Below are 258519 nucleotides of genomic sequence, written 5' to 3'. Positions count from 1 at the left end.
TAAGGTTTTTCATATTAGCCATGATTACCCTCAGAAGTTCAATGTGTGAACGACTGGCCGGACTTTTTTGCAACATTATAAAAGTGGCACACATCGCAGTTTTTCGCTGATCAAGATATACTTACATAAACATTGATAATATTTGGATACGATGTAACATTTAGAAATAATTCTACCATGTTGTTTTAGCATAGAATGCCTCCTCTTATATCAAACTGTTGGATTAATGTACCTCTTTATCTAGATGATCTTTGATATTTATCAGACCAATTTTCACATTCTTTAGTTACTTCAAGGGTTTCCACACTGACGAGACAAAGGAGGACACAACAGCAGCATGAACTCATCCATAATTCAGTATATGTCCATACCAGATCCAATTTTTTTATTCCTGTCTTTTGTACAATCATTTCTTTTTTAACACAAAATATGTATATTTGACTTAATCCTCTCGTCTGATTAGGCTAATCTATTGATAGTTTCATGTGAAGAGTTCGAGTGAAATGTCATATATATCGAATTAAATTATTATTATATAAATATGTTGGAAATCTACTGTCATTTAAAGTAGATCCAAAGTACAATACTGAAAAGTTTTGTCATACATATGAGATTCTACTTGCAATGTTCGTGTTGATCTCTTTGATCTAGATTTTAGCTAATATAAAATAATTCTATGTGCTTTGTGGCTGATATGCAGGAAATGAATTAAAATAAATAAGATACATACAAAGGTATAAAATGTTCATGAGTTTATAGTGTAACGTGGGAAGTTATATGTACGGTAGAGCACTGCACGTTCAAGAGGTATGAAAATGTCTAATAAGTTTTTCAGATTTCTTAAGTTTATAAGAAAAAGACGGAAGAGATTTATTAAGAAATACGTCGATATTTTGTGTAAGGCAACTTCCATAATTACTGTATTTTGCTAATCTATTCTTATAAATTGGTGTGTTTTCAAAGACAATTAATTCAATTATCAAGTCATTTGAAACACCGATTTCCCTATATGTTTTCGGCTTCGGTAATATTTAGAAATTAAAAGTTCTTAACAGATTATCAAATGAATGCTTCAGAAAATGTTATTGTACCTGAACATCAATCACCATTCCCTTCAATAGATTGATAAAAGATTGTACAAAGAAACACAAAGAATTAGCACCGTTCAATACAAATTCATAAATATATAGTATAGCCAAATAAATTGAACTATAATTTATGTGTGCTTTGTTTTATCTTTTCTACATGTTTCATATTACAAATATCAGATTTCCTAAAACGTGCAAGACCTGCTAATTTTGCATTCGAGGTGACATTATATATAATAGCATCAAATATGAAAAAACGTTTAAAAACCATACATTCATTGTTATAATGTATCTCAAATTCACAGCCATGTCATTTTCATTCAGTGACTTATACAAAGACACGTTTCAGAAAAGGGTCACAACTAGTAGAAGCCTGGTCAGTAGCATTTTTGCACTGTGGCGATCCTGTTTTATACGTTTTAGTATAGGCAATCGTATCTAAAAGCAAAATGTAGCAGTTATCATGAAAAGTACAAAATAAATCAATGATTGTTACTAACCTATTATGTCTGGTTTAATATATTACATTAACATCATCATATAAAATAGTAATAATAATAATAAGATCGAACAAATACTGTCACTGATATAAAAAGATTTCCTTAGCTGAGTACACTTTCAGATGACAAGTCTTGTGTTTAGTAATTTTATATATATTTGTGATTCAAACTGCATAAACATATACATCTGAGAGTTTTTTTCCAGATAAATGCAATGATTAAGCCTATGGTGTTATTAAAGGTCGCATCACAGTTCCGTTAAACTGTCAAGTTATTTTCGAGTTTAATTTTTACTGTTTTTGAATATGGAAGAAAATCGCGAAAAAAACATACCACGAAAAATAAAACGAACAGAGAAAAGATAAGCTCGTTTGATGTCTCACATGAAAAATTCTCCCTATTCCGCTCGTTTCTTTCGGTAAAACCAAGAAAACTTTATTCTTCGGGAAAACCCCACTTTCATCAGTACCTATTGTCTGGGGATATACAGACATGTGTTAATAACGATAAGATGCAAGTACTTTTATTTTTGCTGTAAGAATTGTACAGGAGAGGTGAAAAACATCTCGATACCAGTTCAATGTTTAAGATATTGAATTAAATTATGTTAACCATCAGTTTCGTCCCATGGATACCTCATGCGTACAAAGATGTCCGAAATATAGATCAGGAAGTGCAGTGTTGCGCCCTTGTAAAGATGTAACTTCTGATATGTTAAAACAAGATAGAAAAGATTAAATGCCACCGATTTCGTTAAACATATTTATGAAAAAGATGTATTCGGAATTTGAAAAAGAGATATATATTTTTCCCGAGTGATATAAACAATTAATTACCGATCAACTGGAACATTGGCTAAATTGATTGATATGGCATATCAGATAATTAATCTATATCATCCAGCTGCTGCACTGACCGTAAGTATTAAACATAAGGGATATTTCTATTGTACTACTTTTAAATATGTTATCGTATAGCTGGTAACTTTCATAGGTCAACATTTTCGCAAAATTGTTTCATCGCCGACCGAATAACATTTCAACAAATTTAAATTTCGCAATTTGAATCTAAAACGATGTTGATACATACATATCTCATTATTTAACGGATGAAATTTTCGCGGTCGTGTTAATGCAATATCTGTATGACTCTTTATAGTATTGTATCTACGTGAGCTTACCTCCTCCATTTTTATAACAGAGATAAGGAAATCTCCACACGTTTCCTAGCCCGACACACTGTCCAATACAAGACAGGATGAATTCTATTTTGTCGTTCCAAGTTTCACGGACATCACACGGATCCAATTTCACTTCCACCGGACGAGCGTTTGGGGTCAATGGCGACTGGCCGCTGGAATTAGCGGTAAGACCTGTTCTTTCATTATTGGCAGTTTGTTGCTGAGGTTCTTTCTCTTGCTGTGGTAAAGTAATTTTCTCGTTTTCCATACTGAAGATTAAGACTTAATAAAATAAAATAACATTACTCGAATATTAAATAAAAACACTGACTATGACGCGCGGTCATCAGATCCGCCAGGTAAATAAGAAATTATTAAAAATCAAACATGTAGCCACTGTTATCCAAACATCATCACTGCAGTGCGTCTTCTTTATCACAAAACGAATTCTTTCAAAGTGACACAATCCTATTTCAAATTAATATAACATTCCAGAAAATGTCACAATGTGTCAAAATGCTAGTAAAAAGAAATGCCAGAATTTATCCTTGAATTTTCTTGTTTCAAGTCCTAGTTCGATGATATTTACATAAATAAGTGCTTTTCTAGAAACCAATCTTATGCAGAGTGCAAAGAGTCCTATTCCTCCTGACGGCAATTCGACAAATGTATTTGTACAGAGGGATGTAGGTTATTAGATCAGAGAGTAAAGGTTCTAACGGTTTAATTCGTGACGTTATGAAACAGAATTGCATTGATAAACAGTTGTGGTCATATTTTATAAAATTGCTGTCAGGAACAGCCTTCGGTTATTATCGTCAAGCTCTTAATAAAGTCGCGGAAAAATCGGAGAGAATACCAATAAATCGTTCAAAAGAAGCCAAATTAATTCCTAGATTAACACGTCGCTCATTTCGATGTATCGAAATGTCATTTTGAGAAGTGGACTGTAGAGGAAAATCGCTTGCTATTACGGCAAAGGACTATTGACAGCTGTGTATCTAATTTGCAAGGTCTTGGCAGGCCGTCGTGGAACATACGTTTTACTGATTGAATCGTATAGAATTAAATACGTGCAAAATCCGAAACTTGACAAACGCCACTTCTAGGTTGCATAAATTGTCACCAATATTCTGCAAGCCAGCAAAAACTTTTTTAATCAAATTCGAAGATGTCTGTAGCTCACTTAAATATGTGTACGTGTTCCTTATTTGTTTTACTCCATACCAGAAAGTAATAATGGATTCTGATCTATTACATTAAATCTGTCAAGCATATATTTACATGTAGAATTCTGTTTTCAAGATATCGTGGTGCATCTAGTGGAAATTTATGAAAAACGCCTTATTTCGTATGCTTACATGTCTTCTACTGGTTGCATTTTTAAAATTAGGAAATAAAAACAGTATTATTGAGTAATATATAAAAAGCTTTAAAAGTACAAATGTACTTGTTTTAAAATATTTAATTGTATCCACTGCATTCTATGTTTATTATGTGTTCGTTTGCAATACTCAAAAGAATATTTAAATAGGGATATTAATACGGTGGTTTTACTATTAACCCAGTAACACAAGGTCTCTAAGAGCGGAATTAAAATATGTGATTATCAATGACACATTCTACTCAACATAGCAATTATGCAAAGTCACACTAATAATGCACTAAATGTGGCTTATTTCTTAACTATTACGTGTGAGAATTTTGGTTTATTCCTTTTCCTTGTCCTTGAGCTCTAGGTTTTTTTTCTGATTACAAATACATTAAGTAGGAACATAAGATTTTTGTGTTGGGCAACATATTAACCACAACACTCAAATGCAGATATAAACATTTAAAAAAAAATTAAACATGGATGTTGATATTGAATTTGCAAAGCAGTTTAAAGCCCGTGACGCGTATGATAACCTTCTATCCTTCATTATGTCTTTTATCAAACCTATGTTTATAATGTATACCACCAAGCAAGACCTGTTTTAGTCTTCACAACAGACATGCAGCACATTTTGGTCTGTCGTAGTGAACTTACAGATATAGACAAAATATAGTTTCTGGTAGAACAAAGATTTTCCGATACCAACGATATAAAGGAGAAAGAATATAAGAATACTTCTTGGCTTATTAAGATCTAGATCGCATTCGCGAAGCAATGTCATTCGGTTTAATGATCACAATCGCAACGAAGCCGATTATAACAGGATTTGGATATTTTCCTGTTTCCTGGTCCTTACACTGATTGCCATTGAACATGGTCAGATGGAATGCCGTTATCCGAGGAAGCACGTCATAGTGTTACAAAATGATCAAACTAATCAATTAAACAATTAAAAGTAAGAATGGCTTTTAAGATACTTCCTTCAGCAGACTCAAGAATAACATGTTTTAGCGAGCGTATCTAAGTATCCTTCTAGCATCACCCAATACGTGGACATGCTGATATTTTTTATTGTCAATATCTCTCCAATTTTCCTAGAGCTTTTGCCTTTAATTGTCTTTGAAGATTGCCTGTTGGTTTCATTGGTGTATAACTTGTTCTCATTTGAGATCTTGATATTTTGGATTGACCAAGATTTACATGGGGGTGCCGAAGATGAAGCAGATGACGCTTACTCTTCCAGAAAACCTGGTCTTATTCTCCTCCTACTTTTTTCAGGTAATCTGACCCGAAGGGACACTAGGGACCTGGGGGCGGTCCACAAACGGGAAAGTAAGTCAATCATTTTGCTTCAAAATGCTACTCTTTCTTAGTATTTGAACGATTTTAAACCAAATGTTGTCTGAAGTATCATTATGGGTAGGGAATCATTTCTTGAATTCAGAAAACTGATTCGGCCACTAGGGACTTCGGGATGGGCCCCAAATGAGGAATTTAATTGATAATTTGCTTCAAAACGGCACTCTTTCTGAATGCTTAAATGGATTTCATTCAAAGTTTGTCAGGAACATAAGTAGAGGTGGTAAATTAATTCTTAAATTCAGAAAGTTGATATGACTTCCAGGGACGGGGCTCCAGGAGGGGAAATTAGACAATATTTTGCTTCATAACGCTTCTCCTTTTAATACCTGGGAAAATTTTATATTTGATCTGAAATATTATTGTAGGTGAATTATCACTTCTTAAATTCAGAAAATTGATTCCACCCCAAGGGATCTGGGAGGCGGGGTCCTAAATGGGGAAGTTAGGCAATGCTTTGCTATTCTTCCTTAATGCTTGAATGGATTTATGTCAAATGTGATCTGAAACATCATCGTGGGAATTCGTCAAATTTGTCAGACCACCATCTGCAAATTCCTTGGTTTGTCCATCCACTCATCGATTGTCGTGGCCCTCTTGTTTTATTATTTTAATTTATTGAATTCGATTTTGATAATGCCCACATGTTGATGTTGTCTAGATTTGTTCTTATTTTTCAAAGAAAAATCCATCCTTTTAATTGTCGTCTTTCTCTTAAAAGAGTGAATGGTAATTCATCAGAGCTTTATCCTCAGAGTTGCATATTTTAAAATCATCCTCTGTTGCCTTGCATGAAAATATTACGGCAAATTTTACGAAACTGGGACCCCTAAATCTGAACCTAGTGAGTTACCATTGGGCAATCCGATCTTCTATGGCATTATTTAAGACGTCGCTACTGCTATTTTCACGATTTAATCTTATTTCAATTTCAGTATTTGACAAATCAGTTTTAATACTTGATCAATTCTGATTTTATTTTTTCTCTATTACTGAATAAGAAAGTAAAACCAAATCCTCAAATATTGTGATTGTGTGGTCAACATGAATAATGAAATATTGCAGACAAATGCAATGTCACAATGATTTCCACATATTGCTTTCGTGAGTTTATACACGATAGACTAAGAAACCCTTGGTCGATCCAAACTGTTCCTAATTAGTGTTTACCTAGGGTATTGTAATGTGTTTTTGATAATATACAATGTTATACTTAGTACACTTTGAAAGGTAGTGTTGCGCCTACCCAATGAACGAAGAGCCTACCACAGGCAATCTAGCATTGACCTTAAAACGGATTACATTTTCAATGAGGAAACTATTGCATTACTTTTCCTACGGAACATGCAATCATTTAAACAGGTGCTACTTGATAAGAAGTATAGCTGACATAACTGTAAGTTACTATTTGGAAAATCAATTAGTTTTATGGTTGATTGCAATTGTATTCATATTCCCGACCCGTCCATATTGTAAAGCGGAACGAAGTAACAGCCAAGCTTCCGGTCCAAAATGTGCCAGGTCATCAAATCAAGAAATACGTCAAACAAGATTTTGATGACAATATCAATATATTTTTTAAAAAATGTTTAGACTGAACCAACTGCTTCTGATCTTTCGGCGTGAGGTTATAGTTGTATTGTCAGGATTCCTCTTTTCACGGATATAAACGCAGACTAGATTGCTCATAAACGAAACACATTTGAACGAGAAATCGTCGTTGCTTAGGCATTAATTGTCGTTGTGGTGTGTCTTTTATATGTATATGAACGTGTAGTTAAAGATACATTGTTTTTCCATAGACTTATTTGCGAAAAGTGTATTAAACTAATGTCTTGTTGACAAACCTGAGTACAGTTCCAGTTTTGAAATATGCCTTTCGATAAAACCATATACATCCAAATCAAAGTAAAAGACACTATTTGCCCGCCAGCAAGACATTTCAAAGTATTATGTTGTTTGTCTACATGTCCCTGCACCTGTAGCCCGAACGTTATCCAGTCCAACGCACCTGATTCCACTGGTTGGTTACTATAGGTGTAATATGAATATGACAATGTGAATCAATTGCTGATTTATTGGATTCTAATGTACTTTGCTACTTATGGTCGCCTTGGACATTCTGGTGTTCTCTTCTGCTGTACATGTGATCAGCAAGGAAAGCATTGTGCTATTACAGCCTTTAAGTACGTACTTAGGTTTCGCAACTATTGTATTATTTTTCATCCCGGAATACTAAGCGGATTGCGGTTAGCCTTCTCTATCGAATGGGAGTAGCAACGGTAACCATTGTCTGATCTGTTATCATAAAATTTATTATGTTATCACTAATAAGTACGTATATAAATACTGTCGCTCTACAAATGCTGTTAATATGTAGATAGTAAATGTATTCACACTGCCAGTGTAGTTATGAACCTTCATTTCAAATTAATGTTGTAATCCCTCCACGGTTGATCTTGATATTTTCTCATTATCTGATTTCTGCAGGAATATCCAAGATTGCCCTCGCATCACCGGGTGTGCAACGCTTCAGCTTGATATCCCTAAGAGTATTATTCACCTCCGCTTTCCTGTGGTGGTCCCAAGACAACTGAAGTTCCAAGTTCTTTTTCAGGTCATCATCGGAAGGATACGGATATGTCTACAATGAAAATGTAAAATATATCTGTTCCGTTTTTCTTGGATTCTTTACTCATATTAGGGGCCAAGAGTATGAAAATCTAGAAAGGAATTCAGGTTCATCATCAAGTGGCTTAAAACCATTAAAATAGGAGATTAATGATTTTATCAATCTCGTTAATTCAAGTATTTCATTATGGTAGAACATAATGCGAGTGTAATATTCTAGGATAATATGGATGTTCTCAGTAAATTCAAAGACTTCTAGGATACGAAAAGCATATGTACATTAACAATGATCGGTCGTAAATAATAACAATATACTGAAAATCAAATGAGGAGAATCAATTAAGTGCTGACAACTACTTCAAATGCATTTACATTAAGGAAATTTGATACGTGGGTTGGTACTGTCCATGATAAATAAAACTATGTTTTTTCAATATTATCAGATATAAGTCTGTTTACTTAAGCATACCCTCTCTTTCAACCTGACTAGCATGTCATTGTTGACATATTCTTGGAAGAACTTCTTATTAATCATCATGACCTCCACGCCATTGCTGACAAGACTGAAACCTGGCTGATTGTCAAACACCAACTCCTCCACTCCCTGTAAAACAGAGACGTCATAATTATAATATTTTTAACACAAGATGACATCTTTAGGTAGTATGTAAATATACCGACAGTTTTCTATTCTAGACACTTTATGGAGTTTAATTGCAATGCAGTATGGTATATTGTGGAGATACTTACGAAAGACATTCCTTTCTGTAGAATTCTTACTTCAATAAATGTCGGTGGGTCTTCCGCTGGTGCCGGCGGCATACTCTGTGAAAAAATTAATAGCTTCTGACTTGATATGTTAAACATCCGTAATAGCGACCAAATTCCAAATAAGGTAGTATGACACCGCATTTAAATCATCAGTAGTAAGTACATTAAAAAATAACACAGAGAAACTAAATTCAAAAGCGAAATCGATTAATTAAGAAAAACAATTAAAGGTTATCTTTGAAAAGGTTCCATGTGATTCGGAAGGATACGCATCTTCTGCTTCAGTGATGAATGAAAAATCCATAAAAAGGATCGATACTCATTGACGTAGACGAGGAACCTTTAACCAATTAATCTATTGAGAAAGATTGATTGTCGTTGATCCGTTACACTGTAGTCAACATTAAAAACGAAAAGACGTTGCAATGATGACGTTTGTCTGTGCTGAAACGGTAGCACTGATATCCTTGAAAGACTGAGGACTGGACAACATCGTTAAAAAGAGAAAAAAAGGCAGACAAACAAAACATTCTCTTCTATTGCAATAGAATTTAAATGCAATTATTAACAAAGATAAATAAAGAGGAGATTTCCTATATGCAATGAACCAGAGTGTTCGACATTTTATTTAGTTTATATTTCTGTTTGGTATCTACGTGACTATAAGGTTTGAGTTAACAATGATATTCCGTTTACTTACATCTGGTGTGTCCGATCTGATGGTCACCTGCTTCCTCTTCCGCTCTACCTCGGTCTCAAAATCGTCCGCATATGTCGTTGTAGATTGCGGACGGTGACCTGAGAGATTCACATATATAAAATATTGTGTTATTTCTATTTCAATAAAGCTGCATTTGTTTCGCTTTTGGTTTTTGTTTTTTTGTTTATGTTTTTTTGTTTTTTTGTTTTTTTTGTTTTTGTTTGTTTGTTTTTTTTTTTTGTATTTTTCTTTGGTCTTTTTACATATAAAAAGAAATGAAGTAGGTGTATCCTAATTTGAATCTCAAATCCCAAAAATGTGATATTTACCGTCATCAGAAATCAGTTGCTTGGGCTTCAGGTAAGGACCCTACAACAAACATGCGAATAAGTTTCAAATTCTGTAACTATATAGTGTTCAATTGATATTGAATGTTATCAAAATTTGCTAACAGTTATCATTTTTTTTTTATGAAAACTTCCCGTTCATATTTTAGATGTTTACCTTTGCGACCAAATTGTGTAGATTGGCCATGGATTTTTTCCGGAAATTTTTAACCTCCTCTTGTGCATGTTCTCTGTATTTAGACTCGGCCTCAGTCACCACGGATTCTGTGTCGCCACCATGCATAGACATTGCTCCTAAGTTACCTAACGCTCGCGTAACGCTATTCTGGTTGATATGCTGGCAAGAAAAAGACAGAGTAAAGATGATAAAAGTTTTGTTTTCTGTCATCCGTGCATTCTCAAAATAATAATGATGATAATTTGTACTACAACAAAATGATAAACGGAAAATATTTGTTTCCAATCCCAATTATGCCTTTAATCAAAAGTATGATATCGTTTGTAGAGAAAATAAATTAAATGAAATCAACGTAAGAATATACCTCAAAGTGCAGTTTCCTTAATTCTTGATAGGCTGCATTAGTAGCAATGTTTATTTCAGGCAGGGCATAAAAGCGGAAGTAGAGATTTTTCTGCTCAAGTCGTTTAATTTCATCTTCCCGTAAAAGTGTTATCTGATCTTCATGTGATATCACACTGTCATTCTTTGCTGCCGCAACCACTTCAAACATAGATTACACGATTTTGTCTTATATACAAGATATATATGTATTTAAGCCTGCATTAATTTCCTAATTTATTGCAACTTATACACGTTAATTCTTACATTTTTATGTTCTTATTGCTAGGCTTGACTGACTATGTATAAACTTCAACATTATGCATTTTCGCTTCGCTGAGTTTTATTCTGTAATCCACACATACACATTTATCCTCTAATGATCAATGAAATTTTCGAGTATCTCTCCTATACTATTATATAATGCAAAAAATGTACATTGCACATGATTGTCATTATTACTCTGACAACTGACAAGTTGTTAACGATATATCATTAACCGAATGGCCTGTTGCCTATTGGAGATACTGTTATATAAATCCGATGTCCGTTATTAATATGCAATAAAACCAACAATATCCCCTTTTTAAAACAAACACATAAAGCACATTTAGATACAAGTCGGAAAGGTAAATCAATCTATGTTGAAGGACCAGAATGGAAATACAGAAAGCCACAGACATTTTGAAAAGCAGATTAGTTTACCCGCAGTGTGATCCGAAAGTTAACCTGATGAGACGTACAATAACAAATTTCACAACATCACCAAACTAACAACTAATCACAGTCCGGCGGACGGGACTTCTAACAGTAACCTGTGTGAGAATTGTCCAACGTCGCAATAAAAAAGATCCTCCTTTTATCGATAATAAGAGTAGGTGCTTAACGCCGCCCAGGAGCCCGAATAAGCCAAAATTTAACAAAACATTCGGCCTAATGTCATTTTCATTCTATTAGGAAAGGACTACTAAATTTCCCATAACCAACATTAAAAATCATAGACAACCTGGAGATTCGTCAGGACAGAAGACATGGACCCCCTCCACCGCCGGAAGTCCAGACACATCACCACAAGATTGTAGACCAGGGAGTCCTCTCCAAATCACAGAACAGTCAACTCCCAGACGACTCCAACCCATGAAGGGAGCCCCCCCTCCCCCCTCATGTCGCCTGAGAATCGACACACGTCGATTTGACTCTGCTCGGAGACAGGCACAGTCAAGGAGATAAGAAACCTTCATCATCATCATCATCATCATATCAATAAACTCCAACATATCAAGAACTTTAAGACTAACAGGACATAGAAGTTAACGACAAAATTTTATTACTTAATCCTCAACAAAGACGAGTGATTGTCAAATTACAAGACAGTGCATTTTGTTACGAAAGCTACGTACATTTCTCTCTGTACTCCAGAGCTCGTGTAGGTCTTCTGTACTTTCTTGCATTCACGTTTTCCAACTTTTTGAATATACTGCAGCTTCCCTAAACACCGAAATATTATTTTAGAAACCCAGTAAAGATGTCAACATTTTTTCTATAAGTCATTTGATCGCATATATTAAAATATGTCAGGACTTCATAGAGTAAAATATCTTTATAAAGCGTTGTGCAACAAGACTACATCATACATAAACTGTGTAATATATATATGAAAAATGATCTGAAATGTGTAAAAAAAATTAGATAAATAAAAAACAAAAACAAAAAGACACGAGTTAATATTCTTTTTATATACACGCGGTATATAATGTTATCATTATATAAACCTGAGAAAGTAGTAGATTCTTGATAATGTGTTCCAACAAGAAGGAAACCTTATATTAATGAGACAGTAATTAAAAGAAACAGAAACTTACCGACTTGACCACAAACAGCCATTCACTGTCTTTACTGTCTGGTACAAGGATCGTCCCACGCCTAGGAATGTATAGTTTAACGTCATAATATGAATTGAATCGATAAATCTATGTTTTTTAATAACGAGTCTGTATTTTTCTAGTTCTGTTGATTAATTGAACACTCTCCTTGGTTAACTTTAATAAATCTAACCATGATATACCAAAGTTGATGTTTTGTTGTGAGAAGTAACTTCACCTAAAGCCTCTCTTGAAACCTGGATGTAAAGTCTCCAACAATATCTAAGTGTAACATTTCTGTGAAATCTCCCCTAACATTATACTAAATTCTACTTTGAAACGATCTCTTCTGTGTTATAAATATATTAATAGTCAACATCTATACCAGAGCAACCTAGATATAAGAAACATTGGTGAGTTAAGGTGGAATGTTACTATCGGGAGGAGGAAAGTTTACTGTAAAAATACAATCATCACGATAGCTATACAACTCACAGTTGCGAAAGACTTAAATATCTAACAAATCTTAGCGATGATATCTTACTTGAAATAGCTCAGTATTGCTTTCTTCGGGTGTTCAGCAAGTTTTTCGATCGGCCAGTCTTCCAGAAATGGTATAGATCTGAAAAAGGGAAATTGAAGATTATGTATGTGTCAATAGGTTATATAGACATAATTCAACATTTGTAAACACTGCGCGTGTAGTTCGATTTTGTCAATACCTTAGGAAGGGATCATTAGGATCTTGAAGGCCACCAGACATGAAGATGTCAACAAAATCCTACAAATATATAACACACGTTTCACGTTAGTTGTTCGTATCTACATTTTTGTTTCATATATACATTCTATGGCGTACTTAATAAAATTGTTCGTTTATATTATAAGTCTAATTCTTCGGGTGGTGCCGTGGTAACGTATTCTTCTTTCATCCATCCGTCCGGGGTTCGATTCCCGGAATGGACTTGAAAAAGGTATGGGGTCACCTGCCCGACCACGTGGGTTTCCCCTGGCACTCCACAGTCAGATAAATGAAGTTGATTTATTATTCATTATTCCATGAGGTAATTGACTAAGAATTTATTTTCTAGTGATGTAAAAAAAAAGAAAAAAAATCCTGACATTATAGTATAACTGCTTATTCCATGATAAATATACATTGCATAAAACAAATATAAAGTAGCAAATCAAAATAAGTAGAACTGAAAAGATAAATCGGACGAGGCCAATACGTTACATAGCTGATTTTATTTACCGTGTCTCCCATCACAAGAAGTTCTATCTTTTCTCGTGAGATGACAGTAGTTTGTCGTAAGGACTGCGTTATAATCGCTTGTTCCCCAAAGCTGTCACCACGGTTCAGAAAAAGCACTGTCTTTGCTTGCTTGGTCTTAGAATCCAACATCGAGACGACAGCTGTTAACACAAACCAGCACGGAGACTCATTCTCATTATCAGGCTACTATAAATTCAAATCGGAAACCGAGACACTCATTCTCAGCAGATGTCCATACAAACGGACATATATACAATAAAACATTTAAAGATTTGTTAATCGTCTCATACTCGGTCATATATCAATGTTTTAAGCATCTATGGATAGATCTTCAGTATGTAAAACAACAAATCTAGTTGGATCAGTATAAACCTGAAGTTAATTGACATCTTTGTCCACAGCTTCCACAAGCCAATGCTGCCGTTACAACGCCATGCAACCTGGTGAGCAACGCAATATTGTTGCTAGAATGCACTGTTACTGTTTCCGATAGAATCACATTTATATGAATATGGATAAAAAACAAAAAAAAAAAAAAAAAAAAACAAGAAAGAAAATACAATATGAACAGAATCACAATAAAATCTCAAATTCAATAAAACCAGGGGAACATTATGACAAAAGAAAAATTAACAACATTTCAAAAGAAAGAGACTTATGAAAATGTACACAGAGAACAGGACCAGGTGTTCCGGAAGAATAGGCGACCTTTGCTTCATCCTCGACATCCGCAATGTAAATCTTGGTTAATCCAAATAAGAACGTTCCCAAATCAGAGCAAGGTATACAAAACAGAGTCAGCATCCAAACTATTAAGCATCAAACACATTCAGCTTAATATCGCTCAAAGATATATCACTATGACAACCGCAAATCATAATTTTCATCAATCTGCATCTCTCGAAACCCTGTAACGTGAGTTTGTCGCTTAACGATATCTGACACGGAAATCGTGATATTGGGAACTGGCCTTAAATATCGAATCAACTGCGACCAAATAACATTGATCCATAAATTAAATGAAATACGGAGATTTGGTTCATCAAGCAGTTCTTGCCGAGAATAACTGTAACAGCCAATTAACACTTCAACTCATGTAATCACAACATCCGCTCTACAGGAAGAGATCAGTGTGCTTCACACTGAATCGATCGAAAAGGAGAATGAAAGTAGGTATTTTGTTTTGAAACGCAACAGCAAATAAATTTCAGGAAATATTGTTATTCAGGTACATAAACGGCAGATTGAAAGCGTTTCTAATCGAGGTTGGTCCGAATGCACGACTTTTTTTTTAAATGAGTTAGCTAAATGCTCCTGAACATTAATATATACGTGCATTATGCAATCATTGAAAAAAGATAATGAGTCATACATCCTTTCAGAAGATATTTAGTTAAGCGCTGAATCATTTTGAAACTTAACTCTGTGATCATATAACGTTCAAATTCGCGGTACTCTTGACCACATGCATTATGGTATTGGATAAGTAAGTGTGTTTGTATTCAGTTTCAGGCAGGTCGAAAAACGTAGTAATATTCCTCCGAAATGTTCCGCTTAATTTTTTCCATGAATGTTATTGCAAAGCTAATTAGTTCAGACAAAGGGAGAACTATCCTTACAACAAAAAGGCGACAGTTAACTTTCCTTGAAGAATAGATAAACTGACAAAAACATCAAATTTATCCACAAAGTCAGATCCTCACTGCAAATATATAACTTTCAATTACTGCTCAAGCAAATCGTATTTTGATATTTGTGATGGTAATTCATAATTATAACTTCACAATTGCGACATTCTCTACATATCATATGAGTATTGACATATCGTTTCCCAATATTTCAACGAAAAATATGAAGCACAGTATAATTATCATTAAACATTGATAAAGGCCATGACGATGATTATATAACAGTTTTGAGCTTTGTAGAAAACCATATTATTTTGTCGTCGATAATCGATTCAATTTAAGTGATTCGTTGACTTATTGTTGTCATTTATAACCCATTCCAACAAAAAAAAAAAAAAAAAAACAGTCAGTTGGCACATTCGCCCCATAGCACAGCATTTATAATCAATTTATTAGAAATAGGGTCAGCTGATCATCATTATGTTTCATGAACGTCATCTACATTATTGTATGTGAAAAAATGATAGGGTAATATTTGCATTTCCGATTTACATTCCTTATTTGGCCTTACCAACAAAATTGATGTTTACACTTCGGTAAACGTAACGTGTGACGCGTAAGAAGCCGGATCGCTGTACGCTTGCGAGAAAAATTAGTGTGAATCCGCTATTACGTTTGTTGGATTATTTTTAATTTTGAGAATTTATTTTGTATGAAATAGAAAACTCAAAGCAATGTGTGAATGAAAATGTTAATTTTCCAAAACATCTCACAAAAATGTAATAAAAAGATGATGTTATGGTGGAACTAATTTCTGTTTGCTTCCTGTAATAGACAAAATTGGAATAAGCTGTTTACCATCAGTTGTCGTGCTGTCCTGTCAGTGCGTATAACGTGCAATGAACGATGATTTCTTAATTCTAAGTAGCATAAATAAAGCAACAAATGCTTTTGAAATATCAATGAAAGAAATATTTTCTTGTTTACTGGTGTGTACACTGCATTTTCAACATGAAGCTAACGCGCGGCATTTCAATTATCTGTAAAAAAAAAAGAAGTCATTTGGGCAATGGCGTCAATAACGTTGTCGAAAAACAATTCCCTGGAGTATCAGGGACGGTCGATTCGCTTCCTTACTAAAGCGTTATTTATAATCAATTCCTTGGAATATCAAGGTCAGTGGGGTCAAGGACGTCATGGAAAGAATACTTTACAGGTGAACTAGAAGAAATTATGGAATTATTGTTTTACCACAGATAAGATTTAAAGTATTAAATGTTACACAACTATACCAATATGATATGTCTTACTTGTAAATGCTGGCTGTGTAATAAATGATACGAAAACGAGTATACAGTTAAAGGCTGTGGCATAATTACCTGCACCAGTCAGTATGAAGTAAAACCCACGAGCGATGTGACCCTCTCTTATGATAACTCGTTTTGCGTCGTATCTGGTGACAAAGATTCACAATAAATTTTAGAGTGCAATATATGTAAAACAATGTTACAGATATTAAAATAATGTTTTATAAATGTCATCGGTACTATAATGGGTATAAGTGATTATATTTCTAAAGCATTGCTATTAATAGTAATCTGGGACATAAACTCTTCGTCCTTGTGTAAATGGTGTATATATAGGTGTGTGTCAATCATTGATAGGACTTCGATAATGTAATAAGAAGACTATTTAGGATCTTTTGTAACCAAAAAAGATTTTTTTACATTCGTGACATGTGTTAACATGTTAATTTGTACGTAATACTCACGACTCAAGCCAGCCCCTTTGTGCGATGAGTTTTTGCATCCTCACTGGGTACTCAGCTATGGATTTGTAGTTCCTTAGTGCTGTCTGTAACTATACCACAACACAATCACTCGTCATACAGCGTAAAACCTTCAGATCAAAGCTTAGTTTTCATTATATCCAAGATACTTTTAATCAGGAACAAATGTTTTTTATGAATTAAACAATTTGCTAAAAGCTTCAATCATCACTATCTTTTCCACTGATGATATAACTTGCCAACTTCACGTAATTTCAGCAGTTTTCTTGTGCGGAAACCTCGTTCATTTCCCCATTTGTTTTTCCCATTTTAAGTGTATGACAAAACGGTTAAATATCCTATATTTACTAAACATGGTTTATTTTAACAATGTCTATACCATACTCCAATTTGGCAAATACATTTTCGTCCTATTTAAGTCTATGGTAAATGGTAACCTTTGACCTTTATTCTTGACCGATTGCAGTAGACCTTATTGGTGTGATGGCATGGCGTTAACATGAACAAAATCTGTCCATGGGTTCATGGTTCATGAAATATGTTGTTCCCGACGACATTGCGGACGCACGGACGTACTCACAAAGTGATTAATATACCCCATTAATAAGTATGTAAGGATATGATAATACATTTTCCTGGTTATTATCACGAAATAGATCAATATCTTGATTGTGGAATACCACAAGCGACGTTCCGTAAGTATATTAGGTAACCCCTAATCCATGAGGCGATTAAAGGAATTAGAGACATATGTAATAGAGTATCCTTGTTTAGGACAAATTGAAGAATGTCGAAGTTCCTTGTTTACCAACTACACAATTCCTCAAATAACCCAATTATCATTGATAAAATGTAAAATACCAAATATTGAAATTATAAGAATTACTCTCTCCGGGTTTGTGTTGTTTCTGTGTTTTTTGTATATGGTTATATGTTTGTAAATCGTCTATGTGTTGTTTGCTTTAACCAATGAGTCACACGACTCAAGGTAATAAAGAACTTGAGAACTTGAGAACTTGGATATCATTTTGATTTAACAGAGACAAACACCGGATACATTAACTATTTTCCTGTTTAATATTTTCCGTCTTATTTTCGATCATGTGATTTTTCGTTTCTGTGATCTTATTTATGTTTTACTTACATAGTGGATCTCGTCCTCTTTCCTTTCTTTAGGTCGTTTCTCAAGTATTCTTCTTGTTTCGTTCGACACACTGGACTGGTGGGCGAGACAAAATTTAAATGATAATATGATATAAATTGATAATGAGTATCTCTTTATATTCAAAATGTCTATTACGTATCACATCAAGCTGTCTCTCTTATATCATGTATGAAACCAAATATAATTCCAAATACGTTTTGTTCATATTTCACAGTTTTTACTTAATATCTTGCATATTTTATCAATAATTTCCTCAATATTGATAGATCATATACTTAAACTAAAACACATTTTAAAAATAAATCAATAAACAGGTACAAATCAAATCTAATCAAGAAATATACATATTCACACAAAAAGCATAACCAAAGACTGAAGAAAACGATATAAGTTTAAATATTCTAAGCATTGCTATTTTGATTGCATGTTACGTTTACCCACTCCGGATTCTCACTGAGGTTATTTGATTGTAAATATGAATGAGGAATTGGGTGTTTTATTGAAGGTGCTATATCGTCGTTTTATAATCCAAATACTTAAGGCCGTTTTTATTAATTTACTTATTTATGTTTTGAAATTGTAAGTGTAAGTTCCCGATGACTAGTTTGCATATTAGAGAGTCAATGGATCGCCTGTTACTTCCTTAGATACAAGTTTTAATCCCTTTATCTCTCAAGTCAAATGAAATTAATTTTATGATTTTGTATTTTCAACAATGGAACTTAAAAGTAGCAGGAAAGTCTGGTATTTACGTCAATTCAACGTCCATTGTCGATAGCATGTATTTCGGTCTTCAGATCACTATATCACTTCCATGATATATTCATCACAATAGTGAACGTATGTTCACCCGTGTGTAATTCTCACAGTACGTTATGTCCATCTGTAATTACAATGTATGTCCATCTGTGTGTTGAAATGTATAGTATGCTCACAATATGTTTAATTTTCACACGTCTCTATCTAAGCATTGTTCCAGCTCTTCTGACTCCAACACTACACTGTAAGAAGTTACGGCATAGGAATGTATGGAGCTCCGTAAAGGTTTTTGTCTATCGTGATATCACGACCATCATAATAAAAGGTCTTAAGCAATATTTATATACTGAGCTGTCTCATTTATTTTAAGAAAAAAAATCGCCAGAGTAAGCCCAAGACCAAATGTTATCAAACAACTGTCCACGCGACAAACGGTGAATGTTTTTTTCTTGTCTACAGTCTAGTCACTGATTGAAACGAAACCTATCGCCTGTTATAAGTGTATTAACCTGTACGCGGATGGCTCTCGATCCCGTGGCATGTCGTGTTGCGTACAAAACCCCGTCTCATCGATTGTTTACAAATTTCGTGTCAGATATCGCTGATGCTGCAGGCGTGAGACTGATTTACTTTGCGTGCAACAAGCATAATGTGCTGTTTCTAGCCTTCTGTTGTTCATACAAATGTCTGGACATAAATTCGAGTTAAAGATAAGATCTTATAATTGAATTTTACTTTTGAAACCGTCGGAAGTTAAAGTCCGTGAATTATGGAAAACATTTATCATATTTTCCCATTCGTTTAAAATACATCCTGTTCGTAAAACGATGTTGTAACGTAAACGTGATGTGTTTCTGTCTTGACGTCCCTCCCGCGGTAACTAAATCAAAGCAATATCATTGATAGAACTTTTCAACATTTACAAAAACTCTTCCGTTCTAATTAAATCAACTGATGAATCTACCTGTTTTGATGCCTTGAATTCGGTGATGTCAAACAGCAGGTTAGAGGCCCCTGCTGTATTTGTCATGGCATCCAGCGTGTCGAATTTTCCGAGTATTTCACCAACTCTGTAACCAGGAAAGTCAAATAATAGCTACATGCTTGGGGGAAATTAAATGTAGATGAATATTTCTGTGGAATAAAGGATTTTTGTAGGGAAAAAAGAACTATAAAGGATTCTGTTGATCACACGATTTAGAACAATTAGAATAAACTACAGATTCACTAAAATGGAGGTGTCACAAGTAAAAATTACAAGTTTCGTGATGTGAAAAATCACAAAGAATAAAGCTACGCCATCAAGACAAAAACAAAATGTTTAAGTTGCTACCAAAAGAAAATAGTAATATAATAAAAGACTGTGCTTGTCGAATATTCTATTCTCTAGTACAAGTGAAATAGGAATACATTCAGAAATAGGGATAACAAATTTTTAAAATATTCGAAAAAAAAACAACATCTGGACATCGTTTCATTATGTCGGTCAGGGGGTTAAAATTACGGCTCCGACAGGAGGTTTCTTTTGTGACAAAAACATTTTTGACAAATGATTAATTTAGAGTTAGCAGTTCTAAAAGCATATCATTCCCTAAGGATATAGGTGTACAATATAGATATATAAAACATACGATTGTGAGTGAATTCTCCAGGCTCGTAAAAGTACAACAAGAAATCTGGCTAGGCTTCTAAACCTTTGATATGGCCTCCCCTGAAAATTAAACAAGACATTTTGTTTAAATTTACAATATGGAATCATTAAGCTTAGTATAATATATAGTGGTAAACTGTCCCTATCGGTGACGTTGTAACACAAGGTCCGAGTTGTCTGACATTTTAACCAGAGTTTGTAGTGTCCATCCTTAAATTCATGAGTCTAAGGGGAAATCTGATCAACTTTGGCAATGAATGTCGTACTATTAATATATAGAGTGTATCTATAAATAGAACTAAAGACGTGCGGTTATGTTTATGACCCCTATTCTGACAAACTCGACGATTAAGAATGCGAGACCTAGTTCAATAGTGATTTGTCGGCATCCCTTCGCTTTGGTTTCTCGAAATGAAGTATTTCTGGAGTTTAAAAAAAGATGAAATCGTTTCAGTAAATGTGAATTTAATAATTTTTAACTTATTATCTTAGGGGAAATCCCTTGAAGTAACAGCAAATACATCACACTGGTTCTACACTTCATATGTTCAAGTTGATCAATTTACCAAACCGCACACATGTAATCATGTTATCCTTCAACATCAGTGATATTAGTCTGTCTGTCCTACAGTTGTGTATGACATCAGTGATATCAGTCTGTCTGTCCTACAGTTGTGTATGACATCAGTGATATTAGTCTGTCTGTCCTACAGTTGTGTATGACATCAGTGATATCAGTCTGTCTGTCCTACAGTTGTGTATGACATCAGTGATATCAGTCTGTCTGTCCTACAGTTGTGTATGATATCAGTGATATCAGTCTGTCTGTCCTACAGTTGTGTATGACATCAGTGATATCAGTCTGTCTGTCCTACAGTTGTGTATGACATCAGTGATATTAGTCTGTATGTCCTACAGTTGTGTATGACATCCGTGATATTAGTCTGTCTGTCCTACAGTTGTATATGACATCAGTGATATCAGTCTGTCTGTCCTATAGTTGTGTATGACATCAGTGATATCAGTCTATATGTCCTACAGTTGTATATGACATCAGTGAAATTAGTCTGTCTGTCCTACAGTTGTGTCTGACATCAGTGATATCAGTCTGTCTGTCCTACAGTTGTGTATGACATCAGTGATATTAGTCTGTCTGTCCTATAGTTGTGTATGACATCAGTGATATTAGTCTGTCTGTCCTACAGTTGTGTATGACATCAGTGATATTAGTCTGTCCGTCCTACAGTTGTGTATGACATCAGTGATATTAGTCTGTCTGTCCTACAGTTGTGTATGACATCAGTGATATTAGTCTGTCTGTCCTACAGTTGTGTATGACATCAGTGATATTAGTCTGTCTGTCCTACAGTTGTGTATGACATCAGTGATATTAGTCTGTCTGTCCTACAGTTGTGTATGACATCAGTGATATTAGTCTGTCTGTCCTATAGTTGTGTATGACATCAGTGATATTAGTCTGTCTGTCCTACAGTTGTGTATGACATCAGTGATATTAGTCTATCTGTCCTACAGCTGTGTATGACATCAGTGATATTAGTCTACCCTACAGTTGTGTCTGACATCAGTGATATTAGTCTATCTGTCCTACAGTTGTGTATGACATCAGTGATATTAGTCTGTCTGTCCTACAGTTGTGTATGACATCAGTGATATTAGTCTGTCTGTCCTACAGTTGTGTATGACATCAGTGATATAAGTCTACCCTACAGTTGTGTCTGACATCAGTGATATTAGTCTATCTGTCCTACAGTTGTGTATGACATCAGTGATATTAGTCTGTCTGTCCTACAGTTGTGTATGACATCAGTGATATTAGTCTGTCTGTCCTACAGTTGTGTATGACATGAGTGATATTAGTCTGTCTGTCCTACAGTTGTGTATGACATCAGTGATATTAGTCTACCCTACAGTTGTGTCTGACATCAGTGATATTAGTCTATCTGTCCTACAGTTGTGTATGGCATCAGTGATATTAGTCTGTCTGTCCTACAGTTGTGTATGACATCAGTGATATTAGTCTGTCTGTCCTACAGTTGTGTATGACATCAGTGATAGTGATATTAGTCTGTCTGTCCTACAGTTGTGTATGACATCAGTGATATTAGTCTGTCTGTCCTACAGTTGTGTATGACATCAGTGATATTAGTCTACCCTACAGTTGTGTCTGACATCAGTGATATTAGTCTGTCTGTCCTACAGTTGTGTATGACATCAGTGATATTAGTCTACCCTACAGTTGTGTCTGACATCAGTGATATTAGTCTGTCTTGTGTATGGCATCAGTGATATTAGTCTGTCTGTCCTACAGTTGTGTATGACATCAGTGATATTAGTCTGTCTGTCCTACAGTTGTGTATGACATGAGCGACATTAGTGTATTTGCCCCGTACGATATTAGTGTATCCGCGATTTAAACAAGTGGTAAACATGTATTACAACCAAACAGATCTCTAACACCTTAACTGACAGATTAACCGGCAAATTAATACATGATTATGTTCTAGGTCGAAATCCCTTTAATCACTATTGGTTTTCAGTAAATGTCAGGCAATGTCCTGCCCTAGATATCAGGTGAAGTTTAAGAACATTTCAGGAGATTGCGCTCAAGTAAGTAACGTATTGTCTACGTTAACCACACGTGCTTATATAGACAAGTAATTCATTTATGTATCCGCAATTCAAAATATATTGTAATGGAAAGATATTATTCAATACTATGAACAGTGAGTGGCAAAAAAAGGTTCAAAACGTTAAGAATGTTTTATTATAAACCCCCCATATCCTTGCCATTTTACTTGCCAGGAGAGCTGCCAACTTCATTTATACAGAATACACGTATGGTTGCCATTCCCTAATTACGTATTAGACCATACCTGATATGAAATTGCCAAGGCAAAAAGAATGAAAATCATTTTGAAACCTGATTCATGACTTTCCTCTTATGGGTACCATCCTTCCGGCCACGGGGGGTGACAACAAATAAATTTATTTCTCATGGAAAAAAGGTTGCTATTGGGTAATGTTTTAAAGGCGTTGTGTCATGGCACGTGCTTATTGTGACCTACAGACCAGGAGAGTAACCAATTTGAGATTCCATAAAGACGATTTTATCGTTAAAAAAATTAACAAGAAGTGAAATTTCCGTAGTGTTTACACGTGGTTATGTTGTGAAGGCGTTCCGAGTTGGAATTTTCTGAAATTTAAGTATTTTATTACCATGACAGTGTTGTCGGTTTAAAGACAGGTGTTCAGAAATAAGTTTCTTCTATGAAGTTGTAGTGTTATGCTGAAATTAGTTGCATTTTTTGCATTTTTTGAGTTGGTAGCCATGGCAACCAGGGGAAATTCTTATTTACGCAATTTTTGTTTCTCTACTTTTAATGTAATTATTAAGTAGTTTATAAATATATTTTTCATAACCAATCTGATATACTTGTACATCTCAAACATGATTAATACTTTCAGGAAAAATGCAGATTAACTGCTACCTTATTAAGACGTTTCGATTGAATATGGCGTCATTTAATTGTGACGTCACTTCACTATAGATATCGCGTAAATGTACCAGAAATATTGGACGAGAGGAGGGAGCGCGTGAGATTTCCCCTGTCTCATGTACGAGATGATTATTTAAGTTTATAAATGTCTATCTGGGTATGCTTATTACAACAAAGAGAAAAATATTGATCTGTAAAGCACATTTCAATTGTTCAATTCAATAGGAATTTATTTAGGTGAAATTTACATGAATACTTAAAAGTATAAGTAAATACAGCAAATGCTAAACTCACATGAAAATCTGATAAGGAAAAAATGTATAGGTGATAGGAAAAGGTTTTACTTCTGATCAATACCTTCCCTGTATTTAAAGAATGTGTACCCATTAACACACATCTGCACTGGTTAATGGGTGTGTTATCTACAATTCTAGTCACTTTCTCTTTTACTCTTTTGAAAAATATTCTCCAATTTCCGCAATGTGAATACCTCTATTTATTTGACTTTAAGTTTAAGGTGAAATTCACATGTGAAATGTTCGTATATAAATTATGCCGTGATTTACAGACCATGGTATGGAGGATCATATTTTAATAGCATGATTTAAAAATTAAAAGTAAAATATGACGTCATTTATTATTTATATGGTTGCTTATTTCTCATTTCAAAAACGACATATGCGCTAATTGAGATTGGTTATGTAAACCAACTCCTAATTACGTATCACATATATAAATACGCTAGGGAAAAAAAATTAATGTCTATTGATTCGTCATGTAACAGCAAGACTTATTTCTTTTATGTAACACAAATTGAATAGATATAAAATAAATGAATTTGTATGTAAACATACAAGATTTCACATTGTAAAAAGGAAAACAAAAACAAAACAAGTTTTACCTTTCTTTTCCGAATCAGCCTTCGTCGGAAATTATTAATAACCTCGGAGCCAGGCTCAGATCCAGTTAAAGATGGCCGTTTTATCTGTCCAGGAACCGTTACAGGAGAGGAATTGGATTTCTTTCTCATTATGTCAACAACTTGTTTCATCTTTTCTTTGTTTTCCTGGCTTGGTTCTGGTGTTTTCACCGGTGTTGACTGTGATGTCCGATCTTTTGATCGACTTCGGCGACGCGGTCTTGTACTTCTATCTGTTGAAAACCCTAACATCCTCGTCGTCAGACTTGTTTTCTTTTTCAATGCAAGACTCTCATACATCGCTACTTCAGCTTCAGAAATCTTGCGCTTCATTTTCTTATCCGGAAGCTGCACGCCCATTGAATTCAGCGATTGAAGCATTGCTATTTTTTTCATTTCATACTCTGTCACTTGTATATCGCCCGCACCATCGGAATTGGTCGACGAGCGGCGACGAATTGCAGATCTATCGAAAAATGAGCTTCTTCTTCGGTGAATACGGCTTGTACTTAAGGAAGTGAAAACATCGCCTCGGTCATCATCCATTGCACTGTCTAGTGAATACCGATACTTCCGAATAGCCGGGAGAGATTCTACATCTTTTAAATCCTGTCGGAGAAGACTTATCATAGAGTCCCGCCGCGTTCGTGACTTCTTTCTTTGGTGCATATTCTTCATAGACGGAACATCCGACAGTTTGGATTGTTCGCGGACTGCCGGAAGTGGTTGTATAAACCGTCCATGTCCAATGGGCGATTCCGCTAGAATTTGTGCCATGATGAAGGTTTTATATGATGATTAGGGAGCCTTGTATGATCACATTTTCATTTAACATGAAATTTATAACCCCACGTCATTTTTGGTGAAATTTGAATTCCACGACTTTAACATTTACGCAGGATCTATAATCCTTCATTCAAAAGTTCCAATTTAGATTTGACTAAGTTCGTCAAGTTCAAGCTGCATGCAATCGTTTTAGAGATAAGATGAGAAGAATCGTTACTGAGTGTCATTTAAGCACTGCAGTGTCGTGATCTGTCCCGAATCCGTACTTCTGTTCGCTCACCTATAAAATAGAAATAGTTCTGTGGCCTGAGAGCTGCGTAACTGATTCCAGATACCGTCAATTACTTTAAATATAAATTTGGTTATCGATAAGCTCCTCAGGATTACGAAGATCAATGGCTGACCAGGAGGATTAACCCAACTGTTGGTGCTTCGTGCGGTTTTAAAATTTACGTTTTATTTGCATAAACTTAAATAAATTGTAAACGATTTTATATTTAAACATTCAAAACTGATTGATTAAAGAGAGGGAAACGATACTAGATACGTAGGATATATTTGATTTTTTTTCTCCTTTGTTTATTTTACTTGAGCGAAAAACGATAAAGGATTAACGTACACCATATATATTACAAATAGCATTGTAATATATAGTCGCATTATGTATCGTTAAGCCTTGTAAGTCAATTAGAGATCAAGCATGATATCATTTAATAAGGTCACGCACACTGAAACATTTTGTAGTTTGAGTCTTAACATAAGCACGTATGTATATGAGATCGATGTTACAAAAACAGTATATATTATTGACAATGGATTTCTCTGTAATAACTGAAGTAATTAAACCTCTGACTAGTCACATGAGTGAGATTTTCTCTTAAGGTCATATAAAAACAAAAATAAACATGGTTTCAATAGTTTTCTTCAAAAATATATCAATATATTACACACAATCGCATTTTCATACATTGGAAATAATTAGCTGAAATATAAAGATAATTAAATAGAATATATTTCAGAGATACAATATCATTTTGTAATCGCAATGTTTCAAAAAATGAAAACAATTTCGTTAACGTTTTTTTTCCTGTCTTATCTATACAAAAATGATTATATATAAGACATTCATGTTAATTATGGATTATCACGAATATTTATAAATATATGTACCATCAAGCAGATACGATCTCCTTGAAACCTTCGACATGTAAAGTTTGATACCAAGTTTTTGTCGACGAGTCTGTCAGAATAGTGTTCCCGTAAAAAGAAATTTCCGAATTATTAAGAGGTCACACAAGACAAATGTCTTCATGTTGTAGGGATACGTAGACCGTATTTATACGATAGCATATCGCCAACATTTGTTGTTGCTTAGCGTCAAATATTGACATTCTAAATCTCAAGCACTTTGCAAGGGCCTTCCTTAGCAAGTATTAAAACACATTACTCATTGTTTCTGTTCCAGGTGGAGTAGACATTGACATATCAACTTATCACTACACGAAATTGTTAAGTAATTTCAAGCTGAGCGCAACTTGAGAGGTGCTGTTACAACATCATATTTACATAAAAATATCTTTAACTACACTATCTGCCTTAGCAAAATAAAATTCCGACAGAAAATGGCAGAGACATTTTGAACCATGCCTATCAGTCTTACTCTACGGATTCTGCTTCCTTCTTATTGACAATTTATCAGCATTTTAAGGACAAGATAGAATGATTCTGACACTCTATCGATTTTCTTATAACGGTCTGGCGTAACATAAAGTCGACAGACAGCCGTAATAACTCCGACTAGATGGCGTTAAGCCTTGTCCAACCACATTTGATATTAATGTTGGTATTTTTTTTCTAATTACTCTTTAATGTTAAGTTAATGAAACAAGATGAATTATGCATTGTAAAATATGATAAGAGGAACGTTCTTTAATAGTATATATTGTAATATATATGTTCCACTATTTACAAGTTCATGTCGATAAACTATCGTAGTTTTCCTCGTGATTCATTTTCATTATCACGATAAATACACTTGTTTAGAGCGGTTGAGCGATATCATTACTTTTTTCTTTCTGATTTTCCTATTTTGTGATCCGTTGCGTCATTGGTGTTTCCAAGAATGTAACATTTATCTCGATCAAGTTGATTTTTTTTATCGATTTCATTTTAAAAAATAACAAAGAAAATATCAACCTATCAACAGTCTTAATCCAAACTAGGGAGAAATATACTCCTTGAAAAAATCATTGTAGAACAAAATCGAGTGTTCCGGAAGGGAAAGCGTCGTTTGGTTTCTCCATACCAGAAATGTTACGTGATAACAATATTTATATATTTATGTGTATTTATTACATTAGTCATGAATCAGTTTCTATCGTTGCAAACGTACTTATAGTTGTTGGTCACACAACGTTACAGAATGTGCGTTGTGCGCACGATTTCTGCACGAGGTGCGCACGATAGGAAAATTGGACGAAATAAGCTATCGCACGTTTGTGTGTGCACGTTGCGAGGTTCTATCCCAGAAATCGTGGTTGATATAAATGAAGAAATCAATAATTAGAGAAGAATACAACTATGTATATTTCCTAATTAAGCCATTAATATGTAACTCGGACGCTTGTAGATATGTCAGATACACAGTAAATAGTAAGATATACTCGTAATTTGAAGTGTTCTGTTTACGAAAAGTCACTCGTTATCAGCCATAGTGTACGGACACGCATTACACATAATTTATATAGGTAAACATTAAATGGACGCTTCTTTTTGTCACAGCAATGAATTCTTTAAAATCTCATACCGTCAGAAAGGAAACTTTATTTTCATTACTTTTGTAATATTCTCATTTTTCAGTCATTTTGTAAATTAAGTGTGTTTGTTACACGTGCGACCCAGTCGGTACGGATCCGGACCCGTCACGTATGTACCCGTATACAGGTAAACTTTTTGTTGTGTGAGGCACTACCACTCGCCACTTTTTGAGGTGTTAAACTCTAAACGATAAGACTAGTGTTATTTTTTGTAAAACTTTATAATGTTGGGAAACACGGGTCATAGGAGTGATGTCCCCTTCATGGTACTAGGGTTTCTTCCCACAGTAAGATCCCTCGCAAGTTTCCATCTGGGCCAACAAGAGTGAATACTATAAGCTTATAGCTTGTTTCGCAATAGTTGTAAAATGAATGAAGTTTATTTTTAATGACGGATCATAGAAATTTAAAGAAGATCTGTCATGTTTTAAGTAATTTTTGTGCCCAAGCAAAGTGGAATAGTGGAAACGGAAATCGGTAGCGTATTCTTCCGTTTAAAAAACTATTAAGAAAATACATTACATATAAATCTAATAAGTAGACTTACCTCGGGCTCCATATAGACTTCTAGGTATCCTCCTGTCAGGGCTATCTTGTAAGTGCTGCATTTGTCCTTATACTGACTAGACATAACAATACTGGTAATTTATCGAATTGGGACTACATAACGTAGATTTAACCCTGACGACTTGTCAGTTATGACATTATAAATGACATGATCTCCTCGAATAGAGGTGTCACAAGTGTGCATTAGCCACTAGTTATTGATGAATGTGAGGTTTCAAATACTCTCCTTTTTATAAGTGAACTACGATAATAATCTTATCTGTTTAATGTATGTTATTCAAGCACACAACTTCCCCTTTGTACATTATTTCAAAAAATTTCTTATGAAAAAAAAAAACATTTTAAATTTAAAAACCTATTAGCTGATAATTAGTTATTTTTTTCATAGTTTTTTTATCATGAAAGTCAATTTGATTCGTATCCTGGATATTCAGAAGAATGAAAACTATTTACTCTATAGAAAGTGAATGACCTATTAGGTATTTTATGAGCGATATTTTGTAAGGGGTCTTTTCGACATAAAAAATGTATGATTTTAAAAGAGTCTCCGTCTTAATAAATCAGATTAAAGACTCGACAGCTTGATTGATAATACTGTTACCCGGACACCATATACATTGTACCGCCAATGTAATCACTTTAGTTTGTCGTCCCACTATATTTGACTGCTTTGTTATTATGTAAGTTATATTTAATATATCATTTTCCCTTCATGTAACATTACAATAGGGAAACATACCTGTTTTAAATCACCCGTATTTGCACCATTTCTTACCTGATTGGTGAATATGCTGTTTTGCTAATGATAAAGATCATCTTCAATGTTTATATTCATTCAAGCTGACCATGACTTCAGTATGTATTGCGACATAACACATTACGGACATAAGAATTCTTGTATCAAAGAAATTTCTTTTTTGATTTACAGCTGTCTTCAGCTGATTTATCTAGGTAATGATTTTTGTAGACTTGTTCACTGTATAGGTAGTCGTTGGTGATTTGCCGACTACCCTGGAGCTGACACGAGCCAGACAGGTGCTAGATACGCCAGGTATATCATACTTTATATATTATATTTCCAACCTTACAAAACAACCGGCGTACTTAATGAAAAACTACGCGTAGTGTTTAACAAAAAAGAAAACATCGAATTTTTAAAACCGTAAACCCAACTTAAAATTCACAGATCACAGAAATAAAAATAGACTGAAACTTTTAAATCGTGTAAAGGACATGAAGTGAGTGTATTTCATTGACGAACTATGCAGTGCAAGTCTTTGTAATTCAGGTAATGCCATGTTCTCAAGATGAGAACTGAGGACAAGAAGCAAAACCAACAAACATATTAACAAACAGCGAAGAAAGACAGTACTTTCAAGACTATTTCACTTGATCTTAATTTTAGTAAATTGCCAGTAATTGTCACCAATTCATATCTCTTAAAATCCTACTTGTGTCCCTTGCCAGCGGACATGTATCGGGGAAATCGATATATTGGAACAAATGTTAAAAAATACCCAATGACTTTTAATGTTTATCCTGAGTATCAACCAAATTACTTCCGCGATTTAAATTTTTTTGACAAATTCATTTAAAGCGCGTGATTATCTGAGCGAAACTCTCACATCAAACAACGCAATTTGGGTTGCACAGGGACTTGGTACGAATTCCTAATCCACATATATACATATATGTAGAGCGTGGGTTTGGGAATTCGTGCCTAGTCTCTGTGGTTAGAAGTGATGTAGTAATTTTTCACCGAGTCTGACCCCGTAAAATATCTCGTACCCTAGCTAACTGACAACATTATGAAATACCATCAACCATCAAAACAAAAAGGTTGACTCTCATATATCATAAAAGTAAAGGGACTTTTCGTTTTAAGAGGATACAGGTGCAGAAGGACAGCTTCCAAGGCAGTATCAGATATATTCCTGTTCTAGTTTCTGAAGGCTATTGGAAACAGGTGACTTAACATACACTTTTATCAGTGTATGAACACGACTTTCTCCTACTTTTTTTCCCTTTGATGTCTTGTTAAATGAGCTGAAAATGTAACTCCTATTTCATTACAGTTTTATTTCATGCAATTGAAATTGTGATTAGCTTTGATATATATATCCTTTGATAGCTTTGATATATATATATATATAGATATATAATTACCAATCCACGGTCTACATATATATGTGTATGGATTAGGAATTCGTATCAAGTCCATGTGCAACCCAAATTGCGTTGTTTGATGTGAGAGTTTCGCTCAGATATAGTTAAATACATATTTATATATAATCCAGTTTATGTGTTTTCTAAATATTGTACCGGGACTGACCCGCTACACGGAACTAAAAAGGATATGTGATATTTTAAATCTCACTAAATTTTCTTTTCGTATCGTTAAAACTTCCATCTGACATTGTTTTAGTGTGTCCAGCTTTGTTTTGAACATGATTTTTTTTTTTTAATTTTGTAGTTGTTATAATATTTGTCCGAGGGATCACTCTACAGAGTCGATGTCACATATTCAATGTATGTCTCTCCAAAAAATTGATATTGTACTTTCTGTTTCTTGCATTTGAAATTACACAGATGCAGTATGGATTGAACAATTAGTTCAAACACGATAAAAAACTCAAACAAGATAAGATCACAAGGTCGTGTTGTCCGAGAATGCCAAAGAACATTACACCACAGTGACATAGTATTGATAAATACATCAATTTAGCCCGGATCAATCAGGAACAGTCGAGTTATGTAATAAAAGTGTTAACCAAGCACAGTGTAAACATTGCCAATGCAATCATATTTATGAGAAAGCAATTTATGAAATCCACGTTCCTTTGTAACATTAGTGAATAAATCCATTCTGGTAAAATGTTCGGATAGAGTAGTAATACACAAAATATAATGACTAAAAAATAAATATTAAATTCAAAATGATCGTTTGCATACACCTGGAATTTCTCATGGACCCTAACATGTCCTTTTAAAAATATGTAGCTTGTGTACTGTTTAACACTTAAATATAATCCCTTTATTCTTAGGGATAGAAACAAACTTCCAATGTAGAAATTCAAAATGGTCACTGGCAGACATCTTGAATACTAGATCCTGCGCAGTAAGTGGCATGTACAAGAAGATCCCTTCAGTATTTCAGAAAAAAATAGCAATCACAAACTTCAGATGTCAAAATCCCAAATGACAGCTGGTATTATTATTTAACACTGGATAACTGTGGCAGTCACATCTATGGCCCATACTGATAATGTTTCTGTAGTTACAAAAATGTACTAATGACCAGACTGACGGACCAGGAAAGAAAGATCATTTAGTGAAAAAATCATTTTATGGTAATGGCTAATTACTCCAACAGAATACAAGTTGGAGAAAGGTGTTTACCTTTATAACTCAACAACAGACAACAACATTCACAGGAAGGTGATATTTAGATGTTTATTTCTACAGGATGATCTGTACACTGGGAATGTAATATTGTCTTCTATATTTCATTAAGTCACCATATAATTGAATAACATTGATATTTCATCATATGTTTAATACAGCATTACAGTCATACAAATACCACTGATATCTCAACACAGACACACAACATTCACACAAACACCACTGATATCTAAACACAGACACACATTTACACAAATATCTCTGATATCTCAACACAGACACACAACATTTACACAAATATCACTGATATCTAAACACAGACACACATTCACACAAACATCACTGATATCTCAACACAGGCACACAACATTCACACAAACACCACTGATATCTCAACATAGACACACAATATTCACTCAAACATCACTGATATCTCAACACAGACACACAACATTCACACAAATATCACTGATATCTCAACACAGACACACAACATTTACACAAATATCACTGATATCTCAACACAGACACACAACATTCACACAAATATCACTGATATCTCAACACAGACACACAAATACCACTGATATCTCAACACAGACACACAACATTCACACAAACATCACTGATATCTCAACATAGACACACAACATTCACACAAATATCACTGATATCTCAACACAGACATACAACATTCACACAAATATCACTGATATCTTAACACAGACACACAACACAAATATCACTGATATCTCAACACAGACATACAACATTCACACAAACATCACTGATATCTCAACACAGACACACAACATTCACACAAACATCACTGATATCTCACCACAGACACACAACATTCACACAAACACCACTGATATCTAAACACAGACACACAACTTTTACACATATACCACTGATATCTTACCACAGACACACAACATTCACACAAATACCACTGATATCTCAACACAGACACACAACATTCACACAAATATCACTGATATCTCAACACAGACACACAACATTCACACAAATACCACTGATATCTCAACATAGACACACAATCTTAACACAAATATCACTGATATCTCCACACAGACACACAACATTCATCAAATCATTTTCAGCTTTTCAACATGCAAACATATTTGATAATTCAGTCAGAATATTTGAAGTATAAATAATCCATTGTGACCACTCTGGAACAGATTCAAGATTTGCTCATTATAACATTTTGATGTAATCATAAAAAATTTGAACTTCCTATCACAATTCAAACATCAATCTGCTTCTTCATGTTTCTACCAAACCCTGTAAAACAATTCTTAAACATGAAGCAAATGCTGGTGAATCCTTGGTAAAGGGAAGTAACTCTAGTTAATGAGCTCTCTTCAACAGGCATGCTAAGGTAACACAATTTGCCTTTGGTTATACATATAATATATATCATATAGCACCTTAAATGTTATGATTTTCTGATTAATCAAGTAAATCCTTCCTTACCAAAATCTTTCATTCACAGAAACACCTGAAGCAAGTATTCGGAAATACTGTAAAGTCATTAATTTTTGAGAGTTATGTTTTCATTGATTTAATCCATAAATCCATCTATTCATGAAATGATCAACAGTTTAACATTAACATGAATATTTAGTGGACTTCATGAGTTATCTAAACATGAAATCCACTTCAAAAGAATTAGTATTCTTAAACAGATATGAAAAATAAAACGAAAAATATTTGTGATAAAGAATTATAGCTGAATGAAATTTGGCAGCAAAAAATCGAAAACAGCAAAGTGAAAACAGGAGTGTTTGATATATGAACTGAATGCTTATTTATTGAATATGTTTCCCCAGTAACGAACATTTAATCTCTTTCATCTAAAGCAAAATCTGTGAAGTGATTGATTCTGACAAGATTTTCTACACTGTATCTGATAATAAAACACATCATCTTTATATCTGTATATACCTAATGTTTAACTTCTTGTATATATCTCAAAAATATAAAGATAAGAAGATATTATATTTTGAACACACTGGAAAATATATATGAACTCAAAACGCAGGATGTGGTTATATATATCATTGTTACTGCATTTTCTAGATCATTTTCTTTAGTCTTCCGACACAAACATAAACATGATTATCTACATGGTACATTGAAACCTTACCAGTCTGAACATCATCATATTTTCAATACAAGTTTTCATGGTGCTGAAATTTTATAGTTATAGAGAGATAAAGTCCTGCTTTAAAATACCGTACAATAATTCTCTAAACAGTATGATATTTATGACACATTTTTCTGAATAATCCTAGACAAGACATCAATAATTTGAGAGAAAATATAAACTCAAGCTTAAGTTTTAGAATTAAAAAAAAAAACAAAACAGGTACTGTATTTACATAGTACATGTTTTGATAGAACCTAGCTTATCACCATTTTCTGTTCAAGAATTTTCTTTTTAAATCATATCATTTTATTTTCTTTTTTCACAACCAATTAAAAGAATAATATCATTAAATAAATCTGTTTTAGTATAAATTACAATATTATTAAATTTAAACAGAAAACAATGAAAACATAACAACAGGTTACTTTCTGGGATTTTTTTTTTACCTAAATGGGTCAGAATGATGAGGTTTCAATAGGACAAAAAATATGCAAATTAGATATTCAAAAGTTACGTTAGAATCACAACTTCATAAGATATGATTAAATACATATTCAAAACATACAGAATGAAATGGAATGTTAACAAATTGAAACAGAAACAGAGTGCAGGGATACAAACTCCAAATTCCAAAATGTGCATTTGCGGACAAAGCTAAAAGAAACATAAGACATCAAACTTCACAGCCATTAATCCAAGTATGATGCTACTTAATCCAAATAACTGTTAAATTATCCAATCAATTCTTAACAGTCCTTTGATGTGAATATGACCAATCTTGTTCAAGAATTCAAGCCTAGATTTTCTAGAACACAAGATAAAGTAAATATTTCCAGAGTATAAATGACTTGATGTGGCCATTGTGACCGAGGGTAAGTCTACAAAAGATTCTTTCAGAACATACAAAAGATATTTTTGTAATATAGTAAACATCTAGGTTAAAATTTAATTACTTACTTTGTTCAGGATCTTCTAATCATGAATGAGACTTCACTTTAAAAAGAAAGAACTTGAATGGACATTGTTCAGTAGTCAACACCTGTGGAAATCTTCATATTCAAGAGGTGTGATTACACAATGTAGCCATTTATATCTCTTGGAAATTTTTTTTTTTTTATTTTCTATATCAATTGTTTAAGAATTCTGACACCAGCCACAAACCATAATTGCTATCATACTGGAAAAATGTAAGCAAGCATCATATTAACATTGAACTTCTTTATTTAATTAGTGTTTTGTGACTCTGACACGAGTCTCAAGCCTTCTCAGTCCTCTGATATGTATAAACCACACCAAGTTATTCTACAATCACATCTGTTGTATCATCTCATCATCAAAGCATTTTCTTTTCTTAAAAATGCTTTCTTAAGAGCATTTAAGTACAACATACCAATAATTTAACAATAATTTACAACAGCACTGAAAATCAGGACTACATCACTACAATTACAGATGAAATAATACTCATAGGTAATTAACTTGGCTAACTATAATTAAAATTCCTAACCTTGACATAGCATATATATTTCCCACCACTACGTCTAAGTACCGAATTTCGGCGCAATCAAATTTTAGCACAATGTCATTTTTAAGCAAAATAAAAAATTAATGTCTTAGCACAATTACAATTATTGCTACATACCTTAATAAACAAAACACAGAAACTCCAAATCGTGCAATCATATCTGAACAATATTTTCAGTGTGGTAAGTATTAAAATGTGATTACTACTATAATATGTATGTTTATAGTACTGATAATGATTAATTATCTTTATGATAGAGTTTCTACTTTTGATTTGGCATCAACAACTATTTATAATTATACCTACCATGTAAGCTATCTACTCTATATAAATACCTGATAATCTATATACATAAATGTATCCTATATTTCAAACTTATAAATTCAACAAAGTCAATAGGTTTGTGTGGATTTTTGACTCAATATTGCCTGTTTTATGATAAATTTCCATAATTTCTGAAGAAATATTGAGGGTGTTGACCAGTGAAATTAAACTTTAAGACAAAATAATTCATTCTCTGTGACCAGATTTGTTATGAGAAAACAGCGTCAGACTTTTAAACTTTCTATCTGTGTCACCAATTCCTTGTTTATAATGAAGTTTCTCACACACAGCTAAAAGCTTTCAAATGAACATTGTCTGAAATTATTTATACTTTAATTTTTGAAAGAAAGATATAATTTCAAAACTCCAATAATGAAACATTATCACAAGAATAGATATTATTCTATTTTTAGTTACCCCCCAATACCCCATGGACAAATTCACATCTGTTTACTGAAAGTCATCGGGAGGCTGTATTTACACGATAATCAAATTGAACTGACTTGTAACTTTACTAAACAGCAATATATATGGATGGGCTTATATCCAGACATGGGCTTAGCACTGGACAAATATTGGTGATTCATCCTTACACATTTTCCTGTATAATCTCTGTCATACATTATAAGTGTATGTTGTATACCATCTCATTCACAGAAACAAACCTATACAAGCTACTGGTATTATTTTTGCCAGACTTCTATTGTAATGCAGTCATAATATATAATTACATACTCAACAGTTATTGTACTGCTTTAGTAACTAACAAATCATTTTCATCCTAGAATCTTTGTTGTCTCTTTTATTTTAAAAAATGTTTTGGTAAATTGGACATATGTAGGTGATGGAATCATATTTTTATGATATACTAATTGATGTGGGTGTAGAAATTTTGATAGTGCTGAAAACTTGTTTATACCAGCACCTTGACACTAGTATCTAGGCATGGTGTCAACCTTCCAACAGTAAAGCAGAGATGAGAAGATGAATATAGGGATATCTCTTCTTTCAAATCAGACAAATATCGCAAAAATCATTATTCATTAAACAACTATTTACCATACGTATATCTGTAATAAGCCCAGGTTGTCAACAAAAATATCTATCAACAGTTGAGGTAAGCTTATTGCAGGACTAGGTATGATAATTATCATTGAACAGCAATTAATAAGGCTCATTACAAGGCATGGACTCACTGCTAAATAAATACGGTATTTAAAATTTGAACTTGAAATATTTTGCTTACGTAATCATTTGAACTTCTTTGAATTTATGTAAAATCTCTTTGAAGTTTTCTATTTCTTCATTCATCAAAATATTAAAGGTTTACAGACTGATAATGTGTATCCAACATAAGTACATATATGATTTGACACATTCATACATATTACACAATAGCATTCGCTCAGTACACATGTACTAGTAAATATCTAAAATATCATTGTACCATTTATCACATGATTTCAATGAAATATCAATTTGAAACGAAACAAATTTCAGGGGTGCTTTGAACTACCTTAAACCATTTATGTTTAGAAAAATTCAACTCTAACAGGTGCTTTTTTTGGGGTTAACATGTGGTATCTACACATCTTTCATTAAACATCTACAAGAATGTAGTATAATCTTTTAAACTGATCTTTTAACAAGTTAACCTGACATGATATAATTTTATACATAATGTCATTCTGTCAGTCATTAACATTCTTTATATGACGATAGCATCTTCGACAGGAAACTAAAAATTATATTCATATATACTGCATTGAACATATCAATTAGTTTATGAAATTGATAATTTTGACCAAGAATATCTGAAAGACTTTGGTATACCTGTGTCAAATGGTAAGACTTAAATTAACGTAAATGATTTAATGATAAATATTATCTACAGTACATGAATTTTGTTCTCAGTGGCTCACAAGATAACTAAAATCTAAGTATACTTACTACACCTACATCTGGATACAATAGTAAAAAACTCCTCTTTTATATCTATATGTTTTATGAAACTCCAATTTCATATTGAAGTGTTCTAAAACTTCTTTTCCATAGAGGTAAATTATAAAACTACATTTTCATATTTGTTGTAAACTTTTTCATATCTATAAATGTGTTAACAACTCCTATTTTATACCTTTAAGTTATAAAACTGCTGATTTGTATCTATATGTTGTTATACTTCTTTTACATATCTATAAATTACAAAACTCCTCTTTCGTATCAGTAACTTATAAATTCCTCTTTCGTATCAGTAATTTATAAACCTCCTTTTCGCTTCTATACTTATATCCTCTTTCGTATTTATAATCTATAAACTCCTCTTTCGTATCTATAAGTTATGAGAGCCCATATCAGTGCAGAAGTTGAAACCTATCCTTCATTAAAAGCAAACAAGAATTCAAAATGGTTTTTATCTTCCAATAACCAGCAAAGTGTGAAAAAAAATCATCTCACATGAATCATTAAATGTGAAAAAAAAAACAGAAATAATTCAGAATCATCAAAAAATTCAGAATTCAAATTTTCATACATTTAAAGCTCTGAATGATTACATTTCAGATCTGAAAAATAGATTTCATAATTACTTCCTTTACTTTCAGCTCAAATAAAATACTATTCCGAGTAAATATTTCAACACAACCTTTATCACAACAGAACCTGTGTACAAACATTAAAAAGGTATATACCAAACTCTAGGCATGGTAAGTAACTGTTCTTAACTGGATATGTAAAGTCATCACTTTTATTGAACTGTTAGTGTAAAAACAGATAGCATTCCTGTGTTAAGAAAGAGGAATTATTAAAAGTCAAACAAAACAAATAGTATTTTACTGAGAAATAATATAGTAAAACAGCTGTTTTTTCTTTTCTTTTATTGATTGGCAAGGTTTATATACGCAAAAAAAAAAATAAAAAAATAAAAAAATGTTTGAACAATAACAATAAATGAACTTTTACAATAAATGTTGGCAACATAAGATATTATGACATTTGAGACCTAACCTTCACAGGATTGTTGAGACGTTAATTCCATCAATATTTATAAAATATTTGAGACAGCTGTCGCTGAATCTTACAGATATTTATTGAACATTCAACAACAGTAATACGACTGCAAAACAGCTACAAGAAGAAATAATATTTCTAAACAATCTATTCTGGAAAAAGAACACAATTTAATTTTTATAAAAATCCAAGTTAAAAATCAATAACTGCTATGTTTTTTCCTTTTTCAAAATATCAAAATATAGAGTTACCAGATAAATGATGATAATTTTACAATATCTAAGATAGAAGGGAAGTAACTCTTTGTTCTAGTGAAAACTAAAAAATAACAAGTTTTGTCCAATATCCAAATTGGTTTTTAAAATAGTTTGTTGAATAAAATAATCCTGTAAAAATTTTAGCTAAGAGTTCAAATAATTTTAAAACAAAGCACCAATATAATGTTCACATTATTTCAAAATATTTCCTATGCATTATAATGCTGAGCTTATCATTTGAGGCAAAAGTAAATTAGCTAAAGATTGTTAGATTTAAAAGAAAATTAATATATTCAATTTTTAAAAAACAAATTCAAAATTTTATTTATACACTTTGAAATAAAAAAGGTGTTGGCAGCTCATTATAAATCAATCAGAAAACAGATTTTTCTCTTAAAAGAATTTGCTTCATTTTGGCATTCTTAGTCTTGAACCATTGATTAATGTTATATCTCATCTTTCTAACTCAATCTGTGTCTAAAAAAGTTATCTACATCTAGAGTTGGCTAGTACATGTTATTTTGGATGTTTGTTTAACTTTTCCAAAACTAACTACTTTTATAAATTAATATCACTTCTTTTGAGTGAAGAGAAATACACAAGTTTATACAGAACAAGAAATCAACTAATCCAAGGGAGATAACTGGATCTAAATTCTTAAACTTGTATTTCTATTGAGTTAAAAAAAAATGGAAGACTTTTAAGAGTTAATGCAAGACACAAGGGATGATGAGATATAATTATTTAGCAGAAAAATTAAATCAGCTAGAATATGTTGTGTAAATAGCAATTTTGCATAGAATCATCTATACACCACAAGCATGTAATAAATTCTATCTTTAAATAGGTATTTCTGCTAAAGATTACAGTCAAGTAATTTTAATGCAACAATCATTTTTATAATCATCAGGCAATTATCACAAAGGCATTCTAACCATATCCACTATTCAAATAAAAAAAAAGAAACTGTTATCGATAAATGTGAAAAAATCTTTCTTCTATCACACGTATAAACTTATCTCGCATTTTTAATTTAAAATTTTCGTACCATAATATCAATTCTTTCCTTCTTTTTGCTTTATATTCTTGAGAAAATGTTGTCTCCCTTTGAAGTATCTCTTCTAGTTCTTTCCAATCTTTGATATATATAACTGGAGCATTTTCTTCTTTGAGCAAACGAAGTGGCACAGAGTTTGAGGCCGGAGATTCACCACAGTGACCGGAGGTCATCACATCCTCAATGACAGGGACAGATCCATAGGACATAGCCTCGTAGATCCTATAGCACTCAGTGTTGATCCCCACTGGATTCAAAGTAAGGTCACTTTGGGCAAGGGCCCGTAGGTATGTATCTCTTGTGTCCTCTGTCTCATTCGGCAGCCAGCTTTAAAATATAAAAAATGACGTAAAAACACAAGAATTTGTTATTGTTAACTACTATGAATAACAAGGGGCAAACTCGTAATATGTGACTTAAAGTACAGAGTTGACTCAATTACAGGGCATAAATATAGCATTTGGTGCCATTTCTACTGAAGCTGCCTGGTGTGGGAGGGATAATTACGATGCAATTGCTCATTTCTAATCAATAATATAATTACTTTGTAATTCAAATTTATAGCATCACATAAACACGCCTCACTTATTTCAGTTAAGATTTCAATTATAATTTGAAAATTTTCACTCTAAAACTAATGGATCTTGAGCCATTGAGAGTAAAGAAGTCACTTAACTATGAAAATAAAATTTGGGAGTCATTTTTTACATCAGAAATTGTTTATAATGCTATAACTGCACTAATTAAATGTCAAAGCATCACCTTGTAGCACCCAGCTAAAGACATCACATGTACATCATCATCATATGCTATATCTCTGTTGTCTTTTTAGCCTGAATTGATTGACACAGACAAAAAAGGTTCATAAAATACTTTCATAGGACTGTTTTAACATGTGGCAAATTCTGTTTTTTTTAAAAAAAAAAACTAAAAAGGATATCATGGATGATAAGCCCTTTTTTCAACAGTATGAAGTAACAAAGATTGAAATGTTTCTGTCTGAAATGTTATAGTGATCAACTCTCTTGACAGTTAAGTGGACTTACGTGTGTCTGGCCCGTATAAAACAAGAACTTCCAATAGAGCTGGAGGTAAGCGTCTGCAGTAGTGTCTCTCTGGTCGAGTTCTTGTAGATTGTCCCTAAAAAGTTACAGATGTATTTCCTGCTATTCATCACTGGGACATTGTTTCCTTTTACTTTAGGAAATTCCCGATACCTGGAGCAAGAATGTTTACAATGGATTACTTTCTCTGACAAACAAAATCAAAGATTTCCGCGACAGATCAATTTATAACCGGTATCACGTGTAAGCTGACATCATGCCTATCTTCTCTTTCTTTGATCAACACAATATTATTGGTGCGAAAATTCAGAATTTTAATGATATAACAATATTTGATTTCCTGTTCTATGGAGCAAATGTCTGAGGCAAATTTCTGTTTTTCATTGCTTCATAAAGCTCAATTATTGATCTGTAATGACAAAACCTGAATACAAACACAAACATGTACTTTTCATAACATGTTTTCATGATTTATCACGTATTTCTCTGCAAGAAAATTAATTTGATATGTTTTTGCACTTAACAAAATTAGCCTTAACAAAATATGCATCATATGTAATTTGATGGAATAAATTTGTGTAAAATATATCACAACAAATACTTACGTAGCTACTCCTAAAGGCCATTGATATAAATATTTGTTGTCAATTTCTGAACTGTCATAGGTGAGAAAAACCAACTTGACCAGACCGTTGTTTCTTTCCATATATGGTTTCAGCCAATCATTATCACATTGTTCATTACCCAACAACACCACTGCTGCATTCTCAAGTCTGGGGAGGGAACTGAGATGATCCAACCATTGTTTGGCTAATGCTATTTTTGATGGTTCTCGTCCGTTTAGCACCAATACAACATTTTGTGCATGTTTAGGAGCTTTTGATGGGATTACACCAGGACCAGTCCGAAATCTGTAACATAAAGTTAAACTTTATTGAACATTATGTACTAGTATTCTAAATTAACAAAACATGGAAATAAACATCAAACAAAACCAACAAAATTGACATTGCTTTCATTCTGGAGGAAAGTCCATGGTAAAGAATACACCATTATGAGTAGGTTTCAACGGTACCAGACACCTTTCACCTCTTCTATTATCTCTAGAGATCAATCTAAAAATCATCTCTCACCTCCTCTATTATCTCTGGAGATCAAACTAAAGTTCATCTCTCACCTCCTCTATTATCTCTGGAGATCAAACTAAAGTTCATCTCTCACCTCCTCTATTATCTCTAGAGATCAAACTAGACTTCATCTCTCACCTCCTCTATTATCTCTGGAGATCAAACTAGACTAGACTTCATCTCTCACCTCCTCTATTATCTCTGGAGATCAAACTAGACTTCATCTCTCACCTCCTCTATTATCTCTAGAGATCAAACTAAAGTTCATCTCTCACCTCCTCTTTTATCTCTGGAGATCAAACTAGAATTCATCTCTCACCTCCTCTATTATCTCTAGAAACCAAACTAAAGTTCATCTCTCACCTCCTCTATTATCTCTGGAGATCAAACTAAAGTTCATCTCTCACCTCCTCTATTATCTCTAGAGATCAAACTAGAATTCATCTCTCACCTCCTCTATTATCTCTAGAGATCAAACTAGACTTCATCTCTCACCTCCTCTATTATCTCTGGAGATCAAACTAGACTTCATCTCTCACCTCCTCTATTATCTCTGGAGATCAAACTAGACTTCATCTCTCACCTCCTCTATTATCTCTAGAGATCAAACTAAAGTTCATCTCTCACCTCCTCTTTTATCTCTGGAGATCAAACTAGAATTCATCTCTCACCTCCTCTATTATCTCTAGAAACCAAACTAAAGTTCATCTCTCACCTCCTCTATTATCTCTGGAGATCAAACTAAAGTTCATCTCTCACCTCCTCTATTATCTCTAGAGATCAAACTAGAATTCATCTCTCACCTCTTCTATTATCTCTGAAGATCAAACTAGAATTCATCTCTCACCTCCTCTATTATCTCTAGAGATCAAACTAAAGTTCATCTCTCACCTCCTCTATTATCTCTAGAGATCAAACTAAAAATCATCTCTCACCTCTTCTATTATCTCTAGAGATCAAACTAGAATTCATCTCTCACCTCCTCTATTATCTCTGGAGATCAAACTAGAATTCATCTCTCACCTCCTCTATTATCTCTGGAGATCAAACTAAAGTTCATCTCTCACCTCCTCTATTATCTCTGGAGATCAAACTAAAGTTCATCTCTCACCTCCTCTATTATCTCTAGAGATCAAACTAGAATTCATCTCTCACCTCCTCTATTATCTCTGGAGATCAAACTAAAGTTCATCTCTCACCTTCTCTATTATCTCTGGAGATCAAACTAGAATTCATCTCTCACCTCCTCTATTATCTCTGGAGATCAAACTAAAGTTCATCTCTCACCTTCTCTATTATCTCTAGAGATCAAACTAGAATTCATCTCTCACCTCCTCTATTATCTCTGGAGATCAAACTAGAATTCATCTCTCACCTCCTCTATTATCTCTGGAGATCAAACTAGAATTCATCTCTCACCTTCTCTATTATCTCTGAAGATCAAACTAGAATTCATCTCTCACCTCCTCTATTATCTCTGGAGATCAAACTAGACTTCATCTCTCACCTCCTCTATCATCTCTGGAGATCAAACTAGACTTCATCTCTCACCTCCTCTATTATCTCTGGAGATCAAACTAGAATTCATCTCTCACCTCCTCTATTATCTCTAGAGATCAAACTAAAATTCATCTCTCACCTCCTCTATTATCTCTAGAGATCAAACTAAAGTTCATCTCTCACCTTCTCTATTATCTCTGGAGATCAAACTAGAATTCATCTCTCACCTCCTCTATTATCTCTGGAGATCAAACTAAAGTTCATCTCTCACCTCCTCTATTATCTCTGGAGATCAAACTAGAATTCATCTCTCACCTCCTCTATCAAACTATCTCTCTCACCTTCTCTATTATCTCTGAAGATCAAACTAGAATTCATCTCTCACCTCCTCTATTATCTCTGGAGATCAAACTAGACTTCATCTCTCACCTCCTCTATCATCTCTGGAGATCAAACTAGAATTCATCTCTCACCTCCTCTATTATCTCTGGAGATCAAACTAAAGTTCATCTCTCACCTCCTCTATTATCTCTGGAGATCAAACTAAAGTTCATCTCTCACCTCCTCTATTATCTCTGGAGATCAAACTAAAGTTCATCTCTCACCTCCTCTATTATCTCTGGAGATCAAACTAAAGTTCATCTCTCACCTCCTCTATTATCTCTGGAGATCAAACTAAAGTTCATCTCTCACCTCCTCTATTATCTCTAGAGATCAAACTAGACTTCATCTCTCACCTCCTCTATTATCTCTGGAGATCAAACTAGACTTCATCTCTCACCTCCTCTATTATCTCTGGAGATCAAACTAAAGTTCATCTCTCACCTCCTCTATTATCTCTGGAGATCAAACTAAAGTTCATCTCTCACCTCCTCTATTATCTCTGGAGATCAAACTAAAGTTCATCTCTCACCTCCTCTATTATCTCTGGAGATCAAACTAGAATTCATCTCTCACCTCCTCTATTATCTCTAGAGATCAAACTAAAGTTCATCTCTCACCTCCTCTATTATCTCTGGAGATCAAACTAGACTTCATCTCTCACCTCCTCTATTATCTCTGGAGATCAAACTAGACTTCATCTCTCACCTCCTCTATTATCTCTGGAGATCAAACTAGACTTCATCTCTCACCTCCTCTATTATCTCTGGAGATCAAACTAAAGTTCATCTCTCACCTCCTCTATTATCTCTGGAGATCAAACTAAAGTTCATCTCTCACCTCCTCTATTATCTCTGGAGATCAAACTAGACTTCATCTCTCACCTCCTCTATTATCTCTGGAGATCAAACTAGAATTCATCTCTCACCTCCTCTATTATCTCTGGAGATCAAACTAAAGTTCATCTCTCACCTCCTCTATTATCTCTGGAGATTAAACTAAAGTTCATCTCTCACCTCCTCTATTATCTCTCAAACTCTCTCTCACCTCTCTATTATCTCTGAGATCAAACTAGAATTCATCTCTCACCTCCTCTATTATCTCTGGAGATCAAACTAGAATTCATCTCTCACCTCTCTCATTCTATCTCTGGAGATCAAACTAAAGTTCATCTCTCACCTCCTCTATTATCTCTGGAGATCAAACTAGAATTCATCTCTCACCTCCTCTATTATCTCTGGAGATCAAACTAAAGTTCATCTCTCACCTCCTCTATTATCTCTGGAGATCAAACTAGATTATCTCTGGATCTCTCTCTCACCTCCTCTATTATCTCTGGAGATCAAACTAGAATTCATCTCTCACCTCCTCTATTATCTCTGGAGATCAAACTAGAATTCATCTCTCACCTCCTCTATTATCTCTAGAGATCAAACTAAAGTTCATCTCTCACCTCCTCTATTATCTCTGGAGATCAAACTAAAGTTCATCTCTCACCTCCTCTATTATCTCTGGAGATCAAACTAAAGTTCATCTCTCACCTCCTCTATTATCTCTTGAGATCAAACTATAGTTCATCTCTCACCTCCTCTATTATCTCTGGAGATCAAACTAAAGTTCATCTCTCACCTCCTCTATTATCTCTGGAGATCAAACTAAAGTTCATCTCTCACCTCCTCTATTATCTCTGGAGATCAAACTAAAGTTCATCTCTCACCTCCTCTATTATCTCTGGAGATCAAACTAAAGTTCATCTCTCACCTCCTCTATTATCTCTGGAGATCAAACTAAAGTTCATCTCTCACCTCCTCTATTATCTCTGGAGATCAAACTAAAGTTCATCTCTCACCTCCTCTATTATCTCTGGAGATCAAACTAAACTTCATCTCTCACCTCCTCTATTATCTCTGGAGATCAAACTAAACTTCATCTCTCACCTCCTCTATTATCTCTGGAGATCAAACTAGAATTCATCTCTCACCTCCTCTATTATCTCTAGAAACCAAACTAAAGTTCATCTCTCACCTCCTCTATTATCTCTGGAGATCAAACTAGACTTCATCTCTCACCTCCTCTATTATCTCTGGAGATCAAACTAGACTTCATCTCTCACCTCCTCTATTATCTCTGGAGATCAAACTAAAGTTCATCTCTCACCTCCTCTATTATCTCTGGAGATCAAACTAAAGTTCATCTCTCACCTCCTCTATTATCTCTGGAGATCAAACTAGAGTTCATCTCTCACCTCCTCTATTATCTCTGGAGATCAAACAAGACTTCATCTCTCACCTCCTCTATTATCTCTGGAGATCAAACTAAAGTTCATCTCTCACCTCCTCTATTATCTCATCTCTCACCTCCTCTATTATCTCTGGAGATCAAACTACAGTTCATCTCTCACCTCCTCTATTATCTCTGGAGATCAAACTAAAGTTCATCTCTCACCTCCTCTATTATCTCTGGAGATCAAACTAGAATTCATCTCTCACCTCCTCTATTATCTCTAGGAGATCAAACTAAAGTTCATCTCTCTCACCTCCATCTCTCACCTCCTCTATTATCTCTGGAGATCAAACTAATTATCTTCATCTCTCACCTCCTCTATTATCTCTGGAGATCAAACTAGACTTCATCTCTCACCTCCTCTATTATCTCTGGAGATCAAACTGAAGTTCATCTCTCACCTCCTCTATTATCTCTGGAGATCAAACTAAAGTTCATCTCTCACCTCCTCTATTATCTCTGGAGATCAAACTAAAGTTCATCTCTCACCTCCTCTATTATCTCTGGAGATCAAACTAAAGTTCATCTCTCACCTCTCTCACCTTATCTCTGGAGATCAAACTAGAATTCATCTCTCACCTCCTCTATTATCTCTGGAGATCAAACTAGAGTTCATCTCTCATCAAACTAAAGACTTCATCTCTCACCTTTTATCTCTGGAGATCAAACTAGACTTCATCTCTCACCTCCTCTATTATCTCTGGAGATCAAACTAAAGTTCATCTCTCACCTCCTCTATTATATCTAGAGATCAAACTAAAGTTCATCTCTCACCTCCTCTATTATCTCTAGAGATCTCCTCTCTCACCTCCTCTATTATCTCTGGAGATCAAACTAGAATTCATCTCTCACCTCCTCTATTATCTCTAGAGATCAAACTAAAGTTCATCTCTCACCTCCTCTATTATCTCTGGAGATCAAACTAGAATTCATCTCTCACCTCCTCTATTATCTCTGGAGATCAAACTAGACATCTCTCTCCTCCTCTATTATCTCTCGAGATCAAACTACACTTCATCTCTCACCTCCTCTATTATCTCTGGAGATCAAACTAGACTTCATCTCTCACCTCCTCTATTATCTCTGGAGATCAAACTAAAGTTCATCTCTCACCTCCTCTATTATCTCTGGAGATCAAACTAGAATTCATCTCTCACCTCCTCTATTCCTCTATTATCTCTGGAGATCAAACTAGAAAACATCTCTCACCTCCTCAAACATCTCTGGAGATCAAACTAGAGTTCATCTCTCACCTCCTCTATTATCTCTGGAGATCAGATCAAACTAAAGTTCATCTCTCACCTCCTCTATTATCTCTGGAGATCAAACTAGACTTCATCTCTCACCTCCTCTATTATCTCTGGAGATCAAACTAAAGTTCATCTCTCACCTCCTCTATTATCTCTGGAGATCAAACTAGACTTCATCTCTCACCTCCTCTATTATCTCTGGAGATCAAACTAAAGTTCATCTCTCACCTCCTCTATTATCTCTGGAGATCAAACTAAAGTTCATCTCTCACCTCCTCTATTATCTCTAGAGATCAAACTAGAATTCATCTCTCACCTCCTCTATTATCTCTGGAGATCAAACTAAATCTCTCACCTCCTCTATTATCTCTGGAGATCAAACTCTGGAGATCAAACTAAATTCATCTCTCACCTCCTCTATTATCTCTGGAGATCAAACTAAAGTTCATCTCTCACCTCCTCTATTATCTCTGGAGATCAAACTAAATTTCATCTCTCACCTCCTCTATTATCTCTGGAGATCAAACTAAAGTTCATCTCTCACCTCCTCTATTATCTCTGGAGATCAAACTAGAATTCATCTCTCACCTCCTCTATTATCTCTAGAGATCAAACTAGAAATCATCTCTCACCTCCTCTATTATCTCTGGAAATCAAACTAAAATATCTTAAGATAATTAGTGTTTGAACAGTTACATAACAGGTGCACTTCACTTATCAAACCTCTGGGAGTATATTGAAAATTGCTTGTAGAAAAGTGCATCATGTTTGCAGGAAAGGAAGAGCTAAGTATAATGTTTGTGTACCTTGAGTTCAATAACTCTCCGGATTTTTAAGAAAAGTCTCATTTGTTGACAATGATTTTTCATACCTGTGTGACCTATTGTTACATTTTAGTGCATGCGTCCTCCATAAAAGTGACAGACATTACAGAGCCTTGTGTCTGAAGAAAATGAACTTAACGTAAAAAATGCCAACAAACGGAGAAATGAACACCAGTATTACTGACTCAAAAACGACAATGCTGTATCAAAATGTTGCACATGAATATATTCAGAATTCAGAAACAGTCGGCATTAATGTTCAGAGCCAGAAATAGCTGCCTTAAGTCTTAGAATGGACTAAATGTCATACATTTAACAGTTCAAGACATATTCAGAAATAGCTGCATTAAGAGTTAGAATGAACTAAATGTCATACATTTAACGGTCCAAGATGTATCATTCAGAAATAGCTGCATTAAGTCTTAGAATGGACTAAATGTCATACATTTAACGGTCCAAGACGTATCATTCAGAAATAGCTGCATTAAGTCTTAGAATGGACTAAATGTCATACATTTAACGGTCCAAGATGTATCATTCAGAAATAGCTGCATTAAGTCTTAGAATGGACTAAATGTCATACATTTAACAGTCCAAGACATATCATTCAGAAATAGCTGCGTAAATATTCATGGAGTCTAAGACTGAAGGGGAGACTTTCAATAAAGCTGACATCCCTACAGACCATGCCAGTAGCAACTGCAGAGTCTGAATTAGTGCACCATGCATTGTCAACTTAACCACCAGTTTAAGAAAACAATTGGGTCATGATTAAAAAAGTATGAGTTTGTTAAATTGAAAACACTTTGAGTCACATCTTAACGATCCGCTTTGTATCTGTTTTTAAGGTTTTTAGGTAAGGCAAATAATGATTTACAAAACTGAAGTTACGTTTCAACAGACTAAAAAGCTTTAGACAACCTCCATGCCTAGAAATATTCTTGTTGGTAAAATGTGTCACCGACTTCTACTGATGAAGTAAGTATTGTAATAGTTAAAGGATACAAAAATCAAACTACTTATATTGAATTTTTTTTAGGTTATTTCTTTGAAAAGTTTCGATGTTGTCTTTCAAGTTGAAATTCCAACCAACTACCATTTTGTTCGCTTTAAAGCAATTAATATCTGTAAAAATTTACTTTACTGATGAGCAGGTAATGGCCTTCACTTTATAAACTTAATTATACCCTGAAAAACGTAGCCGTAAACTTCACAGGATCAATACTAGAGTGTTATTCATCAGGAACTGTAATTATATATGTTAGAAAAGACAAGCATTGCATCTACATTATCGACCTACAAAGTTCTGTGATAAATAAATGCTGTTGTCGAAAGTGGAAACTTTCTGTAGCAGTTACTGAGGAGCCGTACATATGTCTACTACGAAAAATTCATTCTTGCTGAAACGCTTTTCTGAATCATTTATTAACATTCCTTACTGTCTTTATCTTACAGAGAGTCTGATGGGTTAAACTCAAAACACTGTAGGGGTGTGGGGTTATCACAGGACAATGAAATAGCCTTTGTGACATTTCAACTGAAATAATTATAAGTGGGCTTATTACAAGGCAAGGGGTTACTGCTAGGTAATGGTTACTTTTCTTTCTTTTTTAAATTACAGTATAGTTAATTAATTTTGTGAGATGCGGATTTCATTTTGCACTTCTCTATCTATCTGTATCGATGTAAAGAGGAATGAGATTTTGATTCACAGTAAAGATGTTTTCTGGCTGTAAAATTTCGTGTTACCTTTCCTAACCCTGACTATAACGAAATTAAATTCCATGTGAACATAACCAACTATTCAGTATTCATTTCCATGTCATATATGTCCAACAAGTTACCGCAAAATACGAAATACGAAAAATCTGCGAAGATCATTGAAGTGAATGTAATCCGGACTAACTGATACAAGGTCAAAAGTATAAAAAACTTTTAGATAAACAGAACACCCAGCATCATAGTATAGATAAAGTAGTCCAGTAGTGTGATCACAAAACTTATAGATAAAGTAGTCCAGTAGTGTGATCACAAAACTTATAGATAAAGTAGTCCAGTAGTGTGATCACAAAACTTATAGATAAAGTAGTCCAGTACTGTGATCACAAAACTTATAGATAAAGTAGTCCAGTAGTGTGATCACAAAACTTATAGATAAAGTAGTCCAGTACTGTGATCACAAAACTTATAGATAAAGTAGTCCAGTAGTGTGATCACAAAACTTATAGATAAAGTAGTCCAGTAGTGTGATCACAAAACTTATAGATAAAGTAGTCCAGTACTGTGATCACAAAACTTATAGATAAAGTAGTCCAGTACTGTGATCACAAAACTTATAGATAAAGTAGTCCAGTAGTGTGATCACAAAACTTATAGATAAAGTAGTCCAGTACTGTGATCACAAAACTTATAGATAAAGTAGTCCAGTAGTGTGATCACAAAACTTATAGATAAAGTAGTCCAGTAGTGTGATCACAAAACTTATAGATAAAGTAGTCCAGTAGTGTGATCACAAAACTTATAGATAAAGTAGTCCAGTACTGTGATCACAAAACTTATAGATAAAGTATTCCAGTAGTGTGATCACAAAACTTATAGATAAAGTAGTCCAGTAGTGTGATCACAAAACTTATAGATAAAGTAGTCCAGTACTGTGATCACAAAACTTATAGATAAAGTAGTCCAGTACTGTGATCACAAAACTTTAAAGGCTAATGACGTTATTCTAGTTAAAAGTTCACAGGTGTAACAATCATAAAACGACTTGTTACATACTGTATTTTGCTTATCTTAACAACTTTATTTAAAACAAGAATAGAGCTTAAATGAATCAAAACTTTACGATCTGGTTTTAAATAGGATATCTAATTTTTGAGAATATTGTTCCTGATGTTGATTCTGATTGTCAGAAAATAACCGTAACAACAACCAGTTTAGACCTGTCACTATAAAGACTGGAGAAGTAAAGAAACAGAAATGTTAGTGTGAATTATCCTGACATTCTATTGACTTTTATGTATTGGCTTGGAGTTCATTGACTCCCACAAAAAGGGATGATTGGGTGGCAATTGTAATGCATTAGCCTTTTACTTATCACTGAGGCTCAATTCCCTGTATGGGCCTAAAAATGTATGGGTCATCTGCCTCACCACGTAGGTTTTCTCTGGGTACCACAGTTTTCCCAACAGCAAGCCCAAACACACGTTTACATCTGCACTGACAAGAGAGGTTAGTATACATTGAAATAACATGTTTTGCAATCATTGTAAAATAGATATGTTTATATCTATTTAAAATCAAACCCCAGATTCCTTACATCAATGTAGAGTAAGGGAACATATTTTTTGTACATGAACTTTGTATAGCATCAGTACTTTTGGACCAGACATAATGACTTTAAGGTAATGCATCAACTCATGCACACAAAACAACTTAATACAATTGTCTACTAAACCATGAATATCATTAACCTTCCTCAATGGTTCGTTGCCCAAACAAATGGACATTATCAGTCCCCTATCCTCTGGTATTCCAGGTCATTGCTAACACTCCATACATACTTTTACAGTTTTTTTCTGTCCTATTTTACAGTATCACAATGTATTTCTGGCAGATAGATATTTCTACACAACAATTGTAAATGTATCTGAAAAATTTTGTTTCTTTGACCACTTTAAACATTTGTGTTACTGTACACATTTATAACTTCATTGGCCTTGTGGTTCTCGATATCATTGTTTCTGCAGTTTTTTTATAACAGTATAAGCCTGGAAACTACAATGATTGAGGTCATAATTGAATGTAATGCAGTTTAAAGACACTTGTTTTAAGAGTCATGTATAAAACTTCTTGAGGATTTTATCCCTGAAAGGAGGTAAAAAATTGCTTAATTGCTTGTGTATGCTTTTATCCATCAATCTGTATTAATTAAAAACTTTATATTCTTTCCATGTTATTTATGTAAAGCACAAAATTTCAGCTCACACCTGATAATCATTTCAGCAGTTGTTTCTTTGTTTGTTTCTTTATTTTAATTATCTTTTCTTTTTTAAAACACCATTAATTGAATTTTTTTTAAAGAATAGCTTCAAGGTTCTTTAAAGTGCATTTTGAAACAATTTACTGTTAGATACCAACTAAGTACCAATCATTTAGGACACAATTTGGATACTAGGACATCAATAACAATTGAAGGTGAGACGCTGTAGGTTTTCTGAAATGTACGCTAAGTACAAAGGTTTTCGTTACAATTATTTATCTGAATGTAACCTTTTGAATGTACTTTTACTGCCCATTAACTAGATAACACCAAAATAAGACACCATTAGTTCTAAGACAGATTTGAGTCTATCAAACTGTCTTTATATTAGAGAATTCCACCTGTGTTGGATTTGAACACATAGGGTTCCATCACCGTCCAAAAAAACATGTTCCGTTGAACAGATCCTGTGCTTTATTTTTCAATTAGGTCATGTCACAGTATAGGTCCTGTAGACCAATAAATACCTATCTACAATATATTAGGACTCTCACTGCTTTCTCAGCCTTTTGTTTAACAGTGGTTAACACAGCTAAGAAACCAGCTGTAATCTGTAAATTTACACCAGGTATCCCAACTTGTACATGCTGTATAGCATGTTTCTTCATTTTCCTCGTAAAATTAGCGCTAATATCTTTTTAATTTCTTGAAAGGTGAACTCGGTCTTGGTCAAAGTACATTCACTTATGGTTTTAGGTACATCCTTTAACAATTAGAACCATTAACTGAGACGGAAGGTGTGACTGCAGTTGAAGTCTTATGTGTCATAACACCCTACCTAAAAGTCCAACACGTCTTCATGAAGACATCTTCAAATTTTCAAGTGTTAATTATGTATGTTTCAGAAAGCACAATGTTCCTAAATAACAGTCAAGATGAAACTACTGATGACTAATCAGGGATTCAGCAAAACCTCTCCTTTACCAAACCATGTTGCCCAAAGCATACTTCATTTTTATAAACTAGACATATACATTCAGACGTTCATTATAAAACACATTTGATAGAATCAAACTTGTCCTTTCAACCCCTCGTTTATACAACAACCTGTCAAAGAAGGCCACTGGCTTAGAGTGCAAATACCATTCTAAACAATTCAACCTCTTTTTAAGGCCACTTTTCTCTGTTCCCTAGAGTGACCTTTATAGACAGGTTTGCTAGTACCTGTGTAAATGCCTGAGGAACACAAGGTCTGATACTATTCTAGATTCTATTCTTGAAGGAAACATAATTTGCCTTGATGTACCTTGCCAGAGTAATTAAGTTATATCTTATTTTAAAATTTAGAAAACAGCCAACAGAACTTTGTGAAGAATTTCTCCTACAATAATTAGAGTGAATTGTAAATTCATGACAATATTACAAATGTATAACAATCTCAAGAATAAAACTCAAATGAAATTCAAGTAGGTACTGAAATATCAGTGTTTTTTTCCAAGCCATCCACTGCACTTGAAGACATCAGGTACCACTGAAAAATTCTTTGCACTCCATGATGAAAATGAAAACTATAATTTTTGACTATCTAATGATGAAACATTGAGTAACACATCCTCCAGATATCTGTAATATAATCACCAGGATAAAAGGAAAACCAACATCATTGAAATGGCCTAGGCGCACACAATGTAGGCAAATTATTTTCCATTATGCTCTGATTAAACTCACAAGACTTGTCCAAGGACATGACACAAATCTCATCAAAGTGATTAAACCCTCCAACACTCCCAGACAAAAACTAACCAACGTCCAACCGTTGGTCATTGAAGATTTCAGCGAGAACAAGCCGAGTAAATCTGATTTAGAAACTTTTGATTAAATGAACAAGGACAGTGTTTATTGATGCTGACTTCTTCAATATCCTCAGGAAAATGAGCCGCCGTTTCGGAGTTTCCAGCCAACGTTGACTGGCTCAATATCCGTTAGAAATGAGCAGTCTTATCAAAGGCTAATTCTGCCTTATGCGATGTTGACAGAAATTAAATTTGGCTGCTAATACTTTGATCTGCGAAGATCTGGGCCTTACAGAACACACATTCAGGCTAAAGTGAGAGCACTAACTATTATCGAGAAAATCTGACAAGTTCGTGGTATAAGACCATACTAGATGTGGGTAAATATGAAGCCTTTAATTGACAAATCAATGCTTCTGGTTTACAAGGACAGTGAAGTTAAGTTTGTATTGTTTTTACCATACTAAATGTGGGTAAATATGAGGTCTTTAATTGACAAATCAATGCTTCTGGTTTACAAGGACAGTTAAGTGAAGTTTGTATTGTTTTTACCATACTAAATCTGGGTAAATATGAAGTCTTTAATTGACAAATCGATGCTTCAGGTTTACAAGGACAGTTTAGTGAAGTTTGCATTGTTTTTACCATACTAAATCTGGGTAAATATGAAGTCTTTAATTGACAAATCGATGCTTCAGGTTTACAAGGACAGTTTAGTGAAGTTTGCATTGTTTTTACCATACTAAATGTGGGTAAATATGAAGTCTTTAATTGACAAATCAATACTTCAGGTTTACAAGGACAGTTTAGTGAAGTTTGCATTGTTTTTACCATACTAAATGTGGGTAAATATGAAGTCTTTAATTGACAAATTAATACTTCAGGTTTACGAGGACAGTTTACTGAAGTTTGTATTTTTACCATATGACACATTTCTTTATAAATACTCCATTCTTATAAGCAATCCATACAAATATACTGATGACAGATTAACCAAATATAATAAATATACCACAGAAATGGTTTTATTTCTATTATTCACAACATTCTCTGCATACAGTCATTTAAATTTGACAATGAAGCTTAAAGATATATGTTCACAGACCAGTAATTGATAAAAAAACATTTACAACCAATACTGATTATTGAGGTAGAAAATACTCAGGACACAGCTAATGTCATCAAGAGTGAATTGAGTTCAATATTTGGATGACAAATTTGTCAGAGTTTTTTCCCACAGATATGACAGGGGAATATTTTGGGTGAAAATTGGTGGATTGGGAAGGAAATTTCAAGGAGTAGATTGCAAATCTTACATTTTTTTCAATGGCTGACATATGAAATTGCCTTTATTCAAAATTGGGCCTATTTTCGGCCACCAAAAGCCTTAAAAAAACCCTGTATTAATACTATTTATTTTGAGGAATTTTGTGATGCACAATTATGTTTCAGCTCAATTAAACAGAAAATATTGCGTAAACAAACATGTGTTTTTATGAATATACTTGTCTTCTGTTAATGATGTTGGTGGAGGTGATGATGTTGAATGAATTAATGCAGTAAATATTAGTAAAGGATGATGATGATGATGATGATAATGTTTTTTGGCTAGGGTTTTTATCCTTATTATGTCATTTATGGTAATTTTTGTACATCTCATATATTACTTTACAAAATAGCTACAATATACAATTACTTTTAGCAATATTACTACCAGTCTCAAAATGCTTGCATTAACACGTGACAGTTATCCTGCTGTAAATGTGTTTTTTATTCATGGATATTTAATGTCATGGCGCATCTCACCTAACAATTAAATATACATTTTCTAACATTAATTTCAGGACGAAAATGGAACACCTCTCAACAAATTATAAACTGCATATAAAATGCCGATATATCATATTACATTGCCAATCATAAACCACAAGATCTTCCCTCCTCCATAAAAGCTCTGTTACATCCAACTAAAACCAAAACTCAAAGTGCTGCAGTCTGATAATTAATCTCACTACGTGGAATACATTAACGTCTGTATATCAAACACAGAAAATCTATCGCCTACCAACACAAAAGCATCCGTCCATTTACTGTTGATAGGTGTGACGATGGTTTGATGGAAGTCGGGATCATTTGATTGTGATTCTGATCTTCCTAATACACCATACTCTACATTTGGCTAACATCAGCTATCAATATAGTGCTTTTAGGAAATGTTACCAAAGAGAATGTTGATTTTTAAAACAAAGCTGAATACATCCATACACATCGCGGTGTGTCCTTAGTGTATCAAGTGTGTTATAGCTGTGTGATGAAGCTATAGTAGAATGTTTCCTACACTTTATTAAACAAAGGGGAGTGCTTACTAATGATACTTTGATATTTCACTAACATCTGGACTCTTTTGAACCATAATTCTAACTCTGATTTGAAAACATGAATATGATTAACATCAAAAATTTTACATCGTTTGATTATAAAACTATCAAATCGTAACATTGGAAATGTTTCCAAGAATAAAAAAAGAGAGTTTTTTGAAGAAATATAGAAAAAAATTTAAGCAAAAAGTGTGAGTCCATACTTATTTTCCTCACATCCAAAAATAACAAAAGTTATTTTGAGTATTCTTTTAGCCGTGTTTTGAAAAAAAAAAAAAGGCTTTAAACATTCAATTGCAAGTGTTCGGTCTAAATATAAAAACCACATATTGGGATGTTAATCATGTAGACGTTTCCTGTGCAACAACAATTAAATCATTGAAACTCTTCACCACAAGACTTTAACAGATTTCAAGATAGATGAGACAGATCTGGAAGTGGCCTTATATCCAAATGGAACCCAGAGCAGATTAGACCTACTGAGATATAATGATTGCCCTGAGGTATGGACACTGTAAACATTTGCTAAAATACAGTCATTAGTGAGGTAGAGTTGTTCCCTCACTGGGGTGATCTATACACCCCTGACACAATATTCTCCTGCCCCGACACCCACTTTACATACAGTCAGGTTGCCCTATGGTACCCCTTCCATGAAGATGGAAGATAGAGTGACAGGTTCCAGCCTTAGATAGGCCAAAGATCATATCTATTTCCAGATGTCTATGAAAAAGATTTAATGACATTCACTAAAGCATTGAGGGCATATGTACTTCTGAATTGCTGCTTATATATCCTTACTGATGTCATGTGAATTCAGCACAGACGCAGCATCTTTTTGAATTTGATAGGAGGTGAGTAGCTTGACCCCGCCGAACAGCCAGGAATTTAGATAAATTATCCTTTACAGATTTTGTTGTTTTTCCAAAGAAAACCTGTTTAGGTAGTAAATTTACATGATTATCAAAGATTTCCTAATAAGAAACATTACAGTAGCTACTGTTTAACATACACTGATTATATACATGTATATCACCTGTCATATCTAGCAGACAACAGGGAAAAAAAGTTTATTTACCTCAAATTTTACTACAAGTCATTCTAAAGTTCTGCTACATGGTTCATTTACTGTATTAACAACTATCAATATTTCAATTCTCATGAATTTCATCCTGTAAGTAAGAGACAATTTGGACTGTACAATATGTAAAATCATTTAAAAGCTTTTTTCATTTACCTACATTTCACAAAAAATTTACACTGGTAAAACAACCTAGCCATCCATGATACTAAAATTCCATCATGATATACATGTTTAAAGACTGCTTTTGTTCAATTGATTATCAGTAATTATGAATTTTATTCTTTTCCTCTTTTCTTAGATATTAGACACAAACAAAAGTAACTGATGAACGCTTTCCAAAATAACTTTATTGGACACAAAATTTAAAAAAAGGCAATAATTCCTATTCTAAGGGGATTTTGGCCCTGAATTTGGTACAATGCACATCCTCTTAGTATGACCCATGCATACACCAAATTTCATTATCCTGACTTATAGCTAAATTACAAAGGGCAATAACTCTGTAATGATGGGATTGTGGGCCCTGAATTTGGTTTACTACAGATCTTCTTAGTATGACCCATGTATACACCAAATTTTATTATCCTGACTTATAGCTAAATTACAAAGGGCAATAACTCTGTAATGATGGGATTGTGGGCCCTGAATTTGGTTTACTTCAGATCTTCTTAGTATGACCCATGCATACCCCAAATTTCATTATCCTGACTTATAGCTAAATTACAAAGGGCAATAACTCTGTAATGATGGGATTGTGGGCCCTGATTTGGGATAGCTAAATTACAAAGGGCAATAACTCTGTAATGATGGGATTGTGGGCCCTGATGGGCCCTGAATTTGGTTTACTTCATGTGGGCCCTGATACACCAATTGCATATCCCAAATTTCATTATCCTGACTTATAGCTAAATTACAAAGGGCAATATCTTCTTAGTATGACCCATGCATACCCCAAATTTCATTATCCTGACTTATAGCTAAATTACAAAGGGCAATAACTCTGTAATGATGGGATTGTGGGCCCTGAATTTGGTTTACTACAGATGTTCTTAGTATGACCCATGCATATCCCAAATTTCATTATCCTGACTTATAGCTAAATTACAAAGGGCAATAACTCTGTAATGATGGGATTGTGGGCCCTGAATTTGGTTTACTACAGATCCTCGTAGTATGACCCATGCATACCCCAAATTTCATTATCCTGACTTATAGCTAAATTACAAAGGGCAATAACTCTGTAATGATGGGATTGTGGGCCCTGAATTTGGTTTACTACAGATGTTCTTAGTATGACCCATGCATATCCCAAATTTCATTATCCTGACTTATAGCTAAATTACAAAGGGCAATAACTCTGTAATGATGGGATTGTGGGCCCTGAATTTGGTTTACTACAGATCCTCGTAGTATGACCAATGCATACCCCAAATTTCATTATCCTGACTTATAGCTAAATTACAAAGGGCAATAACTCTGTAATGATGGGATTGTGGGCCCTGAATTTGGTTTACTACAGATCTTCTTAGTATGACCCATGCATACACCAAGTTTCATTATCCTGACTTATAGCTAAATTACAAAGGGCAATAACTCTGTAATGATGGGATTGTGGGCCCTGAATTTGGTTTACTACAGATCTTCTTAATATGACCCATGTATACACCAAGTTTCATTATCCTAGTTGAAATGCAAGTGAAGTTATGCTTGTTGAAGAAAATTGAAACAAATAGCAACATCTCTGTAACTAGAGGTTGCGGGCCCTGAATTTACTTAGCCATGGGCATAGCAATGCTCCAGACACAAAAAAGACAAGTGAGAGGAGGATGAATGTTTAGACAAAGTGCCAACTATATGTTTCCTTGAAAACGTTCAGGGGGCGTCAAAAGATCCAACAATGAATTAATGAATCATTAGTTGATAAATGACATGTATGTATCTCTAAGATAACTGATGTTTCTGAATTACAGAACAAGTGTTTCTCACAATTAAGTAGCCATCAAAACCCCAGTAAAGATACAGACATCTCAATTGTCTTCAATCCTAAGAGATTATTGTATAATTTGTTTTCTTTGATATTAAACAGGTCACGTGTACCAATACATGTCCCAAAGGTGACATCAGAGAAACATCTATTACAAACTCATCAATTTGAAACAAAATAATTATCATCATTTTCTTTTCATGTATACGGGTGCTATAATTCAGAATGATAAGTTTTTGCATACAACCTCCTTAAAAGGATAGCTAGTTCTTTTGAACTAAGCTCTAATTCATGCAGACATGACATTTGTCTAGCAATCTGATGCATGTATTGTTGTAGTTACTCTAAGAAACCAGAGTATTTAATACAACATATGCCTTGCACAATTGTACCAAATTGTATCAATACTGTAATTTGAACAGACAAACTAATATCTGATAACACAATTACTAACTGTGGCATCATATGGTATTAATACAAGCCTTGCACAAAGGCACTTATATAGTAGCTATTGCAGTATTGTAGGCTCCAAGGCTAATCTCTAAATTTTGGAAATATTCTAATAATGTTTTATTTACATTATTTCAAAAATTCAAATTTTTATTTGAAAACATAACAAGAATACAAAAACACAAGTCACCTTGATGACCTTAAGATGTTGATTTTTGACAAAACTATTTTAGATTTGATTTATTTAAATGTACAAGAGTTACATATCAATTTATTACCACAGTTTAACTTTGACATTGTGGCATTTCATATTCCAAGCACGAGCTCTAACAAGTATACATAGCAGTATTGGAAATCAAGGGCATGACTGATTCTAGGTAAGTGTACCTTAATCTTTTCCTACAATAAAATCCTCAAAGAATGCAAGCTTCCCAACAAGATGTTGATAAGAATGATTTTGATTTTCATATTTCCATTTCTTGATAGCAACATCTCCTACCTATAGTGTTTAATAGTAACATATCACAGTTTATTCAGTATTCAAGGACTGAATGTTACCAATTTCATGATTTCTGTTCAGGGTATTGGCAGCTGACATGACTTCACAACATAGGGTTATTTGAAAAGCAGGTTGAAGATTATAGGGAAGTTTTACAGCTGTCATTATGATCTAATTGGAAAGCATTTTGCAATATAAAGTTAGATATGTCTGATGCTGGTTAGCATTCCTGGTGGTTCGGTTGTTGTTTAAACCAGAATTTATTCTTTTTTGAAACTGTGACATTACTTACTAGAGTAACCTTGTTCATATATATATATTCATATTCATATGGTGGGTGTCAAGTAGAATGTGCTTACTCTTCCAGAACTTTTGGTCTGTAATGCTCCCTGTACCTTTGAGTGGGCTCTCTGTGTAAATCTGTCCTTTGTTCATAACTCTCTATTCATTAAATTTGAAAATCTGAATTTAGATTCTGTTGACATGTCAGTATTTTTTTTCATTGTTTCTGAATGGTGATGATATCAAAGAAAGCTGATAACAAGAATGAGATGTTAGACAACACCTAATTACTACACAAATCGTCTTGGGAAGAAGACATGTGATATCCTTTATATCATAGTCAATAAAATTGTGTGTATCTAATCTCCATCAATTAAAGAGCTCCAACACTCTTTCATCAGCCTCAGTGTCAGCTGTCTGCTAATACTGTAAAATATTGGAAGTGAAAGCTTTAATAGATGTTCTTCCTGGTGTTTGATGTGTTAATAAAAAATACAAGAGATAGTAGTCCATTAAACTAGCTGACCACAGAACATCAAGTCCCTGCTACAAATTGTACTCTTAAGGTTCAGGTCAAGACAGTACTATGAAAAAGTAACTGTATATATTTCAATAAAGTAAACAATGCTTGATCCCACTACAGGAACAATGAAGATTTGGAAATAAACCAATAGCCCATTTAATGAGTGTCTCCAAAGCTGCCTCCGTGGATGAGATAAACGTTTGAAGACTCTCACTGATACCCTTATTGAAATTATTTTCTACAACATGCAATATTGTCCAAGTTTATTAGACATTCCTGGCATGCAATTGTCCAATTATGAGGAATTTTAAGATAACAAGATATGGTTTTAATAAAAAGTACATTCTTAATTTGAAGTGTCATAACAACAGAAATGAATTTCAGTTGTACAGTGTATAACAGATAATCTCCAATGCCTTAATTAACATTCCTCACAAAATACTAAAGTTACCGGTACATTGAAAATAAAGGACAATGAGAATGGAGCCATCTTTCAGAGCTGGACATGAAATTAGCTAAACACAATTATACATTCTTCACATTAAAATGTTTCTAAACTAATTAAAAACTATAAAATTCAAATTTAGGTATGATTAAAATATCTTTTTCAAGGTCATTACAGTGTCATAAAAGGGGATCGGGGGAAACTTTATTGATACTACTGCAGGAAAGCACTTCTTTAGAAATAGTGATGATGATATTAAAAAAAAATAAATAAATAAAAAAATCCAAGACAAACACCTGCCAGACATCTTATTTTTCTGATCAGTCTCAAAATTTAAAGGGCTAAACTTGAGGGACTAATGGGAACATTCGGATGAAATTTGAAAAAGATCTATTTCGTTCTTCAAGAAATAACGACGACAATTTTAAATTGTCAAATTCTATGATGTCACCTGTCAGCAATTTTTCTTTTCTGATCAGTTTGTAAAATACAAAAGAACCATGGGGACCATGGGAAACCTGAAGATGAAATTTGAAAAATATCCATTCCATTCTTCAGAAATATTGTTTACAGGAATCGTTTAAAGACTGCTGAGGAACTGATGGGGCTGGATGAACAAAGGACAATACAGATGCTTGGTGATTCAAAAAGTGCATCATGGGATATGAGTGGCCTAAAAACACCTTATCAATTAATAAAACTCTGCAGTTGAACTTCATTAAGTTTGCTTTATTTGAAACTTCAGCTTACACAGCTGTAAAAACAGAGAACTTGTCTGTAAAAAGAGGATTAAGACAAAGCCATATCATTACAGTTGCAGATAAACAATTACCTAAACACTTAAGTGAAGTTGACTTTGTAGACTAAATTAGATATGTTGTGAACACTGAATGATTCTATACTGAAATACAAGTAGCTAGCTAACTTCTACAAAACTAGAAATCAGAGTTCTTTGTTCCAGACACACAGCAAAGTTATTTTAAACCTCACCATTGGGCAGTAACAAATGTTATATCAAATAAAATTTCATGCAAACATTGCCATAACCTTACCTGGTCTGTTGGTGTAATTGCTTGTCTTAAATCAACATGAAAACTACTCAGACTGACAGTAATACTGAAATGGTTGCAGTAATGCTCTGTATAGTGATATAATTCTCAAATCCTTTTGTTTCCTTTAGAGATTGCATTTTGTGAAACTTGATATTAATGTTTTTCCATATACCTGTCACTTGACTTTACACAGGGTTTCAAAAGGTGTAGATTGATGGAAATTATGGGGAAGTTTTCAGTCGTTATACTGATCTCATTGTGAAATATCCCATTTCTTTGTGCGATATGGAGCTGGATGTGTTTGATGTTTGTTAGTTTGCCTGTTGGTTCAGTTGTTGTATACCTTCTTCTCATTTGGCATTGTGACATAACTTACTTGGATTGACCAAGATGTACATGGCTGGTGTCGTCGATGAAGCAGAAGATGCTTACTCCTCTGGAATACCTGGTCTCATTCTCCTTCTTCATTTTCAGGAGTCTCTGTTAAATCTTTCTTTTGTTCATATTTTTCACTAGTTTTATTGAACTTGTGTTTGGATTATGATTATGTTGACATGTTGGTATTTCCTTGTTTTTTTTTTTTTTTTTGTGACATGAAGTGCATAAGACCCTAAAGTACAATATATTGAATACATCAGTGTGTGGCACCTGAACCAAGAAGGGAACAATGTTATTACAGCATGAAATTAAAGATGAAGGTTAATATTCAACAATAAAACAATGACAAGCAACGTTTCTAGTGATGTGTTGCGGAAAGGTGATAAATAGTTTCACTCCTAAAGAAAAATACAAATTGTAATATGAAGCACTTTAGATGAACCAAAGTTCTTCTGGAAATTTCACTAAAAAATATCAATTTAAACTCAACAAATCAAATCATTTTAGGATTCAATTTAATCACAACTTAATTTCTGACATTCAGTAACAGTTCAGGTCATGATGGCAATCATGCCAGCATGAGTATAACAATTTAGCAATGGCACCTTTCACAGCAAATATGAATTCACACAAGGAATGAAAAATAATCATTTGTCATTGCAAAATTTCAAACCATCATAACCCTCATTGTTGAACAAATTCTCATTAAAATTTCAAAGATTTTGAGGAAAAACTCTCTTCAAATACCCTGAAGGCTTGATGTGCATAACCACAAGAGTGCACATTTCTATCATGCTGGTTTTCGATCTTCTGGTGCATGAAATTTTCGATATCAGCCTGAAATTGGGCTCAAATTAGCCAACAGCATGTAGAGTCAAGGTTTCATCAAGATTGCATCAGCAACAAATTCCTGTCTGCTAGCAAGCATTGCCATCATAATAGATTAGTTTTCTGATCCAGCAACAGACAGAACCAAAAATGTTTACACAAATTTGGAAAATTGCCTTCCTAATAAATTACAAAACCTGTTTTACACTAGATTTCAACACTGGTCATTATATCATTCTAATGAAATTTCAGAAACCAAAGAATGTTCTGAAGTTATAAAAGTTCAAAAGCTTTTCTGCAGTGTTTGAAAGTCATGATTTTTCCTTGAACAAATTTGTCACCTGCTCCCTTCTCATAATTGTCACAACTAAAAATATATCCTTTGGTTAATCTGAAAAACAATCTATTAAAATTTCCATAAAGGACTGTACCCTAAGAGGTTACATCACCAGAGACTAGCATAAAGATTATAGTCATATTCTTCAGGTGGAGCCAGATGATGCCCATCCCTTTATATACTGGTCTTATAAATTCATTCCACATCTGATAGGTTTCCAAAGAAGAAAACCAGCTAGATAATATTTTCCACGAGGAAAACTGTCTAGGTAATTCTTTCCCTGGTAGTCTACAATCTTTAGCACACTAAAGTAAGATTTCATTAAATTTCGATTATTGTCAGAGAGCTGCATTAATCATATTTTTTTTTTCTTTTTTAAGTTTTCACTGCTACGTATAAAATGCAGCTTGAATGGCTTTCATAGATCTTGTTGAAAATAAATACTGAAACTTGAATACCGAAACGTTTTTTTTACAGCTTTTAATCTTGGTTTTAATAACTTTTGAAAGATTTGATACTGAGCATCACAAATGTGTATATCATGAAATAAATGATTTTTGAAACTGGAAACTGTCTGTGAGACAAGAGACACGAATATCAAACTTCTCTCAACTCTCAATGTTGTGGAATCATGTTGAATGAACATGCATAAAGAACTAAGTTACAGTGACCTTGAAACATAAACTTATTTAATATAATTCTCCAAACCTTGCTTGTCCTCTTCCATTGTAAAAGTTTGCTTAATCCCTACAGAAAAAAAAATCACTCGAGTGATATGGCATTTAAGTACATGCTGATTTTCCATAAACAGTAAAAGTGACCTTGACCTTTGAACCAACCCTGATCCAGGAAGTCTATAACAAATACTCATTTGACATTGGGTGTAACCGACGTCAGACATTGGTTTAATACCGTTCTTCTCTCCATAAAATGGAGAAGCATCAAAACGTCTAGAAAAGTACTACGTTACCTTGACTTTCCAAACACGGAGTAAGATAATTTTGTTGAATCCATTAGCAACAATATAATATCAATAACAATAATGTAACATGCCGAGAAATAAATCATAAAATTGTATAATATTGCTGTATTAATGTTAGAACTCCAGCTACAAAGATAATACACTCCACTACAGCCTGTGGCTTTTATAATGTTAAGGGGACATAACTCTATTCTCGGAAACTTCATGTGGTAGTATATTTGTATTTTAATGGACTATTTAGAATGCAGTTGCTACTGTATGTAACAACTATATAATCACTGTGAGTAATTCTATGTACCATTTGTGAAGACAATATATACCTTTCTGATGGCAAGCAGATAATATACTTGGTTAGCTGCCGATGCTTTGAAGGAAAATAATGGCATCCTTTCTCTGTTAGCAGATACCCTATCTGTCCTTGGCACAGGAAGAGTAATTAAAATGTCTGTCAATCTATCTTTTTCTTCACCTGCTTGACAGGACCTGTGATTATCGCTTCATTTAGACTTGCAAACTTGAATACTCACAGACAAGCTTTACACAAATGGATGTTACAAAGTTTATCATTGAGTGCCTGAGTAAATGCTACAATCAGTGGAGACGACACATCGAAATGATCAAATCAGAGTTTATCATGTTTGAAATTCACATACAGGTTTCACTGACACTTGTTGCTTGAAGAAAAATTCCTGCATTTTTCTCTTTTTTTTCCCCAAAATATGAGAAAGAAACAAATTTCGGAAGAAGTTATAACTTTGGTGAAAAAGAAAATGTCTGTGAGACATTAATTCCTTTACTGTGTTACTGTGAGTCTATTTTGCATTTATTTAAGCATCCTTTTATATGATGAATTTGTAGAAGTAGAAAAAGGCCTTTGACCCTTGACCATTAGCTGATGACAAAAAAAAAAAAAAAAAGGGACATGCAGATATAAGATTTATTGATACTGGAATATTGAACAGTCGAATTGAGCTAAAATGTTGGGTGTTAAGTAATGATATCTCTGCAGACAAGCCTAGTGAGAAAATTCCTGATTTATAGCACAAGAAACTTCAGACAGAAGTTAGATGTAAAAATATTTCCGATAATACTACCAGTTCAAGGCCAATGTGTTGCAATCAAATAACTTTTAATTGCATCAGCTTGTAGCTGATTGTGGTCATTTTGACTGACAGTCTGATTTCAACCTCAGGACCTTGCATGTCTACTCATTCTCAAGGTCACTGAGGTCATAAAAAGGCAAGAGAAGGCCATTGATCAGACAGCTTATCAAGATGCTTGAGTAATCAATACTTTTCGTTATTGGTATTTCAGCTATGTATGTAACATAAAGATTATATATAAGTAAACAAGAAACTGACTAATGCAATCATTCACAAGAGGTTAAAGGTCAGTGAAGACGTATGTTATATAATGAATTTCAGAACAAAGGATGAACTTGTTTAAGTGTTTTTTCAATGATCAGTTTTAGACATCCTAGAAGGTCAATGACATAAATATATCACTGACCTTTAGAAAATTTGTTACATTTGCCTAATATATTTAAGCGCAGTTAATGAATGTATGAATGGTGAGAGAGTTATGAGAGGTACGTGTATCTATAAAGACTGGCTTCACAATCACAGGAGGATGGTACAGCAAATGACAAATGTCTATTCCTCATTTACCTCGGGATTTATGAACAAAGTCAAGCTATTTTAGAAAAGCAATCAGTCCAAGTCTCTATGATGTGTTACCCAGTTTCCTATAAAAGCAAGAAATTGAAGGTGAAGCATTACTACCACCATGTTATAATGTAATAAAAGATAATTACATACTGTACATGTACTTGCAGTAATAATTGAGAGTTTGATCAATATCAGGATGGCCATGATGTACATTATTGCATCTAAATTTGGAAATTGTTAAATTAGAAAAAAAGCAAAGTTCTTTGGCCATTTAATAGGTAAACAAGATATTGCTGAAGGATACTAATACCCCCGAATGGGTGATTATCCAGGCGCTGTTTTATAGTGTTTGTGATTGATCAGTCCAGTAGAACCTAAGTTATTGAGCAGAACTTTCTGTTTAATAGTGACCTTGACTTTAATTGATATTTTATCTTGAAAAGCAATCTAGTAATAACAGGCACATATCAAGTATTTGCTGTAATGGGAACTGTTTCATAAGTCCCCCAAACTATCCCTTTAGTGGTGAATGATGCTCAGGGAAAGAAGACATGTAGAACAGGCTGGTGTACACCCTAATGTCCCCTAAACTACCCATTCAGTCCTGAATGATGTTCACTAAATACTTCAACATAAGGGAAAGAAGACGTGTAGAACAGGCTGGTGTATACCCTAATGTCCCCTAATGTATACCCTTAAAAATCTCAAACAACAAACTTGACACTGGCAGGGAACCCTGATGTACACCTATAAAAATTAAATTTTTGTACAACTGGAAAATGCACATCATCATTGTGATGCAGATATCATACTACATCTTTACATAAAATTCTCTAAAATCAAAGTTTTGTCAGCCTCCATTTGGTAACGACTCTAGTGACTTTGCTGTCATTTACTCCATCATCTTAGAGAAAGTTCTATAATGTCATTTCTACCCATTCTCATCTCATTGCCATGGTAACAATCTTGCCAAATCATAAAACACCAGTATTATTCCCACAGAGTTGGTTCAAAATCCAACTGATACGACTTAGTTTTAGAGTGACAGAAACCTATACAGCAGAAAACAGAAGAAATACAAAAAATAATGAAGACAAGAAAAAGAATGTGGGTAAATCAATAAGTAATAGTTATAAATAGTTTTGTAAGCCATGTTTTTGCCCTTTCAAAGTTTTTCTGCGATGAAATCCAACTTCTCCAATGCTTTGTAAAAAAACACCCCCAACTAGAAATGATGAAGAAGTCAATGAACATTAATACAAAAAGTTGCTACATTTGTTAGGCATGCTTTGTCAGCAGGAATCACTACATAGTTCACCCTTTTTTCTAAGCCAATCAAATGAAGTTATTACCTTACAGTGCTGTAATGTTAAACTGTTGTGGGGAGTGTTATCAGAAGTCTAGACCAACAATACTCTACTCTAAGGATCTCTGGCACTTAGCAAGAAAAAAAACAAAATTCTTCAAAACAATGCAGGTCAAAAAGAACACATGAAGCTCTCGCAGGACTGCAAAATTAAAATTAGGATACTTCCTCTTCTTTGTGTAGCTGCATTTTGTGATTGAACATATTGCTTGACTAAACCTCTTTTTGGTCTCTAGAGCTCTATTGAGGTTGTAAAGGTTCTGTCCTCACACAAAGACAAACCTAATTCTGTCATTGTCAGTAACTAGGCATGGTGTCATGTTACCTTGTTCTGGTAATGATATTTCGTTGTGATAGCACTATCAAAGTGTCTCTTTGCTGACATGTTGTACCTTTCTAGGACTTTACCTGTTGCAGAATTCGGTAGCCAGAGCTGGACTATTGACTTGATAAAATGGTCCGAAACTTACCTGAATATAATGTTGCCAATTGTTTTTTCTCCATAACTCCAGATACCTTGAAGTCTTCGTTCTAGTACTCCATCAAAAATGTGTTCCCACAAGTAAAGGCCTGTAATGAAAGAAGATTAATGCACAATAAATAGATAATATTTATATTAGGTATGTGTATAAATGGTAACTAATCATGCTCAAGAAATGATATGTTCATTTAAGAAATAAAAAACAGCAATAAAACATTTCTAAAGACCATTACTACTGGTCTAAATATCATTATCATGATCCTACTATAATAAAGTTTCTCATCTGTATGATAAAACCAATTGGTGGGTTTCATTTTGAGTATATGAGATTCCAGCATGTCATGCCCAAACTCTAGTCCTATTAAAGCTCATTATGGAAGATTATTTGAATCTTGATCAATCAGACTCTTAGAAATGCAACCATTTCTGTGACCCTGATTTCTCCTCTCTGAAATGACATGATAAAAAGAGAAAAAAAATGCACTGTCATGTCTGTATGAAATCTACCATCATCAACCACTTGATGTTCTTCTCCCTAGAATTCAGACTGCAACCAAAAAATCCATCACATTTTTGATAAGGTATGTAATAGGATAATGAAGTCAATATGTAGCCTTTGAAAACACAAATATCTTTTTAATCAGAGCTTATACAACACTACTAAACCAAATATTTCAAACAGAGATTTAACTCTGAAACAGCAACCAAAATATAATTTCTTATAAAGAATTTGAGCAGCAATATCAGAAGGAAAGAAACAGCCCAAACAGGTTTTGAGTTCTTATAGAAATTAAGCTGTCAAGAAGTATTTGGATTGCTTTAAGCATTATTGATGTTTCGTTATTTGAATGAACACCAACGGGCAGCAACTGACAACGTATCGACTGGAGCGTGAATCCTCTGGCTCAAAAGCTTAAGATAGTATTGCCAAATCTGTCGGACTGGTCTCAAACTTGTAATATCGCTGGAATGCCGAAATTGGTTTTTAATAATTCTGTCATCTTTTGTTGTACTTTACGATTTGGATTTTGACTCTGGCGTCAACAAAAAGCGGTCGACGCCAAGCTATTGAGTGAACGTCGCAATTTGGTGTTAGCCATCATACTTAATTATTGCCAATATTGAAAATAACACTTTTTCAATCAAACAAATACAATATCAGACACAACTGACCATGTTTTCATAACACAGTTAACTGTGTTGTGCAGTCTATGTGGGTAGTTTATGGTCCCAATTTGCCGAAACAAAAATGTATAAAATGCTTCCGTTTAAAATTACTAATGCTATTATTCATGCAGCATCACAAATTTAAGTTTTGCATTGCTTATCGTGAAGGATTAGGATATCACTGACAGTATGCAGTCAAGTTCTGCATCCATACATCGATGTCTGTACATTAAAATGTACTTTCTATAACTGGCTGATATTTATCACTGTCACTGTATCTTGTGTAGGTGTTGGTAACCATTGGAGAATGAGTTGTTCCTTAAATACAGGAAATTAAAGTGTTACTGATAAACACAATTATAAACCATGCATTCTGATCCTCTTCTTCTTCCTCTTCCTCCTCCTCATTGCCATCATCATCATCATCATCATCATCATCATCATCATCATCATCATCATCATCATCATCATCATCATCATCATTCCTTCTCCTCCTCATCATCATCGTCATCATCCTCGTCATCATCTTGGTCATCGCCATCTTCCTTTTCCTCCTACTCCTCCTCACTGCTATCTCCTCCTTCTCCTCATTGCCATCATCATCATCATCATCATCATCATCATCATCATCAGCATCATCAATATCATCATCATCATCATCATCCTCGTCATTATCTTGGTCATCGTCATCCTGCTCTTCCTCCTCCTCATCATCATCGTCATCATCTTCCTCCTCCTCCCCCTCCTCCTCCTCATCATCATCATGAAAATTGTCTTCTTCATTTACTTCAGTTTAGGTTTTTTAAAGGAAACACTTGATAAGACTTTACAGACTTGTGATATACATGTATTTTATTTCATGAACCTGGCCATTTTATAAGAATCTGAGAGAGCAGTACTACACTAGTAGGACTCAAATCCATAATCATAGAAGGAATCCTGTTTTAATATCCATGTATTTTCACAATATGTCTGTGATGTATAGAACCTCTGACAGCCAATGAAACATTTGTTGTAGGTATAAGTGTTCCTCCAAATGAACTAAGATATCAATCACATCAGAATAGGTCAATTCAGATTGGAAATTTTACCTTATGTCTATAACAAACAACACAGCTAGAATTTTCTAATTATGCAACAACACTCCTGTACAAGGAAAATAAATACATTTCACACAGATTTAGATGTTTGTTGCAGTAGACTTCCTTAATTACTGGAGAACAAGCTAACAAGGGGAGGGGGAGGGGGAACGGTTAATCAGGAATCTATGTAATGGTATATTGATCCCTGTGTTTTTATTTTCTGAAATGATTCAGTTTGTATTTTTTGTAAACATTTCTGATTGCTAATCAACCTACTAAATTTTATAAAAATCATAAGTTAATTGTTTTAATGGCAGATTGTCAGGGAATCAATCAATGTTCTAAATCAAATATGATTCAAGCCTTGAAAATGTCAAAAGACCAGAAATGCAATTAAAGCTGTGATAAGCATTGTGTAGTTTTATCAAGTAATCAAAAGCAGATTAATTTTTGTCATACGATAACATAGTCCGTGGCTGATTAAGTGTGTCCAATGCACAATCCCAGCAAACGCCCTAATGACCTTGATATAAACAGGGACAACAAAACTTTACCACGTGCATAATATTTTTTGACATGCAAGTGGCAGATCTTTCTCCCAATGTACTGTACTGTTTCTATAAGCACATCCATTGCAAATTTGTTTATAACAATTGTCAAGATGTTTACAACATAATTCAAGAATCAACCCAATTGGCTTTTTTTTCATTTGAGTTTGATAATATTACCTTTGAATGTTTCATTACTTTTTCACAAATAGAAATGTTGATATTTAATTTACTCCACAAGACAAGCTTGTATTGCTTAATCATAGTCAAAAAGGATTTTCAATAACAAAGAAAGTCTGTATTTAAGATTTTAATTATATGTTCAGACCCCAGACAGATACATCAGATTGACATGGAGGTAACGTAATCACTGTATCAAATCTCACACCTCTTCATCACTGTCACCCAGTGCTCAATAGTCCTAATTATAAACCGGTAAGTGTTACAAAGAGTACCTAGCTCTTCCCTTACAGGCTGTCCGGAAGTAGGATAACTCAAATATCCCATCTTTATCCTTACAGGCAGAATATAACTAAATGGTACTCTTAGCCTGTCCTTACATGATATGTAAGTCCACTATCTCACACTGACCAAACCACAGGCCGTATTGTAACTTGAAGTACCCTAATTCTGCCCTTACACTGAGTGCTGTAACTCTAAGTACCCTAACTCTGCCCTTACACTGAGGCAGTACTGTACCTCTAAGTACCCTAACTCTGCCCTTACACTCAGTACTGTAACTCAAGTTACCCTAACTCTGCCCTTACACTGAGTACTGTAACTAAGTACCCTAACTCTGCCCTTACACTGAGTACTGTAACTCAAGATACCCTAACTCTGCCCTTACACTGAGTACTGTAACTCTAAGTACCCTAACTCTGCCCTTACACCGAGTACTGTAACTCTAAGTACCCTAACTCTGCCCTTACACTGAGTACTGTAACTCTAAGTACCCTAACTCTGCCCTTACACTGAGGCTGTACTGTAACTCTAAGTACCCTAATTCTGCCCTTACACTGAGTACTATAACTCTAAGTACCCTAACTCTGCCCTTACACTGAGTACTGTAACTCTAAGTACCCTAACTCTGCCCTTACACTGAGGCTGTACTGTAACTCTAAGTACCCTAATTCTGCCCTTACACTGAGTACTATAACTCTAAGTACCCTAACTCTGCCCTTACACTGAGTACTGTAACTCTAAGTACCCTAACTTTGACCTTAAACTGAGGCTGTACCATAACTCTAAGTTCCCTAACTCTGCCTTTACACTGAGTACTGTAACTCAAGATACCCTAACTCTGCCCTTACACTGAGTACTGTAACTCTAAGTACCCTAACTCTGCCCTTACACTGAGGCAGTACTGTACCTCTGAGTACCCTAACTCTGCCCTTACACTGAGTACTGTAACTCTAAGTTCCCTAACTCTGCCCTTACACTGAGTACTGTAACTCTAAGTACCCTAATTCTGCCCTTACACTGAGTACTGTAACTCTAAGTTCCCTAACTCTGCCCTTAAACTGAGGATGTACTGTAACTCTAAGTACCCTAACTCTGCCCTTACACTGAGTACTGTAACTCTAAGTACCCTAACTCTGCCCTTACACTGAGTACTGTAACTCTAAGTTCCCTAACTCTGCCCTTAAACTGAGGATGTACCGTAACTCTAAGCACCCTAACTACTGCCCTTACACTGAGGCAGTAATGTAACTTGCAATACCCTGAGGCTGTGTAACTACCGCAGCCTAACTCTATCATTACATTGAGGCAGTGTAACTACCATAGCCTAACTCTACCATTACACTGAGGCTGTGTAACTACCAAAGCCTAACTCTGCCATTACACTGAGGCTGTGTAACTACTAAAGCCTAACTCTACCATTACATTGAGGCTGTGTGACTACTAAAGCCTAACTCTACCATTACATTGAGGCTGTGTGACTACTGTTGCCTAACTTTGCCATTATATTGAGGCTGTGTAACTCTACAGTGAGGCAGTGCAATAACTTGAAGTACCCTAACTCTGCTCTTACCCTAACTCTGCTGTACCTAACCTTTGCTAAACTACAGGCAGTGTTACTTGAGAACTCTATCTCTGCCCTTACAGCCTGGCAGAGTAACTCCAGCACCCTAATCCTGCCCTCAACTCCAGTACCCTAATCTTGCCCTCAACTCCAGTATCCTAATCTTGCCCACAACTCCAGCACCCTAATCCTGCCCACAACTCCAGCACCCTAATCTTGCCCTCAACTCCAGTGCCCTAACTATGCCCTTATCAGCACATGTAACTCCAGAACCCATAATTTGTCTGTACAGGGAGCTTTAAACTCCAATATTCTAACTTTGATATTGCAGGTAGGATAAATCAATTACTCCTCCAATATTCACAACAAGTTTCTGGAACTATTAAAAGTGCCTAACTTTAAAGGAATAGAAAACAGAACCATCCATATAAAAGATTATTATAAAAGTTGGAATCAACCCAAAATCTAGAACTGAGAACAGAATTAGCTCTGACTCTGTTGGACTTTATAGGCATGACGAACAGAATATACTGACACATATCAAATGGAGAATTATATTCAGTCATATTGTCGTAAATTGCCTTAACGAACGTCAAATAGAATTTGATATCCATACATATATACATGTAGCACATGCTATACAAACCTAACTATAGAGTGGAATATCAGAGTACTGGTGCGATCTGTTGATTGAGTTGGATGGAGGTTCACAATACAATGGAACACAGGCATACCATTCATCTCAATTATTGAAAACGTCTCCAATCACGATGCCGGAATAAGACCGAAATTGGGATAATGAAGTAAAAAATAGAGACTACAACTAGTGCTTAAAGCAGTCGGTGTTTTTTGTAGTAGTTGTAAGAATGAACATAAACTTTGCGGTGACGTTATTAATCACGAAGCTTGGGGGGATAACCGTGCCTAGCATGATTGAACCCAGTACTGTTCATCTTGGACAAATGGTTAAAAATGCATGACTTCATTACATGGTAGACCTAAAATTTGTGTAGTGAACATAAAAATGTGTTTTAATATGTGCAAAGAAGAACACATATTGGAGACTCTTTTTAGTAAGTTAAGAGTATTTGAGATCTTGATTCGTGTTTTATTTTCTCTGACAGATATAATAAGCATTATATACAAAGTCATGATTAGCCCACGGGGTGAATAAGTAACCTCTGACAGAGACGGAGAGAGAGATAGGCTTATTGCAGAACAACCTTAGGGCATGTAGCATATGTTGACATTTTAACTGAAACTTCTATAGATATGGGTGCTTTAACTGGGCTTACCCTGCAAGCAAGCAAGTGCTTTGAGTGTGATAAAACAGTCCACTTTATAGTAAACCACAGAACACAGCTCCAAAATAACAGAGATATGGCATCTAGGATGAATACAGAGTTGCCTTCCTGTATGTGTTAGCTTTGAAAATTATATGGTTCATCAAATTGGAAACTAATCTCTTATGATTATTGGAAGTATACCTTTGAAACTAAAGTGAAATGTAGTTTTGACACTTAAATATTGAGTCTGAACAGCATACCATAACATACAATTCTACACTAGATTTCAGGTTATCCCAGCTATAGTAATTCATGTTTATGTTGTGTTAAAGGCAAAAAAGCCACAATATTTATTGAAAAGCTAAACTGCATGCAAAAATGCCTTCTCTCCAATTTTATTAGTTTGTTCAACGTTAACTGAGAAGGCAATTGTTTCATTGGTTGCTTTTTTAAGACAATTGGTATTTAAATGGTTTGAAATTTGATAACATGCTAAAATTTAAGCACACCAAAGTAACAGTATTTTCTGGAAGGTGGTTTTCACTTTCAGCTTCAACTGATATCCTAAAATGGTAAAGTTAAAAAGTGACTGGTATATGTGATGAACTATTCATTTTACTGCTTGCACTAGGGGTTCGAGATGTTATCTACACACAATCATCATAAAACACCACAGAGATGTAAAACTATAGCACATTTGGCTTACATCTGAGATGCTCCTACACCTTATGACATAAAAGAGTTTGCCAAGCTAACATTACTTGAAACTGTTCCAGGAAATTCTTCTCAAGTATGTCCTTCAGCTGTAACATCACCTCATAATGTACCAAGATCAAGGACAGCCCCCAACTTCCATTTAAGTTAGTTTCCGACTTCCTTGTCATATCATCACACAATGTTAACTAGCATTAATTGCTAGATCTGCACTGGTGTTTTATTCTATCACGGATGATGTCTGCACTCCTCTGGACAGCGGTGATGAGAATGGATTACCAAACGCAATGCTTAATAGAAATGCTTCTATTGTTTCACGATCAATTTCCAAATCTTCATTCTATTTTGGTTAAACGACTGGCTAGAACAGCAGCTCATTCATCTTCAATAGAATCTTTAATATCTTAATGTTGTTAATCAGTAAAACAAAAATCTACTGTGAATTTTTGTGGGGAGTTTATTTTCATAAAATTTGTGGATACTCTAAATCCTTGAAATCATTTATCCTCAAAAAGATACTAGAGGATTTTGTAAGCAAGATTTTAACCATGAAATCAATTAAGTGTCAACAAATAAGTAGATTTTTGAAACAAGAGGCCCAATGGCCTTAACAGTCACCTGAGTTACATTTTTGTAACATATCATATAAATGGTTTTGTTAAAAAAGTAAGATAACTTTAACTACATTGTACACATAATGCAAATGTAAATTGTGCAAAACATAAACTGCTGTCCCATGCTAAGGCTTTTGATCAGTGTGAATCAAAAGAAACTAAACTCAAAAACTGAATTTTCCTATATAAAATCTTCTATCCATGAACAGTAGAACATCTTTGAAATTTAAGTCACGTTTACTCATCAGCCCCTGGGGGTCAGCTAAAGTCAGTATGTGCATCTCATCAAACTGTCAGCTTATACTGATAATTCTGACCAAGTCTGAACTATTTCTGGTAAAAATAAACAAATTATGTTAAAACTTTTCCTCCTCCTAAGGGGAAAATATGAGACCCTGAGGTTATGAAATTTACAATTTTGGTTAAGCCTCTGAAGGCCTTTCTAACCATGAAGAGAATTTGAAGTTTCAATCAATTTGACCGTTTCTGGCCCTGTTCCTCAGGCCCCTTGGGGTTGGGGATCATATCATTTACTTGTTTGGTGCCTTTAACCATGAAAGGTTTTGTATAATTACATTGAAATTGGTTCAGGAGTTTTCAAGATGAAGTAGAAAAAGTTAACAGTTTACGATGCACAACACCAAACAAAAGCAGATTGAAATAGGACACCATGAGACTTTGTCTTAACTGAACTAAACACCACGAAATTTGAGTGCCATTAAAACATATGACTTTTAACAGTATTTCAATGCGACTGTCAAATTTCCTTACCAACATTAAGATTAGCTCTCTACCTTTAATACCCCTACTGTTTATTTATTGTAGCAATGTCTGGGTTTGATGATCTCATGTTTACGGCTCCAAATCTATAGACACATTGGATATGTTGATTGCTATCTTTAATTAAGAATGGTGGGCGGCTGGATATTAAGTAGTCATGTGTCTTTGCATACTAACAATCGCAAACACCCACCCAACAATAAAACATTTATGGATGGTCAGAAATCTTGTCAGAGGATGGAACAGCATCAGACAGTCTGCTGCTATTTTAGGAAGCAGAGAAGTATCCCTAAACCATCAAGTCTACAACTTTTCTCCATGTTGAAGATTTAAAATTTGCTAAAAAACTTGAAACTGACAATGGACAGTAAGGATGCTATTATATTTTTCTAAACTGTCTGAAATAAAGACCCAGTGCTTGTTGAATGTCAGCAGACTTTGGAATCAATAGCGTTACAACAGACTTGCCGATGTCTGGAATCTGTTGTCCGAGTGAAACACATTGCGACAGACAGGTACCATTAAATCTATATCTTCAGGCATATCATCAATGCCTCAATGAAACCCATGATAATGTTTTCTACTCCACATTCCTAAAAACAGTTCTATTAAGTCTTCATACAGATACGCAAAATTCAGATTTTAAATTTGTAACTTTTCACCCTGGTGGAATCAGTTGTGGAATCGTAAAACGTTACATGATGCGCAATGTGCGCACAATGTCTGCACAATGTGCGCACAATGTGAGCATGAATCGTAAGCACCATAGGAAAACTAGACAAAATAAGCTATTGTACATCTGTGCGCACATTGTGCAGTTATAACACACAGATGTGCAGTGCAGTTCTATTGCACAGGTGTGCAGTTCTATTGCACAAATGAGCGATTCTATGGTTGATATAAATTTAGAAATTGTGATGGGGTTTATCTACCTTCTGAATATATATGAGTACAAATATGTATATATATTTCCCAATTAGGTCATAAATCTATAGGTTGTACTCATGTAGATCTATCAGGTACAGACTGAATAGTAATATACTCTCATACAATCACTGATCTATTTCAAAGGGACTAAATGTTTAGATATTCATTTCATAACCAACAAAAAGCATTGTAACATTCAAATATCTGTTAAAACTGTGTACTTTCCGTTAATTATGATATTTTAAAGTTTGCATAACCATTTTATTAACAACTTCAAAAATATCAAAATAAAATAGAAGTGACCCAGCAATAGTTCATATCATTATAGTTCGGAGAGTGTTAACAACGTCTTTGCGCATGCAATTTTAGATTGAGATTAATTCAAATTCGTTTATTTTGCTCTGTCACGCATACACTGTGAAACAAGAGGTCATTTTACAAAGTAGGAATTGAATCATGGCTGGCAAATTAAGTTTTGGCTAATTACATAATTATACAAAGTAAGAAATTATATCAAAATGGCGGGTTAAAACGAGGCTCCGAAAGGTCACATAATGAACAAAAATGGGTTGTAGACAAAGTTTGAAGCTGATAATCGTTATCGATTTCTCTTACAGTTTTATGATTTTGTGAAGAGTCTAATTTTAAGTATTACAATGTTTGCCCAAAATCAAATGCAATGGAAGAATAACAAAATCTAACCATATAGTCCCTCGTATCATGTTTTGTCATCACTATACAAGTTTTCCATTTACTCTTCAATCTGTGATCTCAGCCAACCATTTTTACCCAAACACAGTTGTGTGCTAAATACTTTATTATAAGTGCATGAGTTAGGACAATCTGGAGATGATGTGCAGACAATGTATACATGATATCTGCGAGTAGTTGTTGGTGCGTTGTGCATTACCAAAACTGTACTTTAAAATGTAATTAATTCAGTTTATATCCAAACAAATCCTAACTGCAGTATTTCCTCTGATTGGCCAAAAGATTAATGAACGTACATAGAATCTTAGATACAGATAATTCATAAATTCTTTAATCACAAAAATGTTAATATTGAACATCCTACATTTAATGGTGATTACCTGATTGCTATATCAGCTCTAACACAGTCAGAGAACCATCAAACCAGATTCAATCTTATCTCAGATATGGAAAGATTGCTGCAATGAATTCTACAAGGATCATGTATTTTTCACATTTTAATCAGCTTGATTTTGAATTGTGAAAAACTATGTTTGTTTTCACATTTTTGTTTTAATTGTAAACCTATTTCGTTATTTTAGAATTTGAATTCCTTCAGTATACAGCAATTTTCGTCTGTCATTCTTTGCCAACAAACTTAACTTCTACTGTTCCTGGTTCCTTCAAGGTTTTGTAAAACTTCCTTACTATGCCAAAATGCTGATTACTAGATCATATCTGTGTAATCATTAATGTTTCACTGAAACACTGATAAAATGCTGACTTACTTTTAACTGTTAAATATTAACACATATACACTGTTTAAATGTAAACCTCACCATTTATAGAAAGCTACATGACAGTTTAGTATCATCACAGTTTTAAAAGGTGTTGCATGTGGTATCACCAAAATTCTGGCAGCTATATTCACAGTACTGTTTATATCAAATGTATTTCTGGACAACGAATCAGCAGCTGTTGTTTTAAGTTAAATATTCACTGACTGAGATGGTAAAGTGTCATCATGATCACAGTTAACTAACCGGCCAGATTAAAAAGTAAAAATATAATTGAAAACTCTTCCAGATATTAAAATTTGATAAATCTCAACTTGTATCCCTAAATATTCAAAATATTAGTTTCCAGGAGAAATAATGACAAAATTTACCACAAGTCTACATACGTCACAAGACACATAAAATTAACATTTCAAAAAGCTATATCCTTGTCACTCCTACACAGCAAGCAAAGTGAAAAAAAAAACACAGGTGTCAAACGAGGACAGCATTTCTTTGTAAGACATCAATATTACAAAGCTTATGACAAGACATTTCTCAATTTCATCCTCATTTTCTAATGATAGCTCTGTAAGGCTTCAAATCAGTAAGTATTTGACATGAGTGCACTTTAAAATTTATATTCTCCTATAGAATCAAAATGTACTGGCTTCCATGTCACAAACAAAAATTAAATTTTTAAGAATTTACTAGATTAGAACTTGAAGCAATATATCTCTTTGACAGAGTATTTAAAGCTGTAATGACGAAGATGAGTTCCGAATAAATCTTGTTCTCAAAGGCAATTTTCACAGCTTAACCATGGCAAAGAAATGATGTATGGAAGGGCTGGGATCATCATGGTCAGTGGCTGCGACAAGAAATTGATCTTTAGAAAGTGTTCCTTGTAATATACAGCTTCAGTGAACTGACCTTTGATTTGGACCAAAATATTTTAAAGCTCCCGGAAACTGTACATAAAATTCAATATAAGCTTCTTCAAGAAAAAAGGATAAATAAGTCTTCATTTGCTGAAAAAATTGGAATATATTTATTAAAGTTTTCCCACTTCAACTTCAATGAGGTCATCAAAGCAATGAGATAGGCAAACAAGTCACAATAACAAGCTAAACATGGCATTATAATGTCATCCATTCATTTGTCTGTGGAAACAATCTTAATGAGTACTATACCAGGTACTTGAACAATATCAATCTAGGTCACTGTAACTTAATTGATTCATTGGTTTTTGGTAAGGCAGTGTCTGACTCCATTTCTTCAATAGAACTTTCTTTTGTTCCGTTTCAAGGAAAGCTGGAATCATTGGGGTATATATGTTCATTTCTGTCCTTATAAGTTGCCAGGAGATGTGAGATACTGCAAGAATGTGTAAGAGATTTCACATCAAACCTAATGTCTGAAATTATTAATGGTGTCAGGACTGATATAGAAGACTCAATTTCATGACTGATGTAGGATATCTAATGTCAGGACTGATGTAGACTAGATGTCAGGGACTAATGTAGATTAGATGTCAGGGACTGATGTAGATTTAATGTAAGGACTGATGTAGATTAGATGTCAGGACTGATGTAGATTAGATGTCAGGGACTGATGTAGATTAGATGTCAGGGACTGATGTAGATTAGATGTCAGGGACTGATGTAGATTAGATGTCAGGAATGATGTAGATTAGATGTCAGGGACTGATGTAGATTAGATGTCAGGAATGATGTAGATTAGATGTCAGGACTGATGTAGATAAGATGTAAGGACTGATGTAGATTAGATGTCAGGGACTGATGTAGATTAGATGTCAGGACTGATGTAGATTAGATGTCAGGACTGATGTAGATTAGATGTCAGGACTGATGTAGATTAGATGTCAGGGACTGATGTAGATTAGATGTCAGGGACTGATGTAGATTAGATGTCAGGACTGATGTAGATTAGATGTCAGGACTGATGTAGATTAGATGTCAGGACTGATGTAGATTAGATGTCAGGGACTGATGTAGATTAGATGTCAGGACTGATGTAGATTAGATGTCAGGGACTGATGTAGATTAGATGTCAGGACTGATGTAGAATAGATGTCAGGACTGATGTAGATTAGATGTCAGGACTGATGTAGATTAGATGTCAGGACTGATGCAGGATATTAGATGTCAGGGACTGATGTAGATTAGATGTCAGGGACTGATGTAGATTAGATGTCAGGACTGATGTAGATTAGATGTCAGGACTGATGCAGGATATTAGATGTCAGGGACTGATGTAGATTAGATGTCAGGGACTGATGTAGATTAGATGTCAGGGACTGATGTAGATTAGATGTCAGGACTGATGTAGATTAGATGTCAGGACTGATGTAGATTAGAGGGACTGATGTATGTAGATGTCAGGACTGATGTAGATGTCAGGACTGATGTAGATTAGATGTCAGGGACTGATGTAGATTAGATGTCAGGACTGATGTAGATTAGATGTCAGGGACTGATGTAGATTAGATGTCAGGGACTGATGTAGATTAGATGTCAGGGACTGATGTAGATTAGATGTCAGGGACTGATGTAGATTAGATGTCAGGACTGATGTAGATTAGATGTCAGGGACTGATGTAGATTAGATGTCAGGACTGATGTAGGTGATATGTCAGGACTGATGTAGATTAGATGTCAGGACTGATGTAGATTAGATGTCAGGACTGATGTAGATTATGATGTCAGGACTGATGTAGATTGTAGATGTGTCAGGACTGATGTAGAATAGATGTCAGGACTGATGTAGATTAGATGTCAGGACTGATGCAGGATATTTGATGTCAGGACTGATGTAGATTAGATGTCAGGACTGATGTAGATTAGATGTCAGGACTGATGCAAGATATTTGATGTCAGGACTGATGTAGATTAGATGTCAGGACTGATGTAGATTAGATGTCAGGGACTGATGTAGATTAGATGTCAGGACTGATGTAGATTAGATGTCAGGACTGATGTAGATTAGATGTCAGGACTGATGTAGATTAGATGTCAGGGACTGATGTAGATTAGATGTCAGGACTGATGTAGGTGATATGTCAGGACTGATGTAGATTAGATGTCAGGGACTGATGTAGATTAGATGTCAGGACTGATGTAGATTAGATGTCAGGACTGATGTAGATTAGATGTCAGGACTGATGTAGGTGATATGTCAGGACTGATGTAGATTAGATGTCAGGACTGATGTAGATTAGATGTCAGGACTGATGTAGATTAGATGTCAGGGACTGATGTAGATTAGATGTCAGGACTGATGTAGATTAGATGTCAGGGACTGATGTAGATTAGATGTCAGGACTGATGTAGATTAGATGTCAGGACTGATGTAGATTAGATGTCAGGGACTGATGTAGATTAGATGTCAGGACTGATGTAGATTTAATGTAAGGACTGATGTAGATTAGATGTCTGGACTGATATAGATTTAATGTAAGGACTGATGTAGATTAGATGTCGGGACTGATGTAGATTAGATATCAGGGACTGATGTAGATTAGATGTCAGGGACTGATGTAGGATATTAGATGTCAGGACTGATGTAGATTAGATGTCAGGACTGATGTAGATTAGATGTCAGGGACAGATGTAGAATAGATGTCAGGGACTGATGTAGATTAGATGTCAGGGACTGATGTAGATTAGATGTCAGGGACTGATGTAGATTAGATGTCAGGGACTGATGTAGATTAGATGTCAGGACTGATGTATATTAGATGTAAGGACTGATGTAGATTAGATGTCAGGACTGATGTATATTAGATGTCAGGACTGATGTATATTAGATGTAAGGACTGATGTAGATTAGATGTCAGGGACTGATGTAGATTAGATGTCAGGACTGATGTAGATTAGATGTCAGGACTGATGTAGATTAGATGTCAGGGACTGATGTAGATTAGATGTCAGGGACTGATGTAGATTAGATGTCAGGGACTGATGTAGGTGATATGTCAGGGACTGATGTAGATTAGATGTCAGGACTGATGTAGATAAGATGTCAGGACTGATGTAGATTAGATGTCAGGACTGATGCAAGATATTTGATGTCAGGACTGATGTAGATTAGATGTCAGGACTGATGTAGATTAGATGTCAGGACTGATGTAGATTAGATGTAAGGACTGATGTAGATTAGATGTCAGGACTGATGTATATTAGATGTCAGGACTGATGTATATTAGATGTAAGGACTGATGTAGATTAGATGTCAGGACTGATGTATATTAGATGTAAGGACTGATGTAGATTAGATGTCAGGGACTGATGTAGATTAGATGTCAGGACTGATGTAGATTAGATGTCAGGACTGATGTAGATTAGATGTTAGGACTGATGTAGATTAGATGTCAGGACTGATGTAGATTAGATGTCAGGACTGATGTAGATTAGATGTCAGGGACTGATGTAGAATAGATGTCAGGGACTGATGTAGATTAGATGTCAGGGACTGATGTAGATTTAATGTAAGGACTGATGTAGATTAGATGTAAGGACTGATGTAGATTAGATGTCAGGGACTGATGTAGATTAGATGTCAGGGACTGATGTAGATTTAATGTAAGGACTGATGTAGATTAGATGTCAGGGACTGATGTAGAATAGATGTCAGGACTGATGAAGATTAGATGTCAGGACTGATGCAGGATATTTGATGTCAGGACTGATGTAGATTAGATGTCAGGACTGATGTAGATTAGATGTCAGGACTGATGTAGATTAGATGTAAGGACTGATGTAGATTAGATGTCAGGGACTGATGTAGGATATTAGATGTCAGGGACTGATGTAGATTAGATGTCAGGGACTGATGTAGATTAGATGTCAGGGACTGATGTAGAATAGATGTCAGGACTGATGTAGATTAGATGTCAGGGACTGATATAGATTAGATGTCAGGGACAGATGTAGATTAGATGTCAGGGACTGATGTAGATTAGATGTCAGGACTGATGTAGATTAGATGTCAGGGACTGATGTAGAATAGATGTCAGGACTGATGTAGGATATTAGATGTCAGGACTGATGTAGATTAGATGTCAGGGACTGATGTAGATTAGATGTCAGGACTGATGTAGGATATTAGATATCAGGACTGATGTAGATTAGATGTCAGGGACTGATGTAGGGAAATAGATATCTATTAATATAGCTGACTATGAAGTTATATAATATCTCGAAATCTCATTACACCAAAAAAGATTCAGGTAACTAAAGAATAGATATTGACCTTACTGAAATAGTTTTGTAGTAGTACTTTCATAACATAGCTAGTCTAAGTGTCAACTTCAGCTGCTGTGACCTTTGATCTCTGACCTTTACACGTCACTCAGACAGAGAAACTTATACAAGAAGCAATAGTGTTACAACTGTTGAAACTGGTAGGTTTTTTTCCAGAAGGTTTTGGACAAGCTTGCTGTTACCCAGGGCAGAGACACACACAGATACACCTTTCCTGACACATGACAAAAATGGTGTACCACATGTTTCTTCATCTGGCCTTGCAACTGCAGTATTCTTTGGATTTGTATTCATAACCACTTAAAAAAATCTTAAATAAGGAAAAAAAAAATCCATACAATTGTAACTTGGACAAAAAAATTCCATTAAATGTCAACACCAATGGTGTTTCTACATAACCTTTAATTCTAACCAAAATATATCCTTTTTAAAAGTTTTAATACTGTTATCTTTCCACAAATTAAGACATCGGTACCATGCAGAGGCAGAGCTGATCCGCCTGCATCTATTACAATCATGGTATACCTACTGAACCATCATTATGCCATAGACTTCGAAGCTGTGTCATTTTCATATCCCATTTATTGATATAGATTTCTATACAGCACGATCTATACCTGGAACCCATCCAGTTGAATTTACCAATTTTTATTTGAAAGATTTTGAAATATTCATGATTGTTGTAAATTATAATATTAAAAAAAAAAAAATGCGTCTGGGGTTTTCTCGAATAAAAATTGAATTATTCTTACATGAAACTTATATAATTAGCACAAAGGCTGGCATCCATCAAACTTCTGGGTAGTTTCTGGTCTACAATGTTCTCGTCTACCATTACCCCTTTACAGGACTAACAGGATAAGATTTGAGACTACTAGAGAGAAACAGATTTTATGACAACATGATTAGATTGGAGACTACTGGCGAGAAAAAGGTTCTATGACTTTTCATAATAGCATCAGATTTATATGATAAAAATTTATATTGAGTTCTAATATAATGAGTTGAGTTCAGATTCTTACCAAACTTCATTGCTTTCTATTAGAAAGTACAAACATACAGAATTGGGTCACTGTGACCCAGTTTGTGCAAGGGCCAAACAATTGTGAAGGTTAGGTGGAAAACTTTATCAGCTTGCTCAGTACCGATTGAAGATAAATTTTCTAGTACCAAAAACCTCTGATCTGCTGGAGAAATACAAGGAATCGTGCATGAATACATACAGATTGTCTGCAGATCGACCAAAACTTTTTCCGTTAGAGCTGAAGGGGCATGCGATAAGGTTTACAACAACAGACTATTACAGCAGACAGTAACACATCCCAGTAAAGCCACTAGGGTAGACTGACCACTGCGGCTTGGTAGACTGGCTTGTTTTGGTTGGCTCCAAAGTAATGATTTGCTATCATGTACTGTACTAATATTTTCTGATCCCCTGGGACATGTGCATATTTATACTAACTATTCCTGTACAATATGAAGTTACTTACCAACAGACTAGCATGGATGTTTTCTGACTTCAGGACTCGTCTTTAAGAAATGTTGAAGGTAAAAGAAATATGTTTCAAGGGAGAAAATATGTATTAAATTGAGATTGGCACTTTAGAAAACAGTAAGGTACCAGGAGAAAGAAGGTTAAATTGACAAGCTGATCTTTCTATACACAACATTAACATAATTTTACTAAAGCTTACCAGCCAGGTCGAAATGGCAAAGCCTTGTGGCATCTTAGTTTTCATAATGATGACAGATAGTAAGTATTATGAAAATAATAAAAGACACTCCTAAAAGATAAAACAGCACATGACCCGAGATATATAAGTTATATCAGTAAAGGGACAATACTCCACACAGTCCCTAATGTCTTCTTGGTGAAACTTTTATGAATTAAATAACACCATACCAAATATTGATTCTTATAAAAAAAAATTATCATATATTTTGTATATTAATCAAATCATGTGAACCAACATCCCATGTTGTAAATATTGATCATATTCATGATCTATTTTCACTGTTGTCTCTATTATTCATAGGTCTGGTTTTGGGATCAGGCCCCCAAGACATGATAAATATCTCCTGAGGCTTGACTTTTATATACAAATATATGATCTATCCCCTCAAAATCTCCACATATGATTTATAACAAATAGTGGGACATCATTCACTCATACATTTTCACCCTGATTATTAAATTATGGAGTACTAAATCATGGTATGATTGATCAACACAAATAAAAAAACTGTCCTGTACAGTTTCATCTAAAGAACATAAACAGGGGAGACAACTGCTAGAAGTCCGAAATCCCCATTACCACTCCATCCATCATCTGAGAACTTCCAACAGAAATCACAGCTGGTTATCTCACTACATCCTCCACAAAGGAAATAAATGGATGGACTGGTTCAAATTACGTTTTACATCTTAATCAATTGATTTTGTAATGAACGTGTTATTTCTTTCGCTGGAAAATATCAGGGAATCCCCAGACTCTGAGATGCCTTACATTCCTGTGAGGACAGTTACAGAGAAAACTCTTTATTTATCACTGGTTATGACAATTTGAAGACTAAATGAGTTTTAATATTCCTGCTTTGTTATATCTCATATGAGAAAACGTGTACTGAAAATCATACAAGAATCTTTGCTGACGATATTTTCTGTCAGTCACAAAGTAAAACAAATATTATAGCAAAAATGTGTACAAGAAGAATTCTACTGATAAACTATATAAAAAAATGACCAGTACAGGACATTACACTTAAAAGATATATCACTTAACAGTTAATTGTGACTTTTTTTCTGTCAGAAAGGTAAGCCTGTGTTCTGAGGAAATCAAAAGAATGACATCAAAGACAAACTCATTTGATGTGGGTTTTTTAATGTGACAGAAAGAAAGAGAAAAGTGAAAGCTGTAATCCTTTATCAATGCAATACAATGTATCTTATCAGGATCTGTTCCATCTCTTTGAACAAAATAAAGGGAGCTTGCATCAGACCGATATCAAACTCTGCTAATCCTTACTTTCTTGAAATTCATTGAAGCTACAGTTTTAAAATGTGTAATATCTAAAATATATAGATTATCTATTGAGTGTTAAACATACAGATTTACAAAGAAAAGAATTCAAAGTAAAGTCATCATGATACTAAACTGCAAGTAACCTTTAAAAAAATTATTATGATACAACAGTTAATTACAGATATATAACTTCTTATGCTAGGATGTCAGTATAAAATGTCACTTAAAATGAAATACCAGAAAGATCACAACCATGGACTTATTGACATTGTAAATCTCGTCAGATATTGGCAAATCAGAATGAGGACAAATGCTAGTTCATATCGTTATCATAAAGCTAGTAACTTATCAAAAGTTTCAAAGAGATTTGTCAGAATGATTGATATCTTGTTCTGGACATGTCCATTACAAAACACAAAGAAAAAACAAAGGGCAATATCTCTTTTTAAAAAAATGTTCATACACAAAGTAACAATCAGAAAAAGATAACTCCATGTCAAGATAAGAGCCCACAAATCTTCAAAGAGATTGGTCAAAAAATAGACAAAGATTGAGATACTTCAAAACAAAAATGAAAGGCAATTTGAAAGGACACAAAATATGACACATTAAAAAAACCGAATTAAAGGCATATATATAGGCACAAGATATATAATCACATTTAAAAAGGCTTATCTATAATGGACACAAAGAGCTAAAAGCCAACCAAAATGGCATAAGCAATATAAAAATCCCAATATAGACATAATGTTTCATTACATCTTAAAATAATCCTTGTAATGTTTTGGTCCCCTCAGGTACCTTAACAGGGCAAAAACTGTATTGGTGGATATCAGAAATGTTATTTTGTATGCAAGGTATAAGGATGTATGTCCTATGTATGCAGAAATCTATGATGGAAATCTAGTTGTAGTGTTTAAGTGAAGAGCAAGCTCCAACAGCCTGTTCAGAAAAAGGGGCATACACCCTTAACAGTATAACATATGCATCAGTACAGCAGGAGCCTTGATAATCCAGTCAACTTTAAGTAAAATGAAAAGTGATTGGATGTAAGAATCTTGGATTAAAAGAATTATTTTGTATAGATAAGTAAGGATCTATCCCCTAAAACACTGACTGGATGGAGAGACAGCTAGATTACATGAGGCTGGATTAGTGAGGCTCCACTGGGTGTAACAAGATACAGCCAAAGAGGCTCCGTTGGGACAAACAAAGGTTCGGAATAGATTTTTAATAACAACGCATTTCTTGTTTTCAAATACACTGAGACAACCAAATCCTCAATGTTATAATCAATTAGTCATTCCCCATTTTGTCTAGATCCATTTGTATTCTGAAAATCGTAAACATGACAATTACTTCGGGTTTGAAAATATACCCTTGTTGGATTGTATTTTATAGGAGAAAAGAATAAAACTTCTACTTGAATACAGACAGTTTGACATAAAATGGCAAGTGTTGGTTTCTCATGAAACATACAATTCACAATTTGAAATTGATTTCAAAAACATTTCTTGAAATATATTCATCATATCTACAATACAATGAAAATTGTGATGTATTAAACTCTAGAAAAAAAATAGTTTTGCATTTGCCAAAATCTTTCAAATTTAGAAAAGAGATATATAGTAGAATTCTTGCATATATTTCTGTTCAGTTAAAACCTCCAAAACAGTGCAAATCAATAAACACTGTAGGGATGTCTAGAACAGTATAAGCTTTGCACTGGAGTGTCACTTTTCTTGGTGAAAGATGCCGCATGGATGAAACATTACAGTATCTCCAAACAGTAGAACAAAACTTCTGTACAGATTCACTATCTTCTTCTATTGCTCCCAGGATGTTAATCAAAGTAATGTGTTGTATTCAGTGCTCAGTATTCAGCCATTGTCATTTTGTTTACAAATAAAGTTAAATTTTTCAAAGGATTTGAAGAGACCGGGCCACATTTAATTATCACTCAGACATTAAAATTGGAGGATATGATATTATGATGTCTGCTCCGTGCCATTTATCAGGGTGATGGTAGAAATCTCAATCAACTGAATTACAATTTAAATTATTTTCAAACTTCACAGTTTTAAGAAAATCATTTTTTTATGTTCTTTATAGAGCTATTGGCTGTGTTTTGTCTCACTCTAGAGACTCTCTGCTGATCTAGAGCCACAATACCAATCTGAACCTCTTCATGCCACCCGTTTGCCTCCCCTTACCATCCTACACAACCCACAGTTCCTATAAGCCACAGATTCAATCTTCACTTTAGATGTCAGTAACAATCCAGTGACAAAACTGGCCAGGTTAGAGAGTGGAACAACAATTCCCACCACACAATAGTGACTACTATGCAATTATTTAATTTGCTGTGGGATTTTATTTATGTTAATTTCAGAGATACTCTTAATCCGTGAATTCAAATGTCCAGGACTGTTAAAATAACTATAAGTCGACTTCTTGAAATATATTTATCCACAAAATCAAGCGTCTGTGTAAGTATTTTTTGTAAATAAAACAAAAATTGAGCTCCATGAAATATATATGATTTTACAGGAAATAAACCATTAGGTACGGGTAACTAATGGCAACGATTACCAAAGTCATCAATAAATATAATCAAATCAAAACAAAAACCAGTGACCTGCTCTCGATGCAGAAGAAGGAAATGGCTAAGTTTTCTTTGACCTTATCTCAGGGCAACCGACCTTACTCTAATTAAAAAAATATCATAAGAGAGTCTCTGTGAAAATTTTTTTTTCCATTTTCGGGAAGAACATGACATTTAGGAAATAAGGTTACAATGTTACATACCCACCTTACCGGCAGCACATTAACTCCTTACACTATGTATAGTTACTTGGGCTTCAAAACTCATAAATTATTTACAAGTTGGAGATTAAAGTAAGGTAAACTCCTCCACCTTAGTCAATGTGATCACTGTAATTTGTCAAGAAAGAACAAAAATTTTCTGGGCTGATCTTTTATCTTTGGAATGTAAAGTTCCCATCTTCAGTACAGTGGCAAAGCACAAAAGCAAAAAAAAAAGCAAAAGCACCCAAAAAACGAATCAACTGTTAATATCACATTCCACTTATCAATTTTCCGCTAACAAATGGAACATGATATTGAGCAGTTTTCACGGTTTATCAAAAAAATTAGTTGTCTCCTCATGTATGTGTTTACATGCAGAGTAGGTCAATAAGTTAGCTTTCGAAAGTCTTTGCCCTTAAACTACAGGCAGTTCAGATCTTGCATATAGGCGTCAGACTTCATGACATTTGTATATCTGTGATAGTTCTGAAGACCAAGCATTTATCTAATGACTTCCTGCCTAAAACAATAATCTACAAAATAAATTATGACATAATTAGCTATAATAACTCTATATTACGATCAAATAACACTGTACCGCTGAGTGTAATGCACATGTATAAATATTTTATCAAAATTTACAAACTTTACATTTCACATCAACAGAATCTATCAATAGTGCCATTATTCTTCTCATTAACAGAGAGAAAGACATGAAGTTCAATAAGAAAAGCAATTTCTGAATCAAGTTAAGTTGGATGCACTCTTCGGAGCCCAACATTGATGGTGCCAAATCATGCTACAGTTTCTGTTATTGAATGCTGATCAACGTGACAACGATTAGCTATCAAATAAGCCCTGATGACCTGATTCCGATATATATTGTATGAGATGTCAGAAAATGATGTGAAATTTCTGTAGTTATAGAGGTATGTGTAGGGAAAATACTGTAAACATGAATTACAATGCACTTGTTGCGATCTTACAAATACTGTGTTTAGTGACTTGATCTATCCTAAATATTTTAACCGTCCATTATGCACTGTATATTTGTATTGAAAATTCCTTCTATTGATTAACCTGGAAATGACAATGACATTTTGGTGTCTCATTATTCTTGTGGATTCTATCAAATAAAAAGAAATAAAAGAAAAAAACAACTGAAAACTTCAAATTTTCTTTAATTCCAATTCTCAGTAGTGTTAAGCTTTTACATGGAGTTAGGAGCCAACCCACTGACATAGTTTTATTTATAGTGTACACAAATACATATACTACAGAAAGTGTATCTTGTGAATTCTCTAGTGGTAATCCATCTGAATTTAGTCTTCCTACTACTACATTTATATCACATGTTTTTCCTTCATCAGCAATTTTTAAACATTTAGAAATTTTAAAGTTTTAAATCTCAGAGTTGTGAGACAAACAGATGGTCATTAAACAAGATCTTCAAGTATAGATCAATTGGCATCACTTTATATTTGTTGCTAAAATTTGAGAAGTCAAAAATCATAGAAAAATGCAACTTAAACAAAATTCTATCTTTCGCTGTACAGTTGAACTGTGGATTTAAGACCAACATTTGACCAAAAACACAACAATGAGAGTGTTTTAGGTATTCCTGAATGTGACCCATAACTCAGCAGGAAGTTGAACCAAAGATCTAGATGTAACCAGAATGACACTATTTGGTTAACTGCAGCAGGCAGCTGAACCAAAGATCTAGATGTAACCAGAATGACACTATTTGGTTAACTGCAGCAGGCAGCTGAACCAAAGATCTAGATGTAACCAAAATGACACTGTTTAGTTAACTGCAGCAGGCAGCTGAACCAAATATCTAGATGTAACCAGAATGACACTGTTTAGTTAATTGCAGCAAGCAGCTGAACCAAAGATCTAGATGTAACCAGAATGACACTATTTGGTTAATTGCTGCAGGCAGCTGAACCAAAGATCTAGATGTAACCAGAATGACACTGTTTAGTTAATTGCAGCAGGCAGCTGAACCAAAGATCTAGATGTAACCAGAATGACACTGTTTAGTTAATTGCAGCAGGCAGCTGAACCAAAGAAGTAGATGTAACCAGAATGACACTGTTAAGTTAAATGCAACAGGCAGCTGAACCAAAGATCTAGATGTAACCAGAATGACACTGTTTAGTTAAGCACAAGTTTGTTTCAAATATTCAAGTAAACTCTTTGCCTACCTAGTCCAGGAGTACATTTTTTGTATCTACAACTGTAAGGAAGAAAGAACATGAACCACCAATAAAATCAGCACAATGTAACCTGAAACCTTCTAATAAGATTAATGAGCATTCCAAAATATTAACAAGCACGCAATGTTTAACATGTAAGGTGAACAAACAAGGAGCATGTATTGCATGTTGATATCTCATGTAATTCTACCATACCTTTTAATGGGCAAGCCTACAAATATATCACTTGTGTACAGACATGGGCTTATTTGGGGTTGTTTATGGACAGATATTGACTAATCATCATAAAAGTACATTTGAACTCTCATCTGTTATGACATTTTAATGGTTTTCTTTTGTTATTTTCTTTCTCATTAAAATATAACAATATGTCAATTGTTATTTAGAAATAATGCAATTAACTTAAATTCAAATGCCTGTTATTTGGACTTGAAACAAAAAAGTATATGTATAACATATTGTGTAGCATGAATATAATATATAAAGCTTACAGAACACTGTGTATTCCAGCAAAGCTTATAGAACACTGTGTATTCCAGCAAAGCTTATAGAACACTGTGAAATCCAAGCAAACCTCACATAACATTGTGTGACCCAAGAAGAACTTGCAAAACATTGTGTAATCAAACCAAAGATGACAGAACATTGTATGATCTAAGCCACATTAAAGAACATTGTATAATCCAAGCAAGGCTCACAGAACATTGTATGATCCAATCAAGGTTAACAGAACATTGTGTGATCCAAGCAAGGTTCACAGAACATTGTATGATCTAAGCAACGTTTACAGAACATTGTATGATCCAAGCAAGGTTCACAGAACATTGTATGATCCAAGCAAGGCTCACAGAACATTGTATGATCTAAGCAAAGTTTACAGAACATTGTATGATCTAAGCAACGTTCACAGAACATTGTATGATCCAAGCAAGGTTCACAAAACATTGTGTGATCCAAGCAAGGTTCACAGAACATTGTATGATCCAAGCAAGGTTCACAGAACATTGTATAATCCAAGCAACGTTTACAGAACATTGTATAATCCAAGCAAGGTTCACAGAACATTGTATGATCCAAGCAAGGTTCACAGAACATTGTGTGATGCAACCAAAGCTAACAAAACATCTAAGCAATGGTCAGATGATACTGAGTTTATTTGCATTATATGAAAGCAAGTGAATTGAGCTTACAGAATATCAAGTTCATGCCACATACAAGAAGATATTTTTTGCATTGCTTGTCATTCAACTGTTCAGCATCCAATACATCAATTCATTAGATACATTGTTTCTGGCTTCAACTGACCCCAATTTTTCATCCAAATTTTAGTTTATCTGGTAAATTTCTCATCAATATTGGTATGAAAAATGTTATGCAGATCAGGATGTTGAAGTTGATTGGAATATCTGACTTGCTCTCAGACAAATGGACTTCCATCCGACTGGAAAAGATAGCATTTACTGACATCTTTTTGTTACTGTAGGTTGTCTGTATGAGACAGAGACATAAACCGTTAATCAGCTGCTAGCAGTGTTACATTGTAAACCTGTCCAACAGACATCCTGATGGAACACCATAGATATTTTTACTAGATTACATAGCTTTGGCTTTGACCTTTTGAAATCTTCTTTATTTTTCTTTCCTCCTCCCTTCACTTCTCAACAATATCCCTCCTGACATTCCCCTAGAATACAGTACTTAGCTGTCCCTTCACCTTTCACCTTTCTCCAGTTCTTCATTCTTCCCCTCTAACATCCCCCTAGAATACAGTACTTAGCTGTCCCTTCACCTTTCACCTTTCTCTTTCTCAGCTCTTCTTCTTTCCCTTATTCTTCACCCTCTTTCAACAACCCCCTAGACATCCAGTACTTAGCTGTCCCTTCACCTTTCACCTTTCTCTTTCACCAGTTCTTCGTTCTTCCCCTCTAACATCCCCCTAGAATACAGTACTAAGCCGTCCCCACACCTTTCACCTTTCTCTTTCTACAGTTTTTCATCCTTCCCCTCTAACATCCCCCTAGAATACAGTACTTAGCCGTTCCCCCACCTTTCACCTTTCTCTTTCTCCAGCTCTTCATTCTTCGCCTCTAACTTTCCCTTAGAATACAGTACTAAGCCGTCCCCCCACCTTTCACCTTTCTCTTTCACCAGTTCTTCGTTCTTCCCCTCTAACATCCCCCTAGAATACAGTACTAAGCCGTCCCCACACCTTTCACCTTTCTCTTTCTCCAGTTCTTCATTCTTCCCCTCTAACATCCCCCTAGAATACAGTACTAAGCCGTCCCCACACCTTTCATCTTTCTCTTTCTCCAGTTCTTCATTCTTCCCCTCTAACATCCCCCTAGAATACAGTACTTAGCTGTCCCTTCACCTTTCACCTTTCTCCAGTTCTTCATTCTTCCCCTCTAACATCCCCCTAGAATACAGTACTAAGCCGTCCCCACACCTTTCATCTTTCTCTCTCTCCAGTTCTTCATCCTTCCCCTCTAACATCCCCCTAGAATACAGTACTAAGCTGTTCCCCCACCTTTCACATTTCTCTTTCTCCAGTTCTTCATTCTCCCCCTCAAACATCCCCCTAGAATACAGTACTTAGCTGTCCCTTCACCTTTCACCTTTCTCCAGTTCTTCATTCTTCCCCTCTAACTCTCCCCTGGAATACAGTACTAAGCCGTCCCTTCACCTTTCACCTTTCTCTTTCTTCAGTTCTTCATTCTTCCCCTCTAACATCCCCCTAGAATACAGTACTAAGCCGTCCCCACACTTAATCATACTCTGTATTTTGATATTGATACCGACACACATTTTTCACCCTAGGTTTTTTTTCTGGCTTCCTCACACAGACATGTGATCTAAATCTCCAATTCTATTGAAGAACCTTGAACATAATGCACTAACAAAATTTATTAAACTTTCAGCAAAATTTTATTTTCAGAAAGTTAAATAAATTTACAGCTCAAATATCTACAGCTAAATTTGACCATTAATTACAACTTGTGTTACTGTGACATTTGACCCACAAACATGATGACATTTGACCCACAAACATGATCATTAGAATTTATAAAGGATTTTCATCCTCAGTATTTCCCAATAAGTTAACATTAGGAGATCTACTATTGAGTCAATGTCAGCATCCTCCAATGTCTGAAGGGCTATTCCTGGAGCTAGACTGACCAGAACGAGTGAAGACAGCTGGTGTCCTTGAGATATAATTAATCAGCAGATATCATGGGTAGATGTTGCTTGATTTATTTAGGTATAAAAAGATACACCTTTTCTTGTTTAAAACACGGAATTGAAGAAAACAATGCTTTCTATCACTTAGCAACAGCTACATGACGTCTGACTCCAGCTGAAGTCCTTTGTGTACCTACATTCACTCATCACTCTCAATGATGACAGATTATTGCTGTTGAAAACATTCTATATTATAATGATATATTATCTATATACTTTATTTGATTTATCACTATAAGATAAGTAATTACAAATTGTATCAATCATTCACTTTGTTACTGATAGATTTACATGCCTTGATGGAAGAGTACTGTGGGTTTTCGTGTAGTCCGAAGTGAACATGGTGTGCTGCGCTTAAAATCCATCATGGCACAGTAGTGCCTTCTAGCATGTTTTTAAATACTTGTATTTCTAATAGCAATAAAGTACCACATACATGTGTATTGATATTTTACCCCAACCATTGTTTAGCTGCTTTTCATTCATAATCAAATTTGTGTATGACTTGTATAGGTTAAGCGTAGTCAGATATCACATAATAATCACAAGAAGTCTAAAGTGTCCATCTGGTATGTAACAGATATCTCTTCATGTCCAAGAATAATGGAATATCAAATCCCTGGATATTCAACTCTACAACAGGACAGATGGAACAGTTACACTGAGATTGACCTTTAAATGACTTTTCCATTACAAAACTAAGAAATGCAAGAAACATCCATGATACTAAATCAAATTATGAAATAACTATAAAGTACTATTATGTAATAACTATGAAGTACTATTTTCAACTCCAAGAAAGAATTTTGATCTAATTAATGTGCATGAATAATATTGGAAAAAAAATCTTTTAGACAGTCTGCATCCTTAATATGCACTCAAAATATCTGAGGCAGCAGAATTTTCAAACTTGTGTCATTATTAATTAAATCTGATGGCAAACAACTTTAAAAAAAATATTTAAAAACCACATAACTGATGTTTGCAATGTTAATTACATCTTAAAGGCCTCCAATGATAGAATTTAAGAAAGTTTAATTATGCCAATCTAATACTGGAAACTAAATTTTTAATCAAATTTTGACAATTTGAAGGTATTTTTAATTTCATGAAGTTCTCCTTGTTACATTCATCTCAAAATTTCATAATAAAACTTTTCTTCAGAAATATAAATTCTGCAAATTAATTTGAATGAAACAGAAGATTGAGCCCATGAAGGGATTCCATCTTTTCAGTTCTACAAAATTCCTGCTTGTTCTAATGCTGAAGTTCCTAATCAGCGATAATGTGGTTAGCAGTGTAAAATCTCCTTTGAGCACCAAAATACACCCACATGCTGATTTACGAATGATTTTGACTATAATCAGATTGAAACTTCAGTTAAAAGATATGCAATATTCTCTGGAGATACCGTTGCACTGATTAATTCAAATTAGAACGTCATCTCGCTCCTTGGGTGCGTTTTGGGAGAAAACGCATCAAATGCAATGTCAGTATATACATGTCAAATTATGCTTCAACAAACCATTTATCTACAGAACATTGTACTGTTACTGAAATCTCTATAAGACTTACTAAATATTTCTGCTGAAAGGATTCCAAGCACGATCATGACTTTGACAACTATTCTGACCTTTGACGTTGATGTCAAGATCACAGTGACCTAATGGAAGTGTACTGCACATCAGCTTTAGGTAGTAAAGGTGTACTTAAACTTTCATTAATTAAGATATATTTAATGGTTAAAATGTTAACGCAGGACAAGAATTTATTTTTAAAATTGCACCTATTTGACCTTTGACATTGAGTTCATGGTCCTAGTGATTGAACGGAAAAGCACAATCTGCATATCGGCTTTGGGTAATAAAGACATGTAGCGATTTTCATTAAGATATCTTTAATGGTTGAAAAGTTATTACCCAGGCAAGATATTATTAGAAGAACCAGTACTAAAACATATATATCTTCTCTTAATTTGAAGGAGAGACATAATTTATATGTTACATAGAATACGATATTGCACTTTTTTCTATCAATTCTTTTTAATGTATGATTTTTAATATTTAAAAACTGCTGAAAAAGCTTTATTAATATCTATTAGCAGTAGTGACAATCCTAGTAACCATTGGAAATGTAAAAGTTGATATTTCCATAGAAAACTTTTTTGACAAAGGTAAATTCTTATTACTACAAAGAGATGTGTTGAATTTCTTTAATTAAGAGTGTGTATAGCTTTGTGTTAAAGTTGTTCATCTGTAGATAATTGCACACTTTGAAATTGACAACAGGATCTGTTTTAATGCAAGACTTCAGTGATGGGAAGCTTTACAGTTACAAGTGCCATTCTTAGTCCCAGTAAAATAAGGGCAATCACCAACCTTTTCAACACAACGCTATAAATTCAACTGAACATTCTGTTTGCATGTTTTCAAGAAGTTATTGATTATAATTAATAGACATATTTGTTCTTGACATGAAATAATGTATATAAAACTTCAAGCCTGATAGGAGAAACAAGAGTAATATGTCAGCATGAACCTCAACTAAAAGATCAGTGTCATGATATAACCATGTTATGCAGATTCAGCAAATGAATGCAGTGAGATGTAAACAACTCTCGTCGGTGTAGATAAGGGCGGGAATCCATATTGTAATTCTGGGATAAGATTAATTAAACAATAAAATCTGGTTATCACCATGGAATGTGTCAATGTAACACTGCCTTACAGCAAATTGGCATTGTCACAGCGCAGGCAACCCAGATCAATGACAGTTGTTTATCTTCAAACATCTTGCCTTGAAGTGTGCACTTTATAATGTATATATGTTACAAGTATAATCAGCTGGCATCTATTCAAAAAGTTATCAGATTTATGTTTGAGCATGTGAGGAAAAACAGAAATGTTTTATTTATTCAATATCATATTCTGTTTTGATAACTATGCAGTATTGACTTTTTATCGTTCCCAAGTGTCAGATTTGTTGTGACAGTTGTACAGACTTCTGGTCTTTTTCTGGCTTCTCTGCTTTACTTGTGACACCAACTTACACTGACAGGAAATAATTATCATATTGATCAATAACCTGCAGTTTAGGATAAAACTCAGGTCTCCGTCAAGGTGCTCCATTGTAAACTCTTTTATTAATGATAGAGACTACAAGGCAGGGTTCAAATATACAGCAGTGTTAATGTATCTATATTACCTTGCGTATAACAAAAATTATAAATGTAACAAATTAGAAAAGAGGATAATTATGAGCTGAAGATCAATCCAGCTTTTCTACTCCAGTTACTGTTAATGTGTATGACATGGAGAACATTGGTGGTCAAGTGGTGCAGTGGTAACACACTTGTCTTTCACCAAGTCGTCCAGGGTTCAATTCCTGGAATGGATGTGAAAAGGTATTGGGTCACCAGCCCAACCACGTGGGTTTTCCCCGGGTACTCCGGATTTCTCCCAAAGTAAGACCCCTTGACCAATTCTATTCGGGCTTACAAGAGTGATTAATATAAGTTGGAAAAACTTGTTTCCCAATTGTTGTAAAATAAATTTTATTATTATCATCTTTATTCTGAAACACTGTTACTATAGATATCATACTGCATAGTTATAAATATTTGCTGGGTTCTTAATTATAGAAGAAGATATCATTAATTCTAACTAGTGTTTCTTTTTGTTTGAGATTCAAATTAAGTCAACACACATCTTGAATCGTCATTCCCCTACCCCTTCTTCCCCAGTACCTATGTATAACCTATTATTAGTCATCTTGATCAGTCAATACACACTGTCTTTTACTCTGTTCTTTAAATATAAAACTATTCATTGAACTGAAGTGTTATCTTCTCTCCTTAGAATCTTTCGATATTCTCACTAATATATCAACGTGCCATATAAGGAAATCCTTTTAGACATTTCACATTTCTGGCAAGGGTCACATACTACAGGTCAAGGTCATGTTATATAAATAATATATATATATATGAAAGGGAAATTAATTTTGACCATTAACTATTGATATCAATTTACCACTACATCCAGTGATATCAATACATAAATAGCATTGACCTTTAGCTGGAGAACTGACCTACAGTCCTGTGGGTATCATTCCAAGGATTATAGAGCAGTAATAGGCCAGCCTCAGAGATAACGTACAATACACTGCCATTAATTTCCCAGACTTAGTGGTCACATTACCCTTAATTAAACATACATTGTACGATATCATAACCCTGTGTAAGGTTTTAGGCTCTGGTTACACAGAGATAAAGAAAGGTCAGACATTTATACTTGTCAGGAGTCCCTCAGATTTTATAGACATCACAGTTTAACCAGCTCTAGTGGCAGGCCAGATTTTAAAGACATCACAGTTTAACCAACTCCAGTGGTGGGCCAGATTTTATAGACATCACAGTTTAACCAGCTCTAGTGGCAGGCCAGATTTTAAAGACATCACAGTTTAACCAACTCTAGTGGCAGGCCAGATTTTATAGACATCACAGTTTAACCAGCTCTAGTGGCCACAGTTTAACCAGCTCTAGTGGCAGGCCAGGTTTATTTATCTTTATCAGTCCTTATTTATTTCCTCCTTTCACTAAGAAAATGAAACAGAAACTCATAATCAAGTGTTTTGACCCAATATGTATTATACATCATATTACTACAATCATCAGCATTGTGAGTCTGTTTTACATGCAAACTATAAACCAGATTGACTTTCATTGCTAGATGTACTTATTTCCTAATAGTATCAATGGTAAATCAACAATCTGACCTGATTTCACTATAATCTTATTGCCATGTCATCACATTACATGAGATTGTACATCAGATCAATTACTACAGCTGAAAGTTTTACATTTCCTGATGAAAGTGACGGTATCGTCATTGAAAAGTCAGGCACACATCAGTTTATTACTAGTTGTGTAACAAGAACATCTATTCAATATATATCATAAACTAAATGAAGAAAGTGTTTGTATAAACATGATTGCTGTCTACACTTTCTTAAACACTACTGTAATCTGTTTTCAAACAATCTCAACTTTGCTGATTTAAACTAAGTACAAGGAGACCCAGTTTATTTATATAAAGAAATCAGTTCTATTCACTAATGGAGGGTGGACATGTAAGGTGAGAGTGACAGAGTGAACAAAGATAGCTTCCACAGAATACAACTGGATCGTGTACTGTGACCAGGTTCTGTTGGGGAAAATAATTTGTCTGCAGAAAGGTCAAAACAACATAACAACCTGTTACATAGATAAGTTAAAGAGATTGGGGTAACAAAATAGCATCAGAGACAATTTCAAAATTGATGACTTGTTTTACTGTGTCATATTGACCCAGCTCTGCCAAATGTTGTCACACCTATAAGTCATCTCTCCTATACATCCATAGTTCACCATTCTAACATGTCGGTGTGTTACTGTACAGGGTGCCAAAGCGTTTCTGTACTAGTGTACACCTGTGTTACTGTACTAGTGTACCCCTGTGTTACTGTACTAGTGTACCCCCGTGTTACTGTACTAGCCTACCCCTGTGTTACTGTACAGGGTGCCCAAGCGTTTCTGTACTAGTGTACCCTTTTGTTACTGTACAGGGTGCCAAAGCATTTCTGTACTAGTGTACCCCTGTGTTACTGTACAGGGTGCCAAAGCATTTCTGTACTAGTGTACCCCTCTGCTACTGTACCAGTGTACCCCTCTGTTACTGTACTAGTGTAACCCTATGATACTGTACCAGTGTACCCCTCTGTTACTGTACTAGTGTAACCCTGTGATACTGTACTAGTGTAACCCTGTGATACCGTACTAGTGTATCCCTGTGTTACTGTACTAGTGCACCCCTGTGTTACTGTACTAGTGTACCTCTGTGTTACTGTACTAGTATACCCCTGTGTTACTGTACTAGCGTACCCCTGTGTTACTGTACTAGCCTACCCCTGTGTTACTGTACCAGGTGCCTATGTGTTATTCTACAAGCGTTGCAGTGTATTACTGTCTCAGCATGCCAGCATATTACTGTAATAGACAACATAGCCAACAAAACCAACATACTCCCCATCATCAGTTCACAGCTAGTGCCCCAAAAAACAGAGATAGTTCACTGAAATCTGTATTCAAACACAGGAAAACAATCATATAGAAACAGGTGGGTAATGCTGGACCCTTCCTTATTTTGGAAAATATCCTTCTTTTTGTGGCATACAAAATTTGAACATCAAAAGAAAAGAATCATTTAAGTCATAAACATAGAAAAAACTTGGCTGTATCTGCCCTGCTGAGATGGAGAGTGACAATACAGAATGTGTACCTAAGGTTTGTACATGTGTACACTCACACACGGAACATGTGAATATGACAGCAATGCAGTGTCATTTGAAACAAGTAATTTTCACTATACTGATGAAGTTTTTTAATTCCTGTCAGGAGTACTCTCCAACAGTAACACATGTCCATCACATCAACTAATTGAGTTAATTAATGACACAACTCTCCAGAATGACATTTACACTGACAACCAAAGCAGAGATATCAATTAACTGATCAATTTCTTAATTCTGGGAATACTGGGCTCAGCAGGTAAAACGTTCTTAAACCAGATATAATATATCTACTTAGTGCTTACATATTCGGACAAATAGTGATATCAAATCTTATCATATATGAAAAATAATCTGCTGTAATCAGGAAGGAACAAAGTATGAGATAATATCATCGAAATATACTGAGAGGAAATAGAAGCACAATTAGTAGAAAGTTAATATTGTAAAGTAAATCCTTGATGTACACCCTTGAAACTTGACAAATATGTGCAACTGAGTTAGGTCCCTATGGTACCGTATTAAAATCACTGATGCATAACTAAACTGTGCACGCTGCTTGTACAAAGGAATAAGCGACAAAAGCACAATATCTCAAAACCAGTATAAAGGATTGGTTAAAAATCTGTGTGTGCGAATCTTCAGACATATCCGTCTTGATTTCCCACATCATGGGCGTCATCATGTTCCAATTGATCCAAAGACAGTGCATACGACTGCGTGCCTTCGGTCTAAGACTGCGGCGGCCATATGTTCGACCACAACTTAATGCATGGTGAAGTGCCAGACGAATGCAATGGATGAACGCACATTCCGTAAGACACTTCCCAATGCAATGTTGGAGAACGGTCCAGTTCTCAGATGAGTCCAGGTTTTCGCTTTACCAACATCGTGTCTATAGACATACCAACGAGTGCTATACAGATGCTTGTATGATAGAGAATGACCGCTTTGGAGGAGGATCGGTCATGGTATGGGGAGGTATTGCGCATGGTATCAAGACTCCTATAGTTGTTGTTCAGGGAAATCTCACAGCCGTCCGCTATAGAGATCAAGTCCTAGCGCCGCATGTTGTTCCTCTAGTACAGCAGCGTCAACTGACGTTTCAGCAGGACAACGCCTGACTGCATGTAGCGAGGGTTTGCCATAGTTATCTTGCAGCAAACAATGTCCCCACCCTAGACTGGCCCCAATACAGCCCTGACCTCTCCCCAATAAGAACTTTTATGGGACGAGTTGGACAGAAGGATAAGACGTAGACCGTATCCTCCAATCAACGTCGCTCAGTTGGCGTTGGCGCTGGATGAGGAATGGAATCGTATACCAATGAGGAGGGTTAATACCGCGATCAATTCAATGCACAAAAGAGTTCATGCAGTTACTGCAGCTCGCAGGGGGCACACAAGATATTGATGGGTCCAGAACCCACTTCATTTTGAGTGGGGTACTCTTGAATCAACGTCAAATTTGAAAGGTTTACTTAACGTACAGTTTAGCAGCTATGTAAGTCTACAGAGAAAATGATGTCTTTAATATATATACAACTAGTTTAGTTTAGCAGCTATGTAAGTCTACAGTGAAAATGATGTGTTTTCTGTTATGAACCTACATGCCAATATTGCAGCCGAGACATGTACATATATATACAAAAACAAATATCTTTGATTTCTTTCATTGTTATTGAACTTCTGTATTCAACCAACTGTCACTTTTTTTTGAGCAAGTAAGAGAACCATCGAATACAATTAAAGTACAAAAGTGGTGTACAAAGCTTTATTAACCAAGTTCTCATTGCATTTGTTTCCAATTAAACCTACTTTACACGAGATGCAAAGGTTTCAGGAAAAAAAATTACCTACATGCTTGTAGATTTGCATAACAAGCCTTTAGGTTGTGATCTGTTCAAATGACTTGACAGACACTACAGGTAACCAAATTGAATTTTGGTGACTTTCAGGTTGATCAGAGTTACACACAATTAAGATCACCACTGTGTTAAATGTAAATTACACTTAAAAGTCACTCGAACATAGTCTCCGTTCCTATTTGTCTCTGTGACTTAATTCAATTAAGTTAATTGAACAAAATTTTCAATTGTTTTTTGGATTGTCAGGTCTATTTCTCAAACAACTGACTTACTGAAGCCCTGTAAGCAAGGATCAGGAATTACCAGAGGTTCAATATTAACGTCCACATTGTGTGGAGCAATGTTGGTACACACTGCTACCACCAAACGTCGTCAGACAGCTTACATGCAGGATAAATGACACACCTCAACTTCAAAATTACAAACCACTTTTCAATGTAATTTCTTATGAATGCATTGTATCATAAAACACAAACATTTAATTCCCATTTGTTCAGAATGATCATAATTAACTGTAATGATGGGCTAATTAAACCAGTATAACAACTAAATACAAAGGGTCTTACTATGGAAGCTAGGAAACTGGAGTACCCTGAGAAAACTGACGTGGTCAGGCAGGTAATAGACCTCATACCTACTCATGGTCATATGGGTTCTACGGGTCAACACGAAGACGGAGGCTGCGAAACCTGATACTCTAAGGGGTACAACTTAAACACTGAGGAGAATGCCACTAATGAACTATTGGGTGTAAATACCTTTTCCATATACACAATTAAGTCCCTTGTCATTCAATCTATTTTTAACATACTGTATACATACTTTCTTTATTGGCTACTAACTTTTGCGATTTCAGTATCATATGAAAATATTTTAATTGCGTAGATTCAAGCACTAAAACGAAACCATAGATAACATTAACATGCTATTAGCTGTATACTCTACACATAAATCTAGGATACACTGCATGTAAGGTAAATTATCACTTTATAAAACAACAAATATTAACTAGGTAAATCTGCCTTCATTACCAATGTTTTCAATTCATAGCATTCAATTTTCACAATTTAGATTCGGTTGTGATATTCACGAAAATAAATCAAACAAGAAAGACGGTTGATTTATAGTATCCAATTTTCTACTAGGAAATTCCTGTTTTTGTGTAAAATTAAAGAGAATTTTTCGAGAAAAAAATTTTAATAGCAAATTTGATACATTAAAATTAAAAGCAAGAGTTTGTAAAGAGAAGAATTGCAGCAATCAATATGTCGTACAAACGTCTTCATAATTTTTCAATTATACCGTTCAGCAAAATGGTTCAAGGTCTTTTAGAACATCATCCAACAGTTAAAGGATAATAAATGTCATACATGTACCATCAATTGAAAAAGACAGACTATACCCTACCTTAATTTATTTCACATGTTGTATAAGAAGGACATAGAAAATCTGCAATAGGATTCAATAAATCACAGAAAAGTCTCTGCAAAGATACGAATCGTGGCCTCAAAGCAATCCATATCGCATTTTCATCCATGTTTTCCAATGTTTAAAAGATTGCAAATTTCTATGCTATATTTTAAAGTGGAAGAAATGAACAAATTCAATCCCATTGATGTATCTGTGTAATTTACAGATTTCTCAAAGGGATAAATTTGTTCGCTTCTTTCTACTTTAAAACATAGTAAAGAAGTAATATCAGTTGCCTCAATAGCACAGAAAGCTTCTCGGTTAAGGTTTTCATGAATAAATAGATTATCACTTGACAATGTATCTTTGTGGGTGATATATATGCATATAAAGTCGATTTGCCAATATCTAGTCTCTGCAGTCTCTCTTACTGTCAATATACATAAATTCTTTACCAACAGATCAGAGCTGACAGAATATTTGATGTTATGTCATCGCTGACCTTACTACATTCATCGTGGGATTGGTCACCGCTGTCATGAAGTTAAATTTTCAACATGTGTGATTGAGGCTTTCTCAGATTTTTAAAATTTCTTTTTTTCTATAAAGTCTTCAGCAGTTTTTCGAATTTCTCATTGATATTTTTTTTTACCTAACAATACAAAAGTGTACTGACAGATCATTGGTAGGTCTAAACAGTGAGTACAGCTGTGATGGTATTGTTGATCAAGCCTGCAGTTTAGTCTGTAACTAATATGTATATACAGTCGAACCTCCTTATCTCAAACTCTTATAACTCAAAAGAACTTGTTTAATTTGAATTACTTCATCTGTCCCAGCTAAACTTTTCACAAAACATTTGATCAAATTTAAATAAAATATTAGGATTAAGTGAGTTTTCCAACGGCCCTGCTGACTTCTAAATAACCAAGTTATACATTGTATATAAAAAAAAAACAGAAATAAATAAACAAATATATCATGCTTTGTCATGATCTGATCGTAGAGTTACCTCCCATTTTATTAATGTTAATTAGTGTTTTCTTTAGATGATATATCGCTGATTTTTTTTAGATTAAATATCAATTATCTTTTATCTTTCAATAAACTCAGTAAATTATTTACTGCTTCCAGATAATTACTATAATAAAACAATTCCAAGGTTTCCTTTAGAAATTTAGAGAATACCATATAAGGTAGCATACATCTTTAAGCTGACACATATGAAAAAAGGTAAAAAAGGATTCTAGGAAAACTTGTTATACCAACAAGATGGAAGTGTAAAGGTTTATCAATATTCACGACTAGCACCTCATTATTAAGTAGTTTTCAGACATGAAAGAAAAAAAATCTAAAGAAAATGCATGCAAAGTAATTTATTTTTCTAAAATCCTGTCAGTTCAATATTCTTACCACATATCTGCTGACTCAGATGGAATAGAGTTCCTTTAGAGACAGAGGGCTGAGTTCATCTATGTGTTAATCTTTGTTTCGTTGTAAAGATAAAATTTACATGCATTTCCTACATTTTTTCCTAAGTTTCACAATTTTGTACGTGCTGTATATGTAATCCTTTAATGTGTAATGACTAAGGGTTAACACAAAACCATTGTAACTGTATACATGACGTCCACACAGGTTTCTCCTAATGCTTCTACCATTCCACACAAACAATACAGATCTCATGTAATCTAGAAATTTTACATCCTCAGATTTTTTTCTGTCTTATATTTCTATCAACAAGAACAAAATTCCAAAGCTGTGATGTATATGCTGAACGTTGCATTTTTAGGGTATGAGAATTCTTTGAATTAATCCTGTGTAACAATGAGGCCCTGCATATTCAACTAGATGTTTCAGCAAGCATTGGAATTAATTTCTTTACTTAGAATAAATACATTAGGAACATTTCCTAAATTATAATTTATATACATCTCAGCCTGCTGAAGGAGACAAACCATTTCCTGTATGATAGAAATAAGAAACTAAGTTGAAACCCTTTAGTTTTAATACCAAATCTTTCTTTCCACATGCAATCTCATCACTTTAGAAACTATCAGGAGAGATCATCACTGCTTACAATCAGTTTAAAGTGTAACCAGTCTTAAAAAATGCAAAGCCTTAAAAGAGTGTAACATTTGCTAACTGTTTGCATATATGAATTTTGCTGGGTTATTGGGCTATAACAAGGCAAAAACAAAGCAAATAAAAAGTGGGTGATGTAAATCTAAAGTTGTATTTAAGTAATGACTGATTGATTGGTTGCATGGGATATTTGCCTGCGTTTTACTATAATGCTTTTCCAACTGACAAATGAAAACTATTTACTCAACACCAAAATACACTATAAATTTGTTTCTAAGGATATTTGAAAAGCCAAGTCATTTACATTCAAATCTTCATATATCTTACAATGTATACTCAGTTTGAACTGAAACTATTTTTTAAAATACTGTAATAGGAAATACATTCTATTGTCATTGAATGTAGTCATAACTCAATGTAATTTATATGGAATACATATATACATTCAAGCAAGGGAGGTAATTTTGACATATAATTATAATTTTCTCACTCCTATAGACCTATATATCTACTGTCTTTTGTATGACAAAAAGTGATAGAAAACTAAAAACTTTAATTTTAGATAATCAAATTGTATTTATATTTTCATAAACTTCTTATTAATAAATTTAAAGGGTGTGGTTGATTGAGATTCTTTTCAATTACTGACTATAAAGACCTATATATGAAAGAGGCCAAATAGGCCTTAAATAAATTGCTCAATTACTCTTCAACTTACATGGAAGACATTGTTGGTTCATAAAGACATTTTCTGCAATCTTGAAATCATATTCTTTATACATGCATTACATAAATGCCATTATAACGGACATATTGCTTGTTGAAAAAGCATGCTACAGGCCCAATATCAAGATCCTTGGCCTTTTGGTTATTGAGAAAAGTTGCTTACGCAATTCAACACATTTGACCCCTTTGACCTTGACAGTAAGTCAAGGTGAACAAACTTGGTAGCCCTTCATCCAAGTATGCTACAGGGCCAATATCAGCACCATAGACCTTTTGGTAATTGAAAAGAAGTTGCTTAAATTCAATACATTTAAACCCTGTGAACTTGAAAGTGGGTCAAGGTAACTCATTTTAACAAATTTGGTAGCACTTCATCCAAGCATGCTACAGGCCCAATATCAGCATCCTGGGTCTTTTATTGAGAAGTCATTTAAATATTTCAACATATTTGACCCCTGTGACTTTGAATGCAAGTAAAGGTCATCAATATTAAGAAACTTTGTAGCCTAACTACAAGCACGCTACAGCACCCTGGGCCTTTCGGTTATTGAGATGAAGTTGTTTAAAGATTTTAACATATTTGATCTCTTTGACCTTGAAAATGATACAAGGTCATTCATATTAGCAAATTTGGTAGCCCTTCATCCCATCATACTACAGGCTGAATATCAGTACCCTGAGCCTTCTGATTATTGAGAAGAAGAGCCTTCTGGTTATTGAGAAGAAGTTTATGCACGGCGGACAGTGCTTGGTGCACAGCACACGACGGACGAAACCCAATGTGTATAGGTCATCCTGGTTCTTCAGGTGAGATGACCTAAAAAAAGGCAACACACATGGCAAGAGAGATAATTCTCTCCAGTCTCTTATCTTAATTCCCAAACTTTAGTCTTTAAAGAGCTTTGTTCAGGTACCACTTGTCAATTTAGTGAGTATACTTGTAGTTATATATGGAGTAAGCTTCACAAACTAATTATCAGTTTAGAGAATACCTGAATCACCTGGGAAACAAGATTCAACAGTTAATACCTTAAAGAATACCTGTATATACCTGTAATCTGAGTAAACACTTTACCAGTACCTGTACTGAGTAAGTAAACTACAGATCAAAGAACAGGCTGCGTTCAATCATTTCATCCCCGACACTTAAGGGGTTACAATCACTTCTGCTCTCTGCACCGCTAGAACATGTCATGGCAAAATTGACGGTGCGACACCTTGTGGATGAGACAAAAAGACTAATTTGATTCTCTAATGTACATCAAATGAACTTCGAGGTCACATAACAGTATATTGTAATGGCTTTGAAGTTGAATGTTGCTCCTTTGTAATCGTCAAATGGAGCGTATCAGCCTGTGATTGGTCAGTATTTTCTCCTGGAACCAATCAAATTACTTTGTATGTGCCTTAAATTTTGCCACGACATCATCCAGGGCTGCTGAGTGCAAAAGTGATTGTAACCCCTGGAGTATCAAGAATGAATATTTTGCGACAATAAGTTACAGCTTCCTTATTGAAAATGTTTCCAATTTACAAGCATGTGGTATATGATGAATGTAATGCTAACAAGTATTACAATGGAATGACAAGTCTTAGCCAGGGATATTCAAAGACAGTTAAAAAATCTGCAGCTTTGAAAATTGTCTGCTGATGGTTATCTGAAAACATTAAAGAGGTAAAGTGTATCACACCTTTTAAAATGTGTGATAAAACAGCAATAAAACTAGAAAATAGTTGACAATACGTGAAATGTCAGATCAATTAATTTCAGAAATAAGTTCCATGTGCAAATTCCCCATGGTATTGTTTGACTGGTTATACATGTGTTTTATTCAGAAAACAGACATGTAGCTGTTTTAAACTTGGTCATATAAAATTGCACACAGGCAGAGTCCTGCACTATTAATCTTTGGCGCTAAAATATCAGAAATTTTGGTAATCCTGGAGAAAGGTTTACAGAAAGCCTTGCTTTTTAAGCTAAAGTATGATTTTGCAGACAAAGTTTACAATGGATATGGTATAAATTGTCATTCTTACTTAAAATGAATGATATATGGTCAAAATATTATTCAAAAACAAAAACCTACCCGGTAGAAGTTTTAACCTTCTGGAAAAAGAGTGTAAACTTCTTCATTGACATGAAAAAAACACAACTAGAATTTTTGTCACTTACAATCATGTTGTTTTGATGACCTATAAATGCCTACACCTACATGAAATAGATCCATCAGTTTTAAATTTTTTCTTTACAAAGAACTAACTTATGAAAATTTTAATAATAAGTTTTTCCAATATGAAGCGAGTCCTGTACATATAAAACTGGATGTTTGATTAGCATTGTCAGGAAGCCTGTACTAAAACACACCTATAAAACAATATTGGTATCCTTCCTTCGGAGTGTCAGCTGATATATATTCTATATACGGTAAAATAATGGGAAAATTATGGACTGATGGCAGCCATACAGTTATTTGATTTACCAAGAAAATAAAATGATCAGCACCAGAGCTGGAGGTGATGAGAACTCTTCAGGATTATGGCTAACTCTCCTCGGGTCACAACTGTCGACAGTCATTTTGTAGTTCCCTGACCGTTAATTCTTTGTTGATTGTAACACAGTAATTGTTGTTATTGAATGTTTCCCTGTTCAATTATTTCTATAGATTATTCATTGAAATAAAATTGTGATCTGGCTGCCCACTTAGGGACTTTTTTACACACAAAAAACACCCAGAGCTGATTGGTGCGTCATAGGAAATTGTCGCAGCTAGTATAAGACAGTGTCAATCAATAAACAAGACAACATGTATTACTGTATATAGGGATCAGTTTGGTCAGCTTCCAGACCTCACATGACCCCTGTGATGCCAAAAGTGGGCCACATTTAAACAAATTTGAAAACCTTTTCATTCTAGTATACTCCTGTGTAATATTCAATATTGTAACTCTTGGTCTACTTTATGATTGAAAAGAAGTTGTTTAAAGTAAAAATATACCCCTGGACAGCTGATGAATAAAGTTAATGTCCATAAGCCAATGGCAGAGATCGCTTTCAATCAAGACTAAGACTATGAAATTTCTATTGTTGAAATGCATTATCTCAAACTAAATAGGTCAAAATCTATATCTAGGTCAGCTGCGCCATTTAATCAGTCGTGTCATCAATGTCACAAAACAGCACCTTTATAAGTATTCTAATATCAACCAATTCATAAGCACAACATAAAAAATACAAATCAAATATAGACCTATCTATCATTATGATGTAGTTATGAGAAGGGAAGAATATTAAGAATATCTCTAACACATTGATTTAGAAATGGACTAGTCTGGTTGAACGCAATCTACAACCTTAGATAACAAAGAGGTGATAGAAATACATACAGAGATATCATCATGTCTTGTTATCTGCAGTTCAAACTGACATATCTAGATAAACTGGCTGGACTTGGAATATAATAGACATTAACTTACTGTATAATATTCTCCTATATTTGTTTATCTAGTATTACAGCCACAGAAGATTCTGAAAGGAAACCTTTCTGTCATGGCAACCACTTGCATCCCTTCTTATCAACTTCCTGTTCAGGTCAAAGGTCAGGATGCAGCAGTAATAACACACATAGCAGTAAAACAAGATGACATGACACAGGAAGAACAAATCGCTCAAGTCAGACACTTCATGAATGCTGATACTATCGACGACAAAGGTATAGAAAAGTTTTCAGAAAGATTTGTAAATGATACCATAATGGAGGCTGTAGCTAAATACCAAGATGATCAAGTGAAAATGAGGAAGAATCTTAAACAGGAGGAAACCAGAACAGGAGAACAAGAAGGAAGAGTGGAAGGCAGAGATGGTGACGACAAACAGGAAGTAGAGTTAGATGAGAGTACAAGGTTTGAAAATAATGTTATAACAAAGGTCAAAGCTGATAGCACTGCTGAACAGGCGATAGGAGACAAAGCAGGTGGGCTAAGAGAAGTAAAGGTTATCATTGAGGATAGAGGAGCGCAACAAGAGAGCTGCACTGATGGTGATGTAAAGGTCAATACTGGACATGTATTGCCAATTGATATTTCAAAATCAGATAACAGCCTTGATGACAAATGGCCTTTCCTCACACAAATCCTTCCTGAATACACTTACAAGCTTCTTCCAAAGGTGAAGATTTTGTCTACATTTATACCAACATGTACCAATATGATATACGCTGTATGTCCTATAGGGGATGGTGGAGCTTGGATATCCTACAACTACAGTGGAATGGTCACTCTTGTGGACAGCCATGGCACAGTCCATCAGGTTATATCACACAGTACAGCAATCACTGACATTAGTGTGGCACCTCGCATACATGACATCTTGACATCTGCTCAAGGTCAGTATCCCTGGATATCTCCACAAGGTCAAAATTTCCTAACAGTCCCAGAGATACAGCAGCCATTGACACCAGAGAAAGAAGAAGAATTCTGGACAACCTCCAAGAAGAACCGCTATTCCTGGGCAATACCCAACACCACTCATGAACAACACCTTTGGATTTGCTCAGGTGAGTCCCAAAGTGTCTGGGAGTGCTGTACATGCACTTCATCTGAAAAACCTGTTCTGAGGTTCAAGACAGATATTTCACCAAGAAGTTTGTGTGCTACCATGGATGGTCACATCATTGTAGGAATGGAACAGGTCCTAACCAAATTCACAAAGGAAGGAAAACCCTTGTTTTCTACAAAGGATTTTCAGGTTGGTAACCAGTCATTGGTCTACTCACCACGTAAGATAACAGAATGTCCTGTTACCCAGAACATAGCAGTCCTGGACCGTAGTTGGTCCGATAGAGACCAACATTATAAAAGTTATGTCCTGGTAATGGATTTGGAATTCCAGGAAGTTTTCCGCTACAACGGACAAGGTGTAGCCCAAAACCTCAAACAATCTTTCAAGAGAGGACTACACCAGTTTGATCCAATTGATGTAAAATATGACAGCATTGGAAATCTTGTGATTGGTGATCGACAAGGTCATAACCTCCATCTGTTTTTGATCAACGGTGAAGGACAGCTTACTCATGTACTTTACACAGACAATTTGCCCACTCATGCCATTGGTATTGACAGGAAGAATGTCCTGTGGGCTGCCTTTAGTGACTATACCAACAAACACATCAAACTCCTACAATACTCGGAGTAGTGTAGTGGTATCAGAGAGGTACTGAAAAGCCTATAAACCACTATACCATTACGCATCATTGGACTGTCAACTGTAAGGGTCTGATGATGAATCCTTGTGCCATATCCTGTATGAGTCAAATGCTACAATAACTCCATCATATTTGACATTCTCAATCAAAAAAATATTTTCAATAACAATAACAACACATATTAATATGTAGAAATATATTGAGTACGCCAGGTCACAATTTAAAAGCAAGACATATTTTATATCAAGCTTGTTGAATTTCAACTGTCTCAATGTTCCTGCACATGACTTTAAAACTAATCTTAAATAGGCCATTGTGTTTTTATAAAAAAAGCCTTATTTTCAAACAGACTTTTATTCGATGAATATATAAATCATATATACAGCATATACAATGTGTATACTGCAGATTTAACTAATATATTTCTAAGTTTGATTTGAAATAACTGTGGTGACTTGGAAGCATTTTCAAGGTTTCTTAATCAAATCATTCCCAAGCGGAACTCAAAAAAGATATTTTAAATCTTTAAAACAAAAGATAAGAATCATTTCTTTTAGGGCTGAATCAAAATAGGTCAAACCAATTTTAATCAATATTGTGTACATCAATTATTAACCACATATATATTACAGCTAACTCAGACATTGTCTTTTGCCATAAAAGTCCATTCCTCCTGCTGGTATAGTGGTAATAATGAACTATCAACAGAGACACAATTTTCTAGCAATCATAAAATTGTTGTACTGACACCATTAGCTTCACTTGATGGGAATTGATCCCAAGAAAATATTGTTGCATAGCTTGCTACTGAATGCATAATTCTGTTGTTTATTTCTTCAGAAAATATAACATAGATGAGGTAAGCATATTATATCTACACGCCTTCAAGTTGCTGCCTAATGATTCAATTTTTCATTTTTTTATTTTAAAAACATGAAATCAAAATACAAAGATTTCGATACTGTCATTATTTTTTTAGTACACATACAATAACTGACATGATCAGATGCTTAATTACATAGAATATTTAGGGGAAAAAATCAGTGTTTGAAGAAAATGTGATATCAACTAGAAAACAACATTAATTGACATGACATTAAGTGGTTTCCACAATTTCTTAATTTAGCAGTTTTCACACTGAAAGTATTCTCCTAAATCACGATTGTGCTGATTCCAGTTATGTTGTGTAATTGTGGCATGAGACTTTAACGCGTTTCACGGCTCTGTATATATGTACTGCCAAATACATACATAAAAATTGTGCTGAGTGTATTGTCAGTCACTGGAGAGGAAAACTTATAAATATCCAAATTCATAATCCTGAGTGGTGAAGCTTTTATAATTTGTGTACATAAACTAATCTTAGGTATATAGATTACTGCCAGCTATGTTTTCTCACTTGTCATTTTGAGACCAACTAACCAGATTTATTCACAACCTGAGTAACACTTCAGGACAACTATTCTCTTGCTGCTTTATGTGAAATAAATATTTTCTTAAAATTATATTCCTTTTTTGTCTGCATATCGACCTTTTTAAGTCATGATGAATTCAATAAACTATAATAGAACAAACATTTAAATAACACTAACCACACATTGTAAACGAGAGTCCAAAGGGGCCTGCATTGTTCATCTACCTAATTTAGCTATTCAGCCATTTAACAAAGAATTTCAAATATAACAAATAAATTCTGAAATAATTTCCCTATAGGGTCTTTGCTTTGTGGTTAAACAAAAGTCAGATTCACTCTTCCTAAAAATTGTTTCAGACCAAACTTAGACAATATCCTTGTACAAGAGAAGGATTCTAAAGATTCTACATTTCCATAATTGGGCCCCATCCTTTTCACAAGGATACGCTGTTTATACAGAATTGATTTCCTTTCACCCAAGAATACTTCAGAGCAATTCTGGGCAATATCCATTCATTCCTACTGGAGGTGTAGAATTTTAAATACATTTGCTCTATAGCCACTTGGGCCATGCCCCTCCCTCCCAAATGGACAGAGACCTACTGTTTATACAAGATTGATTCCCCTTCACCCAAGAATGCTTCCGACATAATTTGGACAATAACCAATCATCCCTAAAGGAGGAGTGGGATTTTAAATAACTTAATCAATTTCCCCTTTTGAGGCCTACTCCCAGGCCCCTGGGGCTAAAATCAAATACTTAAACAAACTTGGTTTCTCTTCATCCAAGAATGCTTCAGACCAAATTTGGTCAAAATTTGTTCAGTCGTTCATGACTAGTAGCAATTTTGACTATGTCGTAAGCTCATTGGTCCTTTGGACCAGGTGAGCTGAAAAGAATAAACAGGACAGTAGGTCAGTTGATATGATAGTCTGACCACAATGTTCACCCCTATACTGACTGCAGAGGAAAAATGAATAAATATGTCATAAATGAACAATCTTTCTTTCTGTCTGTGACTGAAAATAAAAATGAATACTGACACCTATGACAGTTATCTATTTTTGATTGTGTCTACTACTACCACCCAACAGAAAACAATGACAAGGCATAGCTCCCTTGAAATACAGAAGACAGAACTGCCATCCTCCAGGGATGTCTTAATGATACAAAGTTCAATGTACTCAAAGCAGAAGACAGAGCCAGTCAGTATACATTTTTATGAATTCACTACCAGAATATAAATGGGTGATTCTTTGCTGATAGGATCAAAGAGAGGCTCTTCATCATCAACTGGTGTATAATCATGTAATTCTTTTAGCTCATCTGTGTGTCATTGTATTCTTGTCATATATGATTTAGACAAAAATTATCAGCGAGTTTGTTTGCCATGGTTAGAAAAATCTTGACAATGAACGATTTTATTTGGATTTATCCCAAACATGTGCTATCAAAATTGTACGCTAAGGGAAGTTAAGTTCACAAGGATCTCAAAACTAAACATTGAAATATTCAAAGATAATTATCACAATATTTCTCCCACCCATAAAACTCAAATTATCTGGTAAGAGTATCAAATATTGGTATGCAAGAGGTGTTACACTCCAGGTAGTTTTGTGACATTCAAGTGAAGTTATAATTAACTTAATGGTAAAACTATGCCATTAGGGGTTTGGTCTCTAGGTTTAACCGTACCTTATGCTCCTCCATCATTGACGAGGTATAAGCTAAGTGACACAGGACCATTTATGCTTACTGAACTAGGATAAGGCATTACTCCTTGTATATAGTCTGAATGTACCAATACCATTAGCTGCACCAGAAGGAAAGCAACAAAACAACAACAAAATAATTTTGCTACATCAAGGCCTAAAAAATGGAATCATTCAGCTTATATAATCCACAAATTTTCAATATTCCCTCATATAAGATATTGTGTTTTACAACCTTATAGAAAATTCTACTGAAAATCACAGTGCCTGTCATTCAACCTATGTTTCACACAAGAAGAAGATTTGGAGCCAGTTATCTACAATGACATATTCTGGATAACATTCCAAAAAACCAATCACATGAAGTATGGCCTAACTGAATTTATAAAGCCCTATTACGGATGTTTCATCCTGAAATCCTGAACATTTACTGATGTGATGTTAATTATTGTCTGTTCTGACAGGTATCACTTTTACTGATCTTTACCAACAGAGGAGGCTTCTTTCTAACATAGGCAATAATTAGATCACTAAATACACAAGTTCCTCCTACAAACTAAAAAAATATTTGAAATATATGACATTATTTTCTAAATGTTAGATATAACAGTGGAAATATTGTTAGGTATCTGTAAATCCACACATAGACCACAAAATTTAACTGCAATTTAATTACTCCTAGACTTATTTAGTCATGAACCACAAATGTCAGGCAGGTCTGCCTTTGTATTTTAAGATAGCCTTAACAATCGCATCGGTGTCTAACTGATAAACACAAATATTTAAAACGCTGTAAAGATTTAAGTCATTACTTGTTCTTGACATTTCACTAAAGCACAAAAAAAAAAAAAAAAAAACAATATGGCCTTGACCTTTGACACTGGCATATTCATATCTAGGAAACTGAACATTTTACAAGAAAACCAGTTTGTGTAATGAGTGAACATATCAAACACCTGACATGGGCCTCACATTTAACAAATTACATTTACCTCAAGCCGTGTGAATGGACCAAAAATTGCTGGTTCCCAAGTAAAATAAATTTCAATGAAATGGTTGAGAATTCTATCAAGTGCAATGCTTATGGTAATTCTGTAACAGATCTGCCACACACAAAAAAGGATGATGGAGAGTTACTCTTAGTCAACCATAATGGCAGGTCCTTAAGGTTGTATTCATTAAGCTTGAAATGTCTGTCAGAGTATTTCATGGACTGATAACAAACTGAATTTACAATCAGGATTCAAATGTTTTAAACAAAAAATGGAAACCATCAATCAGTCGATATAGAGAACCTAGGAATCTCAATTTAAGTTTGTGTTGTTTTTTATTCTTTCTTAAAAGACAAAATATAAAAATTCTGTTTTAATATTTTCATATTTAATTTGCCCGGAGTGACTTCCCAATTTTCGTTATGATTAATAAACTGCTAAATATATACCACACAATGTGATCTCTTTCATAGGCATTCTCTTTAACAGATAACAATCAATACTTTTACAGGAAATTGCTTGCAATTTGAGTACTTCTTTTGTTTAGGGATGCCCTTATGAAAATATTAACAACTGTCACATTTCCTCGCTTTTTTCTTCTTTTTTTTTTAACATTTTATCTTATTTTCACACATGCTTCATGTAGTTAAAAAGATTACAGTAGATCCTAACAATGATTAATTGGATTATCTAAATCCTAAATTTCCCATGTCACATTCTGTACCGCCAAGTCTACAAAAACATCAAGGGTACAATGCTGATTTTGGTCTGTGTATTTTACTCTGACATTACTTATAATGAGGTTGTGCATTATCTCCTCTATGAGATCTCACGTTTCACATAAAATTACAGATAGTTTTGAAAGGTATAATTATCACAGTTTGTGACAGACTGAGTATAACATATTTTACATACATGAATGGTGCTCATAATCGTTTATCTCTACACACTATACACAGGGCACTCATGCACAGATACTTTTTTATTAATGGAATTAATCGCCACTTCCTAGAAATGACTGGAGTGAAAAAGAGATTTTAATTCAGTTTTAGACAGATACCGTTATCAGATTTAACATCCTATTTCATGAAAAATAAAATTGTGAAATAAATCACAATAAAATGATAGAACCCTATCAATGTATACAGCCAGCAAAAACACAATTGTCAACTGTTTGACTTCAGAAACACAACTCCCAACAAAATATCAGATTGTACTGGAAATGGAATCCAATAATTATTTTGAACATTTAAAATTGCTGAGAGCAACATTCATCTAACAATCTGATAGGAAGGATAGATTTCAAAAGTATTCCCATCAATGTTGGGGGTACATTAAGAATATTACATTGTGTCTGACCTACGACAGGGATTCTGGTAAAATGAATCGCTGACAGCCAGGTCTGGATGATTGTAACTGTATACATATATGACAAAATTAACATCAGATAAATACATTGTGTACAGAACATTAGAAATGGCAATTTAATGAATTAGACTGATGGGATTCTGAAACAACAATTTAATAACATGTAATTGTAAATCAATGTCTCCCATTTTTATTCAAAGCCAACAATAAAACAGAATATATGACCATTATTAAAGTTAAGGCTAGAGGAACCCTGGCATGTTATGCAATGTTGCAATAATTCAATAGTGATAATTGAAAATATACACTAGCCAAAAAGGTTTTAAATTGTAACACAAATTTTAATAGTTTCAGAGTTGTCTCCCCTTTTCATTACACCTTAATTTGATAGAAATCCTTTCCTTGTCAATCTGTTAAGTTGGCATCTTTTGGTTAAGATTTCTTTTCTTTTTCTCAACATCCTTTTTGTAAACATCTTTCTCACGAATCAATAATCCTACCTCTGCAGAGTAAGTTGACAAATAAAACCATCATTTTCTTCATTTGCTCAATAAATAAAATCACTTTCATTTACTGCTATGATAATATCAAGAGAAGAATATTGAATGGGGTTTGGAAAAGCAAACTTTATCACCAAGGGTTCATGTGAGACATTTTATACAACACTTTACATTAACAATCTAACTTTTTCCAGTTGTTCAAAATGGTAGATCCAAAATACAGATCATGACTGGAATTTTTCTAAATTAAGTAGTTTTTTTCAAATCTTCAGGAAATATACATGCATAAAATTCTGAGTTTGAAATGTATATATTTGTGTGTCTGTAAATTACAGTCAAACCTCGTCATCTCAAACTCATATAAATCAAAGACCCTGTTTAATTAAAAGTATTTTCTCTGTCCCTGCCTAACTTTACACAAAATATTGGAATTTACTTAAATTTAATACTTGGATATCTCTAAATTTCCCCTAGTCCCGCTGAGTTCGAGATAACGAGGTTCAACATAATCCTACGTACTGAAGCATGGTTTGGAGGACAGATAGAAGTTTACCCTTCAGATGTGGCAAAAAAATTCTACACCTTTATACTTTAGTATTATGGGTTTTAGTTACCGCTGACCACGATACAACTCCATTCAACTTGACTAGGGCTTTGTAATACACAGATATGCAACATAACCAAATTTGTGACCATTACTAAGAGAACGTCCATTTGCCAAATCAATTTGTCTGAACAGAATTATATAGAACTGGGATACATATAAAGCCTGGTAGGATGACATCATACCTGATTAATAGTGATGGCCTGCAATGTAATATGACAGCTTGGCTTCACTACAGTAGCCTTTGCCACGGCCAATATAACGCCCCTTCCCATCACCACTTACATTATCTAATGACATTTCCTTGTATTAAGAATAAATCACCATAATAGACCAATAAGCTCCATTTAAAAACTTTTAGCTTTACACGTAAAGTTTTGTATAAATAATTCCAACACCATTTTAATGTCTAATGATGGAGACTTGAAATGAAGTGGTAACATAAGAGACAGCAGAATTACTGTGAATTATGTAATTCATCACTAAACTGCCAGACCCTGCATTGATCTAGTCTGCTCAGTTCTTCAAATTATCTCAAAATGGTGAGAACTGTCCACGTGAGAGAGTACATGGGGCAGTGTTCAGTCACCTCAGGAAGAGTCTAATGTAAAATGATCCATTCCCTCTAGGGTCAGCTCTATCCCATTACAACATGCTTTATAAAAACAAGTTTCATAGTTATTCACAAAAATAACCAACTTTCAAAAACTTGCAAGTTATTTTCTTATCAATTTTTGTACCAAATATGAAGTAAGAACCAGAATTCTACCAATAAAAGGCCTCTGTTTGAAGATGTACATCTCAATTTTCAAATTCTTGCAATAAATGTTTCTATGGAAAATTGATATACTGTACATTCCCTATTAAGTGCACTGCTGGCAGGCAAACATATAACTGGCAAAGTAGGCTGCCATTTTTTGAGACAAATTTTTTTCAGTAATTTTTCTGAAACAGACAACAACAGTCTGAGATCTTTGGTAGGAATTTTATATGATTACATCACTCGCAGCCCATGTTTCACTCACACGTGTTGTCACAGATGTATAAGCAATGAAATGCTACAAAAACATTCTTGCCCAGGAAGAAGGAAATTAGGAAGCTGCCAAGCATTTCAAAATGGACAACAAATGCACATTGAGGTGGCCAAAATAGTGGGAGATGATGTTAAAAAACTGCAAAAGGTGGCAGGGTGAGAATGCCTTTATTAGAAAAAGCATCCGTAATAAATGGTATACAAGTGCACACTGTTTACATCCTAAAGATGAAAAGGATTTTTAGTATTGAATGTGTCATTATCAGGAAAAACTTATATAACACCTGCATTATAGAAGTTTTTTTTGACACTGAAATCATCATCTGCAAAAATTCTGAAGATACAAGAGGCTAAAAGGACCTGTAACAACCATGATTACAGTTGTTGTAGTACTACAGTAAAAGGACCTGTAACAACCATGATTACAGTTGTTGTAGTACTACAGTAAAAGGACCTGTAACAACCATGATTACAGTTGTTGTAGTACTACAGTAAAAGGACCTGTAACAACCATGATTACAGTTGTTGTAGTACAGTAAAAGGACCTGTAACAACCATGATTACAGTTGTTGTAAGGACCTGTAACAACCATGATTACAGTTGTTGTAGTACTACAGTAAAAGGACCTGTAACAACCATGATTACAGTTGTTGTAGTACTACAGTAAAAGGACCTGTAACAACCATGATTACAGTTGTTGTAGTACTACAGTAAAAGGACCTGTAACAACCATGATTACAGTTGTTGTAGTACTACAGTAAAAGGACCTGTAACAACCATGATTACAGTTGTTGTAGTACTACAGTAAAAGGACCTGTAACAACCATGATTACAGTTGTTGTAGTACTACAGTAAAAGGATCATAAAGAGAAGATTACTTCCTACCACTGATTGTCTACATATGGATGACCGATACGACCAAAATTAATTAAAACTGATATTCATATCACTCCTACATCTCAATCGGTTTTTAAGTCATTATCCACCACCATCACAGAGGTAGAATCACACTGTTTATGTATACAGTGTATACACAATATAGTTTCTCTGCTTTAATGACATAAATAATAAGGAACTTTCCAAAATTACTTACAGATTTTAGTCGTGCTAAATAATTAGCACTCAATTTAGGATTAAAGATTTTACTGTTTCCATGTAAATTAAAAAAAAAAAAAAATCCTTTCAAAATTGACACTATACAAATACAAGTGATGAATGAGTGCTCATTCATTAATCCTATGGGCCACATATTTTCTTATTTGGAACAAATATTTCCGCAGTCAATGTCATTCTATTTTGAGCCAATTAATGGAATCTGCTTTTAAAAAGGAATTTTGACCCATTTTAAGTACTAGATGGACGAAGTACACCCAGAAACTATGCTAATAATGCCTGCATGTAGACTTTAGGATACGGGTCTGGCTTCGATCCTGAAAACTTCAGACACACTGCACTGTTAAGTGTTTCTACACCACTCACATATCTCAATGGTGAATCATAATGCTTTTATTCCAACCAGCATGACAAATTCACAAGTAAGGAAATTAAAAACCCTAACAAGATCTTAATGACCAATTGTCCTGCTGACCAGTTTGACAATTGGTCACTCTCTACTGACCGGTACACATTCTCGGGTCAGTCATGTATTTGTATCAGGTTTTACCATTGCCATGGATATGCAACTAATGCCACATGTCCCCAGTTTGACCCCAAGGTCCTGACAGCATACACCTGCATCCCTTGTTAAGTGACTAAAAGGGATCCAGACTTGGGCCCTTTGTTGCTCCCTGTAGAAGAGGACATGGACTTTTATCCCAGTGACCGTCTAGCATAAATACCTTCAGGAAGCTGTACATGGCACCTGTTAAATTTCATCTCAAGAAATTTGTATTGCCTCAATTTACAATTAAACAGCATCATGATAAAATTCCCAACTTTGTTGTTAGACAATTCTCTTTCATGAAAACTTTCATTAGAGATTTAAAAAACCTAAAATGTCAAAAGTATAAGATTTTCACAATCAATTTGAAAACCAGTTGGAGTATTCTGAATCATTTCTCCATCAACAAAATAATTAACTTATCATTTAATGTTAACATAGAACCTAAAGCTGTGTAAAATAACATTTAAACACAGCACATTTTTTATTCACCACATGGATACTAATAAATGATATGTGAGGCCAACACTGACGTATTCATTAAACAAAAACAACCATTTGTTCGCGTTCTCTGTATCACTATTCATTTCTCGGTGTTAGAAGTTTCAATTATCCAATTACCCTTTTAACAAAAATGTCATGCCTGTAATTTTTTGAAGCTTTAGATTAAAAGACTGCTATTATTCTTTGAACCCTATTAATTTTTTTCATGATTTTGAATTTAAAATAAAAATAAAGAAGAAGATAATTCTATGAAGAGGGGCTATTAAACCCATTAATGTGACAGGCTATTTTCTCCCGGTGATGTAGGCCAGTTGATCAAGCAAACAGCTTTCTGCTAAAAGTATGAATGCACTTCATTAAGGTATCATTCTGACACACCCTGAAAATATGTAGACATATAGTTTGTGTAATGATAACCCATAAAATTAAGTGATAAATCTGCTGTATGTTATTTGTAATACGAGCCAAAACAATGTGCGGCATAAAAAAACTGATCCATATCATTGTTTAACTACTGTTTGCCTTTTCATCCAGTACAATCCCAGAAGGTTAGCTGCTGAGTATTGCAGTAAAATTTGCTGTAGTTGGCCAGCTGTATGCTGATGCCTTTTTGCTACCACCTACATAGATTCTCACATTGTAAACTACAGAAGTTGCAGAAGAATGTCCGTCAATAGATGTTGTTTTGTTTTGATATTAGGAATCAAAATGTTTACAGGCTGAGTAAGACAGTTCAAAAATGTATTCCAAAGATTTTCCAGGTGTTACCTTTGATTCTATCTAGTATACATCTGATTAGTACAATAGTTCAGTAAAACCCTGTCAGTTTAAGGTTCTATAATGTGTACATACTTCTTTACATGTATATAGTTACTTAGTGACCTCTGAGGAGGTTCTCAACAATCACAGCAGTCAAATAATATTTAAACAAGTCAAACCAAGCCTATAATCTTGTCAATTAGATATGTCCGTACCTTGATTTACAAAGAGTCATGGAAGCGTATTCTGAAAATGTGACAGCACTAAAACCAAGTTGTGCTTTAAAATGTTTGGTTTGGGTGTGTGGAAGAAAATGGACAGGTGCAGATTTTTGTCATGATATATTTTCATCAAAATGAAAGAAGAAAATATCAATTTTAAAAATTTTGAGAACTTAACCATTTCTATAATAAAATCTGACACTCATGTATTTAACAAATTTTAAGTCCACTTATGCTTTTGGCCTTTCAGCCTTCAACTGTCACTCAGTGGTGGTGAGTTAAGATATAAAAATACCGTACAATGTTGATAAATCATGCAGTAAGCCTAGACCGCCCACCTGTTCTTCAGCTTGAAAAAATAATTTTCTGCATTCATTATATTTTTGCAAATTTGAAATCTTGCCAGATTGCTTAGCATGAAACGGGTCTTATACCGTGACCCTGAACCTCTAAATTATTAAAAAGTTGTTTAAAGATTTCAACAAAGTTGACCATGTGACCTTGAGAGAGGGTCAAGGTAATTAATATTGATTCATTACACCATGCTATGTACCTTTGGCCTTTGGACAAAAAAATCATCTGAAGATTTTTATAGATATGGGATTTTGAAGGTGTGTGAAGGTCATTCATTTGCACAAAATACCCTTCATTCAAGCATTGAGTATATGCTACAGACTACACATTTGTATAGCTTGAACCTTTGGCTTTGTGAGGAGTGCCACAACACTATAGCTTTTTTGACCTTCAAGAAGGTCGGCAAGAAAAACTGTTAAAAAGGTTAATTTACAAGTAGAAATCCCCTTACTTTTCAATTTGGAATCAATGAAAATATTTATATATGAATTATTAATGCAATGTAGTATATATAAAAACAATATTTTGTTTATCCTAAATGTCACAAGGAAATTACTTTCTTATCCAAGAGGATTCTGAAATTGAATTGAATTTCCATAAAAAGAAAAAACAGGAAATTGAATGTCAAGATATGTTTTTATTGGTTTGTATCAAAAAAATATATATCTATATATACCTACAGGTGTTTTTTTTAGTTGTTTGTGATGTCTATGTGCATATGGTGTTACATTGAAAGTCTTGCGTTGCATGCTGAGCTTAGGACAATCCTCAATATGGAACATGAAAGGACCAATTCTAATCAGCCTCTTAGCAATGCTTTAGAGTGGTAATTTGTTTATATATATGGTGTACATCACATTTTTAGAAATAAACAGTTTAAAATATGATTGTAGCAATACACACTGGATTTTCATGGTCAGACAACCTAACTGAAAATACATGAACTGTTTCTGTTTTGTTAATGTATATGATAGAAAATTCCCATAACATGCATTAATCTTTCTCTGCATGAATTATCCTGATGAACTTCCTTTTCAGTTTTTTAAGTACAATTTATCCCACAAAGATCTAGAGTGAAGTTTGATTGTAGTTGTCAGTCCAATGTTTTGAACTTGATCTACGCCCATGATATTTGTACATCACCTGGGAGTCCACAACTGACACCTGTTGATAGGAATGGTTTTGACAATATCAATTAACAACGTTTATGTTGATAAAGATGAGAAAGAGGTACAGAATCGAGAAGTTATCAGAAAACAAATACATTACTTTATTATACCGCAGAGACCCTGTTATCACAGTGAGGTAACACACATGTACACTGTGGTACAGAGGTGAACGTCACACCAGGTTTAATTGTTCCTATCAAAATACCAATGGTGTCAAGTTTACAAGAGCTGATACCAACACCCAAGGTCTCTGTATGACAAGAATCAGCCTTAAGGTCTGACAAGCGTACTGAGGTCACACCCATTACCATACTACACTTAAGTTTTGTTTTTTATTTCTAAGCAGATTTTTCATGGTGCACTTGTCAGCATGCTTGATCCCTATGACGACTCAAATCAAGATATAAATTAATCCTAGTATATTATATTGTGATAGGGAGAAAGGCAGAGAGAACTCTCAGCCATGTTATGGGATCTTGAATGAGTTTTAAATAATTAATTTTATATGAGATTTTGTGAAACAAGTCCTTGAAGCTCTTATTTTTGCAAACCTTGGCAAGTGAAAATTAAAACTTGAAGACGACTTTGATCAAATATCATATGAATGAAATGAAGTCAAATTTAAAATACTTATTATCAGATAACTCAGAAAGTTAAATTTTGAAAGTTTTGAAGTGGAGACGCAGAGGACAAAATTAAATGTAGCAAGTCATTTTGTTGCACCTTTTTCAACTCGTACCATAAAGTCATTGTTTATGTTTTGACATCACAACTGATTTCTGTGAGGATTATGTGATAATTACAAAATATTACTTTACATGGGGTAATTTTATATAATATCAAGAAGGCAAAGCCTTCAAAAGGGTAGTATTTACTCTCTTATATCTGTTTTTTATTTATAGTTACTGAAAGTGTCCGTCCATGCTGTTCAAGGCATAAACAGCTAGTTTCATTTCAGTCAGATCAAATAAAAAGTAGGAGTTAGTCCATGTCAGTCTAAAAATGCAATTAATAAAAGATTTAATTTAAGGAATTTTCACCTGTATTAATGTGTTCTCTTCTCACAGGTGAAAGAAAATTATGTAATTAAAACCAAAGTATTATTTTCTGTTTGAGTTATCTCCCTTGTATAAATGTACTACAAAAATGACTTTGATGCAAATTGTATCCCACTTAAATTTGATTATAAGTACATTATGACTACATTAAAAAATACTAGAATGTATTCTTAAATCATTCAAATTTTATTTCATTCAAAAGGAGTATTCTTTGTAAGATGTACATTGATTTGGATTTATATGCTCAAGTTATGTAAATATCCTGGTACAAGAGGAGCGATTTACGATGTATTTTCTCACCCTCAACAGAAAAGGACAAGATAGTTCAGCATCTTTATTTGTTATTTATTCTCATTCTTTATTGCACAATGTATTTGAAAACTCAAAACTTTGATATCAGATTATCAAGTTATATATACCAAAACTGTACTTAATCATGGTTTTTGCACTTTTCTGGTTTACCTAGCTCTTATCACTTTGTAAAATTTTCAAAAGTCTGGTTGAATGAGATTATTTCTCCATTCTGCTTCTAGTTCTCGGACAATCAAAAACTATTATGCCTGTCCATGTCTGGACCTATCAGTCTATAGAAACATTTCCCAGAAGGATGCTTAGGATTCAATTCAGTCACACAAATATAACATGTTTCTAAAAATTAACCTCATTTCCTTCGTTGGAATATATAGCTTAACTTTTTTTTGATATAACAAACCATCAACATTGATTAAAATTCTTAAAGAAAAGGTAAGGTGTGACTCGATGATAAGAAAGTCCCCAGTTCTACAACAACTTATCAAAAATGATCGCAATAATTCTCCACGAAATTGTGTACTTGGTATGCTGACACATGAAACTGAATCACAAAGTTATAGAAAGCAGAGTCTGATATATGAAGTTTAACTGGATGGTGTTTTTGGTATGTAAATAATACTCTTATGAGACAACTGTATTGGAATTCGAAGACAGAAGATCTCATTCATTTCATTGGCCATTTCTCTTCTTCCCTCAGACACGGATACTGTCCCTGATAGAATCGCAGCCATTTCTGAGTCTGTTATATCGCGGTCAATAATGAATGTCATCTCTCTTGTTTATTTTTGCAGTTGACAGTTAAAGTGGCTCGTTGTTTATTAGGACATCAAATATTACTTTCAAATTTTCAGCAACAGAAAAAAATCTCAATTTTTAACCCGATGAAATTGCATTTATAAACTAAATTCAATTTTTCAATATGCATCTTTAAAAACATTTTTATTATTACACTTTACACATTTGTGGTTGTAAATATACTAAACTTATTTTATTCAATATTTTAGATACACTGTCTTTAACTTTCAAACACAATGAATTGCTATGTACACAAATACTAGGACTCAGTTTTAAAATAATTCCAGCACTAACATCCATTAAACACACTGTTGACTAAAAGCATGGTTTGCTACCTTAACCTTTTTTCTAAGAAAATAATCTCCTTGGCATTTCTTCCGTGGTATTTTTCATTAAAACTAATCCAAAACTGGGGAAACCTGGGAATGATCATCATCAAAGACGTGTGATTTGTAGCTCATAATCTTAAATATTGCTTTTTAATGGGACAGTTAAAAAGTCTACACTTCTAAACAAAAAAAAAGCTGAATTCCCTGAGATTGGAAAATTATGTCTTGATTATCTATTCTAGGCTATATGTTTTAAAGGTCAAATGACTGAAATAGGTATTAAATGGAAAATGGAAAAAATGAAGCTATGAATGAGACAATTTTCTGATTTGTATAGATCCCTAGAGGTTTGTCTTTTAAATATCAGATCAAATAACAGTACCTCTATAACAGATATAGCATATTTTGTTTCAAAGGTTTTCTGTTCCCTTTTGCCGTCTAAACATACATAAACATTTCTTATAGCAGACATAATCTTTTATAAATCACAGTGACAGGATCTAAATTTACCAAAATTTAGGAATTTCTGTAGGGAAGCTTGTACAATGTTAAAAGTCTCAAAGCTGTGTTGCTAAGAAGACATTTTCATTGGCTTTTTCTGGCATACAACTTGTATATGTTTGTAATGATGAAATAGTAAGTAATTGAAAAGATTGATTGAAAGATGGAAATCTACTTCTAAAAATTTGGACCCAAAATCGAGAGTCAGACTCCTTAACTGGGAGTATTGGTTATTTCAGAGGTTGTTCTATATAATACGACATTGTGATAGCCAATAATCAGCAAAAGATTTTGTATTTTCGAACCTGATAAACAAAGATGAATATTCCGATCTTCAAGTCAAAATCAGCTAATTTTTTTTCAAGATAAATATACAAAAGAGACCATAACAAAATTTGACCGACAACAGACTGTACAATAGTTACATGTCAAGTCTCATCACAAGCTCCCAAATGATGCTGATTGTCATTTACATCATACAGGTGGTGAGTAACTATAGTCATACTGACAATAAGCTTTTCTGTGACTAGGAGTAAAATCACACTCTCTAACATCAACCAGCTGATGCTGTGTATCAATCAGCACAATTACTGTTGACATTTCACCAAGGAATGTCCAGCAGCCTGATGAAATCATATACAAAAGAGTGATTGCCAATCAGGCCTCACTGTTCGCTGATTGAAAGAGATTTTTTATGTCGTTTTGACGATGGCAGTAGGATTATTGTTATACATTTACTTTCTACAGAGGTATCAACATCAAAGGAACTTAGATCTATATAACCAACCAAAGACAGTGATTGTCGCTGAGGTCGACATGTTAGGTTTGATGTGAAATCAAGTAATTCACGTAACACAGGTTTTGGACGCACATAAAAACTTCTTGTGCCGAACAATGTTCTGTATTATCAATCTCTAAATACACTATGATCAACCTGTTGTTACCTTGATTGATTAGAACCCAGAAATATGTGAAAACAACTTGTTACATGAAGTATTGTATTTCAGGATAAAAAAATTCAATTTCTAACTTGCTCTAAACTCCAATGTGTGCTAAATTCTAAACACTATGGCCACACAAAAGCCTTCATTTTTTCTAAATAGGCAAATTTAAATGGGTAAAGAATCAGTTGAAACAATCTGGCAATGAGCAAATTCTTACCATTAAGCTCTCTTTAGTTTGTTACCATGACAATAGAAATTCTTACATCCAAACACTCTATGGCACCAAAATTGAAGAAAATGCATAAAATATTGAATATTTTATGGCAAAAATGGTTTGCGAGGAAAAAAAGAAGAAACAAATTGTGTTTCCAGAAGCTATGTGTTGATAACTCTGCTTCGGAGGGTATCATGATTATCGGATGTATATTTTCTCTTCACATGGAATACAAAAGTACCTTCGTAATAACCAATACATCTGACAGTGACAACAGCATGGCTTTGTAATCAACAAATGCTCGCAGAATGAAATAGAACAAACTTGTACTCTCTCAGACACATGTTGAAATGACTTATATATATCGTTCTACAGACAGAATGCCAATGACAGCTCAGATCACTAAAAGTGTGGCTATTTCTCCTGACAATTGTTTTTTAACAGAAATAAGGATTATTATTACAAGTCAAATCTACTTTCAGAAAATTCAAGAAGACAAACTTCGATTTGGAGATGGTAAAAAAAAATGTTGAAACAATCATTTTAGCTACATGTCTGGAGTCATTAAGCCAGCCATATCTACTGTACTTTAAAGCAAAATTCTATCATTGTAAGTATTAAGTACATTATATTACTAATTTCTTTTAAAATCCCTTTACGGTAGTCATGTGGCGCAGTGGTAACACACTCGCCTTTCACCTAGCCATCTGGGGTTCAATTCCCGGAATGGATGTGAAAAGGCATGGGTCATCTGCTCGACCATGTTGGTTCTTCCCGGGTACTCCGGTTTCCTCCTCTAAGTTTATTATTATCATTATCATTAAGCCAGCCACATCTACTGTACTTAAAAGCAAAATTCTATCATTGTAAGTATTAAGTACATTATATAACTAATTTCTTTTATAACCCCTTTAGAAGTTTTGTGCATCTTTTTTAAAACTTCACAAATAAATTTTAGATTGCTGTAACACATACTTTTCCAAATTTCGAATCCCTCCTGAGCTTGATTATAGGGACTTGAATAGGAACATGGTTTGTGATTCTTGTCAAGCAGGTTAATCCTAAAATATTTACAAATATGTCTCATTATCAGATGCATCAACTTCACTGTTGACACATGTGATGACAGTTCTTGTGGAGGTTTAAAACCCTGATGCCAAAATAAGGTCAAACTAGAGCACAGTTACACTGGCACCAAACCAGTAAATCAACATGTGATTAAGCTAAGTCATTATTTTGAGGTCTGGGCGTTACTGGACAATTTGTTATTCATTTTGTCTGAAGTCATTACCGTAGATTGATGTAGGGATCTCAGAGAGAGTCTGCCAAAGATGAAGCCACTTCCATAATGATGTACACCCCAGAACTCATGTATGGTAAAATTTTTTGAAAATTTAAAAGGACTCGTAATTATTGAAATTTGGGATTGAAATTTCCAACATCATGCAAATTTACAAAACTAAATCCTAGACTAAATAAAGGAAATACAAAACAGCAGTTTAACATTTCCAGAATTCTGACAATTATGAACTAACTACTTTTTCATAAACTAAATAATTCACAAATAATATAATATGATAATATCAATAAGGGCGATAATACATGTAACAAGAGCGTGATTTTAATTGGTCACATTTCTCAAGTTAGGGCACTTTTATAAAGAGAATATTCAAGTATTTCTTTGTGTCATCATCATGATGGGTCATGCATGTATTGCTGTACAAAACTAAAACATACTAGGTTAATCAGAACTCAGACAAGACATGTACTCTGTGACCTTGTGTAAATATGTGTTATATTATATATAAAATGTTGGTAGATATCTATGGCAGTCCTGTCTTTGTTGATATGTGGGTAGACAGTGATATTAAGAACCTCTCTTGTCTGACTTAGCTTGATTACAAATGTAAACTGTATCCATGTAGTGTTTCTTTGTAAAAGATCACTGTCATAGCAATCGCCATACAAATTTCATTGGAGAAAGGACAGAAAAAAAAAAAACTTGTTCAACAAGCAATCTTTTCACTCAACACAGCAACTGAAGAAAATCAATTCTTCACTAAAATGTTTTGGTACAGCAAGATTTGTCGAAATATTTTGAAAAATAAAAAATTGTATTCCTGATAAAACCTTCCAATGTAACATGAAAACGGAAGAGCTTAGTCAGTCTGCATAGCTAGATTCATGGTAGGACGATGACAACCAGTCAAAGGTTGTCTCAGTCTGTGCGTTGATATGAATACTTTAAGCTCTTAAAGAACACAAATAGAATAATAACACCTACCAATGGCAGCCTTCCCCCAAATTTCAACAACAAATTCTGTCGAAGTGGAGACATTCGGGCGTCCAGCAACAGGTTCCTTGTAACTTTTAAGGTTTGTTTCTGACTCCCATGGGATGTGTGGTAGCTGTTTTGGAGCCCCTACATCCTCCTTCTCAAATTCTTCCCCCCAAGGATTCCAATCGGTATCATCATCCGTGAATGCTTTAATGGAAGAGAAAAAAAGACATCTAGAATTGATGTTTCCTGATATGAAATATTTAGGTTCAAGTAAGTTGATATTTCAATAATGATAAAAACAAATATCTGTGATATATTTATGATCCTGTTAAGTAGAGATGTCTGAAACTGCAGACAAGAAAAGCTAGTGAACATCTGCATTATATCAACATATACGACATTAACAATACACAACATCTGATTTATAATTGTTTCAATCAATCATGAAATATTGGTCCATGCATGTCCTGTAAAACATTTTAAGATCCTATTAACTGAAACATAAATATAAGACCTGCTCTCTGGTCATGGCAATAATGATTTCTAAGAGTGACAGAGATTTACAGGGAAACATCCAAAAGAAACAGCACTTACGTAGTATTTTTATCAGGGAAAATATTGTGTAGATATTTCATGACCATTTCCAGCAGGTAACCAGATAACAAATTGAAGACAGAAAAACTTTTGGGAAATTCGATCACAACTTAAATTGATTAGCTGTATCAGTTTACGACATGAACAACTTGTCACCTGACCAGCCTTGTGTGGGAAATATTCCTGTGCAAAGACTAGTGTTTTATAATAGGTTAGCTGGTTTACTTGTTTGGAGTGTTGTTTATGTAAATATCTTATTAGTTTAACAACAATGCATTGTACATGTATATTACATACTGTACGTTGGGTACACCAGAATCCTCAATGTAACAGTCTTGTTCCTTTATATATCCGAAATACAAAATCTATTACCAATGCAATATTCTGTCCATGAAATATTACATCTGATCATGCAACTTTATCACACTGTAATTCCATTTCTCTGGCGTTAACACTTCATAAAATAAAATGTCTACAACTCACTATATGTTCAGCACCTTTTGTCCAATATAAAAGCCTCGACTAGCCGCCCATTTCATTTATTTACATCACGATACAGTCCCAGGGGTTGCCTCCAACATAATGTTTCAGTGATCTATATCCGACATGGGTATAAAGAGAACCTTTGAATGTCTCACGGTAAACCGACAAAAAGACAGTTTTGAATGTGATGGTAAATATATCACCTAAAATGTCACATTTTGTCTCCGTAGAACTAGATCAGATTTTGTCTTTAAAGATCCGGTTTACAGTGTGTGTTCTGTTTTATAGACTTGGGTCCCTAACTCTGTTGAGATTTTTCTTGTAAGAAACCACATCTTTAGCCATGAGTGATCCTTGCTATCTTAATAATTTTGTTTGAAAAGACCATACACTTGTTTAAAGCTTGAGTTTTTAAAAATATTTTGCTTTTCTTTTGCAGGTCCTTACCTTTGTCCTAGTCTAAAGATCATTCATTTCAAAAGACCTTACCATTGCCTTAATTAAGTCTGAGTCCTTTTGTTTAGAGAGATGCTACCATTGTCTTAAGCCTGAGGTCTTTTGTTTTTAGACACTACTAATCCATTAAGTCTGAGTCCTTTTGTTTAGAGAGATGCCACCATTGTCTTAATCCTGTGACATTTTGTTTTATCAACCCTTCCATTGTGTGAGCTTGAGATCTTGTGTTTAGAGAGACCCTTCCATTGCCTAAGGCCTGAGATCTTGTGTTTAAAGAGACCCTACCATTGTCTGAGGCCTGAGATCTTGTGTTTAAAGAGACCCTACCATTGTCTGAGGCCTGAGATCTTGTGTTTAGAGAGACTCTCCCATTGTCTAAGGCCTGAGATCTTGTGTTTAGAGAGACCCTTCCATTGCCTAAGGCCTGAGATCTTGTGTTTAGAGACCCTACCATTGCCTAAGGCCTGAGATCTTGTGTTTAGAGAGACTCTACCCTTGTCTAAGGCCTGAGATCTTGTGTTTAGAGAGATCCTTCCATTGTCTAAGGCCTGAGATCTTGTGTTTAGAGAGACTCTACCATTGTCTAAGGCCTGAGATCTTGTGTTTAGAGAGACCCTTCCATTGCCTAAGGCCTGAGATCTTTTGTTTAGAGAGATCCTTTTGCTGTCTTAGGCCTGAGATCTTGTGTTTAGAGAGACTCTACCATTGTCTTAAACCTGAGATCTTGTGTTTAGAGAGACTCTACCATTTTCTAAGGCCTGAGATCTTGTGTTTAGTGAGGTTCTACCATTGTCTAAGGCCTGAAATCTTATGTTTAGAAAGACCTTTCCATTGTTGTAAGCTTGAGATGCATTGACTTTTTAAAATTCCAAATCCAGTCGTGTTTGAAACAATCTTTCATACACTATTCAAAATCTGAGTTAATGTGTGTATGCTAGGTACTGTAGGTGTATTGTGTCTGAGGTGGACTGTCCTTATTAACCCTGGCAGCTTTCATATAGAAGCTAGTATACTGCAGTGATGGAGTGGCTGCAATAAAGAGATGTCGAGGTTAAAACATTAATGGCGTGTCCTGACAAATTCATCACCAAAGTATGTGTGAGAACTGTTGATGGAAAGGAAGACAATAGTGATATAACGGTAAATAGACATTGATGAGACAGGCATTTACTGACAACTGCCATGGGAGTACAAGCTTAACAGATCTCAAAATGGTAGTCTAATGAAAACATACAACAATGTAATTATTTTCTATCAAAAAATGTCTTTAACACACACAATAAGAATGTTTTTGTTTCCAGTCATGTGATTTCCAACCATGAGTGGTATATAACTTTCAGTAACCAGTCTGTATCTGTTGCTTGTCTCTGTTGCATCTAATGACGGAGAATGCATAAAACTCCTGTGACTTATGTCCAATAGACAAGGGACAAGTGTACATTCTAAACAAAATCCCAAATTTGTTTATATAATCACAAATGTATTTATTCATCCACTTGTTGTGCTGTCAAAATGTCATACAATTGACAACTGAATCATAACGAAAAAATTGATTTTGGCATTAAATTCTTATGTTACATGAACTGATGTCGCTCGAAGCAAAATTTTCCTCAGAGAGGTCATTCATTGTATATATACGTATATATATCACCAACAGAGAAATCTCAAAAGCTACTGATGCAATGCTAGATTATTCTGTCCTTTCAAATCGGTTTTGTACTTTTATCAGATAGCTGATGCTATGTGACATCATATTCCAATGTCTTTCTTTCCAGTGTATAACCACAAAGGGAGGTAATCCAAATCAAATTGAAGAATTCGGAAATAATAATAATAAATAGATTTATGCAGTTATGAGAATTAAATGAAAGAGAAATAAAATGTATTCCCTGTATACTGTTTGAGATCCATTTATCTCCATTTTGGGCTTAAACATGATACAAAATCTCAATCTCATATCTAATGAGATTTCGTTAAAGATTCTATCAATTTGATTTCCTAATCATAACGAGTTTGTAAAGTCAGAATTCACTGTATACAATATCAATTCCTTTATCAGTGACTTTTCCTACCCTATAGACAGTGGAATATACAGCTTTAAGTTGTTCATATTTAAAAAAAATCAAAGGAAATATCCCAAATGACATAATATGTTAACGGTAAGCATTATAGAAAAACTGAAGACATCAAATTCATCAGCAAGGATTTTTTAATGAATTACACATTATAAGACAGCTAGTCTCACAAGTTCAAATTATAAATGATGTATAATCATATAAACGCTGTAAATTTTTAGAGTATATGGCCATTTGAAGGTTTTGACCCAGAAGTAGTCGTGGTAGCCATATTTTAATCTTGACCTACCAAAGCACCAAACTGTTGTGATGACCCTTTCTAACTTTGAAGTTCATGATAATTGATAATTGACAGACTTTGTATAAATACATATGTATTACCTATCCATCGATATATTAACTGAAGCACCACAAAGTATAGCAGAAGAAAAATAACAACACTATTTAGAAGAAACATTGACAAAAACTATGGATATTTTGTGACAAAGAAATAAGTTAATCTGTATCTGTTGCTGATGGACATCTTAATGAAATGAATGGAAGACATGTTGATGAACTCTGAGTGTTGACTGTATTACAGGTAACAGTAAAACTAACCTTAATGACTACTCCAATTTTTAATGAGACCCTGTTGATATGGTAACAGTAAACTTAACCTTAAGGACCTATTCCAATGCTGATCATAGGCCCTGTTGATATAGTAACAGTAAACTTCACCTTAAGGACCTATTCCAATGTTGACAAGGCCCTGTTGATATGGTAACAGTAAAATTAACCTTAAGGACCTATTCCAATGTTGACAAGGCCCTGTTGATATGGTAACAGTAAAATTAACCTTAAGGACCCATTCCAATGTTGACAATGCTGAAAATGCTCTATTTATATGATAGAATTAACCTACATGAGTATTCTAATTGAATTCTAAGCAGATTGTATTCATATATTTCTATTCTTCTTTTTTTTCTTCTTGTGGGATCTACTGATATATTATGTGTACCTCTAGTAACTGGTTGGTAAACTAAAGCCCTTTTAAAAGGTTGTACACATGTGTAAATATCTCCAAAGCGCTTTTTCAAATGCAAACATTTCCTCCACAAGCTATGCCAGCTATGTCAACAGGAGGAAGTCTTTGTAAAGACTGACTGAACTGTTTTTTTTTTCTAAACAGGTTTTAAAGAATCAAACAGTCGTGAGTATTTTAACAGCAACTAGTTTATAAAAGTATGTGATCCAGAGAATTCAACACTGGGCTACATTATAATAAGTGAAGATCTTTGAGTCAGTAACCAATTTAATCAAAATTGTAAAGTAATTTTGGTTGTTATTTTTGAGTGATTTTCATGTTTTCTCTTTCTTTTCCAGGATGGAATGAAATTATAAAAATCATATATTTTAAACAAGAGGGCCACAGCCCTTAATGGCCATCTGGCAATCAATGAATGGATGGACAAACCACAGAATTTGCAAATGGTGGTCTGATAAATTCCCATGATGATATTTCAAACCACATTTAGTATAAATCCATTCAAGCAGCAAGGAAAAGCAGTGTTTTGAAGCAGAATCATTGACTAACTTTCCCTTTTAGGGCCCCCGCCCCACATTCCCTAGACGTCTAATAAATTTTCTAAGTTTAAGAAATAATTCCCTACCCACAAAGATATTTCAGACCAAATTTGGTTAAAAACCATTCAAGCATTAAGAAAGAGAATTGTTTTTACGCAAAATTATTGGTTAACTTTCCCATTTTGGACCCTGCCCCCCAGGTCCCTAAGAGTTGAATTAATTTTCTGAATTTTAGTAATGATAACCCACCTGCAACAATATTTCAGATCAAATTTGGTTGAATTCTACCCATATATTAAGTAGTGGTGTTTTGAAGTAAAATATTGACCAACTTATCCTTTTGGAGTCCTGACCCTGAGTCTCTCGGGGTCAAATCAACTTTCTGAATTTAAAAAAATATTCTCTACCCTTAATAATGTTTCAGGCCACATTTCGCTGAAATCCATTCATGCATTAAGGAATAGTAGCATTCTGCAGCAGAATATTGACTAACTCCCCAGTTTGGAGACCACACAAATAAATCCCTAGAAGTCAAATCAACTTTCTGAATTTAAGAATTTATTGCCCACCTCTACAGATTTTTCAGACAAAATTTGAACGAAATCCATTCAAGCATTAAGGAAGAATAGCATTTTGAAGTATTGTCTAACTTCTCTTTTGGGACCCCATGTCCCTTAAGGTCAAATTATCTTGCTGAATTTAAGGAATAATTTCCCATCCCAAATAGTGTTTCAGACCAGGTTGAAATCTGCCCAAGCATTAACCAAGAGTAGTGTTTTAAAGGAAAAGTTTATGGTCGGCGCACAAGAGCAGACCATGCATGATAGCAATAGGTGACCTTAAGATTGTCCCTTTGTAGAGGAAGTCTGAATACCTCCCCAGGAAATGTGAGACTCATTTTGGTAATTAAAGCACCTTAAGATACTTCTAGTCAACAATAAGAGTATTTGATTCTAACATATCTGGGTCTTGAGAAGAAGATTTTTGAAATTTATGTCAATTTGACCCCTTTTGGCCCTACCCATCAACCCCTGGAGGTCAGGCAGGATCAAAATGGGCATACCTTTAAGCATCTCCTCCACTCAAAATTCTAACCAAATCTGAAATATTTCCAATAATAAACAAATTATGCTCAAAAATCTAGTTTTCCTATGTAAACTATAGTAGAATTTACCCCCTCCCCATGGGGAAACGTGAGACCCTTGTCCATTGAAATTCACAATTTCGGTAAAGCACCTTAAGATGCTCCCATTCATGAAGAGTCTTTGATTATACCATATCTGTGTCTTGAGAAGAAGATATTTAAATCTGAGTCAATTTGACCCCTTTTGACCTGGCCCCTCAGGCCCCTTGGGGTGAGACTGTATAATTCACAATTTTGGTTAATCTTAGGCAAGGGAAGGTTTCTGCAAAATTTCATTGAAATCAGACCAGGCGTTTTTGAGAAGAAGTCGAAAGTGTTAAACTGTTGACGCACGACGTCAGATGAAGTGTATTTGAATAGGTCACCTTGAGATTTTGTCTCAGGTGACCTAAAAACTCTTTACAGTACCTTTCTCTTAAGTTGCCTAAATTGCACAATAATTTGTTTTAGCAGAAGAATGAAGTCTTTATGACTTGTTGTGACATTGCATCAAATGATTTAGGGAGGGGGTGTTTGTGATACAGAAGGAACAGGGAATGGCTGAAAACTAATGATTCTCGCATGGATAGATCTGAATCAAATATGTAATACAGAGAAAGATAAATGCGAACATTGCAATCCTGTTGAGATCAGAACGGAAGCCACCAGGACAAATTGAATTACGTAGAACTGTATATCATGAGAACAGGATGACAAATGAAATTCAAATACCAAATGACAATTTCCAGGTACTGACGACAACAACCTTACATACCTCACCTATATTTGGAACGCCAAGTTTTTGTCCTCTGACTCGGGGGAAAAATGGGCCATTTTAAATGTTGTTCAGAATTTGTATTTGTAGTTAGTTCTGTTGGTGGTGTCACGATCTGGTCAGTGAGTACTAACTTAGTTATCACATCAATTTGCAATTCCAGGCCAAGTCGTGGTTTATCCTCCTACATCATGTACTGAATTACAATGTAGATACATGTATATATAGAGAGAGAGCATGCATACATAGCAGTAGTTATTTTTCATGGTGATATGTAGGTCCTTATAAGGTAATAATTTTATCTTTGATTGGTTCTGTCATCTGGCCTTTAACCCACCGTTGAAGGTTAATTAAATCTGACATAAACCATTTCTATGTAAATGATATGTTACTTTAGGTATACATCATTCAAGTAAACTTAACCCATGCATATATATATACAATGTTTGTCTTATCTCAAGCCTTCAATTTTATTATTTTTTTTTTTTTTTTTGGGGGGGGGGGGGTATTGTAATCAGATTGACACATATTGACGTTTATATTTTGATACATATCTTTTTTCCAATCTCACAAAATACAGCACCCCATCACCTATCCGAGAAACATTTACAATTTCATATTAAAACATTAATATTTATCTGATCTGGTACCCCTTGGGAATTCACTAGAGTTTGTTCTAGATCTATCTTTTCTCCTGGTTCCTCATCCAACGTGATATTTATCAAAATCTTGTAGAAACTGCAGGATGTTAAACATCCACATTGATTTTATTACATACCAGTAGATGTACTGGTAATCGTTTACAAAGTGAATCTGATGAGAAATTATGCATCATACTGGTCCTGACTTGAGAGCTGAGGTGATCTGGTGGACAAATGGAGAAATCAATAACCACAGGCCAGGCCTATATCTATATATCTATATCTACATATATGTGTGTGTGACTGTGTTTATATGATGAATACAAAAAATTGAATGCTTATTGCATTGGTATAAATAAAAAAGTAACATAAAAAAAGACCACAGGAAAGTAAAATTATACAAAATTATTCACCTTCCATCTTTTTACCATCGACATTTGTTTGATGTTGTTTGGAGAATATGATAACGATTTAGCTATCTACTAAAGAGATCATGACCCCTATAGCTCCTGGCCTGTTTATGTATGATCCTGTGAGTTGATATTAAGTTATTAAAATGTCATAGAATATTTTGTCCTGCTGTGGTAGAAGTACATAGTTAGCACATTGTACATTTTGGTTCATTTTGTGTACAAAAGATGATTTTGAACAATTTTGAAGGAAATTACTAGTCAATTTTTAAAATCTTCAAAAATTCTTCTTTCATCAAAAAAAAAGAATTAATGTATTTCAAACCTACATCTATGTTCTGATTTACATTTCACATCCTTAAGATCATATATCATTCAAGAAATTGCAAAACTGATATAGTGACAGGAATTTAAAGGAACACCTTGATCAACAGAAGAACAAATTGCTGTTTAATGTTGTGGGTTGAGATCTCCCCATTTTATATTATCACCATGTATTCAACAGCAGATGTCAGGAGACAAAAGTTGATAGGCACATGCAAAAAAAAAGAAATACAGCTGTATTTGAAATTAATGCAGCGCTGGCTGAGAATTCCTTATTTTTTACCTTCTAGGTTTCCCAATAAAAAGATAGTAATACCCAGCAACAGACGGGGTTGCTATGATAATAGTAGCCATCAGTAACACTTTACTGTACCACGGGGAAATTGAACTCACAAAAAACAGACAAAAACAGCACAGTTTTTTTCAATTCCAATCAGACTCTCTACAAGAATGGAAATGTCTAAAGAATGGTAGCCACAAGTCTGACGTAAGTTGTAGCAAGGCTTGAGGTGACAGTCTGACATCATCCCAGACAAATATCCTTTTGTTTCTTCCATGGACTAACTAATTATTGAAGCAATTCATGTACTTTGTGCAGACAATTTATTCAGAAAAAAAAAAACTTAACTCCTAGCTGCAATACAAAAATCTCTACAAATTTCAATTTCAGGAAGAAACATTCTCTCCAAGCAAATTAGAAAAGTTTTATTTACCTATAGGAGGCTGAGAGATTTTCAAATTTACAAGCACTTTTACCTCCCTAGTAGTAAACCATTGCCTTCATGGCGCCTTGGGGAGGGGCTGCAATAGTTCAGTCAGTTGGAGTGTAGGCCAACATGTAACTTCAGGGGTTTGTGTTTGTCTAAAAGCTGAGAGACAGACTGGACTTTGCTTGTGTGGTTGTGTCCTTGGTAAGACACTATACCTTAATTGCTGTGGACAGCATGTGGCAGGCCTCCTGTATGTTATTCAATGAGGTACCCACCAACTACTGAAAGGAGATTGTGCTTAAAAATGACCTTGACTGTTCATGGAGCGAAAAACCCAGCAAACGAAATAAACAGACCTGATGATATAATTTGGAAAAAGTTATGGATAGAAGTTTGGAGTCTGTTCTGTGTATGAAGATTACACTGCAAGGATAGGCCGAACTTATAATTTAACCAGAATGTAAAGAACTCCAAATTAAAGATATTTTACATGTACACTCCTCATGTTAACATCAAAATATGTCAGCAATAATGCTGGCCATTTGTGTTATATGACACAAGGCTAAAGAGTCAAGATCTTTGAATTAAGGTCAATTTCCACAACAGGTTCCTATGAAATCCTCAGATTCAACAGGATGAATCATCAAAACCATGAAATATTAAACAATGCCAGTTATGGCAGATAAAGTAGATTTATTTTTCAGTTTTAGATTTTCATTTTTTTTTAAAGGCATTAACAGCTGATGCCCACAATTTCCAGGAGATTGTTCAAATATTTACGACACAAGAAGTGAAAGGATTGCTGATGGATTTGGAGTTATAAATTGTGATGGAAACATTCTTTGAGCGAGCTATAACCACACAGTATGTGTCCGTTTGTTCTTTTGCTCTGTAACTGATTTTTAAAAACTTGATAAAATTATATATATATATATATTTCAGTAACAGATACTACTTGTTATCTTATAGATCTGTATCATATCTCTGCTACAACTTTAATTATTGTTGTAGTTAATTTGTGCATGATTAATCCTAGAATCACAGTAAAATTTGTTGTGCGTTATAAATTGGCCAATACTGAACTCCAGTACATGTTTTCACCAGAAGACACATAGGTACATCGCACTGTCTGGAAAGAAGTTTTAAAGTGTACAGTACATGTCGCTAAATTCAATAATGAATTCAACTGCATATAACAGTTTCCTTGGGTTCCTCGTTTTTTTTTATCAGGATTTTTTTCTTTCTTGTTAAAGGTTTTTATCGAGTTTAAGTTGACAAATGGTTTTTAAACCTCCCTTTTTCAAAATTACGGATCAATCGGCGGAGGAGTGTGCACTATATATTCTATTATTTCCTTCTACCATAATTCACCAACCATGAGCATTCAAAATATGGCTGGAATGAAACTCATCCATGTCAGCATAAAATGTTTGATTACCTATCTGGTATAAACCTAATGTCATAACACAGTATCTCAAATCACATGACAAATGTGTCATTTATTGATACAACAGTAATAAACATTTACAGCGGGTAAATATTGCTCAATTTCTGTACTTTTTTCTGTTTGATGGGTTTATCACCCTCTGAACAGTCAACATCATTTTTAGACAAGATCTTGTAAAAGCTGGTGGCTGTCTCACTGAACAACACATGGGAGGACCAGCGCATGCCATCCAGAGCAATAGAGAAAGTCTCTTTCCTGCCCAAGGATACGACCATGGTAGCACAGATTTATCCATTAGCTCAGAAACAAACCACCATGGGTAGGCGGTGCCAAACACATACTTCAGATCCTTACCTGAGTTTACTGACGCCAATGCTTTACCAGCTGAGCTATTGCAGCTCAAATTTCAGCACACCTGGTCTTGCTGAAGTAGGTGTTTGTATTTTTTATTTCAAATCTGAATCTTCCTATCATTTACGTTTTTATCCTGGTGTAATCAATTTCAGCTTGAACATCATGCAGAAAGTATCACACTGGTAGAACTGCAATAAACTGCTAAAGCATGATTTATTTAAGTGTCAAAACGTGTTCACATATCAATTAAAAATCTTGTTCCTTCACATCCTTGGAGAAGAAACTTAATCTTTTACAGTCCAATTTTTTCCCCTAAAATGCATCAATTTGTTCTGCTTTCCAACTGCAGAATTAGATAACTAAACATTTAAGAAATTCATGGTACAATATTGAAATAATTACCATGGTAACAAAATAATGGTCATACTAATTAATATATGAGTGTAAAGAGTCCTTGTTCTCAAGGCCCCTCATGCCCTGGAGTATTGCCATCCTATCATCCTATTCTACTCACTAATGAATTCATTTCAGTGTTAATTCTCTGGAGTGTTTAATCAATATCAAATCTGCCCTCCCTCTTCTGTCCTCTTCCATTATCAACACAAACCTTTGTACATGACCACAACATATGAACTCTATGTATATAGGGCCTTACTTGCTGATTATAAGATCTGACTATGAAAACTTGACTATCTTATCTTAATCGTGCCAAAAAGATGTTTCCGTGACCCATATTTTATAGAAAAGTTATATGAAGTCTTGGCCATTATTCTGCAATCACAAATATTGCACACCTTATGCAATAAAAACTAGAAATAGATTGAATGATGATTTTGTTATTAATTCAGTAATGAAATAAATGTATACTTGTATTGTAGTGTCTAAATTAAGCTACTTTCATGATATCAATCATTAATAAAATAAAAGAAAACAAAAACAAGAGTAAAAGAGTATAAGATATATAGTTTTATTATAGGACTCTCTTTGTCCTATATGCTGTTGGGTCAAAACACCCTATAAGTATATTTTGATGTTACTCATAACAGGCAGAAATGGTGCACACATGGTGAATATAACAAACCAAGTAATCTGAAATGAGATTTTTGACCAACAGAAAAGTGGATTGTTATCATAATTTAAATGATAAAACCATTATTGACCAGTTTTCAATTTAATTATAAGGATTATTTAAGCCCAGAAGGTGACTGGCACTCCAGCCTTGGGAAATATCACCTTCAAAGGTTAATAAATCTTTGTGTTCACCAGAAAACAGGTCAATAAATGTATATAATGATCATCTGAATGAAATACTCTAACTTGTCTGGAAATCTTTAGTTTTTATTTCAGAACATTTTCATGGTGTAAGTCATGCAAAAGGATCGTTGCATATACATGTTCCATCCAGAGAAATTAGGGTCAAAAAGTATCGTGCACGCCCAAGAATATGTATATCCACAACCGTACACAGACAGTCTGTAAATACCAGCTTCCTATGAAACATGAATTGACCTAGTATGTACACAGACACCAGACTGGTATAAAAAAAAATTGATAAACATTAGAATAATTCTGACTTAAATTGACCAAGATATAGAGATTGAACAATGTACACATCTGGAATGCTCCACCAGCAGAACTTTGAATTAATTGCTCCCACAGGCATATAATGTATAATAGGCCTGAAGTACCTGCATATTACACATTCATAAATATACATGTGTACAAAAATTCTTTTGTAGGCTTAATTACATTGTCAATAGTTTGTTTCTATTTTCTTTTCAAACTAAACCTGGCATTAAGTTGTTTGCCACATGGTAGAGTTCAGTGGGCATGGTCAATTTAAATTTTGGAAAACCCTGCTCCAAATATCGCATGAATCCAAGCAGAGCACAAAAGCTGCTTGTAAACAAATCCAGGAGAAAGAGGAACAGAGTGATGACACATTAAGTTTAATTCCAATTATAACATTTTCTCTGGATTTTCATTTCCTTTAATTTCTTGTGATTGTCTAATTATGGTTCTTGGATTTGTTTTCATCCATTTGCTGTGTCGCTGTTTGGTACGAGATTCTCTTAATTCTGTAACATTGCTTTACTCGCTCCCACATTGGTTTCGAAGCCATCTTCCTTTCCGCCTCCAGATGGATTTGTACGTGCCATGTAGGTTAAAGTGCACTTTTTTGTATATAAAATGTTAGCGGTATGACTATAAATTTCCTATACAGTGTAATTGAAAATGCAAGAGAAACATAAGACTGTCTCAATATATAGGGACATCCATCTCATAAAGAGAATAGAAGTACCGTCTTTTTCTCTAATTTTGTTACATGATAAAAAAAACAAACAAACTTGACTAAATTGTCTCCCTTTAAGAAAAATTTGGTTCTGGAAAAAAAACCTACAGAAAATTGTCAATTTTATCTGCCATACATGTACAGATATTTGCCTCTCTGTCTATAAGGATAACCCTGGTAACACTGGATCCCCCGGATGATCCTGTGAAGTGTTTCTGTGTAAAAGGTAACAGCCTTCGGATAAAACAGTTCTGTATATCGTATCAGTCAAACTTGTCAAGTGCAAAATGTTGAATTACAACATCACGATTCAATTTGTCATCTGCACTTTCAACATGTCTGCATTTCCTCCAAACTTTAACTTCAACATGTCTGCATTTTTTCTCAACTTTAACTTTGAATCATATGTTGGAACACTAATCCTGAACTTGTCATTACACATCTTTTGAATGCTGATATAACAAAACAATTTCAAATGTTTCCCATATATATTTCTCCCTGAAAGTCACAGTAAATTACACTGATACATAGAAATCATGAAGCGAGAACACATCAGTATACAGCATTTATGGTTATAGTAAATGACAAAAGGCAAACATCATACCCAACAATACCCTGTTTCTCCACAATGACCATACAAGAGTCGAAGCATGTTATATCATATTAATGACTTGCCATCTGATTTAATGAAGAGATGATTTACTCGTGCATTCAACCAACATTATAATAGTCCACCCTTGAATGGAATGTGTTCACAACAACTATTTTAACGGTGCACCATCACCATCTTTATTACACCAATAACGACATCATTAATAGTCATATAATAGAAGTCGTTTTTAGTGCCTTTACTTTTCATGATTTACAACAATTGTGAATATCAAAAAATAGTAAAATGGCTGATACCAACAAGAAATTCAGTCCAACCATAATCACCTTTTACTTCTCACCTTACCATCTTTATAATAAATCTTTTGTCTAAAATTAAGTAAAACATAACAATTCTAAACAAGAGACTTTTACTGGATAAATTTCACAAATATTATGATCATTACATATCATAGACATTCAGGAAACTACCAGCCAAATATCGTTGTTCTAGGTTTTATAGCTATACAGAGTCTTACTCAGAAGTTGCTTGAATGTTTTAACAAATTTGACCCATGTGACCTTGAATATGGGTCAAGGTAATTTCTTTTCACGAACTTTGTTGGCTTCATCCCAGGAACATTCCAGCCAATTATTGAGATTCTAGGACATGGTTAATGAGGATAAGTCACAGACACACAGATATAAGCTTCCCTATAATACATATTTTAAAGGTAGAGTACAAGAAAAAAGACAAGTTTCAACATTACAGACCACTTTATCTTGACACAAGTTTGTTTTTGATGATGAAATTGCTTTAATTCCTTTACTGGAGGGGAAAGATTTTTAAATGATAAAAGCATATGCATATTATCAAATTGCATAATTTAATGCTTTACTGTAATTACAATGAATGTAGTGTTAAGCTCATCTCTGCTCATTCTGAACATCTACATTTACCCATATTAAAAGATCATTTTCATCAGCTGCCTGATATCAGGTATGTAACACTCCACAGTGTTAAAAGCTTGGATAAATGGCATAGATAACTATAAATAATACACACTTTTTATGATATACACACAATGACAATGACACTGATTAGTAGAAGATAACATCTAATTTGCTTTTATGCATCATAGAAATATATGACTCCCAGCTCAATCTGCTTTTCCCAAGTGATATCATATATCATTTGATGTGGCTATGGAATATTTTCCGCTTTAGGAAATGTTTTGACAGGAGAGCTGTATTTGGAGAGAGCAGATAGAATGAATTTGTTACAGCTGCCCACTCATGCACATATTTTTCAAAAACTTAAAGAAACAAGAAATTGATTTGTTGTGCAGAAAACACAGACAAGAATATATTGGTCAAAAACAGACATGTCTATCTATATGTTGAAATACCTTTATCTTTTTACTTTCTAGACTGTAGAAGTTAAGAAATAGTTACATAGAAACATATGACTGGAGGATATTTCACCTCTTGGTCACATTTACACCAGACAGGTAAAAATCAAACAGATGACTAACTATAATGCTCCTCCTACAGGTAAATACAGGTACACGGTATGTACAGATACCTGAAAATGTAAGTGATTTATAACTTCAATTGCCATGCTTTGTATTTTTATATAAATAAATAGGTAAATCACAGCATCACTTTGATATTGAGGCAATTTATGGGTCATGTGACTTCAGGAAGTAAGTATTATCCACACTAGACTGTGACTATTGATATATCTTCAATTAGCTAATATGTACGGAAATTCATGTCTTTGATCTTCTTCACACTTTTGGATTTCTTTCTTTTTCAAATTAAAAAGAACTATATTCTTATAATTCTTATTTATAAATATCAGGGTCAAGTTAAGTCTCAGATAATAATTAACCCAGAGATATTTAAAAGATCTTTACAGTCCCCTTTTTTCATGAAAGCACAAATATAAATCACAGTAATGTACAGTCGCCTGTCATTATCTTGAACTCGTATCGACTAAAAAACACCCGCCCCACATTCAAAGTTTTTTGTTGGCCCGGGCAGAACTTCACACCAAACATTCGAACTCACTAAAAATGAACACTCAGATTAAACTTGAAGTTTTCCTGTGGTCCCACTGACTTCCACACCACAAGGCTCTCCTGTATAAATTTTGCAATAAATAATCTGAAAACATATTAGCGTAAAGCTCCACCCAGTTTACACTGGCAATTTTTGTTTCTCAAGAATCACAGAAACAGACCAGTCTATGCTGCAATGTATGTGTTTTTGGACAAGACACTTTACCCTTATTGTTCTGGACGGCATATGGCAGACCTCCCATATGTTGTTCATTGAGGTAGTCCATCACCAACTACTACAATGAAACCCCTTACAATAACCCTGGCTGTTGTTAGGACAATAGACCCTGGCAACAAACATCCTATGATGCACATTCTAAAGGACATGTATGACTACATATGTTAAGGTGCAAAATCTACTGTGAACTAAAACTACTGTAACTGTACAAGTACAAGGCTGGAGCTGTCACAAAGAACCTGTTGACACACTCACAACAAGGTCAAAAAAAAACAATCTTAGCGTGAAAGATCACATCTATCAAACACTGAGTTTAATCTGTTTGACATCTTGGTCATAAAAGCAACAATTTATCAAATTTAATACTTTCAGCTTATCAGGATATTTTAAAACTTCTTATTTTAAAGCGTTGGTTATCTTAACACAATATTCAAAGTCATGATCTCCCCCATGCCCTCGTAGACAAAATGTCCATATCTACAGGCCGAAGTACAAGAGGTGCGTAAGGAACAAATCCAGTCTAATGTAGCATAGTATGTTAAAGGTAGAGGCCATTGTTTGGTACAATAGTGCGGGTTTATCAGGAAAACGTTTTAGAGCTAATGTGTCAGTGTATAAGTTCACTGAGGCATGGTTTACACTCAGATGCTTCTCAATGAAAGATAACTCACTTTAAGTTTTTTTTCCCTATCTGTATCATATTTTTTTTTTGCTAGTCACAGAACAGGACCATTTACAGCGTGATGTGAGTCACTTCGTTTTATATAAGTGTACAGCAGTTTTACAGTGTCATCTTTTTCGTAAACTCCTCTCACAAGTCTACAAGAAAGTATTGTAATGATAATACACTTGTAGAACTGTAAAGCACATGTGACATATATGTACATATTTATCTGGCAATGTAAGTCTTATTATAATTCTTTGCCATGTCTAACTACCTGAATAAAATCTCTATTTCATTAAGATTTTGAAGTGAAGTCCATCTCCACCTCCTCTCCAATTTTGAAACATAGCTTCTCTTAAAGACTGCAGGATAATATATATTAAAAGATGAAATATATTAGATTTTTTTTATTACAATTCAAATCTAACTCAAAGATGCAAACAGACACTGCATAAGGAAGTATACAGCTGCAAGACATGTGATATTGAATGTAAGGCCACTTGAATCTACATGCATATATCTTAGGTAACATGATCAAAACACAACTTCTGTGGTCCCATTAATGTATTTCTGGAGTCCCATTGCAGACCTACAAAGAAGCTTGTGGCAACTCGATATTGAACTCTAAAATACCTCAAGACAAAATCATTCTATGTAATAAACTCATAATTTGGTTATCTCTATAAGAGAATTTGCATTTTACCAAAATTCTTAATTAAAAGCTATATCTTCACTAAAAAATCTGATATTTTAAATGTTTGCCTTCAACCAATTAAACATTGATTCAAATTGTGTAAGTTTTGCATCACACAGATTGCTTACGTCACAAGTTGCTAATATAATGTCTCCAAGTGATTTTGACAACACTCGAGTACAGAATAAACTTTATAGACATCTGAACTACTATATTACATTTGATAAATTTCAGGTGCACAACAGTGTAATTATATATCTGTTGCTAATTTAAACTATTTAAGTCTAAAAGGTTCTGACTGCAATCTCGCCTTAATTTGACTTTTTGTCTTGTTCACATATCAACGGACTGCTGAAACAAACTAGGGTTTAGTGTAACACAGCTGGATTTTCATATGTGATTGGTTGAAATAAGTTAGCTTAAACAATAGTTTGTTTAATGTTCAATAGTGTATCAATATAACACATATAGATAGTTCACAGGGGTATGGATAATTACTTGCATATATACACTTAGGTTGGTGTAGTCTGGACCCCGAGAATCTTATCAGTGGGTGTACAGCTTCGGCCAGTTAATTAATCAGAGACTATCCCCACTTCCTTGATAATCAAACTTATGCAAATTCCCGTTGGGACAGTGACCACCTAGTAGTAGAGTAATTATTAGGGACTATTTCAAGTAACAAATTAGCAGGGGGAATCTCAACCTTTCACCTTGAGTACAGGTGGCTATACTTCAACAATCTTATCATCTAGCAACAAGTGAAGTCCATATTAGGGGATGGCTGGACAAGCTTGGACAAAGTAAGATAAAAGAGGGGAGATCTTTAGGTTAGAACACGGCCTTGGGGGAGCCCACCAGATGGACAGTTCTGATACGAGACACAATGTGAAGTACTAGTATCAGTATATGAACTCCGTATGTTGATGAGATGTTGCTTTTGTACATGTAACATTATTATTATTCAACATGTAATAAACATGGTTATTACCAACAAGTAGGTGTGTTTACGCCTACTGTGTTACACTGCAACCATGCCATGAAAAAGTGAAAATGCCAGAAACCTTCCTGCTAATTTGAAGAAACTACTAACATTCACTGATACATGTATATAGTGTATAAAGCACAAAATAACCTAATGTTATGCTAATCTTAATGACAAGGGCAGCTTATTCAGTTAGTAAGGTCGGATTATAAAGGATTACAAACCTTAAATCCTTCTTGGTCAGTTACCTGTAGTCGTTGTGTCCATTCTAACAGAAAGCAAGGTACCATCATATGTATGCCATAGGTTCTCTAATCACAGTAATTGAGCTCGTCTTTGACATGTTATATTCATATCACTTACTTTTTTTTCAACAATACAATAATTAATTATTGCATTGCAATTTGAAATTACTAGGACATGAGCATGCAATAAAAATACTGGAAAAAATATGCTAGATTCTGAAATTGGGCTAGTGGAAAATTAGTGTCAACAAGTCCCAGACTTAAGTGACTTGAAACATTTTTTTACTCTCTGACACGGTTGTGAAAATTGAATAATAAAGGATCGTGCTTCAAATACATAACACAATTGCTGGCATTTTGTTAATAAACTTTCAAACATCATAGGTTTATATTACAAATATACATTAACATGCGGAACTGACTTAATTACCATATTATGTTTATGACATTATACACTATTTACAATGTTTTGAAAACCTCCACTGAAACATGAAGGAGAGGTCTTGTACTCTAGCCTTTCTGATACCAAGTTCAAAAGCAATTTAATGCCATCTTATCATATATATAGGTTACATGTTGTATATGGCTTACCTTAAAGGTCCAATATTAAATAAATGATAGCTTTATCTACTTGAGTGTTTACTGACCTATAGTGTATGTAGATAAATGAATTGAAATGACAACCTGACTTGGTATTCAACCTGACCAGTAAGTTCTGAATAGTGACGGGAGCCTTGTGCTCAGTGATTGCCATGGAAGGAAAAAGTATAATGTATTTCAATATGATAAATTCTAAATGCCTGTAATAACCTGACATAACAAAAATACAGTTATTATGAGTTGGTAACTTTGCTTTCTTGGCTCTAAAAGCAACCTCGGTAGCTCAGTTGGTTAGAGTGTTAACCAACTCAACATCCGGTTAACATCCGAGGTATTTGGTTTGACACACTTTAAGGTGTGTCAAGTCAATTTTCTGGAAGCTGAGAAATGCAATAGTTTGTGTCAACATGGTTGTGAACTTTGGTAAGACACTTAACCATATTTACCACAGATCACATGTGATGGGCCTTCTGTATGTTGATCAGTGAGGCCGCCACCAGCTAATACAAGTAGACCCAGCTGCCTCAAAATCACTTTGTTTACTGGGTGAACCTTCAATATCTACCATGGTGTTACAGTATTACCAATAATATACGAAAACAACAAGCAAAATACCAACATGTCAACAGATTCTTAATTGAAACTCAAATTCAACATAATTGAGGCAAAGTGTAAATCTCGGTTGATCTATGTAGTAAATATCACATTCCCTAACAAGAACAATTTTTAAGTTGTGCAACAACAAGAGATTTGAACCACCAAGTATACTAATGAGCATCTAACACAAGGATCAAAAACTTCATCTTACACAAGAAAATAAAGAAACCACCAGTATTTCTTGATGAGATCATTATGTCCAATGTACATCTTCATAAAATCTCCATCAACCTGTCTTTCCTTACTCTGTGTTCTGAATCACATGATTAGGAAATTGATTTACTAATATCTAAAGTAAGAGTTTTTACAGGTGAGTTCTGAATACCATTTCTAACCTTTAGAGGAGTTCCATTACTAAAAGATATATGTAATCCTTGAAATTTGAACGAGTCCCACAAGAAAATCTGAAGTCCCAAAAATCAATGATATACTACATGTATATCTCCTCAACACTGAAATGAAAACTAAAAGTGGAAAGTTAAAACAGATAAAAAGATACCACAACTCTGGTAAGGTATGAATAATGAGGCTAGCTAACCTAATTAACCTACCATATATAAACTTCTACAGCCTTTTGTATAAACTCCTCAAAACATGTTTCAAAAGGCTTTGGTAGTGTGAAAGAAAAGTCTAACTTCTATGGAAACTACTCAGTAGTTTGTGCGGTGTTTCTAAAGGTTTAGCTGAATTTGTGCTCCCTCAGACATGAAATCCCAAGCTAATTACATTGGTCTATCTTCATGGTAACTAGGCCATTAAAGAGCTGATTGTAACCTAAAAAGGTTCACCAATACCAACAGTGTGATGTACATGTAATGTATTGCAGAAATTGAAGCTGTTTGAAATAGTATTGGCTTCGCCCCCATTGCGGACTGTTTTCAGACGAATGGTCTTGATGTGGCCAGCAGAGTTACTGAATCGTTAACTTATCATATCTGTGTATATATTTTTGCGAGTCTTGGTGAACAAAAATTAAATCTTCAAGATGCTCAGGAAGTTTAATAAAAACTCCCATAAAATGAAAAAATTGAAGATACTTTTTATCCAACTAAGACAGATTTTAAAATAACACTTGATGATCTAGAGATAGAAGTAATAATCATACTCAGGACAAAATCACAGACTGAACAAAGGCCCACAAGGGAGTGCATATACAAAAACATTGGTAGGGGGTATGTACCATGTACTGGTGAATTATTACATTCTTAAGAGAATATATATTTATATAATGATACCTGGACTAAATTAAGATACCAGAACAAAACAAGTGACTTATCTCTAACTGAATTATATAATATTTGTACCAAGACTGTGCTTAAGACTAAATGTATCACAATGTGAGATAAAAATGTTACAGATAATTTTACAATGAGACATTCCACTGTGACTTAACATAATTATAAAGCAATGGGTGGAGTCACCTAGACAAGAAACCCTTCTACCACATAACCAACCAAACAGCCAACCAAACAATCACCAAAATAACCACCAAACAACCACCAAGTCACACAACCCACCAACAATTAACCAAATAACCACTGAATAACCAAAAAAACTACCAACCAAAGAACCACCAAACAACCAACCAAACAACCACCAAACAACCACCAAACAACCAACCAAACAACCACCAAACAACCAACCCAACAACCACCAAACAACCAACCAAACAACCACCAAACAACCAACCCAACAACCACCAAACAACCAACCCAACAACCACCAAACAACCAACCAAACAACCACCAAACAACCAATCAACAAAACGACCACCCAATCAATAATTAACCAACACAATCAACCATGTTTTATGTAAATTGATGAGTTATAATAAACAGAATTACTAGGTATGTGATATATATATAAAGCTTAATCATTTTTTTTAGAAAAAAAGAATTGAACAATAAAGGTTGTAACAAACTGTCCACTAATTACTAACCAGAACCTGAACTTAAAATCATGATTGCACTAAATTTGATACACTGGTAATAATACTTCTCATTTTTGAAATTCTATACAGTCGGACATTCTGACTCAGTCAATCTAGCCAAATAGCTTGGCTATTAAAAAAGTAGCTAGTTCGAATTAAAAAACACTTCAATTCTGTAAATCATACATGTTGCATGATGAAATTGTGTTCATCTTACAAGTGGAAAATTGGGTACACATACAAAAAGTCATTATCATAATTAAGACAGGAAAATTTACATGTATACAAGTTTGGCCAGTGAAATGTATCCAATCGAACTATCCATATACCAGAATTATGTTATGGTACCGAAATTGTGGTTATAATACCTGTGTGTTAATTAGTTATAAGTAAAGGACCAGCTTGCATATCCCTGTCCAAGGTTTAGAGGTGCAATCACTGAACAGCTAATTAGTGCTGCTTAATTATAGATAGGAAGAAGACAGGCTTTGCTAATTGCTGTACCTGACTGAAATTCTGAACACTAGACAGATAGCAGCATTTACATGTGGACTACAGTAATTGGTTCTCAAACTTTCATGGTCAGGTCCCACATAAAAATGACAACAGCAGAGAGAACATACAAATTTCTATTATTTTTCAGATGCTAATCCCAAAAGTAATTCCCAATGTTATTCATAATGTTTATAAACAGCATAAAAATTGTTTTCTTGATAAAAAGGCAAATCCAATTGACAAAGAATTTGATTTCCACTTGTTTTTTATATATCAATTAATCTTTAATTAGGAGAGAGCAATTAATACCTTTGTTGCTGCACCAAAATGAGAAATTGTGTCTCTAGCACTGAATTCAGTATGGTTTTAATTTTCTAAATAATATTCACTATATTAATACCGTATACAAAATAACACAGAAGAGATAATCAAAGAAAAAGTGAATCCCTACAGGTTTACATCAATGGAGACTGGAGTGCTTCAAACAAGTTTAGATAAGCTTACCAGAAGTAGCCCCAGCAAAGTACCGTAGTAGAGATCTATATTATCATTCTACAGGTTGGGTTTTCCAACTCCCTTCGAAAGTTTAGACTGTCTCAATTATGAGACTTCTTGTATTTTACGACTGAGTTCACCTCATAACTTTAGAGTTATTTTATTGATTTTTACACCTTTTTCGGTTATTATGATAAACAACTTTTGTTGTGGCTTCTGGTTTTTTTTAAACACTTTCCATGGTTTTCAAAGATTTTTGAAATAATAACAAATTTGGAAACCTTACGCAATTTTGATTTTTGTTCAAAAATTAACATTGTTTTACAGTAGCAAATTGAAGAGGCAACTTTAAAAGTGATAGTAATGGATGAAAAAATGGTTTAAATTCCTCCCCTTATATAAATTACACTATTTATTAATGCAAGTTTTAAATTAAAAAATTTAATGGTAATTTAGACGCAAAAAAATGTAATAGGTAAAAAATTTTATCAATCAAATTTGGCAGCTTATTGATGACTTCAGTACAAAGTATCACCAGAGTATCAGACTTAACACTTTGAGAGAAGAGAAAGTAATTAATGTAAATTGATTTCCTTGACACAGTCAGAGTGGACATTAAATCCCAACCAATCAAATGGATCCAGCTGGTGGTCTTGGTCAGATAAAATTTCTGACCATTTGTTAGCTAATGCTGGGTTAAATTACACATAGTCTAGACTCCAGACTATTTAAAGCTTGGTTTCAAGTTATAGACACATAACTAATCAGTTGTTTAGAAAATAAAAGCATTATGCAGCTAAATCCAAAAGGCAATCCCAGATTGTTTTATTTACCTCTTCTTAAAGAGCATGAGTAAAGTGTGTAAAAAAAACCATCCACCTCAATCAAGTCTAAGGGAAAGTGGAAATTGATTATTATATTCAAAATTACATTAACCAAATTATACAACTGCATCATGTCATTTTAAAGTGATTCCATTCAGAATCAGAATTTGTACTCAATTGAACAGGGTTTTGTATAACAGCATATAAGAATTTTACCTGTTCAGCTAAAATCAACCAAATTTCAAGTTGACAAATCTTAGTGTGTGTATTGTGAGTTACATAACACCACAGGTGGTCTGTTCCACTGCTATAGACACCAGTGTGGACACAGATGAACCGAGATCGCTAACATGTGATAGCAATGTTTACTCAAAACAACCGGTCAAATAGTTTTGACACGAGTCACCGTGTCATTCAGAAGACGATTATTCAAGATAACACATGTACAATACAAAAACTTCAGCAATCTACATGCTTGAGTTGCCGTCTTCTCTCAACAGTCCGATTTGCTCAAAACAGAACAATAACTACAACCCTTTCTTCTTTTTCTTGTATTCTTAACATGTACTTTCCCCAAAATAACTTACCAGTAAGTTCTCTGATGCGTTGTAGGTCATATCGAGATTTGCTCAATAGTCTCCTCCGTATCAACAGGTAACCAGTGTAACACGATACAAGGAAATAGATCCCTAAGATACCGAAAGCGATCTTTCGCCAGTTTCGGAAATAAAGCCTCATGTCTGTACCTCCATGGGTCACGAACTGTCACCTCAAGATTCTTCACATCAAATGGAATACACACGCAGCTTAAACAAATCCCTGTATAAATTCGCCGTTTGGGTCCTCAGACTATTGTTAATGCCGTGAGTTGACCGATATAATAACAGTCACTGTGGTTATAACAACACCTGCTGAAAATATCGACCAGGGGCTGCCTCACAGCTTTCACCACGCTGTGTGTTCTGTATGTGCACTGGGCGACTGAAAGGTGGGATTCCCCCCGGAAATAAACTCGTGTGTATATATTTCTAGAGATAGTCATGTGACCCTAAACGAGATTCAAAATGGCGGCACCCATGGAAAACGTGGCCGGTGAAATGTCAGCTGAAGAAAACGAAGTATTCTGTCAGATTGAGGCGACTGTACCGACTGGATTTGAAGTTACAGCAAAGCTTGAAGCTCTTGAAGTATTCAAAACTGAAGTTAAAATTGCTAGAGGTCACATCGTGATCAGAGTTCCAATAAAGGATGTCAAAAAGGTAAGCTCAAATATATAGATCTGTGACTGATATTCGCTGTGACGTGTGTAGCTTCTTTTCGCATTGAGTGTGAAAACAAAGGCAGCGATTTACATATTTGTTTTGTTATAGCAACATATCTATGCAGGTTTGACACATTCCCTTATATAGGGAATAGTCCTGCATTTGAGGGATAGCTACTGCTTTGAGAAATCAGTTAGTTACTCGGTGCAGAATCATTCTTGGTTTAAACATATTTTATTTGTTCAATATCACAAACGGGATTAGGCACAAATTATCACAACTAAGAAAAGCCTTCTCCCAAAAATTACATTTCACATAGATCTTACAAATCTACAATAGTATACATTGTCATTGAATTTGATTTACTTCATGTATATATTTAAAAAGAGAATAGATGAAAACAGAACAGAAACTGAGTAAAGCCAGGAAAGAAGTAAGGAAAAGAAGGGTTACTTTGAAATAGAAACATAAAAGTTAATCTAAAGATTTGCAACAAAAAGAGTGTCATCTTTCTAACATGACCCAAAAGCCAATGTGACAATGTATATAATTGCAATAGAAATGATCATTGCTTAACTTTATGTTAAAATAACAACTATGCCACTGGCTTTGATCTCCACCAACTACAATGCAGTGTATAGCTAGTGGCAGCAATAAGTGCAAATGTTTGAGGTGAGCATGATCTTATCTGTGGTCTGTTTTTGGCAACGATATAAGAAGTTAATAATCAAGAAGATACTATCAGTTTGTGAATTTTACCAAAAGTGAGACAACTTAATTCATAATTTTTATGTAAAAATGTACAATGTTACATTGGCTAATGGGCCATGTCAAAAATATGACACTTTTTTTTGTTGCAAATGTTTAAAAGAACTTTATGTGTGTCTGTTTCAAATGACCGTGCATTTTGAGTTACTAATTTGTTACTCAAAGTGTTAACTATCCATCAAATGCAGGACTATTACCCATATAAGGGATTTTACCCAACCTGCTTCTTGCCAGCAAATGAAGCAATATAAGAAACACTGATTTCCATAGCCAACCATTGTTGATTGATAATATATGGCTATTAACCATTCATTGATTCATTACTTCGATTGTTTGATTCTGACATAGAATTAAATATGAAATTAGGTTTGATTCTAAGGTGTCTATGTTTAGTAACTTTCAGGTAAGATCATGACATGTTTGAATTCAATGACTCTTTCACCAGAATATGAAGCCAAGCTTTTGTATATATGTAACTGATAAACCTTCACATTACTATCAAAACCAAATATTTTGGTCAGAAAAGATTATTTGATATTGACTATTTGAAAAATAACAATGATGAAAAGTTTACCTGTGTCACAATTTGATATATAATGTTAAGTTTATATCATGTTGATTGGAACAAAGGTAACCTGGTATGAATTGACATGTGATCTACAGAATACACATTTTGCGATAATTCATGATCTTCGTGAGATAAACATTATGTACAGGACATCTGCAAATGAATGTCTTAAATGCAGACGTAAACAGGTGAAATTTACCTTCTTTTTAATTTTTTTTAGCATCAACATTTAAAAGTATTTCCGTGTACATGTACAGGATTAGAAATCATTTATTTTTTTCCCTACCTTCCAACAGGAAATATGCCACTTAATACGAAAAAAGTATATATTACTTTGGCAGTAAGTGGTACAGATACATGTATTCACCAATTGCAATAATATAGTACTGCATCATCAAAAATTAACTAGCTTTTCCTCTACAGCTTCTGTTTGATGTTTGCTTGAGATAGGAACCAAAACTTTGATTTATGAATATAATGTGAATTCGTTAATATCTGCCTGGTTTAAAAGGACCAGAAAATTGGATAGAAATAGGAATAGATTTAAATTGATGGCATTATGACATATATGCCTATCACATTTATTGTCATACCTTGAAAATAATAATGACAGAAAAAAGCAGTACTCTAATTGTAAAATTAAAAGATATATCTCACAGAGAAAGCCTGGTAGAATATGGTATATTTTGTTAATGGTAAATATTCACATATGCAGGTATATATTGTAGATTTCTTATTAGAATTACACTAAATACATTTATTGCAATAGATTTTATTGTTCAGTTATACTGAAATGACCTTTGAACTATTTCAATTAACAACACAAAGAGGTAGATGTATCGGTAGAGGGGTCCTAAGTGGATACCAGAGTATTCTGATAGAGCTCCATAGATGGTAGACAATGGTCCTGATGACAGTTGGTCTGGCCGTTCAAAACATGTCTACAAAGTCACGAAATCCCTGTAGTTGAAACTCCGTCCTTTATCTACTTATTTTAATTAATATAAATTGTATTTTTTCTACAGGTATTGGAACTTGGCTGTGTGGACAACTGTTTTGTCATTATGACAGAACTAAAGAAATTTCCATTTGCTGATGATGAAGTAAGTTTAGTACTATAATCTATATAAATTATAGTGCTATGTAAAGAGACTGATTTAGGTATGTAAGCTTTTGTTGTGTTGTGACGTAGGTCTTCAGAAATTCATCTCATCTGTTCAGCCTTAGGTTTATATTCTTTTTTTCCCAATTAACCCAGAGATGAGGAATGAGAAGGGGAGAGAGACAAAACGTTAATTTTGAGTAAATATTTAAATATTTTCTTTTTCAAAATCACTCCAAAGTCTGATATCATTTTGACTTGGTTAAGATTTAAACTCCTTAAGCTGTGAGAAGTTAGACTTTATTGGAAAATTGTAACAGACTTTATTCTCTGTAATATAGAATGAATCAAATAGAATGATGTTACATAGGTTTGAAATAACCTATCCCAAATACAATGCACCAACACTTACATTCCAATCCATTTGATTTTTTTTATGTTAAACACATGTATCTGAAATTTGAAAGTTTAAAAAAATACTATTGATATTGGACCTTAAATAATTTTGACACTTGACAACTGTATTGTACTGCAGCAAGTGCTTGGGGTTTTCATTGGACATTCAGTATTGTGTTACAAGGATATAAAATTGGTATTTTGAAACTTCTCGTGATGTTGTTATCACTTCTACGTGCTAACTTGTCACTGTTACAATTCTGTTGTGTACATTTAAAAGCCATACTATGGGCATGTATTTGCTATTACAGTATCAATTTCAATACCTTTCAAGACATGCTGAGCAGAAATATCTGCCGTTACATACTTCAAGTGTGAATTTTGATCTGTAAAATTTAGTCATGTGACAGCTCAAAGGGAAATTACTATACATGTTACATGGGGACGACAAAATTTGTTTGCTATCAGAAATTAAACTCCACTTTATATCTCTGTTTTGGGTTTAATATGACCCAAGGGAAATTACATCCCAATACTTTTGTAAAGTTGCTATGTTCCACGATTACATTCAGAAAATTTGTGTGACTGTAGTCGATTTATAATTCATGTTTTCCCAAACTGTACATTATACAGAGATTACTGAACTCGTCGAAATGTCTCACAGAAATAGAGTTTTAATTGTTTTTTAATTGTATATTTATGGCGAAATGAGACATAGAATAGCCTAGGATTGGAAAAAGCTCATTCAGAAATGGACAACTCTTTAATTGTCCATATTTTTTGTCAGGGTTTGGATTGGTTGTCTAGACCTTTGTGAGTGTCTGAACTGGTCAGTATTGTAAATATCCTTGTAAACTGAAAGTACAGTAGAGTCTGAAGTGGGGTCAGAAATGGTTAATATCGTGAAACTCCTTATAAACCAAGAGTAGAACTAGTATACCACAGTCTGAAGTGGGAATACTATATTTATAATCAGAAATGGTTGATATCGTAAACCTCCTTATAAATACCATAGACAGAAATGATGGGTATTGTAACAGTCACAATAAATCAGGAGAACTACCCTGGCTAAAGAGAAAATCCTCTGAGGTAAGTCAGAGGTAAACAGGTAGCTCAGTTTACATTATCATCACTATCTATATATCTATTCTGGCTCTTTGGACTGTTGATGTTGTTCTATAAAAAATGCTATTTTTAGGTTCACAATATTAGGGAATTCTTTTTTTTTTTTTTTTGAGCAATACCTGATGTTAGCATACCAAGTACATATTTTTTTCACAGTTATTGAATTCAGTGTAATTTATGACAAAAACGAAATTAGATATTTTGCAATACCTTTGGGGTATATGTTACTGATTGGTTAATGTGACTAAACTGATAGGACATACAGAGCTGGTATTGCACAATATTTGTCACTCTGGTATATACAATGCCCAATACACCACACAACCCAATCTCTTCAGATTGCTTGGTTGAGACTCAGCTTAAGTAAGCCAGAGGTCCCAGATTTGATCCCTGGCAGAGACACTCAAATTTATATGACCTGAGTTATATATACATGTAACAAACATATATGTTTGAAAGATATGAAAATACGTCTCCATCAGAAAAAAAGTCATGTTGTCCCCTCCCCTTCAGACAAAGAAAATTAATATTTCATTTGTTAAGAACGACTTGCTGAATGCATTAACCATTCTTTTCTAATTTTAGGTTTCAGGGTCACATTAAAAATCACATTAATCATTTCGTTGAAAGTTAACTTGTAATTTGTTTTTTTTTTTTACATTTTGATTTGATTCTGTAATTGAAATTACTTTTTTTAATTCAATTAATAGGACTTTTTGTTATAGATGGGTGACAACCTCGTATCATTAACATTGTTTGTAGTCCTCAAAATTTAGCACCGTGATCAGTCAGAGGAATTTGTGATTGCGATTATGTCATGTCTGAAAATCATAATTGTACAGGAAGAAGTACATTTGTAGTACTAATTTTTAAGATATATTAGCGGCGTTTATTGTCCAATGACAGCCATTGTGAAGGAGGGTAGAAACCTCACTGAAAAACATACAGGAGGCCCATCACATGCCATACAGACCAATTAGGGTATTTAGTATTTCAGCATTGACCATCCTGTTTCTCATTTTTCTGCGTAAGAGAAAACCATCACAGGAAGATGGCATCAAACCACACATCTTGGACCTTCACCTAATGTTACGTAGACCAAAACTCTGCCAACTTAACTATGGTGACTGACCTTCTATAGAACACAACTGTTCTTACACCAGTGTAGAAGTTGATAGTACAGGTCACCTCACTAGCTTCAGCTTGTAGGAATGTCCCTTTTGTCATGTGGCAGAGTGCCTAGCTATTGACAGAAAGGTTGCTGGTTCAAACCTCAGCAGTGGGTTTTCCATTACTCCTGCCTATTACACCAATACCAGACATGGCATGTCATTACAATTTCTTCATTAAGGATTAAGATAAAAGCGTCATGGGAAAGTTACTTTTTATTAATGGCTGCCACGCATCTTTACCTTCAACTAAAATAGAATATGGTACCCTACTACCTTATTTAAACAATGTATATGAAGGTTTTTTACATAGTACCTATTGGTATACAAATTATTTTTAGGACCAACTTATGCCTGGAGAAATCTGATATCATTCCTTATATTTATTATAGAGTTTTGTCTTTTTAGATGAAGTGTATGTCACAGCTACGGAACCTTGTTCCTGATCTGGATTGGGATGTGGGCCTGCAGGCTTGGAATAAAGTCTATGACTTTCCACATTCCATTGCCTCTCGTCCGTCTGTCATACCAGCTGATCTTGGTGAACCAATCAGCACAAAACACATCTTCAGACCAAAGAAAGAACCTAAACGGCCTGAAGCCAAAGATTCTCGTAAAAAACTTTGGACTGCAAAGCGCAAGGACAAAAAGAAACGTAAAATAGACAATATATCACCACAGGAAACTGACAATGTAAAAACAGAAGAATGTCAAAGTGATGTACCAAAACATGAAGGTCAAGGTAACAGCCAACCAGATGCAGGAATTGAGTCATGTCACACAGATTCTAGTGTCAATGACAAAACATCAACAGACAGAAAGATTGACACTGACAAAATGGTGGCTGATCAGTCAGTTACAGAAACAACAGCAGGTGAAGCTCCACCAGTAGCAGAATCATCTCAAGCCGAAGAAGGACCGTCCAAAAAGCCAAAAGTTAAAATTACTTCCTGGGATCCAAATATGCCAGCATTCCGTGTGACCTGTAAACGAGCAGGAGCAAATCATAAGTTTGACTCAATGTGTGCTGCTTCAAACTTCGGGGCAGCTATCAACAACTACTTCAACTGGAATGTCGACATGATAAAATTTGACATTGAAGTGGTGCTAAATATCAGTGAGAATGACATACGTGTGTGTCTTGCCCTCACTAGAGGTAGTTTACACAAGAGGAATATTGTCTCATTTGGTCCAACTACACTCAGGTCCACCATTGCTTACAGTATGTTAAGGTAAGTAGTGTGAAAAGCCAGATTTATCCTGCGAGACATTTCTATCAGCCATCTCAGGGTTTTCTATAAGAGCCGGTTGCCGGCCAATTTGACCGGCTACTTTGATCATTTGGCCGCCTACACCAATCCAGTTCCGTAATAATGTTCCATACACGTAGCAAAATTATGGAAAACCCTGCATCTATAGTAAAGGAATGAGTGGGGAATATGATCTACTTACACAAGTCTTCTCAGAAATATGACATGTCTATAGTATGTACAAACAAAACTGACATATATTCTGATTTCAAAATTAGATTGCTTTGAAAAGAGAGAAAAGACGTGAGGAAAAATTATGCATCTTTTTATTGAAGTTTACATTTATATTTTATGTACACTTGTACCTTTCAACAGCTCATTCAATAGAATGTTGTGCTTTGATTAATGTTAAGTAAAGATATGCAGTGTGTGGTTTTGGTGAGGATATCTTTAAAGCTAACAATAGTATCACATGACCAATGATGTCATTTTTTGCGCCATTATCATCATCATAACTACATAGTATTAAATCAGAGCGTTTAAATCTGTGTTGGTGTTGTCAAACATCATATTACAATACAATTGATAACCAATATGTCATGTCAACCAAAAAAAAAACCGATAAGGTGCATTGGGGAGAATAACTGATACTGGGTGTTATGTCTTTAAGAATGAGAAAACCTACTGTGCCTGAAATTTTGTATGATAGCAATTTTTAGGTCATCTGACCCAAATGGTCAGAATGACATACAGCCATTGTGTTTTGGCCGTTATCGTGTGCCATCCGATGTGCATAAACTTTCAAATTCAAATGACTTCTTCTGAATAACCAAAAGGCCAAGGGTGCTGATATCGGTCCTTTACCATGAATGTATGAAAAGCTACCAAATTTGTTAAAATGATTGACCTTGACAGACTTTCTAGGTCACAGGGGTCAAATATATTGAAATATTTAAACAACCTCTGCTCAGTAACCTAGAAGCCCCAGGGTGCTGATATTGGGTCTGTATGATGCTTGGATTAAGGGCTATTTAGTTTAATAATGTGAATGACATTGATCTACTTTCAAAGTCACGATGGTCAAATATGTTAAAGTCTTTAAACAACTTTCCAAAAAAACGAAAAGCCCATGGTGCTGGTCCTGTATTATGCTGGGATAAAGAGCTACGTAGTTTCTTAATATGGAGTACCTTGACCAACCTTCAAAGCAACAAGGGTCAAAAGTGTTGAAATATTTAAATAACTTTTCTTTGTTACCAAAGGTCCATGGTGCTGATATTGGGCCTGTAGCCTGCTTGGATGAAGGGCTACCAATTTTGTTCATATGCTTGACCCTGACCAACTTTCAAGGTCACAGGTACCAAATATGCCAAAATCTGTACATGACTTCTTCTCGATAACCAAAAGACCCGGGGTGCTGATATTGGGACTTTGGCACACTGGGATGGAGGGCTACCAAGTTTGTTAAAAGGAATCACCCTGAACCACTTTCAAACTTTAAACAACTTCAAAATCTTTTAACAGTTCTTCTCAATAACCAAAAAGCCCGGGGTGCTGAAATTGGGCGTGTAGCCAGCTGGGATGAAGATCTACCAAGCTTTTTCATATTATTGACCATGATCAATGTTCAAGTTCACACAGGACAAGTATGTTGAAATGCTGATGATCGCCCTACAACATGCTGGAATGAAGGGTTACCAATTTTGTTCGTGTGATTGACATTTTCTCTTTTGAAAGGTCACAGTGGTGAAATTTGTTAAAATCTTCAAACAATTTCATCTCAATAATGAAAAGATCCATACTGTTGATATTTTTTAGTTTAAGTGGATGAAGGGCGACTGATTTGTTCAAATAATTGATTCAAAATCTCTTGGGTTGGTGAGTTGATATCTTGAAATTCCTTTTTCAACAAGCAATAGGTTTGGAGTAATGGCTTTTGTGTAGTAGCTTGTATAAAGAATATGATAGCAGGTTTGCACAATATATCTTCTTTGTAAGCTGTAGAGAAGTTGAGCAATTAATTTTAAGCCTATTTGGCCTCTGTCATCCATAGGTCTTTATAGCCAAATGTCCATGTAGGCCCATGGGCCTTTGTTTTCAGATTTTCTGGTAATTCATTTGAAGGTTTAGAATTTAATGGAATGGCCTAGCAATAGACATTATATTGTTCTCTGATACATATTTCATTGTCTACCATTAATCTGTTAACATGGTGTTTTGCCATCATGTTTCACAGAATTAGAGTATCATGCCTTGTCATTTAGTTTCAGTTTAACAGTTACAGGGCAATACAAGTACATTATAAACAATTTATTATATATATTTATCCAGCATCTGAAATGTATCCTCGTTCAGTATATATCTCTCTCTCTAACCTTACACTTATGTCAAGTTAACAGAACAGTCTAATAACCCCCTCTAAAAATCTTTTATTTTCAAAGTACAACTTAATGTCATCAGATGTCAGATGGCAGACATTAAAGGGATACAACCAGATATGTGTCTTGTCCATCTCGGTTTTACAAGTCGGTGTCTGTACATGTATACACGATTACGTCAGATAAATGACTGAGGGCATTGTCTAGAACTTTCTGATGCTGGTATTTGACATTGTATTCCAGACAGTGTCAAGATGTTGAGTTTCTGTCAGTCCCAGTGGTGGTAAATCTTTTTTGTTACAGATTTTCAACCCTAGCTGATCCGTTTTCTATGGTACATATCCTTTGACTGCAAAGATGAAATTGAGGTTGTCTATCCTTCTCATTTCCTCTTCGAGTTTTTACATTCTCACTTTTTTTTTTCTTTCTTTTCTTTTATTTTCCTTCCTTTTTTCCAATCACAATTATTTTACAAGTACTTTACCATTAATACTTATTGAATGAACAAACTCTGATGGACTTAATATTTAAAGTCTACTAGTACTTTATATACTAAATTAAGACCTGTCCACATTTATTGAACATTCCTTAGAATCAAAGACATTGGTTTGACTTTCCATAGTCTGAGTGAAATCAGTAGAATGCTGTAGACATTACAATCTATAGACATTTAATGGTTACCTGTGACTTTTTACAAGTTGAATACTAAATATTCTGATCAATGAAAGACATTCTTTAGGCTATTGCAGTAAACATGAAAGTGATTCATTCACATGCTTGCAGTACTGAAATGAGCAATGGACCTTAGTTTCAAGTCAACAATAGTTGATCTTTAACATTGCTGTTTGTAACAGCACAAAGGTTAGATAGCTTAATGGGATGGATTTGTTATCACATTAATTTACTTTTCACATGAGTCTGTACCATGGACTTAAATAGTGAGGAAATGATGTACATGTATGTTTCATACCTTGTAACTGTAACTATGTATGTTTCACGTGTGTCTGTTGTACATGTATGTTTCACATGTGACTGTTGTACATGTATGTTTCACATGTGACTGTTGTACATGTATGTTTCACATGTGACTGTTGTACATGTATGTTTCATACCTTGTAACTCTTATATATGTATGTTTCATACACTGTAACTATGTATGTTTCATACACTGTAACTATGTATGTTTCACGTGTGTCTGTTGTACATGTATGTTTCACATGTCACTGTTGTACATGCATGTTTCACATGTGACTGTTGTACATGTATGTTTCACATGTGACTGTTGTACATGTATGTTTCATACCTTGTAACTGTTATATATGTATGTTTCATACACTGTAACTATGTATGTTTCATACACTGTAACTATGTATGTTTCACGTGTGTCTGTTATAGATGTATGTTTCACGTGTGTCTGTTGTACATGTATGTTTCAAATGTCACTGTTGTACATGCATGTTTCACATGTGTCTGTTGTACATGCATGTTTCACGTGTGTCTGTTGTACATGTGTGTTTCATGTGTGACTGTTGTACATGTATGTTTCATACCTTGTAACTCTTATATATGTATGTTTCATACACTGTAACTATGTAGGTTTCATACACTGTAACTATGTATGTTTCACGTGTGTCTGTTATACATGTATGTTTCACGTGTGTCTGTTGTACATGTATGTTTCACATGTCACTGTTGTACATGCATGTTTCACATGTCACTGTTGTACATGCATGTTTCACATGTGACTGTTGTACATGTATGTTTCACATGTGACTGTTGTACATGTATGTTTCATACCTTGTAACTGTTATATATGTATGTTTCATACACTGTAACTATGTATGTTTCATACACTGTAACTATGTATGTTTCACGTGTGTCTGTTATACATGTATGTTTCACGTGTGTCTGTTGTACATGTATGTTTCAAATGTCACTGTTGTACATGCATGTTTCACATGTGTCTGTTGTACATGCATGTTTCACGTGTGTCTGTTGTACATGTGTGTTTCATGTGTGTCTGTTGTACATGTATGTTTCACATGTCACTGTTGTACATGCATGTTTCACATGTGTCTGTTGTACATGTATGTTTCACGTGTGTCTGTTGTACATGTATGTTTCACGTGTCACTGTTGTACATGCATGTTTCACATGTGACTGTTGTACGTGTATGTTTCACATTTGACTGTTGTACATGTATGTTTCACGTGTGTCTGTTGTACATGTATGTTTCACGTGTGTCTGTTGTACATGTATGTTTCACATGTGCTTGTTGTATATGTATGCTTCATACAATGTGACTGGCAGGTTTTACTCTGCTCTCTTATTGTTTTTACAAAAGTTTTATAATCTGAAATAATTTTCTTACAGATTGTGTGAAATAAAGCCTGGAGATGTTGTCTGTGATCCCATGTGTGGTACTGGAAGTATCCCAATAGAGGTGAGATTTGTGTCCTTTCAGACAGGTTGGTCATAGTTACAGATGTCTGTGGGTCAAGTGGCCTGATGGTGCAATGCTATACAGCTTGTCCTTTAAGTAGGCAGCCTTCTTTTGTTTTATAGATTCCATGTAGAATTTGCATCAAAGCCATCCCTAATTTTACTGCAGCATGTGCCGTGGAAATTGAGGAAAAACTTGATTTTAAAAGGGAGAGAATAACCTGTTTTCTGCTGTTTTTTCTGCATAAAAATCACTGTTTGCATAGACGTTTTTTTTTCAATCTAAGGCAAGAAACATGTTATTTTTCTGTTGTCAGAGGCCTAAACATTCCGATTGGAATAGAGAACGTCTGTTTGATTTTTTTGCATTTTTTTAAACCATATGCTTATATTTTTAATTTACTGTGTAAATTTACCATTGTCAAGCACAAATACAGTACATTCTTTCTAAATATAGTTTGACACAGGGGCTGGCCCTAACCTTTCTGACACTAATCCTGTTTTATAATACATGTACGCACATGAAAAGTTTCTGACCCAGTGACCTTATTTTCACAATTTTTCCATATTTGATATGATCTGGCACATTGTTTTTGATATATAATGTTCCATGATAACTACCAAACTTGATGGTTTACATGATAGCTCAGATGGTCAGAGTGTTTGCCTTTTTAAACTGCGGTAAAGATCTAAGGTGTGTGGTTTGACTCTCACTATCTGTGGCAGTTCCTGTTTCCTAGGAAACTGAGAAATGGACCAGTCAGTGCTGACACGGTTTTATCCTTAGGCATGGCACTTTAACCTTATTGCTTGATGGGCCTCCCATTTGTTGTTCAGTGAGGTTAAGCAACCAGTTTTTTACAAGGAGACCCTCTCTCATAATGACACTGGTTGTTCATAGGGCGACACACCCAACAAACTGTCGTAGATTACTCTAATGTCCAAAGATATATGGAAATGTTCATAATCATATTTGCTCAGTAGTATTTAATAACACTTACGGTTTCGGTGTCCCAAGAATAAAGTCTTCTGAAGTCCTACAGAGGTCATGATAAATGCAGTGACTAAAATCCTCCTGTCTGTGGTGGGTTTTTTTTTGGCTTTTTTGTTGTTTTGGCATCACAATGATTTCAGTGTTTTTATCTTGTACTTGCTAATATTACTTATTTACAATCCTTTGATGTCTTTTATGTGTTTAACTCTGTAGATTTTTAAAAAAAAAAGTTGAGAAAGTGTTTGTGATTCATGCCTTCATTTGTCTTTTATAATGGGTGTATTAAGGTTACCATGATCTCGTAACAAAAATGTAAGAGTCAACATTTCACAGAAGTTGTTTCAGCCAAGAACATAAATATTAGCATTGCCCATTTGTAAGTTTTTTGTACAGAATTTATTGAACATTATTTTAGAACCCTCTTTCCTTAGGAAACATAAATAGTCAGTTGCAGTTTGGCATATTGAGTTTCCCAGCGTCCCTATACCCTCTACTGCCAATCAATATACATTAATACGTTTCGTTGCAGAAACATAACTCACTCAGAGACATTCACTTTGTGTGAGCTACTGTCCTTTAACCCGCTTACCTTAAAAGTATGGTACAAACAGGTTTGACAAATCTCGGAAAAACTGGAAATTTTTAAGGCAAAATGCTTTTAAACAGTTACTACTGGCATCCACATTCATAGAAAATTCCAAAACCATCAATCTTTTCATAACGGTAGAAAAAATATGACATCAAGATTGAATATTCTTGTATGCTAATTACTCTGCAAGAGCTTGGGTTGCAAATCTAATAGAACCTGGTAAAAAGTTGGAGCCTGATACGCTCTAGGGAACTTGATACTAATGAAGAAAGAACACGGAAGAACAAGAAACAATAGAAAAGTGACAAATGAATGCCTGGCTGATGATTGGTTAAAATTACTTTGGCAGCATTGCTTATTAAGTATCCTTCAACATCTTAAAACAAATTTTTACATGTCAAATTTTAATGATGTAAGTGAAGAGTTTTTTTTTCAGGGTATTAGCAACCAATAAAGATCATGATTGTTTTAAGTTTAAACAGCAAATATTTCAATTACCTGGTAGACAACTCAAACAGCCCACAAAGAAAGAAATCTCTTCTAATTGAAAGGAAAACATTATTTTTTTTCTCATTTTTTCCTCATATCATTTGCCTAACATTATATTACATTTATAGACATATTTTAGGATGAAAAAAATGTTGAAAATATACATTAATATTGAAAGGTAATTCTTAACTTTCATTAATACTTGTATTGGGAGTTGTACCCACACAGGTGCAATAGTCATTGTGTAATCAAGTAGATGAGACATAGACAAATTATTTATTAACCTATTGTATTCAAACTTTCACAAATAGCAAACATTATAAGTTAATCAGTACATAACCTTACAGGGAAGATGTAAATGAGTTAAATTTTAATTTATGACATTTAAAAGTTCATCAATCAACAAGGAGTTTGTTGAGCTGAAATATTACAACAACACCAAAGGAACAAATGTTGGGTGTTTGAGGAAAGCCCAGGGGGAAAACCAATGTGCCATTGGTGGAAACATATATAGACTTAGCAGACATTTTCACAAATGGCCAGTGTGTCTGAAACCCATGTTCTAAGAGAAAGTGGTCGGAAGCTCATCCTTGATTGCACATCATAACGGTCAGACTGTCGGCACATTCAGGTGATTACAGCTACCAAGGCACTCGAAAGGATGACCATAATGATCAGTGTGGAGACCATTTCAGGGATGAGGCAAAATTGATACAGAATAAAATGCAATGATAAAAAGTTATGTCACATGTTGAAGTACTACTAGGCCTCTCAGACTCACCCTAAATAAATTTAAGTGTACATTATGATATATCTGGTAAAGGACGCTGTCCTAAATGGGTTTTGTAGTCAGATATTTTGTGCTGTTTGTAAGCAACAGGAAAAACACATATAATTCATGCTTCTTTCTAGGGTCTGTTTTATCAACATACACATTGGGATATTTTACAATCCTTGTGTAAGATTTTGGAAATTCAGCACTCAACAAGCATAAAAGTTTAAGATACTGCCTTGTCCAAGAAATAGATCTCTATTTCTTACATCCTTACAATTAAAATAGTAGCACATTGAATGTTGTTGTGAAACATATGCCATCATCTATTACTCATGAAATGTGAGTTGAAATGGATGATGATTACCCCCATACTATTTATAGCATTAAAGAATGTGCCAGCAGTCTTTTCCCTTGCAGGTGTGAGAAGGTTTTATTCTTAGCGAAAAAGGGAACATTTAGTGGGATCTATGACAAATAATGATCTGACTGTTTCTCTACAAGGAAGTTGTGTCTTGTCTGTTCTACATATAAAACAGTGATCTGACTGTTTCTCTACAAGGAAGTTGTGTCTTGTCTGTTATACATATAAAACAGTGATCTGTTTCTCTACAAGGAAGTTGTGTCTTGTCTGTTATACATATAAAACAGTGATCTGTTTCTCTACAAGGAAGTTGTGTCTTGTCTGTTATACATATAAAACAGTGATCTGTTTCTCTACAAGGAAGTTGTGTCTTGTCTGTTATACATATGAAACAGTGATCTGTTTCTCTACAAGGAAGTTGTGTCTTGTCTGTTATACATATAAAACTGTTATACATATAAAACAGTGATCTGTTTCTCTACATACATATAAAACAGTGATCTGGGAAGTTGTGTCTTGTCTGTTATACATATAAAACAGTGATCTGTTTCTCTACAAGGAAGTTGTGTCTTGTCTGTTATACATATAAAACAGTGATCTGTTTCTCTACAAGGAAGTTGTGTCTTGTCTGTTATATATATGAAACAGTGATCTGACTGTTTCTCTACAAGGAAGTTGTGTCTTGTCTGTTATACATATAAAACAGTGATCTGACTGTTTCTCTACAAGGAAGTTGTGTCTTGTCTGTTATAGTTGTTTCTCTACAAGTTGTGTCTTGACTGTTATACATATAAAACAGTGATCTGTTTCTCTACAAGGAAGTTGTGTCTTGTCTGTTATACATATAAAACAGTGATCTGACTGTTTCTCTACAAGGAAGTTGTGTCTTGTCTGTTATACATATAAAACAGTGATCTGTTTCTCTACAAGGAAGTTGTGTCTTGTCTGTTATACATATAAAACAGTGATCTGTTTCTCTACAAGGAAGTTGTGTCTTGTCTGTTATACATATAAAACAGTGATCTGACTGTTTCTCTACAAGGAAGTTGTGTCTTGTCTGTTATACATATAAAACAGTGATCTGACTGTTTCTCTACAAGGAAGTTGTGTCTTGTCTGTTATACATATAAAACAGTGATCTGTTTCTCTACAAGGAAGTTGTGTCTTGACTGTTATACATATAAAACAGTGATCTGTTTCTCTACAAGGAAGTTGTGTCTTGTCTGTTATACATATAAAACAGTGATCTGACTGTTTCTCTACAAGAAAGTTGTGTCTTGACTGTTATACATATAAAACAGTGATCTGTTTCTCTACAAGGAAGTTGTGTCTTGACTGTTATACATATATCTGAATGTTAGTGATCTCTGCTCATATTTCTACACGGTATAGTGTTAAAATGACATTTTCTGTGACTGTAAGTGAATATTACAATGATCTACTAAAGCCTGCCTTTTGGCAGGAACACACAAAGCTGCTAATGATGACAATGTGATGGATTCCACCACGATGCTGATTGTACATGACATGAAACATCATTTATTCTCATCTCTTTCCCATCGTCACTTTGAAACATTCTAATCCATCTCCATGACAACAAAGTCCAACTATATAATTTCAACTAAAAGCTTCGTTTTCAATTTTTAATCAATGCTGTGCCAGCCTGAACAACACCATGACTTTGGTGAATATTTTTATTTCCTGTGGTGTTCAAAGCAGACCAAAACTTGAATTTAGTATTTGTGTATTTTAAAGTCACTCATTAACGAAATGTATTTGATCATCAATCTTGATGACCAGGTTCGGCACATTGAGAGCACTCACGTACCCAACTTCAGGTGAAGATTCAAAGTGTGTAGTTTGATGCTCTCTGGTCCGGACTGTGTGTTTCTCTGAAAGCTGCGAAAATGCACCAGTCTGTGCTTTTTTTTCCTTGGCAAGATAGAAAGTTTGTCAGCCCTCTACCTAGCGGCTTCATTCCTTGAGGAAGTCTCATCAAACTTAACACATTTGTAAAGCGTCAAAATATATCAGTTGAATTTCCAGGCAAGGTCAAGGTTAATGGTGCTATTTTTAGAAAATCATTGTCTGCTCTCTAGTGGCTCCAATCCTTGATGGATTCTCATCAAACTTCACACCCTTGTAAAGCATAAAAATATCTCATTTCAGTTTTCAGGGCTGTTAAGTCAAAATCAAGGTCAATGTTACTCCTTATAGGAAATCCTTGTCACCACTGAATCAGGTCATTCCTCAAGGAATTCTCCTCAAACTTCACATACTTATTAGGCCTAAACAAGGTAAATTTCAGGGTTATTAGGTCAAGGTCAGTGTTATTTTATTTAGAAAATATTTGTCAACACACTAGCGGCTTCATTCCTCAAGGGTTTCTTATCAAACTTCACAAAACATCAAAATACCTTGAACAAATTTGAGTTTCAGTTTCATGGTCAGTTGGACAAGATCAAGGTCAGTGTTTCATTTTTAGAGAACTATTGTCAGCACACACTAGTGCAATAACAGTTTATTTCATAAGTATTCTCATCAAACTTCACACACTTACTAGGCATCAAAATGTCTCCAAACCATTGTAAGCTCTCTAGCTGGTGCATTCCTTACAATATTTTGATCAAACTTCTGACTTTTCTTCATTTCCATATTAACACCAAACAGCACCATCTTTATAAATCATTACAGTGTCACAACTTGCCAGGAGTGGAATGTGACATGTCTCTTCACTGAGTTACCATATCATGAAAGTATTTTGTTATTTAACTTGTTTTGTTTTGTAACTCAGAAAATCCCTTTTCAGTGATTTGCCAATAGTTCCCCTGCAGGTTTCAACAGATTACATCGCTAACCTAAAACTGGTGAATTCCTCCAAAGGAGTTATCTTTGTAAATTGGTACCCAAGACTGAAATCATGACCGTGAATTTCCATGAGGGGGCATTATCATTACAAGGTGATAATCTAGAATAAAAAAAGTAATGTGTTTTACCTGATGGGGCATTTTCCTCGCAGATAGATATCCTAGAATAAGAATAGTTACAGGGATTTTTCATGATGCCACATTATCATCACAAATCGATAACCTAGAATATAAATAGCAACGGGGATTTTCTAGGATGCGACATAATCACACATCAATCACCTAGAATATAAATAGCAACAGGGATTTTCCAGGATGCGACGTTATCACTAATCAATCACCTAGAATATAAATAGCAACAGGGATTTTCCAGGATGCGACGTTATCATTGCAAATAGATAACCTAGAATAAATATAGGAACAGTGATTGTCCATGACATGAAGTTATCATCTCAAATTGATAACCTACACTAAAAATAAACTACTTTTAGTTATGATATGGACCTCTTAATTGCAGTATCATATAACGAATCAGTTATCAACTTATTTTCATTAATAATGATAAAAGGCTTGTAGTAACCTCAAAAAAAGCTGACAATTGTATGATATTATATAAAACTATGTCTTATACTGTTTTGTTCTGTTGCATTTTCTAAACAAAATTTTCACAATGAAAACCATGATATCTGATATTAGATTCCTGAAGGAAATGTAAAAAATCTTGTATGAAGCAAATCCCTCATCGGGAACAGAAGTGTTTGGCCTAGCAGGAGAGAACGCCCCAATAAAGGATGTGTAAAGGCAGGGTTCCTATAGTTATAAAGGTCAAACATAGTTTAGTACATCATTTAGAAAATCCTTGTCTGCAGAAATCCAATACAGTATAAAGGAAGGAGTGTAATATATTCCGTGGGGAAGGAATGCAGGCAATTTTGTAAAGACTACATATATGTATTACTTAATGTTTGATAAAGGGATGGAAACAAAATTTCCCTGAGGAACATCGCGATATATATTAAAATTTTTAATACTATAAAGATGTAGCCTTTTTTAATGTCTAGAAAATATCTGGACACCTGAAGATGGGTTGATAAAATATTTCATCAAACCTAAGATGGCTGCTTCATTTATTGTTTCTATTCCATCAAGGCAATTGATTTCCCACATGACACACCAGCATATCTGTTATGTGTTTATTATCACACCAATTGTCTATATTCAATCATCTTTTTTGTTCAGTTCTATCGGTGAAAAACCTTGATTCTTTTTCTTGTATGATATTGAGCTGTAAATGAATTAAGTGAAAACCTTTCATACAAATTATTGGTATTAATTAAAATACTCAGTCTGGTAAATTAAAAAGTAAGAAAAATATCTAATTAGTTACATTGATAAGAACTGTTTTTGTTTACCACGGGGGCATTTTGCATTATTGTTCTTCATTAAATGTTTTTGTTTACTAGTTCTTAATTTAAAAAGAAAATCATTTTTCATCAGTTATTTCTTACAAATTTATGCAAAATTGAAATTTGTTTTGTTGGTAGGGTAAACTTGAATGTGTGTCAATATGAAACATGGTGGCAAGAAAATGTACATGTGTGAGGACTAGATTATCAAATTTTTATTTTTTTTTTTACTTCTTTTTTAGCTCACCTACCTGCAGGGCAAGTGAGCTTATGCTGTGGTACAGCACCTGTCTTTTGACCAGCATCAATGTTTTCCTTTCAGCCACTTTTTCTCAATGATTAGCACACTAGAGTTGTGATATTTTCCTGGTAACTTTCTGGTCTTAAGCCAAACATGGTCTGCAAACAGAAATTACCTTGACTAATATTCAAGAGCATAGGGTTGAATTACAAGGTAGTCAGAATTTTTCAATGTCTTCTTCTGACTAACCAAAAGGCCTGGAAGTGATAGTATTTTGCTGGTAGATTCATGGAATGCATCTAAACAAAGTTTCTGAAAAGAAACTTGACCTTGACCAATATTCAAAGTCACAGATTTATCAAACTCTGTATATGATTTCTTCTGGTGAACCAAAAGACTGAGAAGCATGATATTTGATTTAAAAGTGTTCCTAGGTTAAAGCCAGACAGATATCAAAGGGTAAAAAATTTAATGATATTTACCTAAAATGCAGGTCCTACCTGTCACTGTTAAGGGTTGATTGTTAGGAGCTTAACTTTGTTTTTGAAGCCAGCCGTATACATGTTAATGTATTTGTGATAAGCTTTGATTACCAGGTAAAAGATGCAGTCCTATTGTTCTTTCTATAAGGGTTATTGAGGGGAATACCATTTGAACACTGATGAAGCCAATGTATTTACATTCACCTGTCATTACAGGTAAAATTGTGATGTAAAAATCATAAATAAGCTTAGACTTAAGACCAGGACATTTTTCAGATATGGAAATAATTGGGTCAATTTCAACAAAAACTCTCTGTTGAGTCTGAATGATCGAGTCTGCACTTTCAACATTTTGTGCAGATGTTGGATTTGTCAAATTCCGACTTGTAAAAAAAAAGTAATTTCACTGGTAACCACAATTGATGCTCTTGTCTCTTTTCAGTTGGCACAAAATTGGAAAAATAACTTTGTCATTGGTGGTGATGTCTCAAAAAGATTCCTCGCCAGAGCCATTGAAAATATAGACGGTGTAAACAACAAGAGGGCAGAAAAACAAAGGTTTGTTTATCTTACAACTGCTAAGGAGCATAGGGGTTAGTGTTCTGTAGAGAAACAAAGAAATAAAGTGATATTCACCTCTGATAAAAATTATCCATAAAGCAAAAGTTAAATTCAATTTTTATTTCAATTAGAATAGTGAAATTATGGAAAAGAAGCAACATTTCAGATTTAAATTGCAAGGTTGAGGTAATTTTTATTTTATGTGATTATTCTCTGTCATCACATCATTATGGATATTTATCATTGTATGCAAGTAATGTTCTCTAATTAAGTTTGGGCTGTCTTGATTTTATTAATTATGTTATCAATATTTACAGAATTAAAATTGAAAATGATAAATATAGGCCTTGATACTGCCTATAGGATAATGGTACACAGTACATCAATTGTGTAAAAGTAATTTTTGTGAAATCAATCTTCATTGATTCATCCATACAACAAAATAAGTGGTATTGTCAAAAACTAAGCTGGCCAGGTTTGATCAAACACCCTATCTGTAACTTTTAATTGGTTCAAACATGGTTTTCTTTGTCCCTGCTTATCAACAAAATATGGAGATGTGGATTTGAGTGACTGTTAATATGTCCTGCTTTAGTCTCCATGCTATAATGTTGCTAAATGGGAAAGAATTTCAATCAAATTTAAGGTGCAGGTGTATCTTTCGTTCCTCAGCCTAAGTTTAACTAAGGATGTTGTTCATGGACGTTAATGCATAATTCATTGTGGACTTCACTTCTGATTGGCCAATTGGTTTCTGTGTATTAACTTTGCTAAATGTCAATGGATTTCAAGGGAATTTGGTTTACAGATACCGCTTACAATTCTTTAGCCTTTAGCTGCCTTACAAATTAACCATTGAAAGCAGGGGATATAAATTCTACAAGTTTTCTTTGGTTTCGGGGGCTTTTTCTTTGAGTGAAGATGGAGAGTGTTCACACAGACATATATGAATTTATACCATGGTGTTCAATAAACACCTTCAAACCTTACAGGCATGTAACTTGATAAAGTCTGTTCAGAGGTGTGTCCTTTTCAATGGTACAAATACATAGGACTGTCAAAGTGCTTTCATAGTTCACACATTATTGTTGGTGGAAGACAATTTTTAACAACCTAAAATTAAATAATGAATTTTGGTTGATGTTGCGGGTGGTAAAATGCAAGAATTTCCAGATAAGACTAATATATGCTTTAGTGTTTGGGAAATATCAGTTTCCTCAAGGGTAAATTTTAAGCGAAGTTGTCCTCCAATGTATGTCTCAACAAATGTATCGATATTACGGCTTGCCAGAACATCCATTTACACCAATAATAAGTACATAGAGAATAGCTTATAAGATATTTATAAGAAACACACTATTTTTTTATCAAGCCAAAGTCAAATAAAAGCCAGTTTACATTCCTGAATACACACAGGAAGTTTTAATTACATACTTTAAACATCTATATACCTATCCTGAGTTAGTGGGAGGGCATACTGCAGGAGATCACTAGGTCAAGGTCACAATAATATTCATGCCTTTTCAAGGTCACAGAACTCCTGTGCAGTAAAGCTATTATAGAAAACATCAAACCCATTAAATAGATAGAAAGCAGAAAATAGTTTTTGTGAGTTTTTTTGTTATGGTGTATGTAGGTTGAATAAAACACATGAATACTGGTAAATTTGTTGTACAGGGGCACAGTTGCTGCAGACCTAATGCATTGGAATGCAAAGAAGCTGCCCTTGAGGAATAGCTGTGTGGACGTGTTCATCTCTGACTTGGTTCGTATCAAAGTTAAGACTCCATCTGTTCTGTCTCTTCACCATGTTCATCAGTTATCAAGTTGTCTCACTGATTTTGGAGACATATTCTCTTACGATTGAAATATGATGCCGACATGTACAATTCACAGTCCAGCCGCATCCATAGGCAGGAAAAAAAGAAATATTGTACTGGAAAGACTGGCAAGGCCAAGGAAAGCTGCTTTTATGTCATAGCACATGTACATCTGTTACTTTCAAGATATATAACATGAATATTATAGAAAAGTCATAAGGCTTTTTTTTTTAAATACTTTTCTTTACCTCGGAACAATTTCATGTTATTCAAATAAATATTCATGACAATAAAGTGTATTGATTGTAATTTCCAAGGATTTTAAAGATAAAACATTGGATATCCCATTAGGATTCACACTACTAACATGATAATAACATGAATCTGTCACTTTCTGTTTCAGCCATTCGGAGTGAGGTATGTACAATGTATTCCTAACAGATTACTGTATACCTGTGGATACCTGTTTGCTATTTCTCCCATAAAGTCTCCTGATCTTTGATAGTTTCCTTTAAATAAAGTGTTTAATATTTTCAGTTTGCCTATTTAATGAAAGGTTGAAACATTTCTGTAAATAGTAATACAGACAAAGGTATTCTCTGTTTGTTTCAGTTTCAATACATCTGTTTTTCATGATCATGTTCCCTCCTCAAAAATCGCACAAAACAGAGCTCCTCAAAAATAACCACTTTAACTGAGTGAGTCAACATTTCAATAAGAGAATTTATCTCTGTCATAGGATGGGATCATTTGCCAAGAACTGGAAACTGTATGCTGACTCCATGGAGGAAATGGCTAGGGTGTGTACCCCAAAAACGGGACGAGCAGTCCTCCTAACACAGGACCAGAAGTGTATACATAAGGTACGTCCCTCCCCTTTCATCCCAGTAACCATCTAACACTGGACCAGAGGTTTATACATAAGGTATGTCCCTCCCCTCATGTCCCAATAACCATCTAACACAGGACTAGGAGGGTGTACATAAGGTATGTCCCTCCCGTCATGTCCCAGTAACCATCTAACACAGGACTAGGAGGGTGTACATAAGGTATGTCCCTCCCGTCATGTCCCAATAACCATCTAACACAGGACTAGGAGGGTGTACATCAGGTATGTCCCTCCCCTCATGTCCCAATAACCATCTAACACAGGACCAGAAGTGCATACATAAGGTCAGGTATGTTCCTTCCCTCTCATCCCAGTACCAATCTAACACAGGACCAGAGGTTTATACATAAGGTATGTCCCTCCCCTCATGTCCCAGTAACCATCTAACACAGGACCAGAGGTATATACATAAGGTATGTCCCTCCCCTCATGTCCCAGTAACCATCTAACACAGGACCAGAGGTATATACATAAGGTATGTCTCTCCCCTCCTGTCCCAGTAACCATCTAACACAGGACCAGAGGTTTATACATAAGGTATGTCCCTCCCCTCATGTCCCAGTAACCATCTAACACAGGACCAGAGGTTTATACATAAGGTATGTCCCTCCCCTCATGTTTCTGTAACCATCTGACATAGGACTAGAGGTATATACATAGGTATGTCCCTCCCCTCATGTCCCAGTAACCATCTAACACAGGACCAGAGGTTTATACATAAGGTACATCCCTCCCCTCATGTTCCAGTATTGAACAAAGATGTCTACATTAGGTAGTACATCACGAATGTCCCAGTAACCATTTAACACAAAAAACAAGAAGTGTATATATAAGATATGCCGCAGTAAGTATCTTAGAACTAGTAATAAATATGTTATCCATCCCATGAGTTTTCTGGAATGGAAAGTCTGATTTGAAATTGAATTCTTAATTTTTTCTAAACTATTTGAAATTTTGTTAAGGGAAAAAAAGTCAACTTTGGCTTCCTGTTTGTGTATTGAAAATGTTTACTTAATATACAGCTAAATATGATGCTATCAAACGCTATTGAATGACTCAATGATAGTAATTTTACCGTCTTGTACTGCTATGTGTTTACTATAATGGGCGTAAACATTTTTACAGACTATGTCCATGTTCACCAAGTACTGGACCAGAAAGGCAACTGTGGGCATCAACCAGGGTGGCCTGGCCGCAGCAGTGTATGTCCTTGTCCGCACAGCTGAGGCCTACAGTCAAAGTGAACAAAAAACAGACACCAGTGCTTCTATAGGAACAGAGAATGAATCACAAGTGAAAATTACAGAGGACAATTGATGATAAACTTATCTTTATTTAGATGATCACTTAACATAAGTGTTGCTGTCACCAGACTGAACATCAGTGTTGTTAGTTTTGAAATGATATCATATTTCTTTCACTTGATTCAGCATTATAAAATGGTTTTAGTTTGAATCTGCTGTCACCATGCTATAATGTTATGTGTGTAAATTTATTAAGGATGCTTTCTGGGAACATATTTCACATCTTTATCATAAGCTTTCAAAGCTTTCATTTAAAGACATGGGTGTTACTGAAAGTTTACCAGAATGTGATGAAGTTCATGCATGTGAATGGAAACCATTGAATTAGTTTTGCATTCCTAATAAAAGATGTTTTATTTGAAAAACTTATTTCTATTTGTAAGCAGATTAAATTGAAATAAGGAGGCAAAAAATTACTTTCCCTTTCTCTAAGGTAGGACAGAGAAATCTCTACCCACAAGGGATATCCTTGACTGGAGTCTTTCCCTAACTATTAGGTAATCTCTACCTGTTTAGGAGATTCTTGATAGTCTACCTTTCGGCAAAACTGACAAGAATCTCATCTAAACATAGCTCATGAAGTAGTGATTTCTATTCTATCCTAAAGCAAAGGAAAGATCCTACAAGTCTCCAGACAAATCTAGTTCCCAAATATTTATGCAGACAAGAAGCTATTGAAATAGAAATCCTGACACCGGCAGATGTTTACACAGGCCTCCAAAATCATTGTCAAGTCTTGTTAAATAGCAAGGCAAGATCATTATAGTTTCATACTTATTCCATTAAATAAAACATCTGTTCCAACAACAGAAATGAACAAAAATTTGACAGAAAGTGATTTATTAAAGCTTCAACCTTGATTCCTAATTTGTACTACGTTATTTTGTACACTGTACAAAGTATGGAGATGCAAGGTAAGAAAGACAACTCTATCATCAAGGAAATCTATTGGTTGCTTCAAAATAGACAATTTACAAGTTTACCCCAGAATAAGAGTTAAATAGCCATATTTGTTTTGTTACTTAGATGTTGATACTCATTACATATAGTCCTGCTTTGTACAAGACCACAGAGGAGCCCCAAATATCTTATATTCCACACCAAAAAATTGCTCTTTTTAAGATGCGAGATGAAAATATCCCCTCTTAGAACAGTATATTACTTTAGTTCAATATGACTAAACTCATTTTGAATTTAAATGGCCATGCCAAACAGACATCTTTTTAGAAATTTTAGTTCTCAAACTTTGCATAAATAAGTTTGACATTTGAAAATTTGTTACTGATTCTAAGTTTTTCAGGAAATACCATTGTAATGACAATAATTTGTTAATTTGTAAGGAAGTAAATTGTGCAATATAAGATTTGCCTTTAAATTGTATCAATATCCTAAACAATCCATACAGCATATTAATAGTGTTAGAGGAGAACTAAATCACAAGGATTGTTTTGATTTCAAAAAATGAAAGTGCAATAAATTTTACAAAGGGGAACAAACAAGAAAACATTGCAATTTTCAAAACAATGAACTTCAATTGATACATACAAAATAACATGGTGAGTTCTGTACTTTTTTTATTCATAAAAATAGCACATTTTCTTGGCAAATACAATTTTAAAATAGTGACAGTATTTACCAAAATACAAACTAAAGCTTTACAATAAACTGTTGAACAATACTCAACAGAAACTTGATACTAAACAAGTACATCAACCTATAAAATAAAAGGAATGTTTCACACGAGTTAACAATGAACAGATAAATTCTAGTATGCTGCATTTGTGTTTGAAATTTTGATTATGAAGAATTTTTTAAAAATAAAATTTTCTTTCTGATTACATTTTGAGATAAATGAATTCCATCACTTAGATTGATTTTTGAAAGTGTTTGTAAATAGATGTTTTTTTTTTATATCACATGTATTATCTTAATACCTATAAGAAATATCTTAAAAATATATTTATATATTTAACAACAATTATCTGTATTTAATATCACTAAATTTTGTTTAATTGAATGACATCCAATTATCAAGCTGTCACAACCACCATTAGGCACTAATGGTACATAAAGCAAAGTAGTAAAATAAAGCAGAATGTTTATCTCTCTAAACTAAAGTGTACTTAAATTTCTACTTGAATATATTGTAGGAAATTAAATACATCAATTAATGTAATATTTTAGCAAGATACAACAGAAAAATATATATATTAACAATCTCATAACATGAAGTGAGAACAAATGCATATAAAGCATTAAGTTAATGCTACTGCGACATGATATGTATGTTTTTAACCAGTCTATCGATTAAACACCACAAAATATACTTATATATTGACATACAGTAAAACATTCTCATCAACACAAGGAAGCATTTGTAAACATCATTACAGAAAAAAGGGAACTGATTTGCACTGCTGTACAATCTTGCATACCATGGAATTTGAAGTTTCTGGAATAACCAGGAACTATTTTGACTTGTAAGCAAAGGATGATACCCTAGCTAGCACCCCTTAGTTACATTATGTACTGTATGTACTATATATCAGCTTAAGACAATAGCTATGTACCATACACGGAGTAGGTATCCTTGGAACACTTTGGCACATGAAAAAAAAATACTAATAATAGAAACTAAATTTACATTTTTCCACATGAAAACTCTACCCATTTTCTGTTCGCAGTCTGGATACATATATGTATATCAAGCACCAATATCCAGACAAAAATCCCAAACTTGTTCTGCTTGAAGTCCAGAACTTAAAATGGACATTCATTGTGACAGGATAAAGAAATGATATGTAAACACAAATGAAGGCAGTGTCTTGTAAATGATATTACAGGTAAATAAATTTACAACTGATTGACACTTCAGAAAGTCATTTACCGAGTTACAAAATTATCTCTGTTCTGTTGCATCTTTCTAAACCAATAAAATCAAAATTAGTTTTATTATTGTTTGTGCATGATTTTAATAAAAACAAGTATGTTGCATCTCAATCAAATTTGTTTATATTTCATAAAAAAAAAAATGATTTTGAGCCAACTCCTGAAAAAGTGTATTTCTCATCTTTCATCCAAATGTCACGAGTTAAATTCACCAAATATTGTACAAACTTTAGAGTAACTTTGTATGTAACTACTGTGCTTGTAACTGAACCATCAATTTGATCTAATCAAGTTTTTAGAAATAAAACACAAGTTGTGCCAATTATCATTTCAAATTTTCTTTAGCAAATACATATATATATGTAGACCGATTAATAAGTTTGACTAGTTGTATCAAGATAACTTCTTTTTTGATTGGCTTATAAAGTTACCAATGGTATATATCCTACTACAAACTTCTCAGGCCTGCCTTATACTGACAATTTTTCATAAATGCCTTTACATTATAAGCAGAGAACATATGTATGAGTATATTACTAGGACTTACAAATATTATAATAATATGTTGATATTTAAACATGTCAGGTCACCGAAAAGTCCCACCTATATGGATGGCACATGGATATTCCAGCACATCAAATAATTGCCAGCCGAGACCTCAATACATATAAAAATAATGCAAAAACTTGGTCATCACTAGAAAAAACTGCATTGAAGAATCGTCTTTGGATTGTAATACAATCATATATACAGACTTCACAATAATATGTCAACTAAAGGAAGTTTAACAATCTTTTGTGAATATACAGCTTGATGACAATTAATTAAAGCAAATTAAGATAGGTTCCATAGAAATAAGTCTATCAATAAAAAAAAGTGTGCTGACTAAATAAAATTCTACCTGAACTTTTCTCGGTTGAAAAGTCTGGAAATTGTTGATCGACAAATTACATGGTAGAAATTTTTGTGGAGAGAAAAGAATTCAGAAAGAGTTTCCAAAATCAAATAATCTATACTTTTCACATTCAGATGTATACAGAACATTTAACAATTATTTTCAGCTGTTTATCTGCTGGATATTCAAGGTAACACGTACATTTTACATTACAAACACATAAAGCATATACATATTTCTACTAACATCACAAAAAATAGAATTGAATTGTTTGGAAAGCCCTTTTATGAATGATTTGTGCTACTGATATGGTTACAGAAAGGGTTAATTTTGACTGGAATAATTTGAAACTACGAAAAATATTGAATAAATATACAGGTTCAGTCTATGCTTGGAGAAACACATATCCTCCTTTCTGTCTTCTTTTATTATTTTTGAAACTAATAGTTTATTGCAAAATATGTATCTGCTCAAATGCAATAAAGAAATGTCCCATGGTACATGAAAATGAACAGTTCTGAGATTTCATCCTGAAGTAGTAGTCTCTTTGAGTATTCCATAATCCTCCTCCAGCCTGTTGCCTTAGCCAGTCAAACAGTGTCATTCCTGTGGTTGAAAAGGAGACGATTTGTGATTATCACTATTGTTTTCATTATTAAACATCAAGGAGACTGTGATTTTTCACAAGTTTTGTTATATATAATGAGCCATTTAATTTACTGTAGTACCAAATGAAATGAGTAACATTGCAGTTAACATGTGTATTGGAAGTGATTTTGAGGCTTGGAAACCGCATGAAACAGCCTTGTTATTACTCTATTTCACCAAGCCTGTGATATCACCTGTTTCATGCATCAATTCAACTATGCTGTCAAGAAGAACACAATGCCAAAATAAGAAAGAACATTAAAATCAAATGAAGAAAACAAGAGTATCAGTAAATCTGATGAATGCTCCCCAAAAACAACTTTACTGCTCACAAAATGTAACAAATGGCTATTGGAATAATCCTGTAATAAAGTGGTTTCAGGTACTTAATTTGGTACAATGTACATCTTCTTAATATGACCAATACATACACAAAGTTGCATTATCAAGTTCAAATGAAAGCAAAGTTATGCTTTGGATATTAACAAAGTTCATTAACTCTGTAATTATGTGGTTGCAGCCCCTGAATTTGGTACACATCACATCCTCTTAATATTTTCAATGTATTCATCAAATTTCATGATCCTAGCTTAAATGAAAGCAAAGCTATATAATTACAAACCAGACACCAAAGGGCAATAACTCTGTAGTTGGGGTTTTGAACCTTATATTTTGGTATACAGCACACTAGTTTTGTATGACAAATGTATACATCACAATTCATTATTGTAATTTAAATGCAGACTAAGTTATGGTTTGTACATAAAAGGGCAATAACTCTGAAATCAAGGGGTTGCAGGCATTGATTTTGGTAGACTGTACATCCTTTTAGTATGATCAATGCATACACCAAGTTTCAATTTAAAGTGGTAGTCTGGACACAAACTTTTAACAAAGGCAATAACTCTGTAGTTAAGCTGTTGTGGGCCCTGAATTTGGTGCACTGCGCATCATTTATCCAAGATCAAATGACAGCAAAGCTGTGCACCAGACACAAAATTTTGACAAAGTGCAATACTTCTGTAATTGAGGGGTTGCATGCCCTAGATTTGGTACACTTCACATTGCCTTAGTATGTCCCATATATACACCAAGTTTCATGATCTTGCTTAACTGTGGGCACCTCTATGCTCCTCCAAACAAATTTCAAGGACCATAGAAAACAAGGAAATGTCACAGGATATGAAGATTTTAGCATGTTCTAGGTAGTTTTAGTAATAAAATGTATCTTGTCAACCAACTTTCTTTCACATGTGACTTACTTTCACAAATTTTGCCATCAACTGTCCAGAAAGGAAATTTACTTTTCTGATTTGATGGTATATCACTAATAACTAAAAAGTGCTGTTTATCCTGAATCTATGTGTACAATACATACAGCAACAGCACATCTCATAAATCATAAATCCACTTCGTGATGAAATCTGAGGAGTATGTGTCTGATAAATCTTAAGTGGAGAAGAATCACCAGACTGTTTGACTTCAGTCATGCATTTTCCTATTCAAATACTGTCCTACATAACGAATATTACAATATTTATTAACGTTCTTAGTAAATTGTATTAGTGAAATTACAACTATTAGATGTGGAAGAGAGTTGGTCTACTGTACAATTTCTTTAGCATTTCACAAACATGCACCAAAAAAAATCAAGTTTTTTAGAGCAAGTCTTTTTATTATTTTTGAAAAATAAGTTATGAAGGTCTTCAAAAAGATCAAACACAAGCCGTAATAAAAAGCTTTTAAACAAAACAAACAAAACAGTGTGTAAATCAATCAGTCATGCTGTCATGCATGTACATTCATGTGTTTTTTATGCTTCAAATTACTGACAATCAAAGTAGACAACTTGTATTTGCATGATATATATAAAATGGCAGCCTGAAAATATTTGCAAATGTCTATGTGTTCAAAGGAATTTTAATTTAATTAAATTAAATTTTTTATTGTTTTAACTTTCCTCCTTATTAATGCGATGAAACAAAGACAGTAATCATGGGAACAATGTTCTTTTTATCCAACGCCCCCATCTCCTGCAAAATCGTTAATGCAGTATATCAGTCAGAAACTTTGTTGATTTTATAATCACGATTTTTAAATCACACCTGAAGTGCACAAAGGGTCTTATTGTGTGAGGAAACAGGAGTACCCAGGTAAAACCAATGTGGAAAATCAGGTGATCTCATACCTTTCTGTGCCTTATCAGGAAATAGCCACCTACGTGACAATGTATTTATTACCTTTGCACCACCCAACCCAACCCATTTACTCCATACGATGAAAAGGATTAAGAAGATTTATCTCCATTTCCCTATTGTGCCCAATTCCCTTACCTTTAGAACTGCAAAAACCTGCCATTTACACAAAGTTTAGCACGACACAACATGATGAATACACAACCATATCGTATATTGATAGCCATATATCTGAAACCAGTCCGTGGACCAGAGAAGCAAACATTTTGTAATGATATAATTTGTAAGGATCTATACCGTATGTAACACCAAAGAAACTGTAGACACGAGTCATTGTAAAATCGTGCTGAGATGCAAAACCTGCTGGCAAACACCAGGTTATTTCTCATTTCATATTAATTATATGATAATTTTTATCATATTTCATTTTAATATTTCAGTTTGTTATAAATTTATAAATGAGCACTTTAGATACATACATCTTCCTTACACATTTTCTTTATTGCACTGTTATTTGTTCCAAAATTCATTACCTGGCTAAGTCATAGCAATATTAGTAAAATATTAGTAAAAATTGCTGCAAAATCCAACGCAAACCTTTCATCATGCAGAGTTCATTCATATGATCACACATTTTTTCTCTTTCTTACGTGGACATTTACATCTATCTTCATCAGCTACCCCGTCAAGTACCACCTCAATATGCTTCCCACAACCTGTAAAACAATGTCATCATGATGTTTTAGTGACATGACAATATTAATGAAGAAAATTAACTGAAGAAATGACGTAAACCTATGGAATTCTACTACACTGTCAGTGTACCATGCTGTAACATTTACTGAGTAATCTTATCCTCCAGGGGTCAACACATTACACCTGTACTTGTCACTGAAATTGATCTAATTCTGTGGTTCCCCTTATAAACTGTGTGCACCACTCTTTTGTATTGCTGATAACAATTTTGTGAGTCTCATTCTGAAACATTTTATTACTGATAAATGCAATGCTAAATTTAGAGAGATTCTTGAACACTGTATATAGTTATAGCATCACAACATATTTGAGATGTAAATATTAAATTTTTGAAGAACTGTTTTTACTATCATATCCATTAAAGGGAGGTGGTGTTTAACCATTGAAAGTTAGATAAAAAAAAAGATCTCATCAATCCTAATATGGTATAACTAAGATAAACCTACACAACAATTTGAGAATGATCACAGTGGAAATAAGTCTTCAGACTTTACTGTGTTATCTTGGTTCAACAAAATTGTTATTTTACATGTTTGTATGTATTTTAATATTGTGTTTTACCAAATAAAAAAAATACAAAAATTACAAATCCTTCCAGTACTTTTGAAGAAAGTGATAATATGTTGCTGTCAAAATAATTATTTACCTATTGACTATAATAACGGAGTCTGAATATACATAAATATACTTATTAATTATGACTTCCAGTCATATTCATATTAACGCATTTTGACTACAGGAACCAGAACCTTTGTGTGAAATATTACTATAATACAAAGGTATTACTAAAATGGCAAGAATTATATATGGATAATTCAATGTTTTTAGTGGTATAACAGCTATATTTCACATATGGAATATCCGACTCTTGTGTTTTCAGTATAATTAGCCCCTGTGATTGAAATCGGTTCTGACATCATCATCAACATCAAATAAATATATCTTACCACTCCACGTAAATTTTTGACATTTTTGGCACTTCACTTTAAAACACATGTTGTACGTATTCCAGTCGCTTCAAAACACGAAACGTAACAAAATACCCTACATCTACAACAGTCCGTCTCTATGGCTGTCACATTCAGACCAAGGCCGATCTGTTACAGTAGGCCTACTGTAAAGAGTTACTGTATGTATACAGTACGGCTGTCCGTACGAGACGACCACCCGTATCAAATTAACGGATATAAGATGTTTCGTAACGTGTAGTTAAATTATCATCTACTAAAGACGTTAGATATATTTTCTTCAGATATTTAACACACTCTGACTGTGATGAATATTAATAGAATCAAGGAGTAAACAACTGGTTATAACTTAGCGTCTTTCATTATTGTATTCGGCATCCATACTTCTGACACCGGTACAATTTCTGGGATGTCACCCACCTGAACAGGTAACGTACAAAATATGTAAGCACTAAGGTAGACATCAATATTCACCCAATCACAGCTCCGCTTACCTTAAGTGTTATAACACGAGTTGCCGGAACATACTTTATGCTGGTTGTTGTTTCATCTATTCTAGGACGTGTAATTGAAATGATGGGGGGCTGATTTCATGTATGTAGCAAATAACATTTGAGTTAACTTGCCTTTTTTCTCCAAAAAATACTTGTCTCGTTAAGGTTTTCAAAGTTGATATGCAAATTTTAACGTATAAAATTTACTATGAAATTTTGACATTTATAAAGAGGAGGAAAAGGTTTTTTTAATCGATGACATTTAAAAGCTGGGTAATATTTCTATTTGATCAAGGATTTTATATACAGTCGAAGTCTGTGAAAAAATATTGATTCATACTTTTTAATCATGAATCATTTCCAGTTTATTCGTGTTATTATTATTTTTTGACAAAAACGAGACAAAATGGTACTGATCAGACCCATCACTGCTAAGACGACACGAGCGGTATTTAGGTCTACTAATACCATGGCCTTTCAGAGGACGAGAACCCTTACTCAAAATTGAGAAAAATAGATAGTTTCATTACCACTTATAACCCGTGAAAGAAGAAACCGTAATCCGAAAGTATCATTCTCGGATATCCTCTCTGTTTAATCTCTAAGCGATAGAGATATTACTCATAATGTTGAAGTTTTTAATCAACAAGAACAGTTTATAAAACATTTCAATGCATTTGTAATTTTGAAAAGTATACATCTGTTTTCCATTCATCTTAAGGACATTTCGCTCGAACTTTGTATCATAACAAACAGTTTAGAGAGTAGGCGTATACTTTACGTAAACATTAACCATGTGGGTTTTGCGGGAAAAGTCTGCCGACGTAACGACTTCGGAAAACTAGTGTTTGTAAGTGAATCATTGAAATGCAAGTATATAAAGGAACACAGAAACGTTCTTTTAAAATGTTTTCTAACTTCAATATCAATGTTTTTTTGCAAATTTGCTCGTAAATACCATGAAAACGGGATTCGAAACCCAAGTAATAATTAGGTAGCTGACATACAGACATACCGATGTGACTATGGTCCGATCGATCCGAAAAGAAGTTTTAAACTTATGTTAGGTCATTTTATATAACCATTTATATTTAAATATTGAATCGACAACCATACGATTCGTCTGAGATAGAATTAACACTTCGGACAATAAACTGGTCTTATTAATTATAACATCTTCCGATCCATACACAGCTGGAAATTGAAAGAGTTTCACAAACAGATATTAGATCAGCGTACTTGTTTCTGAAGTTAAGTCCTGAATCTTTTCTGGCATTCTCCAATGGATGTTCAGGCTAAATATGTAGAACACAACTGTAAACACTTGAACTATATTTGTGTTGGAATAAAATTAGAAATTCATCTGATTTGTGATCAAATCTTTTTGTGTCCATTGTACATGTTGCTTCATCTTCTCATGATAGAATACTGCATCAACACTCAAAATTCCCTCGCTTCAAACAATCCATTCCACAGATCAAAATCACATGACTAAAATTGGAGAAAACTTCAGTCCAAGATCAAACTCGAAAGGCATCTTTTCATATGTTTGTAATCCCATGTCATAACTTATCCTCTCCTACAGCAAAAGCATCCCACTAATTTACGCCGGCATGTCTCTGTGTCATAATTTTTAAAAAAAAGTGTGTGTAATTTTTTTGCCTGTAGTGTTTTGCAATGGTTTGATCATGAGACATATGTACAAGGTGCCTCAGTTCCCCAAACGAATCTGGTATTGTTAGAAAGTAAAGTAACAGGAGCTATATATATGTGCAACATACTTATTCTTGTTTTTTTTTTTTTTTTCGGGAAAACTTATCAGCACTTCTGACTGGACATTATCAAATTGTTAAAAAATGGCACCAAAAAGGAAAGTATCAGTCATTAAAGACCAGTTCAATTCAGCGGAACCTGATATAAATGTGAAAAGGAAAAGACAATGTAAGAATGAACCTAGTAATAAGATCACTCAACCTAAAGAAAAACAGGCTGAAAAAGCTGTTAAAAGGAATGCAAAATCTCAAGTAAAAAAGGAAGTGACAGTAAATCCTGTGGACTCTAAAGATGATAGTTCGCATAGGAAACTCTCAGGTAAAGTCAAGAAAAAAACAGAAACAACAGTTCCAAATGGTAAATTAAAGGCACCAAGGAAAGGGAAGAATGCCGGAAAAACAAACAACAGTGTAAAAGAAAAGAACTCTGGACAAGTAAATCTTGAAATTGCCAAAAAGCAAAACAAGATTTGTAATGAGTCAGGATCTGAAAAATTTATCAAGTGTGAAGATGAAATTTCTGATCTTGGTTATTTTGATCCTTTAGCAAGTTTACGTGATAAAGCAAACAGCATACAAAATACATCAGGATTTGATATTGATTATATGAGTTCTTGCAGTAGTGATGACAGTGAGTCTGAAGTAGAGGATCAAAAGTTGGCATTATCCTCAACAAGTTTGAAAACAAGTTCTATTAATGAGGGCAAAGTTCTTGGTAAAACCTCAGAAGAGTCAGAGCAAAAAAAGAAAGACTTGATCACAGACGCATCTGAAGTTTTGCATTTAACAAACAGTTTAAGGTCTTCAGATGATGACTTTGAGACTTCACAGGTAACAACACCAGGCAGAAAGAGAAAAGCTTGTTTAAAGACAAGTGGAAGTGGTAAACAAGAAAAAAGGAAAAAAATTATCAAAACAAAAAGTGAGAAAGTGGAGAAATCATCCCAAAAGAGCAAAAGTAAGCAATTATCTACGCCAAAACACGAAAGTAAAGATGGTGTTGTGGAAAGATTGAAAGTAATGAAAACAGATGTTATAAAAACAGAAATTAATAAGGGTAGACAGAATCTATTGAAACATCTGGATGAATCTGATGTAGCATCTGTGTTGATGGTGATGGAGGGCAAAAAGAAGGGGGACAGCTCTGAGGCAGGTCCATCAGGGTCACTCAATGAGTCCAGTTTGTCTGATGAAGAGAGCACCATGGATAGCAGTGAGGATGAGGGAGGCTGGGAAGATGTACAAGGTATGTATACTGGTGCACTGAAACATTTAAGTTCTCATTTGAAGGTTTTAATTTTTTTGGCAATTTTGCAAAATTGATTCATTAGGCAAAAAGTATTGAACACCTGTTGTACCTATTTCTGAACATTTTCTTTTGGTTTGTTATATCAAAAGAAAAAACGTGCTTACAACACAACCAGTAGAAGATTGGATTTAGGAACATTCACATTCTAAGTGTGAAGACTAAGTTTAGGCTAAGATCCCTGGATTATTTTGTACATTTCTGGTTCTGATTTTTGGGAGCACTACTTTTGGATGGTCTTTAAAATTGGAAAATAAGGCATGTTTCATCTTCTTTTCAATATATGCCAGTTTGTAAAAGTTTAAACATTTAAACATCAGAAAAACAGAATGTGAACAGCAAGTATTTTTTTAGATCTAGGAAAATTGGTGAATTTTCTTATACATTATAGTTCAGTTTTACATACTTAGCATATAGTAATTGTTTCTGTTATATATATCTTATGATAAATGAATTCCTTGATTAATTATTTTCTGTGTTTGGCAGATGACCCATCTCAGCGTTCACCTAAGAAGAATCAGCTGCCTGAAGGAGGTGTTGAAATCACAATAGATGCTCCTGAACTTTTCAAAAAAAGGTACTCTACCAGATTTATGGATCAGTATTAATGACTATACTGATATGAGATTATTTGTATGTTAGTGTACACTGTACATTATATATCAGTATACTGTAAAACATATATCCTTTGCAAGAGTCTCATACCTGCATAATTCTTACTTATAATCAGTTTTGAAAATTCAGGGGCACAAGAAATCCAGGTGTAACTTATGAAGTTTTGGAGTAATTGACAGTTAAAGTCTACATCTATTAATTGATGCGGAAAAGAAATTGACAAGTCGATAGTAATGTAGCTTTTTAAATGTTGAGATCTTTTTTGCATTGGTACTCATTGTAACATATGTCAGATATTTATTTGAGAAATTTATAAGTAATGTTGTTTAAATGATGATACATGGATACATAATAGCAAATTTTTGATGGATTCAGCTTATAATCATGACTACAGAAATTATATAATTTCTTTAGTTCTGTCCAATCATAAGCAGTGCTTTTTATTTTCTATTCACAACATTGAATTTAAAATCAGAGTGATGCTTTCTGTTAACATATGTTATATATTGGTAGAGATTGTATCGCACTTAAACATGACGAAGTGTTATTTTGTTTTTGGGGATATAACAGGAAAAAGAAACAGTTTGACTGGAAGCAATACGTACAGCGTCAAATCAACAGATTTCAGAAGGGTGTACGGGAAGATATTCACAAGGTACGTTAGAGATATTGAAGGATATTCACTTAGTAGGAATTGATCACAAGGTATCTGTATCTAATCACAAAGTTTATAGATAATTCTACAAACACTGGATTAGTTTCAAGATTAAGTTGTGAATTAGCCCAAAAATCAGGTATCGCATTGAAAGTTCAGTAGTCATTTCATAACCATCTACAAATACACATGTAATGAGTCTGACACCAACATGAAAATAAGTTTTACCATCTCTAATGTTCTGAGGCAAGGTCATAGTCAGTTTATGAATTTTTTATATCCATTTGTCATGTGAAAGTGTTGTGTCAGAAAGAGTTCTTAATCAGTTATTGGCTAGATTTATCCTAATGACTGAGCCAAATATAAAGATATTAGTTTTCTTTTGACCTGTGAACCTTTTGTCTGACCCTGACCTCTGATCTAAACAGGTTCACTTGATGTGCCTACTTGTAAGAGGTATGTACCTGAACAGATTGTGTAACTGCCCACATCTGACAGCCCAAGCGATATCCATCACCCCTGATGAGTTTAGCAGCCGTCACCCTAATAGCATCACCATGGCAACGCTGTCTAAAATGGTCGAATGGTTCAAGTCAGTGATTGCTATCAATGAAGGACAGTCTGAAAAAGAGGAAATGGTAAATAGAAGATAGTTAAAAATAGCAGGAGATAAGTCAATGCTTTCTCTGTATTATTATGTGTCTTTTTAGCCATTGAAAAAAATCATGATTATTTGCATTACTCAAGGCTTTTAGTCTTACTGCAGTAATTGGAATAAGTTCCAAATATTACTTCAAAATTAGTTTGATTGAAATAATTTGAAAAAAATGACAAAAGTGATACTTAGAAATTTTGTGGAAAGTAGAAAAATTGTGTAGCTCTTTTTTATCTACTTTTCAGGCACATGTATTACAAAAGGACTTTGAAGAGAAGAGGACAAACAATCTATTTGAGTTTGTACTAGTGAGTATCAAGGTTGACAGATATGTTGGTCGAGTCATTTGTTGAGCTTGTATATGACATGGTGTGGCGAGGCACTTATTGTCCATAATAACTCTGTCAACTATTTCTTCAGAAGACCCATCCTTATCATCAAGGTGTTTTCTTACACAGGTCATATTGAATCCTCCTTGATATTGAAATTATCAATAGATTATTTTATGAAATGAACTATAGCTGTATATACTGTACACACCAAACTGAGATGAATTTAACACAAGGTAAATACAGTATTTGTGTATTATATGATAAAGAATGTTGACAATTGGAATTGATGCTCACTCACATAGATTTTATTCCTGGTGATAATTTTCTCAATTTTCTATTGATCGCAAAATCAATGAAAGGTTTGTTTATGGTTCATTGTAAGTAAACACCTGGTAATGCCTGTTGATATCAACTTTGTTTTTTCAAAATCTAGCACAAGATACCTTATAAGTCTCAGTAAAACATTGGCCATTAGAGTTAGTGTTGGAGATTGTTGTTACTGTAATGTTTATTTTTCCTCAGCTGTTTATCATTCTACTTCGGAGTATGGGTCTGGAAGTACGTCTTGTGATGTCTCTGCAGCCATTGTCCTCAAAACCTGTGAAGGTAGGAAACTAAAATTTTGCTACATTTCTTTGAAGAACGGTTTGAATATCATTGTCATTTCTTCACTTTGTTTGATATTGTCAAGATTCGTCTAATTAAATTCACATTTAAATAAAGCTTGAATCAAAAATATGACCTGGTATTTATTGACCCTGAAATCAAGTTCTGTCACTAAATATGATTTATGAGTTTCATGATGTGATTGCTTGATATCGAAATTTCTTCACAACTTATAATATTTGATCACATAACTAATTTATTATCAGGGAAATAACACTACATTAATTTTTGTTATGACACATGATTGTTATATGATCTTGAAGAATGTGATTGGCAGATTTCAATTGTTTCCTTTGTGACATCACAGCTTCATGTTGTCATTTCACTGTGACCTAAGAAGGAATGTGAGAATATCAGCGATGTAGATTTTGTATTGGTCTTATACAATGTTGCTTTATGATTGTTTGCAAAAATATCTTAATTATGCAATAATCATAATCATAACTTCGTTGTTATCTCTTATGAGATTTGTAATAGTTTTCACTTAGCCTGCCAGAGGCTTTGTAAAATGAAAAATTCTCGTTTTGGGGAACCTGATGTTAATGGCAACATATGTGAAATCCTCTGTTTACAATATCTAGATTAGAAAAGCAACTCTCCTGGGATTATTTCCTACAGCAGAGGACTCGGTGCCTGATTCACACATCCTACAACAAAATATATATAATTGCTGAACATTTAGAGATATGAATACAATCATGTAATCAGCCAATATGATGGCCCTAGACTCTAAAATCTTCGGTTATTATATCAAAATTGTGGCAGTTACTATATCAAAATTGTGGCAGTTATTATATCAAAATTGTGGCAGTTATTATATAAAAATTGTGAAGTTGGAATCCCTATATATAGCCATACGATTGCTGTATATGAATTCTCAGTATTTGGTTTGTGGTTTAGGATGAGGCTTCATCAAAGTTGAAGAGAAAGTCATCATCAAATGGGAAAAGTTCAACTGCCGCTAAACCTGCTAAAAAATCTGAGGTGAAGGCTGGGGAACACAATGGAGAAAGCAATTCACAGACTAAAAAACTACAACAGAAAAAAGGCACAAAGACAACAAAAGGAAAAACTTCCAAATATTTCAATAGTTCAGATGGTGAAATGAAAGTTGTGAAATTGAAAGGTAAAGCAAATGCAAGGAAAACAGATCTCAAGGAACAGGGTTGTGATTTAAAAGATGTATCGGAAAAATATAAAATGAAAAGTAGAAGTTTGAGGTCACGAGGTTCAAAGGTCAAACCATCAAGTTACAAGCAGGGTAGTGATGAGGAGGAAGAGGAGACTGACTCTGATGAAAGTTTCATACCAGTTAGTGACACTGAGAATGATGATTCAGTAAAGCCGAAGATCAAAAGGAAAACCAAACAAGTACAGAAAGGCAGGAAATGTAAAGAAGTTAGGTCAGCTGAATCAAATAGCAGTGACAATGAAAGGTATGTTATCAGTATGATATATGGATGTTTTTGCTTCTTTTATCACCCTGTGAACAGCCAGGATCATTTTGTGGCTGGTCACATACCATCAAGAGCAGTTACAGTTAGGTGTCTTACTTTAGGACAACCACATTATCACAGACCAACCCATTTTCTGCTCCCTGAAAAACAAGAACCGTTAAAGGTTGGGAGCATCAAATCACCCACCTTGATTCTTCAGACAAGGCCATGTAAGCAAATGCCCTATTGACTGAGCTCTTATGGCCTCCATCTAGTATAGACATCATCAGCCTTAAACATTTATGTTGTCTATTGATATATAAAATTATCTATTATTGAGTTCATTTTTGAACATCTTCAGGTATGTTTTCAATCTAAGGAAAACTTAAAAATGAAATAGAAGATGCAATTATTTCAATATTGTGACAGGTATTTGAACAACATCCATGCAAATTTAAACATTCCATGGCAATATTTTGTTATGTGTGTTTGACTGTTTTCACACATGTTGTTTCTATACATGTTACTATACATGTAAACAAATTGGGCTGTGAACTCAATTTCAGTCTATTATATTTTGACTCCACTCATCCTGTTAGACTTTTATGGGAATTTGTTTCATCCATATTAGACTTACAGTTGTATTCAGGTGTATTTATGTTAGAAAATTATAAAATTCCTTTCATCCTTGTGAAAAATGAAAAAAGGGACACACTGAGGAACATTTCAAGAAAATATACATCAGCTGATAGCAAAAAGTACATAAAAGTTTTCTGGTATGTTATAAATGTTATCGGTGTGTTTTTGTTATTTACAAATAGCAGTAAATAATAACATTTTTCTGTTATGAATAGTGACTTTGAACCGGATCAGACACAATTCCGTAGTCCTCTGACGACAAAGAAACCTTTGAAAAACAACAGAAAAGTTTTGTCTTCCGACTCTGATGAGACCAATAGTGGTAACACAGCTAGATCAGGTAAGGTCTCTGTTACTGTTAGATTTATGACATAAACATTTATGTGTTACTTATAATGTTAAAGTGTTAGTTTTACAAAATGTGACTTCTGATCGGTTACTTTGTGTTTTCGTTACAGGTTGTGACCAATGGATGGGGGATTAAACATGACTTTTGATGGGTTACTTTGTGTTTTTGTTACAGGTTGTGACCAGTGGGTGGAAGTTTACTTGAAGACAGAGAAGAAGTGGATATGTATGTATTGACATGATATTACATGTACTTTATAGAGATAAAAAGTTTTCTACCTTTAACATGTTCAATAAATATGCATACCTGCATCTATGTTAACCCTTTCGGCACTGTAGGCGACTTAAGTTGACATGCAGACAGGCCGCAGTAGGCGACTTTAGTCGACAATTTTTGTCATTGTTTTTGGATATTTTCTGGAAAATATTTGGCGCTGAGCTGTGCATTGTGAGAGATATTTGGCACTTAGCTGTACATTGTGAGAGATATTTGGCGCTGAAAGAGTTAATATTGACAAAGAGAATTAAAGTCTGAAATATGCACTCAATCTTAAGGTCAAATACTGCTAGTTAGAATATGTACAGTTGTTGGACTCTATTAATTACTTGAGAGGGATTATTGATATCTATCAGTCTGTCTATCCATCAGTCTCACCTGCGGTTTTCAGGGTTATTGTTATCACTCTTGTAGATAGAGTTATTGCCCTTTGCTTTAATGGAGACACAGAGTCTGTTTCAGTCTTAGTCTACACTGATGGAGAGCAGAATCGGTTTCTGTCTTTGCAGTCTTTCAGGGCTTTTTTTCTTGATCTTTTAATATATTCAGATTGTGATTTCACTGAAATCCTATTGGATATATGGTGCTCTCAGTTGACTTCTACCTATGCTATTTCTAGGTGTGAATTTCATCAAATGGGAACTCAATGCACCATACGCTATAGAAAGTCATGCAACTCAACCAGTTCATTATGTTCTAGCACATGATAATAGTAAGTATAACCATATATCAAAAGATAAGTGAATACTAAACATCTATCATGTCTCAGGTTAATTTATATCTCCAGACTCGGACTACACTATCCAGGCTGTGACATATCAGTAATGTGTAGCTAATTACCAGCCTATCATCTGTGAATACATTCTCTATTATTATGTAATGTTTTATTTACTGTAACTGGGATATGAATCTTCCAAATTAACAAAGACCACTTTTCATACTGAAAACATTCAGAAGAATGTTTAGACCAAATAGGAAGTTTCTATCATTTCCCCTCTTTTGTCAGCAAATTTTCAAAACATTTTTTCAAGACAAAATGTATTTTTCTCCGACATTCAAAATGGTCAGACAAAGTTTGGAACTCAAGGTTAACCTGCCAAGATTTCTAGTGTGTGATTTAATAGTTGAATATATTGAAACAATGATATATAGTACACTCCCTACCAATCCTATACCCACATTGCACTACTGTTGTACTCCCTACCAATCCTATACCTACATTGTACTACTCTTGTATTCTCTACCAATCCTATACCTACATTGTACTACTGTTGTACTCTCTACCAATCCTATACCTACATTGTACTACTGTTGTACTCCCTACCAATCCTATACCTACATTGTACTACTGTTGTACTCTCTACCAATCCTATACCTACATTGTACTACTGTTGTACTCTCTACCAATCCTATACCTACATTGTACTACTGTTGTACTCTCTACCAATCCTATACCCACATTGTACTACTGTTGTACTCTATACCAATCCTATACCTACATTGTACTACTGTTGTACTCTCTACCAATCCTATACCCACATTGTACTACTGTTGTACTCTATACCAATCCTATACCTACATTGTACTACTGTTGTACTCTCTACCAATCCTATACCCACATTGTACTACTGTTGTACTCTATACCAATCCTATACCTACATTGTACTACTGTTGTACTCTCTACCAATCCTATACCCATATTGTACTACTGTTGTACTCTCTACCAATCCTATACCTACATTGTACTACTGTTGTACTCTCTACCAATCCTATACCCATATTGTACTACTGTTGTACTCTCTACCAATCCTATACCTACATTGTACTACTGTTGTACTCTCTACCAATCCTATACCCATATTGTACTACTGTTGTATTCTCTACCAATCCTATACCTACATTGTACTACTGTTGTACTCTCTACCAATCCTATACCTACATTGTACTACTGTTGTACTCTATACCAATCCTATACCCACATTGTACTACTGTTGTACTCTATACCAATCCTATACCTACATTGTACTACTGTTGTACTCTATACCAATCCTATACCTACATTGTACTACTGTTGTACTCTCTACCAATCCTATACCTACATTGTACTACTGTTGTACTCTCTACCAATCCTATACCTACATTGTACTACTGTTGTACTCTCTACCAATCCTATACCTACATTGTACTACTGTTGTACTCTATACCAATCCTATACCTACATTGTACTACTGTTGTACTCTCTACCAATCCTATACCTACATTGTACTACTGTTGTACTCTCTACCAATCCTATACCTACATTGTACTACTGTTGTACTCTCTACCAATCCTATACCTACATTGTACTACTGTTGTCAGAGGGTCATATAAAGGACGTGACAGCAAGGTATGCAGCCAATTGGCTGACCGACACCCGTAAACTAAGGGCAGACCCCGATTGGATAGAGGAGATGTATGCCCCATTCTTAGACCCTGATACAGAAGCTGGAGAGAAGGAGGACACAGCCATTAAAGGTGAGCAGTAGTTGGCAGCTCTGTCTTCGGGCGAAAAGAGAGTTCAAAGAAATAACGAAAAATTAGATTGCTATTTCTTAGACAATATCACACATATTGTCTAACTCTTAACTTTCTGCAGTTAAGGTAAGAACACCTGACAAACTAGCATATTCGAATGGGCTGCGATGTTTCAATCAATAGAGACTTGGCCTTCACATTCCCAGGTGAAGATATGAGATGTAGTATCACACCAACTATGGTTTGTTTCTCTGAATTCTTGGGATCAGTTTATGCTTTTGTGTTTATGTTCTTGAGCAAGTCACATTACCACAGGCTTCCCGGTAATTGATCATAGAGGTTACCTCCCCTGAATAATCTAATGACTTTAAATATGCATGGGGTAATAAGTCCAGCCAGCAAACTCTACCTTTATTGTCTGATACTTTCCTAGTGATTCAACAAATATGATTTTATCACTACCAGTCACTAATGTATGAAGAAAAACAGTTTTGAATAGTGTTTTGGATAGATGCATTATGGTATTTAGCAGAGGTCCTTCCAATGTGGTGAACGCGTTTTAAATTTGCTTTCTGAAATATACATTGAATTCTGATTTTGGAAGTTTCAGTTTTTGAAATTGCTTATTAATTATTATTTTGCTTTCTAGATACTTTGATCAGACGTCCGATGCCGACAAGTGTTGGGGCTTTTAAGGGACATCCTTTGTAAGTATTGGCTGTCATTGATATCTCTTACTGGATAGACAAACAAGGTTAAATTTTACACTGACAAGTACAGTTTTAAATTGTTAATGGTGATGCAAGGTCATGTGATTGAAGTCGTCCTATACAAAGTTAGACACATGAGAGGTTCTGTATATATCTGTTGGAGCTGTATTGTGATAAGGTCTCGTCCAAGCATCACTTAAATTATAAAGTTACCCAGCATTAGACAAGACCATCTCCATAAACTTAATACCTGTCTCAGTCACTGCTGCCAGAAATTCATCATGTAGTCAAGGTTTCCAGTAATCCTGTACATTATTTATACAAATGTACCAAGATATTGGTGGAATATTCTGATGTGATATTGAACAAAGTCACTGAACCATGAAAAGTAGGTCAAGTCACTGTCAGATATATATTTTTTTCTGAAGAATAATCCTGGCCACATCATTGATGCAAATTCAATCTGTTAAAACTTCATAGCTACATGGTGAAAGTTAATACAAAACTTATTCAAGAACCTTTAAGGTTATACCTATAGCAAAACAGAGTCTGTTTCTGTCTCAATCTACACTGATGGAGACACAGAGCCTGTTCTGTCTTAATCAGTACTAATGGAGACACAGAGCCTGTTTCTGTCTTAGTCAATACTGATGGAGACACAGAGTCTGTTTCTGTCTTAGTCAATACTAATGGAGACACAGAGCCTGTTTCTGTCTTAGTCAATACTGATGGAGACACAGAGATTGGTTCTGTCTTAGTCAATACTGATGGAGACACAGAGCCTGTTTCTGTCTTAGTCAATACTGATGGAGACACAGAGACTGTTTCTGTCTTAGTCAATACTGATGGAGACACAGAGTCTGTTTCTGTCTTAGTCTAAACTGATGGAGACACAGAGCCTGTTTCTGTCTTAGTCTGTACTGATGGAGACACAGAGCCTGTTTCTGTCTTAAGTCAATACTGACAGACACAGAGCCTGTTTCTGTTTTAGTGATGGAGACACAGAGCCTGTTTCTGTCTTAGTCAATACTGATGGAGACACAGAGCCTGTTTCTGTCTTAGTCAATACTGATGGAGACACAGAGCCTGTTTCTGTCTTAGTCAATACTGATGGAGACACAGAGCCTGTTTCTGTCTTAGTCAATACTGATGGAGACACAGAGCCTGTTTCTGTCTTAGTCAATACTGATGGAGACACAGAGCCTGTTTCTGTCTTAGTCAATACTGATGGAGAGACACAGAGTCTGTTTCTGTCTTAGTCTATACTGATGGAGACACAGAGCCTGTTTCTGTCTTAGTCAATACTGATGGAGACACAGAGACTGTTTCTGTCTTAGTCAATACTGATGGAGACACAGAGCCTGTTTCTGTCTTAGTCAATACTGATGGAGACACGGAGCCTGTTTCTGTCTTAATCAATACTGATGGAGACACAGAGACTGTTTCTGTCTTAGTCAATACTGATGGAGACACAGAGACTGTTTCTGTCTTAGAATACTGATGGAGACACAGAGCCTGTTTCTGTCTTAGTCTAATACTGATGGAGACACAGAGCCCTGTCTTAGTCTACTGCACAGAGCCTGTTTCTGTCTTAGTCTACTGGTGGAGACACAGAGCCTGTTTCTGTCTTAGTCTATACTGATGGAGACACAGAGCCTGTTTCTGTCTCAGTCTACACTGATGGAGACACAGAGCCTGTTCCTGTCTTAGTCAATACTGATGGAGACACAGAGCCTGTTTCTGTCTTAGTCTATACTGATGGACAATCTTCTGAACCCCATAGCTGCTTAAATGGGGAAAAGATAATCAGGGTTTTCTTCTCCAGATCTTGTAGTACAATCTTCTGTAGTTTTGTGAGAACCATATCAAGAACCTCAGCTAAGTTTACATTTGGTTGCTATTCTGTATATTTAATATCTTGCTTGACGTATATCTTAAAAACAGGACTGAACTTGTAAAGCATTTGAGAAATCTTCTGACGCTCTATATATATCAGCCAATAAGCCCTCGCTAGGTAATAAGTCAGTTTATTTAAAACACAGATTGTAAAAATGCAAACAAACGTGATGTCATTATCCTGCAGTAAGGCCAGCTCCTCTTTAAGACCAAATTGATGTCTGGATTCTCAAAGTTTATCACAAGATAAAGGTAATGTAAACAGACTATTGTTGTTCTATACAAACTTTGAATCTCCTTTCTTATACACTAAAGGTATGCCCTGAAACGTCACCTGCTTAAGTTTGAAGCTATCTACCCAAATTCTGCTGTACCACTTGGGTTTATTCGGGGAGAGCCTGTATATGCACGGGACTGTGTTCATGTTGTGAGTAGAATTTTTAAAACATAACTTTTTTCTCTCTTTTTTTTTTGGGAGATGTGCAACCATATTTACACGATATTGGATTTGGTTATTAGCCTGTTCACATTTTTATTTGCATTACTTCCTCTACATACATTAAGAAATAACATGTTTCATTTATGGTTTAGAAAATTAAAGATAAATAAAAAAATCAAAGAAAATAGAGAAAAAAAAAAAGAAAAAAACAGAGCTATGAGGTCTAGTGTCATCATTATTGAATGGAATTTTTTCTGGTGTCAAAAAATATCCAAAAGAATGGACTATTAAGTTTATTCCCATAATTTACTACTGAAAACAGAAAAAATAATAAAACAAAAATATTTTTAACATTATATTGCTTTTTAGTTACACTCCAGAGAAAATTGGCTCAAAGAAGGACGAGCCGTCAGGGTGAGTACTTGATCATGAGACCGTGTGGTGTATTTCATACTTCTGAGTACACTTTGTCTGTAAAAGGATGAAATATTCTAAAAAAAAATAATTCTGATGTTGAGGTTTTGAACCCTGGAATTTGTTTATCTCGAATAATAAAGTAACAAACATGCATATTTGAAAATCTCTCTCTGGAAGTAAAACCAATGTATTTAAAACTTACATGCCATTTTGATCCATGTTATCAGTCATTCAAAATCCCATACATGACACTGATTCATGAGAGTCAATGAGATTTATTTTTAGTTAAAAAAATTCAGTTTATGGTTTATGGTTAGGCAAGGACTACTACAGTAAACATCCACTTAACCCCGGGACTCAAAAAATAAATTACTTGTACCTATGGTTTGATTTTCTGCTTAATACTTGTAAGTAAACTGCTGATTAAATTCTATAGAACATACTGGGTACTACATAACAGGTACTGGAGTCCTTTGATTTATTCATTCTAATCATTAATGGTTTCTAAAGATGTTATTTTCTGTTAACAGCTGGGCGAGGAGTCCTACAAAATGGTAAAGTCCAGACCCAAATGGGTAAGTGATATCTTCTTTTGTATCTCTTCCATTGGCCTTTAACAAGGTATGGGCTTATTACCTGATAAAGTTATAGGTACACCAAAACCTTCCATGTTACTCTACAAAGTAAATTTGTACACAGACTTTTTCATTTTATTATCAAGAATCGGCCAAAGGAAAATCCAGATGCACTTGACCTTGAACTATTTGGAGAATGGCAAACAGAAGATTACATTCCACCACCTGCTGTTGATGTGAGTTATCTCCCTTTGACATGCAAAGAAATGTTTTAAAAGTGTAAAAAAAAAAGTGTTAAATGTCTTTATTTACTTACTTTGAATGATATTAAACAAAAATGGGCAAAAGTAAAGAAAAGAGAATGTATTTAAGAATGACTGCATATAGAAAATAAGCAAATTTCAAAGACGGCTTCTGAAAAGATTGTTAATGATTTCAGTTACGTTGTTCAATACTATTGTAGGGTAAGGTTCCACGGAATGAATATGGTAATGTGGAACTCTTCAAGCCCAGCATGTTACCAGCAGGAACAGTGTATTTGAAAGGCAAGTCTATACATATAGTGTCCAAACACAGTAATAAAATCAGGGACTTAAGATTACTGCCATTCTCACATAACTGTACTTATTGCTTAAGGTCAGTAATAATTTGTAACAAATACTGAAAGTTTCAAAGTGATCTTATTTGATGTTTGGAAAGGTGACATTGTGCACATGACTGTTCAGTTTCATAACAAGACATTTCTCTAGGTCCACATAAAGTCAGCAGTGAACAGCCTCATACAGTTAATCATGACCATATTGTAAAATTACACATGTGGCTTTTTGGGAAAAAACATCAACTGTGAAATGGTCAGTATAAAAACACTGGAAATCACGGACAATCATTTAAAGACATTTCAATAACACTTGAAAGTTTCAGAAAAAAAACTACTGTAAACACTTTAAAAACATCTAAATGCAAAATGCTTATTTGGGTATAAGGAGGGTACATGCATATGGCAGGGGAAGATGAGGAAGTTACAAACACTCTTCAAGACTCACATTTGTCAACTTGATAATATTCCTCCTCAGGTTGTTACACTCTATGTAGCCCAAAGGGATTGGAAGATGTTATTTATCTTGTATATGTATATGTCTTTATATTTCAGTACCTGGATTAAACAAAGTTGCGAAAAAACTTGGTGTGGACTGTGTGCCAGCCATGTTGGGATGGGACACTCACTGCGGCTTCTCCCACCCAGTGTAAGTAAGGAGCTGAGAGTATCCAGAAAGACCTTGTGATCACAACAATATATTGACTGTGGTTGTGTATAAGAGGCTGCAATACAGAGTGTAGTCTAATCTAGATCGTTACACACAAGTTCACCTGTAGTGCACAAGGAAAAAGACTTCTAGTTCACAAGAACAGACTACAAGTAACTAGAATTGCACTAGGGCCTAAACTGGTTATATGAAAAAAATCCTTGATAAGTAATAGGTAGAGCCCATCTTACATCAGAACCTGGGCCTTGTGTTTATGTAATTAACCTGCGGTGTTACACGCAGCCTCATGGTGTTTCAGCCCACTGACTATATATACAAACCAAGTCTACTTGTGGTTTTATCTGTTAGGCTGCAGGAATACCTTATATTACAGTACTATCTGTTTGGTACCATATCATTGAATGAATAATGTATTATGATAAAAATGGAACATAAAACTTTAAAATCTTAAATATCAAATTCAAAGGAGGGGTAATTGCTGTTTATAGCCGAGTGTATGACTTTTCGATACTTTTACTAATAAAAATATTATGTTATAAAAAAAATGAGACTAACATATATGTCAAATGCTGTCCAGTGATATATCAACATTAACAGTTCATGTTTTCTTGAGAATGACAAAACAGACAAATGGTTTAATGTAAGATTGGTATATGATTTATTTATAAGATATTGTTTTTAGATTTATACTAAGTAACTGTTAAACTGGGTATTTTTACATTTCTCACAGTCTCCACACAATTTAATATTCAAATATTAAATGTTATTGCTTTATTTCATGGGAGGATCCAGAAGTCAGGTGTTGCAAATAGGTCTGTTCTGATTTAACATTTAACTCCCCTTCTCCTATTGTGTTATAGACTTGAGGGGTTTGTGGTGTGCGAGGAATATAAAGATATCCTACTGGCAGCTTGGGATGAGGATCAGGAAATTCAGCGCCAGAAGGAGGCTGAGGTCAGTAGACTTTTTTCATGACCCACAAAATCAACAAATCAGGCTGTTTTGGTGATTAGAGAAATCTCATTTCTTAGTCTTAATCTTAAATTATTGTAATACGAAGAAAAAGAGATCCAACGTCCAAGAGGTAAGGCTGGTAAGTCTGGTATCACTCCACAGCGGATTCCCTGAGGGAATACCGAGTCCGGTACCAAAGGATAGGTTAAAAAATCCGTAAGCAGGACCAGACAACGCCAATGAAGATCTTCTGTAACTTTATTAGTTGACTAGTTTCGGCACACTAGGTATGCCGTCCTCAGAACAGTGCAAATTCAAAAAGCAGGACTTTATATACTCCTGTGCCTAGCAACTACACATGTTATTTCCACCAATGTCAAAGAGAGTAAACTAGTTACAATGACGTAATTAGTTGGTGACGTCATAATGCAAGTAAACAGATAGTAGCGGAGTTTAAATTATTGTAGTTTACATTGCTCAGTCAGTGATGATAGAGCTCATGAAAATTGTTGTTGGTCAGGATATGAAGGTGTGAACGAGATAATGGAATACCATAAAATAATTTTTTAAATCTAATGTATCATATGTTGTCATTTCCAACCTAAATCCACCTCCAATGCATTTCCTGACACCGTAATCATCTTTTGATTCAAGGTTTACAGAAGTTGAATACACTGAGGTTGGATAATATTCTTAACCATGGAGTAGTTTTATGTTCAAAGGAATAGATCTCTTTTTAAGAGGGGAAGTTACTCTAAACGTTTCTTGTTACATTATTTGGAATACTTGATACAATTTCAGAAAAAGGAGAAGCGGGTGATAGCCAACTGGAAACTGCTGACCAAAGGCCTCCTGATTAAGGACAAACTGAAAGCAAGATTTGACCTTCAAACAAAAGTAATTATATTGACTTATCATACTTATAGAAATCTGTTATTGTAATTGAATGAATTTAATTTAATTACTTACATATCTAAAACATTGAAGTATAATTAGACTGACATCATAAACTTAGTAATGTTCATTATCAACACTCATGAGAAATGAATCATATCCATGATAAGTTGTCCATTTACAAGGACATCAAGATTTATTTCAAAAAAATATATAAAGAATGAATATTGAATGACAAAATTAATAACAAAAGAAAATATAATAACAGTAAGTTATCCTAGTAGGAGGCTCAGAAACATACTTAGTTTTACTGCAAATAAGCAGTCTCACCTCATGGAAAAAGATTCTCCATAAGTAGAGAGGAGGCTTCATTGCAAACATTCCCCCTTTCCATATTTGTTAACCATCTTGGTTAGTTATTGTACCTTAACACACAGTACATGACTATTTGTAGACAAATTCATTTGTGTTGATTTTGTATACATGTTGGGTTTTTTCTAGTCGTTTATGAGATAATTATAAGAGGAAAAAAAGGAATAATATTCTTGTTTATACTATTACATGTGGATGATTACAATATAGTAAGATTATTTCTAGGTTTGGTTAGTGATACTGCAACTGGAACAAAATAGATACATGTTTTATCACAGTTCATGCTGTACAGCTTGTGAATGAGGCATGTTCAAACATGACAAATGTCATGGAATTAAGAAAATTTTGGATGAAGTAAACTGTTGGAGTGTCAAAATTTTATCATTAACATGGTATAAAATGTAAGTTCTCATTTCTTTGCTAGGAAAGTTCAGAGATCCAATTGGAAAAATGTGATGATCCTACCGCTGTCAAAGCTGGAGACTTTGAAAAATCCTGGCCACAGAATAGGGAAAGCAAGAAAAAGAGAAAGAAAAAGTATGGCGAAGCAGAAGTGATCTGATGTCAAAATATTGTCTCACTGGAGTGATCTGATGTCAAAATATTGTTGGATTGGAGTGATCTGATGTCAAAATATTGTCTCACTGGAGTGATCTGATGTCAAAATATTGTTGGATTGGAATGATCTGATGTCAAAATATTGTTGGATTGGAGTGATCTGATATCAAATTAATGGCACACTTGAGAGATCTGACATCAAATTCATGGCACGCTGGAGTGATCTGATGTCAAAATATTGTCACACTGGAGTGATCTGACAGAGAATGTCCTATTGAAGTGTTCTGATGTCTAAACAATATAACATTGGAGTTATCTGATATCTAAATGTTGCAATTGAGTGATCTGATATCACACCATGGCATTGCAGTGATCTGACATCAAATAAAAATTGAGTTATTTAACATCAAACTGTAATACTGGAGTGGTCTGACATCACACCAGGACATTGCAGTGATCTGACATTAAATAAGAATTGAGTGATCTAACATGGGAGTGGTCTGGCATCACTATCATGTCACTTCTGACATTTTGTGAAATGTGCACCATATTGTTGTTTGTTGCATGTGAGATGTTTACTTTTGGTGCTAAGTTGTTGTAATGTGCAAAATTGTCTTTTTAGAAGTTTGGTTTTATTGAAGATGCATAATGACTTGAAATATGAGAAGAATGCTTTTTTCTTTTTATTTTTCAAAAGTTTTGCAAAGCCAAAACCAGCATTTCAATATTTTGTGATGTTCCATATTGTAAATAGGAGTTCAGTTCTCTTTATAGGCAGGAATTTCAAGAGCAAACACTATACCTTTAATCCCCACCTTAGGTTAGGGGGCCTATCACTTTGTTAGTATTTGGTGAGCAAGAGTGTCCATCAATGCATCTGTGGTCATCAGTGTACAACATATCTCATGAATACCTGAATTTAGTTTGCTGTGCCCAGCATCTATTTCTCAAGGAGTGGATAGCCCAAAGTAATGATATTTAGCAAGCAGCTTGCTGGGATGAAAGCCTTTAAATTTCATCACAAGGGTCAATCCTGTTAAAATATTTCAATATCAGTCAATAGAATGAGGGGCAAAAGATTTTAAACTTCACTGAAATTGAATAAGGCAATGGGGGATATTATTAAATGTTATCGAGGACTTAAGAAACTAGCAAGATCAAAGACCGAGGGAGTGGGGAGGGTAAGACAAGTTTGTAAAACAGGACCGTGTGATGCTAGATGTCGTAAAACGGAAACCATCAAGCAATGATAGAATATCATTTAGAACAGTAATAAATTTCATAACAAAAGTCAGCACAGAGGTCAAGAAATTCACTGGCAACTGGCTAAGATATGAAGTGATAATTGCCATAGGAAGTAAGCGTGGCCACAGCTCACTAGGAAATGGCAGTCATGTTGACACGTGAATTCTAATACCAACGCAAGGAAATGAGTCGCAGAATTAATGTTAATGTGATAGATCTGGGTTGTAAAATTGTTGATGTATCGGTAAGTGTTTGCACGATAATCCACAAACATGTTGGGGTGTCGAAGTATGGGCAACTAAAGTTTGGAGCCTTTTGTCACCTGTAACGACCTGGAGAGCTCAGCCGCATGTTGAGTAACTGGAAGGAACTTGAGGGACTCCGACACTCTCACTTCGGCTTACTAACTAGTAGTTACAGCAAAATCATATAAAAGTGAAAGCTTTATACTTTTCACATTGTCCCTGTGCAAAGCTAAAACTGCAAAAGTTCGTGATATGGTGCGGACTAAACAAAACACTTACAAAGTCACCACACTGGATGGTCTGCCACTACAATATCAATATACCTGGTCTAAGAGCGTTTTAATATTCCTTCGTAGGTAAACACATTGTAACGATAGTGATCAAATAATTGTTTTATTGAAATCAATCAGTAGTTTGTCTGAGTTGGAACATCCTCGTTACTCTAGGTGTACGCTCACTATTCTAAGTCTGTTTTGCACCCCTTGAACATGTCATGGCATTTTGAAGGTTCTAAGTGTAACTTGTTGCGGACAAGACATGGCCAGGTCGCATAACTACTGCATGTTGCATGTTGTAACGGCTTTTGAGTCGGGTGTCGTTTCTTTGTAATCTTCAAAGGACCGTATCAGCCTGTAATTGGACAGTTTTTACCCCGAGAATTCGTTCCAGACCAATCAAATAACTTCGCTTATGACTTCAATTTGCGATGACATGTCCCCGGGGTGTAGTGAGCGACGCCTGAGAATCGAGGCTGGGTTTGGAACAGGGTTTTTCGCTGTGAGATCACTGAAGCTGTAGGCGGTGAAAGGCATCTTCCAAAGCCACGCATTTCACTAAATTGTTCGGAAAAACACAACCCAACAAAAATATAAACACAAATCTGCTCTTTCAGTAATGTTAATTATTACTCCGCAGAATATTTGGACAATGTGCTGTTAGAATAGCCACTCGGTATAGCCATGACGGCTGTTCTGAGATCAAAACTCCATCCCTAATTACTCATTCCTCACAAATTCTAAAAGAAGTCTTCATTGTCACTAATAACCATATCTGTTATCTTGTCGTTTATGTGTAAAGACAAATTCATTTTTTTTCTTTTTATCTGAACCAATGCATTTCGTATCCATTTCTCATCCGGACAGCGAGTTAACCCCCTCATCCTTTGTGGTTCACCATGGCTGGGCTTCAACTGTATACGGTGGTGGAGCAGATTTGATCGAGTCATTTTGGACATATTCTGGGACATATGGAGGAAGTCCGGGTAGCTTCGGTGACACGCCCTCGTCTGGCGACTGGTGGTGGACTTGTTGGAAACCGCCTAGAAATATTTTATGTAAGAACGGTATTAGAGGAAAGGCTAAAAACTTCGTTATTAGTAAGCATATCGTTGGTATTAATTGATGGAGATTTAAAAGTACAAGATGGATGTGTGAAAATCAGGTTTGTCGTCAATGTGGTAGACAAAAAACAAACAAGCAAAAACAAAAAACAAAGATAGCACTGACACTAAACATCATTGTAACGTTGGAAATTAAAACATTTTCAAAACTTTCGCATGATTACAGAAATGCATTTTATGAGAACGCTAAATATAGAGTCTATAGTGTATGGTATGAATTACATAGATACATATGTGTTATAGTTAATTTTACTAGAAGATTGTAGAGTTACTGTTAAATGTAGGTGTATTCATTATATCGGTAATTTAATGGACCGTAACAGCAAATCACAGATTAATCGTTGGAACATTTCGGTTTCAACTCCTGGATAAACAGAAGATCAAAGTCAGACTCAGAAACACCGTTTGTTCTTATTTTCCAATCTCAAATACCTATGAAATGTTTAACCGTTCTTAACATTTTCTGAAAACAAAAAAGACATTGTTTCAGTACACATGTACCTATTGCTTGCGTGTCGATGACGGCCACGTCTATATGAAATGGGCGCGTGTCTACAGCTGCTGTAGAACTGAGTCTGGTGTCGTGTGGATAGGCACAAAAACCACATTGTCTACACACAAAGATGACCACAACCAGAAATATTCCGAACGCTATCAGGGAGCCCACTACAATCCAGGACAACTGGTCAGTCGAGCTGCAATAAATTTACTGGTCAATTTTCATATTCATACAGTTGTTACGATTGAATTCTATAAATCACTCTACCCACGTATAGAATATACGGTAGAATGTTTTCTTGTATTGATTCTGTCGGGTGTAATTCGAGGGCAATAAAGATAAATTTCTAGGATGATTTTCAAATTTTCAAATGAAACTTCTGTTCGTTACAATAATTATCACTAAAAAATGATCATAAAACTGATTGAAAGTATGTTCAGAATAACTCATGAAATGGAGCGATGATATTATGATTTATTGGATGGAGGAAAAACTAAAAATCATGACTTTCTAAAATGAATATGCAAGATTTCGATCCACAACACTCATAAGATAAAAACAAAGACTTACAGGCCGTAGTCGTACACGCTGTGGTATGTGTAGGCTCCAGCACAGCTTGGTGTGGCTTTCCCTTGGAAGAAAAAAACTTATAAAGGTTGATACACATGTGCATTACAATATAAAGATGTGCTAAATTCCCATTACACCCAATTAGTTTCCCGAGACACTCCTCATTTAGCGCTATATACTTATTTTAGAAGTGTTTTAAGGCAGTTTTCTGTGTATATTGCGCATTTCTCTTCCCATCAACACACAAGGTGCGAGTATTTTTTTTAATTTATTCATTTGGCGTAATATGACATCTTTGGGTATTTCCCATTTAGAATGTGAACACCGACAATGCCGATGTTGCAGATGTCGCCGGAAAATGGAACGTCAAACCTACGGCGTAACCGGCAACTCTGATAACAAAAAATAACGTCGTCAAACGTGGAACAACGGCTAAACTACCGGTCCGGCAGGTACGTTTTATTTACTAGCGACGTCAGTATTTTATATACTGTTAATATTATTGATAATTTATTGTCCGATTTTTTCATCGATATTAATATCATTGAATCGTTTTATTCAATATTTCACATCGTATAAGAGCTAGAGATGGATTGAATTCAATGACAAATTACTTTTAACAGGTTTTCACGAAGGAGCGTTTGTGCACCATGTGCGCGCCAAGGGAAAATATGGGCGATATCGCAATTGTTATCAACGACTAAAAAGTAATATTCCCGACTGAAAAATGAATATACCGCAGTGTATTATTATAAATACCGGTAAAAATGATCGAGTTTGTGGATATTCTCTATTTCCGTAAGGTACTGAACACGTCAAGTTACCTTTATACATATAAATGTCTTGAACTTAATCACTGTCGTGTACGTGGTCCGGAAGGGTAAATTCAAAATGGTGGCAAGTATGGATACTGTTAACATCCTGGCCCCAATCCTTTAAACCATTTAAGCTCTGCAGTAGATTTCTTGATCAAGTGTTACAAATATCCTATTAAGATGTGTATTTGAACAATATTTAACATTGGAGTACCTTTCGCATCTTATAAATAGCAGTAAATATCGAAATATTGGTTAAAATCTTAAAGTGCTTTTCAATGGAGGGAAATCTTTAACTTCAAAATATTGACAGAATGTTCATTTGCCCTCCATATGACTTATGGTTTAATTTTGACACAAAGATAAAAACATGATTGTCTATGGCGATGTCTGACTAAAGGACAACAAACACTTTAAGTGAATGTCTCTGGCGATGTCTGACTAAAGGACAACAAACACTTTAAGTGAATGTCTCTGGCGATGTCTGACTAAAGGACAACAAACACTGTAAGTGAATGTCTTTGGCGATGTCTGACTAAAGGACAACATACACTGTACGTGAATGTCTCTGGCGATGTCAGACTAAAGGACAACATACAATGTAAGTGAATGTCTCTGGCGATGTCTGACTAAAGGACAACAAACACTTTAAGTGAATGTCTCTGGCGATTTCAGACTAAAGGACAACATACACTTTAAGTGAATGTCTCTGGCGATGTCTGACTAAAGGACAACAAACACTGTAAGTGAATGTCTCTGGCGATGTCTGACTAAAGGACAACATACACTGTACGTGAATGTCTCTGGCGATGTCTGACTAAAGGACAACAAACACTTTAAGTGAATGTCTCTGGCGATGTCAGACTAAAGGACAACAAACACTGTAAGTGAATGTCTCTGGCGATGTCTGACTAAAGGACAACATACACTGTACGTGAATGTCTCTGGCGATGTCTGACTAAAGGACAACAAACACTGTAAGTGAATGTCTCTGGCGATGTCTGACTAAAGGACAACATACACTGTACGTGAATGTCTCTGGCGATGTCTGACTAAAGGACAACAAACACTGTAAGTGAATGTCTCTGGCGATGTCTGACTAAAGGACAACATACACTGTACGTGAATGTCTCTGGCGATGTCTGACTAAAGGACAACAAACACTGTAAGTGAATGTCTCTGGCGATGTCTGACTAAAGGACAACAAACACTGTAAGTGAATGTCTCTGGCGATGTCTGACTAAAGGACAACATACACTGTACGTGAATGTCTCTGGCGATGTCTGACTAAAGGACAACATACACTGTACGTGAATGTCTCTGGCGATGTCTGACTAAAGGACAACATACACTTTAAGTGAATGTTTAACAATAAGAAATAAATAATTAAATAAGCAAAAGAAATGTTTGAGGCGTACAGAATGATGATGAACTTAATTCATACATTGTTACATTATAAAAAATACTTACAAAGCATTAGCAAGATGACTGATAGTATCCTCATTATTGAACCAGCATTGGAGGAAGTCATCTTTTCTCATGGTGCCATAGAAACTATGAAATTTGTACCATCTATAAATACATATTCCGTTCTCCTAAGATGACTTCAATGTAAACAACAAAGTATATATTCCGATCTCTTAAGATGACGTCATATATCTTCAATGTAAACATAAACAAAATATATATTCCCGATCCCAGTTGATATCGCCGTTCTGTAATTTCCACGATAGGTGATGATGTCACAGAACTACCCAATCACAGCCTACGTCATCGTATTTTCAAACGTCTTCCAGCTTTGTTGTTGTCACCACACTATATAGTCACCACAAAACGTACTTGTGCTATATTTTCCCATCTTTGATGAAGTCTCCACACTAAATATTGTAATTTCAGAACTTGTCTCCAGTGACGTCAGAGAACAAGGAATGATATGTAATTCTGATACCTGCATGTATTCCAGATTTCTTTGTAATTTGTGCTTACGTCAGAAATCTTTCTAGAGTCAATTTTCTTTCTCTGTTATAGAGCTAAATATATTCTGGCATGGAGTTTAGTACATGTGTACATGACAATGACACTCGCCTATCGCACGTGAGATATCAGCTTGAAGTCTTCTTGATAAATGCACCAAAGATCAAACAAAGGTCAACCTACCTCGATTGTGTTGGCTGATTAGTGTAAGCTCCGTATGTGATAAAAGATTAGTGATGGGTACAATGTGATAGGGGACGACCTTATATTCTGTCCCGTTTCTAAAAGGTGTAGGAATTAAGTTGAACATAAAATTAACATAAAATCGAGTCGTTATATTGAGATAACCGAAACATTCGTGATTACAATATATTCTCTCTGTTTCCAATACCGGGCCTTATTGATTCCTGTGATCGGTATTGAGAGCTGACGAAAACATCTATAACAAAAGGTTTTGACATATTGGGCACGGAGGACATGACATTTGTAATCCAATAAGCACCATCACAATGTCTTTAGAATGAAAAGACATTCTACAAATACTGAAGAGTAGGGTAATTGTACTAATCCCAAGAAAACGAACCAAAAGAAGAAAATGAGAAAAAGTAATATATTTATAGTATACTGAGTTATTAAAAACTTAAATTATTCTGGTGCAATGAAAATTTTACTGCTGAGTTTTCATAAACTTGACATGCAATGCAGCTGATATCGATGCAAGAACGAGTAAGCAATTCTGTTTGGTTGACCATGTCATGTACACGAGATAAAGACATTGGATTATATATATATTTATGTATTTGTAATCATGTTTGTTTATCTATAGGGGTCACCTGCCTGACAACCTTTATATATTTGTTTATATATCAGTTACTTTGTGAATCAGGTGACAGATGAAGAATATTTGTCATACGTTTCCTATTTTGTTGTCATAAAGACAATATTTCTACTGCATCACAAACAATATTCAATGGACAGGGTTTTCTCACAAGATAATGGCTGCCGTGATAATTGTTTCAGAACGTTTACTGAACTGTTAAATGCTAAATATTAATTTTATTTATTTTACAACCATTGTGAAACAAATGATCCAACTTATCATAATCACTATTGTTTGTCCAGATAAAGCGTTCAATGCTCTTATTGTTTGACGAAAAGCCACGTTGTCATGGAAGTGACCCCTAACCTGTTCACTTCCATATTTGGGAAATGGACCCCCGGCATCGAGGTCTCGTGAACTGTCACACTTGGTGATATTGATTATATATATAACATAGGTTTTTTTTCTTTTTGAGAACGTATCATTACTGAAAAAGGAACTCTAAGAAAAAATAATCTTTCCAATTTCAATTCTTTAGAATTTACAGTTTCATCAATTTTGATTTCATAATTTAACTTCCGTTTAAACGTCCTGAGCCTGTTTTTCTTTTAGTTTTTATTTCACCGAGTTCATTCATCACTGATCTCTGAAACCAAAATCCTTCCACACAATAATTGTGCGACCGGAGAATACTCTGAATAAGTCTATAGAGCCTTGCCGCTGTAAGATTGCATTCATTTTCTTCATTTAAATACAAGTAATTCAGAGAAAAAACGTTGTTCTGTTGATGTCTTTTGAAGAGTGCAAAAGTTTCCAACACATTTTTGTATATTAATACTGAAAGTATACAAACATATTTTATCAAACACAACACAATGCCCTGACTAACCCCATTATCCAATCCCCACTCCCCTCAATTAAAGGTCACCAACTCAAATTCTGATCAGAGTGTTTATGTTTTTATTGAAATTTAATGCCCATCAGTTTGTAATTTGTTGATTTGTATATAAGCAAGTACAAATACATCACATAAAATTACATTTTATCACAAATGTAGCGTAAAATTACAGATAATTACATTTGATAACAAATGTAACATTAAATTACATAAAATTACATTTGATAACAAATAAAACATAAAATTACAGATAATTACATTTGATAACAAATCTAACAATATTTTTGTGATAAAAAACCCAATTAGATTCATGTACATAATAACCGATTTGCCAGATACTGAAAACTTACTCATTTGAAGAAGAAAACAATAAATGTATTATATGTAATAATACATTAGGTGTCTCTACAGGGACATAATATACTTCACTATATGTTATGTCCTTGACCTCAGTAAATAACATACATAGGATGTGGTTGGAAAAAAATTCCAAACAATGGCAAGTACTTCATTCACTTCATATATTGGGCACTACTTTTTACTGACCACAAGTGCTGTACATAAATCATTCACAAAATAAAAACTTGGCAGTTCCTAAGTTATAAAGCCACTTAGTGTACAATGGTTACATCAATGCTGTTTCTAGTGTAATTAAAATTTGAGGACACTGGAAAAACATGATTATGCAATGGTTGTAGTGATTTACGGGTAATTCATAAAGTATTAAAATCCTTAATAATGAATAAATTAGTCAGTGCAACTTGAAACCTTTTACATATATATTATCAACATTGTTGTAAGATAAAGGTGACTAATTTCCATACATATCCAAAACCTTTGTAGATTATTTTGTTTGGAAATGAAATGAAATGAATGCTGTTATCATGAATATTTTCAATGTTCATAAATTTACAAAGTACAAGTTACAAAATATAACAACACTTTACAGATATGATGCATTAAAATATAATATGTAATTCTAAAATCCTCATTGTAAAGCACATCCCTGTTTAGATATGCCAGAATACTCTGAAGTATTTTTAACAGTTTTTAACAGCAACAAAACTGTAGGTTAAGACATGCTAAAACAACTCCACCTGAGTACAACCTCTACAGTTAACTATCAATAGAAATCTTTGATTGGAAATCTAGAATCAATTGGGAAAAATGTATCTAGATTAATTATATATATATATACACAAGGTGTGTACTGTTTCACAATAAATCCCTCCTTGCTATCTTTTCTTTGGTAGGAACACATCTCCTAGAAAAGTATATTCAACTGGCCATACTGGTTTATTTCAAAAATAAAAAAAATCTACAAAAAAATATATGAAAATATTTCAAAGTACATTCAACTTAGTTTTGATTAGATCACAGAGATAAGACCAGATTAAATTGTATATGTATGTATGTAAAACGACAAATGATATAAACACTGGTGTCTTTTAAAACGTAGAATACCATGTACAACATATATAAGATGTTACAAGATCTTTGATTGTGTATGAAATTTGATGAAACTAGTCTTACAAATTTTCATTTTTACAAGCCTTGACAAACACAAACTGAAACTCTCAGAGTTTCATGAATATCATTGAAAATTAAAAACAGACTTGAAATATTTTCTCCCACATAACGTAAAACAGTTACATTTTGACAGGTTTTAAAGTCAAAATGTGGAGGACACAATCAAACTGGGTTGCCATTTTGTTACATCATTTTCAATTTATGACGTTATTGTCCATACAATGACGTCAGAATCCATTTCTGACAGGCACAGGTCCAGCATGTCACAGTAGTGACATATGTCCAAAAATATAACACAGGTTAATTCTCTGAATAAATTGTGTGATAAATTAGTAACTGTAGGGTTTTAGAATTTGTTGTGACATGGATGAAACATTTTGTTCAGCATTATAACTTGGACTGGGCTCCTTCCATAATCAACTTTTTCAAATACATGTCATAGGCAGGTTCAACCTGTAACACAACAGAAATAAAACTTCTATTTAGTTTGAAGTAGAACATTACATATTTCAATTAAAATCATATCTATATCTCCTTTGTCATTGTTTGAAATCAACCTCTCTATGTCGTGTAAAATTGGGTTCCTACTAATGTGACACGACTAATTCTACATAATACATCCAAAGATCATTATAATTACTAAACCTATTTCATTTATTACTGATTACAAAAATTAATCATTCCATTTTAGACAATTGATAGACCTTAACCAAGGGATGTTTGTTCAAGTAAATGACCATACTGACTAGATGGTATAATGAGTGTCAGGGAGATGTTACCCATCACTTCAATCATAAGTTTCTTTAAAGTAGGATATTTTGACATGTACATATAGACAATGATTGGGAACTTCTCTGAAACCATCAGCAGCGTTATGTTCTGCCCATTTAAAATCTTACCTCCGTTTGATTCATTGGCTCCTTCAGGGCAGCCTCATAAAGTCGTTCATAGGCACGGCCATCATAGCAACCAATAGCAGACGAAAGGGTTTCATCATGGAAGTCCAGGGCATCCACTAAGGTCACTGCATCAGGTCTACAGAAGGGAGATAATTCTGCTTATTGATCAAGTGGGAAGGGAGATAATTCTGTATATAATCACCATTCCTATACATTAAACTTGCATATAGTATATAAAGGGGAGATAATTCTGTTTATAATTATCATTTCTATAAACAAAAAGTGTTAAGATGATAGATGATATTGTGAAATGACAAAAAATGCAATCAATGGTAAACTGAACTACCTTATTTTCAGAAATCAGGTGGACTTACCGTATCTCTGCAAGAAGTTGTAGCTCTAGTTCCTGTAACCAATGTAGCTGTTCCAAACCCATTGCTTCAGACTGAAAATATATAGGCATGGTCATGTATGTACATTTATATTGAAAGATATTTCATTAAACAAAATCAAAACTAGAGACTATGTTAACTAAAACTGACTATTCACCATTCAAAGACACTAAGTCAGTATGTATACCTGTTTATAGACACAGAACGATATTAATTTGACCTTACCTCCAGGAAGTCTCCTGACAGAGTAACAATATAGTGAACCCCAAACAGACAGCACAACTTGTCCAGGACCTTCCTGGCTGGAGGACTGACCTGTACACTGGCTAGTCCATCAACAAAGTTTCTCATGGCTACATAATAACAATGGGCCTGTAATTGAAATTTGATAGATTTTACAAACAACAATCAAGTAATTTTTCAACAAAATGACTTTTTTTTGCTGTTTTCATATGAGGTAAAAAAATATGTAAAAATTTGAAATTTTCATGGGGATTAAAACATCTGTTTTTTTTATTAATTTCATGGATACTCTGAACCCATAAATTAATGTATCAATAAATTTTACAGGTGTTTAAAATGTAACATGAATTCAGTGCAAGTGAATTTTGGGAGCATATGAAAAAAAAGAGTTCGTGAAAAATCATGAATGTTCAGCCATGCCAAAAAAATAATGATATGATTTCATAGTGTTATGTTATAATCAGCTGGATTTATTCTATCTATTATATAATCATATATTTAGGTATAAAAACAGACACATCATATTTTGCTACACATTAAATGATAAAATTCTACCGTGGCCATTCTGACGAGAGGCTGGAGGTTATTGTTCATATAAACTGCCTCTTCCTTCCCAGATTCCATGTCTCGCTGCAATGCTTGAGCAACTTTTAAAACCGTTCTGCAATTTTTTTTTCAAAAGAAACAATCATGTTATCTAGTGTTTAAAGGTATTGTGTAAGATTACTTCCAGACTCATTTCTTGAAATCTTTTTTAGATCAAAATTCTAAATATTTGGCTACACTGCTGACAACCCTTTAAATCACACTGTTTTAAATATCCTCCTATACTGAAAAACTTAAAAAGGGGCAATAACTCCAAAAATTGTTGAACAAAACTTCTGTTCAGGAAAACACAATTTTGTGTCATACTTATAAAGACTTTCAAGTTTTAAAGAGAAATGTTTTTAACTGAGAAAGAGAAATCTGGAAAAGATTAATGCTATGAAAATACAAGGTGCTGTAACTCTTCTGAAAAGAGGTGCAGAATCAACCTGCCATACAGGATGATTCAACATGTGGTGATGATGAAGCCTACCATTTTAAAAAGATCAGTTGAAAACTATGGGAGGAGATTTACCAGCAAACAAAAGTTTACGACAGATGGATGCACATGATATGTCCCATCAGTAATTTTGACAGATGTTTAAAAACATTACTCCAAGGTTTAGATGTCTCTGTCTGCACCACACAGAAAGACAGATTCTATTAATCTAAAACATGATGAGATGATGTATTGCTAGTAAGGAAAAGAAAATTATGAAAGATGAACTTGGATATTAGACAGAAAAGTTTAAGTCTCCTTTTGTAAGTACATTCCACTGTCTAACAATCTGTGACAACATACCTGTATGCTCTTTTCTGATACAGCTCACATAGGAAGTCTACATTCCTGCAGTCTCCAGGTTTTTGTAGAGGACAAATATAGCTAGTCTCATTCATGTTCATATACTCTGTTGTGCCCGTTGTACGCTGGCCCGTCAATGCCTTGGCAATCTGTTTCACCAGGTATCTTTAAATCAAAGACAATGTGTTAGAAATATCACAGTGAAACCTGACTTAACCAGTACCCAATTCTCTGGACATCATTAAAAATTGGGGACATCATGAAGAGCAATCTTGTAAAACCTGACTTTACTAATACCTGACTTTCAGGAAACCATGTAAACAGCTTTGTAGAAAATCTACACATGACACCTGACTTCACAGCACCTAAATGTTGTACATTTTGGACAAAGTTTACTAACACAAAACCTGTCATTAAATCATTCATTATCAAAATTGTAACCATCTTCACTGAAGTTGAGCAAATAAATGTGACAAACATTGTGCCCCATATCCTAGGTTTAGTTGTGTTGTAATTAAACCAACGTCAGACAAATTCACTAACCACTTTAAAATCATATCCATTCAGTGAATTTCAAAGTGTATACAATATATATATATATATATAATTCAATTTTGAAGTTAAGATTTTTGGCATTCACTACGATGTGATATTTCAATATGAGTTTTGATGATAATTAATCAGACAATGCTAAAATATTATACAAAATGAATCTGTTCTTTGAATTATGTGAATATTTTGATGTCAATGAAATGATCAATACCTTGCCACCTGTAAGTAGAGAACGGTATTTTCTCCCTCCACTGTGGCCAGTGGGGTAGCACCACAAACCATGTCAGAGATCCCCGAGGCTCGTAGGTATCCGTGCCCACCACATGACCGCCGACAAATCTCCATTTTGTATATAGCTATGTCTGTTAATAAGGCCTTCATTCCTGATGACCAGGCATGCATCTTTAAAACACAAAAGAATTAAGTATGACTTATAAAGGAATGCTGAGGTGATAGAAATAAAGGAAGTTGTTGTAGGTCAGGTTATTCTGTTCATAAATTAAGTTTTCATTTGCTACATTAACTATCAAACAAATCTGGTAACAGATAAAATTTGAAAAAGGGTTACAAATACTGGGCTATCACACTAGAAGACATAATTTCAGCTGAAAATATGGGAAATTTTGCATCTCATCAGAAGGTAAATATGTGTGATCATAATTCATGGTCCCCTGTGTTTCTGACCATTGGCTCTAAATGCCGAGTTCCTCTTTAACCAATCACTAACACATTTTATAGTGCTACTTTCCTGGACCAAAAAACTGCCATATTACTTGCTATGTCAACAAATACAGACCTCAGGTAGTGCCTTGGCATTGCCACTCTTCATGTCGATGAGCATAGCTTGATACTTGGCAGAAAGAACCTTGTGAATGAAGAAGCAGGCATAACCAGTAGCCAGAGCAGGGAACAGCTTGTACTGCTGGGTCTGGTAGTCGAGGACCTTACTCTCCTGCTTCCTGTACATAACATAACCAGTTACACATATCATTGGTGGCATTATATTGTAGGTTTAGGGGTGATTCAAATAAAGGAAAGATATATTGCAGAAAAGTTTTAAAGTTTTTTAATCTGTCTACACTGGGGTTTTACATATAAATTTTCCAACAACAAGGCTCCTGGAGATAACCTTATGCTTGTCGAATTGGATTGAGAATCAACTTCAGTTACTTTTACTCCTCCAAAACACTAGTTGATTTTGTGTACATTCCATTGGATAATCATATTACAAAGATAAAAGGTCTTTTTACAAGAAGTCTCGATCATCCAAAATCCAATATTGAAAAAGACGTGTAATCATGACAAAAGATAAAAGATCAACAAAGCTGAACGTTGTAACTTAATTTGCTGATATGTGTTTTAATCATTACCAGGACTGCATACTACTCCTCTGCAAGTGAAATAACTTGATTTAATTTTTTTTAAAAAGATACTACACTCAAAAATCAGATAATTACGATAAGATGATGATTAGATATCAACTAAAATTACTGACCCTGGTGATAAAGTGGACTGGCGCCGGACACTGCTGTAACGAATGGCTGCTGTTGCAGCAGCTGACAAAGCACCAAAGGTCCAGGTACAGATCATCACCCGAACATAAATCATTGTGGCATAGTTAGCCTTGTTAGGGCCTGAGGACAGGAATTTACCTGTCCGTGTTAACTGTCAAAAACAAGCTACAGAAATTGCATCACCAATATAAAACAGATTTATACATAAAACCTTGAATGTTCTAGTCAATAAATTTAAACACCAGTGGCAACACCACATTATATTTACCATGGAGTGCCATAGCTGTTATGTAAACTTTCTAACGTCAGATGTGTATGAATTACTGATTCATTAACTGCCAACAGAGTAGGATTACCACAAGTAATGAGAATAAATAGAGGATGTCTCCCCTATAAAATGTTGAACATTGAAAATGATAAATACAAGCACTGAATCCCTTTTTAGTTGGTATTCCTGGGTATTATGAATGTCATCTGGATAAAGGCAATTTCAACATAGAGTACTAACACTTTTTATTGATTTTGCCCTTATCCTCTTTTCATTCATATGTCCATGAATGCCAGCTGAATGTGATTCCATGTTTAAATGTCAAAAATGTCAGATATCATAAAGATATCATAAAAAAGACAAAGTAAAGAGCAACTTCACGATAACCAAGATCAAGAACAGATGTGACTTCAGTATACCCCACTGTTGTTGTGTACCCTACCTGTGCATTCTTCATCAGCATGTTTTCCCGTGGTATCCTGACATTGTTCAGGAAGAGGAAACCGTTGTCGTTAAAGTTTCCTCCCATCTTCTGTCCAATAACACCCAACTTTATACCTACAACATGGTTGACAGAAAGGAACCTAGGTACATCATGAAACAAGGTCCAATGGACATGTATCACACACGTTGTATTCACTTGTTAAATTTAAACCAACTTTACAATATAACATCTTTACACCACTTGTTAAACATGATTTATCTACAAGTGATAATAAAGAATCATTTCCAGGAAATTACAACTAATATAATTTATGAAGATTTCAAATTCTCAGCACATAGTTCACACTAAAAATGCTAAAAGTAACAAATTTTACAATTGTACAATATTTTTATTAAAAACTCTTCAAGTTTTTTGGTAACTCAGAAGAAGGCTTTGAATTATTTAAACAAATTTGACTCTCATGACCTTGAAACTGAGTCAAGGTCACTGCAAGCATTGTTGGGCTTAATATCATGATCACATTTGCCAAATACCTATTAGCTAATAAAGATTCTGATTCTATGCCATGTGGTTCATTAGAAGAAGTTGCTGGAGTGTTCTAACACATTGTCAAGTGATACCTACCAGGCATTGGTGTATGGTCCACCATGCTGCGTAACTGTACCATGAACGGATGCATGCCACATCTCTTGTTGTCGACCACCAGGTGAGCAAGAACAATAGCATAGTTGCTTGATTTTCCCACTGGAGCATTACAATAAAATCATCAGACAAAACAAAACATTGCCTTAATACTATGAAGTTACATTACAACCAGAGGAGGTATTAACTGTATTATATTTACAAAAAGAAGACAAACGACAATAGGTCTCTAGGAAGCCATAAGCCATGAAATGCCTTTCCAGGTAAAAAGTATCAATGTACTTACAGTTGCCAGGCCACCATTTGATGGAGGACAGCTTTGGTGTATTCAAGACTAACTCATCTGTAGCTTTATCATATGTAGCTGTGGTCTCCAGCTCCATCAGGTTTGTACCTCAAAACAAAAAGTGCATACAAAAATACTTAAAGTTGTTTAATATAACTCTGCAGTGATTAATAATAAGTTACCAAAAGAAAGAAATATTGATTATTTTCAGCCATGTGATTAAACAAGTTGAACTATTTATAAAAAGTTACCATATGAAAAAGAAATATCAAAATTAAAATCAAATGATCATTTTTTTAAAAATTTTATTTCAGATAATAATTTTATTGCAGATAATATGTTCTTTATCCTTTCAAGATCATGCTATCCTTCTCTGTAACTACTGATAATTTGCAAATAAACACATCGGAAGCTCCAGCTATAAAGTTCTTTACCGTGACCTAACTCTGTCTGGGCGTATGTTCCAATCATCTGATACCGCCTGGCGAGAGGCAGCCATCGTTCTTTCTGTTCTTCAGTAGCCAACCTTTCTATGGCAGGTAGGAACATGGAATGATGCAGACTCAGGCAATGCTGTTCACGGATGATTCTGTACACATTTACAAATATTAAAGGGGAAATAAATATTCCAAGACAATTTATGAAAATGTGTAGTAGGATTACATCTTTTCCTGAAAAGATCACGAGTGATCATGTCTCCTTAAAAATTGAGGGCAAAACAATCCAAAATTTCTTATACTTCTATCATTATGAAAAGACTGGATATCAATGGTGTAATTATTATTATATATAGTTAAAACATAATTGCTAGATATGTTTGTCTGCAATATTTAAAAAAATTGGAAACATTTATACAGTATACATCTCATCGAGGATTGTATGGTCCAATGCACAAAGTGATCATAACTAATTCATCAACTGGTACTGTAAAATCATTTTTGGAAGATTCCTTTTTGTTGAATTCATGGGTCCATTCTCGAACTGCTAAAATTAGTGTAAGTAGACTTATTGAACTTTATGTATCCACAAAATCAAAAATCGACAACACGAGTCATATGAATCATTCCTTTTAAGGTCACTCTTTCATCAATATGTTAAATAACACTGTCAATTACCTCAATACCAACATCAAGTCTTCGTCACTCCAGTTTTGCTCCTGCTGTAGACGAAATAGTTTGACTGATCGTGCCATGGTAGCAGAATAAAGTTCAGAGTTTGACTGATATATACTGTCTCTCAGGCAAAACACAGGATCACTGAACAGCATTTTCTCTGGAAGTCAAAATAACAAAGTACATGTAACAGTATTGATGATATTCTGTCTATGGGCAAGAAATTTGTTGGCAAAGTTTCTTGTCTTTAATATCTTGTATTCAATAATAAAACAAAAAACCCAGAAAATCAACACAGTTCTGCAAAATAAAACTCCTAATGAAATTATCCATTGTTGATGAGATTGTGTGATGTCTTACCTGGTAAATATAAATCACTTGGACCTGATGACACCATGTCAACGAAGGAAATTTGATCATATTTAAAATCATATCAATTGGTTGATCACAAACAAGAAATATGTATGCCACGATTGATTTGTTTATAATGAAGGTCTGAGAGTAGGCTGTGACTATATATCATCGTGGTCACTCAGTAGAACTTTAAGCAAGGTAAGATAACTGCAACATACTCAAGCTTGCTCTGGTACTATTTTTAATCACCAGCTAGTTTTGACCCAATCGCTGGGTCTTCATCAGGACAATTTTTACAGTGAAATATCCCCTGAAGTACTCTTCAGGAGGATAGCTTTATAATGTTTAGTAGGAATTTGTAGCGTAATTAGCAAAAATAAATATCACCTGTTAAGGAGATAAAATTATTGCATTTTGATTGGTTGAATGGGTGTGTCCACATAAATCGACCGATTTAGGATCCAGTGTTACTGTGGTGACAATGACAAGGCACCTGTCATCAGTATCACTCTGAGTGAACATCTAATATTGTTGGGGTAGTAACACAGGCTATGATTTTTCAATGCCTTCCCTAACAAGAATAATGCTTTACCATATAAGCTTCAAAGAAATCCTCCCTAGTGAAGTAGATTCATATCATACAGCAACTAGCATTCTATCAAGCATATATTGTCTCTCTGATAAACAGAACAGTGTTTTGGTACGAGACAAAACATTTTAGTCATGTCCCTACAATCACATCAATGTTTCTAAAATTCAGTGAGAATCGTATGTTCCTATAGTATAATACAGTAGAGGTCAGAAAAGTTGCATTAAAACTGTATACTGGTACATACATAATGTATATGTATACATAGCAGTAGCACTCATCATCCTTTACATTATTTGACAGACATAAAAGACCTTCATTCTCTTCTATTTGTTTAGAATCAAGCTTTGAGTATTAAATAAGTAGGATCATACTACAATGCAAATGTATGTGAGCAAGTGTGTGTTTTCATGTAAGTGTTTTTTCAGCAATGTTTGGATGGTATTCCTATTATCTAATTTTTTATTTCATTAAAATGTGTTGTTGCTGTTGCCATTTCCTGTTCTACACTGACGGATTCAGGTAGAAGAGACAACTCTATCCATTATGATTTGGGTGAATATCAAGTTCCTTTACTCTGCAGCGGGATACTCAGGAGAAATCTGGTAAGAGTGTCTTCAAATAAATATAGAAAGCCTACTCAGATACTGTTGTGAATGTGATACTCTTACCATTCTAAACTGTATATAACTTGTATGAATTATATTCACTGATTAATGTAAGAAGACTTTTATGTTAGCTCAAGTTAATACAGACCGAGAATGTACATGGGTGATGCATGATATTTCTGTTGTAACTTCCTAATAAATTGTCAAATATCATAAAGTGTCCTTTACTATATTTGCAACATCCAATATAAATAAACTGATTATGAAATCAAATGATTAATAGCTTAGAAAACCATTACATTCTTGAAGCAGATATGTTTTATTTTTTCTATATTTCAACATCTACATTAATTCCATCAGACAGAAATCTAATAATGAAACAATGATAAAGGGAAATTCATTTTTATATCATCTGGCCCTTGTTGAATTCTAATATACAATAACTAAATTAAAAATTGTGTCTTTATCTAAATCAATGTAATTTGTCTTGGCATGTTCGGCAATGTTATCACATGTCACTATCATTAGATAGCATGTGACCTTTGATGTGTTTTGTTTGTTTGTTTTTTATCAAGCTTAAAATGAAATTATGTATACGGTTATATTAGTTGCGTGACTGTGTTTATGCACTTGTCCCGATTTCTGACCTTTACCAGTTCACATGTCACTGAATGATTTGATTCTCCATTGCGTACTCTATGTGCATGTATCTCTACAAAAATGTAGACTTCACTGAGAACGACTACTTATGAGAACATTTGCGATCGCCGAAATACCGGAAGTTAATGCAAAAATTTTTTTTAAAAAAAAGTAACGGTAGTTCATATGTAGGCTGTTACTTGCTTAAGTTACGTTTTCCATGATCGTGTCGACTTTCGTTATATAAATATATGGGTCATGTTGAAATACTACCTAATTCTTTCCGACGAGCAGTTCTTTCTTTTCCTCCATCGAACAAGTGAGTTAATTCCAATGGGTCAAATGTTGCGGTGAGTCTTTCGCTCGCAATATCTGGATTTATCGCAGTGGACCCCATTCCTGTCACTACCTCGTTCGCCATTTTGAAAGAACATTAGATTGATGGTCACATGACAAATCACGTGACATTCTAAAAATAACCCTTGATACAAGCTAAAACGGCCCACATTAAGGCTCTTTTCTAATCTAAGTAATATTTCCTAGACCTGACTAAATACGGACTTATGTGAACGAAAACATCAATACTTCAATATCATTGTCTTTGATCTATCACACCTAAACCGGATTTAGATACCATATTATTTACAGTTAAGTATTTCGGTACATATATCTTAACAGTTACAGGTAAACTACAAAACAACAAGTCCGTGGTCTTACATAGTTCTTCAAACTGAAAAAAAAAGTTTTTGCATTAATAGTATTTTGCACCAAAGAATTCCACAAATCTGCCGTACATGTGAAATACAATAATAAACTTCGAATATTGGACAATCCATATTCAAATTTCTGGTGTCACACTGAACAGTGAGAAATGTGAATTTTCCAAAACCGAAATTAAATTCGTAGGACATGTCATAAACAGTGATGGAATCTCACCTGACCCCGACAGGGTCAAGGCAATCCGCGACATGGATTCGCCTACAGATATTTCAAGAGTCTGTCGATTTCTGGGAATGGTAAACCAGTTCTCGCCAAATCTCGGAAAGAAAACGAAACCGATTCGCGACCTGCTCAGTAAAAAGAACAGGAACTTTGTTCTAGCCCAGTTCTAGCCCTTTACGACCCGAACAAGGAGACGATAGTATCAGCTGACGCGTCGTCATATGGAATCGGGGCAGTCATCACACAGGTGCAGGAAAACGGAGTGCGGAGACCTGTAGCGTCACATTCGCGTGCATTAACTCCGACGGAACGGCGTTACGCGCAAATAAAAAAAGAGGCTCTAGCTCTCACGTGGGCATGCGACCGATTTAGCGGCCTTATCATAGGATTGAAGTTCCGAATGGAAACCGACCATAAGCCGTTGATTTCCCTGCTTGGTTCCAAGGATTTGAGAGAACTTCCGCCGCGTATTCAGCGTTTCCGTATGAGACTTATAAGGTTCAGCTATGACATAATCCACGTGCCGGGGAAGGCATAATACACCAGATACGTTGTCCCTCTCTCCCGTGCGTGGGGGTATTTCAGCCGAAGAGGATAATTTCACCAAAAACTCCCAGTGTTTTGTGGAGTCGATTTGGACAATTTTTCCGCGACAAACTCTCGGTTGGAACAAGCGCGGACTGAACTAAAATCCGACCCAATATGTTCAAAGTTGATGACACTTGCATTGGGAGGATGGTCGAGTAACAAAACGCACCTAGACGAACTTGTGAAACCGTACTGGGGACTGCGAGGTGAAATCACCGTGGTTGACGGATTGTTGTTGAAAAGTGATAGACTTGTTATATCGCCTATTCTAAGGACCGAGATCCTAGAGAAATTGCACGAGGGTCACTTGGGAATCGCAAAGTGTCAAGAACGCGTGAAATCGTCAGTCTGGTGGCATGGTCTTAGCAGCCAAATAGAGGATGTGGTGAATTCTTGCCATATCTGTGCCGAGGCAAGGAATGACTCTGCCGAACCGTTAATACCAACTCCGCTACCGACACGTCCATGGCAACGCGCGGGTACAGATCTCTTCCATTCCAAAGGGAAAACATACCTTTTTGTTGTTGATTATTTCTCACGTTTTGCGGAAATCGCCAAGTTGTCGTCAACGTCAAACCCATATTTAGCCGTCACGGGATACCATTTGTGCTAATTTCTGATAAGGGATCACAATATGCGTCTGAAGTGTTTGTGCGATTCGCAAAGGAATTTCGATTCCAACACGTAACCAGCAGTCCGAGATATGCACAGAGCAATGGTGAAGCGGAAGGCGACGTACAAACTATCAAGAATCTGTTGCGCAAAAACAAGGATCCGTACGTCGCCCTAATGTCGTATCGTGCGACGCCCTTATCAAATGGGTATAGCCCTGCCGAACTTTTGCATGTGTAGACAAATCCGAACAAAGGTGCCAGTTAAGCCAGAAACACTCATCCCAAAATGGCCTTATCTAACAGAGGTGAAGGACAAAGAAACTGAGCTGTGCGACAACCAAAAACCGAACTATGATCACCGTCATCGCGTCAGAAATCTTGCACCGCTCAATCCTGGAGATCGAAAAGTGATCAGAAGTGTGAATCCCATCATCAGGACAGGACATTGGGATAACAACTGCATTAAAATTGTTCTAAAAGCTATAAAAATAGCCTTTCATTATTTGATTTTGATCACCAAAATTATTATCCCATAATTATGATATAAACTGAATTTGTGAAGTTGAAGTCTCAAGATGATCTTGATGTTTGTTTGCTTGGATTTTTTTATTTTTTTTTTAAAATTTTAACCCTTTTACCTAGACCGAGGAACACCTGTGTAAAGAGATCACCTCTATTGAGAGACCACCTGTATGAACAGACCATTTATTAGCCCACTTCATGTTTAGCACTACACTGTCATAGTACTGATTCATAGTCAAAGAAAAGCTTGTAATTAAAGTAACACTAAAATACATCATATTTCCATACCTACAAGACAATTGTACACTTTACAGAATTCTGTTTCTTTGTAATGTTAACTGGACTTTGGATATGCTGGGGATTTTTTGGTTAGTCCTGAACCAAATTTAATAAAGTTTTACATAAAATTAAGAATTATATGCTCCCCATCCACAGTGCTCTAAGCAGAGGACTAAAATTTATCAAATTGATTCAAATTTCAGGGATGGAAGGATTAAAGATGATTTACTAAAATGTGAATTTTTTGCCCTTAGGGTTTCACATTTCCCCTTGGGTAGGAATTTACTACAATTTATATAGGAATATTATCTTTATCTTCTTCTGCCTTTCTCTGTATTTCTGTTCATGTTATAGCATCTCTGTATTATCTATAAATTCCAGCTATGTCATTGACTTTTTACATTTACACCCAAAAATAATTGGTCTCATCATTGAATATCATGACATTATTGTCAAGTATGGTGTTCAGGGTCTCCAACCCACAATATGACAATGGGAGAATGGAAATCATTTTTAAAATTGTCCTCTTTGTAATAAAAGCAACATGATGCTGTAATTGAACTATTAACTGAGGTAGATGATTAATGACCCTGGTGTCTTATTTTATAACAGACAGGTTTGACAAGTCACCATCAAAATGTTACATTACTGATTTAGATACATTTATCTTACAAATATCTTTTACTTTAGAGATTTTCCAGTCAAATTGAAAATTCAAGAAGGATTTTTTAAAATAGGATATACAAATCTAGATGAAATCAAATTAAACCTGTGCATTTTCCCCTCTAACCTTCAGCAAACACATACATGAAACTACTACCCATTGTGCTTCTTAAGCTAACAGTTACTGTATAAACATTTTCCTATATTTTCTATTGAAGTACTTAAATTGTTGCCAACATTTGGAATATTACGCGTTTAAAATTTGCACAGAACTTTAAAATTTGTTTGTCTTTGTTTCATTAATTCATTTTTAATACACAACGTCACTTCAAAGTTGTGAAAAGAAAACTGTAATGGCTAGTTATGAGTTATCTCCCCTCTGTCAATATTGATGTTGTCAGAAACTACAAAAGGATATCAGCTTGAAGCTATGTATTTTTAGCAGCAATAAAAAATGCAACATTATACACAAATTCTAAATTTTTAGATAGCTTCATGTTTTCTTGACATTTTTCCAAACATGTAAAATTCTTAGATATTCCCCTGTTGACATCAAATCAAAATAATGATTTCATTTCTATATTATTATTATTGAGTTATAATTATTCCTTTTATGTCCTCCAAGATTACATAAAAAGAATAAATACAATTAAAACACAATCAACATTAAAAAAGAGTTGTATAAATGTACATAACAAATCATAATAGTGTAATTAAGAAGTTTTAAATATTTGATACAGAAATTTTAAATTTACAAGTCTGAAATATTCCAAATCTTCTTTCAACTTTTCACAGCTAAAAGTACACGCCAAGAAAGTATTTGCTAAGTCAAAGTCTGACAAATTATTCAACCACGTCATGAAATTTATGCACAACTTATTAAATAAGTGACACCTTGATTCATCTCAAATATCAATATTTTTCATAGCAGTGACAAATAATATATGTAATAGAATCATCGCACAACATACCACAGTTGTGACACGATTCCTCATGGTTCAAAATGCAAGAGCTTACACATATTTTTAAAATACACTGTATATAAATATTGAGAATACTTTACTGCTAATTTCCGTGAGTGATGTGTTTTAAGCTTAAGATGGATATACTCTGAAAAAATTGTTATCATAGAGAATGATATTACGTATGAATAAGGTAGAACCTGAATTAAGGGTCAATTATGCATATCAAGTGAATTACAACTACACATTTACAAAGGAGATAATTCTTATACAATAAAAATGGTAGATGAAAAGCCCTAGTGCTTGCTGCTAAAGCAGTATCAATTTGAAAATTGAGGGAAAACTTTTTAATATCTACGATGTCAAATCCTAAAATCAACCATCAAAATTCTTTAAGAAATATTTGTTATGGTATTAGATACATTTGTCGTGTTCTCCTTCTTTATAAATATATGCTAAAACTAAGGGTTTTCTGAAAATTTAGTTATTTTGCCAATGCTAGATAAAAAATATCAAACATTATGATTTAATGTTGATTATCAGGAGTGAATTAGTTCATGTATTTTGTTTTTTAATAATAAATTCAAACTTTATATTGATAGTCTGTTTTGAATAAAGTAAACTTTTCTGGTAATCTGTTCTGAATAAAGTAAAACTTTAGGAGCAACGTATTACGTTCTAGACGTATTAATTGTAGAGTTTGAAATGTCATGTTTTTTTCAAAAAAAAGAAGAAATTGAAGTCTGTTTGTCTCCTTTTTAACTTATTATTGATGCTAACAGAATTTACACTGGAAGTTTAACACAAGGGACAATTGCTCAGTGTCTTTCGATCACTTTGGATTTGCCTCTTGGGTTTTATAATGTTAGGCCCTTAATATCACTGTCGAGAGGAATAAGGGCGAAACTGTTGTAAGGTGTAGTTTAATTTATTATCTGGCTCTACTGTATATAAACGTTTCGAAGGCTTCCTTTTGGGGCAGAGACACGCCCACCATCCTCCCTTTAGTGTATTTCTTGTATGAGTTCCATAAAGACGTTTGTGGGGTATACATTCATTTGCATACATGGTACACAGTTTCACTTAAGATTCAATGCAACTAATAAAACCAACCTGTCGAGAGGTATTCATGTTTAAAATAACAGATTACGTAGCAATATTTTCACGCAAAAACTGAAATATGGTTAGATTTTGAAGCTATCGAGTTCATTTACAACCATATTTTTTTCTACGGGATAACATGGGTTACGTCCCACTACCGCTTATTGAATCGGAGGCACGTGAGCGCAAAAGTAGAATGGAGGTCACGCATGAATGAGTGATTTTATCAGACTCGGATTTGTTTCGAATTTGAATCCCTGAAAGCATAGATAACCATGTTCAAAACCATAAACAAAAAATAACCACCTTCAATGATTGTTATAAAAATCAGTGTTACCATAAAGTTCAACAATATGAATAAACATTTCACATTTTATTATATGAGTGCATATGGTCAGTTATTTCGAAGGACACACCAGTAAAACCCAGAGAACCCCTTAGTTTACCAGGACAGGTATGAACTTTATTCATCTCTTTCATGGGATAATTTCTTATCGTCCGACTCTATGTCCTATATGATTTCACACATTACTACAGTCAATATACGAAGAAAGATTTTGATTTGGTCAGGGGCGTATGATAAAGACACCCCTGGATTTGGTTTAAAACGAATAAAACTTCGAGAAGACATAGAATTTGAAAATACATTTGAACAAAAAAATTGATTATTACTGTAACAATCAAAATTTGAAGATTAAAACCTGAAGGATTCGGATTAGACGGGATCAACAACATTTAACGTTAACTAAATCTAAAAGTAACCCATTACACTAAGGAAAGGACAATGATTAGAAATTGATTAACCACGACATTAAAAAAAAATTCTTCTGTGGCCATGTTTTTATCCAAATCGAATACATAATACAGAGCAAATTTCGAATTCATTGAACTCGTACATTCTATTTTTCATTAAGATTTATGACTTACACTTTTAAATAGCAGTCAATAAATCAATTCATTTATGTAATCCAGTAGTGCTTGGATGTTGCAACATCAATCCATGTTCTTAATTTTCCATCAACAAGTCCGTGACTTTTTAGTAAGTCCTGTATAATGTTATACCATGTACTTTTCTGTATTTTGGTAAGGGTTGGTCCGGTTGGAAGCGTGCGAGGGAACTTCCTGTGGGAGGAAACCGGAGTACCTGAGGAAAACCCACGTGGTCGGGCAAAAGGTCACTTCCGTTTTGGGAATCGAACCCCGGACAGCTAGGTGAAAGGCGTTACCGCTGCGCCATGCGACCACCAAATACATATATCATAAAGTAACGGGTTGATTTCTTTACACCTAGTAAACAAAACTGAAGATGTATTTTTGTAACTTAACCGCTTTCTTACTTCACCAAACTTCAAAGGCATACGAAAGAATGCTTCCGACATAAGTATCAAAACATTCAACGTAGTTTTGATAATTTAATTCCTATTATTGAATTACAATACCTTAATGGGGTGGGGGTGCGGGTCCCATTTTTCAGTTTTCTGCATCTGTATTTTTCATATCTATATTTCAGTGATTTTATCGATTCTACTTGCATTCTGTCGAAACTAACACCACACAAACTACACTCGGCTCAGGTAACAGAATCAGAACTCTCACTTTCCCGTTCGCCGCGATGGAAACGGATGCAACACATTGTTTGACAGGTCAGATTACATTCATCCCAAAAGAACCGAATGATGTATAAACACATTTAAACCTGGATAAACAAGTAATGCAGCGATGACAGGTTGATTGATGCGAGTTTGTTGATCAACAAGGAAGAGACCACTTGAAATTTTGATATGATTAATATTGTAGTATGGTTTGGTTTTGTTCGTGCGAAAAAGGATGACAGTACCGACCCTGTTGATCAAAAAGAAAACGCCAGCTAACTCTCCATTTGACCCTAACCAACTCGTTTTTTTTACCTGAGAGGTAGTCTATGCTGATATTTGATGTTTATGTATGTTGTCATTTACTGATATTTCTTATTGATTGTTATGTACATGTAGTCCGACATTATTTTGTTTCCATTTGTATCTTTTCTAACTTTTATTTATTTCAATACATTATATCGACTTATCCCTGTATTATTGTGTCGTTATTTTCCCTCAAAATACGCTCAGAATGCAGGAAATGGAGCCAAAATTTTCAAAATTTTTTCGGCGCTCGCAACGCACGGCTTCGCTGGCGTTGCCACACGGCTTCGCTGGCGTTGCCAGATTTTTGCCCCCCCACCAACTTTAGATCCTGGCTACGCCACTGTATCTACTCAATTCCGAACTTTTCTGTCTACTTTATCCCACATGTGTTCAATTGGGGACAAATTGGGTTTATATGGAGGCCAATCAATAAGGATGATGTTCTGGGTTGCAAGACACAACACAAACTTTTGCAACGTGTGGGCTAGCGTTATCATTCTGAAACGTCATTGGTTTTCTTGTTATGAAAGGCATAACGTGAGGCCTCGGGACCTTTGCTTTATACACCTAAACATAGTCCGAATTATTCTATCTATTTTATATCTGTATATCGGCTTGGAATCGACTCCAATTTGATATTGATATGAAGTTTATAAAAAGTCAGAATAATACAGAATATAAAGGTAATAGAAGGAAGGTCAGAAATTGGGACACATTTTGCACCAATGTACTTTATACTTTTGACGCATCAAACCATATCAATGATCACATGCTGTGTAACAGTATTAACATTAGATAACATGGTCAAACTTCTACCTTAGACTGATAATACTCTTCGCCGGTCAACACAAACTTTTTCAAAACTGATGATTAAATTTGTGGGTGGGGGGACTCTACAGAGACGTGATGATTATTTACAGTGATATATATTTTCATATTTTAAGATTAAAAAAAGGAAAAAGAAATGTCTAGTGAGAGGGTTCGAGGTAATTATGAGTTATGTTGTGAATGCGTGACTAGATTACCTCTAGTGTAGTGCTTTGCACTGCTGCCACCGGTAGAGAGTTCTGTAAGATTTTGTGTGGGAAGAATGAGTCATTGGTGGAAGATATGTGTCTGTAAGTGCAAGGGTTTGCTTGTGTGACCCTTGGGTCTGTGCAATGTAGAATGAAAAACGGATCTATTGCGACATGATGTTGCATAATTTTGTAAATTAATATCATGTTTGTTCTTAATCCTCTTGTAGAGCTGACCAGTTAATGTGTTCCGTCATGTCATGAGCTTCTGCCATATACTGTATATACATTCATTATCTACTGTATTCATCCAATAGTAGAGTTGCAGCTTTTTCACAAGTGAACTAATTTAACATATTTATTTTCCTTACTCACGCTACATATCCTAACTGAGTGATTTTGATGATATATTTACAAGTAGAATAGTGTTACCCTTTTGTTTGGTCACTGTCTACACGCAGACTTGTGTTTACCTACATATGAACAAGTCAATTTCTGTTATGTAACTTTAATTTGTGGTAAATACGATATTTCTCTTACTTTGCGATCTATCTTGATCACGAGTGGCATGGCCTCAGCAATATTATATTTAAACTGAATGATATTTAAGATAAGAAACTTTGCTAACAATTTTTCTCCCCCAAATAAAGTGTTTCGTCATTAGTGTTAACTCCTAGAAAACATGCTGTTCACTAATCCTGTGTTTCGTCTGAGAGGCAGAATGGATATGTCCACCACAGAACTTTACTCTGCTACCAAGACCTGAGTGGTCAAACTATTCCGTCTGAAGCAGCTGTAAAATTGGAGTGAGGATGACTTGATGTTACCATTGAGGTGATTACTATAATGAGTAATATTATGATGAACATTTGATATAGATCATACTTATTCAACATAGAAAAATATGGCATATATTTCCATGGTATCAGCGATGCATAATAACGTGGATTTTATTCATTTTATTATTTTTAAATCAACTGCGTGTTAATGTAGGATATGTGCTCTTCATTAAGAAATGTACTTGATTCTAACACTGGAATAATCCCAAATGACAATGAATTCATCTTATGGGGTTACCAACCGCTTGTGTCGGAACATATGTAAATACGCTGTATGCAGTGCATGATAATATTAAGAAAACATGGATTATTATATAAAAAAATCATTACTGTCGATATCGAGCAGATATTCAATGAATTCATAACAATTTTCACTTCGTAAATTAGACAATGAAAGACATTTTATAGATAACAGTATTTACATTAAATATTAGATAGACATACTGTCATATATCAAGGGAGATAACTCCTGTTGAGTTGGCGAGATGATTAAACTTCGCAGTCTGGAAAACATATAATACAGTAACGAAGGTGGTTTGTGCATTTAACCTATAAAACTGCCAGATTGTATGAAGCATTAAAGTTAAAAAAAATGATCTCCTCCTCATACCTCAAAATACAACAGCGTCTTACACCTCTATATATAGAGCAGAATGTCCAGATTTCAATTAGTAAACTATTTTATCATTATACTATACTGGTGGTTACATCAAAAAAAAAAAAAAAATAAAAAAAAACACCCGCGTTATCACGGCCCAAATAGTTGGTGTTGAGGTAGCCTGTTCGTCTAACACTGACCAATCTGGCTGAGCGGCGTTTCTTTTATACATGCAAGGAAAAGGATGACGTGTCTCTTAAACTACGAGGCAAAATCATCCGTCAATATTTCGTGACTTTTTGTCCGGCCATTTCCTTATCAGGCTGACCTTCGGACACCCAATGACCAAATATCATTACACATCCTGTTTGTGACTATAGATATTGGCCTTGACCGTAAAGTTGCAGAGTCCAGTTCCGAGGTATCTGTACTTAGACTACCCGTATTGGCCAATATAGGGTGTATCAACGCCTCTCAGCAGGCTGTTCTATACAATTAATAACCCAACACCAGTATCTATGTATCATAACTATCCAACATTATTTGTAAAATATTGATCACCATTTTAAAATATTCACATTGTTTCCGGTTTTATAACTGCCGATTGAAATACACATGTTGCTGATAGTTTAAAGTATAAATTTTTGTACTCGCGTATTTGTTCCAATTATTAAATCATATCTCCATTTGTAAAGATATGGGGTTCATTGTTTGTTGACTCAAAAGGTAATAATTTCATGGTTAGAATTGTAAAGAATCATTTCTACATGTAGGTAGCACTTAAGATATAACCTACAAAGTAATTTTACAATTGTATTTTTTAAAAATAAATATAGTTAAATACCTTGTAATGTATTTTTTGTAGGAGTGATTGCCCTTGCTAGCTTCATAACCATTACACGGAATGTTGATTTCCTTATGGCATAGTAATTTTACAATTGTCCTTGTAATGTATTGTGCAGAATTACATTAGTAGGAACCCAGCAGAAATTTTAAACGGCATATCATTATATCTAAATGGAAAATAGATGAACTATTATTTTGGTTCGTTAAGGATAATTGGGTCCTCATTTTCTTTCACAATAAATGCATTGTACTCTTCAACCTCTTGTAACACGCCTTTCAAAACAACCATCGGTTTCCGTTTTCTGTACTCTATCGGAATACAAAACTTGTCATTGCATGTGTTAAGTTTTCTAAATTGGAATTTTCTTACAACGAAACCAACATGGGCACATTTCCATCAAGCTGTATGATAAACTTGATGTTTAAATATCTCTGTTTTGAATTTTCCATTTCTGGATAGCAATATGGTATTTACATGTTCACATTTGATTCCAATTATCACGATTTTCGTGCAATAAGTCGTCAACTGACTGACAGACTCGTAACACACGGGTTCAAAAGATGCATGTTGATGAAAATTAAGGGGACATTTTATGGTTACCATAGTGATCGCATTGAGAAATATTCTATTTCTTTGTATTACATGAAGCTGGACGTATTTGATGCTCGTTAGTTTACCTGTTCGTTCAGTTGTTGTATACGTTACTCTCATTCGAGAACTTGACAATTGCTTACTTAATCACAAATATTACAAGTTATATATGAAATTTGAAAACACAATATTGTTTATAACATGGTAAATTTGAATGAAAATGATACGATACAGTATGAAACAGTAATTGAAATAATGAAATCATCAAGATTAGGAAATAACTTTAGTTTCTTGTTATCTAGCCATTTTAATATGTATACAAAAGTTCACAATTTACTCATTGCAAAGAATATAAAAAGAATATACGGTCACTGAATTTTATGCGATGGTGAAGAAAGATACAAGAAGCGAGTCTTTGGCGAGCCACTCTTGTCTTTCAGTCCAGAGCCAAAATGCGTTTAAATATTTTAAAGCGCTGACGATGTATTCTTTTTACCCTACACCACAATGAAAATTCAGAATATCCACATATTATTGCTTTGTTCGGGCAATTCTATCTTCGTTTACCTGACAATGACGTTGTGCTCATGGATGTACGTGACAACATAGCTCAGCGCGAATATATACACGTAGTTCTACACTTCAATGACTAGGAAAAGTCATTTTCTGAATATTTGTAAATAAACTTATATGTTATAACAAACAAGACTGGTAAGGTAAACAGTTTTTATTTTTAAATGAAATATTTACGTAAATCAGTAAAGTAATTTTATCGAATAAATGAAAGAGCTAAAATACAGTTATTTTCCGTCACTGGGGAATACAGCAAAACACATGTTAGGTATATTCCGACAATGGCGGTGCCAATTGCAGGATGTGCAGTAATAAATAGACTACAAAAAATTAAAACATCACGAACCTTATCTACATGCGTGTTCAGGACTTCCGGTCAAGTATGCATCTCTTATGCTGTGTATCTTTTATGCGTCTTTCCTGAATAAGATCATTTGTATTGTTTTAACTGATACAGACCAAAATTCATATTGTTAATTTTTGTCTTTAATCCTATTTCTGTAGCACATATCCTTGATAAGTTTGTAGAATTTGTTAGTCAGATTAAGGTTTAGAATTTGCTTTAGTCCTGATGGAATAATCTTCAAAGTCGACAATCAATTCTTTCCAATCAGATTTACAATATCTAAAAGACAATATCAATACACGGTCATATGTTCTTGAATGTTTTGTAAAATTTTGTTCATCAATGAACATGAAGAAAAATTGTGTGGATTTTATATTTTTCTGAAAGTTCTTCAGAGGCAAAGTTATCTGCACTCTTGATAAGATTTGAAATAGTCTGTATTCCTGATCTATACTATGATTAATAGAAAACTAATTTACCTGCAGTAGTAATATTTTTGTTGTGTCAAAATACTTTCGTTAAACGTAAGCCTTCCAAAAGTTCCCATATTCCTTTTGAATTATTCAAAGTGTACCCAGCTTTAAACGCATCTTTTCAAAAGTTTATTAATTCATTACTAAATTTTGATGTATATGCACCACTGATATTCATCAACGCAACCATATTAATTTTGTCTTTCAAAATTGATTTCCTTTCCCTTCGCTACTGTATAGTCTCCTAACCTATCCCAGTTTAAGAGCGTCAATAAAAGCATTCAAATTAATCATCTTTAATCCGCCATCACTATATATTTTTTAAATGAAAATGTTTCTTATGATTTTATTACTACATAAAATATAAAACTTTTTGGGGTTCGATTAAGATAAAGAAAGGTTGATCAATGAAATTAAATGATCTGGGTTTAGATTTACTTAATTTGTCATTTGAACTTTATGTTTTATAGCAACGCTTGCAGAAACGTGTTCTTGTGGTATTTGAAGCTAAAGATACCATACTCAATTAGCATTTTCTGTATTTGTTTAAGATAATTTACTCATTATATATATACTTAACTTCAGTCTGTCTCTGTCAAAGTTTGGATTTTCGATGACGTTTAATCATGTTCAATTTGATTTATGTATGTGTTGTTAATTTCGTTCTGTCATCAGAAAATATTAGATTTGGTTCATTATTAGGATACAAGCGGGCCATTGTTTGAGACAGGGCGACATATACTGATAATATAAAAATCATGTATGTCTACTCTCATATTTTGGGAAAGATTCAAAGTTTTTGCCTTCAAATCCTGTACCAGGATGTCTACAACTCCCCACAAAATGTTGTAAAGGACATGGTTGGATAATTGATTACATATAACTTTAAATTTTGACGTTGTTAGGTATTAATCAGCGTATATACCTCTTACTATTAAATTATATGTTTTGGATTGACCAATGATTACATGGCGGATGTTGTTAATGAATCAGAAAACGCTTATCCTTCCATAACACTTGGTCTTATTCTCTTTGTTGTTTTTCAGAAGTATCTGTGTAAATTTTTTTTTCGTTCAATTTTGCGCTAGTTTAATTGAATTTGAGTTTGTATTATGATTATGATGATATGTTGGTATTTTATTTTGTTTTTCATTTTCTAGTAGGTAGTATGGGGTTTAGTTTTTTCGTGGAAGAATCTTGTTCACATAATACACTATAACTGTAATCTATGTCAACTTTTATATCTTTATAATGTCATAAACATACAAATTCGTTCGCTTCAAATACTGACGAATAAACGAGTATTAAACCATCCGTGAAACTTAATGACGTAACAGTAATAGAAATCGAATGATAATTATTTAAAATAAATTCCAACCCCATTTGTAGTTACTTGATAGTTTCAACTATGATTTCCGTCATAATTGCCATTTACTTTCATTCTGCTTACCTTGACCTTTGATCTTTTGACCTAGATCACACTTGATTTGTAGATCAGCAGACTATGACACACTATATCGAAAACTTAACTGAAGTCTACACATCTGATATCTTTGTTTTATCCTTCATCCAAATGACTATTCAAGTCCTCGAGTGATTCGAGTTGTGGAGTTATACATGCTTTACGTGCCTTAATCCGTGTTGGTCTTTCATACAGAGCTGGTTTTCTCTTATTCTGAACAATTTTTTTCTATCCATGTATGATTTCCTTGTCTCATCCTAGGGTTGAGACAGGGGAATTCTTCTTTTATATATATTTCACATCAACATAGGCACAACAAAAACTGAAACCAAAGAAGGCCGGTAAGAAGAGGGCAAAATAATCTCGGGGATCTGAAACCTTGGGAAAAAATATGATTACCACTGGCAAGCACAGTATTTGTCAACTTACAAATCTTTCCACTCCGGTTGTGACTCCCTTATCTCAGCTACTAGGAGGTAAAATATTTTTGTGTTAATTTTCTGAGGGCACACCAGTCATTCGAAAGGGCACTGTTCTCTCGTTATCGTTCGCCATACTAATTGCTCACGGCTTGGTTATGACGTAATTACCTTTACAAACTTTGCACATTGTGCCTTATTAAGATTATATGAGCTTAGATACCGTTTCCTCATTCATTCCAATGGAACTGATGCTTGGTTGTAATTCTTTCTTACATTGTCTTCATATGGAGGGGATTTGCTCGTTTCAGTCATATGACATTGAAATACGTCTTTATTATCGTCGCCATTTGTTGTTGTAGATATTGCTTGAGACCGCTGGTTTTATAAGGAATCCGTTGACAGTGTTTTTCTTTGTGTTAAAAACGGACACCTCCTTTTTCGTGTACCTGGATTTCTTGTTCTGAACATATTCACGAGTAACTTTAATATATGTTTCGGCATTTGACTAGGATAATTTTACAGATTAAGCAGTTACCAGACATATACAAATATTTTATATAAGACACACAAAGGAACAACACCTTTCATTGGCAATTTTTGTAAAGCAGAGCCAGATAATCATCATACGGCTGTTCCGTCCTTTTAGGACTCGTTAGTGATGCTACATCATACAACTGTTTCGTCCTTTTAGGACTCGTTAGTGATGCTACATCATACAGATGTTCCGTCCTTTTAGGACTCGTTAGTGATGCTACATCATACTGATGTTCCGTCCTTTTAGGACTCGTTAGTGATGCTACATCATACAGCTGTTCCGTCCTTTTAGGACTCGTTAGTGATGCTACATCATACAGATGTTCCGTCCTTTAAGGACTCGTTAGTGATGCTACATCATACAGATGTTCCGTCCTTTAAGGACTCGTTAGTGATGCTACATCATACAGATGTTCCGTCCTTTTAGGACTCGTTAGTGATGATTCTATCAATCCCCAGTTGGAGAAAAACCAGTCAATGACTTAATATTGAATATTTATTTTATAGCTTCAAAAGTACTGAAAGTTCATGTTTAAATTATTAACCTTCTCAGATATATAATGTATATTTTTAGTCCCAAGTCTGCCAATAATGTATCAACATATTATCGGTTAGTGCATTTAAAGTTTTTTTCGCTCTTATTACTGTACCCTGTACATTCCGATTAATAAGTTTGTCTAATTAAACAGTAAATGCCATGATGCTATTTTGTTCCTAAAAGCTGCAAAGAATAAGGCTTTCTTGTATTAGAAAAAAATCTTTGAAGCGAGCATACCCAACGCTTTATGGTATTTGGTGTGAAAATTGAAAGCTTGACTGACAAAATATCTTTCCATGCTTTCCTGTGTAAATAGGTACATGCTTAGTGTCTTAAACAACTAATGGAACTTAAGCAAAAGTGCACACAAATAGTTTGAAACTCATGTTGTTAAAACAATAATGAATAATTGCTTGTTCAATTCACAAACTTGTTGTCTGCACACTAAACAGATAATATACCAGTATCAATATTGTCGAATCTTAATCTACATGCTGGAAGTTGCTCTGCGTCCATCTACGGCAAAAAGAGCGGAATTACAACCCAAAACCAAAATTGTTATCACCTTACCACTTAACCACAGCAATGGTGTCTTCTTTTCTAAGTCTAGTATTAGTACTTATGAAAGTCGCCATTGGACTCTCTGTTCTTAGTTCTGAGAATGTGCTACAGTATTCGTCGATAAATAAGGAAAGACAGACTCCAACCCTTCGAATGCTGATTTTGTCGACTTTTAAACATTCGTCTTAATTCGACAAAGTGATATAATAGTTTAACTACATGTTGTAGATATGGCAACCTGATTTGTTTATTATTTGAATATCAGTCAAGGCGTTCAACAAAATATACTCATATCTAAAATTTTTTAGCAAAAAAAAAAAAAAAAAAAAAGAATTTTTAAAGATGTGAAACCTCACTTCATTGACGTTTCAAATTTCTAAGTACTTTCTGTGTTCCAAGTCCATCTAGTTAAACAATTTTAAATGGACATTAGATTGACTTGGCATTTATTTGAATATTTGTTTCGATGAATCATATCTTACATTAGTAAATATTTATGAGAATTTCGCATTTCGTCAGTATAATAAAACTATTAATTTGCATTGACCTAGTGTTGTTTTTACATGAATTTATACACTCTATGGGCCAAGTACTTACCTGTGCCAATTACCATAAACAGCACGTACATCAAGTTTTCTTAGACAGAATGTGACATTACATTTCACAAATGGTAAATATTACTTAATTCCCACATACTACATTGATATTGTGTCTAAAATTAATACACAACACGCGAACATTTGCATGTTTTAGATTCATAATGTACAAGAGAACAATACTGTATTTTATTTTTGTATCTGGTAATGGACAGGATTAATAAATAAAGATCGATTGTGATGGGCAATTAGTGATTTAAGTTGTAATTACTAGGTGATTGGTGATTACAGATAGAAGGGATCTTGTCGCTGTTGTATTTTAAAAGGGTGGTCCCGGTTTGACGTTGTGACAAATGTTGGGAGTATTGTAGTTCTACAATAACATGTAATTTTTCATTTTAGGTGTGTCCAAAAACGGTAAATAATACATTACTATCTAACCACCGGATCACGTCGACGACAAAGTCTTAACTGTGCGTGATACATCGTAGTACCAAAATCTTAACGGTAATTAAATGATTTCTCTATTGTGTATGTATTAATGAAGTATGCTATTGTTTTAGAAGTTAATGAAATGTACTTATTTGTGTAATGATAGTGTGTTTTATGACCTTGTGTCCAAAGCTGATACAGGGCCATCAGCCTGTAAAATTATAATATAAAACACATGCATAATCTCATTTTGATTAATTGGCACATTATAAAGATGTGTTACAAGGTATATCAATTATAATTTAATTCAACGATCTATATTAATGATACAAAAACTACACATGTGGTTAGAATGTGCATGTTTCTGTCATATTACAGGACTTACAGCTGGTGTTGGCAATGCTGAAATGACGGTCTGTTCGAGAAACAATATACCAATGGCAACACTGGACGTAAAAGGAATACTTAACTTCGCTGACGATTTCCAAGAAAAAGGTATTCCTTTTGATATTGTTCTTTTAATAATCTTTCACTGTTTGTTTGCTTTTTTTAGGAATTGGTTTCACAATCTTTGAAAGCTAGTCCGAAAATCTTGTTCCTTCCTTCAGTAGGGGATGGTAATACTGTCAAATGTGTTATTTTTTGGCGTTTTCGATGAATGAATAAAAGCACAAAATATGAATCCTTTTAAAATAGAATTAATATAGTAAAACCATAGTCCTAAAACAAACATTGGTTCAATCTTTCAATGAATCCGGTAGAAAAGCAACCCTCATATTCAACCCATAAAACTCTCACTAGCTCCATGGTATAAGTAAGAATCCACATAACCAAGGCAATAAATATTGTTTCTATAGCCACGTTAATTTTTTAAATGTTTCTTATCCTATTTTCTTCTTCTTTTCTTTCTTTCTTCCTTCCTTTCTTTCTTTCTTTCTTTCTTTCTTTCTTTCTTCTTCTTCTTCTTCTTCTTCTTCTTCTTCTTCTTCTTCTTCTTCTTCTTCTTCTTCTTTGTAGTGATTGATAGTGCGTCGTCCTCATTGAGAAGGTTGTTAGGCACGTAAAACATATGTTTAGATGTTTATTTATTGTTTATCTATTTTGCGCGGTTTACGTGTAGGTTAAATAGTACAATGACACACCCTTATATTTGTTTTATGTTTCTATGTATTAAGTGCATATTACTCATTATCTCTCACGGCCATATTGGCCTGCATGATGATGTGGTCACCTGAATTATGGCATAATAGAGCATACATAAAAGCGACATGACGTCATTCATAGCAAGGTGTTTCTGTCTTAATTACGCAGAATTATTTACGTGACGTCGTAAGAGGGACTTTCACTTTTGTCCATATATTATATTCGCTTATTGGGCATTCTCCAAAAATGCTAGAGGCGTTTATAAAACGCACTCTGTCTGCCGACACTTCAACTGCTGACTTCGGGATCGTGTGATTGATCGTTTTCTGTCAAATCCGTAAGTAAAACAAACCTTTTTGATAAATTTCACATGTCGTCTGCTTTAATGGCATGTGCTTGTTGCAGAAACCCTACATACGTTCAATTGTTTGACGTTTATCCTTTCCACTCCATCAGTTGTAAGCGTACAATGTTTTTTGATAAAATCTTTATAACATATAGTTCAGTTTATGAATTAATCTTGTGATTGGAAACCCGGGCAAATACTATATTACTGTTTACTGCCCTTCATGTGTTCTGCTTCAATGAGTATTTTGTTATAATTTATCTCTTTTTCATTTTTGTTAATTTTTGAGTTGCGTTGAGTTCATGTATATTTATGTACACGGTTAGTGTATGAAGGTCGTATAGTTCAAATATGAAAATTTGATGTATGCAAATAGCACAAAACTTGTTTAATGTGATTTATATCCGTCTTTGCTCATCCAGTCGCTTTATTCTGAATTGTCCATCCAATTGGTCTTTGAATTTATAACGATGCAGTATCTTATTTCTATTACATAGCATCCAGTCTTATAGATGTTCGATGTGTTTCACGGTTTAACATCTTAATTGTAGATTTGTGTCTATTTGCTGTTATTTCCTGGTTATGCTAATTGTATATATTCGATGATCTTCTTTTTGGTTTTTCCACCTTGGACGTGAATATTTAGATTCCACTATTTAGACACTATTCTTCCTACGACGTGAAAGTCTAGTGTCCCCTTCTTGAAAATATCCTTTCCCTTCGTTGTTCCTATATGGAAGGGTCTATTTGACGTCTTCACCTAGGACATATCTGTATGGTTTCACCTATTAGGTGTGCAGTGATTGGAAGTGTTTATAACATAACCCCGCCTTGTACGGGTCAATTTTGAATTCTATTCTTGGATGAGTCTAATTTGCCTCTCTGCCTTGGAATGCCTATTTAAATGGCTCCTTTTTGGATACAACCAATTGTTTCCCTCTACTTAGGCAACATCCTGTTACATGGTAGGTACAACAATTTATTCAACTACTTGACGTCCACAAATACTGATTTTCTATCGACATCTTTCTGATGTCCAGGTATTTACCTGTGACGATCTGCCACTTTTCTGTCACCACTAGTTATGTTTCTAGTATTCTCATTATCGTTGATATCCTTCAGCAAGAGCTATTCTTTTAGTCAGAATAACTCTGAAAGTTATGTCGAATACATGAATACCCTACGTTCTATATCTAAGTGTAGACGTCACATTATTTTAGCTCATTAAAGTTAAATTTCATATATGTCATTATCTGCCCGTTGTAGTGTCTAATTACATGGCCATTATTACGCTGTATGTAAATAGTCATGAATGTCTATTTCGGCGTTATATGTATAAGGGACAACAGACGACAGTAGTAGACAGGGTCAGTGTGAGTTATGGGCTTGTGACATGGTAATGATATGTATAAGTGTCATACATACGGATAATTCCTTTCTGGTGAACGTACATATTTATTTATCATTCTTTATATTCAGTCTTGATTTTATACGAATATAATTTTGGAAAATCATACTTTTTTAAAACCAAACACTTATTCAATTTTTATTTTAAAAATGTGTTCTTAATTACTTGCCATTATATGCAGGCATATCAAGATATACCGGTACATGCCTTATATGAACTATAAATAAATCGGTATATGCCTTATAAACTATGGATAACGCAGCATATACCTTTATGAACTATAGATAAACCAGTATATGCCTTTATGAAAAATGGATAAATCGGTATATGCCTTCATTAACTATGATACATTTTCTATATGGATTACTTAGGTCGACATTGTGATATTAACAGACTGGTGGTGAATTGAATGTTCAGTACCTTGTATTGAATATGTGCTGTGTAGATTTATATCTAATTTGATTTATTCGTGGCACACTGACCTGATGTAGAGTTTTGCTCTAATATGGTAAATATCAGGTAAAGTCTACATGTGAAGACTATATCAGCAAAGACTTCTTTTGTTTAAGCTTGATATGTCAGTCAATAGTATGTATATGTAATACATATATCGTTCATATATATATATACGATATATGTTCTTTACACGACAATAGCTATGTCAGTCAAATATGTAAGAAAAGTGAGTCAAAATATACACTTGGGCATTACATATTATATTATATTATATAGACCTGGCAATATATTTTCGTCTCAAACTTAAAAAACGACATTGAAATATCACACTTGTTAAAAGTTTGTAAACACAACGGGCGAAATTTAATTCCTTTCCTCTGCCAATGTAAAGCTTGCATTTACCAGAGTCTCAAATGGCGCAACTGAATGATAGTAAACGAAATGATTTACATATGTGTAGGAGACTTAACTATAGAATCCTTGTCAACGTTTTTGCTATTTTCGAGGAAGCAGTAAACTCATGACAAATAATTGAAGATATACTGAACCTCACATACATAAAATTAGCAGTAAATATCATAGACCGATAGCTTTGAGTTTTAAGAATGAAAAGATTGTAAATTAGAATGTAAATGATAACAGATGAAAGATTAAGACACGACGCTTAATATTCTATAGAGTTTAATGCAAATAAATTCGATTTGTGTAAAAACCTAAAATTTTTAAAACTTTTAATATTATGCAGTTTTTGAAAAAAGTTAAATACATTAGAATAAACGTGCCTTAATGTTGGTGAATCCGTCAGCAAAACACTGACTATTACATAAGTTACAGACGATAGCATATATGGGTCAGTAGGGGCAATTTATTGCTTGCCAACGGCATTTCAAAAAAGTAGGCCAATTGAAAACATTAAATTACATGGCTGTTGCAACGGGGGCTTTAATCTGAAATCGGGTCTCAATCAGAACTAATGTAAGCACTCAGACACGGTGAGTTGTGACAGGTTTGAGGAGCCCTGCTGATGACAAGTTGAATTACACGTTTAGCTGATGGCCGATGAATTGATACATCTAACATAGGCTTGTCTGGATTGCTGAAGGTAAGAACCAAGTGATCATTGGCCGTCAATATTGTAGATTCCACACATTTTGATATGTCTCCTTGTATGTTTTAATGCCACGAGGTAAACTATTGATTTGACATTTTTACGCCTATGAATAATACAATATTTAATTATGTCGTAACACGAAATGAATAAATATTTAGGAAATGTAATCTTTATACTACCCATACTGAATATCCCTGTGGCAGGTGTTGACAATACCGCTCTATTGGAAATGCATTTTGTTAGATAAGTTTATGTGAATGAATTAAAAAAGGCTGATTGAAATAGAGGCATGGGAGACATAACATTTTCTGCTGAAAAATTAAATACTCATCTTATCAAGCGTAGATATTGCAGGTACTCAGATTTTAGTTTACCATGCAAAATAGTAGTAAAGAATAGGATCGAAAACATTAAAACAGGCACTCTAAGTATTTTATATATTCGATAAAAGAAAACGTGATAAAGTCTTAAAGTGTTATGTGAGATAAAGCGGGTCATACTGAATTTAAATTAATATTTTAAGCAATAACACGTCGTTAACCATAGCTAGATGTTAACCTCTTTATATTGTTACAGGATTTGCTTTTCCATCAATAATGATTTTATATGGCATTTTCATTCAACAAGAATGAAAAGAAACAAGTGAATAGCATTTTGCAATACTATGAATTAAATCGGCACGGCACAGTCAAAAAGGAATTCAGATGTATCATAATGGTATTTCCTCGAAGGATACTTGGTATTAAGTTAAAACCTTGAAGGGGGAAATCAGAATTGTCAGAAATAGATTTCGAAATATTGCGCAGTCATATATCCATTCTTTAGGCTAAATTTTTGTGTGTTTTAAAGCTATTTCGCAAACATTCGATTTCAAGTATAAATGCTATCAATTTAATCTACTTATACCAATTTTAACAGATCGTTGACATGAATTCGGGAATGAAGAGTACATACTAATTCATAGAAAAACACTACGAAAATGATTGAACTTTTATCCTGCAACACTTTAATATTTTCCGTACTTGCTTATAAACCAGGGATATGATATTTGAAAGCCTTATAATGGTAATCTGTATTGATATGTTTGTAAGATAAATAAATGCTGTAATAAAGATATAATCTGTTGTTTGTAAATGTAAATAACATCATGAAACATGTTATGGAAGTATGAAATATAAGTTTTGAACATTAATCACAGGATTGGCCAAACCAAAGGAACGTTTTCGTTGCCTTGTTAATTGGGTTTTTCTTGTACAAGGACGGTGAACGGAGGTACGTACATATGATTTTAAACTATACTGAAGCGTATTGCATTAAATAAGTATGACCGAACCTCCGGTTGACAATACCTTCGTCGGGCTTTGCGATTATATCTTCTATCAGAGTATTAGCACACTGATGGAAACTAAGTAGACCCCTCTTTTGCCTGACTTGTTTTGGCTTTAATAGAAGGAAAATTTGTCTAAGCCCTGATCAAAACTAGTCACAAAGGCCTTGCGAAATACACTTTCAGATATATTCATGATGTCTTGACCATCGTATATATCCACCTGAATTGAAAAATCAAAGGGACATTGGACTTTTGTATCAGCCTCTCAACTCGATCTCTTCATATAACGAAATGAGGGACACATCCAGCCACCCCCCCCCCATTTTACCAGGCTGTATGATAAGAGTGATGATTTTCCATTTGCCCATTGTAGATATTCATTTCTGGTTAATATCACCCCTGCATCCCCCAACATATGGTGTTAACATGTAGTTAATTCGATTTTCAAATGCTCGTCCTCAAAATCAAGATTTTCTTGCAAGATATCGGAAATATTCGAGAGATATAAATTGATGAAAATCATGGGAAAGTTTTCCATTACTTTTTATGACCAGAACCGATATGAAGTGATAAAATATACTTCCTCGTTCGGGCAATATATGAAATCGACGTGCTATATCAAATATCCAACGAGGAGTTAAATTTCTCACCAGACATGATGAAGATTGATGTCCTAACATTGTTAATTGAGTCTCTAAGCAACCAATACAATCAGTGTGTAAAAATATCGTCATTGACCTACTCACCATAAATCACCATTAACAAATGGTTCAGGAAATAAGTAAGAACGAATCACTAATCTTATCAATATTGCTAATTTTTGTGCAATTTAAGCAAATGTGATGATGATATCGTAAAAATGGAATGAGCTAAATCAGACTATTAAACCATCTATCTATCATCGCTGAAGAAAACTGTAGCGTTAGTTAGGTATACGTTTCAAGGAAATAAGAATGAAATGTATTGAAGTGTTTTCATTGGTGGGTATTTCCTGTTTGGATAAAAGTCTGATCGATCAAAGAAATTAAAAATTCATGAAACGCTCGAAGTATTTATTATCATCTGACAAAAGTTCTAAAATGATCTAAAACTTTGTGGCTTAGAAACTGTGAATGGCCATATTCACCTGCTTTATCATATGTCACGCTAAATTTGGATGTTTATTCATCATAATGGAGACACATTTCTTACAATATAATATCCGTCAAGACTGAACGAAATATTGATTCCACGAACACCATCAAAACTGGAGTTTAGAAAGAGGAAGGCTAATTTTAATCTCTAACGACATTCATTTTTCATTGGACAATTGTTATAAATAATAAATTACTTTTCACTGACATTTCATCAAATTCAAATAATTTGATTATGTTTTAATACATAATATCTTCATATTCAGACATTTTAACGTAGTGCTTTATATCATGTTTCTTTGATTACAAAGACTTCCGATTCTTGACATAGATTACCAGCGACCATCGAAACAATGAATATCCCCAGATAAGATGGTCATTTCGGAGGTGGAACACCTTAATAACGCCTTAAGGAAATGTCTGTTCAAGACAATTCCGTAAATTGATAAAATGCATCATTTTCTTAACAAGTTCTGATAAAAAATCATTTTGGTTACTTTTCTACGTTAAAAAAAGGGAAAAAGCGAAACAATAATTGTCATTTGGACAATTGTTAATCTGTCACTCGTTTAAGAAACCAAATACTGCAAATAATGACATAATAAAGCACACCAAGTTTCATGGCTTCCGGAAAATGTTACGTTTGCTATAAATTATGGAAATGAAATATGTGTATAAAAAATCTTCGTAAGGAGTAGTGTAATGTTTAAAGCTGAAATATTCATTGATATTAGATTAAAGAACGGTTTAATCTAATTGAAGATTTTAGGAGAAAGTGTTGTAACGACAAAATTCAATGGCCTCGTGGCACACATCTGATGGTATATAGCTCGCAGGTGTTAAACTGATGGATGGATCTGTAAATAAGGCCATTCTTTCTGCCTCGTTGGTGTTGGACGCCTGGCTAAACAGTGTTAATTTCTTATACTATAGTTTGCTATATTCGTGTGAATGAAAGCCCCATTCAGTTAGGAGACGTATCTGTCTGAGCAGGAAAGGTCGGCCTTGCTCTAAGCTACAGGACACTAGTCTCAATGGGTCGGCTAATTCTAGCGAGATTTATATACCAAAAACAAACACAATGAATCTAAACGATACACTTACTTCCTGTTGTCTTCATATAGTTAGGTTCGATGGTTTTAAGTTTTTGCTAGAAATCATTTCATCATTTCAACACCAAACGAGATTATAAAATAAATTAATTAAATAAATGACTATAAATTAAATAAAAAAGAATAAAAAAAAATAAATAAAAATAATAAAAAAAACCCCCAAAACCCCCAAAAAACTAATGAACTATACAGCAAGTATTAGAATGAATGATACTTCAAACTTTTTGTTTCGAATATGCAATTTTCCAGTGTTCTCTTAATCCTAGAATCAGCGCAATGTGTGTCTGTGATATTCCACGATAACAGCTCTACTAAAAATTAACACATTAAAATGGTAATATACAGCACATATACTCTGCTGGTAGACTTCATTTTCTCTTCCCCATTACTCACCATTTCCTGTATGCCAAGGTTTACTTACATTAAATAGTGGCACAATTATTTTCAAATAATACGATATTGAGCATTATGTTAAGATGTTATCGACATCCAGCGTTATCACTTCATGATAAATGTACCTTCGTCCTATTGACATTCATAAGCCCATGAATACCAAATAAAGTCATTTCAATGCATATGTATCAATTTGTAATTGTATCATCAGATTTTGATATATTTCCCAAAATCTCTTGTATTGTAATTCGAATTTTCCGCGCTTCTGTTGACAGCTATGCGAAAACAAACAATAAACATGAGTTAATGTGATAGGAATTTACATTTTTTTTTATATATTATGAAAACGAGCTTGATTGTAGCGTCAATCAAAGGATACCACGAGAGTCTTACCATTGGTGTGTAATATTGATTTTATCAATCATAAAGTTTTAACAATTGTAAAATGGGCTAAAAGTATCTTAACATTACATTGTCCTTTTCCCTGATTCAAACGTTATATCAATGAATATACCGTACACACGTTAAAATGTTTGTAAACGCACGGTTGCGTGATTGTGCGGTCTGCCATTGACTTTTATTACTTCGAATTGTCAACAGACATGTCACATCCGTTCACGTGTGAGTTACATGTCTACGGATATCTCATCCATTCATACTTTCTTATGACCTGCATCACAAGTATGTTTTCGAAACCATATCATTTGAAATTCAAAATTCGTTTTAATGAAATTGGCACTTGGCATTAGCAATTAACATGTCAATTTCATATGGACTGAATAGCTTGTTAAGCTTTTAAAGGACAATTCATGGTCTAGTTTTGTTTTACTAATGAGGAATGGTGACGGCATTTGTTTCCAGAGTCGTGTTTTATGTAGACGTTAAACTTATAAGGTACTGTTTTAAATCAAAACATTGTATGATTCTGTTGACCATCAATGAATATTGCAACGAGATCGTATTGACAAAATTTGGACAGTTGACGTTATAAATGAGATAAAATACCTAACTATTCTACCGATTCATTAACATGCTATGATGACTCTTTTATCTATACTTATTAACATGTAAAGGTATATTATATAGTTCACTTATAAGAGAGACCATTTCTTTTACAATAAAATCAAATCATTACGGCATGTGGACTTCCAATTTTCCAATTTAGGTTATAATGATGTAATTCATTTTTGGATCTCTGAACCAGATTCTAGTCGTCTTAAGTAAGTAAAAAAAAAAAAAAAAACAGCAGTCAAAATGTATTCTAGCTATCATACACGTGTTTTGAGTTTTCAGTTCAGAATTGATAATACATTTGCTGGTTAAATACTAAATGTGCATTTGTTAATTAGTGAATGTTAGGTTTGTACTCTAACCTATCCTAAGACATTAACCTATAAAAAGATTGATGTTTTACATATTAATAGCGGACAGACTAAATATCAATACAAAGTTAAGCACATCATGTGTATCAGCACTGGAATATCAACAGGGAGCATGACCACCACACGCGTAACGACACGAGACATGACAAGATGTGTGTCAAAAGTAGTCAGTGACAAATGCATGTATCATCACCGAACATAAGAAATACGTTAATCGATACAGAACATGGCAAATACATGTATCAACACGGGCTAGGACAAATGTGTGTATCGACATGGAAGAGACTAACACAGCTTCCTGATATGGACAATATGTATATATACACTACGACAATAATGTTCATGACGAAAGTGAAGAAATATACGATGTTTTTGCAGGGCAGTTATTTCAATTTATCCATTAAATCCTGTTCTGATGCGCTCACAAACACTTGTTTTGAATTTACTCTATCATATAGATAATTAGAACATTTTCTCTTCATCCAGTCACATTAAAGAAATAATGCTGTATTAAATTAAGTGTTTGACATAAAGCATAATTGCAATAGGAATCATACGTTATAGGAGAAGATTAATTTAAGAACTACCTATAATATGCAATAACTGGCACACACATTTAACCAATTCAGGCCCTCAGCATCACTGTCGAGTCCTAGATGGACGTAACAGCTGTATGATGCCGATTATATCATGCTTCGGCTCTACTGTATCTAACGTTAAAATGAAAAATAAAATACGATTCCGATGTTAAATCAACACTTCAAGATTTACATTATTGTGCCTGTAAATAAGGCGTCCAATTACCTGCTCC

The 258519-nt window shown here is 34.3% G+C and overlaps 7 protein-coding genes and 1 long non-coding RNA gene across 8 annotated transcripts; 3 read left to right on the top strand and 5 right to left on the bottom strand.

Moving 5' to 3' along the window:
* Positions 1 to 7975: 7975 nt before the first annotated feature.
* LOC132556488 (uncharacterized) lies at positions 7976 to 25854 on the bottom strand. The gene is made up of 18 exons (XM_060220898.1): positions 25060 to 25854; positions 20621 to 20700; positions 19954 to 20059; positions 18210 to 18284; positions 17048 to 17136; positions 16656 to 16729; positions 13628 to 13788; positions 13095 to 13153; positions 12917 to 12994; positions 12373 to 12433; positions 11911 to 11998; positions 10494 to 10672; positions 10109 to 10288; positions 9934 to 9973; positions 9605 to 9702; positions 8884 to 8958; positions 8603 to 8737; positions 7976 to 8146 (listed from the first exon to the last, which is right to left on the bottom strand). Exons 1-18 carry the CDS (start codon positions 25852 to 25854, stop codon positions 7976 to 7978), a joined length of 2544 nt encoding a protein of 847 aa, XP_060076881.1.
* A 15060-nt stretch (positions 25855 to 40914) lies between these two features.
* LOC132556494 (ribitol-5-phosphate xylosyltransferase 1-like) lies at positions 40915 to 157929 on the bottom strand. The gene is made up of 6 exons (XM_060220903.1): positions 157779 to 157929; positions 133469 to 133669; positions 69929 to 70028; positions 42672 to 42977; positions 42049 to 42219; positions 40915 to 41329 (listed from the first exon to the last, which is right to left on the bottom strand). The coding sequence occupies exons 1-6, from the start codon at positions 157927 to 157929 to the stop codon at positions 40915 to 40917; spliced, it is 1344 nt and encodes a 447-aa protein (XP_060076886.1).
* Positions 157930 to 158255: 326 nt separating this feature from the next.
* LOC132556490 (tRNA (guanine(6)-N2)-methyltransferase THUMP3-like) lies at positions 158256 to 182857 on the top strand. Its single transcript, XM_060220900.1, has 9 exons — positions 158256 to 158450; positions 160815 to 160892; positions 163990 to 164813; positions 169583 to 169652; positions 178298 to 178413; positions 180094 to 180181; positions 180640 to 180653; positions 180976 to 181099; positions 182251 to 182857. The coding sequence occupies exons 1-9, from the start codon at positions 158256 to 158258 to the stop codon at positions 182440 to 182442; spliced, it is 1701 nt and encodes a 566-aa protein (XP_060076883.1). The 3' UTR covers positions 182443 to 182857.
* A 1129-nt stretch (positions 182858 to 183986) lies between these two features.
* Positions 183987 to 191125, bottom strand: LOC132556496 (uncharacterized). The gene is made up of 3 exons (XR_009554474.1): positions 190760 to 191125; positions 189707 to 189772; positions 183987 to 186819 (listed from the first exon to the last, which is right to left on the bottom strand). It is a non-coding gene; the product is annotated as an uncharacterized LOC132556496 (long non-coding RNA).
* Positions 191126 to 193130: 2005 nt separating this feature from the next.
* LOC132556473 (DNA repair protein complementing XP-C cells-like) lies at positions 193131 to 211200 on the top strand. Its single transcript, XM_060220883.1, has 21 exons — positions 193131 to 194292; positions 194839 to 194929; positions 195538 to 195622; positions 196051 to 196260; positions 196523 to 196585; positions 197132 to 197215; positions 198176 to 198711; positions 199566 to 199690; positions 199874 to 199924; positions 200595 to 200687; positions 202334 to 202489; positions 203139 to 203196; positions 205411 to 205522; positions 205904 to 205948; positions 206482 to 206526; positions 206673 to 206762; positions 206990 to 207071; positions 207677 to 207770; positions 208652 to 208745; positions 209547 to 209642; positions 210436 to 211200. Exons 1-21 carry the CDS (start codon positions 193131 to 193133, stop codon positions 210571 to 210573), a joined length of 3510 nt encoding a protein of 1169 aa, XP_060076866.1. The 3' UTR covers positions 210574 to 211200.
* Positions 211201 to 213228: 2028 nt separating this feature from the next.
* Positions 213229 to 216846, bottom strand: LOC132556495 (uncharacterized). Its single transcript, XM_060220904.1, has 4 exons — positions 216813 to 216846; positions 214528 to 214588; positions 213960 to 214153; positions 213229 to 213377 (listed from the first exon to the last, which is right to left on the bottom strand). Exons 1-4 carry the CDS (start codon positions 216844 to 216846, stop codon positions 213229 to 213231), a joined length of 438 nt encoding a protein of 145 aa, XP_060076887.1.
* A 2443-nt stretch (positions 216847 to 219289) lies between these two features.
* Positions 219290 to 230893, bottom strand: LOC132556489 (peroxisomal acyl-coenzyme A oxidase 1-like). Its single transcript, XM_060220899.1, has 15 exons — positions 230768 to 230893; positions 228308 to 228464; positions 227627 to 227781; positions 227193 to 227300; positions 226889 to 227008; positions 226262 to 226377; positions 225533 to 225702; positions 224834 to 224996; positions 224249 to 224439; positions 223486 to 223650; positions 222654 to 222759; positions 222081 to 222227; positions 221838 to 221908; positions 221464 to 221599; positions 219290 to 221017 (listed from the first exon to the last, which is right to left on the bottom strand). The coding sequence occupies exons 1-15, from the start codon at positions 230889 to 230891 to the stop codon at positions 220952 to 220954; spliced, it is 1995 nt and encodes a 664-aa protein (XP_060076882.1). The 5' UTR covers positions 230892 to 230893; the 3' UTR covers positions 219290 to 220951.
* A 1258-nt stretch (positions 230894 to 232151) lies between these two features.
* On the top strand, positions 232152 to 232637 carry LOC132556472 (uncharacterized protein K02A2.6-like). The gene has a single exon (XM_060220882.1). It carries the CDS (start codon positions 232152 to 232154, stop codon positions 232635 to 232637), a length of 486 nt encoding a protein of 161 aa, XP_060076865.1.
* Positions 232638 to 258519: the final 25882 nt, after the last annotated feature.

Source organism: Ylistrum balloti, unplaced genomic scaffold, assembly GCF_031769215.1.
Source record: "Ylistrum balloti isolate Yb309-2 unplaced genomic scaffold, AGI_CSIRO_Ybal_v1 Utg370572, whole genome shotgun sequence".
Taxonomy (NCBI): domain Eukaryota; kingdom Metazoa; phylum Mollusca; class Bivalvia; order Pectinida; family Pectinidae; genus Ylistrum; species Ylistrum balloti.
Note: the sequence above shows the minus strand (reverse complement) of the source record. Positions and strands in the feature narration are given on the sequence as shown.

Bases quoted from the DNA above. Each gene is read 5' to 3' on its own strand.
- LOC132556494 (XM_060220903.1), bottom strand. From the start codon at position 157,929: ATGAGGCTTTATTTCCGAAACTGGCGAAAGATCGCTTTCGGTATCTTA. The intron at 70,029-133,468 runs GTAGGTGTTATT...CTTTCATTACAG, and splicing joins TTGGGGGAAGGCTGCCATTG to GCCTTTACTTGTGGGAACAC. The intron at 42,220-42,671 runs GTAAGTATTTGT...TTCTTGCTCCAG, and splicing joins TGGCCTTTAGGAGTAGCTAC to GTATCGGGAATTTCCTAAAG.
- LOC132556473 (XM_060220883.1), top strand. From the start codon at position 193,131: ATGGCACCAAAAAGGAAAGTATCAGTCATTAAAGACCAGTTCAATTCA. The intron at 198,712-199,565 runs GTATGTTATCAG...TGTTATGAATAG, and splicing joins AATAGCAGTGACAATGAAAG to TGACTTTGAACCGGATCAGA. The intron at 209,643-210,435 runs GTAATTATATTG...TTTCTTTGCTAG, and splicing joins GATTTGACCTTCAAACAAAA to GAAAGTTCAGAGATCCAATT.
- LOC132556495 (XM_060220904.1), bottom strand. From the start codon at position 216,846: ATGAGGATACTATCAGTCATCTTGCTAATGCTTT. The intron at 214,589-216,812 runs GTAAGTATTTTT...TTTTCTTCCAAG, and splicing joins AGTCATCTTGCTAATGCTTT to GGAAAGCCACACCAAGCTGT. The intron at 214,154-214,527 runs GTAAGTCTTTGT...AATTTATTGCAG, and splicing joins AGCGTGTACGACTACGGCCT to CTCGACTGACCAGTTGTCCT.
- LOC132556490 (XM_060220900.1), top strand. From the start codon at position 158,256: ATGGCGGCACCCATGGAAAACGTGGCCGGTGAAATGTCAGCTGAAGAA. The intron at 160,893-163,989 runs GTAAGTTTAGTA...TTGTCTTTTTAG, and splicing joins TTCCATTTGCTGATGATGAA to ATGAAGTGTATGTCACAGCT. The intron at 164,814-169,582 runs GTAAGTAGTGTG...ATTTTCTTACAG, and splicing joins ATTGCTTACAGTATGTTAAG to ATTGTGTGAAATAAAGCCTG.
- LOC132556488 (XM_060220898.1), bottom strand. From the start codon at position 25,854: ATGGCACAAATTCTAGCGGAATCGCCCATTGGACATGGACGGTTTATA. The intron at 20,701-25,059 runs GTAAAACTTGTT...TTTAATTTTCAG, and splicing joins GGCTGATTCGGAAAAGAAAG to GGGAGGCCATATCAAAGGTT. The intron at 10,289-10,493 runs GTATATTCTTAC...TTTTCTTGCCAG, and splicing joins TAAGGAAACTGCACTTTGAG to CATATCAACCAGAATAGCGT.
- LOC132556489 (XM_060220899.1), bottom strand. From the start codon at position 230,891: ATGGGGTCCACTGCGATAAATCCAGATATTGCGAGCGAAAGACTCACC. The intron at 224,997-225,532 runs GTCAGTAATTTT...TGTTATGTACAG, and splicing joins CAGTCCACTTTATCACCAGG to GAAGCAGGAGAGTAAGGTCC. The intron at 222,228-222,653 runs GTAGAATTTTAT...TTTCAATTACAG, and splicing joins CTCTCGTCAGAATGGCCACG to GCCCATTGTTATTATGTAGC.
- LOC132556472 (XM_060220882.1), top strand. From the start codon at position 232,152: ATGACACTTGCATTGGGAGGATGGTCGAGTAACAAAACGCACCTAGAC.